The 279,077-nt window shown below is 42.6% G+C and overlaps 2 protein-coding genes, 1 long non-coding RNA gene and 1 other non-coding gene across 9 annotated transcripts; 2 read left to right on the plus strand and 2 right to left on the minus strand.

The window, feature by feature from the left end:
- Window positions 1-27,348: 27,348 nt before the first annotated feature.
- Window positions 27,349-48,374, plus strand: LOC117519731 (RNA polymerase II elongation factor ELL-like). Its single transcript, XM_034180979.1, is given in 12 exon segments — window positions 27,349-27,486; window positions 39,694-39,741; window positions 41,944-42,070; window positions 42,612-42,767; window positions 43,231-43,381; window positions 43,383-43,464; window positions 44,490-44,610; window positions 45,457-45,546; window positions 46,238-46,301; window positions 47,165-47,336; window positions 48,111-48,155; window positions 48,261-48,374. Coding segments are annotated over 12 exon segments (1,308 nt in total).
- Window positions 36,160-36,230, minus strand: trnag-ccc. Its single transcript has one exon. It is a non-coding gene; the product is annotated as a tRNA-Gly (tRNA).
- Window positions 48,375-90,616: 42,242 nt separating the features above from the next.
- csnk1a1 (casein kinase 1, alpha 1) lies at window positions 90,617-190,305 on the plus strand. 6 transcript variants are annotated; one of them, XM_034180988.1, is made up of 11 exons: window positions 90,617-91,099; window positions 91,183-91,289; window positions 115,505-115,631; window positions 119,704-119,802; window positions 153,063-153,146; window positions 172,202-172,341; window positions 172,642-172,720; window positions 174,232-174,306; window positions 174,385-174,491; window positions 177,053-177,201; window positions 188,072-188,927. In XM_034180988.1, the coding sequence occupies exons 1-11, from the start codon at window positions 90,977-90,979 to the stop codon at window positions 188,116-188,118; spliced, it is 1,137 nt and encodes a 378-aa protein (XP_034036879.1). In that variant the 5' UTR covers window positions 90,617-90,976; the 3' UTR covers window positions 188,119-188,927. The 6 variants fall into 6 exon arrangements, with proteins under 6 accessions (XP_034036879.1, XP_034036880.1, XP_034036881.1 ...); XM_034180989.1 differs by having other exon boundaries at window positions 90,619-91,099; window positions 177,053-177,165; XM_034180990.1 differs by lacking the exon at window positions 188,072-188,927 and adding an exon at window positions 189,776-190,305 and having other exon boundaries at window positions 90,622-91,099.
- Window positions 177,208-194,219, minus strand: LOC117519744. The gene is made up of 3 exons (XR_004563398.1): window positions 194,209-194,219; window positions 192,174-192,178; window positions 177,208-177,534 (listed from the first exon to the last, which is right to left on the minus strand). It is a non-coding gene; the product is annotated as an uncharacterized LOC117519744 (long non-coding RNA).
- Window positions 194,220-279,077: the final 84,858 nt, after the last annotated feature.

The raw sequence follows: 279,077 nt of genomic DNA on the forward strand, positions 1-279,077 counted from the left end.
CTTCCACCTTTTTCGATGTCAACATACTGTACTGTCGTACATATTGGCAAAGTTTGATTCTCAATCAAATAAAAAGCTGATTGTGCTTCTTTTTTCTGAAGTCTTTTAAACATGTAGGGACTACTGGTCCAAATCTGGAAAGATCCGAGCCAAATATCCACATACATTCCTTGTAATGGATCGACATAATTAGGTCCCCATCTTATTTTAAATCTGTAGCCCCTTTTCTGTATATACACCACGTTCAAGATGCAGGGGTATATGTTTGGACACCGGGGAATTGGGTAAAACTTCCATCCGACCCCGGGGCAATTCCAGTGTTGTCCAACTTTTTCCACAATAGGTTCTAGAGGAGTATATATTCCAGGCGCTGTAAGATCAGCAGTTCTGCTATATGAGTCATTATCTACAAAGTATCCTCCTGCTCCCAGCAACCATCCTTTTTCTTTGTAATCCTTCTGAGGCCAGCTTAAACATATTTTCTTGTAGGGTAATTCCAAATATGGTGTAAGTCCTCTCGGCCCAGAACGTAGACTATTTACATTATTTTCATCCAGTTTGAAGGTCCGCAGCATGATTCAGAGTGAGTCGCTACTCTGCCATCGGTCTCCTTCTTTTCTTGCCAAGATACACCACCATAGGGAACAGTTGTTGTCTCTTAATGAGATGAGTGTAGATGGGAGATGGGTGGTTAAGTTCTGAATCCATTCCTCTCCACGCCCATTTCCACATCGTAACAATCACTCTGTCAGGTTTAGGGAGGGGTCCCTCAGGGACTCTCTGTACTCGATTTGGGGGTACATAGCTCCATAGATCTTGCCAATGCTGCCAAAACCGGTATCCAGAATACCTGGATTGTGATAAGGCCACATAAAGGGGAACTATAGGCTTGTCTTCTTGATCCGTAGGCTCAATCTGAAGCTGAATCTTCATTGCCTGAGTACAGTTCCAGACCCCTCTTTTGTAGAGGAAGATGAAGTGTTGGTTTTCAAAAATTGGTGGTACGGTTGGGGGCAGGAGGCCCTCACAGTCTAGAGGTTTTTCAACAATTCTCAATTTTAATGTCTGGTTATCTAATACGGGATATCTGGGGTCTTGCAGTCGTCTGTTCAATTGACGTTTCATGTTGGGGCTTGTCATCCAGATCAAGTACTGGTTAAGGTATATTTCAACGTAGACTCCTTGGAGTGGCTCAACGTAATTAATCCCCCATCTCACTGTGAATCTTAGGCCTTTGATTTGTAGGTAAACCACATTTAATATCCATGGGTATGTATCTGGACAACTTGGAATCGAGTGGGACATTTTTCGGCGTCCGTGTATGTACCAATACCGCAGACTTGCATCGCTCAGCACTCGGTCAGAGAGTATTTTCTGTCCTGTTGTCTCTGTTAATTCGGCATCTCTTTTATATTCATAATTTGAGACAAAATATCCTTTAGATGCTAGTTTCCAGTTTTCTTCTTCAAAGTCTTTTTCTGGCCAATTTAAGTATAGTTTCTCAGCACCGAGGACATGTTGTATATAAGGTCCAAATCTTCCTCGATTATTAATAATGGGTATTCTATTTAAACTTGGTCCTTGCGACATTTTGCAACCAGCCGCTTCTTTTTACTTCTTCCTTGTTCCGCGGAAAATGGAGGGAAACATCCAGCGATTCTGAGACTTTCTTGATTTTTCCTCACCTTGAGTCGGTTGGTCTGACTGCTGCTGTTCCTCCAGGAGTTCAACGTGTGCTCCGACAGAATAAACCCCCACATAGGGAACCAGCACCATCAGCACTGTGAGCCGCACCCTAATTGTTTGGTCCGGCCTACTAGGAGTGTCCGCTCTGCTAGCCACTCCCGCTCTAGATTGTATCCTCCTCTTCCTCACCCATTCTTCGGGTGTCACGTGGTACACAGCTGACTTCTTCTTTGGTTTTGCTGCTTTATTTCCCCAGGCGTCCAATCCAGTGGTAAAATAAAACATAAGGGTTTCTCTGCCCCCTTTTTCTTGTGGCACCTCTTCTGCATCTTCCAGTAGAATTTCTGGGTTTTTTAGAACTTCCTCTATCAATTTTGCCCACGTTGTCAATTCCCAAGGGCCGATCCATCCTTCTTCTTGGGCTTTTTGCTGTTGATCATCTGTCAGTCCTTCCATCATGTCTGTATATCCGGGTCGCTCCGGATCTCTGTACACTCTGAACACCAGTGGAATCTGTATTGCATCTATTGGAGGGTCATAAGTTTGCCCATACTCTGGACCCTGGGACCAATTTTGCTGTATAGCTTCATGCAACAAAGACGGCTTTCGTTCACTACCTCCTGCAGCTTGGTCACTTCCTCCTGCTCCAGTTGTATCCAACATCAGATAGACACTTGGGGCCGTTGGACTCACGTCACCGCTGCCTTGATTCCCCTCAGCTTGATCAAGTGCAGTTGTTGCTGCAGGATTAGCCCAGCAGGTTTCATCGGTGTGAAAGGTCCTCAGAGGGTCTAAAAACCTTCTCACTTGCCATCCATCTGCTTTTACCACATGCAGTAATCTTCCCATATGAGTTCTTGCTTTACACATCAGGCAATACTCGATATTATGTCCATTCCAATAGCATGAACACACCTGCATATCCACAGTGTCTGTTGTGTGTTGGGGGGTGTGGCTGGATGTTTTGGTGTTCTTTTCTTTTCTTTGCTCTTCAGGTGGCATGGAAACTGATTTGTCTGTGGAGAAGGTGCTGGCTGAAGAATCCTCACCCTCATCAACATCATGTGAAGCACCTGTGACTGGTGCTCACATGCAACCTTAAAGACTTTCAGCTGAAGCAGATAATTGGATGGCGTTCTGCTTTTAAGGCATGTGTGATTCAAGCAGAACTGCCGGGAACGCTACCTTGTGATGTTTGTTTGTGAGACGCTGAGGACCGCACCTGGGTTTGACACATCGAGCCGTGAAGCAGGGAAGGGTGAGGACACATGCTGTCAGCACACATTAAAGGTAATTAAGTATTTGACTAATTGTTGATAGTAACTTGGTGTTTTGTTACACAGTATACTTGAATTGTGATGAGAATTGTGCAGTTTGTTTCTCACTGCTGTGGCGTGCAGGATAAGTGATCCTCCACTTGTTGTGAGAAGCTGCTCATTTGCATAAAGATAAAAAGTACAGACCTGAATGTGTTGCTGATAGCGTGTGTCTTTTGAAAGACATTGTTTGTCGTGTCCACCTGGGGGGTGTTTGTCTGGTGGTAGTGGGTCCAGGAGCGCCGGACTTCTCTCCTTGCGGGCGCTGGAGAGCATGCCAACAGTCACTCCTCCAGAAGGACGTTGGTTTTGGTTTTGTACATTTTATTTAGGCACAGGTGAAAAATAAATTGTTTTTGTTGTTGGAACCGCTTTCTGGTTATTTTTAGCGCTGGGTTCTGTCTGACGCAGGTTCGCTCCTCAATCCGCGTGGACACATAACAGTAGTTCCCGGCCATTCCATAATGGACCCAGCGGCAGAAGCGGTTCCTTTTGTCGAAAAAGTTCAAGAACACTTGGAGAACATACGGGAGCAATTACAGCATCTCGCGAACCAAATTAAACAAACAGACGCCCGTGTTACGGAGCTTGCAGCACAAGCCGTTCTGCTTCCTGCTGCTGCGGCACTATCGATACGGTGCCGATAACTCCGTCACCCACAGGTTGGAATGCCGCAGTTTTACGAGGCGTATTTGTAGATGGGTTGGGTGAGTCATTGAAAGACGAGCTGGTAGTCCGTGACGAGCCAAACGAATTAGATGAGCTAATATCGTTGGTGATTCATCTAGATGATCGGATGAAGGAGCGTGGACGCAAGAGAGGACGCCCATCAGAGCGGGTTTTTTCGTCTCGGGGCTTTCCCCGACACAGATCTGGGTCGCCTCTTCTTTGCCCCACTGAGGCTCCTCCGACGGGACCTCTGGCTCCTCCTGTTGACGAGCCCATGCAGCTCGGACGAGCAGAGATTACTGTATTGCCCCGACATGTAAACGTCAAGAGAAATAATGGTGACGTGTCTCCAAGTGTTCCGGGACAGGCAACATAACACACATAAAAAAAAAACAACAAAAAAAAAAAATCTAGCATGGGTAAATGTTTTTTTTCCTTAAATAGGGGTTATAATTGTATGGGGAGTCAGAGGCGTATCTGGTGGAGTGACTGTTAGGCGGTTGGAAGTCCGCCTGAGCTCACGTCTTTATTAATTTTTTATGTGTTTTTAGGTATTTTCTGTTTGGGTTGTTGGGTCGTTTTATTTAGTTGTTTTTTATTTCTCTACATCCCTAACCCCAACCTCACTTGCCCCAAGACCGTTTGTCTTGTGGGTGGTGGGGTGGTGCAGGTTGGTCACGCTGAGCATTCTCAGAAGACCTCTGCACCTAGGGGGGGGTGTTAGAGGCGTTTTTTTTGGTTTGGTTAGGGCCCGGTTCCACTCCAGCCTCGGTGAACCTTTGTACCGTTCGTCATTGGTGTTGCCGGGGTGTGGTGCAGCGGAGACTTACCTCAGTCGGAGGGGTGGGCCGATCTGTTGCCGTTCGCCATTTCGGTAGTTCCACCCCTCCCGAGAGGCTGGGGTATGGTCGAGTTGGGGCACCGGACGTATTTCCGGTTCTCTGCTGCGCCTTGGGGTTGGAGCTGGGTTAGTTTTTTTTTCTGTTCCCTTCTCCGGCTTGATATTTTGAGCCGTTCGCCAAAATTGAGCCGCCGAAGGCTCTGGGAGGGACCTGGGGTCTTTCGAGGTGCCGGGGAGGGTAACAGGGTTTACAGTCGTTTTATATCCCCCCGGGGTTGTTTTTGGTAGTCCTCCGGGGGTTGATGTTGATTTGTTCTGTTTCCTTCCGGGTTCCACCTCCAGGGTTGATGGGACAGTCCTCTGGGGGGGAATTGGCTTGGGGCCAACTGGCCAAGTGTGACCGGGTCTGGGGTTCCGGGGTTGTGGGGAGGGTACCTCCTGGGGTTGATGGTACGGTCCCCTGGGGGGCGCCGTTTTGCTCCATGTATACCTGGGGACCTGTGTGGCTCATGGTTCTGGCTGTTCCTCCTGGAACTGGCGATGAAGGCCTTCTGGGGGGGTTGGACTCTGCAGGTCATTCTGGGGGGGTTGTTTGTTATTTTTCTTTTATGCATTTCTGTTTGTATTGTGTTTGTGGGGCTGTGTTGGGTTTTGGCGTTTGGGAGTTTTTCTTTTCTTCCCGGGGTTTGATGGGACGGTCCCCTGGGGAGGTTTTGGGTGGGTTTTATGTTTTTTTTCTGTGTGTTGGAGTGTATTGGGGTATGTTTTGGGCTTTGTTGATTCCAGCCGGCCTTCCAGCTGCGGTGCCTGTCCTGCTGTCTGTGGTGGACCTTGGGAGCGTGGTGCTGTCTACTTCCTGACGTGGACCCTGGAGGGAGGTGCTGTTCTCGGGTCTGGTCTGTTCGGTCGCCGGGAGGCTTCCCGTTGATGGGGGGGTACTGTTGTGTGTTGGGGGGTGTGGCTGGATGTTTTGGTGTTCTTTTCTTTTCTTTGCTCTTCAGGTGGCATGGAAACTGATTTGTCTGTGGAGAAGGTGCTGGCTGAAGAATCCTCACCCTCATCAACATCATGTGAAGCACCTGTGACTGGTGCTCACATGCAACCTTAAAGACTTTCAGCTGAAGCAGATAATTGGATGGCGTTCTGCTTTTAAGGCATGTGTGATTCAAGCAGAACTGCCGGGAACGCTACCTTGTGATGTTCGTTTGTGAGACGCTGAGGACCGCACCTGGGTTTGACACATCGAGCCGTGAAGCAGGGAAGGGTGAGGACACATGCTGTCAGCACACATTAAAGGTAATTATTTGACTAATTGTTGATAGTAACTTGGTGTTTTGTTACACAGTATACTTGAATTGTGATGAGAATTGTGCAGTTTGCTTCTCACTGCTGTGGCGTGCAGGATAAGTGATCCTCCACTTGTTGTGAGAAGCTGCTCATTTGCATAAAGATAAAAAGTACAGACCTGAATGTGTTGCTGATAGCGTGTGTCTTTTGAAAGACATTGTTGTAACTGCTGACTTACCTCACATCTTCTTTGCTTCACAGAGAGTCAGTTTGTCGTGTCCACCTGGGGGGTGTTTGTCTGGTGGTAGTGGGTCCAGGAGCGCCGGACTTCTCTCCTTGCGGGCGCTGGAGAGCGTGCCAACAGTCACTCCTCCAGAAGGACGTTGGTTTTGGTTTTGTACATTTTATTTAGGCACAGGTGAAAAAATAATTGTTTTTGTTGTTGGAACCGCTTTCTGGTTATTTTTAGCGCTGGGTTCTGTCTGACGCAGGTTCGCTCCTCAATCCGCGTCGACACATAACAGTGTCCCCACGTAAGTCCCATTGGGTGTAAAAGACCATTCTTGGCAAGTGGGTTAGTCGGCATAACCCACATACCAGTGCATCCAAAACCTTCACCGGCTTGTGAAGTAATTGCTTGAATTCATATTTTGCCCCATTTGGAATTGGGGGTTTTCTAACTCCAGGTCCCGACCATTGGACCGTCAGCGGTACGTCTCCACGACAAATCACACAGTGATTCTCAACTTTTTTCCATTGTAATAACTCCTTTTCATTAGATAAAAATCCTTTCTTTGCATGAGATAGTATCCTCAGGGCTCTGCCTGCCCAGAGGCCTTCTCTTGTTCTTCTTAAGGCAACCACCCCATTGACAGTGGCCATTCTGACGAAGGGTGGAAGATCTTGGGTGTTTGTGGCCATATTTAGCTCCTGGTTTCGTCTAGTTAGGAGTTGGCTTCAGCTGCTCCACTCCTTGGATTCCTTTCCTCTTCAACTCTACTGTGTTACTATCCAGTATCTTCACTATCGTATCTGTGGTCTCATACTTAGGTTTAACAGCAGTGTTGGTTGGGTGATCTCGTGCTCTCACCCACACCTTCTGTCCAACCTTGAATGGGATCTTTGGTTCTGGTTCTCTGTCCCTTTCAATCTGACTCCGCCCCACTTCCGGTGTCGAAAATGGGCGTTGGTTCAGTTCTTGCGAAGGGGTGGGCCTGCCGGCATGTTGGCGGTCATTCAGGGCCTGTCCAATTTCCAGGGCCTTAGTACTCCATTCCTTCGTGTTAGCATTTTTTCCGATCCAGTTTTTCACCAGTCCAATAGCCCTTTCCACAACTCCATTTGCTTGTGGGGTGTATGGGGGCGAGTAAATTCTCATTACTCCATTTTTCTGGCACCACTGGTCGACCTGAGCATTACGAAAATGTGTTCCATTGTCCGTTCTCAGCTCCTTAGGTATCCCCAGATTTGAACATACTTGATCCAACATGCTGATCACACTGCTGCCGTTGGCTTTTCTCACAGGCTTAACTGTCACATAGCCTGACATAGAGTCCACAAGCACCAACAGATACTTTTCTCCTTTCTTACCGGTCACCCCCATGGGCCCGGCAACATCCATGCATACTGATCCCCATGGAACAGTACTCTTTATGGTGAAACCATCCACCCTTTGTCCTCGTCGTCCTGCATTGTATCGACCACATACTTCACAGTCTTTGAGGACTCGGCAGACTTGGTTTCTCGGAATCCAAAGTTGCAGCTTCTCCAGCTCCTTCCGTGTGGGAATGGTGCCTGCATGGCCAAGCGCTTCATGTACGGCCAGCACCACTTCTTTCACGGACTCTTTTGGAACTACCCTTCCCTTGGGTGTCTGTTCCCACTTCTCGATCCCGACAACGACGACTTTTCTCAGCTGCACATAGCGGTCCACTTCTTCATTCCCGCTCCAATGTGCTCCTTCTTTTACATGGGCTTTCTGATGTACCACATCTAAGTCCATTGTTAGCCTCAACTCGGCTATTTTCCTCCACAAATCCATATGAGCTATAGGCTTCCCCTTAGCTCCCTCAAATCCATTTTCTTCCCAAATGGACAAGTCCTCTTTCAGGGCTTGTGCGCAGTAATGACTGTCTGTAACCACTTTAGCCTTTTTTACTTTCCTCTTGTTTAACTCCAAGAGTCCTTCCAGTATTGCTGTAACTTCTCCAGCTTGGGCACTCCCTGGCGTTTGACCTTTTCGACGATATTTCTCCTTATCTTGATACTTCAGAATATAGCCCCAATGAGCTACATTGTCTGTACCTTTCTTCGATCCATCAGTGTACATAGTCCAGTCGTATGGCTCCGCAGGGAGTTGCGTCTCCTTCGGTAACTTTTTTGCCGCAGACTGGTTTGGCCCAATTTCCAGCTCAGGGTCTAGCAGGATGTCCTCCCACCTTCCCCATCTGGCATTTGTGGCTTTAGTACTCTCAATTGTTCCTTTTCTTAGGAACCGATGGACTTGGCTTTGAGTGATGACTTTTATTCCCTGTCCTTGTGCAAGTTCTTTTAATGCACTCCAATATCTAGCCAGGACTGCCAGTTCTTTTTCTTCTGGTGGATATTTTCTCTCAGTAGAAGACAGAGTATAGCTCCACAATGTTACCATACCCCCTCCTTCATTGCTCACTTTTACCACCGAATCCTCTTCTTCACAGCTTATTTCAGCTAGCAGACGAGTAGTCAGACTACGCGGCTCCAGCCTAACTGCGTCTTGAATGGCTTTCTTTAGCTTTTCCAAGCAATCCTGATCTGTAGCTGTCCAAATCCATTGCTTTTGCTCTTGTCCATCAGGTTTCTTCTTGAGACGAGCATAAAGGGGCTTCGCGTATTTCTGATAGTGTGGAACGTGATCTCTCACATAGTTACACAGTCCCAATATTTTCTGTAGGTCATTCTCAGATTGGGGTGGTTTAATCTGACTCAATTTTTCTCGGTATCCTTCTGAGAGTCCCAAGTCTGATGATACCTGGAATCCCAAATAGTTAACCTTGAATTGTCCAAACTGACATTTCTTCAGGTTGAGTTTTAATCCAGCTTCTGTGAGCTTCTGTATCACCTTTTGCAGCTGCATTAGGTGTTCATTTTCATCATCATCATCTGCGATAAACACATCATCGATGTAGACTGTTACTCCCAGATCTTTCAATATTTCCATTACTGCTGCTTGGAACACATTTGGTGAATTTCTGTATCCCTGCGGGAGTCGTTGCCACACATAACTCTTCCCTTATGTGTGAATGCTGTTTTCCCTTGTGACTGTTTTGCTAATCGCAGGGAAAAGAATCCATTTGCCAGATCAATGCGTGATTTGTATTTCCTAATTTGGAGCGTTTTCAGTGCTCCTTGGGGATTTATCAAACTCGCTCTATTAGCTATTGTTCGTCGATTGAGAGCCTTGAAGTTGATTACTGGTCTCCAGCCTCCTCCTGCCGACTCTGGCTTCTTAACTGCTTGGATGGGGCTGTTAGTGATTGTATTTAATTCCACTCGAATGATCCCCAAAGCTTCCAATTCTTTTACTATTTTATCCATTTCTTCAACCGCTCCAGGATTCAAGGGATATTGTCGCACCGGTGGATGTACTCCTCCTTCGATGACATGAATGTGTTTAGTCCCCAAATCTCCACAATCATTTTTAAATCGTGCCACATTAGCTTCGGAGATAATTTTCCTCAATTTTTCTTTCCCTGCTTCAGAGAAATCACTCTCTTCAATTTTTTCTTCTGTGACAGCCGGTACATCCACTTCTTTGTACCAGCTTACCGGACTCTTTCCAGTTGGAGTTATACCCATTCGTACAACCCTTGCTTGTAATTTTTTCACTCGTCGTCTTATTAAAGTTCGAAGTCTTTTGGGCCGATGCAATTCTTTCAAATCCCTGACTGATATCAAATTAAAGGGGCCTTTTAACCAAATTATCCCCTTCCATATTCCAAATGGTGTTCTCTCCGTTGCCCCATTTGCATACTGGATCAATAGGTATCCTATGGTGACGAGGTTTCTGTGGGTCATGGACACCTCTGCTTCCGTGTCCACCAGGTACGGTTCTCCATCCACATCAGTGTAGATATCGTCCCCTTCCCAATAGGCATGGTCTAGCGTGACCCGCTCCTCCGAAGCCATTACGTCTGTTGCCCTCCAGCCGCCGCTGTAGCTTGGCGGACTTCCTGGAGGGCTTTCGTTTGCTCTGGAGTTAATTTGTCGTACTCCTCTTTAGGGAGATAGCCACCACCACGGGGTGCAGGTGTAGGTCGCGATTGTGGTGGTGGAGGTGGTGGACCTCTCGGCCGAGAGCTCCATTGTCCAGCTGGAGGTCTTTGATTATTCCTCTGTGGTGTTTGATGTGACTGAGGAGGTGATGATTTAGGCACTGAATTTCTTTTCTCCACTCCCCCCGGTTTTTGCCCTGATCTTGGGGTGCTCTCCTTCTTCCTCTTTTCTTCATAAAACTGCTGCTCCAAATCCCAGCTCTTTACCACCGCATCCATTTGTGGGACTGTAGTGCCATCTATGGGCATTTTTACAAAAGTTATCTCCCCTCTTCTTCCTTTAGTGACCTCTCTCAGTGCCCTGACATAGCGTTGTGGCAAAATCGTCTGTTTCAGTCCATGCCAAACTTGAACCAATGTTTGACCTTTGTCTAGTCCAGCTTTAGCTCGAGCAATATGGGAATCTTCATCGTTGGGATCTTCCAACATTAACCTGGCATAATGGTTTCATGCTGGTTCACCCCGACTGATGGGTTGACTGGTAACTTGGGCTAGCCACATAGATTTACCCTCTTCACTGTTCGAAGCTCTGTCAATAAGAGGCCACACTTCTTTCAAATAGTCCTTTAGGTCTTCATTTGGTTCTTTCTCTCTCACCAGCATCTTTAATTTCTTGAATTCCCGGAATTCCCTGCCGTCCGCTTGAATTTCAGCTTGAATTGCTGGCAGACTTTGCTCTCTAGATCCAGCAGGAAAGTTCTGATTTGAGAGGCTCGGTTGTAATCCTGACAATGGGGGAATTGTTTCTTCCTCATCATCCAGATTTTCTTCATTGATTTCTCTCAACACTTGCCGTGACCAGCGTAAAGCTGCTGTTTTTAGTTTTCTCAACATCACATCATGGGCAACGCCTAAATAGGCAACTCTGAAGTTATTAGTTAACTCTTTACAGGCAGTTAGTGTAGGATAGAATGGCCACATTAGTATATTAGCCCACTCTCCAACAGTAGCTGTCACCTCGAGAGTTTTCTTTTCATCTTGTCGCTCTATCCACTCTTCTGGGATGTCATACCCAGTTTGTCCAACTTCTGGAGCATAGGTTTGTCGCTTATCTCGGGTCTCCACTGGGTTGACTCTGACATCTCTTGCAATTCTCTCAGAGGCTACACGCACATTATACACCCCAACTTCTTTCTTTCATCCTCTGTAACGTCCAGTTCGTAGCTCTGGGTGCGAGACTTCTCTTTCCCCTACCACAGATAGCGGTTCATCCTCTTCTGAGTCCTGTGGATTGATCTCTTCTTCAGACTCTCTTTCTTGGTCCTCATCCATATCAGATTCATGGGGAGGACATAGATCTTGTGGTTGTGGGTCCCTGTTTTGTTCTGACTTTCGGGGTGCCCCAGTTGCTTCAGTATTTCCGACTGGTAAAGGAATGAATATATGATCCTCTTCTCCATTATCCGGTGGAGGAGCCTGGAAAGGCTCTTTCATCCGTGATTGGGAATCTGTCGGGTGTATAATAGTTTGGAGCCCACTTGCAACTTGTTTTAATGTTGGTCGTGGGGTTTTAATCCTTAACTCCTGCACTCCCACAGCATGTGCTGATCTTTTCTCGCTTGTCGCCATGGGAATGGGCTGCATCACTAACGGGGGACTAGTTGACACTCCACTTGCTCCAACTGCACCCTTCTTTGGACCTGCTCTATTTGGTCCTAGGTTCACCGCTTCAAGTACCCTTCTCACTCGATCTTGCTCATGCTCATTACTAGTGACCACCACAATCTCTCTCATTGATCCCCATACTCCTGGGGTACGCATGTGTAGGTTCACGGCTGCCATGGCAACCTTTTCTGCCTCTTCCCATGTCATATGTCCAGATCGTAATCCGTCCACACATATCACCACTCGCCGATGCTGGCGTTCTTTGGCCATATCGATAGCTATTCCCAGAGCTTTCAACATTTTCTCCGTGTATTCGATTGAATTTTCTCTCCCTGGGTAGCTTTCAAAGGGCACATGTATGAGAGCATGATAATTCATTCGTGGTGCGCTTGTTATCACCATCGATTTTCCCTCCAGATTTCTCCCCTTTATGTTCTTAATCTCCTCTTGGTACTCTTTGCCTGCCTTCTCCTTGAGGCTTGCTCGGAATTTTCGGTTGGCAATTTTCAGTTTGGGATTTGTGAAGACAATGAGACTATCTCCATCTATATCCCAAGGACTGCCAAAATAATGATATGCCCGTCCTCCATCTTGGGTCACCATCTTTTTGGTTCCTTCGGGCATTGGGTTCAAGTCTTCCATGTAGTCAGATTCAACATATACATGGTGGGTTTTTGCTTTAGATTTTCTAAAGATTTCCTGCGAGGGCCCTTCCTCTTTACTATGGTAACTCGGTCCGGCTGCACATTCTTCAGATTTAAGCGGTCCCAAGCTTCTGGGCCCACATTCCGGCGACCGACGGAATATCTGTCCAGATACTCCCTGAAGGCTTCTTCGTCTTTTCTCCTGTTCAATCAGCCGTTCTGTATGTTTTTTAACTGTTGAGGTTGTTCCTCTCACACTTCCTAAGGGCAACTTTTGCCACACCGGGTCAAAGCTTGTGTGGAGCTGGTCCGGGCTTTGATATTCTTGACCATTTACTCCAGAATTAGGACCTCCCTGGGTTGTTAATTCATCTTCACTTTCCTCTGGCTCGTTTTCCTCATCACTTTGTTCGGGTTCAGTCTGGGAATCTATCTTGCTCTCATCTCCAGTACTGAGGATCTGACTTCCATTCTCATCTTCTATTGTAGGATATCGTTCCTTAAGCATTCTTCCTACCCCTTTTAGTCGTTCTGCCATGGACTTAAATTCGGCATACACGGACGCTGATTTTGCCTTAACATCAACCAGGACTGTCTCTACTCCCAACAACCCAGCTGTCATTTTTACTACGGGGTCATAACTTTTCTCAGGACTTATTAGGGTGGTGATTTGTCCTCTTGTCCACCTTTCTTCGAGAAGTTTGCACCACCACTCAAGCCAACCTCTGGTCCCCGTCTTGTCCTTCGGGACTGGTGGGCTCTCCAAAACGGCCAGGATCTGCCCCTCTTTATGCTGACCTGGATAATATATCCCTAATTGGAGTATAGTTTCTACCATAGCTTCTTTGAATCTTTCTTCATCAGTTTCTACACTTTGATCTCTGACATATTTCTGAACTGTTTCTGCCCAAAAATCATATCCTCGTCCATACAATACTACTCTGTGTGGCCGAATATTCACTTCTTTTTCCCCGTCTGGTTCAAATCCAGGGGTTGCTACAGGTCCTGACGCTTCTTCAGCCATATTTTTACTGCTTGTTTTTAACACTAACCTTACTGTTTCGTAATGATTATCCTCTCTTTGTTCTCTTGGTTGCTGAGATTGTCGATTCCACCACTGTCATCTTCTTGACTTCAGCTATGGTCCTTGTCATCTCGAGTCGTCTGCCTCTCAAAGCCTCTCTTGGCGCCTTGAGTCAGGGATGAGTGACAAACTACTTGGCTATTCAGCGCTAATTCCAGAGGTTAACTCCAAATCAGCTGCTCCTTTCCCCGCTTCTCCCCTCAGGAACCTCACGGGTTGATGATCTTACTCTCTCTTGTAGATCACCATTTTGCACGGTATACTCTCATACCTGCTTTCTTTTTGACGATCCGATCCAGCAGGCTCCCTCGTCTGCTTCCCTTCCTCGTCGTTTCGTGACGATCCAACAGGCTATCTCCGTCTGCTTCTCGTCCCAGTTTAGACGATCCAGCAGTGACACGTCTGCTTCTCGTCCCTGATCCCAGCTCCCTGGGATGCTTACTCCTGTTGTCTTTACATCGTCCTTCTGGTGGTCGCCTCCAAATTTTCACCTCTCTGGAAAACAAATGTGCTTCAAGCCGTTACTGGACCTATCCAGGCCATCAGCCGACACTCTCCACAACACTGTCTCCCTTGGTGACCCACCCAGGGGCTTTCTACCTATCCAATGGCAAAAGACTCTCCTTCGGCCAGGATTCCACTCCTTGCTTGCCTCTACTGGTGGTTGGCTCTCACTGCGGTATTGTATCACTTCCTGTTCCGGAGCACAGCAGTGTTTTTCTGTATCTGTTAGCTGTTTAATCTGCGCAGTTAGATTGATCTAGTTATCTAGATTACGATTTGTTTCCCAGTGTAATCTTTACGTGCCTTAACTAAAGCACTCCTTCTGCTGAATCACCTCTAAATTATTTACACATTATTCACTTTGCGTGTTTTTAGGAATCCGCTAGCTTAGCGTAGCTACTAGCTCTTAGCCGATTTAGCATGGCGGCTTCTCCTGTCTCTCCCGCACTTTTCTGCTCTGGGTGTGAAATGTTTAGTTATTCCTCGGCCTCCTTTAGCAGTAATGGTACTTGTAATAAGTGTAGCTTATTCGTAGCTTTGGAGGCCAGGCTGGGCGAATTGGAGACTCGGCTCCGCACCGTGGAAAATTCTACAGCTAGCCAGGCCCCTGTAGTCGGTGCGGACCAAGGTAGCTTAGCCGCCGTTAGTTTCCCCCTGGCAGATCCCGAGCAGCCGGGAAAGCAGGCCGACTGGGTGACTGTGAGGAGGAAGCGTAGTCCTAAACAGAAGCCCCGTGTACACCGCCAACCCGTTCACATCTCTAACCGTTTTTCCCCACTCGACGACACACCCGCCGAGGATCAAACTCTGGTTATTGGCGACTCTGTTTTGCGAAATGTGAAGTTAGCGACACCAGCAACCATAGTCAATTGTCTTCCGGAAGCCAGAGCAGGCGACATTGAAGGAAATTTGAAACTGCTGGCTAAGGCTAAGCGTAAATTTGGTAAGATTGTAATTCACGTCGGCAGTAATGACACCCGGTTACGCCAATCGGAGGTCACTAAAATTAACATTAAATCGGTGTGTAACTTTGCAAAAACAATATCGGACTCTGTAGTTTTCTCTGGGCCCCTCCCCAATCAGACCGGGAGTGACATGTTTAGCCGCATGTTCTCCTTGAATTGCTGGCTGTCTGAGTGGTGTCCAAAAAATGAGGTGGGCTTCATAGATAATTGGCAAAGCTTCTGGGGAAAACCTGGTCTTGTTAGGAGAGACGGCATCCATCCCACTTTGGATGGAGCAGCTCTCATTTCTAGAAATCTGGCCAATTTTCTTAAATCCTCCAAACCGTGACTATCCAGGGTTGGGACCAGGAAGCAGAGTTGTAGTCTTACACACCTCTCTGCAGCTTCTCTCCCCCTGCCATCCCCTCATTACCCCATCCCCGTAGAGATGGTGCCTGCTCCCAGACTACCAATAACCAGCAAAATCTATTTAAGCATAAAAATTCAAAAAGAAAAAATAATATAGCACCTTCAACTGCACCACAGACTAAAACAGTTAAATGTGGTCTATTAAACATTAGGTCTCTCTCTTCTAAGTCCCTGTTGGTAAATGATATAATAATTGATCAACATATTGATTTATTCTGCCTTACAGAAACCTGGTTACAGCAGGATGAATATGTTAGTTTAAATGAGTCAACACCCCCGAGTCACACTAACTGTCAGAATGCTCGTAGCACGGGCCGGGGCGGAGGATTAGCAGCAATCTTCCATTCCAGCTTATTAATTAATCAAAAACCCAGACAGAGCTTTAATTCATTGAAAGCTTGACTCTTAGTCTTGTCCATCCAAATTGGAAGTCCCAAAAACCAGTTTTATTTGTTATTATCTATCGTCCACCTGGTCGTTACTGTGAGTTTCTCTGTGAATTTTCAGACCTTTTGTCTGACTTAGTGCTTAGCTCAGATAAGATAATTATAGTGGGCGATTTTAACATCCACACAGATGCTGAGAATGACAGCCTCAACACTGCATTTAATCTATTATTAGACTCTATTGGCTTTGCTCAAAAAGTAAATGAGTCCACCCACCACTTTAATCATATCTTAGATCTTGTTCTGACTTATGGTATGGAAATAGAAGACTTAACAGTATTCCCTGAAAACTCCCTTCTGTCTGATCATTTCTTAATAACATTTACATTTACTCTGATGGACTACCCAGCAGTGGGGAATAAGTTTCATTACACTAGAAGTCTTTCAGAAAGCGCTGTAACTAGGTTTAAGGATATGATTCCTTCTTTATGTTCTCTAATGCCATATACCAACACAGTGCAGAGTAGCTACCTAAACTCTGTAAGTGAGATAGAGTATCTCGTCAATTGTTTTACATCCTCATTGAAGACAACTTTGGATGCTGTAGCTCCTCTAAAAAAGAGAGCTTTAAATCAGAAGTGCCTGACTCCGTGGTATAACTCACAAACTCATAGCTTAAAGCAGATAACCCGTAAGTTGGAGAGGAAATGGCATCTCACGAATTTGGAAGATCTTCACTTAGCCTGGAAAAAGAGTCTGTTGCTCTATAAAAAAGCCCTCCGTAAAGCTAGGACATCTTTCTACTCATCACTAATTGAAGAAAATAAGAACAACCCCAGGTTTCTTTTCAGTACTGTAGCCAGGCTGACAAAGAGTCAGAGCTCTATTGAGCTGAGTATTCCATTAACTTTAACTAGTAATGACTTCATGACTTTCTTTGCTAACAAAATTTTAACTATTAGAGAAAAAATTACTCATAACCATCCCAAGACGTATCGTTATCTTTGGCTGCTTTCAGTGATGCCGGTATTTGGTTAGACTCTTTCTCTCCGATTGTTCTGTCTGAGTTATTTTCATTAGTTACTTCATCCAAACCATCAACATGTTTATTAGACCCCATTCCTACCAGGCTGCTCAAGGAAGCCCTACCATTATTTAATGCTTCGATCTTAAATATGATCAATCTATCTTTGTTAGTTGGCTATGTACCACAGGCTTTTAAGGTGGCAGTAATTAAACCATTACTTAAAAAGCCATCACTTGACCCAGCTATCTTAGCTAATTATAGGCCAATCTCCAACCTTCCTTTTCTCTCAAAAATTCTTGAAAGGGTAGTTGTAAAACAGCTAACTGATCATCTGCAGAGGAATGGTCTATTTGAAGAGTTTCAGTCAGGTTTTAGAATTCATCATAGTACAGAAACAGCATTAGTGAAGGTTACAAATGATCTTCTTATGGCCTCGGACAGTGGACTCATCTCTGTGCTTGTTCTGTTAGACCTCAGTGCTGCTTTTGATACTGTTGACCATAAAATTTTATTACAGAGATTAGAGCATGCCATAGGTATTAAAGGCACTGCGCTGCGGTGGTTTGAATCATATTTGTCTAATAGATTACAATTTGTTCATGTAAATGGGGAATCTTCTTCACAGACTAAAGTTAATTATGGAGTTCCACAAGGTTCTGTGCTAGGACCAATTTTATACATGCTTCCCTTAGGCAGTATTATTAGACGGTATTGCTTAAATTTCATTGTTACGCAGATGATACCCAGCTTTATCTATCCATGAAGCCAGAGGACACACACCAATTAGCTAAACTGCAGGATTGTCTTACAGACATAAAGACATGGATGACCTCTAATTTCCTGCTTTTAAACTCAGATAAAACTGAAGTTATTGTACTTGGCCCCACAAATCTTAGAAACATGGTGTCTAACCAGATCCTTACTGTGGATGGCATTACCCTGACCTCTAGTAATACTGTGAGAAATCTTGGAGTCATTTTTGATCAGGATATGTCATTCAAAGCGCATATTAAACAAATATGTAGGACTGCTTTTTTGCATTTACGCAATATCTCTAAAATCAGAAAGGTCTTGTCTCAGAGTGATGCTGAAAACTAATTCATGCATTTATTTCCTCTAGGCTGGACTATTGTAATTCATTATTATCAGGTTGTCCTAAAAGTTCCCTAAAAAGCCTTCAGTTAATTCAAAATGCTGCAGCTAGAGTACTGACGGGGACTAGAAGGAGAGAGCATATCTCACCCATATTGGCCTCTCTTCATTGGCTTCCTGTTAATTCTAGAATAGAATTTAAAATTCTTCTTCTTACTTATAAGGTTTTGAATAATCAGGTCCCATCTTATCTTAGGGACCTCGTAGTACCATATCACCCCAATAGAGCGCTTCGCTCTCAGACTGCAGGCTTACTTGTAGTTCCTAGGGTTTGTAAGAGTAGAATGGGAGGCAGAGCCTTCAGCTTTCAGGCTCTTCTCCTGTGGAACCAGCTCCCAATTCAGATCAGGGAGACAGACACCCTCTCTACTTTTAAGATTAGGCTTAAAACTTTCCTTTTGCTAAAGCTTATAGTTAGGGCTGGATCAGGTGACCCTGAACCATCCCTTAGTTATGCTGCTATAGACGTAGACTGCTGGGGGGTTCCCATGATGCACTGTTTCTTTCTCTTTTTGCTCTGTATGCATCACTCTGCATTTAATCATTAGTGATCGATCTCTGCTCCCCTCCACAGCATGTCTTTTTCCTGGTTCTCTCCCTCAGCCCCAACCAGTCCCAGCAGAAGACTGCCCCTCCCTGAGCCTGGTTCTGCTGGAGGTTTCTTCCTGTTAAAAGGGAGTTTTTCCTTCCCACTGTAGCCAAGTGCTTGCTCACAGGGGGTCGTTTTGACCGTTGGGGTTTTACATAATTATTGTATGGCCTTGCCTTACGATATAAAGCACCTTGGGGCAACTGTTTGTTGTGATTTGGCGCTATATAAAAAAATTGATTGATTGATTGATTGATTCTTCCTCGGACCCGACTGCACTTCGTCAGGTCCCTGTTCGGGCGCCACGTGTCAGATCCCGCTTTATATAAAAAACCAGCTCTCCATCTCTGGGGTCCGACCTTCGTGCCTCCGCGGGTATTACCCGGCGGGCAGCACAAAGGCTGTTTAAGCTGGTGGCGAGGAGATTCGTCTAGCCGCTCACTGCCTCCATCCGGACGTCCACCCCGCTGACGCTGATCTCGCACCCCGGTCGAATAGCCTTCCTCTGGAACCAGGATACGAGCCGGCCACGCCCGTTAACGGCAGCTCTCCTCTTATGGATCAGGGCTCTTGGAATGTTGCTAGATTTTAAATTCAGTGACTCGTACAGCGAGTCCCCAGGATGCGTTAATTTCATTAAAAACCAGACTAACCTTTTAGAGCACTTTTTGATGTTGTACACCCAAAAAACTTTAACTTTTACACCTTAAGGAGAATCAATAAATCCAATGTCCGAGCCGTAACACTTTAACTGCATGCTTGGAAATTTATTGCAGGTTTTGCAAGTGCTGACAACATAATCAAATTCGGTTATATGATAATTTCACAACAGTAATTCAAATATAATCAGAATAATAATTGGCAGAGATTTTTGTTTTTGATTCAATAATGCTGTCTGATCTTACTCTGACTGGACTGGATTAACTTCTTAACAAATTTTCTAGGAGTGAGGGAAGGAGGTTTTTGATGTTAAAATCCCCAGTTCGATGAACTTGGTCTCCTCTTCATCAGCTTTTAGTTGTTAGCTGACCACGATCCTTGTGATGTTGTAATCCTTCAGGAAATAAATCCACATAAGAGTTTATTCCTTCTTCAATCAACCAAAAGTTGATCTAATCCATTGTGGTACGATGTGATGATCCTTGAGAGAGAAAACGATGAAACTTCCCCACTCAGACTTAAGGCCAGTGATTATTCTCCAATGCTCTGCTACTCCGTGACTGGACGGCCTGAGTGGGAGTTTAAAACTCTCTCAAATAATCTCTTATGTCTCCAATCCTCTCGCTCGATTCCAATTGCAGCTCACAAGATGGTCAAGTCTTGTGATCTCCTCGTAGCAGCGGAGAAGTGACAACAGCACCTCTCCCTGGAAGAATAACCCCGTTTCCTGTTATTGTCCAGTTTTTATACAAAAACTCTTGTTGTTGCTGAGTTGCTCTTGGTAACCATGGGGATGATGGTAATTCAAAACCTCCCCCCTTACCCCTCTCTTTTACTGGAAGCCATCTGGAGAACTCATGTCCTGGCTATCAGTAATTCTATTGTGCAAGTTTCCTGTTTTTCTGCTCAACACATCTCTTCCGAGAATTCATACTTTCTAAATCATGTCACATCAATCACATTAATCATATTCAATCATTTCATTTCAACTCTTTTTCACATAGAAACCATTCATATGATCATATACAACATTTTCATTCATTATTATTCATTTCATATCTTATTACATCTTAATCATTTTTCAGTTGTTTTTATCATCAGCTCTTCTGGCCTCGCTTGCGACATCATCAACTTCTTTTTTCTCTGCCTCTGCACTAAAAACAACTTCTTTCAGTTCCTCTTTTTCCTGACTGCCATGAAAAACAACTTTAGTTCTTCTTTTTCTGTAACTGCACCCTTTATGAAAAACAACACTTTCCTCTTTCTTCTGACTTCATGAAAAACAACTCATATAATCATTCTTTTCACTTATTTGTAACATACATTTTCTAATCAACTCTTACTGTTATTACATTAATAGTTCATTTAATCATACTTGTTATGTTGGAATCATTTTAGACATATTCCATCGTCTTCACCACTGAGTTCATCCCGTAGGCCTCTCCATCTGCAATGGAAAAGTCCGGTATGACCTCACTTACTCCAGGAAAGTACCAAACACTGTTCAGTTTATTCCAACAACGTGTGTAATAATTCAATGGCACGTAATATATTCCAAGATGAAAACAAGCTGAAAGCAAGCTTAAAGTCATCTTTCTTGACAGGGGGCAGCGTGAGTGCCAGATCCTTGCTGAAGACGTCAGCAAGGTCATGGTACTCGGCTGACACCGCCGCCAGATTGGGGGGGACTAAAACCTCCTCCTTAGCTGTCACACCGGGTGGAACTGAGGATCCTAAACACTCCCGGTGGCAGGTTTCGCTCCACTGAACCACAACCCCAGATGGCCAATCAATCCAGGGATTGTGTTTTAACACCCATGGAAAACCCAAAATCACTCGGGAGGTAGAAGGTGTTACATAAAACACAATCTCCTCCCTGTGATTCCCAGATACAACCAAAATCACGGGCTGTGTCTGGTGTGTGATTAGTGGAAGAAGGTTGCCATCTAGTGCCCGCACCGACAATGGTGACGGTAAGGCCACTAGAGGGAGCCCAACCTCCTTTGCCCATCTGCAATCCAGCAGATTCCCCTCCGACCCCGTGTCCACCAGTGCTGGGGCGTGAAGTGTTAGATCCCCACTCAGGATCGTGACTGGGATACGTGCAGATTTTCGGGGTCTCCCCGCGTGGGTATTGTGACCCACCCTTAGCCCAGTCTCTAAGGACGAGTGCTGCTGTTTTGACTGTTTGGGGCATTCTCTCTGTGTGTGCTCGGTTGAGCTGCAGAGAAAACACTCTCCACAGACCAGCCTCCTTTGTCTCTGATCTGATCGCTTTTTGGCCCTGCTCGTTTCCATAGCAACGTCAGCAGGGGGAGCTGTCGTCACGTGGAGAGCCCTGGCTGTGGAGCGTGGGGAAGTCGGCTCCCTTTCGGACCCGGGAGGAAGAGGGACGGCTTGTGCCTGACCACGCCCTTCGTCTCGCTCCCGTCGGTGTTCTGTTAATCGGTTGTCTAACCGTATAACCAGGTCGATAAGCCCGTCTAAATCCCGCGGCTCGTCCTTAGCCACCAGGTGCTCCTTAAGGACCAGGGACAGTCCGTTTACAAAGGCGGCGCGGAGCGCAACAGCATTCCAGCCGGCTCGCGCTGCCGCAATGCGGAAGTCAACTGCATACTTCGCTGCACTCCGACACCCTTGTCAAGCAGCACGCTTGAAGCGGTCTCGCCTCTATGAGGGTGGTCGAACACCTGTCGGAACTCCCTCACAAACTCAGTGTAAATCGTTAGAAGCCGTGAATTCTGCTCCCACAACAGAGGGCGTTAATGAACGGACAATGGATAAGCCAGAAAGTAACAATTTAATGTTGTGAATCGCACAACGAAGTACAGACAATAACAATATTGTGGAATGTCAATTATACACAAGGTGACGTGTGGGCAGGCTCGAAGATAGAAGACGTCTGGCGAGAGAAGAGCCGGATCCCACACAGCTTCCACCACCAACGGATCTGAAGAACACCGGAGCCGCCAAGCCCTGCGCCCCAGGTGGCCACTGTCTTCAGCAGTCAGACCCGGTACTGCTGGCAGAGAACAGAAACAGTATTGATGAGTGTGAGTTTGCACACTCAGTAATCCCACAGTCTGTGTTCCTTTGGGAGGGAGCACCTCCACCTCCAATCACACACTCGTGCAGCTCCTGTCTAATCACTTATCTGGTTGGGGTGTGAAGTGAAGCCGTCGCTGATCACACCAAACGCCAATTCCACAGATGAGGAAAACACCACAGGAAAACAGCTGCAAAGAAGTTCAGAGTATTACTCAATGTTTTAGTTCAGCAGAGAAGATTACCTGAATGGTGGCTGATTTCTCGGCGGGGAGGTGGAGTTGCAGTCCGGCTTTTATGGAGGTTGACGTAGATGAGTGACAGCTGGTGGTGATGATGTGACAGCTGTCACTCTACTGGTTTCGGCACCCTCTCGTGCTTGAAGCCCGCGCTCCAAGCAGGGCGCCATCTGGTGGTGGTGGGCCAGCAGTACCTTCTCTTCAGCGGCCCACACAACATATATATTAGATAATAAACTGACCATTTTATTTTTTTTTTAACTATATGGATTTGAATGACGTGCGATTACACCAATCATGCTTGAACCCTCGTGCGCATGCGTGAGTTTTTTCACGCGTGTCAGTGACGTCATTTCCCTGTGGGCAGGCCTTGAGTGAGATGTGGTCCCGCCTTCTCGGCTGAATTCCTTTGTTTCACAAGCTGCTCGCGACGGCGCACGTTGCTTTATTAAAATTTTTCTGGACCTTTGAGGAATATCCGAGTGGACACTATTCGAGAAATTCAGCTGGTTTTCGATGAAACGTTTAACGGTTGATGAGAGATTATGGGGTGTTTCTGTTGGTGTAAGGACTTCCCACGGAGCGGGACGTCGCGCAGCGCTTCCAGGCGCTGTCGTCGGCCTGTTTCGACCTGAAAACATCCTAATTTAAGGCTTAATTCACCCAGGACGTCGTGAGAGAACAGAGAAGATTCAGAAGAGGCCGGCATGAGGACTTTATGCGGACATTCCACTGTTTAAGGACATTTTGTAATGAAAGACGTGCGCACAAATTCGCAGAGTCGTTTCTGTGACGACTCGGCGAATCTGTGTGCGCCGCGACAGGAAAAACACCTCCGTGTTGAAAACCATTTGTAAAATTCAGGCGGCTTTTGATGCCTTTAAACAAGTGAGTAACTGAGAAATTGTTTAACAGCTTGGGCATGTTCCAACTTGTCCGTTAAGGTTTCCAACGGAGGTGTTTTTCCTGTTGCGACCCCCCGCGGTCGGGTCCGGCCCGACATGTGACTCTGCCTGCACGTTCTTTCATTACAAAATGTCCGTTAACAATGGAATGTCCGAATAAACTCCTCATGCCGACTTCTTCTGAAAGTTCTCTGTTCTCTGACGACTTACTGGGTGAACAGTGTTGTGAAAGTGTAGGAACACGGACCCACAACAGGGGGCGTAAAAGAACAGGCAATGGATAAGCCAAACAGTAACAATTTAATGTTGTAAATTGTGCACAACGGAATACAGACAACAACCAGTTTGGAACTACAGTCAATTACGTTGGGTGACGTGTGGGCAGGCTTGAGGATAGGAGACGCCCATCCAGAACCGAGCCGGATCCCACACGGCCCTCACCGCCAACGGATCTGAAGAACACCGGAGCCGCCAAGTCCTGGGTCTCCAGGTGGTCACCGTCTCCAGCTGTCAGATTTGGCACTGCTGGCAGAGAACAGAAACAGTACAGGTGAGTGTGAGTACGCACACTCAGTAATCCCACAGTCTGTGTTCTTTTGGGAGGGAGCACCTCCACCTCCAGTCACACACTCGTGCAGCTCCTGTCTAACCACTTATCTGGTTGGGGTGTGAAGCGAAGCCGTCGCTGATCACACCAAACGCCAATCCCACAGATAAGGCAACACCCACAGGAAAACGGCTGCAAAGAAGTTCAGACTATTAGTCAGTGTTTTTGGTTTAGCAGAGAAAATTACCTCCAAGGTAGCTGATTTCTCGGCGAGGAGGTGGAGTTGCAGTCCGGCCTTTATGGTGATGGTGATGAGTTGAATGAGTGACAGCTGGTGCTGATGATGAGTGACAGCTGTCACTCCCAGTGACAGCCGGCGCCCTCTCGTGCTTGAAGCCCGCACTCCAAGCAGGGTGCCATCTGGTGGTGGTGGGCCAGCAGTACCTCCTCTTCAGCGGCCCACACAACAAACAGAGCCTGAAATGTGGAAGTTTTCAACTTGAAATGGCGAGACGCTGCCGCCTCGAAGCGCAGATCGCCGTCAGGCACCGTGGGCCGTCCTTACGGCAACACTACCAGACCAAAATCTCTCATCAGCCATTAAAATTTTTACCGAAAACCAGCTGAATTTATCGAATGGTGTCCACTCAGTTGTGCCTTACAGTTTTGAAAAAATTTTGATCAAACAAAGCAGCAGTCTCTGAGCCATTCCTAAACAATTTTCATTGTTTCATTGCGGAGAAGACACAACAACATGCCGATGCCGGAGACATGCGCTCCTTTTATTAAGCCCTTAAGACCATGGGCCAGCACATCAAGTACAAGCACCCCTGCGCTCTTCAGACGGCTCCACCCTTCTGACGGACAAGGAAACCATTATGCAGCGTTGGTCAGAACACTTTGAAAACCTCTTCAGTGACAAGCGCACTGTGCAAGAGTCATCAATCGAGAAGATTCCCCAGGTGGAGGTGAAATGGGAACTTGATGACCCCCCCAACACTTGAAGAGATCCGAAAGGCCACCACGCAGCTGAATCCAGGGAAGTCTCCTGGCATAGATGGCATCCCAGCAGAGGTGTACCAAAATGGAGGTGAGGCAGTCCTCGACAAGCTTCAGATTCTCTTCTCCAGTTGCTGGGAAAAGGGAATGGTTCCACATGACCTTCGGGATGCGGTCATTGTCTCCCTGTACAAGAACAAGGGCGACAAGTCCGACTGTTCTAATTACCGGGGCATCACTCTCCTCTCAATAGCAGGTAAGATTTTGGCTCGAGTGCTGCTCAACAGGCTTACCCCTACCATAGCACATGAAAATACTCCCGAGAGTCAGTGCGGATTTTGGGCCAACAGGGGAACCACCGACATGATCTTCATCCTGAGACAGATCCAGGAGAAGTGCAGAGAACAGAACATGGCCCTTTATGCAGCCTTCATAGACCTAACCAAGGCTTTTGACACGGTCAGTCGTGAGGGTTTGTGGAAGATTCTTGCACGCCTTGGCTGCCCTCCAAAGCTCCTCACCATCATCCGCCAGCTGCATGAAGGCCAGATGGGACAAGTGAAGTACAACGGGACTCTGTCCGGCAGCTTCCCCATCTCAAATGGCATCAAACAAGGTTGCATCCTCGCGCCCACTCTGTTCTCCATCTTCTTCAGCATGATGCTTCGTGAGGCCAAAGAAGACTTGACAGACGGCATCTATATCCGCTTCAGAACCGACGGAAGTCTGTTTAACTTGCGGCGTCTTCTGTCCCACACTAAGATCACAGAACAGCTAATCATGGAGCTGCTCTTCGCAGATGACTGCGCCCTCGTCGCCCATACGGAGCAAGCCTTTCAGCACATTGTCAACTGTTTTGCTGAAGCAGCAAGAGCCTTCGGCCTCACCATCAGCCTGAGAAAGACAGAAGTGCTATATCAACCGGTCCCCCATACAGCATATACCCCACCCCAAATCAACATCGAGGGTACCAGCCTGAATGCAGTAGAGCACTTCACGTATCTCGGTAGTGTTATCTCAAACGACGCATCTGTTGCCAAGGACCTAGACAGTCGCCTTGCCAAGGCCAGCAGTTCTTTTGGTCGACTCTCTAAGAAAGTCTGGCAGAATCATGCACTACGCCTTTCCACAAAAGTGCAGGTCTACAGAGCCATTGTGGTCCCTACCCTCCTGTATGGAGCTGAAACCTGGGTTCTGTATCGCCAGCAGATCAGATTACTGGAACGCTTTCATCAGCGTTGTCTCCGAAACATCTTCGGGATCAAGTGGCAGGACTACGTCTCAAATGAGGACATCCTTACCAGAGCCAAATTGCCCAGCATGGAGTCTATTATACTCAAACAACAGCTTCGTTGGGCAGGTCACGTAGCCAGGATGGATGATACACGCATGCCGAAATTAATTCTCTTTGGCGAGCTCAAGGAAGGGAGACGAAACCAAGGGGCCCCCAAAAAGCGCTATAAGGACCAGCTGAAGAAACAGCTCTCCCTTGCAGGCATTCAGCATCAGTCATGGCAGCATCTAGCTACAGATAGACTCAGCTGGTGTTCCAGCATCAAATCCGCCAGCCTGACGTTTTAGGCAGAAAGAAGTGAGGCCTCACGCCAGAAGCATCAAAAACAGAAAGAGCGGGCAGCAGCACAAGCCCAGCCTACTCAAGTGTTCATTTGCCCCAAGTGTAACAGGTCTTGTGCATCCCGCATCAGACTTTTCAGCCACCAGAGGGCTTGTAGAAAATAAACTAAAAAAAAAGAAAAAAGGCCTTCCCACTAGGAAACTGCCCAACCAACTATATATATATATATATATATATATATATATATATATATATATATATATATATATGATTAAATTATGATTAAAGAATCATAATTTTTAGAATTGAGTATTGTCCCAGTGAGATATGCGTATCTGAGAATTGAAGGGGAGAATGTGTCAAAGTACTAAAAGAAAGAAAGGAAATAAATCAAATCCCTAATCATGGCAGACATAGTAGATGAGGAGGGATGAAGGTTACATTAACTGGAGAGCAAAAAGAAGGAAATGAGAGAATCAGCTCGGTTATTGCTCAAAATAAGCCGTCTTTGTGCGGATCACATAACTTGGGAGTGGTAAGATGGCCGCCAGTTGCGGTCCACATAACTTGGGAGTGGTAAGATGGCCGCCCGTTTGCTTCAGCGGTTTGTACGGAGGTGTGGGCCACCACGCTCTACGCCCCGCCCACACGCCCCACCCTCACCTGCTCCCTCTATGCCCCAACCACACGCTCCACCCCCGCCCCTTCCTGCGTGTGACGTATGAACACGTTGCCAAAGTAAATAAAACAGCAGTTAGTGCTCAGAAGCAGTTGTGTGCACATGTAAACATACAACAGATTGCAGTAAGGAAGAGAAACGTGTAACAGGGGCCAGAAATCACAATTTTAGGAGTCAGCACCTATCTTATTAGCAGTCTAAGAAGAAGAAGCAGCAGTGAAAATGGCAGCATTGAGGCAGGAGTATAGTTATGGTCTCTCAGGTGCCCAAATCAGCAAAAACACCACCAACCAAAGTTTGTACCACATTAAACTGACTGACAGCGTGATCCAGATGCTGGAAACTTATCAGAACTTGAAGGTAAGAACTCCTGTAGCCTTAACTTTTGGTTTTATTTCCAACTTCGAACAGCTCTGAAGAAAATATCTCTACCTGTTTGTTGTTTTGCTGTTAAAACAAAAGGATTTTACTTGTCAGTTATGATTAAAACGGGTTTTAAAAAGGTTTTAAAGGTAAATGTTTTTTTTAAATGAATTAATAAAAATGCCCAAAGCTGTAAAAGTCTGTGATTTTGGATTACATGTTGTGTGGGCTGCCAGAAGAGGATGTACTGCTGGCCCACCACGGACACAGCCGGGAGTGACAGCTGTCACTCATTAATTCCTGACAGCTGTCACACATTCTTCATCATCGCACTCCATAAAGACCAGACGTCATCTCCACCTCGTTGCCGAGATATCGTACTTCCTTGGAGGTAATATCCTCAGCCGTTTCTTTTGCAATATTTCTGTATATTGTGAGTGTTTGCAGGAGTACCGGTTCCTTTTTCTGTGGAAGCTGAGTGAGTGCAGGACGGCACTCTTTTCCTCTGAGGAATCACTGCGGTACTCTAATGAATATTGAGTGAGAGGTGGAGGTGGCATTCCCACCGTTGTTGTTACTGGGTGTACACACACCCACACTTGACTGTCTTTGTTCTCGCCAGCAGTACCAGATCCGACAGTTGGGGACGGTGATCACCTGGGAATTCGGGACTTGGCGGCTCCAGTATTCACCAGGTTCTGTGGCAGCGGAAATCGTGTGGTTCCGCTGCCTGTCTTCTATCCTCGAGCCTGCCCACACGTCACCTTTGTGATTTGACTGTAATTATATTCTGAGATTGTCTGCATTTTGTTGTGCACGTTTCACAACATTAAATTGTTACTTTTTGGCTCATCTATTGGCCGTTCATTTGCGCCCCCTGTTGTGGGTCCGCGTCACTACACTTTCACAACATTACAGTCATTAAATTGATTTTTAACATTTTTTTTTTTTTTTTTTGGTGTAGTTTCACTGCAAAACTTGAGTAAAGACCTGGATTTTTTTTTTTTTTTTTTTTTTTTTTTGATTTATTTTGAACCGTAATTCTATATAACATACATAATTGCATTCTATAATTGCTGATGATGAGACTGTGGTGTCTGGAAAAGACCACTAGGGGGCAAGCACTTCCTAGTCAATAAAAGGGATGATCTGCCTGCAGCAGGTGTAGACGGTGTGAGAGCCGTGGATGGACCTGGACGCAACAGAGAGAATCTTATTTCCGTTGTCCACCAGATGGTTCCACAGTTTTGACCATGAGATAGTGCTCATGAATATTTTGATTAATATTTAAGTATCACAGACAGGGTTTCGGGTCACACTACGCATGAGTTATTTGTGTGGATCCCAATGTTGGAGTTATTCTGTAGATACACTGTTTTATTTTATCATGCATGTTTTGTGTTCTCTGCTCTGGTAGAATGTAGTTCTCTCTGCTCTGATAAAGTGTACTGTACTGATGTGATGGGTGAAGGTTACTTAAGATATGTGACATGACGTGCTTCTGCAAGTTGTGGTATCTCTGTGTGCACGCTAAGCTCTTTTTCAGGACATGTGAAGATGACCCAGGCAGAATGCAGCCATAAGTGGAGCAGTGAGATAAAGAATAGAGAATTGAATGTTCCAACCACAGTGTGATTATGATACATTAGTCCTTGTGTCAGAAGAAGTGTGATTAATCGTTAGATGTCTTAAACACATCTTAATCGAGCCCAAGATTAAAAAGGTTCTGAAAGTCCTGAATGTATTGTGCAATCAGCGGTTCTGCGGCAACAGCTCACGCGCTATCACTCCTCCCCTTAGGAGCTGTACCGCCCATGTATGTAGGGAAGTCCTAAATAAAAGAGCAGGAGCGCAGGCCAGACTTTAGTGTAGCCTTGGTGTACAGCCTGACTGCACTCCGCGCGAGATAAATTTGACTTTCTGTCTCACTGGTGTTTCTTGACTCTGTTTGTCTTATCAAGGTTTTAAGAATGTTTGGAGGCGAAAATACCCAACATTGACTGGGGGCTCGTCCGGGATCTCAACAACACCGGAGGTGTCCGGCGGAGGTCGTCAAGTCCAGACGTAAATCCTTGGCCAAGGTCCGATCGATTGATCGTGTCTGCAATTGTCGACCACCGTTGGCATCGTCTGGTTGACTAGATTTTCCTGAAGAAGATAGACAGGAGGTCGAGTCAGTGAGTAGAATTTCTTTGTAACAGTACTGAGTGAGTGGTGATCAGATCACATAAACAGTTAAATTCCGCAAGCGATGATACAGAATCGTCTGTTAATGAAACACAGTTAAACTCTGTAAGGAGGTCGGACTCCTCTACGATGGCGAGGAACGCACGTAGTTAAATTCCGAAGGAGGGTGCGGACTCCTCTGTTTATATACGCGTACCGGTAGGGAATAAAAGTGTGATCACATAAACAGTTAAACTCCGTAAGCGATGGCGTGGAATCGTCTGTTAATGTAAAGCAGTTAAACTCCGCGAGGAGGGCGGACTCCTCTACGGTTAGCGAAGGACGCACGTAGTTAAATTCCGGAAGGAGGGTACGGACTCCTCTGTTTTAATACGTAAAGGAAATACCGGTTAGAAATAAGTGCACAGTGAAAAGGCAGTTAAACGTCGCACGGATGGTGGAGTCCCCTAATGCAGGACATTAGTTAAATTCCACGGGAGGGCGAGCTCCCCTGGCCTAAGAATACGCGTACGGTTATTAAAAGTGTTTCTATGTATTTGTGTAAATAAAATAACTGTGTGTGAGTGTAATAAAGGTGACTGAGTGAGTGTGGAGTCACTTCGACTCCCCTCTATGAAAATCTCACAGGAAAGTAAGTAGTAAGTTTTGAGAAGAAGCAAAGGCAAGGCCTTCCCGTGCCCTCCGGGGTGGCGAAAGGGAACGCACTTCTCAGAATAGTTGATTACTACCCTGTGATTGTAACACCACCAGTGGATTAGGACCCTGTAGGGGCAAAACCATCACTGGTCTAAAATGTTCTGAAAACACAAAATGGGTAAATCTAACAGTAAAAATGAGAGACCTAAGTCCCGGGACGATCTAAAAACAAAAAATTGGATATACATGAATAAAATTGATCCAAATTCAACAAAACACTTAGATAAGTGGATAAAAGATCATGGATTTGATGGACGCCTGCAGAAAGAGTCATTAACTAAACTAAAGAACAGTATTGAGAAAAAGTGTGGAACAAGTAAAAAAAAAAATTTGAAAAAAAAAAAGGTCAAGGTGAAATTGTAGCATGGGAAAGAGAAGTTGAGAAACGAAAGAAGGGCCTTAGAGAAGCAAAGGAAAGACAGAAAGAAACAGTAAATGATAAGAAGGAGCAGGGGAACGTGATGTTTCACAGACAAGAAGATAATGAGACAGGGCCTGTGGCTCCAAAAGTAGAAATGGTAGTAAAATTGGATACTACAAAACACAGTCAGCCAGAAGCTGAAATAAAGGAGAATAAACTCTATCCAGATTTACCACAGGGACAACCCCCATCATATGTAGACCCTACACAACACGTCATGAGAACACGATCCAAAACACCAAAAGATGAAGAAAAACAACCTGGACCATCAGCCCCACCGGCTGATCAGGAACCAGGTGGATCAGGAGTCTATCCAATGATTCATGTGGCAAATCCACATACGTCAGGACCAAGAACTATTCTTGTGTACCGAACTTGGACACAAGCAGACGTTAAGGCAGCTGTGGAAGGTGTAACTCCCCCACGAGAAGATGTAGCCCAGTACATTATTGACGTAACCGCTTTGGTTAAATCCTACAATCTTAGAGGGGATGAAGTTCAACAAGTCATAATGGCAACTGTGACAAAGGATTGGGCCGATGTAAAAGGAGATTGGGATCCTGCAGAGGCAGACCACACTCCATTAGCCCATGATAGTCAGGAATTGGAAGATCGATTGGCCGCACTATTGCTGAGAATTAAGCAGAAATACCAGCAGAAGTCAAATTACACAGAAATAAATCGCACAAAACAGAAAGATGATGAACCATTCGAAGACTATCGATATCAAATGGAAAAAGTTTTTAAAGTGCACAGTGGTCTTCTACCACTGAAAAATGATAGCGTGTATGAACAACAATTGAAAAATGCACTCCATGCCAACTCCAGATCAGATATCCGAGCATGGGTAGACAAACACATGATAACGTTCCCAACAGCTGGGTTACAAGAGTATGTAGACCACGCCATACACGCAGAAAGAAATCTGAAAACAAAAAAGGCAGCCCGCTACTGTATATACAAATTTGGCCCAGGCCTGGCAGCGCTCTTTGGATCTGTCGGAATCGAGACAAACTGAACAATTATTGGAGGAAGGTCTGATGACCTGTGAAAACAGAGAACATGTAGTAATGATGTCACCTAAAGATCTACACATAACTATACTATTCACTCCACGAAAGGATGAAAGGTATGGAGCAGGATTTCTGAAAATTCCATCAGAATTACAGACAGTAGCACATCTATACACAGACAGAAAAACCACCTCTGTGTGTAGTGTAGTGCTGACCCAAAGTGCAGACAAATGGTACAGAGGAAAACCTGAGGCTGTGCCGCATATTTCACTGATAAGGGCAGACACTCAGTCCTGGAAGGACCTTGGAGGAATTGCTAAAATAGCTGAGGAAGCAACTGATTGGCATGAAGCAGATGCAGTGTCGGTGTGGGATTTCAGTCCATCCACAGGCTTGTATCGGAAATACATGTTTGTAAGTGCTTGGACGACACCGGTGATACATGAAGTAGATCTGGATGATTGAAATTTAACAACATCTGTGTTGTTGACACAGGAAGATGAGACTTTATTGGCCAAACTGCCTCCTCATCTCTGGGTGAAAGCACCCACAGATGTAGGACTGTTGAAAAATATTCCGCCAGTCAAAATTAAGCCACGATCTGATTGGAGACCACGGATCAAACAATATCCGTTAAAACCTGAAGCAGAAAAAGGAAATGATGACTTTTCTAGGTATCTGTAATTATTGCAGAGCCTGGATTCCATGTTATGCAGAGATGGTGCAGAAATTGCAGGATTTAATACACTCTATACCAATGGATATGACTGACAAAATACAGTGGAATAAAGAAGCTGAAGAACAGTTTACAGCTCTTAAACAAGAACTTGTGAGTTCCACAGTATTATCTCTGCCCAATTATGCCAAGCCATTCACTCTCATGGTGGACACAAAACGGGGATTCATGTGTGCAGTCTTGCTACAACAACATGGTAATAAAAATAAACCAGTTGGCTATTATTCCAAACGTTTGGATACATTCTTATCGCCTGCCAGACAGACAATGAACCATTAATAGATTCTGACCTTTTATTGGATATGCAAAAACAGGCACCAGCGCAGGAACGACATTTGTGGTTGAAAAATGGGGCAACCCCAAACCCCAAAGGACTTTATTGTATACATAACAAACCCATCCTACCCAAAAGCTTATTCAAAGCAGCTGCAATTGCGACACATGGGTGTGTCGACAGGGGGGATGGTATATATGGTAGACCAATACTTTACTACCTATGGATTTAATTTATACTCAAAAAATTTTTGTAAAGCCTGTGTTACCTGATTGAAACACAACCCACAGGGAAGTATAAGACCCCGGAGAGGGCAATTCCCAAAACCACAGTATCCTTTTCAAATTGTTCATATGGACTTTATTGAACTAAATCGATGTGGACCTTATCAATACAGTCTAGTATTAATTGATGCCTTTTCAAAATGGGTAGAAATTGTTCCATCACAAAAAGCAGATGCTTTAACAGTAGCAAAAGCACTGTGTAAGACAATTATTCCGTATTATGGAATACCAGAGACATTGTACAGTGATAATGGAACACATTTTGTAAATGAAGTTGTACAAAGAGTAGCAGAACACATGAAAATTAAGTTAAAACATCATTGTGCTTACCACCCACACAGTGCAGGATTAGTGGAAAGGACAAAGGGCACAATAAAAATAAGATTAAGGAAATGTATAGAAGAGACAAAACGAACCTGGATTGAATGTTTGGACCTAGTAAAATTGTATATGAGAATAACACCAACACCATCAGGGTTAACACCATTTGAGATACTTTATGGACGACCATATCGTCTACCAATTTTGACATGGATACTAAAACAGCAGATGAGGAACAAACATTAGCAAATTTTATGAAAAAGACATTAACACAGAAAGAGATAACTCAAACACATTTACTGCCGAATAATTTTGATCTTCCACAGGACGGCCTTCCAGTAGTCCAGCCAGGAGACTGGGTGTTCATCAGATTAAGAGGAAGAACTGGTCCAGTCCTCGTTGGGAAGGTCCATACCAAGTGCTGTTAACAACACCAACTGCAGTAAAGATAGCGGAGAGATCAACGTGGATACATCACTGTAAGATACAGCGTGTGTTGGCTGCCTCCACAGTGTAAGGGGAAGTCTGGCTACAAAGGGAGTCTATTTAATTAGTAATAGATTGTCTCAATGCCAGTGAAGCAGGGAGATCCTTGCACTATTAGGTGAGGTTGGTTAACAACACTGTATCCTAGCAATCATGACTGAACTACAGCAGACCCCGGAGCGGCGTGCTCAGCGCCGCCGCTGCCGGACTGTTGGTAGGGCAGCCGGTTGCGTTGTGATCTTAGTGTGTTTCGTGCTTCTCGGATTCCTGGCCTGGTGGTTGACCCAAGAATTGCAGCTCACTGTGGACCGAGCCAGAGAACAACGCAAGCAACGTCAGAAGAGGTTTATTCATAATGTGAATGAGACAGATGGACACCCTCATATATACCATACTAATATGTGGTACAGATATGTTCATTTATTGGCTATGGAATTACGTTACTAATTGTTATGTTTGTTCGCAAATACCTATATCCTCAACACACCCAGCTCTGACGGCTAAACCGTACCCTGCTAGGGTGACAGAATGTCTTATCATACGGATGCATAATCAAACTGTATTTCGGGGGCAGCAGTTCTCAGCAAATCTGATAAGATGTAACACCACTTGCCTCAGTGCAACCACTTATATGATAGGGATTTCAACAGAGGACGTACAAGCTTGCCCAAGTGCTGCTCCATTGACTAGACTGAAGGGAAACGCAAAAATATCATCACGTTAAATTGTCATCACAACGGCCATTCCCAATTTGCTTTTACGGGACAGGGAATAAAACTGTAGGTAAAATTAAGAAATGTCTGTGTACCCAAACGTATGTTTTATCAAATAATTTAAGCCTAACCAAAACATAATATGTGGATGGTACTTATCTTCATCACATTGGACGGGGATGTAATTATACAGGCTCCTGTCCATGGGGAACGGATGAATCATGTGCTTATGTTAGTAAGTTTTTGCTACCACCTGTAAATGGTACTCCGGTGTATGATGACATCTATTGGCTTTGTGGTTCCAGACTGTACATGAGTCTCCCACCAAATTGGGGTGGTGTGTGTGCACCTACCCAGGTGACTGACCATACATATGTGGTAGTGCCAAGGACCTCCACAGAGAAGAATGGCAGCACCAGACGGAGGAGATTGATATACCCAGATGTGTTACCACATGATCACATGTGGGGCTCGGATGTACCAAAGGATCAAAAAATTGTGGTCTGTAGGAGATAAAATAGCACATTCATTGTTCCCCTGGATAGGAGTGGAAAAAAAAAAAAAATTCATTAATGATTGAAACTGAATTATCGATTGGGTCTGTTCATGAATGTAACTGAGAAAATAGTAGCAGCTCAAAATACTGAAATAGATGCTTTACGTACCATGGTGATGCAAAATCGCATGGTTTTAGACTTGCTTACTGGTTCACAGGGAGGAGTTTGTGTTCTGCTGAACACAACATGCTGTACTTTCATCCCAGACTCCATTCATTCAGTGGATGTGCAGGACGCATTGGAAGAGCTGAATAAACTTCGTGATGCAATGCATAAAGACACCCTAGCCGTGAACCGGTGGAATCCCTGGTCCTGGTTGACTTCAGGACCATGGTGGCAGTTACTATTGAAAATGGTGACACCAGTTATTATAGTCCTAATTCTGATTGGACTTTGCATGTGTTGTGTGATCCCTTATATCAAAACAATGGTTGGCAAATTGGTGTCAAATACATTTGTACAGTGTAATCTGGCTTTCCAACAAACTATGCCAAAATATCAAGCATTGAAACAGTCAGACCTTAGTGGAGAAAACTATAATGACTGTGCTGAGAATTATGATGATATTGAAAAGCTCACAACTCCAGTTCAAGCTTGAACTGTTGACGTGATGAGTTAACACACTCTTAGCCTATGAAGCTTTAGCTGAAAATGTAATAAGACAAGTGGTGTGGTCGAATAATACAGAAAAACGGTTCATTTATACCAGTCAGCCGAAGTGACGTGTGGTGGTGGTGTGGAGATAATAGAATTTTTGACAGATTGCCTAGGAATGTGTCAGGCTACTGTGCTTTAGTGTCCCTACTCCTCCCAGTAAAAGCCATTCCCATTTTAGCCAAGGACTTGTTGACGCACCTAAAGTCTGTGGTGCCTGAAAATTGCAGCTGAAAATCTGAATAAGAAGTGGTTGCTTAGTAACAATTGTTTACTTTTAGGTGAAGATGTAATACCGTTGGAATGCATGATAAACAGAGGGGAATGGTGCGCCGCCCGGGAATCGAACCCGGGTCGCAAGAATGGGAATCTTGCATGATACCACTACACCAGCGGCGCACCATTCCCCAAACTACTATAAAAAAATACATTTTCTTAGGTTTGTGGTCTGTGGTACAGCCCCAAATCAGACAAAGTTGGGACGCATGGAAAATGTGGTAAAACAAACAAAACAACATTGTGCTTCTTTTTTATTGCAGCCAGTATGAACCAAAGATATTTCATGTTTTGTGTGGTTGGTTTCATTTGTTAATATACAGTGCCCTCCAAAAGTATGGGAACACTTGGTATTTCATACATTTTAATTTGTTTATGCCATTTCACAACACAAAAATATAAAAAAATAAAAATTTCTAAAATGATCTTCCTTAAACTCGCAGCCGATCTGGTCTTGTGTCAGCCTGATCCCGTCAGATCTCAGAAGCTAAGCAGTGCGGAACCTGGTTAGTACTTGGATGGGAGACCTCTTTGGAACACCAGCGGCTGTGTGTGTTTCTCCAGGTAAAACTGGAGTTGCATCAGGAAGGGCATCCGGTGTAAAACTTGTGCCAATTACCAATGCGGATCTGGTTGTATCCGCTGTGGCGACCCCACATAACGGGAGCAGCTGAATGGACAACAACATCTTCCTTAAACTCAAACTGAAAGCAAATCTGTACAACTTGATATAAATTAATGAAAATATATAAGTCAAGAGGATGGGTTGCATAAGTGATGGAATGCTTTGGTATAATACCTGTAAATAATCAGCTTTATTGCCAGTTTTCTTCAGACAAATCAGGGGATGGATACATGAACATTTACAAGTCACTGAATATATGTATTGGACGTATATGTCTTGGACTTTATTTACATCAATTATAAAGAAATACAAGTGCAGCCGGTCTGCTCTGCGTAAGCCTGATCCCGTCAGATCTCAGAAGCTAAGCCGAGCAGGATCTGGTTAGTACTTGGATGGGAGACCTCTTTGGAACACCAGTGGGTGTGTGTTTCTCCAGGTAAAACTGGAGTTGTGTCAGGAAGGGCATCCGGTGTAAAACTTGTGCCAATTACCAATGCGGATCTGGTTGTATCCGCTGTGGTGACCCCGAATGAAACCGGGAGCAGCTGAATGAACAACAACAATTATAAAGAAATACAAACAGTATGGCACTCTATGGTAAATCTGTATGGAGTACAACTGGTTCTCAAAAACTGAGTGACTATGCAAGAAGGAGAAGAGTGAGGAAAGACACCCAGACTATTATAGGCTTCTGTGGCTGTGATTGGAGAAATTGTGCATCATGCATGTTTTGCTTTTTGTATCGCCAGTTACAGCTTCATGATGAAGTGGTATACAACCCCTGGCAAAAATTATGGAATCACCGGCCTCGGAGGATGTTCATTCAGTTGTTTAATTTTGTAGAAAAAAAGCAGATCACAGACATGACACAAAACTAAAGTAATTTCAAATGGCAACTTTCTGGCTTTAAGAAACACTATAAGAAATCAGGAAAAAAAATTGTGGCAGTCAGTAACGGTTACTTTTTTAGACCAAGCGGAGCGAAAAAAATATGGACTCACTCAATTCTGAGGAATAAATTATGGAATCACCCTATAAATTTTCATCCCCAAAACTAACACCTGCATCAAATCAGATCTGCTCGTTAGTCTGCATCTAAAAAGGAGTGATCACACCTTGGAGAGCTGTTGCACCAAGTGGACTGATATGAATCATGGCTCCAACACGAGAGATGTCAATTGAAACAAAGGAGAGGATTATCAAACTCTTAGAAGAGGGTAAATCATCACGCAATGTTGCAAAAGATGTTGGTTGTTCACAGTCAGCTGTGTCTAAACTCTGGACCAAATACAAACAACATGGGAAGGTTGTTAAAGGCAAACATACTGGTAGACCAAGGAAGACATCAAAGCGTCAAGACAGAAAACTTAAAGCATTATGTCTCAAAAATCGAAAATGCACAACAAAAATGAGGAACGAATGGGAGGAAACTGGAGTCAACGTCTGTGACCGAACTGTTAGAAACCACCTAAAGGAAATAGGATTTACATACAGAAAAGCTAACCGAAAGCCATCATTAACACCTAAACAGAAAAAACAAGGTTACAATGGGCTAAGGAAAAGCAATCGTGGACTGTGGATGACTGGATGAAAGTCATATTCAGTGATGAATCTCAAATCTGCATTGGGCAAGGTGATGATGCTGGAACTTTTGTTTGGTGCCGTTCCAATGAGATTTATAAAGATGACTGCCTGAAGAGAACATGTAAATTTCCACAGTCATTGATGATATGGGGCTGCATGTCAGGTAAAGGCACTGGGGAGATGGCTGTCATTACATCATCAATAAATGCACAAGTTTACGTTGATATTTTGGACACTTTTCTTATCCCATCAATTGAAAGGATGTTTGGGGATGATGAAATCATTTTTCAAGATGATAATGCATCTTGCCATAGAGCAAAAACTGTGAAAACATTCCTTGCAAAAAGACACATAGGGTCAATGTCATGGCCTGCAAACAGTCCGGATCTATTGAAAATCTTTGGTGGAAGTTGAAGAAAATGGTCCATGACAAGGCTTCAACCTGCAAAGCTGATCTGGCAACAGCAATCAGAGAAAGTTGGAGCCAGATTGATGAAGAGTACTGTTTGTCACTCATTAAATCCATGCCTCAGAGACTGCAAGCTGTTATAAAAGCCAGAAGTGGTGCAACAAAATACTAGTGATGTGTTGGAGCATTCTTTTGTTTTTCATGATTCCATAATTTTTTCCTCAGAATTGAGTGATTCCATATTTTTTTCCCTCTGCTTGGTCTAAAAAAGTAACCGTTATTGACTGCCACAATTTTTTTCCTGATTTCTTATAGTGTTTCTTAAAGCCAGAAAGTTGCCATTTGAAATGACTTTAGTTTTGTGTCATGTCTGTGATCTGCTTTTTTTTCTACAAAATTAAACAACTGAATGAACATCCTCTGAGGCCGGTGATTCCATAATTTTTGCCAGGGGTTGTAGAGGAGGATTTTCTTCAAAAGAAGACCTGAAAGTTCAGCTACAATTTGCCAGAAGGTACATCTAAGATGCAAGCCTTGATTTGATGTTTTGGTGAAAGAGAATCCTCCTCTATACCACCTTGAAACAGACCTACAGTGAGGAAAATCTTGCCATATTTTAGCTTGACATTTAAAAATTTGCTGTGATTGTAATTCTGTTACCATAGCATTGCCCAACATGCAAGGCAGGAGCTCTCCAGGAGTTGGGTTGGTGACCTGTGGCTGTATACTTAAAGATCACCACAGTTGTCACTTTAAAGCCTGCTGGGATGACCATTAATAGCACCGTTTGACAGTACGTGAGGAAAGTTTACCAACCATAGTTCATTTGCTACTAATGAATCTAATGAAGAAGGGTTAATATTAATATTTTCACTCTATGTTTTAACTGCTCAAGCTCAATATGAGCACTTGTTTTACTGTGATGTTTGACTTCATAATAAGCTTGTTCTCCCTCTCTGTCTTCTTAGACTTCACTATCAAATCAGCCAACTATTTGCTTCAAGGAGAACCAGGTGGTAAGTTGTTTATGCATTCTCCCCATAATGTCTCTGAACTTGAACACTGTGATTAGTTCTGAGTTGTGGTGGAGCGCACTTGTGACAGTTTCTCTACATATTTCATTATTAAGCATCCATTGAGCATGTGCACACATTCACCTTTAATTAACAAGTGTTAAAACTTGAAGATATTGCAGAGGATATGGCTTCTATGGATGGTTATTCTCTATACATTCTTATTCTTCAGTACTGCATGTGTTTTGTTTTTTTAAAGTGCCAATTATGTGTATAGTCTTGGTTGAACCTGTACATCAGGAAGGTAATTGTCATGCAGGGAAAGGATGAGTGATAATCACTTCTTTTTTGTTTTCTGAATCTAAGACACATGATCAACAAATGTACTGAACAGTCCCTTTTCCAGCTCAGTCTGCTGGAGACAGGATGAAAGAGAGTTTCTGTTCACTTTGTGTCAAAGGACATGTTACCTGTTGATTAATGACTTTCTATGTTGAATTGTCTTTGAGGTTTTTGGGTCGTTTTTATGAACCTGGTTTCTGACAGAGATACTGGGGAGCGACATATTGCTCAAGTACAAGCTGTCCGTGACACTATACGGACAGCTTGTACTGTACGTATAGTGTCACTATACGTACAGTACAAGCTTGTATGTTTAAAGTGCTTCATAACTGGCAGCTTTAAACGAAAACCAGCTCTACACCCTCCATCGGGTGCTCGAGGGTTCATGGGAGTTTGTTTTGTGGATCTGGAGAAGGCGTTCGACCGTGTCCCTCAGGGCACCCTGTGGGGGGTGCTCTGGGAGTATGGGGTCCGGGGTCCTTTGCTAAGGGCTATCCGGTCCCTGTACGACTGCAGCAGGAGCTTGGTTCGCATTGCCGGTAGTAAGTCAAACCTGTTTCCAGTGCACGTTGGCCTCCGTCAGGGCTGTCCTTTGTCACCGGTTCTGTTCATTATCTTTATCGACAGAATTTCTAGGCGCAGCCAGGGTGTAGAGAGGGTCTGGTTTGGGAACCACAGAATCTTATCTCTGCTGTTTGTGGACGATGTGGTTCTGTTGGCTTCGTCAAATCAGGACCTTCAGCGTGCACTGGGGTGGTTTGCAGCACCTCCAAATCTGAGGCCATGGTTCTAAACCGGAAAAAAGGTGCTTTGCCCTCTTCAGGTTGGTGGGGTGTCCTTGCCTCAAGTGGAGGAGTTGAAGTATCTCAGGGTCTTGTTCACGAGCAAGGGACGGATGGAGCGTGAGATCAACAGATGGATCGGTGCAGCATCTGCAGTGATGCGGTCGCTGTATCGGACCGTCGTGGTGAAGAGAGAGCTGAGTAGGGGGCAAAGCTCTCAATTTACTGATCGATCTACATTCCGACCCTCACCTATGGTCATGAGATTTGGCTCATGACCAAAAGAATGAGATCGCGAGTACAAGCGGCCGAGATGAGTTTCCTCCACAGGGTGGCTGGGTGCTTCCTTAGAGATAGGGTGAGGAGCTCGGAGTCGAGCCGCTGCTCCTCCACGTCGAAAGGAGCCAGCTGAGGTGGCTCGGGCATCTTTTCCGGATGCCCCCTGGACGCCTCACTGGAGAGGTGTTCCGGGCACGTCCCATTGGGAGGAGGCCCCGGGGAAGACCCAGGACACGCTGGAGGGACTACATCTCTCGGCTGACTTGGGAATGCCTCGGGGCTCCCCTGGAGTAGCTGGGGGAGGTGTGTGTGGATCGGGAGGTCTGGGCGGCTTTGCTTGAGCTGCTGCCCCCGCGACCCGACTCCGGATAAAGCGGAAGAAAATGGATGGATGGACAAGCTGTCCGTGACACTATAGTCAGGATTTGCCTTTCAGAAAGGCTCTTCCCATAACAGGTCATCAACTTTGACCTGGGAGGTTCTGCGTAGCTTCAGTGATTGTTCCAAGGTCAAGATTATTTAGGTCATATTCAGTGCATAAGGGGAAGAAAGCAAAGCCACAATTGAGGATTGTGCTCATCTGTTTCAGTAAGTAAGTTGCTGAGGTGGTTAAAGTTGTGAACAGTTTTTCAACTCTTAAAGTAGACTACATCACATCAGACTACGTCTTTGAGAAATACAGTTCGATGATGATGATTTCTAGATGGCCTTTTTTCCAGACACATCAGTGTCTTTATGTTTTTTTTCTTAGGCTCTTGTCATACATGTCTCCTAAATGTTTCTCATTTTTTCTCTTGTATAGTACATGAAGATTCCAGCACCGACCCCGGATGCCCCTGATGCCACAATGATTATCAGGTTCAACTTGTCCAGTGATGGCAGCGAGAACCCACAGTCCAGCTTTGAGTGTATTCAGCAGTATGGCTCAGGATAAGCAGCACTCACAACTGCTTTCACACTCATCTACAAATGGAATTCAAAGACTGACACCACAAGGCTGTACCAGTCACTCAGTCCTCTTTTAGGGCAAAAACACACATTAGGTTCTATTCAACATGACTCCAACAACACCCAGAGGCTTCTGCCACAAAGGTGTGACCAGTAATATCTGAGAACAGCGAGGCAGCGTTTGTGGCCATGTGGGGTCAAAGGGTCAATGAAAAGGTTACATTAGTGCTGCTGTATTTGGGCCGTAGCTCAGAAGTGTTTTAATCTCCTTAACTGGACACATTGTTATTTGAAGAGATGATTTATAAACACGGGTTGGGAATTTGCATGCAGAAAGGAGAAGTTCACAACCAGCCGTGCGTCTGTGCGTGCATTCGTGCATGTGTCATATGATGCCACGTTTTATTGCAGCACTGCCAGAATCTCAGCTGCATTTGGCTAACTGACTGAGCTGAAACAGAGAATTTCTAAGTTTAAACTCTAAAACGTTCACAACCCTCCTTTTTTTCACTTCTCCCCAAAGGGACAACAGCGACCACCTGGAGAGCAAGGGCCATATTCAGGGCAAGATTACAGTTTGTGCCACAGAACAGCCCTACCAGACTGCGCGGGACTACCTGACTCAGATGGAGAACGCCAGACGGAAACGCTCAGCAATTGAGATCGAGCGGAGGCCAAGTAAGATGTTTATTAATGTGTTTCTCTCCAAGATGTTACATGTTCTAATCTCAGTTTACATGGCAGTTTCCAAGCATGTAGGGTCAAGGAAAAAATAACAGAGTTTCCACGTTGCCAGAAACCTTCCAAATTATTGCATCCTGCTGATGTCCTGCTGGTAATTGCCATACGTTGTGGAAGTTATCACATAATTGATCAAAGCACTGAATTGCAGCTATTCATGCTTAAAAAAAAGAGAGAAATAGAAATGGGTCTATTCAGATGTGTGTAGATCTGTCTGTTTTTGCTCTTCAACATTAGGGTGTGATTTATATAACTGGATTGGATTAGGGGGGACATGTTGGCCAGGCTGTAGATTACATACTTCTTTAGCGTTTTGCTCATCTGTGTTAAAAGAAGCCTGCCCTTATCGTTCACAAATTTTCATGTTGAAATTCACTGTCTGGCCCTCTTTTGTTTTCAGGTAAGTTTGGAAAGGTCCAGAGGATGCAGAGTCGAAAGCCAGGCTCACACACCAGCAGCAGCAGCAGCAGTAGCAAGAGGAGCCAGGTTCTCAGCCCTGTGGCACGCTGGCCCTTGAGGGATCGGCTTATTCATCGGCTCGCGTTAAGGCCACAAACCTGATCTGCTGCTGTGGTTGGAGAGAGAGAGAGCCGATTCAGAGGACATGGCTGAGCTGACCCCAGTGTTGGAGGAGGTGAGACATCTGGCACATTGCTGTGTAAATTGTAATACACCGCTGACAAGAGACTAAATACTTTTAAATGCAACCATTAAAGAAAATGCCAAGATACCTTACACAAGCAGAAACAGTAATAGGACTACAGACCTCCTCAAACACCAAAAACACATCGTCCAACACATTATTATTCCAAGCTGTTAACTAGTAGCACTTTGTCATGTTGCCCAAGCATGTGGCCTTTGGTGTCAAGAATGGGCTGAAGTGATGACGTATGTGTGTTGGTTCTTTGTTAGTTCTTCCAACTTTTCCTAAGGTTTTGTCAAAATCGGTTCCATTATTTTGTCAGTCTTGTCACTGAAATAAATGAATGTCCAGGGCGTGATGATGTTGATGCGCTCTAGAGTTTGATGTCAACCCTGTCACCGGGCTTTGTGAACATCAGGTGACAGGGCAGTCCAGCTAACAAATAGACAACACAACAGATACCTTTGCTGCCTTCTCAGAAAACAGAATGTCTCAAAACACCAGAGGACGGAAGAGGAAATATTTAAAAAAGAACATTTATCCCACTGGTTAAATAAAATAACTTCATGTAAGATTCAGCTGTGTTTTGGCTCAGGTGATGTTGGGTCAAGGATCTATAACTACATTGCTGCTGCCCATCACCACTGCTGCTGCAAATAATACTGGTCTGACTAGCAGATTATCATTGTTGCGCATCTGAAAACTCTAATCTCAAAAGGTTATGTTGGTTTAGTTTAGTTAGTTAGCTGTAATTAAGGCTGTACGTTAACTACCTGCAGTGGGCTGTGTCCAGCTGGGATCTGATGTCTGAATATTTAGAGTGGATGGTTTGTATCATTCTGGAGGAACAACATTTTGTTAAACAATATAGATCCAGTTCAGACACTGAGGGCAGAACGGTGTGTTTTTTAACTGTACGATGCTTCCAGAACCTCAACCAAACTCTCTCAGAGACGATGCTGTGTTCTGTCTACTGCTGTTGGAATAACTTTGTTTCTTCTTTCTTTGACCTTTAGGTCAGCAACTGGAACCCAGCTGCTGACTGCTACTGTCTGAAGCCTGGGCTCTTCACACACGTCCAGAGAGACTGGCCTGGCTATAAGATTGAGGAGAAGCAGCTCATCAACAGGCTCCTGAGTAGGTGGGTGTCACCCCCCCCCAAAAAAAATCCCCCACACAAATGCTCTCTGATGCTTAGTTAGTTTTCTGCTTTTGGCTTTATAGCAGCGTTTTGGAGTTTTGAATCGTAGTTTTTGTGGTAGGTTTTGGCACATAGCGCAGGAGAGACTAAGGGATTGATGTGTTTTGATGGTGCTGGCGTTGGCACAGAACGGCCACCGAGTTCATGTAGAAGTCTGCTGCGATCACGTCGGAAGGGGAGCTTCTAAATGACTCCATCTCTGCACTGATGAATCTGTTACTGGACACATCAAAGCATCGGAAAATGTTTGCCTGTGGGGGCATTAGCATGGATGGTTCAAAGCAGCAGGGCCGAGCTCTTCAGGTTGAGCCTCATAACCTCGCTCGTACCTTTTCTTTGTGTTAGAGATCCTGACCACATGCTTCATGAGCATTTTGGGGAAAAGTGCCAACAGCATTTGCTAAACACACAACCCCTCTCTGTTAACAGTCCCTGCTAAGTGTAAAACACTTACAGCTGTACTCAGAAAACAGAGCACCAAGTGTGATACAACTGAGATACACACTGTAAACTGGGTTTGATTTCTCAGGACAGCCTCTGTCGTATTTCAGTGATTTGAGATTAAAGGGGGGGAAAATGGTCCTGAGCTCATGGTTGAGAGTGTTGTGTGAACCAGATTGGGGGGCTTGTGGCTTGTTCTGTGGTGTTTTTTGAGGAAGGAGATGAAGGAAGCACATTGACAGGAGGAGGTTTGGTCCAACGCAGGTGAAATCTGCTGCTATTGTTCTGTTCTATTGTTCTCTGACTGGACTGTGTTCAGTCTTTGTGGCTGCCTTTTGCAGAGCCTGCGCCTCCACAGATGCCCTGTCACGGAGTTGGGACTTCTGGAAACCCCCACAGCTCAGCCCTGTCCTCTGCAGACCTCCACAAAGGTCTGTTTCTGGTTTGACCAAAGCTTTCACAGAGTATAGTTTAAATAAAACAAAAAAGTCAGGTCTGGGATCGTGCACTGACGCACAGGACACTGCATCACTACACGATGGATGTTCAGTTGGCAACAACCCAGGCATGCAGGTGGTCCACCCCCCACCTCCTGCAACTAGTAATCTGTCTGATGCATCCATGTGGGAGATATATATATACACAGTATATAAAACAAACATTTTGTCAACTAATTTGTTTTTATAAATCACAACATATGTGTTAAAATTGTGCAGATCATTTTGTTGTTGTTTTGTGCGTGCACAGCTGTTATAAATGAGTTTGGAAATTGTTGTCTTCGTTTGTGAGTAATCTTGTTGAAAAAAACAGATAAACACATGGTTGAACAGGGACTGTGAACCAAATGAATTGTACACAATGATGACAACACCTGTAAAGAAGAGTTCATCCTGTTTCATAACACTGCCTCCACATCTGGGTGACCTTTGACCCTGAGACACAGCAGGCAGCGTTGCCTCCTGCCTCACAGGTTGCTGATGTCACCGCCTGCCCTGGATCAGGCCTCTAATCACAGATAGTGATCAATAATTCCATTAGCCTTGATGCAGCTGGTGCTTAAAACATTCTTATTGGCAGACTGACTGATCCATTTGTGTCTTTATTTTTTCTTTCTCTCCTCAGGCCACACAGGAGAGAACGCGACGGCTACTTTAACCTCAGTGACTCCACTCCCCGACTATGTCGTGTAAGTTTAATTAACGTTGTGTTTCAGCCTCGTTTCAGGAGGCATTTGAACATAGAAATCAGCTGCAGAAATGGAGCTTGAGTGACAGAATCAACAAGGTGTTTTGATCTTTTCTAGATGTGCCAAAAAATCTCACCTACTTTTCCTCAACTGACCTTACCGAGTGATTTATTTAAAAAAAAAAAACAGAAGCACATGTCTTACATGTGTGCATCTGGTCAACACACATCGTGCTGTTTTGTGGCAACTCATAAAACCATTCTGCAGTGCCATCGACTGGAAGTATTAGGAATACAAACCTAATCAATCATTAGTTTTTATATGAAAAAGAAAAACTGCTGTTTATAAATAAAAACTCATCTCAAAACAGTTCTGCAGTGTCATTATATGAATACAACCCAAATCAAGGAATATCTATATATTAATTCATGAAAAGCTTCGACATTCTGCAGTGCCATCTAGTGGAGACTTTAACAATACAACCAGAATAAATGATCATTTTTACCCATTGACAAAATAATGAAAAGATGCCAAGATCTCATTTATCAATAAGAACATGACTGGAGCACTTTTAAAATTACTTTTAGATGTACTTGTACAGTGTAGTATGTTTATATTCATAAGAAACATTGGCTTTTTTATCTGAGTCCAAAAATCATTTTATTCATGAATAGTTATCAGCAAGTGACTTTGTCATATACCAGGCAGTACAACTATAAAGAAATTATTTTTTTATTTTTTCAGTTGATAATTTGATTACACTTTAGTTGAAATCGTGTTGATTTTCTGTTGACAGATTAAGGTAAAAAAAAAAAATGACAGCAGGAGAATAGCTTTCAATAAGCTCTATTTGGATTTTTCAGCAAATACAGCACCATCACAAAACTGGAGCAGCGGCAGAAGTATGAAGAGGAGTTTGACGCCAAGTATCATGAATATCAAGTTATTCATGACCGGATCGCCGCTGCCACAGAGAAGTTTGTGCAGATGAGCTCTGAGCTGGACACGCTGCCTCCTGGGACGGAAGCTTATCAGGTACCGTCTGGACCAGCAGTCGACTCTCAAGTCCATAAGAAATTTGACAGGGACAGTTTTTCTAATTGCATTTCTGTAGGCAGCTATAAATGGAGTTAAAATACAACAATCAAGATGTGCTTGTAGACATTTAGCTTTAATTCAAGGGTTTTCACAAAAATATCACATTAATCATTCAGGAATTACAGCAATTTGTAAGGATTATTCTGAATTCAGATAGTCATTTTCACAGGTCAGTGTGTGGATACATGAACATTTCCCAGTCAATGAATAGGTCTTGGACTTAATTTACTTCTCTCATTAACAAAAACGGGCACAGAAAAGGATCATCATCAAAAGACGTGAACTTTCAGCTTCAGTTTGCCATAAAGTATGAAAGACGTCAGCTGAGACTTGATCCTTTTTCTTGTATGAAGGTCTTTCAGTCACTGGTGAGGTCAACAGACAAAAGTTGCAGTGTTCCCAGTTTTTTTTTTTTCCAGTCACATTTGCAGAAGCCTACAACAGCTTCAGAGTTGCCCTTGGTGGCTTCCCTCACTAGTCTCCTTCTGCAATGGTCACATAGTTTTTGCCTACTCCAGACACATTTACCATACAGCACCATGCTGTTTGTATTTTTTGGGATTGAGGTAAATTAGGTCCAAAACATATTTAATGATTTAGAAATGTTCATGTATCGATCCCCTGACTTGGACTTGACTATGTGCTCTCCGGTACCAGACAGACAACAGATTACATTTATGTCTCTAACACTTTTTTCTGTTGTTTCCACAGCAAATGCAGGACCATGTACTGGAAAAGTACAGACTCTATCAGAAAGTAAGATTTTTTTTTTTCCGTTTTATTGCAGTTTTGTTGACACCAGACATAATTACACAGTTTGATGTCTCACTGTTTGTTTGTTGTTTGTTTTTTTTTATGAAGTGGTTTCCTGGATATCTGAAAGACAAGAAGAAATGTGTGTATCTTCACCATAAACTGGTGCATATGAAACAGAGGATTGCAGAATATGACCAAACACAGGAGACCCGGGTGTGATCGGACTGGACTGAAAGACTACACAGCAGGGCCTGGAACATTTATTTATTTGTTTATTTATTTTGACACATAAAGTTTATAATAACAGAATATTTATTTTGTGTATTTTTAGTATATAAAAGCAAATTATTGGTGTCCCATTTATTAAAGATTATATTTATACATAATGTGTGGTATTAAATGGAATTGCAGCAAAAAATACACACACACTCATCTTCAACCGCTTAGTCCACTTAAGGGTCGCGGGGGGCTGGAGCCTATCCCAGCAGTCATAGAGCGCAAGGCGGGTACACCCAGGACAGGACACTAGTGTGTCACAGGGCCACAAACAGACAAACAAACACATTCACACCCACTCGCACACCAACAGACAGCTTAAAGATTCCAGTCCACCTGACCTGCACGTCTTTGGATGTGGGAGGAAACCAGAGCACCCGGAGGAAACCCACGCAAACAGGGGGAGAACATGCAAACTCCACACAGAGAGGCCACAGGTGGGAATTGACCCATGACCTTCTCACTGTGAGGCAACAGTGCTAACCACTAATCCACCGTGCTGCCCCGCAGCCAAAATATGAAACTCAAATTTACTAATTAGCATTATAGATTTGCTCAATCTAAGATTTTTTGAAAATAATTGGGTTTATTTTCCGAGTTGAAACTGAAAGGTTTAAAGCCCCCCCCCCCCCCCCCCCCATTTTTTTCGGTACATTGCAAGTAGTGAAATTGTGCATTCCTGAGAGAAAAGAGTAAATGAAAATGAAATAGTCCTACCTCAGTGCCACGTCAAACCATGAACGATCCGTGAAGTTCACAATTTGTGGCTCATGGAGCATGTGGAGCGTGACTCTCGGTTTTTTGAGGCTGCTGCAGCGCACTTCAGGGGTGAAAGCGAGCGGGGTTCGATCACCTGCGGTCAGCTCCCGTCGACCCTAGCTGTGGTGACGGATCACCAGCCTCTCTGGGTGGCAAGCAGTGTTTGACCACTGTTGCAGAAGATGACAAGAGTGCCTCCCACACAACACAAAGTCCGCCTCCTGTGACGGTTGAGGGGAAATCAACGAGCGCTGTACTGGGGGAAATAAAACAAGCAAGAGGCAGCAAGAGGTACGTCACATCGATCATCAAAGCCCAAGCGGAGGGTTTGGTGTCCGATGAATTCCTTAAAACAAAGTCGCCGTGGCTCCCCTGCTTCTAACGGTGATTAAGGACTACCGTCACAAGCTCTGTTACGGCTGTCAAGTGGATCACCCGAAACAGAAACAACACCAGTGTCTGGAGGAACCCTCTGAATACTTCTACATGGGACACTTTGACCAGCTGATGAAAAGCCTCTTGTGATGTGGGAACAAGGAACTAATCAAAAATCAAACCTCAATATGCAGGACAGCAAGGACACAAAAGGTAAATTCCAAAAACTGTTTTATTAACAAAGCACTTCATCCAGGGGAGAGGAGCTCTGAACAAAAACAGTCAATATTCATTGAAGTGAAGGTTACCCCCAAAAATACGAAAAGGTGAGGACTGGAGTTCCACAAAAATACAAACTCAACCCAGAAAGGGCTAGGGAAATCTGGGATGTGAGGAAGTGAGGAAAAACTCTTAAGACAACCAACAACAAAGGGGAATACAAAAATCCAGAACTCAGTCAGTACAAAAAATCCCAAACTAACTATTCACTGAGACTGGAGCACTGGAAGACACAGGAGAACAAGACTGCTTGACACAATACCCACAACAATGGACCTCCAAAGACCAACCCCAAACTGTGACCTTAAATAAGCAGCTGCACTGATTGAACACGTGCTGATTACATGGCAGAACATGTAGTAACAAAAGAGAACACCAGAGATTAAGAAACAACCAAACATGAAGATGACCAAACCTCATGAAAATGCACACAGGAAAAAACCTACATAAGGGAAATGCAACCTAATGAAAATGAACATAATCAATCAATCAATTTCAATTTTTTTTTTATATAGCGCCAAATCACAACAAACAGTTGCCCCAAGGCGCTTTTATGTAAGGCAAGGCCATCAATAATGATGTAAAACCCCAACGGTCAAAACGACCCCCTGTGAGCAAGCACTTGGCTACAGTGGGAAGGAAAAACTCCCTTTTAACAGGAAGAAACCTCCAGCAGAACCAGGCTCAGGGAGGGGCAGTCTTCTGCTGGGACTGGTTGGGGCTGAGAATGAGAAATAATGAGAAATAAAGACTAGACTACACTAAAACTGAACAAGAAAAGAGTATGAGGTCTGTTAGAAAAGTAACGGACCTTTTTATTTTTTGCAAAACTATATGGATTTGAATCGTGTGATTACATCAGCCAAGCTTGAACCTTCGTGCGCATGCGTGAGTTTTTTCACGCCTGTCGGTTGCGTCATTCGCCTGTGAGAACGCCTTGTGGGACGAGTGGTCCAACCCCCTCGTCGGATTTTCATTGTCAGGAAATTGGCTGATCGACTGCTGCTTTGCTTCATCAAATTTTTTCAGAAAGTGTGAGAGACAGCCAAGTGGAAACCATTTGGAAAATTCAGATGGCTTTCGGTGAAGATCTTATGGGGATCACACAGATTAAGGACAATTACAACTGGATTAAAGACGGCCCACAGTGGCAGATGGCACGCCGCGCACCGAGCGGCGATCGACAGGCTCAAACGACCAGATCATTTCCAAAGTGAACGCTTTGTTGATCTGGGACGTCGTCTGACTACCAGAGAAATGGCAAGACAGCTGGACATAGCACTTTTTTGGCACATTCTACTGTTACAGGAGATTTTGACATGAAAAGACGTGCGGAGGAATTTGCGCGTCGGGACGGAGGCGCAGGGCATAGAACAAAAAGCATCACCATGATGAAGCCTCACAGGACATGTTGTGGCATGTCCAGCCTGTCCACAATTTCTCAGATAGTCACACGACTGAAAAGCCACCGCAAGCCGTCTGAATTTTCCGAATTGTCCTGTGAGAACAACACGGAGGTGCTTTCGTCCCGTGCCATGAGCGGCTCCGTGACGAATTTCTCCGCTCCTCTTTCCGTACAAAAACTCCTGTAACATTGGAATGTGCCGAAAAAGTTCTATGTCCAGCTGTCTTGCCATTTCTCTGGTAGTCAGACGACGTCCCGGATCAACAAAGCGTTCACTTTGGAAATGATCTGGTCATTTGAGCCTGTTGATCGCCGCTCGGTGCGTGGCGCACCATCCGCTGCTGTGGGCCATCTTTAATCCAGTTGTAACTGTCCTTAATCTGTGTGATCCTCATAAGATCTTCACCGAAAGCCATCTGAATTTTCCAAATGGTTTCCACTTGGCTGTCTGTCACACTTTCTGAAAAAATTTTGATGAAGCAAAGCGGCAGTCGATCAGCCAATTTCCTGACAATGAAAATCCGACGAGGGGACTGGACCACTCCTCCCACAAGACGTGCTCACAGGCGAATGACGCAACCGACAGGCGTGAAAAAACTCACGCATGCGCACGAAGGTTCAACCTTGGCTGATGCAATCACACATGATTTAAATCCATACAGTTTTAGCAAAAAATAAAAAGGTCCGTTACTTTTCTAACAGACCTCGTAAACCTGAAAGCAGGCACACAGACCACTGGCAGACAGAACAAAAAGACAAGCAGGCACACACAAAGATAAAACAGCAGCACATTCATCCACATAACTTCACACACACCCACAGATGACAGACTAAGGCGCACACAGGAAACAGACCAGACATGACAGAAAGACAGAGGAAGACGTCCATGCCCACCACACTCACAGTGACAGAGTGGAAAAGGGACGTGTAGCACAGTTCTACATGCACTGGTGTGCAAACCAGAGGTGAGACAGACATGACACAAGGAATCACAGAAAGACATGAGTGATGAGGGAACAGGACATCAGCCCTAGCCACAGACAAACCCCAACACCTCTGGACCGAAGGCTTCATTCCCGCTGTGCTGAAGTTGCTCACAAACCGCTTTCTTCATCCTTCACCAGCGAGAGTGCAGCATGTTGCTGGAAGCATCCTGAACGAGCTGAAATACTGTGATAATTTAGCTAAAAAGCTGAACGAAATCTACACCTGCTTTGGGGAGAACTTTGAAGATCTCGGGGAGATTGAAGCTGTCTGGAATTCTGATGACTAACGTCCTCACCTGCAGGTTTTTTTTTTTTTTTTTTTGTCATGGATAATTGTGGGATTTAGCTTCTGGAGTTTTGGGTATAATTTGGCATTTTTGACTACTTTTGGTTTTACCTTCATAATTTACCTTAAAACCTGTTTACCTGGTTTGGTGTAATTTTTTTCAGCACAACCTCACCTGTGTGACTTTACGTTTTTTTCTTTCATTCTGACATACTGCATTAAAACAGTGGCTCTGAATTCACCCAAAAAACCTAAAATTAAAATCAGAAACCAGAAATATGTTTAATGAACCATTTTTATAACTTAGAATGCAAATATAAATTATACATTTCAAAAACATATGTAAAAATGTACCATAAAGTTATACACAACAATTCACATTAAAATTAAGGAAATGCTTTAGGCATTTTTTGTGGTTATTTACATGCAATAAGATGAAAAAACAAATTATATTTGTTGTCATGACTTTGGCCTGATCAGGGCTTTGAGCCTATTACCCCCCCCCCCCCCCCCCCCCCCCCTTTGTTCTCTTTCTGCTCTAGCTTTGATTTATTAGTTGTTTATTTTCATCATGGTTTATTCTCTGTTCTATTTTACTTTGCCATTTTGTTTCTTGGTCACTTTTCATACTTTAGCCATGGCTCAGTTCTATTCTAGTTTGTTCTGACGGTTTATGCTTTCATTGTTTATGATTTACTTATCTGTTATGCGGTTATATTGGGTTTTGTTTTCTGTTAATTATTTAGTCTTGGTTTGTCTGTCATCTCTTTATGTATTCTTCAGTCATAGTTCCAGTTTAGTTTTGTCCTAGTATTTACTTTCCATTTATTCCCTGATCACTTCTCATGTAGTTTCTTCCTTTGTACTCATTATATCTTGGTTTACTTTTAGTTTTCATGATCATGCATGATTCTTGTTCCTGTATATTCGGTTTCAGCTCAGTTCATAGTTCCCTGTAGTTCCTCAGTCATATCTGATTATGTTCTGACTTCACATCATTGCACCTGCCTCATGTCTTTGTCTCTCACCTTGTTTCTGTCTGCATTGTGTTTCAGCTCACTCACACTCCCTGCACCTGCCCTATAGTATCTTTGTTCCTTACATCACTCTCTTCCTCTCTTTCTTGCACAATGTTTAATCCTTGTCCACTAGCCACACCCCCTTTCTAGAATCCTCCCTCCACAGGTGCACCTCATTACCTAATCAGTCTGCACATGCACCTCGTTAACATCACCTGTTCCTCGTTTCACACTGATTTGTCCACCAGCAGATTGGTGTCTTTGTACACTTTCTAGCCTCACTCACAGCCCTGAGCTCTGTAGCGCCTGAGTCCTGGAGAAGGTTCAAAGAGAAGCGTGTGATCCGATCCACTGTGGAGATCTGTGCACACATCGGTGGATCCACCTGCTCTGGTTGCTCATCCAGAACAAAAGAGGGATCATCTCCTTCATCATCAGAATCCTCACTGTCTGGTTCAGACTGACGACACGCTGCACACTCCGTCTTGCTCCAGTTAAAAAAATACTGAAGCACTTGCTCAACATTCATGACACCTCATTTTTTACAAAACAAACAAACAAACAAAAAACACCACCACACTAATCACACATGCTAAATACTCCACCAAAATAATACACACTCCAAACACACCAAATATTTCTCAGATCTCTCAAATACCAAAACTCTAATCTCTGTCTGCTTTTTTCTCTCCTCGCAGAATCACCCACAATATTCCTTCCCACAATAACCAAATTACGTGGCTTGGGGATCATTACTGACTTGTGTAGTTTATATTCCACAAGTGATAAAGATAAATTCATGTTTTGTTTTGTCTTTTTACTTGTGTTGCTTCGGGCAGAGGGGGGACAAGGAAGAAAAGAAATGCCGTTTGCGCGTGTCATGGGCAAAGTGCGCACCCACAAACAAAACCACATGGGGTGGGTGTAGGCTGTGATCAAACACGTGGTGTTAGTGACTTGTGATTGTTTAGCTCGTGTGTTTTCCACCAATAAATAAGAAGGAGTCATGTTTCTTCCCACCGCTGTCGCTGCTGATTCAGTGAAATAATCACAAAGAAATTCAACCCCGCTTACTATATGCCGGTGTTTAAAAGACATATTGAAAGAATACATGTTGAAATCAAAAGCGATCAAGACCAGGCAATTAATGTTACATATGGCAAAATGATTGTGACGTTACATTTTAAACTGGTGGGTTAAAAAATGCCTGGAGCAACGCACAAACCCGACATTTATAGATTCGTTCCATATTATGAAAATCAAGTCGGGAACAGTTTACAAGGTTTTTTGACGGGGCCTTCGTCATGTACGGGAAAGGCCTAGGAAACATGTTTTCAAAACTATTCAAATTTGTAACGCTGCTGTTTAAACAGGGATGTGCGATTGCCAAGCCTCACCTGAAAAACACGGCTCGAAGCATCGCTTCTGCCATGGTGAGACACGTAGTTGAGAGGGCCGGACAGAATGAGGAGCCGGAAGTGCAGCAAGGTTTGTGTATTATGGTGCTTACACAGAGGCCGCAGACCCCCCCCCCGGAAAACGTGTGAAAAGAAATAACACAGGATCTCTCACAAGACCGAGACAGTTCAGAGGAATTTGTATTATAACCCATTGAATCTGGGAAGTTTTGGAGGTGCAGAGTGTTTACAGAGAGCCCTGAAAGATAAACTCGAGAACAAAGTTCAAATAAAATTTATCTGGGATTTCCTATCAGGAGAAGACGTGTACATGTTACACAAACCTGAGAGGACGCATTTTCCAAGAAACAGAGTGTTTGTCACGCGCCCTCTCAGTCACTTCCAGGCTGATTTGTGTGATCTGCAGGCTTTATCGGATTATTACGACAGGTACAAGTATTTATTAACTATTTATATTTTTGAAGAAGGCTTACGCCAGGGCGCTAAAAAACCCGCAGGGTGTCAAAGGCCTTTGCTTCGGTGTTAAAAGACAGCAGGGTGCCTGAAAAGCTCCAGACTGATGCGGGCAAAGAATTCTTAAACAAGGCTTTTAAAGCCCTTATGACAAAACACCACATTTTACATCTCACCACAGCTAGTGATCTGTAAGCCTCAGTTGTTGAGAGGTTTAATCTCACTCTGAAAACAAGAATGTGGAGATATTTTACCGCTAAAAACACAGGTAAGTCAACGTCCTGCCAGACCTAAGATGTGGCTGGATCAGGTCACAAACCAAAATGTAAGCGAAGTCTTCCAGAACCTTTGTGACCCCCCCCGCCTATTTGCACACAGTGTGTGAAGAAGAAATTTAGGGGGGGGCGGGGTGTTGTAAGAATTTCACAACTTAAAGGGATATTTGATAAAAAATATGAAGAGTTACACTGACGAGGTGTTCACAGTTTCAGAATGTATACCGCGTTTGCCGCCCGTTTATAAATTGAAAGACTATGACAAGGAACTGATTGATGGGTCATTTTATGAGCAGGAATTACCAACAGTTAAAATAAGCAAAGACAAACCCTATTGGGTGCAATTCCATTCTGGATCAAAGGATGAGGAGGGGGAGAAAATGGCCGGAGAAATTCAACACCTGGTGCTCGCAGATCACCTAATCTCTGCAGCAGCCTCTATCGTCGTTACCGCAGTTCGAAATGGGTCAGGAACTGAGACACGGGTTTTATGTGACCCTGCCATCAAATTCCAGCCTGAATGTGTTTAAAGACAACAAAATTTCATGCTATCAGGTCGACTTGGCTCTGCATCTCCATTTAGAGGGCAAGGGGGGCAGGTGGTGTTAACTGAGATTTCTTACTGTCACACTTGGCTAAATATTCCAGACAAGCAGTACTCTGTGTTTAACTGGAAGAAAAATGTAACCCCCAAACACTAGATTCATATGTTTCAAGAGGATTATTTTGAGCCAGGGTATTATGACAACCTCAACATTGTGGCATGCCAAATAAGTTCTCGTTTGAATCCAGGTCCAGGTATCCAGGTCGGTCTAAAATATAACAACATTAAAAAAACTTCCAGTGGACTGGGGATGGGAACTATCTGCAATTTCTAGCGTCAGTGACCTAGATACTGGGGTTACAGCCAGGTGAATCAATCAGGTGTGACCCGGGGTCCTGAACTCACCCCACCACCCTGATATAAAAGTGGGCATGTATCATCTCTATTGTTACACAGACATTGTGCAACAAAGAGCAGTGGGTGATGTGTTTGCTCCTCTTCTCCAGGCTGGTGAAACTCAAGGCTGATTTGGTGAAATAATCCAAAAGAAATTCAACCCCACTTACTATATGCCAGTGTCTAAAAGACATACTGAAAAAATATGTGATGAAATCAAAGTGATCAAGACCAGTCGATTAATTTTACATAGAGCAAAGTTATTGTGACGTTACATTTTAAACCGGTGGATTAAAAAATGCCTGAGCAACACACAAACCCAACATTTATAGATTTGTTCCTTATGAAAATTCAAGTCGGAAACAGTTTACAAGGTTTCCACGGGGCCCTCGCCATGTACAGGAAAGGCCTACGAAACATATTTCAAACTATTCAAATTGTAACGCTGCTGTTACCCTCTGGGTCCAGGGTATAATTGGCCGTTTTGGGCTACTTTTGGTTTTACCTTATAATTTACCTTTAAAAAGTGGTTTACCTGGCCTTGTTTGGTGTCATTTTTTCAGCACACCTCACCTGTGTGACTTTCCAGTTTTTTATTCATTCTGACCTACTGTATTAACACAGTGGACCTAAAATCACACAATAAACAATAAAATCCGAGTAGAAAAAAGTTTATTTTTACTTTGAAAACCACAAACATGTTTAATGAACCATTTTCATAACTTCAAATGTAAATATAAATTGTAAATTTCAAAATATGTACATATGTACAAATGTAGCAAAAAACAAACAAAGTTAAATACAACTATTTACATAAATGCAGGAAATGCTTCGGGGGGGGGGGGGGGGGGCGTTTTTTTGTACAATTATTTATTAAACTAAACAGTCAGATTTCACAATAAGATTTAGAATTTCAAAAACATATGTACAATGTAGTGCAGGACATGCTAAACTATTTGTACCACTCAAAAAAACAATTCCTGTCCAACACAACAGAGGGGCACATCACAGGCCTAACACTTCCACAGTGTGTCGCTCCTGTTGTTGTCCACCTGAAGGCACCGTTGGCACCTCAATCTGCCTTTTGTGGCCTTTTGGTGAGGATCTGTGCCTGTCACAATTGGCACAGTAACGTGGTTCTGGCTCCTGTTCTGTGGGACACCTGTTTTGTCTGTGCCACACAGGTGACACACCGGCTCCACCATAAAGTCCTTATGTGTCATGGGCTGCACTTGCTTGACACTGCTGATCTCACGATGCAAGATGAATGCATTTGTGGTTGCAAAGTCAAGGAAGTGCAGCAACACTGTCCTGTACCAGTGTGCAGTTTTCCGATGGGTGGGAGTAGTCCTGGATGAGCTGGTCAGATAGGTCGACTCCACCCATGTTTTTATTATAAGTCAACACTGGGGTAGGACAGGGAATATCTTTCACCATCCTGCATCCATCCCTCACCCTTCTCCGCACTGTCCCACCTGAAATGCATGATGGATGGTGGAGCACACAGACACCTCCCGTGTGTCCATTGACTTTACAACACTAGAGGCCCCTCTCTTATCCATCTTATAGATCCTCTTTCAGATTTTTATGTGAGAGCATTTGCCCTCCCTCAGGGGCATCCGCATCTGTTCTCTCTGTATGTGCCACATGCCTCAAACTTCATGTTAGCCAGGTCCATGAACAGTTTGGGACTCATGTAAAAATAGTCCATGTAAATGTTGTACCCAGTACCAAGCGAGGATGGCTGGACCAGGTTCATGACCACATCGTACGACAGCCCGTGCTCACTTATGGTCACAGTCTTGCCAGTGTAAATGGTGAACTTGAGTGTGTAGCCATTACTTGAAACAGCCAACACAAAAAAGTTTCATGCCCCATTTTGTTGGCTTGTCCTTCAAATTCAAAGTCATTCCAGTTTTTTCCTTCCATCCTTTCATCCACTGCCTTCTCCCTCCTCTGTGGTAATAAGCCTGGCAGGCACTGAGGATGTCATCATAAAGAGGCCTGACCTGAAACAGTTTGTCATGACCTGCTGTTCCCTTTTTTCTATCATTTTCTACATCTTCATCTGGATCACTTAGGTGGATGTTCCATAATATCGATCTAAATCTGTCTCTGGACATTACTTTCGCTGTAAAGGGGTACAGACAAAATATGACTTTGTTTCCAGTAGTCCTGGAGACTTGGCAGTGACACCAACGACATGTATATCAGAAGTCCAAAAAATTTGTACAGATCTTCCATTTCAATGTCTGTCCAGTTGTATTTTTTCCCTAATGCCTTGTTTTTTGCAGCAATTTTATTGGTGTTGGTGCAAATTGTTCTAATTGTGTCAGTTGCAAGAATAAAAAGAAAAAAGGTCTTTTGAACTTTGGTTGGAAAGTGTATCAACCTGGACTCCTGGTGTTCTCCGAGGGTGAAATCTGCTTACTGCTGGACCAGTGTCTGCATCCTTCTCCGTGTTCCAGCAGTCAGCTCTTTGGCGTGTCTCTGCTGCACGTCCAAGCGGAGATCTGGATCTTGAAACAGAAGTGCAAGCTCCGACCCTCTCTTCAGATTTCTGTGTGCACGTTGGTGGATCCACCTGCTTTGGTTGCTCCTCTAGAACAGAAGAGGGATCATCTCTTTTATGACCAGAATTCTCACTGTCTGTTTCAGACTCTGACGACGCGCTGCGTGCTAATAAAGTGTTATTCCAAAAGCATTACATGACTCTGACAAGACTGATCAATACCAATAGAAAAACTTCATTCAGTGTTTATTGGTCTGTTTAAAGAAATCTGAAATGTAGATCATCAAAATATTCACCTGCAGAAAGAAGTGTGATGACATTCACTTTCATCAGACCAAAAAGAACAGGGAGGAAGATGTGCAGCCATTCTTACTCCAACCAGAGTGACAGCAGCAGCTTTGAACATGTCCAGACATGCAGTACCCCATTGACTGCATTGCTCATCATGCAGGTGGATATAAGCCTAGTAACCATGGAAACCTTGGGGAATCCCCCTGGCAGATCTATGTGCAAGCATTCTGGGGTGTGCCATGAATCATATGAATGCAGTCAGTGCACACAATTAAAATGAAATTGTCATTTCAGCACTAGAAATACATTCACGAGTGCACAAATTATCCATAATTGGATGCTTAAATTAACCAGGAAGGAGTTTCATAAAGAAGGCCATATTTATAACACATAAAGTTGATATCAATACCTTCAAAATGGAGTCAGTTTGAATTGTTTTATTTACTGCCCACATGAGCTTTTCTTCTAATAAAATTCGACCACAAAATGTTTTTTTTTTTTTAAGATTTCAGAGGTTTCTTCCACAATAACGGTTTACCACAGATATGCCAAATTTACTATTTCATAGCCAGTATAGCTGGCATTAAGGAGCCAAGAAATGGAAAGGCTTACTTTGAGTGTAATGGTTTGCTTCAGTGTCTCAAACATGGATGTTCACAATAGTCAATGTAATATTTTCCATAGTTTGAGCATACATAAACTTCACATTTTAGTGTCAATGTCTGTTGTTTGACTATAGTCCAAGTCTGGGTGTCCATGACAACTGCCACAGAAAATTTCAGGCCTCTAAGTCCATTATTTGCTGAGATATTCTACCTTGAACATGGCTCCAGAAATGACGGCCATAATTTTTGCCTAAAAACAGCAGACCCCATGCACACTAAATTGGCCATATTGTTGTGAAAGTGTAGGAACACGGACCCACAACAGGGGGCGCAAATGAACGGACAATGGAGTAAGTCAAAATAACAACGCTTTACTGTTGTGAATGTGCACAACGAATACAACCAATCACGGAAATGAACAACAGTCAATTCACAAAAGTGTCGTGTGGGCAGGCTCGAAGATAGGAGACGCCTCTCCAAGGTAAGACCGGAACCACATGGCTTCCTCCGCCACAGGACCCCGGGAATACTGGAGCCGCCAAGTCCCGAACTCCCAGGTGGCCACTGCCTCCGCGTGTCGGACTTGGTACTGCTGGCGAGGAACAAAGGACAGTTAGATGGGGGCGCGTTTGCACCCAGGATTCCGAACAGCAGGGAAGTTACCTCCACCTCTCGTTGGAACAGTAATCCACAAACTAGCACAATCCAAAAAGATACACTCCGTTAGCTTCGATACGTTACCTCTCCGGTAGAAACGATATCTCGGCAATGAGGTGGAGGTGCCGTCCTGCTGATATACCCCACTGATGATTGCCGTCAGCTGTCTCAGGTGATGGGTGACAGCTGTCACCGTAGCTGCTCCCGTGAGGCGGCGGCGCCCTCTGGTGCCTGGAGCCCGCACTCCAGGCAGGGCGCCCTCTGGTGGTGGTGGGCCAGCAGTACCTCCTCTTCAGCGGCCCACACAACACATATCTCAGAAACGACTTGGCCTACAGGCCTCAAACTTCAGATTTGTTGTTCTGAATAGTCTGGGAATATTTGATTAAAATGTAAAGAAAATCTGAGACAAAGTGCGTGAGGCCCCTCAAATAATCGTTGAATTGACATGGAATGACCCTACTGAAAATCTGTGGTGTGATTTTAAGTGGGCTGTCCATGCTCGGAAACCAACAAACCTGAGATGTTTTGTAAAGACGAATGGTCCAAAATACCTTCAACCAGAATCCAGACTCTCATTGGAAGCTATAAGAAGTGTTTATAGGCTGTTATTTCTGCAAAAGGGGGATCTACTAAATATTGATGTATTTTTTTCTGTTGGGGTGCCCAAATTTATGCACTTGCCTAATTTTGTTTAAATAATGATTGCACTTCCTGTAAATCCTTTAAAATTTGTTTCACTTCTCAGATATGACTGTGTTTGTCTGCTATATGATATATTTAAGTGAAATTGCTGATCCAAACAACCAATGATTTATAAAGGAAAATCATGGAAATCATCAGGGTTGCCCAAACTGTTACATACAACTATATTGCAACAGAAATCTGCCCTAATCTCATAAATCAGCCCTCATAAGATACAAGAAAAAATAAAATAGGGCAATACAAAAAAACGACATTGAAAATACTAGACTTTGTATTGCCCTACTTTTCATCCAATCAGGAGTCCCCATTTCTCAACCCAACCAATGACACTCCCCCATTTTGTGTTACCCTGGTGACAATAGTGCAGCAGATAACAGAATATTTACAAAGGAATCCTTCAAATGGTGATAAAAGCACCAAATTTGGCAAAAGTACACCTTAGATATTACTGTTTTGAAAAAATACAACGGGCCACTTGAATTTTCAGTAGGCAGCCACGTAGGGGTCAATTGAAGAAGAAGATAGGGGCCAAAATATAAAAATGCTCCAGTCATATTGAAAATTATACCACATTATTTATCTGATTGTAATGATTCCAAAAAGGTATAGTTTGGACTATCTATAACTGAATTCTATAGAGTTATGGGGTAAAAAAAAGAATGGTGGCAAAGTTCAGTTTCAGTTTGCACAGGGGTCAAAAGTTAGAGTTGCTCCAATTTTGTTCAAAGGTGATACAAATTCTTGGTTGAGTTAATAGGGTTTCAAAAAGGAATAGTTTGCACCATGTATTATGTTTAGTTATTGTTGGGAAGGTGTCGTAACATGGACCCGCAACAGGGGGCGCAAATGAACGGACAATGGATAAGACAAATAGTAACAATTTAATGTTGTGAAACACACAACTGCACAACTGGATACAGACAAAGATATAATGCCAATTAAACACAAGGTGACGTGCGGGCAGGCTCGAAGATAGGAGACCTCTGGCGATCGAAGAGCCGGGACCCACACAGCTTCCACCACCAACGGCCTGAAGAACACTGGAGCCGCCAAGTCCTGAGTCCCCAGGTGGTCACCGTCTTCTGTTGCAGACCCTGGTACTGCTGGCAGAAGATGAAAAACAGTTAATGGTGAGTGTGTATCCACACACCCAGTAATCCTTCACCTACAGATCTTCAAGGAGGGAAAACCTCCACCTCCGATACAGAGTCACCCGTGCAGCTCCTGACAGTGGCTCCTTGGATGGAGTGAGAGGCGAAGACGTCGCAGACTCTCACTGCACGCCAATCCAAAAACACTGAATCTTCAGGAATACGGCTGCACACAGAACAATTAGTTAACACTAATCACAACAGAGAATTACCTTAGACGGTAGCTGATTTCTCGGCGAGGAGGTGGAGTAATAATCCGGCTTTTGTAGGGACGGTGGTGATTGGTGACAGCTGGTGTAAATGAGTGACAGCTGTCACTCTCTGTTGTCTCGGCACCCTCTCATGCTTGAAGCCCGCACTCCAAGCAGGGCGCCGACTGGTGGTGGTGGGCCAGCAGTACCTCCTCTTCAGCGGCCCACACAACAGGACCCCCCCTCAACGGGCGCCTCCTGGCGCCAACCAGGCTTGTCCGGGTGTCGGCGGTAGAAATCGGCCAGGAGGGCCGTATCCAGGATGAAGCTCCTCTTCACCCAGGAGCGTTCTTCGGGTCCGTACCCCTCCCAGTCCACCAGATATTGAAAACCCCGGCCCTTCCGACGGACGTCCAGGAGCCGACGAACAGTCCATGCCGGCTCCCCGTCGATGATACGGGCAGGAGGTGGTACGGGTCCAGGGGTGCAGAGTGGTGAGGCGTGGTATGGTTTTAATCTGGAGACGTGAAACACTGGGTGAATCGGGCTGAGGATCTTGACTACAGAAAAAGGTCAGATGAACCGGTCTTTGAGTTTCTGTGATTCAACCTGCAGTGGGATGTCCTTAGTTGACAACCACACCTCCTGCCCAGGCTGGTATGTAGGGGCCGGGGAACGCCGGCGATCTGCATGGGCCTTAGCCCTTGTCCGGGCCTGCAACAGGGCAGAACGGGCGGTCCGCCACACCCGGCGGCACCTCCGCAGGTGGGCCTGGACCGAGGGGACCCCGACCTCTCCCTCCACAAGTGGGAACAATGGGGGCTGATACCCCAAACACGCCTCAAAAGGGGAGAGGCCGGTAGCAGATGAGACTTGGCTATTGTGGGCGTACTCGATCCAGGCCAGATGGTCACGCCAAGCCGCCGGATGCGCGGAGGTTACGCAGCGGAGGGCCTGCTCCAACTCCTGGTTCGCCCGCTCTGCCTGGCCGTTCGTCTGTGGGTGATACCCGGACGAGAGACTCACGGTGGCCCCCAGTTCCTTACAAAAACTCCTCCAGACCTGCGAGGAGAACTGGGGACCACGATCCGAAACGATGTCCGATGGTATCCCATGCAGATGCACGACGTGGTGGACCAGGAGGTCTGCTGTCTCCTGGGCCGTCGGGAGCTTCGGGAGGGCCACGAAGTGGGCCGCCTTGGAGAACCGGTCCACTATCGTGAGGATGACGGTGTTGCCCTGGGACGGCGGGAGGCCCGTGACGAAGTCCAGGCCGATGTGAGACCAGGGGCGATGAGGCACAGGCAGGGGCTGGAGAAGGCCCCTGATCTTATGATGATCCTCCTTGCCCCTAGCACAGGTGGTACAGGCCTGGACATAGTCCCGGACGTCGGCTTCCAGTGACGCCCACCAGAAGCGCTGCTGGACCACTGCCACGGTCCTACGCACTCCAGGATGACAGGAGAGCTTGGATCCGTGGCAGAAGTCCAAGACGGCAGCCCTGGCTTCTGGTGGGACGTAGAGTCTGTTCTTAGGACCGTTCCCCGGGTCCGGGTTCCTTGCCAGGGCCTCCCGGACGGTCTTCTCCATGTCCCATGTGAGGGTGGCCACGACAGTGGACTCGGGAACGATGGTCTCGATGGGGTCTGACAACTCGGCCTTGGCTTCCTCTTCATGCACCCGGGACAGTGCGTCGGATCGTTGGTTCCTAGTCCCGGGACGGTAGGTGATCCGGAAGTCAAAGCGTCCGAAGAACAGGGACCAGCGGGCTTGCCTGGGGTTCAGCCGCTTGGCGGTCCGGATGTACTCCAGGTTCCGATGGTCCGTGAAAACCGTGAAAGGCACCGTAGCTCCCTCCAACAGGTGTCTCCACTCTTCAAGAGCCTCCTTCACCGCGAGGAGTTCCCGATTGCCCACGTTATAGTTGCGTTCAGCGGGGGTCAACCTGCGGGAAAAGTAGGCACATGGATGGAGAACCTTGTTGGACTCCCCGCTCTGGGACAGAACGGCTCCTATCCCTGAGTCAGAGGTGTCCACCTCCACTATGAACTGGCGAGTAGGATCAGGCTGCACCAGAACTGGTGCAGACGAAAACCGGCGTTTCAACTCCCTAAACGCGGCTTCGCACCGATCCGACCAGGTGAAAGGGACTTTAGTGGAGGTCAGGGCAGTCAGGGGGCTAACAACCTGACTGTAACCTTTAATGAACCTCCGGTAGAAATTTGCAAAGCCGAGGAACTGTTGCAGCTTCCTACGGCTTGTTGGTTGGGGCCAATCTCTCACCGCCGCAACCTTGGCCGGATCCGGGGCGACGGAGTTGGAGGAGATGATGAACCCCAGGAAGGACAAAGAAGTGTGGTGGAACTCACACTTCTCGCCCTTCACAAACAACCGGTTTTCTAGTAACCGCTGCAGGACCTGACGTACATGCTGGACATGAGTCTCAGGGTCTGGAGAAAAGATGAGCATATCATCCAGATATACAAAGACAAACCGGTGCAGGAAGTCCCGCAAGACGTCATTAACCAATGCTTGGAACGTCGCGGGGGCATTAGTGAGGCCGAACGGCATGACCAGGTACTCAAAATGACCTAACGGGGTGTTAAATGCTGTCTTCCATTTGTCTCCCTTCCGGATCCAAACCAGGTGGTACGCATTCCTAAGATCTAGTTTGGTGAACATTTTGGCTCCATGCAGGGGCGTGAACACCGAATCCAACAGGGGCAACGGGTATCGATTGCAAACCGTAATCTCGTTCAGCCCTCTGTAGTCAATGCATGGACGGAGTCCGCCGTCTTTTTTACCCACAAAAAAGAAACCCGCACCCATCGGGGAGGTGGAGTTCCGAATCAACCCGGCGGCTAAGGAGTCCCGGATGTAGGTCTCCATCGATTCGCGTTCCGGACGTGAGAGGTTGTACAATCTACTGGACGGGTACTCAGCGCCCGGGATCAAATCAATGGCACAATCGTACGGTCGGTGCGGGGGAAGAGTGAGTGCCAGATCTTTGCTGAAGACATCAGCAAGATCGTGGTACACCTCGGGCACCGCCATCAGATTGGGGGGGACTTTGACCTCCTCTTTAGCTGTGATTCCGGGTGGAACCAAGGATCCAAGACACTCCCGGTGGCAGGTTTCGCTCCACTGCGTCACCACCCCAGATGGCCAATCAATCCGGGGATTGTGCCTCACCATCCATGGAAATCCCAGAATCACTCGGGAGGTAGAAGGTGTCACAAAAAACACGATCTCCTCCCTGTGATTCCCAGACACAACCAAGGTCGCTGTGTCTGATGTGTAATTAACGGGAGTAGAGTGCCATCTAGTGCTCGCACCTTCAATGGTGAAGGCAGAGCCACCAGAGGAAGCCCTACTTCCCTGGCCCATCTGCTATCCAGCAGATTCCCTTCTGACCCCGTGTCTACCAGTGCTGGGGCGTGAAGGGTTAAATCCCCACTCAGGATTGTTACTGGGATTCATGCTGATTTATGGGTTTTCCCCATGTACATATTATGGCCCACCCTTAGCCCAGTTCCTAAGGATGGACGTTGGAGTTTGATCGTTTGGGGCAGTCTTTTAACCTGTGCTCACAAGAGCCACAGAAAAAACACTCCCCGCGGGCCAGCCTCCTTTGTCTGATATTTGATTTTAATTTGGCCCTGCTCGTGTCCATAGCTTCGTCAGCAGGGGGAGCTGTTGCCACACGAAGCCCTCTGGCAGTGGAACATGGGGACGACGACACCCTTTCGGACCCGGAGGAAAGAGGGACGGCTTGAGCCCGACCACGCCCCCCGGCCTGCTCCCGATGGTGTTCATTCAACCGGTTGTCTAAGCGTATAACCAAATTGATAAGCCCGTCGAAATCTTGCGGTTCCTCCTTAGCCAGCAGATGCTCCTTCAGGACCGGAGACAGTCCGTTTACGAAGGCGGCGCGGAGCGCAACATCATTCCAGCCGGACCTCGCAGCCGCGATGCGGAAGTCGACTGCATAATCAGCTGCACTCCGGCGCCCCTGTCTCATTGACAGCAGCACGCTCGAGGCGGTCTCGCCTCTGTTGGGATGATCAAACACCTGTTTGAATTCCCATACAAACCCAGCGTATGACGTCAGGAGCCACGAATTCTGTTCCCAAAGCGCCGTAGCCCAGGCGCGTGTCTCACCTCGAAGCAAATTAATCACATAAGCCACCCGGCTGGCATCTGATGCGTACATAACTGGACGCTGTGCAAAAACAAGCGAACACTGCATTAAGAAGTCTGTGCACGTTTCGACACAGCCTCCGTACGGTTCTGGAGGGCTTATGTAAGCTTCAGGGGACAGTGGGGGGGTTTGTTGAATGGCCAGTGGAACGTCTGTCTGTGGCCCAGAGCCAGCAGGAGGAGTCACTGCAGCAGCGCTCGAGTCACGCGCTTCCACTCTGGCGGTGAGAGCCTCCACCCTCCGACTGAGGACTGCATTCTGCTCGGCTACCAGGTTTAACTGAGCGGTGAAAGCGGTAAGGATTTGCTGCAGATCACTTACCACGCCTCCTGCTGACGCCTGCGCTCCTTGTTCTCCCATTGGCTGTTCAAGCTGTGGTTGACGCCCCTCGGGATCCATGACGAATGGCCGAGAAATCCTGTTGGGAAGGTGTCGTAACACGGACCCGCAACAGGGGGCGCAAATGAACGGACAATGGATAAGACAAAGAGTAACAATTTAATGTTGTGAAACGCACAACTGGATACAGACAAAGATATAATGCCAATTAAACACAAGGTGACGTGCGGGCAGGCTCGAAGATAGGAGACCTCTGGCGATCGAAGAGCCGGGACCCACACAGCTTCCACCACCAACGGCCTGAAGAACACCGGAGCCCCCAAGTCCTGAGTCCCCAGGTGGTCACCGTCTTCTGTTGCAGACCCTGGTACTGCTGGCAGAAGATGAAAAACAGTTAATGGTGAGTGTGTATCCACACACCCAGTAATCCTTCACCTACAGATCTTCAAGGAGGGAAAACCTCCACCTCCGATACAGAGTCACCCGTGCAGCTCCTGACAGTGGCTCCTTGGATGGAGTGAGAGGCGAAGACGTCGCGGACTCTCACTGCACGCCAATCCAAAAACACTGAATCCTCAGGAATACGGCTGCACACAGAACAATTAGTTAACACTAATCACAGCAGAGAATTACCTTAGACGGTAGCTGATTTCTTGGCGAGGAGGTGGAGTAATAATCCGGCTTTTGTAGGGACGGTGGTGATTGGTGACAGCTGGTGTAAATGAGTGACAGCTGTCACTCTCTGTTGTCTCGGCGCCCTCTCATGCTTGAAGCCCGCACTCCAAGCAGGGTGCCGACTGGTGGTGGTGGGCCAGCAGTACCTCCTCTTCAGCGGCCCACACAACAGTTATCATGTTACGGGGTGACATATGTCACTCAAATGTCATAGAATTCAATGGACGTCAACATTATTTAACCTTTACTTTAGAGCAGAGAGAACATAGAGAGGGCCGAGTCCCACAAAATGATGTAATCTGGATGCCATTTTGATTGTGTGTAATTGAGGCAGCTTGGCTGCTGCAATGGGGTGACGTTTTGTAAATAAAACTTCTCTTGAGTGGACTACAAGCTACTGTAATGCACTATTTGACTTTAGAACACAAGGAACTACTATTGTAAGTCCCTTTGGCTGCTCCCTTGTTTGCACTCGGGGTCGCCACAGCAAATCCAAGGTGGATCTGCATGTTGAATTGGCACAGGTTTTATGCTGGATGCTCTTCCTGATGCAACTTCACATTACATGGAGAAATGTGGCAGGGGTGGGATTTGAACCCGGAGCCTTCTGAACTGAAACCAAGCGCATTAACCACTTGGCCACCACCCCTGCAACAAAGAAAACCTATGGTACTGGTGAATAAAGCTTAGCAACAATGCAATCTATGTTTATTGTCCTCCAGTGTTTCATTGTAATCAGTGTTTATAAAAATAAGAACAAAAGTATTTACACTGCTAAAAATTTTACCTTTCTTCATCTGGATTTTCATGAAGGCTTAGCAATATCCTTGTCACTAACAGGCTGTGCTATATACTGATGATCACATGACCAGGAATCACCAGTTATGACTGGCACATGGCTGAGGTGCAGAGCTGATGGCTGGCACCTGGCTGGACTGAGGGACGCCTGGCACCTGGCTGGAGTGAGTGAAGTCTGGCACCTGACTCATGCGAGAAAAGTCTGGCACCTGGCTCATGCGAGCAAAGTCTCACACCTGGCTAGAGTGAGCAAAGACTGGCACCTCGCTTGAGTGAGCGAAGTCTGGCACCTGGCTCACGCGAGCAAAGTCTGGCACCTGGCTCACTCGAGCAAAGTCTGGCACCTGGCTCATGCGAGTAAAGTCTGGCACCTGGCTCATGCAAGTAAAGTCTGGCACCTGGCTGGAGTGAGCAAAGACTGGCACCTGGCTTGAGTGAACAAAGTCTGGCACCTGGCTGGAGCGAGCAAAGACTGGCACCTGGCTGGAGTCTGGGGCTGCAGACTGAAAGAGATTACTCAAATGAAGAAGAATGTGGGTTTCTCTTGGTGTGGTATTTGTGTTTGCGCCTACCACCATAACACAGTCCAGCACTGCCTGCCTGTAATCACAGTGAAAGTTACAGGCATTTGAGTTGTCACGATGTCCCCCTTTACTGTAGATCACTGCAAAGAAGTGCTCTAGCAGTCCTGTTGGAGGTGACGTGTAGACAGTGTGTCTGCTCCCATGCCTAAAATTTTTAAAATTACAATTAAGTTCTTATCACAACAATATTTGCATAGCTACTGTAACAAGAGGTCCATTCTTATATGTAAAGAATACCTTTAAACCATTAATAATGAAATATATTTCAACTATATAATAACCTACTCTTCAGATCTTCCCAAAGTGGCTGAATGGCAGCCTGATTTTTACAAATACAATTAAGGTCTTATCATAACAATATTTGCAAAGCTAACAAGAGGTTCATACTTGTATATTTATGAAAAGAGTATGCTTTAAATAATTAATGATGAAATATAACCTACTCTTCAAATCTTCCCAAAGTAGCTGGATGGCAGCCAGATTGTGTTTCCAGCCGGTGATACAGGGCAGACTTCCACTTTTGATGGCACACACTATGGTGTCCAGCCATTCCTGACACTCCTGTAGTAATGGGATGTGGGAATCTTGTAGAGGTCTGTATGAACCACTGTTGAACCAGTCAAATATCATGTTGAAAGTTTCAACAAACTGTGCAGTTGTTCTGGCTCCCTCGCCAATTCTGCCAAGGTCTACCAGGGTCATCATTGTTTGTGCCTTGATCTGTGACAAAGCAAGCTGGGATCAGTCCTGTGTTCATGACATGCTTTACAGCCTCAAGTAATCTTGCCTTCAGTACTTCTGCTTTTACTGTTCCTGCACTTAGGAAGTATCCGATGGGTTGTTTCCACTTGCCATTCATGCTCCTCACCATGAACACCCCTACATGGTTGGCTGTCCTACCATCACAGTCCAGGCCTTCCACGGAGTCTGATGACACATTAAATGATGCATTTTCTTGAATGGCCATTTCATCAAAAGAAATGGTCACCAGTTTGTCGACAGGATTCTTTAGACTTGCTGCTTTGTGCTTCAGCATGTAGAGCACTGCTTCATGCCAGTCTTCTTGAATGTCAATCTTGTTCAGCAAGTCAACTAAAGTGCTTGTTGAAGGCAATGTGAAAATTTTGCTGAGCATTCGGTAGGCCTTTGGGCTGGTGTTCTTCAGCTGTCGGGCAACACTTCTGGTACAATCACTCCAGCGAATTCTGTTCTTGGGTTTTCTACTAACCTGTAGTTGCCCAATGACGAATTTGGCAGCCAGAGGTGGCAGACGTCTAATTCTGGTGTAGACTTTTCTCATGGTTGTCTTTAGAACTTTTTTCCTTCTGAGTCTTGACAGCCTATGAGGTCTGTCCATAAAGTATCGTACCTTTTTATTTTTTTCAAAAACTATATGGATTTCATTCATATGTTTTTACGTCAGACATGCTTGAACCCTTGTGCGCATGCGTGAGTTTTTCCACGCCTGTCGGTGACGTCATTCGCCTGTGAGCACGCCTTGTGGAAGGAGTGGTCCCGCCCCCTCGTCGGATTTTCATTGTCTGGAAATGGCGGAATGAAAAGGACTTTTTTTCCATCAGAATTTTTTCAGAAGCTGTTAGAGACTGGCACCTGGAAACCATTCGAAAAATTTATCTGGCTTTCAGTGAAAATTTTACGGGCTTCACAGAGAATAAGGACTTTAACTACAGGTTTAAGGACCCCTTTAAAGGACGGTCGGTGCGCCGCGCTGCGAGCTGCGACGATGCGGCACAAACCACTGGATCATTTCTAAGCTGGTGGCTCTGTGGATACGAGACCGTCGTGTGCTCTTTCTCTGGTTATCACAAGACCTGGACATCATCCATTTTCCGGCAGATTTCACTTTTAACAAGAGATTTTGTCATGGAAAGCCGCGCGGAGGCTTCGCGCGTCATGACCGATTCGCTGATGAAGCGAGACAAAGGAACACCTCCGTTTCGGAGTGTTAGAGGACAAGTTGGGACATGTCTATCTCGGCTTTCAGTGCTTACCAGCCCAGTGAGTATAAAAGAACTTGTGGAGAGCTGGACATGTCCCAACTTGACAAATTATTTTAGTGGGATGCGTTCTGAAGTTTATTACTTTAACATGCTGTAGTTTCCAGACCATCCCCTCCCACCAAACCACCCCCCCACAATTGGAGGCCCCATGCTTGATAAATGTCAAAACTGTTATTAATGAACAGTTTTTACCATGCATGGAATTGCTGTCATGGTCATCTGTTGCAGCAGATCGTCCTCGGCCATGTGGCTGCCTTCTCTTCACATCACCACTCTTTGGGGGTTTGGGACACTCGATTAACCATGGCATAGCATTTGTCAGCAATCCAGATTTCCTGTAAGAATATCTGTCATGATCCAGCCCTGTTGGGCCCAGCTTTTATTATTCTGAACTTTTTTTACACGTTTGTGCTCTGAGCCTTTTGTTTTTCTTAATCATGCCATGTATCATAGTCATACTTAGGCTTCAGCTGGTCTTGTTTCTTGTTCTTGTCAGGTTTTCATGTTCATGTTATCATTGGTTTTGTTTCTGTCAATCATCCTCGTATTTGTTCACTCTTGGTTCCTTAAGTAGCTGTAGTTTAGTTCTGTTCATCACTTTGTGTGTATTATGCTTTGGTCACAGTTTTTGGTTGTTATTTACCTGCAAGTGTTTCCTGTCTGGTTATGTTCCTTTAGTTATTTATTGCACTCTGTTTATCATTTATTTTGTGTTGCTTTGTTATGCTTTAATCAATCAATCAATCAATTCAATCAATCAATTTTTTTTATATATAGCGCCAAATCACAACAAACAGAGATCGATCACTAATGATTAAATGCAGAGTGGTGCATACAGAGCAAAAAGAGAAAGAAACAGTGCATCATGGGAACCCCCCAGCAGTCTACGTCTATAGCAGCATAACTAAGGGATGGTTCAGGGTCACCTGATCCAGCCCTAACTATAAGCTTTAGCAAAAAGGAAAGTTTTAAGCCTAATCTTAAAAGTAGAGAGGGTGTCTGTCTCCCTGATCTGAATTGGGAGCTGGTTCCACAGGAGAGGAGCCTGAAAGCTGAAGGCTCTGCCTCCCATTCTACTCTTACAAACCCTAGGAACTACAAGTAAGCCTGCAGTCTGAGAGCGAAGCGCTCTATTGGGGTGATATGGTACTACGAGGTCCCTAAGATAAGATGGGACCTGATTATTCAAAACCTTATAAGTAAGAAGAAGAATTTTAAATTCTATTCTAGAATTAACAGGAAGCCAATGAAGAGAGGCCAATATGGGTGAGATATGCTCTCTCCTTCTAGTCCCCGTTAGTACTCTAGCTGCAGCATTTTGAATTAACTGAAGGCTTTTTAGGGAACTTTTAGGACAACCTGATAATAATGAATTACAATAGTCCAGCCTAGAGGAAATAAATGCATGAATTAGTTTTTCAGCATCACTCTGAGACAAGACCTTTCTAATTTTAGTGATATTGCGTAAATGCAAAAAAGCAGTCCTACATATTTGTTTAATATGTGCTTTGAATGACATATCCTGATCAAAAATGACTCCAAGATTTCTCACAGTATTACTAGAGGTCAGGGTAATGCCATCCAGAGTAAGGATCTGGTTAGACACCATGTTTCTAAGATTTGTGGGGCCAAGTACAATAACTTCAGTTTTATCTGAGTTTAAAAGCAGGAAATTAGAGGTCATCCATGTCTTTATGTCTGTAAGACAATCCTGCAGTTTAGCTAATTGATGTGTGTCCTCTGGCTTCATGGATAGATAAAGCTGGGTATCATCTGCGTAACAATGAAAATTTAAGCAATACCGTCTAATAATACTGCCTAAGGGAAGCATGTATAAAATTGGTCCTAGCACAGAACCTTGTGGAACTCCATAATTAACTTTAGTCTGTGAAGAAGATTCCCCATTTACATGAACAAATTGTAATCTATTAGACAAATATGATTCAAACCACCGCAGCGCAGTGCCTTTAATACCTATGGCATGCTCTAATCTCTGTAATAAAATTTTATGGTCAACAGTATCAAAAGCAGCACTGAGGTCTAACAGAACAAGCACAGAGATGAGTCCACTGTCCGAGGCCATAAGAAGATCATTTGCAACCTTCACTAATGCTGTTTCTGTACTATGATGAATTCTAAAACCTGACTGAAACTCTTCAAATAGACCATTCCTCTGCAGATGATCAGTTAGCTGTTTTACAACTACCCTTTCAAGAATTTTTGAGAGAAAAGGAAGGTTGGAGATTGGCCTATAATTAGCTAAGATAGCTGGGTCAAGTGATGGCTTTTTAAGTAATGGTTTAATTACTGCCACCTTAAAAGCCTGTGGTACATAGCCAACTAATAAAGATAGATTGATCATATTTAAGATCGAAGCATTAAATAATGGTAGGGCTTCCTTGAGCAGCCTGGTAGGAATGGGGTCTAATAGACATGTTGATGGTTTGGATGAAGTAACTAATGAAAATAACTCAGACAGAACAATCTGAGAGAAAGAGTCTAACCAAATACCGGCATCACTGAAAGCAGCCAAAGATAATGATACTCACTGTTTTTATCACTAATCACTGGTTTTGGTTAATATTTATCTTCAGTGTTTTCATCCAGTTGTGTCCCTTTTAGTATGTATTGCATTTTCTGTTTATGATTTATTTTGTTGTTCACTGGTTTTAGTTTGTTTATTTTTTGCTCATCAATTGTTGCTTTTATTCTTATACTCTGATATGGGTCAGTCTGGTTCTAGTTTCTTTCATAGTCTGTGATCCTCTTGTTCCCATTATGTTGATTAGTCACGTCGTTTTCCCCTTTTTGTTTTTTCATGTTAATTATTGTCTGAACACGTCACATTTCTTCACTGTTGGTTTTTTTCTGTCAATTATTATTTTGCCCACCGTTTGCTTTGTTTTGGTATCACTACCTCTCTTGCACTTACCTTTGTCTTCCCTGGCCACGCCCCCTTCCAGAACCTTCACTGACACCCTGCTTCTTGTTCCACTAATTTCACTACCAGTTATTTAACCCCTCACATCACACAGTCCCTCGCTCGATGGTTGAATGTATTTCACTTTCCAGCTCCTCACGTCCTGCCTTGTTTGCTTTTGATCTGCCTGCCGGTATTTGACCTTGCTTGCCTTTGACCACATTTTTTTGTCTCTGCCTCTGATTGCCACACTCTGTGTATTTTGACCTCAGCCTGTTTATTCGGCCAAGCCTCAGCCGTACGTCGGTCTGTACCTTTGGCTTCACTGCTGGACCACCTGTGTACCGAATATCTGCCGGTTACTACCATTAAGCCTTATTCTAGACTGCATCTCTGGTGAGAGTTCGCATTTGTGTCCACCTGGATTGTGCCCCCGTCTTGACAATATATTATAATTAGGATTCATTACAAGTTGGACATACCTATAGGTTCAAGGATTGTTCTATCTTATTTACTAGTTATTTATCCCTACCAGTGTCCTTGGGTATTTATTTATTTTAGGGTATTTACACTGAATTATACTTAAGAGAACAACCACGTTCACCACATTTGACATTTTACTTGTATGATAACAACATACCTTTTAGAGGGTATTTACCCACAATTTCACATAGGAAGTGGTAAATTCCTCATTACTGTCACTGACAGTAATGGACTGCATTTATATAGCGCTTTTCCATCTGCATCACATTCACCCCGATGTCAGGGTGCTGCCATACAAGGCGCTTAACTACACACCGTGAGCAGTAGGGGATTAAAGGCCTTGCCCAAGGGCCCTGAGTGTTTCCAGTCAGGCGGGGATTTGAACCCATGATCTTCCTGGACTCAAGCCCAACACCTTAACCACTAGACCATCACCTCCCCTAGACAGTAATTAGACTCTTTTTTTTTGAAAGTTTAATTTATTTTATTATATTAATATATATTGGTGGCAAAATACAGTTATGGAGCTTAACACACAACTCCTTTTGTCTTTTCTCTAATTATATTGTAGCATTATTAGTATTATTACTATTACTGTTGTTGTTGCTATTATTATTATTAATATATAAAGCAAAATACGTTAAAAATATTACAATTTGTAATACATTTGACTCTTTTACGACAACATACGCTGAGGCATTAATTATATACAGAAAACAATGCACACAAATGTGCTGAGATGCGAACAGCTTAATGCTAACTTTAACACTGAAAATGCCATAGACATGCTAACGTGTTAGCATTGGTCCCGTTTTTAAGTTATAAAATACATCTATCAACTGTTTCAGAAGACCATAACAGGTCGGTTTAACATAAAAAAGGTAAATATTACTAGTTTATTATTAGTAGTCAATACTAAACAAGCACTGGCTCGCCTCGTTTTGTCCTTTGGAAAGGAGTAGAACACCACTTCCTTGTTTGTTTTAGTGTACATTGTGCAGTTGATCAGTGAACACTCAGTTCCTTTAGATCTTGATGTTTTTTGCTGATGTTGCTGGTATGATAGTTGTTATCCATGGTCAATCAAAATGCACATAAACAGAAACTTTTGTCTCTAATCCAACTCTTTGTAACACAAAGACCGCCATTGTGCGTGTTCTCTCTGCACCCTGTTACACACATTCAAAATGGTGGCCGGCGCTCAGCCAATTACAGTGCAGCATATAGGAAGTTGGCCCTCTGTATGTTCTCTCTGCTTTAGAGCCCAAGCATTCAACACAGTCAAAACTATTCCATTTATTAATCCAAGTAGTTCAATCAACAATTTGCACCATTTTTTTTACTACAACTGGAGCAACTTTAACTTTTGACTCCTGTACAAACTGAAATTGACCTTTGTCACTATTCTTAAGGTTTTTTACCCCATAACATTCAGTCATAGATTGTCCAAATTATACCTTTTTGGAATCTTTATGATCTAACAAATAATAATACAATAACAGCTTTTGGAGGGCGGTATGCATTTCAGAGGCCCGACGTCATGCTGTCGCCTAAATGGCAGATATTCACCTGAGTTAGACCAGGGCGAATATCGGTCATTGCGGGGACGGCATGGACGGAGGGGACTCAGAAAATGCATACCGCATGACAAAAGCATGTTATTGCATTATTATCACTTACTGAGATACACAACATGTAACGCGTACATAAAAAGTTGGCTCACTTTAACTTTTGCCGTGTCAGCTGGCGTGCGCTTCTCTCCAAATTAGGCAGTGCATCCTCATCAAGCTGGCTGCTTTGGCTGCGTGTTCATTGTCGTACTATCCATGAGAAATCATCCGGAATATCCATATTGGGACCAACACACTCTCGCCTTTTTAGCTTGTTCCTCTGCGACAGTTCTTGGGCTGCGCGCACACTATGATGTCATCAGTTTTACACACAGTGGGCAGGTATCCGGATACTCACCGTGGGCAGCGGCGGGCGGGTATAGCCAGGTAGCGTAAATGTAAATCTACGCTACCGGCCCAGCATGCCTCAGTAAGTGATAATAATATAGTTTTCATATGATTGGAGCATTTTTATATTCTAACCCCTGTGTAATTCTTCAACTAACCCCTACGTGGCCGACTATTGAAAATTCAAGTGGCCCGTTGGTTTTTCAAAAGGCAATGTCAAAGGAGAATTTGTGCTGGATTTGGTGCTTGTATCACCATGTGAAGTATTGTTTCAGTTATTTGCTGCACTACAAGTGCAGGATCCTTTTACAGGATCCAGATCATTTCATTCAGCCAGATGTCCTGATCAAGGTGAGAGAGTTTAGCCTCCCAGGGAGAATTCTACAACTTGAGTCTCATACTGAAGTTGTGAGACACCAAGACGTTAGTGAAGAGGACACTCATGACTTCATAGAGAGAGATAAGAACATTCCATAATTTACATATCTACTCATGATGCGAGGTGGCATAGCACAGAACGTTAGCTGGACACAAATGCAGACTCTGACAAACGTTAGGGTTAGTAAAAAGACTTTATCTAGAATTCTGGCAAAGGATTTGGGTACACAGTGTATCAGTCAGCGGAGGTACAGGCAGATGTAGTGCTGAAGCAGGGTCCAAAAAAACAAGCAGGGTTCAGGTACAAGGTGTCGCGGAATTTAAAGGCAAGACAGAGGCATGGTCAAAAACAAGCAAAGTCAAAATACAAACAGGCAATCAAACAAGGTCAAAACAGCTGTGGAAAGAGCTGGAACAATGACAAAAAAGTGAAACGAACTGGGGGGAAGTGGTGAACTGAAAGCTGCTTATATATAAGGGCGCATTGTAGAACTAGAATTGGGGGGGGACAAAGTGCGAGGCCCGCAGGGCCAAAGTCCATAGGCCCGGGGTCTGGGGCCGCTTTAGTGCCCCCAGAAGCCAACGGTTTCTAGATAAGCTCAGAGATGCATTCTGAGCATCCCAACAGTAATTTTAATATTTTGAGAAAACCACAAAGTGGACACCATTTGACTTTATGCAATTTGAAAACTGTGGGATATAAGTACTTTATTCTGAGAATAGCCAACATTGATTTTATTAACATCCTATTAACATTATTAACACCTCAGCCTTTTGCCTGAGCCAGTTAACCTGCTTCTCCGTGACTGAACCCTGCTTGTTTTTGACTCCGTTTTAGCCTCCTCTGATACACCGTTTGCCCCTGCTGGAACTCTGCTTGTTTTTGACTCCGTTTTTTCGCCTCCTCTAATACACCTGTTTGCCCCTGCTGGAACTCTGCTTGTTTTGACTCCGTTTTTCGCCTCCTCTGATACACCTGTTTGCCCCTGCTGGAACTCTGCTTGTTTTTGACTCCGTTTTTCGCCTCCTCTGATACACCTGTTTGCCCCTGCTGGAACTCTGCTTGTTTTTGACTCCGTTTTTCGCCTCCTCTGATACACCTGTTTGCCCCTGCTGGAACCTGCTTGTTTTGACTCCGTTTTTAGCCTCCTCTGATACACCTGTTTTGCCCTGCTGGAACCCTGCTTGTTTTTGCCTCCGTTTTTAGCCTCCTCTGATACACCTGTTTGCCCCTGCTGGAACCCTGCTTGTTTTTGACTCCGTTTTTAGCCTCCTCTGATACACCTGTTTGCCCCTGCTGGAACCCTGCTTGTTCTTGACTCCGTTTTTAGCCTCCTCTGATACACCTGTTTGCCCCTGCTGGAACCCTGCTTGTTCTTGACTCCGTTTTTAGCCTCCTCTGATACACCTGTTTGCCCCTGCTGGAACCCTGCTTGTTTTTGACAACGTTTTTAGCCTCCTCTGGTACACCTGTTTGCCCCTGCTGGAACTCTGCTTGTTTTTGACTCCGTTTTTAGCCTCCTCTGGTACACCTGTTTGCCCCTGCTGGAACTCTGCTTGTTTTTGACTCCGTTTTTAGCCTCCTCTGATACACCTGTTTGCCCCTGCTGGAACCCTGCTTGTTTTTGACTCCGTTTTTAGCCTCCTCTGATACACCTGTTTGCCCCTGCTGGAACCCTGCTTGTTTTTGACTCCGTTTTTAGCCTCCTCTGATACACCTGTTTGCCCCTGCTGGAACCCTGCTTGTTTTTGACTCCGTTTTTAGCCTCCTCTGATACACCTGTTTGCCCCTGCTGGAACCCTGCTTGTTTTTGACTCCGTTTTTAGTCTCCTCTGATACACCTGTTTGCCCCTGCTGGAACTCTGCTTGTTTTTGACTCCGTTTTTAGCCTCCTCTGATACACCTGTTTGCCCGTGCTGGAACTCTGCTTGTTACTGACCACGCTGCTGCCTCAAGACTGTCTGTACCTCCGCCTGCCTGCTTGTCACCCAGTGTACCGATCTGAACCTGTTTTTTTGATTAAACCTTTTTCTAAATCCCACCTCTGAGCAAAGAGTCTGCATTTGTGTCCACCTGCCTGTTGTGCCATATCCTCACAGTTCCTGACACTTCCTTATTTATACTGCATCTGTTCACTCCCTTGTTGCTTGTTTGTTGATTGTTATCACTTACCAGCACTCTGTCACAGTCCTGTTTCTGCGAAGCCGTTTTTTGATTCTGCTCTGTTTACCGGATCCTGCCTTTTGCCTCAGCTCTGATAACACTGTTTGCTTGTGTACGGAACCCTGCTTGTTAGCGACCACGTCCTCTGTCTCACCCCTGCCTGGTACCTTTGCTCTGCAGACTGCCTTCCTGTACATCGAACCCTTGGTTGTATTAAAGATCCTTATTTTTACTCCTGCGTCCTGCTTGAGAGTCTGCATTTGTGTCCAGCCTCTGTCTGTGCCTCGCCTCCGCTCAGCCTGATAAACTCAAGACCTAAGAATTAAAGAAGACCCAACATACCAAATGTAAGAACTGAAAAAGGTTGGCATGAAAATAAAGGTTAAAACTAAACAAGAGTGGAACTCACAAGTGGCAAAAGTGATAATAGAAAATATGACTAAAAATACACAATGAAAAAACAATAGCTGGACAGAAACTACAACTGAATAAACCTCATGACTAAGTCCAATAACAGAAAGACATGAGTAAGGTATGATTAACAGAAAATACATAATAAACAGAAAACAAAACCAGACACTTCAAAAATACCGAAAAGAAAATAAATGATGAACACAAAACAAAGCCAGTGGGCAATAATATAACAATAGAAAATCAAAGACTGAGGATTGAAGTAGTGGGCAAGAGTGCAGACCAGAGGTGGTTTCTCTCAGACTGCAAGGGAAGCTCAGCTTCCCCTAAAATGTCAAAAAATGACATGGGTAAATATGTACAGTTTATTATCATTTCATTGACTACAAATGCATTAGAACACGTCATCTTGAAGACGAGTTCGTTCAGAATCAGCTACTTATCACAAATCGATTGACTCTATTTTGTTAACTTCTCATAAATCTTTTTTTCTCATGCGGTCTGTGGTCAGTGCATTTTCCTGTAGAAGCCGAGCGTCTGTTCACTTCAGTGGGACTTCCTGGAAAGGTTTTTTCATTGCCACAAAACACCACGGTCATTGGATAAAGCCATGATTTTGTCACGCCCCCAGACACCCCCGGACACTGAGCACCCCTGGGGTGAATGGAGTTGTGGGCGGGCCTGGACGCTGGAGTTCTGCACAATGATTGGATGATCAGTCGAAAGGCTGAATCCTGTTTTGATTGACAGCTGTAGGAATGAGAATTAGTTTACATATTTTTGCGTATTTATACATTTTATATTTATGCCAAAGTGTTTTGCGTGCACTATAAATCAGTCTGTTTTAAAGGTGCACAGAGAAGTGTTAATTAATGTCCCCGTTCGCAACACACCATCAAAGTATTCATAATTAGAACTCTATGCGGGCATATGTGGTAATAATTAACGGTTGCTGATGCATTTTATTCATGAAAATTAGTGACGGAGAATACAAAGCATTTTGAAACACTGAATCCATATGAAGCAATGGTTCAGTGTTTTGAAGGTTTGATACAATTATGTGGCAACATCTGCTGGCCAATCTTTAAAATAACGTTTGCATGGAACAATGTCATGAAACAGTCAGACTCTGTTATGTATGTTTAATAATAAGGTTCTAGGTGCTTCTTGAAATTTTTGATATTTTGTTTAAAACATTAATAATATACTTGTAAAAGTAAGTCCCTTTGGCTGCTCCCTTGTTTTCACTCGGGTCGCCACAGCAGATCCAAGGTGGACCTGCATGTTGATTGTGGCACAAGTTTTATGCTGGATGCCCTTCCTGAACGCAACTCCACATTACATGGAGAAATGTGGCAGGGGTGGGATTTGAACCAGGAAACCTTCCACACTGAAACCAAGCGCTCTGACCACTTGTATTGTGCCATCATAGAATACTGTATGTAATAGAGGTATAATTTGTGAAATGCTTGTGCAACTGGGACTGTTATGACCATTTTACATATTTGAAATTATATAAATAAATTGACAGATTTATGATGTAGGCCGACATGAGCTTCCCCTCTTTGACAGAGCAGCAGGTATCACTGGTGCAGACAGAGGACAAAACAGACACAGGTCAGGCCTGCTGTGACTCCTGACACGACATGATTTACCTGCATTTTTCATTCCACATGATTCATGTGTATGATTAATATTTAACTATTTTCATGATTATATAGATCAGTGTTATGATATTTATTATTAGCACAAGTGTTGAGTGAACGTTGGTGTCATGAGTAAATGAGTTGTTATTAAATGAAGTTGACAATAATTATATGGTTCTTGTTCTTTGTGATAAATATCTGTACCCGGAGGCTCATTTTCCTCATAATTGCCTTTGGAATCTGTGTGTAATGCTAACACTGTCACGTTTTCACCTTGATCGGGGCATTGATCTTATTTTTTCCCCTTTCTTTTTTCCTCCGTCTGCTCCCGCTTTGAGTTATTAGTTACTTATTTTTATAATCGGTTTAGTCAATGTTCTTTTTTCTTTGCCACCTTGTTTCTTAGTAACTTTGTATACTTCCACCATGGTTCAGTTCCATTCTTGTTTTGTTCAGTCAGTCTGTTTTCATTGTTTATCATTTAGTTATCATCTGCTTATTTTTGCTGTTAACATTTCTGTTTTCTGTAGTACCTTAATGTCAAGAGATCTTTCAGTCTCTGTTTTACTTATAGCTTATTTCTCAGTCTGTTCAGTTTAGTTTTGTTTTAGTGTTTGATTCCTATTATGTTCTGATCAGTTTTTATGTAGTTTTTCTTCTGTGTTTATCTTTTGGTTTGCTTTGCTGTTCTGTTCTAGTTTGTATTGATCATTAGTTGTCATGTCAGTAATTCTCTTCACTGCTCACTTGCACCTGCCTGTCATCCTGTCTTCGTCTGCACTCCTCTCAGTTCTCTTGTATTCACGCCCAGTTTCATTTGTGTCACAGTCTTCCTCTGCTCACTGCACTCTCTTGTCCTGCACCTGCACGTTCTCATCACTATTGGCCACGCCCCATTTGTCTGTCATTTCCTTGTCCACTTGTCACTGTTTTTTTTTTTTTTGCACCTCTTTTCCCCTTGGAGTCACCTGACCACGCCCCCCTTCCAGGTCCTTCTCCCACCAGGTGCACCTCGTTATCCAGTTACCACCTGTTCTTATTTAAACTGCTTCTCTTCACTTCTTCTCTGCTTGTTTGTTGATTTCAATCACTTACCAGCACTTTGTCTCGCCCTGTTTATGGCTAGCTGTGTTTTTGACTCTGCTCTGTGTACCAGCCGACCCGCACGGAGAAGCCGGCCTTCAGGCATCATTCCTGGGCAGAGCGAGGCAGGCAGCTGGGGTGATGGAGCAAACCCACTCAGTCTGAAATCTCCCACTTTTTGGATATATGCGAAGTCCCAGTTTGACCAACGGAGTTTAGTTCTGCAGCTTTATCGAGGTGAGAATAATGTAAAAATAAAAGGTGACGTTTGCACTGCTGTGAAGGTTTAATGATTGGCTAACGTTAGCTTAGCCTTTTAGCACAATTGATCTGAGTGAACACTTTAATTTGTAAATGGTTCAGTTTTTTTTTTTATTTTTACCAAATAAAGCTACAGCTTTTTTTGGAGACCACAAAAGCTCAACTTTAAATAACTTTTTTTTCATGCATTTTTTCCCCTATGTTTCTTTATATTTAAATAAATATTTTTATTTGTCCCAATCAGGAACATTTGCTGTGCAGACAACCAAACTTCCACTGATGAACTGAACACCATGAAGTCCAGTCGAAAGAAAACATTTCTGCTCTTCAAAATAGGAGAAAAGTGTCTTCAGCAACACCACCAGAGTTCAAAGCTGCAGAAGAGACCTTCATCTGGTCCCGAGAATCCAGCATAACATCACCTGCTTCTAAATAAAAGGCTCTTTCAACAGCAACTGTTTTATTATTTTTAAAAAGCTGTTTCATTTTATATTTTAACAATAAATGAACGGATCATTAAAAATGTCCACGAAATCAAAGTCAAAAGACATTTGCACAAGTAAAAGCTCTCCACTTATTGTGCTGAAATTCATATTTTAGAAATGACTCTGTCCTGATAACAACATTAAAGGCAATTACATATTTTGACGAAATTACAAGTTGAAATGAAAAAAAAATTCATCATGAGGTTTATGTCACAGAAATCCTACTTTACAATCACACTGCAGTCATTGTTAAATTATTTCCTGTTGCATTTATAATAAACATTTCTATTTATTTACAGTGTCTGTTTTTCTGGTTGAAATGAGATATAATCTACCGGACTTAAAAAAAAAAAAAAGTCAAATTTCCATGTTATTTTGTCTAAAAATAAATGTCCGAGGTTCCTTATGTTAAACAAGAAATTATCTAATCTGAAATAACAGGTGGTTTTAATTTACAGATGAAAGGTTTCTAAAGAACCATTTATTGAGCTATTTTAATTACAAGTGTTCTAAACTTTTTTTTTAACAGTAATCAGAAATTTTGAGGTAACAACAAAAAAACATTTCCAAGGATTTTTCTTCAGAAAACTGTATAAATGAGCAGTCCTGTGACACGTTTCTATTTTGTACAGATCAGTGGTTTTGCACCGATCTGTTTGTACACCCTTAGCAAAAAGTAGTATACTTAAAGTTCATTTTATTAAGTATGCTTCAGTATAAGTTTAGCAAGTATACTACAGACCGTGTACTGTTAGTATACGAGAAAGTACACAAATTTAATACTTTTTCAGACTAAATTGGAGCATTTCAAGTTTATAAAAGTATATTATAAAGTTCGTTTGCAAAAGTACACTTTAAAGTATACAACAAGTACACTCATCTATATACTATCAATGTACTTGGTATATCCCTCTTGTATGCTTAAAGTATACCACACGTACACTTATCAATGTACTTGATATATCCCTCTCCTATGCTTAAAGTATACCACAAGTGGACTTATCGATATACTGCCATTGTACTAGTTGTATACTTTAAGCCCCTATTTTTAGTTTATTATCGTATACTTAAAGTATACTGTTATACACATTGGTTATTTTACTTTTTATACTTTAATTTTGCTTGGCATATTACTTGTAGCTTACCATTTATATACTGAAAATATACTCCTTAAAGTACTCTTAAAGTTTACTCATACTGTATGGACACAAGAGTGTGATGCATTTAAAAAAAAATCACAAGACAGAATGTTGAAAACAAGTTTGATATATTTTCAAACATTTCAAAAACAAAGACCTATGAAATCAAGTCCTTCCTTTGTGGAGAAAATTTAAGGAAAAAGTGCATGTAAAATGTAAACATAATGGTCTCTCTAAGATCAAGAAGCATCGCTTTAGCTCGGCTTTTGATGCGACGCTTCTGATGCATCTAAAAAGCAACGCGTCTCATTGAAAATAATGCTTTTTAGACTGATTTTTGACGCATTTGATGGTTCCGACGTGCTCGGTGTGAAAGGCCCATTTGTCTTTACTATGTCAGCAAAAAAAACAGCGGACTGAAATTTAGCGGATCTAAATTTAGTAGAAGCTAAGTGGTCCACTGATGGTTTTCGAAGTTAGCTGAAAAGCTAATCTACTAACAAAAAAGTTAGCTTCGCTAATTAGCGGTTAGCAGACTAGAGGAACTGTGGCCACCACTGCATCACATTTGTAACAAACCAGAAAGATAAAACACGATGAGAAAGCTCTTCATGGAGGTGAAGAAAGCGAACAGATCTGACTATGAGCCCTCAGCAGCTTTCCCATAAGGGTGATATCGTAGGTTCACGTGCTTGTAAATGTAATTTCCACCACACCATTGCCTTACAATATGAAGCGCCTTGGGGCAACTGTTTGTTGTGATTTGGCGCTATATACATGTGCTCTGATGTCACTGTTTATCTCCATAGAAACTACCCAAACAATCTTTCATACAAACTGTTTAAAGGGACATTACAGTGTTGTGGTGGAAATTACGGCAACAGTGTGGGACAACTACATTTTGTTTAAAAAAAATCACAACAGTTGTATGACATTGAATGCCCCTATTATGTTTTGATTGTTTTACTGATATTTTATTCAGAGATATTTTAAAACATTAGAAAAAACGTTTCTTTACCATTCATTTTTATCATTGAAGATCAAAAGTCTGGGTGTGGGACAAGCACAAAACGGCAATATTTGCATATAATGATGCTGAAAAAAGGTGAAAAAGACATGATAGACTACTAGAACAAATTTCTTAACACACTTTCATTGTAAAGATAACTATAAAAGTGTGAAATTTCCCCTTTTTTCTGTTTTTCATACAATATGATCAAAGGACATAATAAGTGCCCGTAGTCTAAGAATCACCCTTATACAGTGAGACAAATAAGTATTTGATCCACTGTTGATTTTGCAAGTTTTCCCGCCTACAAAGAATGGAGAGGTCTGTAAGTTTTATCATAGGTGCACTTCAACTGTGAAAGAATAAAACAATCAGAAAATCACATTGTATGATTGAACTAATTTGCATTTTATCACATGAAGTATTTGATGTTATAGAAAAACATACCTTAATATTTGTAGTTCTTGACCAAGTTTACACACTGCAGCAGGGATTTTGGTCCACTCCTCCACACAGATCTCTAGATCTTTCAGATTTGGAGTTTCAGCTCCCTCCAAAGATTTTCTATTGAGTTCAGGTCTGGAGACTGGCCAGGCCACTCCAGGACCTTAAAATGCTTCTTACGGAGCTCCTCCTTAGTTGCCCTGGCTGTGTGTTTGGGGTCATTGTCATGCTGGAAGACCCAGCCATGACCCATCTTCAATGCTCTTACTGAGGGAAGGAGGTTGTTTGCCAAAATCTCACAATACATGACCCCATCCATCCTCACTTCAATACGGTGCAGTCGTCCTGTCCCCTTTGCAGAAGAGCACCCCCAGAGTATGAAGTTTCCACCTCCATGCTTCACGGTTGGGATGGTCTTCTTGGGGTTGTTCTCATCCTCTAAACATTGTAAGTGGAGTTGATTCCAAAAAGCTCTATTTTGGACTAAGTCTGTTGTGCTTGAGGTTTCTTTCTCAATATCAACAGAGGGAGTTTTTTTTTTCATTTCCACTGTCACCCGTGTGCTTCCTCAGGAGTGTTGGAAAGATTAGAGCTTTCTTGTGTGAAGCACATTGAGGCAGCATTGTTCTGGCCAAGTAGTTAGTGCACTTGTTTTCAGTGCAGAAGGTTCCTGGTTCAAACCCCAAGCCGTCAGGAAGGGCAACCTCGGATTTGCTGTGGTGACTCTGAGTGCAAAACAAGGCAGCAGCCAAAGGGACTTGCTATAAATTTTATTGAATTGTCATTTTGGACAGCACCTGAAGTGCGCATAAGCCTTCTTGTGCTGTGACATAATAGTGGTGTGTATTTGACTTTTCAAACTGCACCTGAAGTGGTCATAAACCTCCCTTTGCTGTGTCGGAACAAGTGTATGTGGAAATTTGCGACAGCACTTAAAGTGTTCATGAGGTTTCTTCTGTGTGTGTGTGTCTGACATTTCCATCAGCACCTGAAGTTCTCATGAGCTTTCCTCTGCTGGGTTGTAATCGCGGTGTGTCTGACATTTCAAACTGCACCTGAAGTGGTCATGAACGTCCCTTCGCTGTGTCAGAACAAGTATGTATTGAAATTTCCGACCATACCTGAAGTGCGCATAAAGGCCCCCTGACACTTGCACGATTTTGATGCACGCACTTGCACGCACTGTGTTGTGCAGGAGAGTAAACTCATTGGTAATAGGTGTAGACTGAACGTGAGAGGGCCGCCAGTGCATGCAATTACGCAAAGAGAATTTTGAAATGCTCAAAAAATCTTTAATGCATAAATGTCGTGCAACAAACGTGAAGTGGTAGTGAACGTTGTGCGATCTACTCTCCAACACTACGTCCAGCTCGTCCCTCGAGTTGAGTAAAGAAGTGAACAGTGCGAGTGATTGCGTCAGCGCACCGGATCAGAGCACAGCTCATCTGAAGGGTTATAACTAGATGTTAAATCCATCACAAACATACTTTTACAGCTGCACACAAGAAGGAAAGAACATGCAACTGTTTTACCAAGCCATTACAATGTAAACATGACAAATAATTACCTTTTTAGATGGCTCCAAATGCGTTCTCCACCTCATTCAGCGTGTGCATGAGTGCGAGAGAAGCTCCAGCTGGAACACTCTGCTGTGATTCCGGAAGCGATTCGAGCCATTTTCAACAGCCAACTCGAAGAGAAAATGATTAATCCACTATGAAATAATTATTTTATTTCTGCAGCGCACAGCATGTGGCAGCCAGTGGAAGCCATGGCTTCCATCTGGGAACACAGCAGGTGGGTTCATCACGACGATGTGCGTGTACACGCCCGGATCAAAGTCGTGCAAGTGTCAGGGCACCTGAAGCCTCCCTCTCTGTGTCGTGAAAGCTGTGTCTGACATTTCTGACAGCAACTGCAGTCGACATGAGCTTCACCCTGCTGTGTAGTAATTGGTGTGTCTGTGTGCGTGCGTGTGTGTGAGACATTTCCAACAGCACCTGAAGTGTTCATGAGTTTTCATCTGCTGGATTGTGTGTGTGTGCCATTTCTGACAGCACCTGAAGTGTTCATGAGGTTTATTTTTTGATCCGTGTGTGTCTGACAATTCTGACAACACCTGAAGTGCACATGAGAGTCTCTGCTGAGTCATGATAGGTGTGCGTCTGACATTTCCAACAACACCTGAAGTGTTCCTGAGGCTCCATCTGCTGTGTTGCAGTCGGTGCATATATGATATTTCCGACCGCACCTGAAGTGGTCATGAGTTTTGTGTCCTGTGATGTAATTGGTGTGTATCTGACATTTCCAACAGCACCTGAAGTGCTCATGAGCCTTCTTCTGATAGGTGTGTCTGACATTTCTGATCACACCTGAAGTGAGCAGGAGCTTTCCTCTTCCTGTGTCCTGATAGGTTTGACTTGACATTTCCAACAGTACTTCCCTCTGCTGTGTGTGTGTGTGTGTGTGTGTGTGTGTGTGTGTGTGTGTGTGTGTGTGTGTGTGTGTGTGTGTGTGTGTGTGTGTGTGTGTGTGTGTGAAACATTTTCAACAGCACCTGAAGTGCTCATGAGTTTTCCTTTGCTGGGTTGGAATCTGTGTGTCTGATATTTCCGACCGCACCTTAAGTGGTCATGAGCCTCCCTGCACTGTGTAGTAATAGGTGTGTATCTGATATTTCCGACCGCACCTGAAGTGGTCATGAGCCTCCCTCTGCTGTGTCCTAATCGATGTGTTTCTGACATTTCTGACCGCACATGAAATGGTCATGAGCCTCCCTGCACTGTGTAGTAATCGGTGTGTGTCTGATATTTCCGACTGTTCTTTCATTACAAAATGTCCGTTAACAATGGAATGTCCGAATAAACTCCTCATGCCGACTTCTTCTGAAAGTTCTCTGTTCTCTGACGACTTATTGGGTGAACAGAGCCTGAAATGTGTAAGTTTTCAACTTGAAACGGCGAGACGCTGCCGCCTCGAAGCGCAGATCGCCATCAGGCGCCGTGGGCCGTCCTTACGGCGACACTACCAGACCAAAATCTCTCATCAGCCGTTAAAATTTTTACCGAAAACCAGCTGAATTTATTGAATGGTGTCCACTCAGTTGTGCCTTACAGTTTTGAAAAAATTTTGATCAAACAAAGCAGCAGTCTCTGAGCCATTCCTAAACAATGAAAAAAATCGACGAGAGGGTGGACGACTCCTCACTCAAAGACTGCCCACAGGCGAATGACGTAACCGACAGGCGTGAAAAAACTCTTGCATGCCCACGAGGGTTCAAGCATGTCTGATGTAATCACACGTGATTCAAATCCATATGGTTTTTTAAAAGAATAATAAGGTCGGATACTTTTCTAATAGACCTCGTATGTGACATTTCCAACCACACCTAAAGTGTGCATGAGCCTTCCTCTGCTGTGTCATGATTGGTGTGTTTGACATTTCCAACTACAACTGAAGGGGTCACGAGCCTCCCTCTTCTGTGTCCTGATCGGTTGTTGTCCATTCAGCTGCTCCCTTTTTGTTCAGGGTCGCCACAGCGGATAGAGCCAGATCCTCACTGGTATTTGGCATAAGTTTTACGCCGGATGCCCTTTGTCAGATTCCTGACGCAACTCCAGTTTTATCTGGAGAAACACACAGCCGCTGGTGTTCCAAAGAGGCCTCCCATCCAAGTACTAACCAAATGCCGCACTGCTTAGCTTAAGCCTGATCACCTGACGGGATCAGGCTTAGACAGAGCAGACCGGTGTGTTGGACATTTCCCACAGCACTTGAAGTTGGCCTGAGCCTTCCTGTGCTGTGTTGAGCTCGGAGTGTGTGACATTTCCGACCGCACCTGAAGTGCACATGAGCCTTCCTGTGCTGTGATGTAATAGGCTTGTGTGTATGTGTGTCCAACAGCACTTGAAGTGTTGATCAGTCACCCTCCTCTGTGTTGTGATACGGTGGATCCAGAAAGTATTGCAGTGTTGCAGCCTTATTCCAAAATAGAGTAAATTCTTTTTTTTTTCCTCAAAATTCTACTCACAACACCCCATAATGACATGAAAAAAAGTTTTTGAACATTTTTGTAAAATTATTAATAATAAAACTAAGAAATCACATGTACATAAGTATTCAATACCTCAATACTTTGCTGATGCACCTTTGGCAGCAATTACAGCCTCAAGTCTTCTTGAATATGATGCCACAAGCTTGGTCCACCTATCTTTGGCCAGTTTGGTCCATTCCTCTTTGCAGCACCTCTCAAGCTCCATCAGGTTAGATGGGGAGCATCGGTGCACAGACATTTTCAGATCTCTCCTGAGATGTTCAATCAGATTCAGGTCTGGGCTCTGGCTGGGCCACTCAAGGACAATCACAGAGTTGTCCTGAAGCCACACCTTTGATATCTTGTCTGTGTGCTTAGGGTCATTGTCCTGCTGAAAGATGAACTGTCCCCAGGTCTGAGGTCAAAGCGCTCTGGAGCAGGTTTTCATCCAGGATATCTCTGTACATTGCTGCATTCATCGTGTGTGTCTGACATTTGCTACTGCACCTGAAGTCATCATGATTGGTGTGTGTGCCTGCTCGCGTATCTGACATTTCAGACGGCATCTGAAGTGCTCATGAGCCTCCCCGTGCTGTGTCGTAATCGGTGTGTGTTTGACATTTCCGACCGCACCTGAAGTGCTCATGAGCCTCCCCGTGCTGTGTCGTAATCGGTGTGTGTTTGACATTTCCGACCGCACCTGAAGTGCTCATGAGCCTCCCCGTGCTGTGTCGTAATCGGTGTGTGTTTGACATTTCCGACCGCACCTGAAGTGCTCATGAGCCTCCCCGTGCTGTGTCGTAATCGGTGTGTGTTTGACATTTCCGACCGCACCTGAAGTGCTCATGAGCCTCCCCGTGCTGTGTCGTAATCGGTGTGTGTTTGACATTTCCGACCGCACCTGAAGTGCTCATGAGCCTGGCTGAGGGAGAAGGCGTCGAGAAGACAAGATGGCGCAGTGAGTGGGCTGCTTTCGTCCACTCGGCCGCGGAGCCTTAAACTGATTATAGCGCTGTTTCTGGAGGGTTTTGTGGGCTGAGGAGGTTCGGTGCTGCGGTGTGTGTGTGCGCGCGCGGTTCGTTTGGGCGCTGAGCTGTTGCTGAGTCACGGCGCAGTTAGCCGCTAACTTCGCTCCGGGTTGAAGGTTCGGGCTCGGTCTTTGGTCTGTATGTGTGACGGACTCTGAGCTGATCTTCGGCTGAGATTATGGCGAGCAGCAGCGGCTCGAAGGCCGAGTTCATCGTCGGTGGGAAGTACAAGTTGGTGAGGAAAATCGGCTCGGGCTCGTTCGGAGACATTTATTTGGCCATAAACATCACGAATGGGGAGGTAAGACTGTTTAACGGACCCGGTCCTGGTGCCGGTGTGTCTATCTTAACTCACTCAGACTCATTTCTGCTGTGTTTTTTTAGGAGGTAGCGGTCAAACTGGAGTCTCAGAAAGCCAGACACCCTCAGCTGCTGTACGAAAGCAAACTGTATAAAATCCTGCAGGGAGGCGTTGGAATCCCGCACATCAGGTCAGATTCTGTCTCTTTTTCCTCTTTTTATTCTTTGACTTTGTGTCTGAGCGGCGGCTTTGAAGCTTTTATCAAATGGCCGCTCCTCTTTTGTTGCGGTGGCAGAAAATGGCGCTGAGCTCTGGCTACAGCCGTTAGCTTTGTGACGCTTCCACACCGGTGACGTCAAACAGTCGTCACAGTCTCACAGAAATACAAGCTGGACGATTTCTTTTCCCAGTCCGATATGCACTTCCGTAAGCGCCCTGCGCACTTCTGCGATCAGACTGAGGTCCTGAGCGAATTGACAACGATTGGTGTGACGTCACAGATGCCTGACCTTCTATTGAAGCAGGGGTATTCAACTCCAATCCTCGAGGGCTGGTGTCCTGGAGCTTTTAGATGTGTCCCTAGTCCAACACACCTGAATCAAATGGCTGAATTACCTCCTCAGTACGCAGTCAAGTTCTCCAGAGTGCTGCTCATGACGTCATTATCTGACTCAGGTTGAAGCAGAGACACATCTAGAAGTTGCAGGACACCAGACCTCGAGGACTGGAATTGAATACCCCTGTGCTAAAGTGTCAGAATGATCCACAAAGCAATAGATTTATTTTAGATTTGTACGTGGTGCCATCATAAAGATTGAAATGATTGCAAAGCAAAAGGTTTGTTTTAGATGTTGTCAAATCGGTCACAAAGCACAAAGGTTTTAGATTTTTACACAGTGCCATGGTAGAGTCAAATGATTCACAAAGTAAAAGCTTTGTTTTAGATTTAAATGGTGCTGTTGTAAAGACTCGAAACGGATCACAAAGCAAAAGATTTCTTTTAGATTTTTACACTGTGACATCATAGAGTCAAACTATTCTCAAAGCAAAAGGTTTTAGGTTTTTACAGGGTGCTGTGGCAAAGTGTCAAAATGATGCACAAAGCAAAAGCTTTGTTTTAGATTTTTAGACAGTGCCGTTGTAAAGTGTCAAACAATCACAAAGCAAAAGATTTGTTTTAGATTTTTACACAGATGTCGCAAAGTGTCAAAATGATAGACAAAGCTACAGGTTTGTTTTAGATTTTTACAGGGTGCAGTCGTTGATTCACAAAGCAAAACCGTTGTTTTAGATCCTTGTCCACTGCCAGCCAAGGCCCGAAGGGGGATTTATTTTATGGCATTTTCTGTCTGTCCCAAAAAGTGTTCTGAAATCACCTTCTCTCACACATTTAGGAATTTCATGAAGCTTGGTACAAACCCTTGTTATAGGTTGATAATATGCATATTTTCATTTTGTTCCAATTGGACTCATTGCGCCCTTATGGCCCTTGATTAACAAAATTGGACTCGGTCAGTTTCACGCAAGGCTTTGAACCGGTTTGTGGAATGAAAACAAAACCAGAAACTTTATAATTTTTAATGTTCAGAACAGAATCTTTATTTTAAAATAATGGGAAATGGTTAATAATGTTGTTTTTGTTGCTGTTGTTCTCGAAAAGGTTCACATTTACAATTTCTTGGTGAGGGTCACTTTCTGTCATTAACTTATTTTGTTGTTGGTGGGACAAAGTGCCGTGTCTTTGTTTCTCACAGAGAAACACACCAGGAGCAAACATAGACCTCTTTAAAAACCTATGTTTTTTTGTTTTTTTTTTGGGGGGGGGGGGGTGCTTTTATGGAATTAATTTTCGAGAAGACAGATTCCTCAATGAAGCGCTGTGATGATGGACTTCTTTTAAAAGCTGACAATAAACTGTAGTGAGTGCAGCATCCATTTAGGTGAGAAAAAAAAATACAACTTTCCTTATTCAAATTCATTCCAGTAATATTCTGCTCTTACTAGGATGCAGCAGTTTTCTAGTTTGGCAGATAGTTCTGGAGGAAATCACTGAAGAATTTAACAAACTGAAAATATGTTTGACCGAAACAAACTGTCATTAAACTTAAATAAGACAGGGATGAAATGGAGGTGTGAGAGTCACTAGGTGTTCACAGGAAACATTTATTTCTTTATGTATTTATTTATGTTAGTTGATATTATATATTTTTTGTTGTGTTTCTATTCAGGTTCTTTTTGTCTTTCTCTAAAATTGTATATAATAATCATTAGATTATTAATATATAAGCAAAAATAAATTTAAGGAATATTACAATTTGAAAACAAATGCACCCGAACGTGATGACGGCTGCAGTTGCTAAATGCTAACTTTTAACATTGAAAATGCCATAGACATGCTAATGCGTTAGCATCGCTCCCGTTTTTAAGTTATAAAATACATCTATCAACTGTTTCAGAAGACCATAACAGGTCGGTTTAACATAGAAAAGGTAAATAATACTCAGACATGTGCTCTTCAGGGTTTTAGCGGGGGAAAATTAAGCGAAAGAAAGAAATAAACAAAGCAATCGACCAAAGCATTGCTTCAATCTGCGAACCACGCTTCGATTAGTTCAAGGTTCAAAGCAAAGCCACGCTGCAGAAAAGTTGATTAAGGACCCGCTGCAGGGTCTGTAGTCAATGTAGAGAAATGATCATTTTCCTGACAAACACCTGCCAAAACAACGGCCACTCTGAAGGACCGATAACAGAATCGTTAAGCACAAAGCTTATTGATGTCGGTGGATCAAAACATTTCTTAACGATACCCGAAAGGAACCGGTTCTCGATACCCATCCCTAGTGCCACATACGGGTCTGACATATAAACCGGTTCGGGAAGAATATAGCTGAGGTGGTTCAGCCATCTGGTAAGGATGCCTCCTGGGCGCCTCCCAAGAGAGGTGTTGCAGGCATGTCCATCTGGGAGGATACCCCGTGGAAGACCTTATAACAAATCCTTGTTATAGGTTGATAATATGCATATTGTAGTATTGTAAAAGATTGACACATTTTGGCAGAGTTATGGCTCTTGATTAACAAAACTAGACACTGCCAGTTTTATGACCTTTCAGAGGACTCTTGTCACATGGTGCCGTCGCAAAGCAACAGGTTTGTTTTTAATTTTTTTTTTTTTTCTTGCCAACACAAAATCTTGCAAGATATGTTTGTCAGTATGTATGTGTGGTTCTTTTTTGTTGTAATCGTTGCAGTTTTCACTTTTAGCTCGCTCTGGAGCATGCAGTTTATATGACTTGTAACTTCAACTGTAGCAGCCCTAGCAAGATACCTTTCAGCACCAACAGACTCGAGGTCAAAGGTCAAGGTCACAGGGAGGCCAAATACTAAATTCAACAAAACAACTTTCCTGGTTGCAATTTTTGAAATTTTGCCTCCAAATTTGGCATGAATATAGTGATTGGCCTTGTCCATAATCCATTATCTCGGATAAGCACTTGACCTTGACCTTCAGGGATTCCCCTGAGGTCAAAGGTGACCTAACTTGAGTCCGATTTGAGCAAAGCATGTCTTTTAATACACCAAATTAAAGGGCTTGATGAGGGGATCCAGAATATATCAAATATTGTAAGGTATGATGACATATTCACAGAAAAACCTGCAAAATATAGATTTATTTATTTTTAAGGGTGTGACAAAAAACGTGTAAATTATCATTGCAGACTCTTCTTGTAAGTTCACTTCCAGCAGTCCTACAGCGATACCTTTCAGCACACAAAAGGGTCAAGGTCACAGGAAGGTCAAACACTAAAATCACCAAAAAAAAAACAAAAAAACTTTGCTGGTCGCAATTTGTACTTTTTTGCCTCCAAATGTGGCATGGATAAGGTATCTTCCCTTGCCCGTCAGTCCCTCTTCATTGTGGTCATTCCTCATGGTAGTCTCTCTTGTTCACCTTTTGGCAAGATACCGTTCACACTCAGGGTGACTGTTGTTGTTGTGTTTTTTTTTTTTTTTTTGTATTCATTGCATTTTTAAACTTTAACTCGCTCTGCAGCACACCGTTTACATCGCATCCCAGCAAGATACCTTTCAGCACACAAAAGGATCAAGGTCAAAGCAAGGTTAAAAACATTTCACCAAAACAACTTTCCTGGTCATCATTTTTTGAAATTTTGCCTCCAAATTTGGCATGAATTTAGTGATTGGCCGTGCACATAAGCCATTACCTGGGATAAGTGATTGACCTTCAGGGTATTGCTTAAGGTCAGAGATGACCTAGATGAGGTCAAATTTCAGATTACAGTAAAACATGTCGACTCGATAATGGCATCGATAGCAATAAAATCTTACCAGTACTCACCCCAAGAAACAATCACAGAGAAACTGATAACTAGTAATAAAATACATGAGCGACCACTGATTTTTTTTTTTTTTTTTACCATGTGAGCGGATAGATGATGAATACTTTGATGGTGTTAACTGGGATGCTAAATAACAAGCGACGTGCCCTTTAAAGAGCAGGTGACACCCCAAAAAATGTGCACAAATAATCATTAAAAATGAAGTGTTGATAATTTAAAAAATGCTGAACACTTAAAGTTGATAAGCGCACGGGTGAAGGATAAACAGCTGTCTGGAGCCTGCAATCTGTTTCAGCCCTCAGCCATGACAATATTGTTGCTACGTCATCGGGAGAACGGGGCCTGCTGATTCAAGCCCAAATCAATTGTGAACACGGCAGAGGTCGAGCTGTTTTCGGACGATTTTTTATTTTTTTCTAGTGTGTAGCTTTTTTTTTTTTTTTAAGTCCAGTTTGAAGATGGTTCTGAAGAAGCTATGGGGACAAAGCCTTATGGTTTTAAGCCTTATTTACAGGACACTGATGGGGACAAAACCTTGGAGGAAGATCTTCATTGTGACAACAGTGACGATATTGGTAGAGTTCATAACACAGAACTGTGATTAGAAACGGGAAAAAAAATTGATGCAGGTGATTTCAGTAAGCGGGTAGAGATGCTAAACCTTTTTTGCCAGCACTTTGGTCATAATTGACTGGAAAAAAGTTTGTTTACCATCCTTGACATAGAAAAAGTGATAAGCAAGTGTAGAATTTTTATTTATGATTTATTTTTCCTTAGAAATGGGTACATAAATTTAAAATCTGAAAAATGAGAGCACCTGCGAGGGACTGAAAATAGCTATTTTTAAAGAAATATTGTTTCCTTCTTGAAAGCAGTTAGTGTACTGAATGCTAGTAGCATGATAAATATGCTATTAGTAAATATTAAAACCATTCACATACCGAGTAAATATAAAGTCTTACCTGTTCATCTTCACAGTTTGATGAAAATCTGTCCACATAAAGCCTGAGTTTGGAAAATATCTGAAAATACTTTAATTCTTTGTTCTGGCTGAAGAAAAGTCCCCCTGTGACACCGGCAGTTTGCGCCCCAGTTGCTTCAACAGATAATCCATCAGGTTACAGCGTCTGCCGTAGCTGTACCGATCCAGGACCAGCACGGTCTCTTACAGGTGTAATAAGTTGATTGGGTGTCTGTGGTGCTGGTTCGAGTCTCTGTTGTACTGATCTGGGACCTGCAGGGTCTCCTACAGGTGTAGTCTGTTGATTGGGTTTCTGTGGTGCTGGTTTGAGTCTCTGCTGTACCGATCTGGGACCAGCACGGTCTCCTACAGGTGCAATGTTGATTGGGTGTCTGTGGTGCTGGTTCAAGTCTCTGCTGTACCGATTCTCTGAATCTTCTGATTATATTATGGACTGTAGATGGTGGAATCCCTAAATTCCTTGCAATTGAACAGTGAGGAATATTGCTCTTAAACTGCTGGGTATTTTTTTTCATGCAGTTGTTCACAGTGTTGGTCCTCACCCCATCTTTTCTTGTGAATGGCTGAGCCTTTTGGGGATGCTCCTTTTATACCCAATCATGACACTCACCTGTTTCCAATTAGGTATTCCTTGAGCATTCATCAACTTTCCCAGTCTTTTGTTGCCCTGTCTCAACTTTTTTGAAACGTTTTGCAGGCATCCATTTCAAAATGAACAAATATTTGCACAAAAACAAAGTTTATCAGTTTGAATATTAAATATCTTGTGTTTGTGATGTATTCAATTGAATATAAGTTGAAGAGGATTTTCAAATCACTGTATTCTGCTTTTATTTACATTTCACACGATGTCCCACCTTCATTGGAATTGGGGTTGTATGTAACACCCTGCCTATGTTTAGGAAAAAATCAAGTCATTTCCTATGCATTTTTGTAGTAGTAAAAAAAGACAGGTATTGATCCACTCCTATCATTTATAGTTTGAGGAGAATTTGATGTGTGTTAAAGCATGGCTTGACATAAACTAATTTGCCCCACTGGCTCACAGGGCCAGTAGAATTTAGAAGTTAGTGGCCCATAGTGTGGGAGCACTGGCCCATGGTTTTGCGCACAAGAGTTTGTGATGTTTCACCCTGAAATCCTGCAAATAAAACTGCCTATATAATATAAGCCAATCCAGAAAAAAAACATAAAATAGTCTATGGACCATGAAGTTAAAAAAAAAAAAAAAAAAAAAAGTGATTCCCATAAAATTTAGAGGGCATTTTTTTTAGCAATCCTCAGAGTTGGCTAACTTGCAGAAGTTAGAAATGTAAAATACAGATGTAGGTCCATATCAAATGTAAAAAGTATGCCTTGACTGGATTGGAGCTATACATCTAAAAATGGAAAAAAATTATGCTTGGCTCCTTTGCTAATGTTGTCACCGTGGGGTTTTCAGAAAGGCAAGCTGGTTAGACTTTTAAACTAGCTTCAAAACAGCCAGGGTTTACCAAGCATATACTTGTCAGCATATGACGGATAGGCCCTGCAGATTTTACAGAAAACCTTATTCTTTTCTTGGTCATGACCAACCCACGGCCATTTGTGTGGCCAGGTCGGGACAAAACCTCTCTTCCTCTTGTTTCTTTCATATAGCCTGTCTCTCTCCCTTAACTCATCACTTAGCTTCCTCTTCTGGCCAATTCCTTTAGCAAAACTCTTTCCTGGTTGTTGTCCCGGTTTGGGTGGTTGTAATTGAAACATATTTCAATTCAAATTTCAAAGTGTTCTCTTAAATTTGCGTCTTGTACGTCTTCGTTTCCTGCAGCTTCCCGCGCATTTAAAGATGTTAACGAACATTGCCAAAGATCGGTGACGGAAATGGCCGAACGCATCGACGACAAACATTTCAATGTGCGTGGGATTCTGCGGGAGCATGGAGCGTTGTTAGGGATGGGTCTTGATAAGATTTATCTATTGATACCATTATCGATCCAATTCCTTATCCAGGGGTCGAAATACATGTTTTAACCTACTTCAGGGGTCGAAATACATTTTTTAACCTACTTGCACTGGTGCTAGTAACAAAAAAATTACTTGCACCAAAAAAGTTACTTGCACAATTAAGTCAGTCTTGTATCAACCTTAAAACTCCTCCTCTGATGTGTCAGACTCTTCCTCTCTAGGCCCATAAAGCCCCTTTCACACTGGGGCTGCTTCCAGTTGCGTCATGTCGTCATGACGACGGTGCGTGGAAGCAACTCAGTGCCGAGACAAGCGAGCTCGATGCCACAACAGCACGAGGGACGCATAGGATGAAGCAGATCGGACGCCAAAAATTAAACATGTTTCATTTTTGTTTGCGTCCTGTGTTCGGCGCAGAAATTAAGTGGTTTCAGCGCAAGTCAGAGCAACAGGACGGTACTCGACGTTACTGGAAGCCACACCCTCAGAAGACATTATCCAATGCCAATTTGATTCCTGCTGTGTTCCATTGTTCCCACAGTATAAATCACACAGGATTGTTTTTATACCGTGTACACAATGCAGTAAAACTACACGCTCACAAAAAGAGCACAGAAAAAAAAAATTGCAGCTGCTGCTCCTCGCTCTTCTTCTCTCACAAAAGTGTTTAAATAAAATCCATAAACATCCTGCTCACAGACTGATTGCCAGAGCCAAGACATGTCCACATGCAATAAAAAGTCCGGACATCTCCAGTCCACTCACGGACGAACGTTCACGCGCGCACATGTAAACAATTAAAAGAAAGAGAAAAACAAACTGTCTGGTTGCAGGCAGTTAGTTCCTTGTTCTGCCCTCAAACTCTCTCATCACTGTTTAAAAAAGGACATAAGTCCTGCTCACAGACTGATTGCCAGTCACAGGACATGTCCACATCAACTATAACTCCAGACATCTCCACATTCACTCACGGGCGATTCGTTCGCGCGAGTGCATCTCGCGGTCAATGGAGGAAAGATGAACTATACAGAACTCAGAGCGCAGACCTGCAGCTCAGCACAAGAACAAATATAAACTAGAAGAGAAGTCAGAGTGCACAGTCTGTCTGCAACCAAACTGTGCCCTCTGAGTTCTCTGTGCCCTCTCTCTGAGTCAGTTCAGTACAGGAGAGGCTGGAAGAAAACACAAAACCACAGTTTACACATCATATGACTTGAGTGTTATCTGTTGAAGCGCTGCGTGGCATATGAAGCCCCGCGCTGCGTGGCATATGAAGCCCCGCGCTGCGTGGCATATGAAGCCCCGCGCTGAAACAGTGCAATGAGTGCAAAAAAAAAAAAAACCTTCTGTTGTAATGAATGAGCTCAAGTGCAGAATGGATGATGCTGGACAAAAATATAATGGTTGAATGTTTCTGGTAATTTTTTTAGCTTTATTCTTTTGTTATATAAATTTAAGTTAATTCTTTTTCTTCCTCACACTGCAATTATTGCATAAAAAGTTGCGAAGTCCAGCATCTTTTCCAGTGTTGTGCAGTCCCAAACACCCGCAACAAAACCAAATGGGTCATTAAAGTGACCTTTGTTTTTGACTGAAGTGAAACGTTTTTCAGTCCCAGCTCGTCCCATCTCCCCGCTGCAGGATGTGAAGTGCAGACGCTGCGGTTCCTCGTAGTGCAGTCTGGGAGTGATGGCTTAATCTCAGTCGTTATGTCTGAGCCTGTTCAACCTGCTGGTCCTGTTGCCCCTCCCTCCTCGCTGCCGCCTGCCTGACATCCAGTTTCTGTTTACTGCACTCAGACCTTTTAGACTTGTCCGTAGTCACTTTCTCACCCAAAAACAGCACTTCATGCCTGCGGCGTCGCTGTGTGTGGACAGGAAGACGAAGCTCACTGCAGTAACACTCCCTGTCAGGTGGTGGCAGTTGTCTCTCTTGCATTCAAAGACAGAAGAAGAAGAAGTCGGTAATTAATGGTTTTTATTTCAGCTCATTAAACAGCAGCCTGCACCGTTACCTTGTGATCCAACAGCCGAAGCGGGAGCTAAGCCGCCAAAGTCCCGAAAACATCAGTGACCTCAACGACTGCGCCAAATCACATGCAGTTTTTGGAGGTTTTATGACACATGACTAAAAATGTTATTAAAAAAAAAAAAAAATCACTGTTAAAAATATCTAAAAATCAAACAAACTGCCCGAACTTCAAGTGTCTCCTGTTAGTAATGAATTTAAGAATGAGTTTTTTTTTTTTTTTTTTTTTTTTTTTTTTTTTTTTTTTCCTCCTCACAGCTATCGGAGAAGTTGCAGAATCAATACTCAGCTCATGGATGTGTCCAGATTTAATGTGCCGAAATCTGCTGTTGTGAGCAGAGTGTGAATCCTTGAGTATCTCAGGATATAACTCTGATTCACAGGGTCATGATTCAATTCTAAATTAATTCAGTGCATAGAGCTGCTAATTTCATGAACTACTCAAGTGTGCGAAGAAACATGGTGTGACAAACCATGGCGTGACAACATAGTTTTACATTTGAAAAAGGCAGCTTAAACAAAAACCAATCCAGGAATAAAGACCCATTTTCCATGACGCTGTAGGTGTGCAGGTCTTTTGAAATGAAACGGACGTTTGATCAAGTTACTCTTTATGCGCGTTCAGAATTGCCTGGAAATTTGTAAAGTGAAGCAGAAGAAAAAATATATAATTAAAAATGTCAAATATTAGACAGTAGCTATAACCCGTGAGCAGCAGAGTGCTGCACCAGACACTTTAACACTGTGAAACAGAGTAAATGTAAGATTACAGACTATAATCTGTGAGCAGCAGAGAGCTGCGTCAGACACTTTAACACTGAGACAGAGTAAATATAAATCTAAAGACAGTATCTATAATCTGCTAGCAGCAGAGAGCTGCATCAGACACATTAACACTGAGACAGAGTAACTAAATTTAAAGACTATAATCTGAACAGCAGAGAGCTGTCAGACACATTAACACTGAGACAGAGTAAATGTAAATTACAGACTAATCTGTGAGCAGCAAAGAGCTGTGTCAGACACATTAACACTGTGAGGAAATATAAACTTTATTTTTTCATTAAATGTTTTGAATCGGATTACATTGTTAATTTTGGATGAATTTACACTGCAGCAATTTTGTTTATTGACTAGCCTTGTGACGTGTCATGGCAGACCACCTTTATTTTTTCATCAAATCATAATATTTGTTGTCCTTCACTGTGTGTGTGTGTGTGTGTGTGTGTGTGTGTGTGTGTGTGTGTGTGTGTGTGTGTGTGTGTGTGTGTGTGTGTGTGTGAGGTCAGTGACTCTGGCTCTTGCAAAAACAAGGAAATGGGAACGGAAGCATGGGGCTGACTGGCAGTGAGAAGAAGCAAACAAAATGAAGACATTATTTTTAAAATAGATTTTTGAATGTTTAAAAATATTTATTTATTCATTTTCGGGGTGTAATAATACACTTATATATTTGTATTGAACCATACGGTGTGCGCGCAACGGTTCAGTCCACAGAACTGCACGCAGAATACATGGTATGACTCTGCACACTATGATTATAGTCACATGCTTATTTGTTTAAGATAAGGTAAGATAATCCTTTATTAGTCCCACGATTAGGGTTGGGTATCGAGAACCGGTTCTTATCGGGTATCATTAAGAAATGATTCGATCCACCAACATCAATAGCCTTTTTGCTTAACTATTCCCTTGTCGGTCCTTCAGAGTGGCCACTGTTTTTGGGGGTGTTTGTTGAGAAAATGATCATGTCTCTACGTTGATTGCAGAACCCCTGCAGGGTCTGTAATCAACCGTTTCTGCAGCGCGGCTCTTCTTTGAAGCTTGAAGCAATGAAGCATTGATCTGACCCACTGCTTTGCTGGTTCATTGTTTTATTTCGCTTTATCTTAATTTTTCCCCTCTAAAACCTCTATGGCATTTTCAATGTTAAAGTTAGCATTAAGCTGTTCGCATCTCAGCGAACCGCTGAGATGTTTGCATTTGTTTTCTGTATAATAATGGCTCAGGGTTTGTTGTCGTAAAAGAGTCAAATGTATTACAAATTGTAATTTTTTAAAATTTTTATATATTAATAACAATAGCAACACTTACAATACATAGTACATACAATACATAATTACATAATTTGGAGTTACAGCTTTTTTTTGTTGTTTTTCACCACTTTCATCCCTGAATATGTCAATCATGTCATGTATATGTCAGTCACTTTTGTGAGGATTAAAGTCACTAACTGGGACTCCTGTCTTGTTGGGACAAAGAAATGAGAATTGTCCTCTGTTCTGTTGACACAGCTCCAAACGCTGCGCGGCTCTCTGTCGAGTCAAGTTAGAACGATAGAGTCCAGTTGGAATTAATAACTTCAAAGTGAAATGCCTTTTAAATCAAATGACACCTTTCCAAATGTTGTAATACAAACAAACTGCAATTGATCAAAACTTTCTTTTTTTTCTTCTTCTTCCTCCTCCCAAAATGAGACGTCCTGCGCTGACGTGCAGCAGCCGGCTGAGCTCAGCTCAGAGGTACGGAGAGACATACATGCCAAAATGTCTGAAACGAAATGCTTTTTGACAAAAACTACAGATTTTATTTTTTATTTATGTCCAGAGTTTAAGGATCCAGTGACCAATTTCATATTTATTTGCTTTAAGACTCAACAAAATGTTGTTGACATAGGAAAAAAAAGCCTACTTTTAGTACACAGAAAATTCACAAGAGGTATCGATAAGGGAATCGATAAGCAGAATCGATAATGGTATTGATATCAATAGCCATCCCTACCCATGATGGAGAAATTTATAATACCACATTGGCAAACGGACAGCCACGGAACTGTGCAAAGTATGCTAAATAAATACCAAAAACACACGGAAGTCAAGTTCTATGCGGAATAACAATATATACTGTAGAATACATTATTTACAAGCAAGAAAAAAACTATGCATCGTAATACTGCATGTGTTCAAGTGATGTTGTACATGTGTACAAGTTATTATTGTGTTTAGTATTATTGCACGTGGGAGACAGAAAAATTACTATTTTAGAAACCGAGTCGGAAGCAATAAAAGGAGAAGAGTAGGGATGGGTATCGAGAACCGGTTCCTTTCGGGTATCGTTAAGAAATGATTCGATCCACCAACATCAATAAGCTTTGTGCTTAACGATTCTGTTATCGGTCCTTCAGAGTGGCCGTTGTTTTGGCGGGTGTTTGTCAGGAAAATGATGATTTCTCTACATTGATTACAGACCCTGCAGCGGGTCCTTAATCAACTTTTCTGCAGCGCGGCTTTGCTTTGAACCTTGAACCAATCGAAGCAGTGGTTTGCAGATTGAAGCAATGCTTCGATCGATTGCTTCGTTTATTTCTTTCTTTCGCTTAATTTTCCCCTGCTAAAACCCTAAAGAGCATACGTCTGTGAGTATTATTTACCTTTTCTATGTTAAACCGACCTGTTATGGTCTTCTGAAACAGTTGATAGATGTATTTTATAACTTAAAAACGGGAGCGATGCTAATGCGTTAGCATGTCTATGGCATTTTCGATGTTAAAAGTTAGCATTAAGCAGTTGCAGCCGTCATCACGTTCGGGTGCATTTGTTTTCAAATTGTAATATTCCTTAAATTTATTTTTGCTTATATATTAATAATCTAATGATTATTATATACAATTTTAGAGAAAGAGACAAAAAGAACCTGAATAGAAACACAACAGAAAATATAATATATAATGGACAAGCCCAGCTCTCCATAATTTCTCTGATACTTACTGGACTGGTAAGCATTGAAAGCCGAGATAGGCATGTCCCAACTTGTCCCATGACACGCCGAAACGGAGGTGTTCTTTGTCTCGCTCAAACTCTGTCGTTACTCAAAATCGGTCGTTACGCACGAAGCCTCCACGCGGCTTTCCATGACAAAATCTCTTGTTAAAAGTGAAATCTGCCGGAAAATGGCTGATGTCCAGCTCTTGTGATAACCAGAGAAAGTGCACACGACGGTCTCGTAACCACAGAGCCATCAGCTTAGAAATGATCTGGCGTTTTCTGCCTCGTTGTCGCAGCTCGGAGCGCGGCGCGCCGAGCGTCTTTAAAGCTGTAGTAACAGTCTTTATTCTCTGCGAAGCCCGTAAAATTTTCACCGAAAGCCAGATAAATTTTTCAAATGGTTTCCAAGTGCCAGTCTCTAACAGCTTCTGAAAAGTTCTGATGGAGAGAAAGTCCAAATCATTCCGCCATTTCCAGACAGTGAAAATCCGACGAAGGGGCGGGACCACTCCTTCCACAAGGTGTGCTCACAGGCGAATGACGTCACCGACAGGCATGGAAAAACTCACGCATGCGCACGAGGGTCCAAGCTTGTCTGACGTAAAAACATATGAATCAGATCCATAGGGGGTCATTTTGACCGTTGGTGTTTTTCTGTAATTATTGTATGGCTTTTGCCTTACAATATAGAGCGCCTTGGGGCAACTGTTGTTGTGATTTGGCACTATATAAATAAAATTGATTTGATATAGTTGAAAAAAAATAAAAAGGACCGTTACTGTATTGACAGACCTCATATTTTTTTTTTTCTCACCTAAATGGATGCTGCACTCACTCCAGTTTATCGTCTGGAATAGTCCCAGATTGCATTTCAGAGAATTGAAACATTTTCCTGCAGGTGGTGTTGGGGGGTAATTTTGGGTTTCAGCTTTTTTTGTTTTTCACCACTTTCATCCCTGAATATGAGTTGTGATTCACTTTTGTGTGGATTAAAGTTATTAACTGGGACTCCTGTCTCGTTGCGAGAAAGAAACGAGAATCGTCCTCCGTTCTGTACACACAGCTCCAAACGTTGTGCGGCTCTCTGACAAGTCAAGATAGAACGATAGAATCCAGTCTAAATAGCTAATAGCTTCAAAGCGAAACAACTTTTTGTTTATTTTTATTTATGTCCAGAGATCAAGGATACAGTGACTGATTTCATATTTATTTACTTTAAGACTCAAGGAAATACATAGAAAACCTGTAAAGCTACTTTTAGTACAAAATTCACGAGGTATCGATAAGAGAATCGATAAGGAATCGGATTGATAAGCAGAATCGATAATGGCATCGATATCGATAAAATCTTTTCAATACCCATCCCTAGAGAAGAGTTCTACATTGATGGTATGCGCTTTAATCACAGAAAAGTAAAAACAGCAAAATCACTTTTCAGGCTCACATCTTGAATACTGTTCGCCCAGCTTGACTCTGCATGGGGGTGTAACTGTGGTGGACAAAAGATCAGGATCGAACACACATTCCTCTGCAGTCGACCATTTTTGTGCCAAGCCACAGAACCATGTGACTTTGAGCATTGAGGTGTGGATAAGTTTCATCAATCAGCAGCAGGGAATATTCACATGCGAACTGGTTTAATCATTCTGCAGCAGTGGACATTAACATGTGAACAGGTTTAATCAACAGAGGTGTGACACATGTTGCTCTGTAAGACAGGAAACCCAATGTTGTAAGTGGCTGCATTTCTTTCTGAACATTTGACTTGGTGACTTATGTCCTTAAGAGTCCTTGTGTGTACATGTTACACTATAGTGATATTAGTGGTCTGAGTGCTGGTTGTGAAATCTGACAATTTGTTGAAAAAAGGTGGGCTCTATATATAATCCTATGAATTATCTATCTGTTGCCACATGTACAGAAAGGCTGGGTTGTCATTCCTACACTCATATCGTTATATTTAATTTAAAAAAAATTAGCGCATGCAGCAGCTGCCGCCGCCGCTGTGTTCAAATGCTGTCGGAAATTGTACAACGTTTTTGTTTCAAATTCAGCAGTTGCTTGTGACAAAATAATTACCGTATTTTCCGGACTATAAGTCGCACCGGAGTATAAGTCGCACCAGCCACTTTATCCATTATAAAGAAAAATAAACCATAAATAAGGTCCACTGGACTAGAAGTCCCATGGACATACAGGTATGTTAACATGAAAAGTTCAGATAATATTGTGACGGCTACCGTTTTCGGATGCATATTTCACCAGTCGCAACTTGTAATCTGCAGAGTATGATTTTCTTTTTGGTGGCATTTTTTTCGGGCCTTCTCCGTTGTCTTATGTTATCAATAACGTTAAAATTTTTTATTTTTCTATGGTAGTCAGAAGTCGCAGGAACAGTCACACAAGCCTCGAGTGCCCTCTCGTGAGCTGCATTTTACCTACGGATATGTTTGTATTTTGCGGACCACATTGCGAGCCGAACCATGCAGCGCCTACCTGCGCAGCTCATGACCTCCCAGCGGTGTCGATCCAGCTCCTTCCAAGTGGAGCCGCTAATCCTCCGCCGTCGCTCAGTGCTCCCATGCAGCTCTCAGCGTCAACTCTGCTCACACTGATATCCAAGGGTTGAAGCTGTCTTGTTAGCCGTCCCGGAATAAACACCATGTTCGTCTGCTTCAAACGCTTTTCACAATCATCGACGCCAGCTCCTTCCAAGTGCACACGCTAATCCTCCGCCGTCGCTCACCCAATGCTCCCACGCAGCTCTCAGCGTCAACTTAAACACTCTGCTCACATTGATATCCAAGGGTTGAAGCTGTTCTGTTCGCCAAGCCGGAATAACAGCAAGCACCGAGTTCGTCAGCTTCACACGCTGTGGGTGAGGTGAGGAATACGCATCCAAAGTTCTGTTCTCTGATTGGTTATCGCGACCAGCGTGAACTATAGGGTGGCCGTCATACTACAGTGCCCATGATGCATTGCATTTCCTTTTCCGGTGGCCATTTTAAAACATAGATCGACTCTGTCACGTAAAATGGTTTTGTTACAGTAAATTAATTGAGATCCTACCGGTATATTTTTCATTTATAAGTCGCACCAGAGTATAGGTCGCACCCCCGGCCCAAAACATGTAAAAAAGTGCGACTTATAGTCCGGAAAATACGGTAATTGTATCCACACGAGTTTGACCTGTACATTAACGCAGTAGCCTCAGCGCTCACAAACCGGCTTCTGCACTGTGTGAAAACATTCAGCTGGTCAAACGAAGTCATAATAACACTACAAAAACTAAACAAGTGATTAAAAAAGGTCAAGAACGACAGCAAAACAAACACAAATGAATTTAGGTTTTGTTGCCCTTGTTCAAAATTTTTCAACAGTTTAAAAATACCGACAAAGTGCCACTTGTAGGAACGAAGATGCGTGAAGGTTAAACGATGCCAACGAAAGTTAGGGCTTCGTTGCCCTTTAAGTGCCATGTGACTGGGCCATAAAGAAGCTTTTCAGTGCAGTCAGGGTGTCGCTCATGGGGTGGGAGGCTTCGCTGTCATCCTCCTTTCTCCCACCTCCTGCGCTGAGTCCAGGTGACTTCTGAGTTTCTGTATGTCACTCAGGGATGAAAAATCTCCACTTCATGGCAGATTTCTGGTTTTTGCCAGTTGCCTGGGTCATTTGTGAGATCACTGTTCATTAGGAAGCGCTCAAGTGCTGAATTGAGTGTTTTTTACATCAGGCACCTTGTGGGGCAGCTGTGGGGTTTTTCGAGCTGTTATTTGGGAACTGCAGAAGAATGAGCAACTGCAAATACAGATTGTTTTGTTTAAATTTAATGATAATTTGTTTCATTCAAAACATATTTTCAGTTTGTTCATCTCTTCAGTGATTTCCTCCTAGTGGTGCAGCTTAGCTAAAATGTCCATTAAAAATTGTTCATTTTGTGACAAAAGCATGGAATTTGGCACATATATTCTAAATTAATTGTATATTTTCAGGTATGGAGCCATCCTGGAGCTGACTTCTGAGCGACAGGGGTCAATAAAGAATTACACAGGTGTCAAAATTTAAAAATGCTCCAGTCATTTTAAAACTATACCACATTATTTGTTTGATCATAACTATTCCAAAAAGGTATACTACCCCTGGCAATAATTATGGAATCACCGGCCTCGGAGGATGTTCATTCAGTTGTTTAATTTTGTAGAAAAAAGCAGATCACAGACATGACACAAAACTAAAGTCATTTCAAATGGCAACTTTCTGGCTTTAAGAAACACTATAAGAAATTAGGAAAAAAAAATTGTGGCTGTCAGTAACGGTTACTTTTTTAGACCAAGCACAGGGTAAAAAATATGGACTCACTCAATTCTGAGGAATAAATTATGGAATCACCCTGTAAATTTTCATCCCCAAAACTAACACCTGCATCAGATCAGATCTGCTCGTTAGTCTGCATCTAAAAAGGAGTGATCACACCTTGGAGAGCTGTTGCACCAAGTGGACTGACATGAATCATGGCTCCAACACGAGAGATGTCAATTGAAACAAAGGAGAGGATTATCAAACTCTTAAAAGAGGGTAAATCATCACGCAATGTTGCAAAAGATGTTGGTTGTTCAGTCAGCTGTGTCTAAACTCTGGACCAAATACAAACAACATGGGAAGGTTGTTAAAGGGAAACATACTGGTAGACCATGGAAGACATCAAAGCGTCAAGACAGAAAACTTAAAGCAATATGTCTCAAAAATTGAAAATGCACAACAAAACAAATGAGGAATGAATGGGAGGAAACTGGAGTCAACGTCTGTGACCGAACTGTAAGAAACCGCCTAAAGGAAACAGGATTTACATACAGAAAAGCTAAACGAAAGCCATAATTAACACCTAAACAGAAAAAAACAAGGTTACAATGGGCTAAGGAAAAGCAATCATGGACTGTGGATGACTGGATGGAAGTCATATTCAGTGATGAATCTTGAATCTGCATTGGGCAAGGTGATGATGCTGGAACTTTTGTTTGGTGCCGTTCCAATGAGATTTGTAAAGATGACTGCCTGAAGAGAACATGTAAATTTCCACAGTCATTGATGATATGGGCTGCATGTCAGGTAAGGCACTTGATGGCTGTCATTACATCATCAATAAATGCATTTTATGTTGATATTTTGGACACTTTTCTTACCCCATCAATTGAAAGGATGTTTGGGGATGATATCATTTTTCAAGATAATGCATCTTGCCATAGAGCAAAAACTGTGAAAACATTCCTTGCAAAAAGACACATAGGGTCAATGTCATGGCCTGCAAATAGTCCGGATCTTAATCCAATTGAAAATCTTTGGAAGTTGAAGAAAATAGTCCATGACAAGGCTCCAACCTGCAAAGCTGATCTGGCAACAGCAATCAGATAAAGTTGGAGCCAGATTGATGAAGAGTACTGTTTGTCACTCATTAAGTCCATGCCTCAGAGACTGCAAGCTGTTATAAAAGCCAGAGGTGGTGCAACAAAATACTAGTGATGTGTTGGAGCGTTCTTTTGTTTTTCATGATTCCATAATTTTTTCCTCAGAATTGAGTGATTCCATATTTTTTTTTCCCTCTGCTTGGTCTAAAAAAGTAACCGTTACTGACTGCCACAATTTTTTTTTTTTTTTTTCTGATTTCTTATAGTGTTTCTTAAAGCCAGAAAGTTGCCATTTGAAATGACTTTAGTTTTGTGCCATGTCTGTGATCTGCTTTTTTTCTACAAAATTAAACAACTGAATGAACATCCTCTGAGGCCGGTGATTCCATAATTTTTGCCAGGGGTTGTAGTTTGGATTATTTGTCACTGAATTCCATGGAGTTATGGGGTAAAAACAGCAAAAATGGTGAGTTTCAGTTTGTACAGGGGTCAAAAGTTAAAGATGCTCCAGTTTTGGAAAAAAATGATGCAAATTATTTAAAAGGAACAGTTTGCATCATCTGTCATGCTTAATTATCATGTTACGAGAATCCAATGGATGTCGACCTTGTTTGACCTTCTACTTTGGAGACCAAACATTCAACACAGTCAATACTATCCCACTTATTAATCCTTTTATTTCAACCAATAATTTGCATCACTATTAAAATATGATGGCAGAAAAGTGTCAAATCACAGCCTTTTGCTGTGTCTGATTCAGCAGGTGCACGTCAGGCTGCGGTTCTGAGTTTGAGCATGGTGTGGAAAAAACAGTCTGACTTTTAATCACAGAAGTGACTCCGGTCCCACATGCGAGGGGTTTAATGGAAATGCATTGCGATCGGACGAGACATTTTATCCGATGTGAGCGAAAAATCTGTTGTGTTGGAAAACAATAGAAAAACTTTTTTTTTTTTTTTTGTCTTGTCTGGTGACTGCGAATATCTGGTTTATACAATGACAGTTTAGGTGAGTTTTACTGTACATGGGACCAAACATAAATTTACCTGTCAAAACTTTGACGATGGTGTCGGCTTCCATCTCACACGGCTGACTTTATTTTCCCAAATTTTTCTTCTGTTCGGATGTGAAGGAAATCTGTACATCTTGAAACTTTTGTTGTCTATTTGTGCATCCAAATGTCATTTTTGGCAAATAAATAAAATATCTGGATTTCCATGCAGACAGATTAACTGTGTGTATATATATATATATATATATATATAGATATATATATATAGATATAGATATATATATAGATATAGATATAGATATATATATACTCAACAAAAATATAAACGCAACACTTTTGGTTTTGCTCCCATTTTGTATGAGATGAACTCAAAGATCTAAAACTTTTTCCACATACACAATATCACCATTTCCCTCAAATATTGTTCACAAACCAGTCTAAATCTGTGATAGTGAGCACTTCTCCATTGCTGAGATAATCCATCCCACCTCACAGGTGTGCCATATCAGGATGCTGATTAGACACCATGATTAGTGCACAGGTGTGCCTTAGACTGCCCACAATAAAAGGCCACTCTGAAAGGTGCAGTTTTATTTTATTGGGGGGGGGGGGGATACCACTCAGTATCTGGTGTGAGCACCATTTGCCTCATGCAGTGCAACACATCTCCTTCGCATCATCCGTGAAGAGAACACCTCTCCAACGTGCCAAACGCCAGCGAATGTGAGCATTTGCCCACTCAAGTCGGTTACGACGACGAACTGGAGTCAGGTCGAGACCCCGATGAGGACGACGAGCATGCAGATGAGCTTCCCTGAAACGGTTTCTGACACTTTGTGCAAAAATTCTTTGGTTATGCAAACCGATTGTTTCAGCAGCTGTCTGAGTGGCTGGTCTCAGACGATCTTGGAGGTGAACATGCTGGATGTGGAGGTCCTGGGCTGGTGTGGCTACACGTGGTCTGCGGTTGTGAGGCTGGTTGGATGTACTGCCAAATTCTCTGAAACGCCTTTGGAGACGGCTTATGGTAGAGACATGAGCAACAGCTCTGGTTGACATTCCTGCTGTCAGCATGCCAACTGCACGCTCACTCAAATCTTGCGACATCTGTGGCATTGTGCTGTGATAAAACTGCACCTTTCAGAGTGGCCTTTTATTGTGGGCAGTCTAAGGCACACCTGTGCACTAATCAGCATCTTGGTTTGGCACACCTGTGAGGTGGGATGGATTATCTCAGCAAAGGAGAAGTGCTCACTATCACAGATTTAGACTGGTTTGTGAACAGTATTTGAGAGAAATGGTGATATTGTGTATGTGGAAAAAGTTTTAGATCTTTGAGTTCATCTCATACAAAATGGGAGCAAAACCAAAAGTGTTGCGTTTATATTTTTGTTGAGTGTGTGTGTGTGTGTGTGTGTGTGTGTGCGCGCATGTGTATGTGTATAATATATATATATATATATGTATATATATGTATGTATATGTATATGTGTGTATACACACACACACACGGGCATCCCAGTTATGATAAAAGTAGTCTTTAATGCCCCCCCCCACCCCCTTTTTGATGTGTCACCACAAATTCTGTTCCAACAAAAGTGAATGTGAGCTATGTATATTGTTTAATTTCCACAGTAATGTTCCTCTACTTGCACCCATCTTGTGTGTTTTTTAAGAGCTGACGTAACGTGAATTTCTCCTCTGAGATCAATAAAGTTTATCTTATCTAAATCAAATCAATTTTATTTATATAGCGCCAAATCACAACTAACAGTTGCCCCAAGGCGCTTTATATTGTAAGTCAAAGCCATACAATAATTACGGAAAAACCCCAACGGTCAAAACGACCCCCTGTGAGCAAGCACTTGGCGACAGTGGGAAGGAAAAACTCCCTTTTAACAGGAAGAAACCTCCAGCAGAACCAGGCTCAGGGAGGGGCAGTCTTCTGCTGGGACTGGTTGGGGCTGATGGGAGAGAACCAGGAAAAAGACATGCTGTGGAAGAGAGCAGAGATCAGTCACTAATGATTAAATGCAGAGTGGTGCATACAGAGCAAAAAGAGAAAGAAACACTCAGTGCATCATGGGAACCCCCCAGCAGCCTAAGTCTATAGCAGGATAACTAAGGGATGGTTCAGGGTCACCTGATCCAGCCCTAACTATAAGCTTTAGCAAATAGGAAAGTTTTAACCCTAATCTTAAAAGTAGAGAGGGTGTCTGTCTCCCTGATCCGAATTGGGAGCTGGTTCCAGAGGAAAGGAGCCGGAAATCTGAAGGCTCTGCCTCCCATTCTACTCTTAGAAACCCTAGGAACTACAAGTAAGCCTGCAGTCTGAGAGCGAAGCACTCTATTGGGGTGATATGGTACTATGAGGTCCCTAAGATAAGATGGGACCTGATTATTCAAAACCTTATAAGTAAGAAGAAGAATTTTAAATACTATTCTAGAATTAACAGGAAGCCAATGAAGAGAGGCCAATATGGGTGAGATATGCTCTCCTAGTCCCTCTCAGTACTCTAGCTGCAGAATTTTGAATTAACTGAAGGCTTTTCAGGGAACTTTTAGGACAACCTGATAATAATGAATTACAATAGTCCAGCCTAGAGGAAATAAATGCATGAGTTAGTTTTTCAGCATCACTCTGAGACAAGACCTTTCTAATTTTAGAGATATTGCGCAAATGCAAAAAAAGCAGTCCTACATATTTGTTTAATATGCACATTGAATGACATATCCTGATCAAAAATGACTCCAAGATTTCTCACATTATTACTAGAGGTCAGGGTAATGCCATCCAGAGTAAGGATCTGGTAGACACCATGTTTCTAAGATTTGTGGGGCCAAGTACAATAACTTCAGTTTTATGAGTTTAAAAGCAGGAAATTAGAGGTCATCCATGTCTTTATGTCTGTAAGACAATCCTGCAGTTTAGCTAATTGATGTGTGTCCTCTGGCTTCATGGATAGATTAAGCTGGGTATCATCTGCGTAACAATGAAAATTTAAGCAATGCTGTCTAATAATACTGCCTAAGGGAAGCATGTATAAAGTGAATAAAATTGGTCCTAGCACAGAACCTTGTGGAACTCCATAATTAACCTTAGTCTGTGAAGAAGATTCCCCATTTACATGAACAAATTGTAATCTATTAGATAAATATGATTCAAACCACCGCAGTGTCTTTAATACCTATGGCATGCTCTAATCTCTGTAATAAAATGTTATGGTCAACAGTATCAAAAGCATCACTGAGGTCTAACAGAACAAGCAGAGAGATGAGTCCACTGTCTGAGGCCATATTAAGATCATTTGTAACCTTCACTAATGCTGTTTCTGTACTATGATGAATTCTAAACCCTGACTGAAACTCTTCAAATAGACCATTCCTCTGCAGATGATCAGTTAGCTGTTTTACAACTACCCTTTCAAGAATTTTTGAGAGAAAAGGAAGGTTGGAGATTGGCCTATAATTAGCTAAGATAGCTGGGTCAAGTGATGGCTTTTTAAGTAATGGTTTAATTACTGCCACCTTAAAAGCCTGTGGTACATAGCCAACTAATAAAGATAGATTGATCATATTTAAGATCGAAGCATTAATTAATGGTAGGGCTTCCTTGAGCAGCCTGGTAGGAATGGGGTCTAATAGACATGTTGATGGTTTGGAGGAAGTAACTAATGAAAATAACTCAGAACAATCGGAGAGAAACAGTCTAACCAAATACCGGCATCACTGAAAGCAGCCAAAGAGAACGATATGTCTTTGGGATGGTTATGAGTAATTTTTTCTCTAATAGTTAAAATTTTATTAGCAAAGAAAGTCATGAAGTCATGAAAGTCATAATCTAATTTATAATTATATCTAATAATAATGTTCTTTGTAAGTGTACTGGCCAGTAAAATACCACACAAACACAGTTGCAAATGATCATGCAATATTAAAATGATTGAAAACACAATTACTCATTCTTTGTCATATTTTTCTAAAAATAGTTTTTGAGGTCCTGTGAGTTATACTTTGGTAAGATTTAGATACTGAAAAATAACATACAACTGTTTTCATATCAATTATCGTTCAATTTGAAATTTGTCATGCATTTCCTTTATTTGGATGGTTCTTTAACTATGGGCACTATTGGCCTTGTAAATCTAATTTCCACCACACCATTGCCTTACAATATAAAGCACCTTGGGGCAACTGTTTGTGATTTGCCGCTATATACATGTGCTCTGATGTCACTGTTTATCTCCATAGAAACTACCCAAACAATCTTTCATACAAAGTGTTTAAAGGGACATTACAGTGTTGTGGTGGAAATTACGGCAATAGTGTGGGACAACTACATTTTGTTTAAAGAAAATCACAACAGTTGTATGACATTGAATACCCCAATTATGTTTTGATTATTTTATTCAGAGATATTTTATTCAGAGATATTTTAAAACATTAGAAAAAAGTTTCTTTACCATTCATTTTTATCATTGAAGATCAAAAGTCTGGGTGTGGGACAAGCACAAAATGGCAATATTTGCATATAATGATGCTGAAAAAAGGTGAAAAAGTCATCATAGACTACTAGAACAAATTTCTTAACACACTTTCATTGTAAAGATAACTATAAAAGTGTGAAGTTTCCCCTTTTTTTCTCTTTTTCATACAATATGATCAAAGGACATAAGTGCCCGTAGTCTAAGCCTCACCCATTTATGAATATTTTTCAGGTTTTCAGAATTTTTAATGCTTTTATGATGCATTACGTGTGCATGTGTGCACATATTGGAGAGAGAGGGGGAGAGAGGGAGGGAGGGAGAGAGGGGGAGAGAGAATAAATAAGCCTTTCAACAGAGAGAGAGAGAGAATAAATAAGCCTTTCAACAGTTCTGCTACTAACACTGTTGTTGTCGTCTCACCAGGTGGTATGGCCAGGAGAAGGACTATAACGTCCTAGTTATGGACCTGCTGGGACCCAGCCTGGAGGACCTCTTTAATTTCTGTTCTCGTCGCTTCACCATGAAGACTGTCCTTATGTTAGCTGACCAGGTAGCTACCACCTGACATTCTTTTATCTTCTGAACAGGGAGAAGCATTTGGGGTTTAGGCTTGGCATGAAAAAGTGGACCTTCTCTGTTTAGGCAGGATTATTGTTATTGTTGTGTGTTTTTTTTATTTTTTTTTATATTTTTTTTTTTTTTATGGGGAGGTGCTGTGAAGTAATGATCAGGGGATCAGGGTTCTCTCCAATGCAGTTGTGCATAGGGATCCCTTATGCTGGTATTTGGGCCCCTATGGGAGGATTTGACCAGCATAGGGGGCTTTTCTGTTTTTTCTCCTTTTTTTTGTCCTTTTTCTAAAGGACATGTCGCACGTTATTTAACGTCCCGCTTAGCAACACAAAGTGGCCCTCAGAATGCAGGAAATAGTGTTTCAAAGAGTTAAAAAATTCTGGGGTGATGCCCCTGGACTAGTGCTGGGTTGAAGAGATTGATTTGCCGATTTTTTTTTTTTTTTTTTTTTTTTTATCGATTCTCATTTTAATTCTCACAGATAGTCATACATCCAATGCTCGAGATATATATATTATACACACACTTCTTGCCAGCGTTGGAGCAGCATCCCTGAAAAAAATGACACTGTAGGTGGGCCGTTCCGTTGTTTCTGAGGGTGTGAAAATGATCATTTCTCTACATTGATTGTGGACCTGCTGTTTCTGTTTATTCATCAACCTCTGTCAAAACTTTTTAAAGATGTCAATCATGATGACCGGAGCTCTAGTCTGTTGTAGGCAAGATAAAAGAGTCATCCGCTGTTTAATTCACAGTTTTTTTTTTCGTTCCTCGTAACGTGTCTTTTCTGTGGGACAACACACAAAGGTTCTCTGGTGTGGACTGACTTTTCAAACAGTCTTTTCCACCAGCACTTACTGCGTGGCTGTGGGAAAAGTTCTCCTGCAACGTGCCGCACATCCAGCGCTGTAGGGGAGACTGGGACCGTTTGCCCCCAGAAAATGTTTACATTTATAATTCTCTGGAGACCAGGACCGTTTGTCCCTAGAAAATTTTTTAATTTATAATTCTCTGGAGACCCGGGACTGTTTGTCCCAGGAAAATTTGAAAATTTATAACTCTCTGAAACACTGTTGCCTGCATTTTGAGGGCCAAATTTTGTGAAGTAAAGCCATAATTTTTTTTTTTTATTATTATTTTTTTTTATCTTGGTTACAGCCTTACTTTAAAGCCAAAAGAAACAAGGCATCAGACCAAAACATGTAAACCTGTAGAAATGTACCTGTGTCTGGGCCAATGAACCAGGTACCTTTGGTGCTCTCTTGGCTGCCCTTCAGTATGTTTGTAAAATAAAAATACTACTCTATCATTCTGGGAGGGGGATTGGTCCAAGCCATCATTATAAACTACCAATACATTATTAATTTGCTGTCAAGTGTCGTTATGACGACGCCACGTGGAAGCAACTCAACAGCGTGAGGGGCGCAAACAAAAATTAAACATGTTTAATTTTTTTGCGTCCTCTCCTCGACGCAGAATTAAGTGGTTTCAGCGCAAGTCAGAGCAACAGGACGGTAATCAGCATGACTGGAAGCCACACCCTCACAAGATGACATTACCCGACGCCAATTTATGATTTCTGCTGTGATCCATTGTTCCTGAAGTATAAATTACGCAGGATTGTTTTTATACCGTGTACACAATGCAGTAAAAACTACACGCTAAAAAAAAAACCCCACAGGAAAACAAAATGCTGATTGCAGTTGCTGCTCCTCTCTGTGTGGAGCTGTCTGGTGAAGAGAGGCACTGTGAAGCAGCTTCTTCTCTCACAAATGTGTCACAGACTGATTGCCAGAGACAGGACATGTCAACATCAAGTAGAACTCCAGACATCTCCGCATTTGCTCACAGATGGTTCATTCGCTCGCGCTTGCGCGCATCTTGCGATCAAAAGAGGAAAGATAAACTATAACAGAACTCGGAGCGCTTACCTGCAGCTCAGTACAAGAACACATATAAAGTAGAAGAGAAGTCAGAGTGCACAGTTTGGCTGCAGACACTGTGCACTCTGACGTCTCTGTGCAGAGAACCTGCAGGCTGCGTTCTCACCTCCTCTCTGCCCCCTGCTGCGCGCACCTGACGCAGAAATTCCTGCGTCGTCATGACGCAACTGGGAGCAGCCCCTGTGTAAAAGGAGCTTTAGAGAAAAACATCTCAATGCGCACTTGAATGCTGTTAATGTTAAAAACAAACCACAGATTAATTACAAAGTTTACATAAGTGTGATATTGTGTTATGATGACACTTTTTTTTAAACTGTTAATTTTGATGCAGTCACAGATAAAAGAGCACCAGATTTCCACTGTGCAAAAAGTGCGGTGCGTGCTGTTCCGTTACAGAACAGTCTCACGTCAAGACAGTAAAATAAAGATGAACCCTATTAGCTCCACTGAGAAGAAGGGAAAAAAAACCCGAACAGTCATCCACTTGTGACTTCCAAAGTCCGTTCCACATGGCGTCATGGAGAAATTCCGCGTGCACGCTCATGACAGGGCTAAAATGGCGTCTAGTGACACAAACAGTAGCATCACCACATGTTGGAATCCAAAATCCATCAGTCTGACAAAATTAAGAGTTTTGGGGTGAAGTGTGTCACCTCCTGTCTCTCTGTACAGCCTCTGCAAAGCCGAAACTTCACTTTGGAATGAAAACTCACAAGCTTCGTTATCATGCGAAGCAGTGTTCGTTTCACTGTTGTCAGCCATTGGGATGTTTCTGCTTTTCCTAAAATGTACATCACACGCTGAGAAATGCCAGCAAATGCAGAGTAATAAGATGTTTTCCAGAAATGCACCTGTTGACTCACGGAGGAAAGCTAGACCTTTTTGTTTTCTATTTTTAGACAATATAGAGGGGTGTCAAAATCTGAATTACAAGGACCAGGTGAGATTTTCACAGTGAATGTCCCCAGCCTGGTGATATTGTGATTTTTCAAATTGAAAATTATGCAGTGGAAATAAGTTTAAAAAATAATAATAATAAAAAAGTCCCACATTTTAAATTGTTTTTTGGTACATTCTTTTTTTCTTTCAAATAAGTTTATTGCACATTCGTAACAAAGTATGTCAATGAAACACACACATTTTAGATTAATTTAACTAATCAACAATTCGGCACAGAATCAGACCAGAAACAGCATTAAAAGTTTTTCATTTTATTTTTGGGCTTCAGGACACAAGGTCGGATAGGACCCCAAGTGGAAGCGTTGCGCGCGGTGATAGTTCCCAACAGTACCGCTATACTAAAAATTTCAGGGGAGAACCCTGCCATCTTAAATACTTAAAAAAAAAAAAAAAAAAAAAAAAAAAAAAAGTTCTCACCTGCCTAATGTGAGAACCTGCGCATTGAGATTCTTCTCCCTTCAGCCCCTCACACTCTCCCTGCCTGTGTGAGCACCAGCAGTCTGAGCAGCTATACACACACACACACACACACACACACACACACACACACACACACACACACACACACACACACACACACACACACACACACACACACACAGACAGCTCATTTGAAAAACTCCGCATTTTAGACGGCTTTCAGCAAACTGTACACATCTTTTTCTAAAATTGGCCATCCAAATGAAGGCTGGATGGCTTGCTATCTAAAAGTCTGTTGTAATCTGAGTGGCTCAGTTATTTAAGGCACAATTTTGGGGAAAAAAAAATGTCGATTTCGTGGAACAGTTTTAATCACAAGATTTTTAACTAGACATCTATCTAGCAGGGAAATATCGACTAGACACAGGTTGAAAATGACTGGTCAGTGACCTCGCACCAGTGGATTTCTCTACCCCTGTTATTTGGTAATCCTGTTTTATGGAACGGACTCCTGTGGTGTCAAATGAATAAATGTAATAAAGTCTGTCACCTCAGTCTTGATTATTCAAGAACACATTTTCCGCATTGGAACTAAGATTTTGTATTCCTGTGAAATTAAACGTTAAACAAGAGGAAAATTAGTTTTAAGTCTGTAAAGAAACAGAACCGAGGCAGTGAAGTGAATTTGTGGGATGGCTCATCAGTTCTGTGCTTGTTTGTCTTTAGATGATCAGCAGAATCGAGTATGTACACACAAAGAACTTCATCCACAGAGATATCAAACCAGATAACTTCCTCATGGGCATTGGGCGTCACTGTAACAAGGTAAGAGTCACGTCTTCACTGTCCACAGCAAAACAACGGGACACATGAAACTCGCTCTCCTCTTTGTCTGTGCCCACATGCTGTGTGAGCCGCTGTGGTTTTCAGCTTGTCGCTGGCATCAGTACTGCAGTCTGAAAGTGCAGATGTAGGAAATCGGTATGTGAAGCAGCGCCCCCTCACCTCAGGTGAAGCAGTGCTAATACACTGCTTCACGAAGATTGATTATTGTCCTGTTTAGATCCGTGTAATAGTATCTGGTCTTTGGGCAGACTGTCCTCACTGCAGTTAAACAGTCGTATACAAGCTGTGCTTCACCATTTAAAAACAACAAAAAAGGATGTTCTAGACATGAACATGACTGGCACAAAACTGATGACTCATGGGACAGCCCCACCCCATGATTGGTGTAGTCAGTAGTCACATGCATTTGGTGAAAGTGTTAACTGTCCAGCACAAGTCAGTGAGGACAAAATATGGATGTGGTGCCTGGAAAGATGATGTGAAACCTTGTTTTGTTTTTGACCCACAGATGTTTGCACAAAAACATGCATGTGGTCTTTCACGCGTGTATCTGTGCTCACAGGGGTGCAAGAGCTCAGTGACCAGATGGATTTCCCTTGAAAGAACCATTTGTAGTGTCATTGTCCTTTTTGTTTTTCGCATATAAACTTTACTCTTTCAACATATTTGATATCTCTTTGTCTGAGGGAACGACCGCAGTCACGATTGATTAATTCAGGGACAAGGACACGTGACGAGCCCTCCAACTCACGTGCATGTGAGTTATTCAAACACATTAAACTAGCAGCTGCATGGAGAAAAGAGTAGAAAAGTAAAACTCGACTTACTGAATGGATGCGGTGTGCAGCTACAGGCGTTAGGTTTTAATGTTGGCATCAACAATTTAGGGAAGAAAAGCACTACATGGGGCGGCACATTGACTTAGTGGTTAGCACTGTTGCCTCACAGCAAGAAAGTCATTCAATTCTATTTTTCATTTATATAGCACCAAATCACAACAAAGTTCCCTCAAGGTGCTTCACACAAGTAAGGTTGAACCTTACCAACCCTGAGAGCAAGCACACAGATGACAGTGGTAAGGATAAACTCCCTCTGATGATTTGAGGATGAAACCTCAAACAGACCAGACTCAAAGGGGTGACCCTCTGCTTGGGCCATGCTACTGACAATTGACAAAACGAATATACAGGAAATTTTGGGCGTCCATGCCGGTGCACAGGACAGGAGGCTTGCAAAAGAAGACTCCACCCCCATCTCTGGATGGAGCTGCACCTCAAACAGAGAGAAAAAATAGAATCAGGCATGAGAAAGACAACAAATACAGTATAATTTGTCAGCATTAAACAACAAGAAAAAAACAGAAGAAATACTAAGGTGATCACCGGCCACTAGCCCAGACTTTAAATGGTTGAGGCCACGGCCTTCTCGGTTTACTAATGAAATGAATTTAAAAGGATAAAAAGCATAGTAACATACTATGCCAGTATGCTAGCCATACAAAATGGGAAATAAGCGCGTCTTAAGTCTGGACTTGAAACTCTTCACAGAATCTGGTGGTTTTATTGATGCGGGGAGATCATTCCACAGAGAAAGCTCTGTGATCTGCAGACTTTTGACTCACTCTAGGGACACCAAGTGGTGCTGTACCCTGAGAACACAGAGCCCAGGCCGGTACATAGGGTTTAAGTAGGTTAGCTAAATAGGGACGTGCTAGTCCATGAATAATTTTACAGGTTAGTAACAGAGCCTTAAAATCTGATCTCACTGGGACAGGAAGCCAGTGAAGAGATGCCAAAATGGGTTTAATTTGCGCGAATGATTTGGATCTGCTTTTGATGACTGAGACGTGGCTGAAACAAGGTGATAACGGCGCTTTTACGGAGATCCTTCCCTCCGGATACTCCTTTTTTAGCGCCCCTCGAGCTTTAGGCCGTGGTGGTGGATTGGCCACAGTTTACAAACAGGACTGGAAATGCCATCTTATCCAAGCTAGTGACTTTCCCACGTTTGAAGCACAACTGTTTGTAATAAGTTTCACATCCCCCCTACTGTGTGCTGCCATCTATCACCCCCCGAAGTACAATAAGGATTTTATTTCTGAGTTCTCTGACTTTTTATCAGACATTCTGCCTAAATATGACAACATACTGATCTGTGGGGCCTTCAACATTCATGTTTGCTGCCCTCATAACCAATTGGCCAAGGAATTTAAATGTCTAATTGACTCTTTTAATCTGACCCAGCATGTTGACTGCCCCACACATGAGCTTGGACATACGCTAGATTTGGTCATTTCACATGGACTGTCATTGACTTGTAAAGGGACAGCAGCCACCCATATTTCAGACCATATACCTGTGCTGTTTGATTTTGTTGCTCCAAGTCCAATAACCTAGTCCTCAATTTCTGCGTGTGTTCACCGGACCATCACCTCCTCCACAGCTGCAGAGTTTGCATCTGCCTTCATGGATACTCATTTGCATTCTGTGGATAGCATCTCACTGCCTCCAGATGACTTCATCTCCTTCACGTCCACCTGCTCCAGGATATTGGACACCATAGCACCGTTAAGATGCAAATCCACAAAGCCCAAACTGGACCCCTGGCTAAATGATATCATGAGAGCCCTGCGCAGGAGCTGCAGACAGGCTGAACGCAGATGGAAAAGGGATCATCTCCAGGTCTCTTTAGAAATTCTGCGTGTCAGGCTGGTGGAGTATCAACGAGCAGTCACTTTGGCTAAATCTCAGTATCTTTCCCGGGTCATTACTAACAGTTCTAGTAATCCTAGAGTGTTATTTAACACCATCAACTCAGTCGTAAATCCACCGACAGTGTTGGCAGATGTCTCCGTCTCGACCTGTGAAAAATTTCTCGAATTTTTCACTGATAAGGTAGCAGTAAGAGACAACATTGTTAATAACTCTTGTGTCTGTGTAGAAGTGGTCTCTCCCACAATCCCAGCAGCGACTCTGGATCACTTTGAGCAGGTGTCTCTCTCGCTCCTCTCTGAGGTGGTGCAGCGCATTTCACCTGGTTATTGTCCATTGGACATAATTCCCGCTAAGTTATTAAAAGAGGTCTTTACTTCTGTTGGGCCATGCCTCATCTCATTTATTAACAGTTGTCTTAGCTCTGGAACAGTTCCACAAGTGTTTAAACATGCTGTTGCCAGACCACTACTTAAGAAACCCAATCTGGATCCCTCTGTCCTGGCAAATTTTAGGCCGGTCTCAAATTTATCTTTTTTTGTCCATGGTTTTGAAAAAGTTGTTTTTATACAGTTGCAAGAGTTTTTAGAAAAAAATCAGATTCTTTAAAAATTTCAGTCTGGTTTCAGTTCTCGTCACAGCACTGAGTCTGCTCTGTTGAAGGTGTAGAATGACATCCTCGTGTGTCTGGACTCGAAAAGACCCATGCTGCTGGTCATGTTGGATCTAACTGCAGCATTTGACACTGTGGACCACTCTCTCTCCTCTGCAGACATTTGCGAGAACAGGTTGGATTCCGGGGCACTGTGTTAAAATGGTGTCAGTCTTATCTGACTGATAGGAGCATTAGGGTCATGATCAGTGATCTCTCCTCCTCTACTGTTCCCCTAACTACAGGCGTGCCCCAAGGTTCCATTCTTGGTCCTTTGCTGTTCTCCCTATACATGTTGCCACTGAGTTCTGTCTTATCCAAACACAATATGTCTTTTCATTTCTATGCCGATGATTTACAAATGTATCTGCCAGTCACACACAACAGGTCCTGTGCACTGCTGTCCATGCAAAATGCATTGTCAGACATTAAACACTGGCTTTCGCAGAACTTTTTGCACCTCAATGAGAGCAAAACTGAGTGCATTTTGTTTGGCTTGAAACCTGGTGGTGCTTTACCTAACTTAAATGATCTTGCTCCTTACCCGTCAGTTAGTTGTAAGAAATCTGGGGTCAAATTTGATGAATATTTAAAATTTGACAAACAAATTGACAGTGTGGTGAAAGCCAGCTTTTTTTCAGCTTCATCTTCTGACCAAAGTCAAACCTTTCCTTTCATGGACGGACCTAGAAAAGGCTATGCATGCATTCATCAGCTCCAGGATAGATTATTGTAATGCACTGTATGTGGGTGTCAACCAGAGCTGTCTCCAACGTCTGTAGATGGTTCAAAATGCTGCAGCCCGCCTTCAGACAAACACTCGCAAACACAGTCACATTACTCCTGTGCTGTTTAGTCTTCACTGGCTCCCAGTCCGCTTCAGAATTGATTTTAAACTTTTAATGTTTGTTTTTAAAGCTATACACGGACTTGCACCTTCTTACCTGTCTGAGCTGTTAGCTGCGCACACACCAACAAGAACTTTGCGGTCCTCCAGTCAAGACCAGCTGGAGGTCCCCAGGACCAAGAGCAAACATAGTGGAGACTGATCATTTGCGGTGGCTGGGCCTAGACTTTGGAACTCATTGCCCATTGAGTTGCGCTCGATAAGTACTCTATCTCTATTCAAAGCTAAACTAAAAACCTATTTGTTCAGAGTTGCTTTTAGTACATAGTTTTATTGTGGTTGTTCATTATTTGTTGATTTATGCATTGATGTAAAGGGCTATACAAATAAACTTTGATTAATGTGGTGAAACTTTCTGCTTCCTGTCAAAAGTCTGGCAGCAGCATTTTGAACCAATTGGAGACCCCTAATACTGGACTGCGGTAAACCAGATAATAGAACATTTCAGTAGTCCAATCTAGAAGAGACAAACGCATGAATCAGGGTCTCAGCATCAGCCATAGATGGGATGGGATGAATCTTTGCTATATTTCGCAGGTGGACGAAAGCAGTCCTCGTAATATCTCTAATGTGGAGGTCAAATGACCGTTTACGATCAAAAATTACCTCAAGGTTCCTCACTTTGTCATTGTGATGTATGACACTCGAGCCGAGGCTAAGCGTTAGCTTGTCAAATTGATGCCGATGTCTCACTGGACCAAGAACCATCATTTCAGTCTTATCAGAGTTTAAAAGTAAGAAATTGCTAAACATGCAGCTATTTACTGATGCAAGGCAATTTTGTAAGGCTTTTATGTGGATGAGATTACCAGCAGTTATCGGCATGTATAACTGAGTATCATCAGCATAGCAATGAAAGGTAAGCAGGGGGCCTAAAATGGAACCCCTAATTTCATGTCACTAAGGTTAGATGTAGTGTTATTGTACAAAACACAGTGAGAACAACTGGTCAGGTATGATGTCAACCATACAAGGGCACTCCCAGTAATCACAAAATGATTCTGCACCCTATTGAGTAGAATATGATGATCCATGGTGTCAAATGCAGCACTGAGATCTAACAGCACCAGAACTGTAGTAGTTTCAGAATCCATTGAAAACAGAAGATCATTCACTCCTTTAGTGAGAGCTGTCTCTGTGGAATGATGCTTTTTAAAAGCAGACTGCAGTGGCTCAAAGATATTATTCTCAGTAAGATAGTCCACGAACTGCTGTGACACCACTTTTTCCAGAATTTTAGAGCAAAATGATAGATTTGATATCAGCCTGTAGTTTTTCAATACACTAGTGTCAAGATGAGATTTCTTAAGTAATGGCTTAATCACTGCAGACGTGAAACATTTAAGAACAGATCCAGAAGTTAAAGAAAGATGAATAATTTCCAACACAGTCGGCTCAAGAGTGGGCCACAGGTCCTTAAACAGTTTTGTTGGTATAGGATCAAATAAACAGGTTGTGCTTTTTGTAGACGTTACGAGTTTCATCAGCATGGCTAGTGAGATACTAACAAATTCTGTAAATCGAGGTAATACCTCAGTCATGGCACCCACCTCAATAGCAGGGTGTAGTGGCTGGGTTAAGGCATGCTGGGATATCCATCCATTTTCTTCCGCTGTATCCGGAGTCGGGTCGCGGGGGCAGCAGCTCAAGCAAAGCCGCCCAGACCTCCTGATCCACACACACCTCCCCCAGCTCCTCTGGGGGAACTCAAGGCGTTCCTAAGCCAGTCGAGAGATGTGGTCCCTCCAGCATGTCCTGGGTCTTCCCCGGGGCCTCCTCCCAATGGGACGTGCCCGGAACACCTCTCCAGCGAGGCGTCCAGGGGCATCCGGAAAAGATGCCCGAGCCACCTCAACTGACTCCTTTCAACGTGGAGGAGCAGCGGCTCGACTCCGAGCTCCTCCTGAGTCACCGAGCTCGTCACCGAGCTCCTCACCCTATCTCTAAGGGAGTGCCCAGCCACCCTGCGGAGGAAACTCATCTCGGCCACTTGTACTCGCGTTCTCGTTCTTTCGGTCATGAGCCAAATCTCATGACCATAGGTGAGGTTCGGAACGTAGATTGATCGGTAAATCGAGAGCTTTGCCGTGTGTTCCAACTATAGGGGGATCACACTCCTCAGCCTCCCTGGTAAGGTCTATTCCAGAGTACTGGAGAGGAGAATTCGACCGATGGTCGAACCTCGGATTCAGGAGGAGCAGTGTGGTTTTCATCCTGGTCGTGGCACACTGGACCAGCTCGACACGCTCCATCGGGTGCTTGAGGGTTCATGGGAGTTCGCCCAACCAGTCCATATGTGTTTTGTGGATTTGGAGAAGGCGTTGGACCGTGTCCCTTGGGGCACCCTGTGGGGGGTGCTCCAGGAGTACGGGCTCCGGGGTCCTTTGCTAAGGGCTGTCCGGTCCTTGTACGACTGCAGCAGGAGCTTGGTTTACATTGCCGGTAGTAAGTCAGACCTGTTTCCAGTGCACGTTGGCCTCCGCCAGGGCTGCCCTTTGTCACCGGTTCTGTTCATTATTTTTATGGACAGAATTTCTAGGCGCAGCCAGGGTGTAGAGGGGGTCTGGTTTGGGAACCACAGAATCTCGTGTCTGCTGTTTGCGGACGATGTGGTTCTGTTGGCTTCGTAAAATCAGGACCTTCAGCATGCACTGGGGCGGTTTGCAGCCGAGTGTGAAGCGTCCGGGATGAAAATCAGCACCTCCAAATCCGAGGCCATGGTTCTCGACCAGTAAAAGGTGCTTTGCCCTCTTCAGGTCGGTGGAGTGTCCTTGCCTCAAGTGAAGGAGTTTAAGTATCTCGGGGTCTTGTTCACGAGTGAGGGACGGATGAAGTGTGAGATCGATAGACGGATCGGTGCAGCATCTGCAGTGATGCGGTCGCTGTATCGGACCGTCATGGTGAAGAGAGGATATGTTTAATCCAATGTCGTCTATTTTTTTCTCAAAATAATCCAAGAAATCTTGTGCTGTAAAAGGAGAGCGACTTACAGGCGGTTGTCTATGAATACGCGTTGCCACCGTGTCGAAAAAGAGCTTTCAGTTATGCTTGTTTTTGTTGATCAAATTAGAGTAATAGGTCGGCTTTTAGCCAATAATGCATGCTTATAGTCTAAGATAGCATCACGCCACATGAGGTGGAATACTTCTTATTTTGAACTACACCATTTCCATTCTAGACCTCTTTTGCTGGAGGTCACGCAAGTAATCACTGAACCAAGGTAACCGTGTTTTGGAGGGGTGTGTTTTTTTAATATAGGTGGCGCAATCATGTCTAGTGTAGGTTGAGCGCTGAGTTTAAACTATCCACAAGACTATCTACTAATTTTTCCAAACATGAAACTATCAGGCAGTCGAGCTTTGAGTTCAGTCGCAGTTGAGAGGTTGATGTGTCGCTGCAATGATAAATAAGGTTGTTGTTCCACTGAACATGGCACTGAAACTGTAAACCTACAACCCCAATTTCAATGAAGTTAAGACATTGTGTGAATGTAAATAAAAACAGAATACAATGATTTGCAAATCCTCTTCAACCTATATTCAATTGAATACACCACAAACACAAGATATTTAATGTTCAAACTGATAAACTTTATTGTTTTTGTGCAAATATTTACCACTGTGTTGCATCACTTTTCCTTCTAACACTCAATAAGCATTTGGGAACTGAGGACACTAATTGTGAGTGTCATGATTGGTTATAAAAGGAGCATCCCCAAAAGGCTCAGCTGTTCAAAAGCAAAGATGGGGCAAGGATCATCACTTTGTGAACAACTGAGTGAAAAAAATAGTCCAACAGTTTAAGAACAATGTTTCTCAACATTCAATTGCAAGGAATTTAGGCATTCCATAGACAGTCCATAATATAATCAGAAGATTCAGAGAATCTGGAGAACTTTCTAAGCGGCAAGGCCCGTGGCATCCAGCTCCACTGAGCTAAGGTGTTCTAGCTTAGGGACAGTGCTCTCTAAATGAGCCACCCTATCTGCCAGCATCACGCAGGATTTATATAAACTGTAAAGTAGTGTACTTTGTGCACCAGAAAATCCAAGAGTGTAACCAAGCTAGCGTGAGCTAACTTCTAACAAAAATGCTAACCACTCTGAAGATTCACACAGTAGTAAAATAATGAGCTACAATTCACCACAGTTACACTGAAAAACAGAAGTATTAGTCTTCTAACAGTAATCAAAGAAATGATCATGGCAAAGAATAAAAATGTTTTGTCAAGCTAGCACGAGCTAACCGCTAATGAAAACACTAACCGCTCTTAAGATTCAATCAATCAATTTTTTTTATATAGCGCCAAATCACAACAAACAGTTGCCCCAAGGCGCTTTATATTGTAAGGCAAGGCCATACAATAATTATGTAAAACCCCAACGGTCAAAACGACCCCCTGTGAGCAAGCACTTGGCTACAGTGGGAAGGAAAAACTCCCTTTTAACAGGAAGAAACCTCCAGCAGAACCAGGCTCAGGGAGGGGCAGTCTTCTGCTGGGACTGGTTGGGGCTGAGGGAGAGAACCAGGAAAAAGACATGCTGTGGAGGGGAGCAGAGATCGATCACTAATGATTAAATGCAGAGTGGTGCATACAGAGCAAAAAGAGAAAGAAACAGTGCATCATGGGAACCCCCCAGCAGTCTACGTCTATAGCAGCATAACTAAGGGATGGTTCAGGGTCACCTGATCCAGCCCTAACTATAAGCTTTAGCAAAAAGGAAAGTTTTAAGCCTAATCTTAAAAGTAGAGAGGGTGTCTGTCTCCCTGATCTGAATTGGGAGCTGGTTCCACAGGAGAGGAGCCTGAAAGCTGAAGGCTCTGCCTCCCATTCTACTCTTACAAACCCTACGGACTACAAGTAAGCCTGCAGTCTGAGAGCGAAGCGCTCTATTGGGGTGATATGGTACTACGAGGTCCCTAAGATAAGATGGGACCTGATTATTCAAAACCTTATAAGTAAGAAGAAGAATTTTAAATTCTATTCTAGAATTAACAGGAAGCCAATGAAGAGAGGCCAATATGGGTGAGATATGCTCTCTCCTTCTAGTCCCCGTCAGTACTCTAGCTGCAGCATTTTGAATTAACTGAAGGCTTTTTAGGGAACTTTTAGGACAACCTGATAATAATGAATTACAATAGTCCAGCCTAGAGGAAATAAATGCATGAATTAGTTTTTCAGCATCAATCTGAGACAAGACCTTTCTGATTTTAGAGATATTGCGTAAATGCAAAAAAGCAGTCCTACATATTTGTTTAATATGCGCTTTGAATGACATATCCTGATCAAAAATGACTCCAAGATTTCTCACAGTATTACTAGAGGTCAGGGTAATGCCATCCAGAGTAAGGATCTGGTTAGACACCATGTTTCTAAGATTTGTGGGGCTAAGTACAATAACTTCAGTTTTATCTGAGTTTAAAAGCAGGAAATTAGAGGTCATCCATGTCTTTGTCTGTAAGACAATCCTGCAGTTTAGCTAATTGGTGTGTGTCCTCTGGCTTCATGGATAGATAAAGCTGGGTATCATCTGCGTAACAATGAAAATTTAAGCAATACCGTCTAATAATACTGCCTAAGGGAAGCATGTATAAAGTGAATAAAATTGGTCCTAGCACAGAACCTTGTGGAACTCCATAATTAACTTTAGTCTGTGAAGAAGATTCCCCATTTACATGAACAAATTGTAATCTATTAGACAAATATGATTCAAACCACCGCAGCGCAGTGCCTTTAATACCTATGGCATGCTCTAATCTCTGTCATAAAATTTTATGGTCAACAGTATCAAAAGCAGCACTGAGGTCTAATTACTGCCACCTTAAAAGCCTGTGGTACATAGCCAACTAACAAAGATAGATTGATCATATTTAAGATCGAAGCATTAAATAATGGTAGGGCTTCCTTGAGCAGCCTGGTAGGAATGGGGTCTAATAAACATGTTGATGGTTTGGATGAAGTAACTAATGAAAATAACTCAGACAGAACAATCGGAGAGAGAGAGAGTCTAACCAAATACCGGCATCACTGAAAGCAGCCAAAGATAACGATACGTCTTTGGGATGGTTATGAGTAATTTTTTCTCTAATAGTTAAAATTTTGTTAGCAAAGAAAGTCATGAAGTCATTACTAGTTAAAGTTAATGGAATACTCAGCTCAATAGAGCTCTGACTCTTTGTCAGCCTGGCTACAGTGCTGAAAAGAAACCTGGGGTTGTTCTTATTTTCTTCAATTAGTGATGAGTAGAAAGATGTCCTAGCTTTACGGAGGGCTTTTTTTATAGAGCAACAGACTCTTTTTCCAGGCTAAGTGAAGATCTTCTAAATTAGTGAGACGCCATTTTCCTCTCCAACTTACGGGTTATCTGCTTTAAGCTACGAGTTTGTGAGTTATACCACGGAGTCAGGCACTTCTGATTTAAAGCTCTCTTTTTTAGAGGAGCTACAGCATCCAAAGTTGTCTTCAATGAGGATGTAAAACTATTGACGAGATACTCTATCTCACTTACAGAGTTTAGGTAGCTACTCTGCACTGTGTTGGTATATGGCATTAGAGAACATAAAGAAGGAATCATATCCTTAAAACCTAGTTACAGCGCTTTCTGAAAGACTTCTAGTGTAATGAAACTTATTCCCCACTGCTGGGTAGTCCATCAGAGTAAATGTTATTAAGAAATGATCAGACAGAAGGGAGTTTTCAGGGAATACTGTTAAGTCTTCTATTTCCATACCATAAGTCAGAACAAGATCTAAGATATGATTAAAGTGGTGGGTGGGCTCATTTACTTTTTGAGCAAAGCCAATAGAGTCTAATAATAGATTAAATGCAGTGTTGAGGCTGTCATTCTCAGCATCTGTGTGGATGTTAAAATCGCCCACTATAATTATCTTATCTGAGCTAAGCACTAAGTCAGACAAAAGGTCTGAAAATTCACAGAGAAACTCACAGTAACGACCAGGTGGACGATAGATAATAACAAATAAAACTGTTTTTTGGGACTTCCAATTTGGATGGACAAGACTAAGAGTCAAGCTTTCAAATGAATTAAAGCTCTGTCTGGGTTTTTGATTAATTAATAAGCTGGAATGGAAGATTGCTGCTAATCCTCCGCCCCGGCCCGTGCTACGAGCATTCTGACAGTTAGTGTGACTCGGGGGTGTTGACTCATTTAAACTAACATATTCATCCTGCTGTAACCAGGTTTCTGTAAGGCAGAATAAATCAATATGTTGATCAATTATTATATCATTTACCAACAGGGACTTAGAAGAGAGAGACCTAATGTTTAATAGACCACATTTAACTGTTTTAGTCTGTGGTGCAGTTGAAGGTGCTATATTATTTTTTCTTTTTGAATTTTTATGCTTAAATAGATTTTTGCTGGTTATTGGTAGTCTGGGAGCAGGCACCGTCTCTACGGGGATGGGGGGTAATGAGGGGATGGCAGGGGGAGAGAAGCTGCAGAGAGGTGTGTAAGACTACAACTCTGCTTCCTGGTCCCAACCCTGGATAGTCACGGTTTGGAGGATTTAAGAAAATTGGCCAGATTTCTAGAAATGAGCTGCTCCATCCAAAGTGGGATGGATGCCGTCTCTCCTAACAAGACCAGGTTTTCCCCAGAAGTTTTGCCAATTATCTATGAAGCCCACCTCATTTTTTGGACACCACTCAGACAGCCAGCAATTCAAGGAGAACATGCGGCTAAACATGTCACTCCTGGTCTGACTGGGGAGGGGCCCAGAGAAAACTACAGAGTCCGACATTGTTTTTGCAAAGTTACACACCGATTTAATGTTAATTTTAGTGACCTCCGATTGGCGTAACCGGGTGTCATTACTGCCGACGTGAATTACAGTCTTACCAAATTTACGCTTAGCCTTAGCCAGCGTTTTCAAATTTCCTTCAATGTCGCCTGCTCTGGCCCCCGGAATACAATTGACTATGGTTGCTGGTGTCGCTAACTTCACATTTCGCAAAACAGAGTCGCCAATAACCAGAGTTTGATCCTCGGCGGGTGTGTCGTCGATTGGGGAAAAACGGTTAGAGATGTGAACGGGTTGGCGGTGTACACGGGGCTTCTGTTTAGGGCTATGCTTCCTCCTCACAGTCACCCAGTCAGCCTGCTTTCCCGGCTGCTCGGGATCTGCCAGGGGGTAACTAACGGCGGCTAAGCTACCTTGGTCCGCACCGACTACAGGGGCCTGGCTAGCTGTAGAATTTTCCACGGTGCAGAGCCGAGTCTCCAATTCGCCCAGCCTGGCCTCCAAAGCTACGAATAAGCTACACTTATTACAAGTACCGTTACTGCTAAAGGAGGCCGAGGAATAACTAAACATTTCACACCCAGAGCAGAAAAGTGCGGGAGAGACAGGAGAAGCCGCCATGCTAAATCGGCTAAGAGCTAGTAGCTACGCTAAGCTAGCGGATTCCTAAAAACACGCAAAGTGAATAATGTGTAAATAATTTAGAGGTGATTCAGCAGAAGGAGTGCTTTAGTTAAGGCACGTAAAGATTACACTGGGAAACAAATCGTAATCTAGATAACTAGATCAATCTAACTGCGCAGATTAAACAGCTAACAGATACAGAAAAACACCGCAGTGAGAGCCAACCACCAGTAGAGGCAAGCAAGTTTATTGAACTTCACAACAATAAGTTCAATAAAATTCACAAAAGATGCACTTAAAAAACTAAGACGTGTTAAACAGAAATAGAAGAAACTAGCACAACCTTGTAGTGATTAGAACAGCGTTATGCAGCACACAGTTCATTGGAAGCAAGTTGCCAAATCTGTGAACCAGTGTCAGCAGCAGCCTATCTGGTCTTCAAATTGATTTCCACCTGTGGCCTTTCTGTGTGGAGTTTGCATGTTCTCCCTGTGTTTGCGTGGGTTCCCTCTTGGTGCTCCGTCTTCCTCCCACATCCAAGACATGGAGGTTAGGTGGATTAGAAACTTTAAATTGTGCGGAGGTGTGCGTGCAGGTTTGAATGTGTTTGTTTATATGCGATCCTCTGACAGACTGGCATCCTGTCCAGGTTGTACCCCGCCTCACACCCTATGACTGCTGGGATTGGCTCCAGCTCCCCTGCAACACTTAACTGGAGTAAGGGGTTGAAGATGAGTGAGCGCTACACAACATGCAGAGTGTTAAATCAACTCTTACATCATACACAGTCATGGTGTTAGCTATAGACACTCTGCTGACACTGGTGAGAGAAATATTACCCAGCCCCGAGTTGTTGCTGCGTGCGCACAAATGAAGAATGTCCTGGCTATGCAGCAGTCACCCAGAGGCACCAGGAAACATCGGTCGTTATCTTGGTTTAACTGTGGTTTGAGTGAAATAGTTTTTCACTGTGAAATGAATGGTTGGCCCTATAAGATATGTTGAGCTGGTTTTGGGCCGTGTCATCATTAAGGTGAAACTGCTGTTCTGACTGAAGACCACGTCCAAGTCCTCACCCGAAGCACCTCATCCAGCTCCTTTTAAGCCAGAGTCTCACACAGATGTTCAAGATTCTCACCCTGTCCCACAGTGCAACTCCAGATACCTGACAAAGGAACCTCATTTCTGCTGTCTGTGTCCGCAGACTTGTTCTTTCAGTTTGCACTCAAAGGTTCATGAACATGGGTGAGGAAGGGAGCGTAAATGGAGTCTGGCCTTCTCGCTCAGCTCCTCCAGTACAGCGTGTGCAGCACATCCGATGAAACCCCAATCTGACCATGTGTCAGTTCTATCTTACTCCCCATTTGTGAACATGATACTTTCACTCCTCCAGTTTGTGAAACAACTCTCCCCTAATCCAGAGGGGCTGTCCACACTTCTCCAATGGAGGACCATGGTTTTAGATTCTGAAGTGCTGATCACTGTCTGAAGACAACAGAACCACAAAATCTGAGCTGTAATTCTGATGTCTCCAAACTGGACACACTTGAATCCTCAACTGCATGTTGAAATCGTGTCTTAAGGACACTGGATCATGCAATGCAGAGGGTCCGTACCCCATACTCACAAAGCTCCCCTCAGGGCACCTGGTGTATGCCTTCTTAGTCCACAAAACACATGTAGACTAGCTCAGCATGCTCCCAAGCCTGCTCTAATATCTGTGCCAAGGTAAAGAGCTGGTCCAGGGTTCCGTGTTCTGGATGGAATCCCCATTGCCCTTCCTGAATCAGAGGTTCTAATATCGGCCTTGGTTTCTTCTCTAGTGCCTCAGTACAGTCATTAGTGTGGACTGTCTTAATTTCCTGATTCCACCAATGAAGTATTTATTTAGCTATGATTCCCCACCAGCGACGAGATATCCCAGTGTTCATGTGATGGCTCACTAAACAAGGGGACACATGTCAAATGAGGTCAGGTAAATGAAGAATGACGTGGCTCTGTTTTAATACTTTGGATTTCATCCCCTCATTCTGGACATCCCTGGTGTAGAGACAGTGACGCTCTGTTTCTCGTGGTCTGAGAGTCCTTTCGGTGCTTTCTGGCAAACTCCAGGTGGGCTGCCATGTGTCTTTTACTAAGTGGTGGCTTCTATCTGGCCACACTACCATACAGGCCTGATTGGTGGATTGCTGCAGAGATGGTTGTTCTCTCTACAGAGGAATGCTGGAGCTCTGACAGAGTGATCATAAGGTTCTTGTTCACCTCCCTGACAAAAGCCCCAAATCGCTTATTTTAGACAGGTGGCCAGCTCTAGGACAATTCCTGGTGGATTCAAATTTCCGTTCACAAATGATGGAGGCCACTGTGCTCATTGGGACCTTCAAAGCAGCAGAAAAGTTTCTGTACCCTTCCCCAGATTTGTACCTGGAGACAATCCTGTCTGAGGTCTACAGACAATTCCTTTAACTTCATGCTTGGTTTTTGTTCTGACATGCACTTTCAACTGTGGGACCTTATATGTAGACAGGTGTGTGTCTTTCCAAATCACGTACATGTGAAGATTTGGTATGTATGTGTGTATCTGTATGAGGTCTGTGATGAAAAAAGCGGTCCTTTTCATTTTTTTCAAAAAAAAAATGGATTTGATTCATATGTTTTTACGTCAGACAAGCTTGAATCCTCGTGCGCATGCGTGAGTTTTTTTCACGCGTGTCGGTGACGTCATTCGCCTGTGGGCAGGCCTTGAGTGAGGAGTGCTCCACCCCGCCCGTCGGAATCTCTTTGTCTGAATAGCCGCTGCGGACGGCGCGCGTTGCTTTATCAACATTTTTTCTGGACCTGTGGGGGATATCCGAGTGGACACTATTCGAGAAATTAAGCTGGTTTTCGGTGAAAAGTTTAACGGCTGATGAGAGATTATGGGGTGTTTCTGTCGCTGTAAGGACTTCCCACGGAGCGGGACGTCGCGCAGCGCTTCCAGGCACCGTCGTCGGCCTGTTTCGACCTGAAAACATTCTAATTTAAGGCTTAATTCATCCAGGACGTCGTGAGAGAACAGAAGATTCAGAACAGGCCGGCATGAGGACTTTATGCGGACATTCCACTGTTTGAGATTTTGTAATGAAAGACGTGTGCGCAAATTCGCAGTCGTTTCCGTGACGACTCGGCGAATCTGTGTGCGCCGCGACAGGAGAAACACCTCAGTGTTGAAAACAATTTATAAAATTCAGGCGGCTTTTGATGGCTTTCAACAAGTGAGTAACTGAGAAATTGTTTAACAGCTTGGGCATGTTCCAACTTGCCCGTTAAGGTTTCCAACGGAGGTTTTTCCTGTCGTGACCCCCCGCGGTCGGGTCCGGCCCGACATGCGACTCTGCCCGCACGTTCTTTCATTACAAAATGTCCGTTAAAAATGGAATGTCCGAATAAAGTCCTCATGCCGACTTCTTCTGAAAGTTGTCTGTTCTCTGACCACTTACTGGGTCAACAGAGCCTGAAATGTGGAAGTTTTCAACTTGAAACGGCGAGATGCTGCCACCTCGAAGCGCAGATCGCCGTCCTTAAAGCGACACTACCAGACCAAAATCTCTCATCAGCCGTTAAATTTTTTTACTGAAAACCAGCTGAATTTATTGAATGGTGTCCACTCAGTTGTGCCTTACAAGTTTTGAAAAAAATTTTTATCAAACAAAGCAGCAGTCTCTGAGCCATTCCTAAACAATGAAAAAAGCGACGAGAGGGTGGGCGACTCCTTACTCAAAGACTGCCCACAGGCGAATGACGTAACCGACAGGCGTGAAAAAACTCTCGCATGCCCACGAGGGTTCAAGCATGTCTGATGTAATCACACGTGATTCAAATCCATATGGTTTTTGAAAAAAATAAGGTCCGTTACTTTTTTCACAGACCTCGTATATATATGTATAAAAATTTGCAAAATCTTAGAAAGTTTTTTCCACGTTGTCATTATGTGGTATTGTGTGTAGCGTTATGATAAAAAAAAGTTTCATCCATTTTGAAAAAAGTGAAGCGCTGTGAATACTTTCTGGATGCCCTGTACTTGTATTTCCATGTTTTGTGGCGGTCCTATATTTTGCCCCTTTTTAACCTGCTTACACCCACCTCTTTCTGGCTTGTGCACAAAAAGTATTGTGTACCCAAATGCCATTGGTCAGTAAAATAATGGTATAAATCCCACATGCTTCTCATTTGACAGCTATTTTCTTCTAGTTTCTGGAGATGTCTGAACTCAACTGTATGATAACTGTAAAATATCAGATCTCTAGTCATAAGCACTGTGAAACTGTGAGCCTTTTTGTATGTAATGTGCCATTCAGCACAGTTGAACCAAATTAGCTCCAAAAGTGCCAAACAGGAGTATTTGTATTTTATGACTAATTTGACTATAAACAATATTACATATTAGATATTTAGACGGATGCAAATTTCCATTCAAGCACTTTCTTTTTCAATATTTCAAATTTTCATATCATAGTATTCACTCCTATGCACCCTCTGGCCTCGCTCTGCTGTCTGTCACCTTTACGCACGCTCATGCATGCCGCCTCTGTAGCTAGACTACGAAACCCACGGTGCACTGGAAAGCTTATCTCATTGGCTAACAGAAAATATGAGTCATAGGTTTGATACATCACTGGGTTTGCTGACTCTGATTGTAGGGGTGGGACTGATCCGATCCCGGATCGGTATCGGGTTCCGATACCAACGTAATTCACGTATCGGAAAATAGCGATCCAACATGTGCCATTTTCTGATACTGGAGAACAGCCACTGTGAATCCTCTCAACTGCTGTTGTTTGCTCTCTGCTTGTTTACTGCCGGGCTGTTTGAGAGAGCTCTCTTCCGCAGTGTTCTAGCTGCGGGTAGCAGCAAATTTCTGCACAGCTATTGGGTTCAAATTGTCTGTTCATCAAGCATGGATTTTCTCAAAAATTAACTGAATTGTTGCTGAAAATGTGTGCTAAAAAGCCACTTCACTGTTTCGAGGCTATGAAAAGCCAGCTCAGCGTGTAGCCGAGGAGAACAGCGAACAGAGATTCTGTCTGCTGAAAGGGAGAAAAACAGCGAGAGAAAAAGAGAGAGACGGAGGAAGAGAAAGCAAGAGAGAGTGAGCGAGACAGAGGACTTAATTTTTTCTCTGTAACACTTGCTTTGACAATGTAAACATGCCTCCCAATATCAATAAAGCTCTACTGAAATTGAGAATTTAGGAGAGACAGACAGAGAGCTCTTATTCTCTTTACGTTTATAAAAATAAGGCTATAAAAGTCTATAAAAAATAAAAGTACTTCATTCTTTCACCAAAACATCAAATCTAGCCTTTGAATGAATGAATGAATGAATGAATGAGACATAGCCTTTCATCTTAGATGCACCTTCTGGGAAGTTTTTAAGAAAATCCACACAAAATCAGCAATATTGATAATATTAAAGCAAACAGCTTTGGGATCGGAAAAGTATTGGCAGAGATCCAAATTCAAGTATCATGATCGGATCAGTGGAGCATATGTTTTAGAAACAAGCATCCACCAGACGAATGTGCGTACCGAGAACGGAGTTTATGGTGGATTTAGAGAGTAAACAGGTTAGTGATTAAGCCCAAGCCACGTGGAAAATCCGAAAGTGTCGAAAATCGGTTGTTATACACCAAAAGACACGTTTTATTGTCATATTTTTACTTTTTCATGGAGTAAAATGGACTTTGATGGATTTCAACATACAAATTACTTTATGGAACATACAACTGGATATTATTTTTCTGTGTCACGAGCTAAATGAGCCCACTTATGGCCAGATTCGACTTGTTGTGGAGGTCCAAAAGACCCGGACAAGGTAAGAACGGAAAATTATGAATTCTGATATGATGACAAATTATTAGTTATTGGCGTTTGTGGTGGATGGTTGGCTTAGATTTGAGTTGATGGTCATTTTCTTTGAGATTGTCTGATTCTAATGCGGTACAACGTGCAGACAGTAGATTTTCATTGCGACACCACTCAATCAAATGGGCGTATGAAAAAGTCCCCCAAGATAATTTTCAAGTGCAAATAAAAGAAATGTGTACTCACCAAACGTGCCGCAAGACAATGTGAAGTTTTAAAAAAAGTAGATCCTTCCGTATAAGGCAAGAAAAAGGTGCAGATGCAAACTGACGTAAATCCACAAATTACAATTGGCGCAATGCATGCTGGGAGAGGGTCTTGTCCGTGACGTCTCGGCAGCGTCCATGATGAGAGGGACAATTTGCAGAGGGCTAAATGTTAACTGTAAATTTGTCATTTTCAAATGAAGATTTCTCCATTGAATGACAGATCTGGGCTTGCAGATTTACTTTACTACATTCAGAAGGATCTCATGTGTAAATGTAAGTCATTTTTTGTTCAAAAAATCTGACTGCATTTTTTTCCAATGCAGGTCTCCTTTAAGCTAAACTTAGCATGTGAACATCCCAAACTTTTAGAGCTTTCAAGTTTTTAAAAGATTTGTGCAGCATGTCTGTGTCACAGACCGACGTCGCACAGAGAGAAGATGGCGAGAAAGACTTTGAAAAAGTCTGATAAGGACAAGAATCCGTGGAATTGTCACTTCATCAACACACCTGAAAGATAAAAGAAACGTGAAAAGTGATCTGTGCCCTCTCAGGAAAACACAGTAAGAATTTTTCTCTCTGGAAAATAAACATTCTGCTGTTCAAACAGGATTTCAGACAAGATTATGTGACTTTTTTTCACTAATCTAAGCTTTCTTTCATTGTAAAAAAGACATTGTGGCTTTGAATGGATTTAGGCTGCGTGAATTTACACAAGAATATGTGACTTTTTACTATAAGGTATTGATATTTTACCATGATTTTCTAAATATTCTCCAAGCTTTATCTGTGGTTTTTGAAATGCTGTAAGTCTTTTCAGTCTTCATAAATTTCATGTAGTTTAATTGTTCTGAGTTGATGCATAATTTGGTTTACAATTAAAAGGAAAATCATTCCAGGTCCTACTTCCATGTCATATTCTGTTATTTCAACATCATCATTGACAGGTCAAATAAAAGGTTGAATATAGGATCATTTAAATATCCACTGATTTTGAGATTTGTTCTTCCAGAAGATGCTGAAAAAGTATCATTAGGTTAAAAATTTAATTCTGGGGCCCCACAGGGGTGTCGGATTTCAGAATTTTCATTTCATAGCCCTGTTAGAAGCAGCTATATGTTACTCTTTGGGATGTGAATGCTGTTTGAACAGCCCTCTGGCTGCTGGCTCCATGCATAAAACCGCAGCATTGCGCATATGAATGAAGTGATCAGCATAAGAGTGTCTTGCTTTGAGATGTGGCTAAAAGACAAACAAAATGCATGGACCATTTTGTATATATTCAAAATGCATTTGTGTTAGAGCATTTATTTTGTAAATTCCCTTTGTACAAGATCCCAAACTACCTTTATAAAGTGTTAAAATAGTTTATTATAGTTTGCTGTGTTTTGAATAAATGTGTGAAAATTATTTTCCGCTTTATTTTTCCTTATTTCTGATTGTAAACCTTTATTACACATAAAAACACCACTACAGCATATATATTCCGAAAGTACAGGTTGTCCTGGAAAAAAAGAGACCTAGCACTTGAATGTGGGATGCAGGGTGAGCTTTTAACAGCAATAATAAAACATTTATGCCAGGCGAGTGAACTGTCCAAAAAAATGCCCTCGGACCCCAGAGGGTTAATGCTCCACACCCAAACAGTAGGTGGTGGTAATGCACCATGTTGCTTTGTAAACTGCCAATAAACTGGAAAGAAGAAAGGTTGTTTTTGTTTTCCTGGTACGTATCAGATTTAGTCTGTAGCCTGTCCTCACAATGTTTGTAAACATCTCTGAGACGTCACAGTGGATATTAAGTTTCACATTGTCATGTCCTGATCCGAGACTAAAGGATAATGTAACGCGACGCTACTCGTCCACACAAATCGGCATTGAAGGATTATTAACTGAGAGCAAAGTCTGTACGGGAAAATGAGACAGAGGCATTGACATTACAGACCTCGCTAATGCTTGGTCTGTGCGAAAAACTGAAGTCTTATATTCCCATATAGACTGAGCAAGCGAGGTTAATAATTTTATATATATATATATATATATGAACAGAATGTATAGTATTGCCCGAATATAAAAGCTCCTGACAGCTCATAGTCAGACCTGTTCGCTTCACCTCCATGAAGAATTTAACAGATGGTCCGGTTGTTAGCTGGTAAGCTCTCAATCTGTGTTTTTGCTGCTGCTGTTAATGTCCGACTTGGTTTTTCTCATTTTTAGCTTTCTGGTTTGTAACGAATGTGATACGCATTCTGGACTGATTGTCATGGTAACTGGGCTGATATGGGGAAAATAGCAGATTGGATCAGAGCACGCATAGCATCGCAGCCATATAATAGCAATACAGTAACATCCTTTTGGAGGGCGTATGCATTTTCAGAGGCCCGACGTCCATGTCCAGTCACCCAAAGTGACCGATATTCGCCCGAGTTAGACAAGGGCAAATACTGGTCATTTTGGGCGACTGGGTATGAACGGAGTGACTCTGAAAATGCATACCGCACGACAAATTTCAAAATGCACGCCACCCAGCAAACGCATACATTAAAAAGTTGGCTCACTTTTACTTTTGTCGTATTGGCTGGTACCGCGCTGCTCTCCAAATTCACCAGGGCGTCCTCATCAAGCTGGCTGCTTTGGCTGCTGTTCATTGTCGGATTATCAGTGTTTAAAATATCATCTGGAATGTCCATATTGGGACCAACACACACACTTCTCGCCTTTTCATGTTATCGTCTGCGGACAGTTCTTGGGTTGGGCATGCTATGACATCATCACTTTATGCACAGCAAGCAGGTATTGGGATACCTGCCCGTTAACGGCGGGCAGGTATCGACACATAGCGTAAATGTAAATCTATGCTAACTGGCCTCAGTAAGTGATAATAATGTGGTGTATGTTTCACTGTGATAGGGGTATTTTAAATGTTACATGTTGATGGCTGTGTAGTCCTTCATTGATCCCTACCTGGCTACAGCTACCAACATAGTTTGGATATCATACATTTTTGCATGGGCCATGATACATTGACACTGGATTGTGTGTAGTCCACTTAAGTGGTACCAAAAACCCACTTGGCTCATGGACTTATTGTATGTTTCACTAAAGTACTGCTTGCATTCTACGTCGGCCACTTCCAGTATCAATAGACCGTTGTAACTGCATGCATCAGACAAACTTGTTGCACTGTTTGGGGCATGCACAGTAAGCACTCCGGCCGTTGCTTGTCTGGAACGCCTTAGGATGCGAAGCCAAAGTGAGCAGTTGAACGTGCATGCAGCTACACAGACATGACCGAACATACCAATAACCCAGACGGGACAATCCAAACTTTATCTAATGTAATCCAAAAATTTGATTAGATAGAACTTTATTAATCCCTTGGCAAGATTTCCTCAGGGAAATTGAGGTTCCAGCAGCATTGTATAGCAGCACACAGGCTGCAAGAAACACAAAATAAAAATAAAGAATTTGCTGGATAAACAATTTCCATTCAACGTTTTGGATAGAATATGCACTAAACACCAGGTTAGTTTCATGCCGTCATCATGAGGAAATCTATTTTCCTTTGATTATAAGCTCGGCAGTCGAAATGGCAATATTGCTTATGTTGTTGCTAAACATGACAAATTACTACTTTGTGTAATTATACTGTGCAAATATGTGGTAGTGACCACATTATTTAGTGGTGAAAACAAATGCTAGAACTGAGGAAAGTTTTAATTTCATAATGTGTTGGGATGTAAAGAATTCCTTCAGAAATGTATGTATATTACACAGCTGTTGAACAAAAGTTTAAGGAAAAAATCTCAAGCTGATGTCAGTCATGCAAGAGATCTGCACTGCTGAGTGTGCGCATTCATTTTATATCAATTTTTTGTGGATTTTTCACCCAAGTCCAAATATTTTGATATGGCCATTGGGTATTGTGAAGCCTTGCGCCTGTCCGTCTCTGTGCTCAGCATAAGTCCAGTCCTGTTACTGCCAGAGTCTTCAAATTCACAGGGAAAATTCTTGGGACACAGACTTTGGACAAGTTCAAAGATGGCTAACCTTGACCTCTTTAAGAGGTCAAAAGGTCACATTCTGTTTCCTATTTTTATGCTCATATGGATGAGGGTATTTTAGCATTAAATTATATTCTTTTTCATTAATGTTACAGGGTGTTTTGTTTGTATTTTTAAGGCTATCGATTATTTTCTTGTTAGTTGATTACCCATTGGTTAATTTCCTAGTAAATCATAACCATGAATTCCCCCATTAACCTGGTTTGTTTACAGATATTTTGTCATAAAGGTATTTACTTTTCATACCACTAGCTTCTTCATGACACAAAATCCTCACATTTCATACGGCTGCAACTAATACTTATTAATTTTAGTTTTTTGGTTCATTTGTTAGCTGTTAGGGCTCATAAAATGGGGAAAAATGCGGATCACTGCTTCTCAAAGCCAAACATTGTCTTTGTCCACATCACAAAACTACTCAATGTACTCTCAGAAAGCAGAAACCAGAAAATAGTTACATTTCAGAAGCTGAAATCAGACAACAAAAAGAGTGCTGCATTAATTGTTAAAAGACTGGTTAAAGTTTATAAGCTTTGCTTCTGCTCACCCCCTTTTTGGTCATACGTCACTGGAATTGTCTTGTGTATCAGTTTTTGTTATTGTTGAGTTTGTGTGCCAAAATAAGTTCAAGTTGTACGGCCACTGGGCTTTTTTTTACAATTTTAGTCATCAAACAAATTTTCTTTGGCATCACTATAATTTTATTCATTAGCCTTTCAATAAGGGGTTCATAATATGACATCATCCATATGATCAAAATTTGCTTCATCTGGAAACTATTTAGAACTGAAGTGAAATTTTTCAAACGAGCAGACAGCCTTGAACTACTCTCTGTAGCAACTGTAGAGATGTCAAATATCACATGGGGGCTTCCATCGAATTGTGCGTGGGATGCAGGGAAGCACATGGCAACAGAAAATCAGAGTAGAGATGCACGGTGATGTCAGCTGGCTGCTCGCTCCAACAAAATAATCCAAGACGGATTCATAAATCTGTTTCTCATATTTTGTAATCATGAGACATAAACGGATCTAAATCTAAAAAAAAACTGTTTTCAAAACCAGATAACACGTCTGAAGTGATTTACAAGACATCTCACGGATGTTAGCATGCACATACACATCCTCCTGCAGACAGTTTTGAAAATAAAATAAAATGTTTACGAATTCCCCCCAGGTAAGTACTGTATGTTCTCTTCATTAAAATGAGCTGTAATTTTGCCACACATTTCAACAATTAACAGACAACATAATGCTCAGATTTCAGAAGAAACTAAGTTTTCAGTTTTGTGAAATTTGAAAGGCTGTACAGCATTAATGATTGATTACTAAAGTAGTTGGCAGTTGATTTTCATCATATGAGATGCAAAGGTAGTGGTCGTAGCTCCTCTAGTATTGGCAAGTGCAGGCTAACGATCAGGCTTTGTTTCTGTGCCTATCCCAGTGATTGCACAATCTCCTGCGTTAAGAAGGATGCTAGTAAACTGGGTTTTGCTGAGATATGTCATCCATCAGTGTGTTAATGTTCTGGTGAGAACAGAAGGCAGCTGAGTCTCTGCAGAACCAACAGTGTGCGTGGAGCCAGTCACACTCGGGTATGGACACTTCTCCAAACAAGCCGTCCTCTGAGTCAAACAGCTTTCTAATGCATCGTTTATATTTTCTTCAAATGGCTTTGGTTTAACCAAAGCATCAAAAGTGGTCCATCAGAATATTTCCAGTTTTTGAATGCAGTTCTTTCTCATGATGTTTTAAAATTATATGTACATTATATTATTTTTAGAGCTGTCAAACGATTAATTTATTTAATCTGATTAATCACACTTTTTGCATTTGATTAATCGCACTTGTTCATTTGCATGTTTATAAAGGAAAAAAAAGCCAGTTTTAATAGAACATGTAATTCTATTTTATTATTTTACTGTCAAAGTGCCAGGTAAAGGTCTAGAACAAATTTGCAATATTGCTTAAGAAAGTGCTGATATAAACATATACACTGTAAACATTATAGCTTTGAACATTTTAGCTTTGTAAACACTGCAATCACACATTTAAGATTTTTCCTACAACCAGTTACTTAAGCAAACAATCTTATTAACATTTTCAGATGACAACGCTGATCTTTTCTTTTGCACAGTGTGGCCAGCCAACGTATACACTGTAAACATTATAGCTTTGTAAACATTTTACTAAAATGTTTACATTTTGCTAAAATGATTTTAGCTTTGTAAACATTTTAGCTTTGTAAAGATTATAGCTTTAACATTTTAGCTTTGTAAACACTGCTTGCAATCACACATTTAAGATTTTTCCTACAACCAGTTACTTAAGCAAACAAGCTTAACATTTTCAGATGACAATGCTGATCTTTTCTTTTGCACAATGTGGCCAGCCAAAGAAAAAACTTTCACAAGGTGCTATTGAAGCAGGAGCACCCAAGTACTTTCGTGCAACTTGGGCCAGCTTACTGTAGGCACCACTATGTGCTGACCACCATGCCAATGGACATGTGTCCATGCTAACACAGGGCTCTGCTTTGTACCTGTCCAGTGTGTTGTCTGTATCTGATCCCTCATCCTCTGATTCTGACTCTGATCCCATAAGCAGAAGAGACATTTTTTTTTTCTGCGGAGGCTCTTGCACAGTCATTTCTGGACCTCTGGGAAGTAGGTCCTCCTTCTTTCAGAAGTTCATTTAAATTTTGCCATACTTCTCCCCTGTCTGCCCGTGGCAGGCACTTGAGGTCCTTAAACCTTGAATCTAAAGCAGTTGCTACCTTTAACCAGGCCGTATTTATGTTTTCTTTTATCAAGATCCTTTGTGAATGCATTCTTGAAGCGGACTATGTAGGCCGGATCAACATCTGAAACTTCCATGGTACGCAGAAGATGGCAGAGCGCAGGCAGGACACATACTTCTCATCACCTAGAAGTTCTGTGATGTATCTGTGGAGCAGAGGCACAAGAACTCACCATTAATTAAATTAGTGAATACTAGAAGAGAGAGAGTGAGAAAAGAATAGAATCATCACCTCACCTGCAAGGCTCAAGTAGTGTCTCAAGTTTGGCCAACTTGTCATATTCTGCTGGTGTTAGCATGGCCAAGTTGTGCTTCTGCTGTACCAGGGTTGTTTTCAGTGGTTCTTTGTTGTGTTGGATTGATCATTTCCAGCGTGGAATTCCACCGTGTAGGTACATCTGGACAAGTGACTCCACTTTAAGTTCTTGAGCTGCTTGTTGTGCTCTCAGCTCTGATGTATTTGCAGGGCTGTGTTTAAAATGTCCCACAATTTTGCGACATTTGGCTAAAGGAATGTCAAAGCCACCCTCTAGAAACGCTACAGTGATAACTCTCTGTATGGCGTGAGCTATACAGGGGAGATGTTGATATGGCAAGGATCTTGCAGCAGCGACCATATTGTGAGCGCTGTCTGTTCCTAATGTGCAGACTTTGTTAGCAATATTCCAATCCTGAGCAACTTGGACGAATTGATCGGCGCATGCATTGGCAAAATGTCTGTCTTCCGTTTTTAACACGCCCAAAGCAAAAGACAGTAGTTGCCAATCTTCATTTATTAAATGAGCGGTAACCCCGAGGTAATTGTGATTACTCACTGAGGTCCAGTGGTCTCCTGTAAGTGAAACAAACATGCTATCCACTAGCAGTTGAAGTTTAGCAGCTTTATTGATGTCGTACAGTTCATGTATTCTCGTAGTAATAGTTGCCCTTGAAGGTAGTTTGTATGACGGGTCACTTGTTGCAGTGTGCAAGACGCTTTGCAGCCCTCGGTCTTCAACAATACTTATTGGTCTACATTCTGCGGCTATCCATTTTGCAGTTGAGTTGGTTAAGTTAATCCGCTTTACTTTTGTTGACAACATTGCCACAGGTGCACTCCTCCAGTGTTGCTTGTCGAGCACGGCTTGTTGCTGCCGTCGCATCCTTGCTCGCGTCATCAAACACGTTTTGCTCGAAGGTGATATTTTAAGCTTGTTGTACTTCGGTGATAAGAATACTCATCATTGCAGTATATGCACTGTACCCTGTTCTTGTTGAAAGTCCCATCGGGGTGTGTTTTGAAGCGAAATTTGCCACCGAGCACACTGTTTTTAGTCTCCTCGTCCATGCTAATTCTCGCGTATGAATTGACCTGATCACTGTGACCGTATCACTACCGGCTTTTCAGGTAACCCTCCGCATCATCATACAACACGATTAATCTGCATTAAAAACTAATGAATGCGATAATTCCAAAAGATTAATCACATGAGTTAAAGCGTTAACTTTGACAGCCTTAATTATTTTCTTTCAAAAAGCGTAATCGTAAATAAACTGCATTTATAAAGAAATTTGACCCATTCTCACACACACACACACACACACGTCATGGTGCTTCCATGCAAGGTGCTCACTACATACTGGGATCAGCATAAGGATTGAGGACCTTGCCCGAGGGCTCTGAGTGATGTTTTAGCAGAGGATGATCTGGTGACGAGCTCACCACTTTAAACAGGAATCTAAAAAAATAACCAGTTGATTAATAGATTGTGAAAATAATCTTCAGTTACATGGTGGCCAAGTTTGCTTGGTTTCAGTGCAGAAGCTTCCTGGAGTTGCAGACCAAATAGCCCCCCCCCCCCCCCAAAAAAAATCGGTCCCCCCAATGACACGGTTCACTGATTATCACCTCGCTTCTGCTTCAAACTGCACTCCAGTCATCATCTGTCTCAACGACAGATATCTGAAGCTTCTGTTCAACAATCGTTTCCACATAAATTCAGCATTATTTCATCATAAAAGGCAGCAGAAGCGATCAGAGCGCCGCGGTTAAACGAGCTGCTAGCTGATGCGTTCACTGCGCATTGGACATTTCAAAGTGTCACAGAATTTTCTCGTTTCTGCTTAAAATGGCCTCTTTTCTGCTTAAACCTGACTTTAGAATGATTTAAGATGTTTTACCTTTATCATCTGATGGTTAATAATCCCATTAACCCATTTGATTGCTTTGGGTGAACTTTGGTCTCAGACTTGCTGCTGTGGTCCAAAATGACTCATGCGCAGATGCAAAAGACGGACTGATTTTTTTTTAGGGGTGGATCGTTCGGTTCAAACCCCACCTCTGCCCCATTCCTCCATCTAGGTCAGGGTTTAACTGATTAACTGATTCTATCTGCTCAAAGTGATATTAATCAGTGAAATCACCTGGTGGAGTCAGTGGCTGCAAAGAAAACCTGCACCCTCTTGACCCTTTCTGGAACAAGTTGCTCACCCCTGATGTAGGTAATGTGAGTTGTCAGGAAGGGCATCCGGTGTAAAACCTGTGCCAAATCAACATGCAGATCTTCCTTGGATCTGCTGTGGTGACCCCATGTGAAAACAAGGGAGCAGCTGAAGGGACTTACTTTTTACAGGTCTGCAGTAAACTATAGCAGCCACGAGATGGTGCTGTGTTGGCCAGTGTGTGTGTGTTGCAGTTTTGCAGATGGCCATTGCGTGTTTGGCTAAATGCAGGTAAGCTGAAGCTAACTGAGACATGATCTTGTTAGCCATATTTGAGGGTGCAGCTGTTTGATTGGCTGATGTGGTGGGCACTGGGAGTTGACCGATATCAGCCATGCCGATATTCAACATTTTTGTGGATATTGGTATTGGCCATTTATAACGGCTGTTATGACGTTTATTCTTCACAACACTGGATGAAGCGACTCACTGGTCGGCAAGTACCACCTTCACACGTTCGTTCCTAAAAAAAAAAGAAAAAAAAAAAAAGAGATTCAGACCATTCAGTGACTTTCATGTTGTGCGCTGCTGTTCTGTCTAGGGGGGCTTATTTTCACAAAACAAAAAGTAGAGTTTTCATGGAACTGTTTGACAACTGTACAAACTGGATTAAATGCTCGTTAAAGCAGCTAATGATCATAAAGGATCATCTTCAGCAACATGAAGCTGCATGGAAAAACTGTGATTCACAAAGTTTTTCATCCAGGTTTTACCTCTTCAAAAATAGTTTGGGCAGTGAAAATCAGTCCAGGTTTAGCTCTAAGACAAGAGGTTATATCGTAAAAAAAAAATAAAATAAATAAAGCAACCCCAGTCAAAAATGTTAAAGGGAATTTTTTAAGTAGATGTTTTGAAGAAGAAATGCTGTCTACATCGAATATTAATGTTTTTAACTTTTTAAATATTTGTCACCTGTGCATAACATAAAATATAACAAACATGAAACAGGTCTGTTGATGTGAGGTCCATCACATAGAGCTGTCCCCTGACACCAGGCACCGAGGGGCTCTTGGCCCAAACCACTCTTTTAAAATATGAAACCCTGCTTTCTAGTTTGTAACAGAGTCCTGCTCACAGCACTACTTGATTTGTTGATTTGTTAAACGTCACAATGTGGAAGACTGCTGTCCCACAGATGGACATAGAAGGAAGGTAGCAGTGTACTGACTGGAGGTGGGTTAGCTGTATTTATTTTTGTTCAGCTTTATAATATTTGTAGCTCCTTGCACTTTTTGTGTGAAGGTTATGTTGAAAGGTTCTGTGATTTAAACAAATGCTGCAAAACATTTAAATTAAGATTTGTATTGTGCGTTAAATTTTGACACATTTTTAATGCATGCAAATATTGGCCTAAAATATCTGTATCAGCCTCCAAACCTTGTCGATAATCTGTATCAGGCCCTAAAAATCCATATCTTTTGACCCCTAGCGGGTACTATGGCCTCAAAAACCCTGTTTCCATGAAGCGACCCAGGTCAGTGTGGCACACTATTTGGTGCCTTTCCACATCCAGATTTAGGAACAGGTACCAAAATGATCAACCTGTACCGTATCACTTTATCGGCACTCTTCAGCTGGGGTACCAGAATAATGGAACTGTAACAAAAGGGAGGTGTTAACTGTCCATTGATTGGCTCAACAGCTAAGTGAAAGCTGCAGTCCTTACGTGACCATTCATGTAGTTCAGACTGTTTAAAATATTAAAACCATTCACACACAGAGTTGTGTATTGTGTCATTTCAGTCAAATGCATAGTCACAACCTGAGGAAAACTTAAACACATGAAGTGTCCTTATTTTGGAAATCGACGTCTGAAAATACTTTTGTTCTTTGTTGTGGCTGAAGAAACGCAGTGTTTTAAAAGAAGTCCCTCTGTGTTTGTCTGCTCCGGGTGCATTTCTCATCCTAAACCAGTGGACACCAGCACTTTGTACTGCTAACAAGAAAAATAACTTATTTTAAAAGTTGAAAGAGTCACAGTGCCTCATTTATTCATGCCAGCATTCATCACAGCCATGTGTCATCTCTTCATCATTCTGCATGTGATGAAAATAAATCCCGTGAGCCACCAAGACGATGCATAAAATTTTAAAACGTTAAATTACACTGTGTGGACTCTGTGCAGAAGGGGCGAGGCGTCGCAACTGTGTACGTACTCAGTGGTGTGCATGGGGACATCTACATGCTCTGCCTCCCAAACAAAAGGGTACTGCTGGTTGTAGAAATGCAAGTCAAGCCAGACTTTACCGTACCGACCCAGACCACTCGATGGAAATGAGGTTAAAGTTACATCGCGATATTTCATGGAACATTTGGATAATATTTATGACAATAAAGGGGGGAGAACATACTTAACAGAGGTTGACACAGTGCTCTCACTGTCAGACATGGTTAGGCATGTCGTTTACACGACAACAAGCCTAATCATGTACAGTCTGCACAGTCTGCAGTAGCAAATGTTTAGTAGGATTAACCCATCCATCACAAAGATGGCTATTGGAATTACAGTTCAGTGCAGTTTCAGGTAATTTGGTGGACAACAATCTAATGTTCAAAAAAGTCCAAAACTAAAGTCACTGCTGATTGAGTAAAGCAGAATATTGCTGTTTAGACATCAGTTTTACTGCTGTCAGATTCCTCTGTCTGAAGGGTTCAAATCTGGGGGTCTGTGCCCCCAAACAAGCTGCCAGTGTGTTTGAGCCCATTTCAAATCCAGGTTCGACGAGTGTTGTTCTTCTTACCAGATCAGTTTGATCAAGGGCGGAGGTGGGCTACGTTACATATGAGGGCTGTCAATAAAGTATAGGTCCTTTTTATTTTTTCAAAAACTATATGGATTTCATTCATATGTTTTTACGTCAGACATGCTTGAACCCTCGTGCGCATGCGTGAGTTTTTCCACGCCTGTCGGTGACGTCATTCGCCTGTGAGCACTTCTTGTGGGAGGAGTCATCCAGCCCCTCGTCGGAATTCCTTTGTCTGAGAAGTTGCTGAGAGACTGGCGCTTTGTTTGATCAAAATTTTTTCTAAACCTGTGAGACACATCGAAGTGGACACGGTTCGAAAAATTAAGCTGGTTTTCGGTGAAAATTTTAACGGCTGAGAGATTTTGAGGTGATACTGTCGCTTTAAGGTGCGAGACGTCGCGCAGCGCTCTCAGGCGCCGTCGTCAGCCTGTTTCAAGTTGAAAACCTCCACATTTCAGGCTCTATTGGTCCAGGACGTCGTGAGAGAACAGAAGTTTCAGAAGAAGTCGGTTTCTGCATTTTATCCGGGTATTCTACTGTTAAAGATTTTTTTAATGAAAGACGTGCGGATTGGTCCGCGCGTCGGGACGCAGCCGGCGCGGTGCGGCGGCACAGGAAAAACACCTCCGTGTTAACCATTTGTAAAATCCAGGTGGCTTTTGATGGCTTTCAGTGGAGTGAGTATATGAGAAATTGTTTAACAGCTGGACATGTTCCAACTTGTCCTTAAGGCTTCCAACAGAGGTGTTTTTCCTGTGGCGGAGCATCGCGGCGGCTGCGAGCCGACGCTGCAATCCGTCCGCACGTCTTTCATTAAAAAAATCTCTTAACAGTGGAATATCCAGATAAAATGCTGAAACCGACTTCTTCTGACTTCTGAAACTTCTCTGTTCTCTCACGACATCCTGGATCAATAGAGCCTGAAATGTGGAGGTTTTCAGCTTGAAACAGGCTGACGACGGTGCCTGGGAGCGCTGCGCGACGTCTCGCACCGTGGGAAGTCCTTAAAGCGACAGTATCACCTCAAAATCTCTCAGCCGTTAAAATTTTCACTGAAAACCAGCGTAATTTTTCGAACCGTGTCCACTTCGATGTGTCTCACAGGTTTAGAAAAAATTTTGATCAAACAAAGCGCCAGTCTCTCAGCAACTTCTCAGACAAAGGAATTCCGACGAGGGGCTGGACAACTCCTCCCAGGAGTGCTCACAGGCGAATGACGTCACCGACAGGCGTGGAAAAACTCACACATGCGCACGAGGGTTCAAGCATGTCTGACGTAAAAACATATGAATGAAATCCATACAGTTTTTGAAAAAATAAAAGGACCTGTACTTTGACAGACCTCGTACGTGCACACACAGAGCTGGTTTGTTTGTTGCTGTGGAGGATCAGTCACACTTTCTAACCAGGCAGCCTGGACAGCACCTCTTGTCCTCTGACTGCCACTTGCTCCCTCTCCCCTCCCTCAGTATCACAGCAGCACGGCAGATGTCTCAGCACCAATCATGCTTAACATTATAAACCTGGAGAAGAGAAACGCTGCCATCCAAACAAAAACACACCAAAACAACTGGGAAAAAGTAAAGCGGTTATCTTGCCCACCACACCAGCGCCATCTTGCTCCTCCCCTAATCTGTAACAGAAACCCCGCTGTTCATATCACAGTGTGAGACTTTTTTAATCACATAAAACTTTATTCAAATACTGCGCATGTATGATACGGCACAGCCCTACTGGGTAAGTCACCAAAGATGTTAGGGCCATGGCATACTTCAACCAGCTCTGCCTCCACTCGTCTTCTCTTCCACTCGCTCTTAAACTTTATTCACCATATTTAGATTCTGGATCAACATGTCTGGAGCACTGAAAATCAGCTAACCTCTAATCCAATCCTTTCCACCAGCGCAGACATTTCGTCTTGCCCCTTCAAATGCATGAGTTTGTGAGCTGCTGTGACAGAGGTCATGTGCCCGCTGTCTGAAGTATGCCCTGGCCTTTACCTGGATAGGTGATGGTTTCTAGTAGCAGGTGTGTTAACGTGCTCTTCGTTTTCTGGATGAAGGTCGCTGTGTTCGTACACATTAACAGACCATTAATGCTACTTGTTTGGTCTGTTAGTTGAGAATGGACAACCATGGCCTCTTCCCCCTCTGTTGACCCTGATTGGAACATCTCGGGTTCCAGAGGCATTTTGGTGAACAGGGTTGATCTTTGCATGGTTGTCATATTCTGTCAGCAGGCTTCCATTTGTCCACAGTGGGTTTTTTCCAGCCTTCAGCTGCACAGGCTTGTCCTCGGTGGCCCCTTGTATTGATGCTAACTGTAAGTTGACGGTGATGGCGGCTCTGTGATTTTGACCCCTCCCCCTCTACTGTGTGCCCTAGTGTTTAGACTCGTCAGTGGGGAAGAGGAAAAGAAGCTTGGCTGTTAGCTCTTCTCAGGATCCATCTTTCTCAGGATTAAACCAGGTGTGACTTTTCCCACAACACAGCCGTTGTTGCTTTTGCTATCACACCTACCCACACTGGTTCTGTCATGTTGCACTTCTCACATCCACCCTGGAGGCACACAACCCTGTCCTCAGCAAGGACTAGGGAGTGGGCCCGAGTCCTTCTCATCTCCACATTACTCCTTATCGACATTCAATAGCTCAAACCACAGTCTAGTGTTTCTATGGCGACTAAAATTATCTGTCACTCTCTTTGAAAAGATGGGGGCAAGCGTCACTCACTCAGGAGCTTCCACACGTGGACAGGTGTGCTCATTTTGATTCTTACCTGTCAGCAGAGTTTTCACTTTTCTCAGATGACTTTAAGACCATTTAGAAAAGTGCAAGCTGTTCCAGTATGCATTTGAATGAAAATTTAAAATTTATGAGTACAACAAGCTGTGGGCGGTAAACTCATAAATAAAATAGTGTACCAGTTATCTAAAGTGAGACCAATGTTTAAATTTTACAATTGTTGTAGTCATAATGGTGTTTGGGCATGTGCTAGTCTTGGAAGACGGGCAGCCCTCTGTTGCTGTCCCCCACCCTACAGCTTTCTTTCTTATGGTCCATAGCAGCTCATTTTATATAAATTGTGAAGCTCAGTGGGTTGGTTGTAGAAATAAGTGCCTTTCAATCTCACACGCATGAAATATGTGCCAGTTAGAGGATAAATTGGCCAAAGTTTGGACAAAGTGGCTGCATAGCACTGGTACGTGAACAACTCTGATGCTCACTGCTGGTTTACACACTGAACAATTCTACAATGCTCACAAAACTAATGAAGGGAAAGGTCCTACACATACAGTGTCTAGAAAAGCCAATTAAGTCGAACGTAAAGGTCCTACATACACACAACCATCACCACGATAAGGCCCCGCGCAGTATTCACAATGTCGAGAAAAAGCAATTAAATCGAATGTAATCGTCCTACATACACACAACCATCACCACGATAAGGCCACGCGCAGTACTCAGTGTCCAGAAGAAGCAATTACATCAAACGTAAAGGTCCTACATACGGACAGCCATCACCACGATCAGGCCACGCGCAGTACTCACAATGTCGAGAAAAGCCAATGAAGTCCAATGTAGTAGTAATAAGCAATGGCTTACCATTTGTCATATTTAAGAGTAAAATAATGCTGTTTGAACCATATTAATTTTGATATAAAGACTGGTTTTGTCTGAGCCCACTGAATCGAGCATGTGCGGCCATGCAGATGAAACTCCACGATTCTGGAAAATAACTGTTCCCAACTTTTTCCAAGCCTCTGCTGGGCAGGAGTGAATTTGGATCAGTGGTAGGACTAATGTATGTATCTTCAAAGGGTTATAAATAAAACTGTTGTTCCCACACAGTGTCAACATCTTCTTTTTGAAAAACAGCTTAAGGTTCTAAATATACTTCAGCTTTGCTCCTTTTCTTATTCTTTGGCATTCGTTTATCCAGGTTACGGGGGCAGGAGATCAAACTCAGCTCATCCCACACTTCCTCTCCCACACTATACTGAGGCCACAATAAGGCTTACAATTGGTCTGATTTTCCCTAAAACCCCGGAACTTCTGGCCCTCTTTCAGGATTTGTCATTTTTCATGCCTGAATAATAACAAAGATCAAATAAACAAAGTATAACAGAGTTTTCAGAAATGCAAAACAAGAGCAGAAAGAGGTGATTATAAATCCACAGGCCATCGTAGTCCACAGTTCACCAAAAGTGGTGAAGGTTTTCTTCCTTAAAGTCCAGTCCAAAATCATAACAGAATCACAGGGCACTAAAGTGGTCGCCAAATTTAGATACTAGATCATATCCTGTCCCAGTTACTAGTAATATAATTAAAATGGAGTTCAAAAGTAGTTCAGTACAACACTAACATGTTGGTCACACAAAAGAGGGAGCAGATGTGTCTTCAGTCTGGACTTGAATGTCTCCAGAGAATGTGACCATTTTATCTCAGCGGGGAGATTATCCCACAGAGCAGGTGCATGGTGAGAGAAAGCTCTGTGGCCTGCTGACTTCTTTTTAACCTTTGGAACACATAGTAATCCTGCCTCCTGGGAATGCAGAGCACAGGCCAGTACATAAGATTTAATTAGATTGCCATATGGATCAGCAGCAGTCCCATGTTTGTCTTTGCTTCTGTGGAGGTGACTTTCACTTATTTGATCATAATCATGTGACTTGTGTTTTGGAGCTCACCTGTTGGAGGTATTATTTAATGTTGAATATATATATATATATATATATATACCATGGTCAGTGAGAATTCCATGTCTAACTGGCATGCATTATTTTTGTGTATACGCACACGTAGTTCAGCGAGTTAAGTCACTGTTATAATCACTCCGCTCTAGTTGTCACCATAGCAACACGCAAATTAGTTGGCGCAGATCAGCTGTGTTTTGACAGGTGAATGACAGAAACGCGATAAAACATGGATTTCCAAGTGAATTTTAATTTTTTAAAAATGTTTTTAAAACGTTTGAGGAATGGAAAGAGGAGGAGAGCAAACGAGAAGAATAGCAAAAGCAACGGCATAAAGATTTAACATCGGATGAGCTGGACAAGATTGAAGACAGGAAAGAGGAAGAAAACGGTTCTATCCTTGCGGGCTGTTGGAGCGCTTTGCATCAAAACAGCGAGTGTAGTTTCTGGACCTGTTGCCAGTTGGTCGCAGCTCCACACAGCAGAGATGGGGGCGGTGTGAGTGGCCTGCTGTGGCGCGAGCCCGCAGACTCGGAAAGCGCATCGGAGGCAAAATGTCTTGAGTCTGGCATAAAATATTCCCAAATACTTAGCATTTTTATCAGGTTCTGTTAACTTAAATATTTGAGTTTTAGCTCACTGTGTGGGACCATGGTATAAGCGGATTAAATAACGAGAAGCCGTGCATTATACGGTTTGAATGCACTTCGCGGAGTAACACCACTCCACTTCGTGTCGTGGTGTGTTAGACTCCGCATCATGCATTCAGACCGTATAATGCACGGCTTCTCGTTATTTAATCCTTACATATATGCGCCTATCAGGATTTTTTTCCCCCATTTTAAAATTTGCTCCCTGAAAGTTTAAGCCTGGATGAGAAAAGTAATTATTCAAACACCTTCACACCGTTTGACAATGTTTAACAGTCTTGTGGCCATGGTGTCACTGTTTACAGTTGAGGCTTAATAGTGTGAAGTGCGAATGTCCACTCAATAAACAGAAAAATAGTTTACTAATATTTCCGTGACTGTAAGTCTTCATCTGAAAATAACTTTAAAATGGGTTGCTTCTTCAATCAAAGTAATTAAGTGGTGTTTGGACTCGCGTGATAGCACAACAGGGGAACCAAGAAATGGCCTCAGCACAGAGCTGATCAGACGGCTGAACATCATTACAAATGATTGGTGAATGGACAGTAGTCATTTTTGTTATTGTCTTTTGGAATTGTGTGTGTGTTTTTCTTCTGACTTGGTAGTGGGCCTTGTTAGGGGTGCACGGTATATGTAGTAGACAGTATAAATGATATAAATTTGGCCTACAGTAGAGACTTGGACTCCACCCACCAATCGCAGTAACGCTTGTTGATGCAAGCAGAGAGAACACCATATTTGGTGCACGCATTTGCAAAATGCCGCAGCAAAAAGTCTGATTTCCTCATTCAGCTCCATCTCAGGACAGAAGCAGAGGAAGAAAAAAAAAAAACATTGGTGGAAATGCACGACCTAAGCCAATCAGGATCACCAACAAACGTGGGGTGGTCTCTGGGGACATTGTGGACAAAGCACCATCAAAAGACAGGCAAAAGTACGAACACTGCCTCCAGCTGCAAAGAAGCAGGAATGACACTGTGATGTTATTCCAGTGTCCAACAGAAGTCAGAGGGGTCTTGTTTTGGACAGGATTTGTTTTTCTGAATGACACAAATATAATTTGTGCAACTTCTTACTGCATGTACATAGTTGTACAGAAACGCCTGAAGCATTTCTTGCATTTTAATGTTAATAGTTGTATATAGCTTTTTTGCTACATGTGTTCATGTTTATAAAAAATGGTGTTTGTGTTCCTTGGCACTGTTTTGCACAACAGACTGTTAGTTTAAATTTTGTCTTTTGAGATCTGCATAATAAATGTTCTCCAAATTACATTGTATCTGGGGTGTTTTTTAAAGCTTTGCTAAGGGACTATAGCATAGTGTCTTAGTGGTTAGCACTGTTGCCTCACAGCCAGAAGGTCATGGTTTCAATTCCCAATTCAATGGCCTTCCTGTGTGGAGTTGGCGTGTTCTCCCCGTGTTTGCGTGGGTTTCCTCCTGGTGCACCAGTTTCCTCCCACATTTAAAGACATGTAGGTTAGGTGACTTGGAAACTTTATAATTGTCCAGGACTCACTTGCAAAAGAGATCTCGATTTCAGTGGAGCTAAGCTGGTTGAATAAAGGTTAAATTAAAATGAAAATATAACCCATTCAGAAACACTTGAATTATAATTTTTAGACTTCATATATATATATATATATTTGTACCATGATATGAGTTTTAGGTCATATCGCCCATCCCTAGTCCTTGTTAGTCTGACAGCCCACCAAGTCTGTAATGCTGTCAGGAATCATTGGCATTATTCACACTGTGCCAAAAAAAATTGAATTGACTTTGGCTTTACTTTATTGACAAATATCCTAACCCAAAGCATTAGATTCAGTTGATTGGACAGCACTCTGAGACATCCTGAGAATTTGTAGAATCCACAAGAAGCTGCTGGACATCATAGTTGGCCTATACACAGATACTGTGAGGTCTGTGCGGGGTGGAGACAGAGACTGCTTCAGTGAAACACTGTTGCTTGTGAGCGTGTTTTGGCTCTGATACCAATCAGTCCTTGCATGGACCGAGTGTTGGACTATTGGCTGGGTTGTGGAAACCAGTGACTTGGGTGCTTTTCTTGGTGAGGAAAGATTCATTGATGACCTCGTGGATGATGCTGTGATTTCTGTGGAATTAGATATTCTGATTGCAGCACTTGAGAAGCTGCGTGATGAATCAGTCTCTGGGTTTATCATTGTCCTGGATCCAGATTAAGATCCGGGATTTTAGTCAGCTGAACTGAGTGGCCACATACCATAGTGATCTGTATGTGGTGAAAGTGTTGAACCTGTACAGACATTCACTTATGTCAGCAGTGTCTTCCATGTCTGAGTCCTGGACCTTTGAGATCCAATGATGTCTGTGAAGATTTTATGGAGGAGTCATCAAAAGACAATCTGTTTTCTTTTCTGAGCGTAACTAGATGACGCTGCAGCTCCTTGGAAGGAGTCCTGCATTTCTGCAGCAAGTGGTGATTTAGTGCAGCAGACTGCTTTCTGGAGGTGAGGCGGGATGATCGGAGTGCTGGCACGGTTGGTGCTGTTCTGTTTTTCCTCAGTGCAAAGATATGATCATTGTGGGTTCAGGCCAAGCAGGTGTTGAGGCGGAGTTGTTTTGGCTGTAAAAGCTGTAGAAGCAGCATGTTTTTGAATGTTTGGTAGGCTGGGCCTAATTATCAGTTTGTTCTTGCATGTCTAACAAGTTGTAACATTCCAGGGTTCTCACCAGGATTTTTTCACAGCATAGAGGAGAATTAGATGACTGCTGTAGGCGCGAGCATTGTAGGAGGCCCCAAGGGCATCTTCTCCCAAAACGCCGTTTAAATCAAATGACACCTCTTTCCAAACGTTGTAACACAAACAAACTGCAATCGATCAAAACATTTTTTCCTCCCAAAATGTAGACGTCATGCACTGACGTGCAGCAGCCGGTTGAGCTCAGCTCAGAGGGGGAGGTGATGGTAAAATGTTGTTGACATAGAAAATCTGTAAAGCCTACTTTTAGTACACAGAAAATTCACAGAAATTGTATAAGAAATCGGATCGATACGCGGAATCGATAATGACATCAATACTGATGAAATCTTGTCAATACCCATCCTTAGACCAGGGGTTTAATTGGCCATTTTTGGCTACTTTTGGTTTTACCTTCATAATTTACCTTAAACTCTTTACTTTGCCTTGCTTGGTGTAATTTTTTCAGCACAACCTCACTTGTGTGACTTTATAATTTTTCTTTCATCCTGGCATACTGTATTTAACACAATGAGTCTAAATTCACACCAAAACATAAAATCCAAATAGAAAGCTTGTTTTTTACTGTGACAACCACAAACGTGTTTAACAAACCATTTTTATAACTTAGAATGCAAATAGAAATGAATTTGAAAAATGTATGTACAGATGTAGCAAACCACAAAATTATGTACATCTATTTACATTAAATCTCATGAAATGCTTCAGGGGTTTTTTTTTTTTTTTTTTTTAAGAATTATTTACTAAACCATAAGATGCCACAAATTATTTGTATGGCAGCACCCTGACATCAGGGTGCTGCCCCTCCCTGAGCCTGGTTCTGCTGGAGGTTTCTTCCTGTTAAAAGGGAGTTTTTCCTTCCCACTGTAGCCAAGTGCTTGCTCACAGGGGGTCGTTTTGACCGTTGGGGTTTTACATCATTATTGTATGGCCTTGCCTTACAATATAAAGCGCCTTGGGGCAACTGTTTGTTGTGATTTGGCGCTATATAAAAAAAAAATTGATTGATTGATATGTAAAGCGCTTTGAGCATCTGATGCAGATGGAAAAGCACGATACAAATGCAGCCCATTTAACCATTAAAACTGTGTAGCTTTATTTAGTAAAAATAAAAATAGAGCAATTTACGAATATAAACTGTTCACTCAGCTAGACAGCGATTGATTCAACATCCTGCAACTAAAAGCTAACATTACCTGATGAAACATCAGCGCTGCACTAATTTCACGTTTTATTTTCAGATTACTTGTTCACTTCAGACAAGTGTGAAGAAGCTCTGTTCCTCAAACTGGGGGTGTGTGTGTGTGTATATATATGTGTGTGTGTGTGTGTGTGTGTGTGTGTGTGTGTGTGTATATATCCAAAAGTGAAGAATTCTGTACTGCGTCTGCTCGATCACACCGGCTGCTGTTTTTCTGCCTGATTGACTGGTGTGGCTCTGTGGCGGGTGAGCCCCGGCCTCACTGATGAACAGTCACTGAAAAACAGCCTCCCAGAAGGGTGATGTCTGACAGTCGTTCTTCTGCTTTTTGCTCATTAATCTTATGGTTATGACTCAGACTTTTTCATTTTTAATTGATTTTTTGGGGGGGGGGCACAACGCTTCCCAAACGCTGTGACTGCGAGACTTGTTCAGCCTATGGCAGAAATGCATCTGCTGAATCGCAGAGCAAACTGGACAGTTAGCCAAAAAATACATCAGCAACAACTAATTATTACCGCTTGTGCGCGGATAGACTTGATAATTTGTGTTGCTAACTGGGATGTTGAATAACATGTCACATGTTCTTTACAAAAAGGGGAAGGGAAAAAAATGGAAAAGCCCCCCGACGCTGGTTACATCACAGTGTAGGGGCCCCCTATGCTCAAGTGCGCTGGCGAGAACCCTGCATTACAAATTTTATTTTGAACAGATGGAGCTAATAAATGAGCAAAATTTTATTGTGTTGAAGTTTAGTTTGTAGTCGGCAAAATGTCATTTTACCAAAGATCTTTTTCTTTAAATAAATGTTCATATGCATGCACCTTATTTGACAAAGCACCTTATTTGACTGCACTGTGGACAGCTGCAGTCTTCGTTCAGGTTGCTGCAGCAGTGCAAAACCGGAATCGTCCCTCCAACAAATGCTGCACCAGAACCAACAAAGCAGTGGGTCGGATCAAGGCTTCATTGCTTCAAGCTTTCTTTATTAAGCTTTTTATGCAGATGAGTTCTTGTACAAAACAACCCAAATAAGCTAATCAAGTTGTGACAAACTTTTTTTGTTTGCCACAATACGTCACCCAGGCTACACGGGAGTAGATTTTCACTCCTGTCCCATCCCAATAATGACCCATAGTAATAATAATTCCTGACCTGTCCCGCTCCCATTCAGAATGACTCCCGCTCTTGTACCGCTCCCATTTTTTTTTGTTCTTCTTTTAGTCTTTAGGCAGTACACTGAATTTGAATTGATCTTCTCCCCATTCTTCTTTTGATTACTTGGTGTTCTTACATTTTATTTCAGAAGATATGGCAGCAGGAACAGTTCAACTGTGGTAATACGAGGAGGCATTTATTGCCTTAATTCAAACAAAAACCTTCACAAAAGGGCACAAAACATAAACAGTGCATGGCCTGTGGTCATTATAGTTTTTCTATGGAGGACCAGCTGCTAACACCCCTGTCACACCTTGATGATTTAGCCAGTGTATGTCGACCATATTAAAAATGCTGGCGTATGGGTATGTTTTGTATAAGTTAAGAGCATGTTGAAGCATGCTGATATGTCGTAATATGGCGAGTACATTTTGGGCATGCACAATATTTTTGACGTATGCTAGCATATGACTGATACATCCCACATACACGGGACATAAGTTGTAGGTATATTATGTGATTGTTGACATGTTTCTTGTAATTTACTCATAAGTCGAAATATGTCCATTGATGCTGTCTGTTGATTGGCTCAGCAACTGAGCTGCAGTCCTCATGCAAACAGTGTTTCAGATATTAAAATCATTCACACATGGAGTAAATCTAAAGTCTTAATCTGAGCTGTTTGTTTCAGTCGGATTCATCATCACAGCCTGACGAAAACTTATCCGCATAAAGGGGAGGTGATGGTCTGGTGGTTAAAGCGTTGGGCTTGAGACCAGAGGATCCTTGGTTCAAATTCCAGCCTGGCCAGAAAATCACTAAGGGCCCTTGAGCGAGGTCCTTAATCCCCAAGTTGCTCCTGGTATGTAGTGGGTGCCTTGTATGGCAGCACCCTCACATCGGGGTGAATGTGAGGCATTACTTGTAAAGTCCCTTGAGCGTCCAATGCCGATAATTCATAAAGCCTCCTGATTTTGGAAAACGATGACTGAAAATACTTTGAATTCCTTGTTGTGGCTGAAGAAACGTAGCATTTTAAATAAAGTCCCTTTGTATTTGTCTGCTCCCAGTGAGTCTCTGACTGAACGAGAGAATACCGGCGCTTTGCGCCACAAGAAAATTAACTTATTTTGAAAGTTGCACAAGTCACAGCGCCTCATTCATTTACATGGGTATTTACCACAGACATCAATCGACTCTTCAACATTCTGCACGCGAGGAAAAGAAATCCCATCATCCACCAAGACAAAAAATAAATTAAATCTGTGTGGCGGGGGGAGGTTGTACAACAGTGTGTGTGTGTGTGTTCGATGACGTGCTCGTCAGTATTTACGCGTTTTGCCTGACAAACAAAAGTGTTCTGCCAGAGGTGGAAACACATACCAAGCCAGACTTAACCGTTCCGACCTGTACCATACTGACCCGAAATGCATGGTGGAAATGGGGCTGTCGCCATACGCTGGCTAAGTCATCAAGTTGTGACAGGGCCCAAGTCCCCTTTCCTAGCTCTTTTCGAGGTCAGTTATGGTAAAAAAATAAATAATTTTGGAGGTCAGTTACGGTATATAAAAAAAAAAATAATAATAGTAAAAAAAGAAAACTGTACATGGGTCACACCATGCCTGCCTTAGTTGAATAAACTCAAACATAAGATATAAAGTTACATTTTTACCCGAGGCCAACATATGGCCATCGGGTATTGTGAAGACCTGGCGTCCGTCCGTCTCTGTCCATCCATACGTCTGTCTGTGTACGGCATAAGTCCAGTTCTATTACTGCCACAGTCTTCAAATTTACAGGGAACATTCTTGGGACACAGATCTTGGACAAGTTCGAAGATGGCTAACCTAGACCTATTTTTAAGTCACATTCTGTACCTAATTTTATGTCATGATCTCGCGGACGTTAGAGTGGTGACGTCACATGTTACTAGCAAGGTAGAAACTCTTTCGTTTGTGTGTAAATATAACTTCTTTGTCATATTATGTAAAAGCTAGCGAGAAACACTTCTAAACTGAAAACGCTGTTTTTAGAACCTAATAATACCTCAGAAGTGATTTTAAAAAACATTTAGCAGACATTAGCATTAAGTTTAGTTTTTGAGTGGCGGGGGTGACCGCCAGTCAGAATAGAGCTGCACCATGACGTCACAGTCTGGTTGCTAGCTGTAAACTCAGTTTTTGGAACCTAAATATTACTTAACTCCAAATTATACAGAACACAATGCTCATATGGCCGAGGGTATTTTAGTATTGCGTTATTTTACTAATTTATTGAGCAATTGTTTCCTTTAAACACTAACATTACATTTAGGCTTTAAATTACTTAAGAGAAAAAAAAACTGCACAAAGCAAGAGAACTGTCTTCAATGAACGAAAGTGCAACAAGGCATTACCATCACAGTTCACACACTGTACCTGAGTTTTGGAAAAAGAAAAAAATGCATGTTAAAATACAGTTGCCACATGTGTCTACTTTCCCACTCTTCAGCACATTTGAATATTTGTCCATTTGCAAGAAAGCACTGCTCAGAAACTAATAAGGGCTAACTAGCAGAATTGTCACCTTCAATTAACATCTAACACGTTCTTGCATCATGAGTGCAGGAACCTTCAATGTTGCTATGTCAGAACTAAGGGGCATCTACATTTTCTGGATTGGGGGTGGAATGCCTCTCCATCAAGCTCCCAGCAACACTAAAACTGTGCTCAGAAGGACTACTTGTTGCTGGGATTGCCAAAACCGTCATGGCAACGAGAACAAGCCCACCTGACCTCTCCTGCCAGAAGTTGAGAAGAGACTGGAACCGTGTCAACTTAGTCACTCATGTATTGTAGCACCATCTGGTGGCCCCATGACTCTGCCTCCTCCCTCTCCTCCTCTTCAGCACAACTTGCAAATAAGTTATGCAACTCTGTGGCCCTCACCTCTGGGGGTGCACCTTCAGGAGAAAAGAGATTCTTATAGAACACTGCCATTTGCATTATAGTTCCTTGTAGTCCAACATACGTACCTGTCTAATAGTTACTACCTCTATAAAGCATTACCTGTTAGATAATGCCCACACCTGTGTGTGTGTCTGTCTGAATAAATGAAAGGAAGACACTGTGTGCTTTCTTTTAGAGTTGATCTATGTTGATTCTTTCTTCACGTGGCCTCTCACTCTCTGCTCTGTCCCTGCTGTATCTGAATGCTGTCAGGGATGACCATAGAGAGTTTTCCTCAAGAAACTCAGAGCGAGCTGTGGCTACCTTATGGTACAGGTGGACTATGAATTTCAATTCTTGCCTGGGCGAACTTCCCTTTCAGTAGTTGCAGTAAATTCACGCTGAGTTGGAAGGGTTGCAGCTGAGCGTGTACGTCTTTTAATCGTGAACACAGTCTGTTAAAAACTGCCTCATCCAGGCAGTCTGTGCTGCAGGCTCAGTGCACTTCTCCATCCAGAAACAGACTCTCAAAATTTAAAGGACTTGAGGATAAAATCTCTTCCTGGGGCAGCCATGAGCCTGCTGAGCAAAGCGTCGCAGTTAAAGGACGTGCACAGCTGAGCTGGCAGAACATCCACAGTGCTGAAAATTAAAAATTCCCAAATTATCCGAGCATCTCCTCTGTAAGACCACTGACCTGAATGAATTTGCGTCAGTGGTGGCAGGACGAATGAACGTATCCTGAAAGGGTTCTAAATAGTTATTCTTGTTGACTCATCTTTTTGTAAAAGAATTTGAAGTTATGAACTTGGATCAGCCTTGCTTCATTTTTGTTTTTCTTTACATCATTTTGACAAGTAATTTTGTTTTTATTCACTGATACTGTTCATGTTGTAATTTAATACAACAATCAAGTGTGTTCTGAAGTATTCTGTAAAATGTTTTCATTCACTACCACAGACAAAATTTCCATTTTCTTTGCTCATTAACTTCTTTTTTTCTCTTTTTTGGTGGGGGCAAACCTTCATCTGATCCAAACTGTGGTTTTTGTGCCCTGTGATCTCCCTAGTTATTGTATTGCTTGTTTTGTGCAGCTGTGTGCACTTGCAACACCTGGCATCAAGGTGTGCTCGTGGTTAGTGCTCTTGGCCTCTAAGAATGTTTCCGTTTGACTGCGCCCGTGCATCTGGACTTAAGTCAGAAAGGGCATCCAGTCCAAAACCAGATGGGACCAAATCACCATGCGGTACCGTAGTGGATAGAACGCGGTGACTCTGAACACAGAGGGGACGCAAAGAGATTAGTTTGTTTGGTCACAGCTGGTATGTTGACTTGTTTTTGTATTGGTTACACGCTTCAGAAGCTCTGTAATTTATCCACTTCTTTACTCTGTGCAGCAGACAGTCAAACCGCCTCCTGCAGAGTCTGTGTTCGACCTTGAACTGGCTGCTGTGGAAGAGGAGCCCTGTCCCGGTTCCTGTCTGGTTTCTCAAATGGCTCCAGCTGCTGCTTCTTGTTCTGAGCAGGATGGCTAATGCTAACAGTATTATTCTGGCACAAAGATGGTGACGGACAAGAGTGGAAGCACAAAACCAAATAATGACCTTAAGTGCTTCACCTACCCACAGCCAAGTGCTGGGGCATAGTTGATCAGCGGGTAGCACTGTTGCCTCGCAGCAGCAAGGTCTGGGGTTGGATTCCATGCATGTCCACTTCCTTTCTGTGTGGAGTTTGCATGTTGTTCTCCTGTCTGTGTGTCTTTACCGACACCTTCAAAAAAACCTGCCCCTGACCAGGGCTAGATGTCTGGACTTGGTCTTGGTGTGCTGGACTGTCTGACTGCAGGTCAGATGGTTAAATGCAGAGATTCTAAACTCAACCACTTTGATGCCTGTTTTTAATATGGTCCTTCCAAAATCTTTGTTTTTGAACTCTGATTTTTTTATATGTTGTAATTATTTTGGTCAGGTGACACGTGACATCACATCAAGAGGACGAAAACACCTTATATTCAGTTTGCCTCTCCCAAACTTTGAGTGTGAGCTTGAATCATTCCTTGTGACTGTTGTGACTAATAGATCTTATTAGTTCGGGGGAGAGCGCGTTGTGCATGTGCATCGTCGTCGAGCTACCCTGATGTACAGCCCGCTGCCTGGGCAGTTTCAGCATCAGCAAAACAGCCCCACCCCCACCCGAGAAGGAATCTCATGAACGTTTTTTATGATCCGTTTCAATGTTTTACATGTTTACCTGGTGCACGTGCACGCTGCTGTCTTCTTTGCTGACTGATGCACTCTGCCTTGATGTAAGTGTGCTCGGCTTCTAGTGGCGCAGCTTAGCTAAAATTTCCATATCAATTGTTCATTTTGTGACTAAAGCACCAAATTTGGCACACGTTCTGAATTAAGTAGTATGTTTATTTTCAGATGTGGAGGCTGTTTATTATAGATGGAACATCTCATCACAATCATTCAGATGCGCTGCAATTATGACGAGAGCTACGTCTAGAAAAACATAATTTTACAAATACACTATCCAACTCATAAGAAGGAATGAAAATGCACCCGTTTTACCAATCCATTGCCGTATATATATATTATAAATAATTACATTTGAGAGTATTCCAAATGTGTTCTCTGCCACACGACATACACGAGACAGCTGCAGCTGTGGATAATTTCTGTGTGATTCTGGGAGTGATGAGAGAATGGCCTCATCAGCCAAGTTCTGACAGCAAATGCGGCATCAGCTATGAAATGATTACTTTATTTTATTTTTATATAACGTGGCGTCAAGTGGGACAAAAATTGGGACATTGGTATGATGAATGGCGCGGCAGTGCGGGGGTCAAAATTGTGCAAGTGTCAAGGTGACTGATCCGATCCAGACTGGGCACACAGGCCACACTAATTCCACAGCGTATGTCCATTTTTATATCGTACTGAATGAATTTAGCTTTGAGTAAAATTCCATTCCAGGTGGGTTTTAATTCCTCAGATTGGATACAGGCCCTTCAGAAGTAACACTGAAAATCCAATAATCAATTCTTTTACAGATGATCATTCATGAGGCACATTTTATTCCAAGCACTGCCAGGCAACATCGTATATACATGGTATACAACTTCATATTCATGCATTCCACAGGCATGGCGCTCTGCAAGATACACCAACTTATTATATGGCTACGATGGTACACACACTCTGATTGGCTGATTTCCATTCTGATAATTCCCAAATCAATCAATCAATCAATTTTTTTTTTATATAGCGCCAAATCACAACAAACAGTTGCCCCAAGGCGCTTTATATTGTAAGGCAAGGCCATACAATAATTATGTAAAACCCCAACGGTCAAAACGACCCCCTGTGAGCAAGCACTTGGCTACAGTGGGAAGGAAAAACTCCCTTTTAACAGGAAGAAACCTCCAGCAGAACCAGGCTCAGGGAGGGCAGTCTTCTGCTGGGACTGGTTGGGGCTGAGGGAGAGAACCAGGAAAAAGACATGCTGTGGAGGGGAGCAGAGATCAATCACTAATGATTAAATGCAGAGTGGTGCATACAGAGCAAAAAGAGAAAGAAACAGTGCATCATGGGAACCCCCCAGCAGTCTACGTCTATAGCAGCATAACTAAGGGATGGTTCAGGGTCACCTGATCCAGCCCTAACTATAAGCTTTAGCAAAAAGGAAAGTTTTAAGCCTAATCTTAAAAGTAGAGAGGGTGTCTGTCTCCCTGATCTGAATTGGGAGCTGGTTCCACAGGAGAGGAGCCTGAAAGCTGAAGGCTCTGCCTCCCATTCTACTCTTACAAACCCTAGGAACTACAAGTAAGCCTGCAGTCTGAGAGCGAAGCGCTCTATTGGGGTGATATGGTACTACGAGGTCCCTAAGATAAGATGGGACCTGATTATTCAAAACCTTATAAGTAAGAAGAAGAATTTTAAATTCTATTCTAGAATTAACAGGAAGCCAATGAAGAGAGGCCAATATGGGTGAGATATGCTCTCTCCTTCTAGTCCCCGCCAGTACTCTAGCTGCAGCATTTTGAATTAACTGAAGGCTTTTTAGGGAACTTTTAGGACAACCTGATAATAATGAATTACAATAGTCCAGCCTAGAGGAAATAAATGCATGAATTAGTTTTTCAGCATCACTCTGAGACAAGACCTTTCTAATTTTAGAGATATTGCGTAAATGCAAAAAAGCAGTCCTACATATTTGTTTAATATGCGCTTTGAATGACATATCCTGATCAAAAATGACACCAAGATTTCTCACAGTATTACCAGAGGTCAGGGTAATGCCATCCAGAGTAAGGATCTGGTTAGACACCATGTTTCTAAGATTTGTGGGGCCAAGTACAATAACTTCAGTTCTATCTGAGTTTAAAAGCAGGAAATTAGAGGTCATCCATGTCTTTATGTCTGTAAGACAATCCTGCAGTTTAGCTAATTGGTGTGTGTCCTCTGGCTTCATGGATAGATAAAGCTGGGTATCATCTGCGTAACAATGAAAATTTAAGCAATACCGTCTAATAATACTGCCTAAGGGAAGCATGTATAAAGTGAATAAAATTGGTCCTAGCACAGAACCTTGTGGAACTCCATAATTAACTTTAGTCTGTGAAGAAGATTCCCCATTTACATGAACAAATTGTAATCTATTAGACAAATATGATTCAAACCACCGCAGCGCAGTGCCTTTAATACCTATGGCATGCTCTAATCTCTGTAATAAAATTTTATGGTCAACAGTATCAAAAGCAGCACTGAGGTCTAACAGATCAAGCACAGAGATGAGTCCACTGTCCGAGGCCATAAGAAGATCATTTGTAACCTTCACTAATGCTGTTTCTGTACTATGATGAATTCTAAAACCTGACTGAAACTCTTCAAATAGACCATTCCTCTGCAGATGATCAGTTAGCTGTTTTACAACTACCCTTTCAAGAATTTTTGAGAGAAAAGGAAGGTTGGAGATTGGCCTATAATTAGCTAAGATAGCTGGGTCAAGTGATGGCTTTTTAAGTAATGGTTTAATTACTGCCACCTTAAAAGCCTGTGGTACATAGCCAACTAACAAAGATGGATTGATCATATTTAAGATCGAAGCATTAAATAATGGTAGGGCTTCCTTGAGCAGCCTGGTAGGAATGGGGTCTAATAAACATTGATGGTTTGGATGAAGTAACTAATGAAAATAACTCAGACAGAACAATCGGAGAGAAAGAGTCTAACCAAATACCGGCATCACTGAAAGCAGCCAAAGATAATGATACGTCTTTGGGATGGTTATGAGTAATTTTTTTTCTAATAGTTAAAATTTTGTTAGCAAAGAAAGTCATGAAGTCATTACTAGTTAAAGTTAATGGAATTCTCAGCTCAATAGAGCTCTGACTCTTTGTCAGCCTGGCTACAGTGCTGAAAAGAAACCTGGGGTTGTTCTTATTTTCTTCAATTAGTGATGAGTAGAAAGATGTCCTAGCTTTACGGAGGGCTTTTTTTTATAGAGCAACAGACTTTTTCCAGGCTAAGTGAAGATCTTCTAAATTAGTGAGACGCCATTTCCTCTCCAACTTACGGGTTATCTGCTTTAAGCTACGAGTTTGTGAGTTATACCACGGAGTCAGGCACTTCTGATTTAAAGCTCTCTTTTTCAGAGGAGCTACAGCATCCAAAGTTGTCTTCAATGAGGATGTAAAACTATTGACGAGATACTCTATCTCACTTACAGAGTTTAGGTAGCTACTCTGCACTGTGTTGGTATATGGCATTAGAGAACATAAAGAAGGAATCATATCCTTAAACCTAGTTACAGCGCTTTCTGAAAGACTTCTAGTGTAATGAAACTTATTCCCCACTGCTGGGTAGTCCATCAGAGTAAATGTAAATGTTATTAAGAAATGATCAGACAGAAGGGAGTTTTCAGGGAATACTGTTAAGTCTTCTATTTCCATACCATAAGTCAGAACAAGATCTAAGATATGATTAAAGTGGTGGGTGGACTCATTTACATTTTGAGCAAAGCCAATAGAGTCTAATAATAGATTAAATGCAGTGTTGAGGCTGTCATTCTCAGCATCTGTGTGGATGTTAAAATTGCCCACTATAATTATCTTATCTGAGCTAAGCACTAAGTCAGACAAAAGGTCTGAAAATTCACAGAGAAACTCACAGTAACGACCAGGTGGACGATAGATAATAACAAATAAAACTTGTTTTTGTGACTTCCAATTTGGATGGACAAGACTAAGAGTCAAGCTTTCAAATGAATTAAAGCTCTGTCTGGGTTTTTGATTAATTAATAAGCTGGAATGGAAGATTGCTGCTAATCCTCTGCCTCTGCCCGTGCTACGAGCATTCTGACAGTTAATGTGACTCGGGGGTGTTGACTCATTTAAACTAACATATTCATCCTGCTGTAACCAGGTTTCTGTAAGGCAGAATAAATCAATATGTTGATCAATTATTATATCAATTACTAACAGGGACTTAGAAGAGAGAGACCTAATGTTTAATAGACCACATTTAACTGTTTTAGTCTGTGGTGCAGTTGAAGGTGCTATATTATTTTTTCTTTTTGAATTTTTATGCTTAAATAGATTTTTGCTGGTTATTGGTGGTCTGGGAGCAGACACCGTCTCTACGGGGATGGCAGGGGGAGAGAAGCTGCAGAGAGGTGTGTAAGACTACAACTCTGCTTCCTGGTCCCAACCCTGGATAGTCACGGTTTGGAGGATTTAAGAGAATTGGCCAGATTTCTAGAAATGAGAGCTGCTCCATCCAAAGTGGGATGGATGCCGTCTCTCCTAACAAGACCAGGTTTTCCCCAGAAGCTTTGCCAATTATCTATGAAGCCCACCTCATCAGACTGGTACCATGACAATCGGCCCTGATTAGATTTGCAATTTTGTTTGCAATTTTCACAGTGCAAAATAAAACAAAACAAAAAGCGAAGAAAGAAAATGGAGGCATTAACAGCAAAAGAGCTAAAAGTGGACGTGCAAAATAAAATGAAAACAGTCAAGAAGAGATTGAAAACTTCATTACAAACCAGAAAGCTAAAAACATGTTTAGAAAAACCAAGTCAGACATGAACATACTCCATAAATATCTAAACCAGAAAAAAAGCACACGGATTGAAAGTTAACCAGCTAATGACCAGACCATCTCTTAGCAAGTTCTTCATGGAGGAGAAGAAAGTGAACAGGTCTGAATACGAGCCATCAGTAGCCATATAATAAATGAATTAACAACTATTTATTAATTTTTAACCTCACTTGCTTGGTTAATAGTCCTTTATTTCCACCCAAAAGTCACGGAAAAAGTAACAAGAATAACCAAAAATACTTATGGAATGAAATTTTGTCTCCCTTCTTCTTCCGGTTGTGGCATTGCCAACATGCACAGCTTTCTGGCATTTTTCAGCTGTTTCTTGATGAGGTTCTGTGAGCGTCTGTGTGCACGAGCCACTGAGTTGCCTAGCTTTGAAATGGTGACCACGCCTCTTTGCCAGGAAGCACCTGAGTGCGGCTGCGGACTCGTGTGCGGCTCTGTGATCATGGAGCAGGCTGAGCCCACAGGCCCTCCTGCTGCAGACGGCAGGCTGAGAGGGACAAGAAAAGCAGTGCGACTCGCTGAAATGTTAGCAACAACATGCATGTGAAGGTTGATAAATTGATGCCAGCAAAATGGTGGTGTTTGTCTTTATATATCGAGCGATGAGTCCCTCATCTGCAGGCTGTCGGTTAAAGACTCGCCTTCTTAGTGTGGTGCGCTCCAGTGCCCGACGATGCACGTTCCACCACATCCAGGATGATTACCTTCTACTTGGCTCATAACAGTTGAACCTGTGAGGTGAAGCTCCGCCTTTTGCGTGTTCCAATTATGAAGGAATGATGTATGCACATTTTAAAATAAAAAATACTTTCTAAATCACTAATGTAGGCAATTTTACTGAAGTTCAACTACTTTGGTAGGATATATTTAATGATGTGAAGCACAGTGTTGCATGTCATTCGGACATTAAAAACTCTTGATGTAAACTGTATTTTGTCTTTGGTCAGACTGTTTATCCTGAGCAAAGAAAAGAGGCGGGGCCAGGTGCATGTTTGCAGCACTGACATCAATCTGCTCTCTCCTTTTCCCAGCTTTTCCTTATTGACTTTGGTTTGGCAAAGAAGTACAGAGACAACCGAACACGGCAGCACATCCCCTACAGAGAAGACAAGAACCTGACCGGCACCGCCCGCTACGCCTCCATCAATGCACACCTGGGCATCGAACAGAGGTCTGGGCACCAGCACACGAGAACAAATGACACCAGGATGGTACAGAAACGAGTGCACATCTGATAGAGCAGGCTGCAACACAGCAGTTCAAACATTAAACCATCTCAGCAGCACGTGCAGCAGCTGCAAAAGCTAACGTGCACGCTCCTCTTCTGCACTGAACGGGTCGGCCTGTCCAGCTGTTACATGTCATTCAGAAATGGCTCTCAAATGTTTCATAATTAAGAGCTGAAATTGGTAAGTCTGATGCTTGCGTGATGATTTTAGTGTCACTGACATGTTGGCTTTGTGTTGTGCAGTCGTCGTGATGACATGGAGTCGCTAGGCTATGTGCTGATGTACTTCAACAGAACCAGTCTGCCCTGGCAGGGATTAAAGGTAAGCACATTATTGTGACCTGCAGGTTCGGCTTCGGCTAGAAAATAACTAGAATTATCCCAAAGTAACTTTTCCTACTATTTGTTCCATGGCCCATATTTATCACTGATATAACCTGTACTTTATTCAGAGTTGACAGTCAAATACAGTGTGTTTTACTGTAAAACTTGAAATATTGTAATTGAAAAGAATTTAGAACTTGTGTGTTGAGACAGTTGCATAAAGTTCTACGGCATCTTTCTCATGTTTGACTTTTGACTGAAGATAAAAATATTTAGACCCAGATTAACCTTATATCTTCACCTCTCAAAGGAACCGTTTAACCTTGACAGGAATACTGATTTGTGGGGTGTCACAATACATGTATCTGTCTTGAACCGTGTGGTACGCACATAACAAAACTGCACAACTTTGCACGGTATGATTATGCACACGTGTATTTGTTTCCATAAGTAGAGGTTGGTGTTAGCACTAATATTTTGAAATGCCCCCTTACAAATATGGAGACGGTTATTATGAACAAGAAAATGCAATCATTGACCAAGTGATGCAGTCGAAATCCCACAAATTGTGCATTTTTCACTCCAAAATGTTGACTGCTAGTGATAAAGAGGCCGTAAACCAATAAAGGAAGCTATTTAAGTACCATTATGTACATCAAGGATCCAGTGACCATGTATAGATTTTAATTATTTATGTCCAGAGATCAAGGATCTAGTGACCATTTTCTTATTTATTTACTTCAAGACTCAATAAAATGTTGTTGACATAGAAAACCTGTAAAGTCTACTTTTAGTACACAGAAAATTCATAGGAGGTATTGATGAGGAAATCAATAAAGAATCAGATAAGTGGAATCGATAATGGCACAGATATTGATAAAATCTTATCAGTAGCTATCCCTAATCGTATCGCACTGAGAGGAATTCTCTCGCCATCAAATCACATTGAATCGGGAACAGGGCTGAATCGTATCGTGTCACTGGTAGTGTATTGAGGTGTGTATCAAATTGTTGTCGGTGATGAGATTCACATGCCTATTACACACGTTTTTGTGTCAAAACAAGGGAGCAGCCAAAGGGGCTTACTAATAATAATAAAAATAATAATTTTTACAGTCCCAGCGTCACATGCTTTTGGCGTCTGGCCTCTTTTGATGTCAGTTCTTGATTCCACCGTGTCACGTTTTAAAGTTAGCTGGAAGACTGAAAAACACACGGTGACCTTTTAGTATGATTGGGGTGGTGAGGTTAGACCTCACCCATGTGAAGCACCTCTAGGCAGCACTGTTGTGATTTGGCACGAAATGTCCTCTCCAGTCTCTCCTGCTTTCTGGCAAACTGCACCTGGAGTTGTGGACCACATGAGCATGAAGCTGTAACTGCAGAAGCAGCAGACCAAAGTTGCTCTGGGCTTCGCTTACCTGTAACTCTGTCGTCCTTGGCCTGCTGGAAGCTTCCCTCACTAGTCTGCTGTGTGTACTGACATCATGCCTTGTGTATGTTGACCAGGCTGCCACCAAGAAGCAGAAGTATGAGAAGATCTCAGAGAAGAAGATGTCTACTCCTGTTGAGGTGCTCTGTAAGGTGAGAACAGCTGAAACACAACTGGCAGCCCCCTCAAAATAACTCAAATTCACACCTTTCATTCATTCATCTGGTTAGGGGTTTCCAGCAGAGTTTGCCATGTACCTGAACTACTGCCGTGGCTTACGCTTTGAGGAGGCACCAGATTACATGTATCTACGTCAGCTGTTCCGCATCCTCTTCAGGTACACACACACACCTCAGCTGACAGCATCTCTGACCGCAGTTTAAACCGAGCAACAGCATACCTTTTGAAAGACATCAGCATCATTTTAATCACAGCTGCTGAGGGTTTGGACCTTCTCCTACAGGCTAACCGCACATCTTCTTTCAAAGCCAAATAGCATCCTTCTTGTAACAGACCATTAATCGCTTATCTCAAGGGCTCTTTGGTGTCAGTTGTAGCAATCCCTCAGTGGTGAGGAAGATTCTCTTGATTGATTTCCCCAACAGGATGTCTATATCCAAGACATGCCTGTGTGTGGCTTTGTTTAACGTGACAATGTTGTTGCACACGGACAAAAACATGCTCCTTGACAGATCCTTAGCCTGGTCTGATGGCTGGGAAATCTCAGACGATCAAGGTCTGAGGATCTGCTACAGCCTTCAGTGGTTGGGTTACAAGCCATCACCTCCTCCACCTGAGCCACAGTTGAGGACTTCTTGTTTCACTACAGCCTCGTTAGAAGTCTTGTGTTCAGGGTTCCTGTTGGGCCTTCGTGGTTGCCATAGCGGCCACGGAGCACACAAGGTCCCCGCCATATTTCACCCAAACAGGCAGTCCATTACTTGATCCATTATCCTGGTGTGACGACAAGATGAGGTAAATGGACTGCACTATAGCGCTTTTCCATCAGCATCAGATGCTCAAAGTGCTTTACAATAATGCCTCACATTCACACCGTTGTCAGGGTGCTGCCATACAAGGCGCCCACTACAAACCGGGAGCAACTAGGGGATTAAGGGCCTTACCCAAGGGCCCTTAGTGATTTCCGGATTTGAACCGGAGAGCTTCTGGTCTCAAGCCCAACGCTTAACCACTAGACCATCACTTCCCCCTAAAACATGTTCCTATTCCTCTTGTGGTAGGGGAATAGGAACATGTTTTAGGAACATGTCTAGTGGTTAACATGTTATAGGAACATGTTAACCACTAGACGATCACCTCAGGGGAGGTGATCGTCTAGTGGTTAAGGTGTTGGGCTTGAGACCAGAAGATCCTCGGTTCAAATCCCCTCCTGAGTTGAAAACCACTAAGGGCCCTTGGGCAATGTCTTTAATCCCCTATTGCTCCCAGTGTGTAGTGAGCACCTTGTATGGCAGCACCCTGACATTGGAGTGAATGTGAGGCATAATTGTAAAGTGCTTTGAGCGTCTGATGCAGATGGAAAAGCGCTATATAGATGCAGTCCATTTACCATTTGTGGTACTCTGTTTTAATCCCCCCTTGGAATCAAATGTCTTTCTTTCTTTTTCTTAACAATTTGAGCTTTTGCACTTTCTTATACAGCTTCCAAACAGTTTTTTAGTGTCCTTGGTAGCAACTTTTCTTGCATGTGCATCAATCATACCTCCACTCCACAAAACAACTAACTATTGCAGTCTGATCTTATTATCCCACCAAAACACGACACTAACGCAGTTACTCCACACAGGGGGTTGAATTTTGATGCGGGAGGGATCAAACCTCCTTGTTCACTTTATAAAACCCACAACCATCCTGCCGCCATGTTTCTTGAGTAACCTTTAGATTGTCACAGCGAGAGCTTTACATCAGCCAATTTCCTGGCACTCACGTTTTAAAGAAGACCAAAAAAAAAAAAAAAACACCAACCTGCACCAACAAGCCACACTGCACATCAGAGGTCACTGCCTGATGAAGCCAACAGAGCCACATCATCTGTAAAAAGCAGAGATGTAATTCTGAGATCACAAAACTCGACACCCTCAATCCTAGAGTGTGTCTTGAAATCAGGTCCATGAAAATAATGGACAGACAATAAGGGGAGGTCTTGGCAGATTCCCACACCTGTGACATGGTGTCACAGGTGTTGGTAAGGTTCGCGTCAAGCAACCCAGTCCAGTCGAAGATTCAAGCTTCTCTACTTTCATATGTCCAATTACTTAAGGTACTGTGTACAAAAATGTCTAATTCCTAAACTGTTCATGTGATATTTTTAGATTAGATAGAACTTTATTGATCCTTTGGGAAGACTCCCTCAGGAAAAACTGAGATTCTGGCAGCATTGTACAGCAGTACAAAGGGTAAGAAGCACACAGCATCAAAAGTGAAAGTTAAAAAAAATTTGCAAATATAAATACCAGACATACTGATCAATTCTGGTTTGCTTCCTACTACTGTTCTTCTCCTTTCCGTCCCGTGTCTTCCTGTTACTCCTCCCCCCGAGTGAGGAGTGTACAGTCTGATGGCCTAAGGGACAAAGGAGTTTTTCAGTCTGTTGGTCCCGCACTTGGGAAGGAGCAGTCTGTGGCTGAAGAGGCTCCTCTGGTTGCTGATGACGGTGTGCAGAGGGTGACTGGCATCGTTCATAATGTCCAGCAGTTTGTCCACTGTTCTCTGTAGTTGGTCCATTTTTGAAGTAATGTTAAAAGTCAACCCAAGAAGACCTGGATTGTTGGGTTCCAGAGACATCACAAAACTGTTGCTGGCTGTTATGAGTGAGTTTGAGGGAATTAATGTGGGTTGTTGGAGTGTGAACCAATTGATGTTGTGTTTGTTTTTCAGAACCCTGAACCACCAGTATGACTACACGTTTGACTGGACCATGCTGAAACAGAAAGCCGCCCAGCAGGGGGCCTCGTCCGGGGGGCAGGGGCAGCAGGCACAAACCCCCACAGGCAAGCAAACTGAAAAACCCAAGCCTAACATGAAAGGTTAGTAGCAAACAGCCAAGCGACGTTTGTTTCACAGACACCAATTGCTCATTTGTTTATTTACTATCTATTGGAAAATAAAAACTTTCCTCTTACTGAAACACTGTTGCAAGTTTGAGGAGGCACCATTAAAGAGCATAAAGTCTAAAAGAAAACAAATTGATACAATTGGTCTGTCTTGCAAAAGCAAAGACGTCCTTGGGGAATTTGACTACTAACTTTGCAGCCGTGCTGTTCTGTACCTGTGTTCGAGTGGGACTCTGGACTCTTCCTTGCTTTTTAAGCCTCTCCTCCTCTTCCTTGATTTCTTGTGTTGATGTAGCTTTTATATAACTGTTGATCAAACCCTGATGTCATGGTGCTTTTCCATCGGACTCGACCACCCGGCTCGACTCATTTTTGGTAGCATACTGCCAGGTATAGTACCAGATATTGTCACAGTGACATCATTGAAACTGCTGTGACATCATCTTCCATGTGATGCACCAAAGAAGAGCATAAGTCACACAAATTAATTAGGATATAGTTTAGTTTCTGGCTTGTCGTACAGAGTGCTACTCGCCTAATCAGGGATGTGAAATTTCCACGGGGTCATGGATTTCCACAGATGAAGTGACTTTGTGGTTTCAGAGACTGAAAATAAAAACAACCTGAAGCTGAAACTCAAAAAACACAGGACAAGTCCTGACAAATACACTTTTAACATTCATGTCTTGTTCTCAGATTTAACCCAAGGATATTTTTTCAGTCTTTGCAATACTTTCAATAATTAGTCCTTAAGGGTACTTTTTCAACTTTATAATGCTCATGTGTTGCACAACAAAATGTTGAGAAGGATCTCAGCTTTCTGAATGTGAGACATCATTGTCTTTAACACTGTGTAATATCATAGTTGGTTCTAAAGATGAAAATATTAAATGTTTTTAGAAATTCTAAACCGCAATCTACTTTTAAAGTTGACAGCGTATCGAGCTCTACCAAGCCATATCGAACGCCATAGCGTAGCCGCAATTTATTGTTCGCCAATATAACAACAGCATTTCCTGGCACAAAGATAAAGTTTTAACAATAATAATGCATTACTGAGGTAAATGTGCAATGAATAAGCACAAGTAGGCTTAGGACTGGCCAACACAACACAACAACAAACAACTCAAATTACACACCGCCTAATTAAAGTTGGAAAAGTTGTTCCCTACCTTAGTGGGACTTCTGACACTGAGAGGAGGCAAGAAATAAGAGACTAAATCCAAAAGTTGTGCATGTTCAGCATGGTTTGAACGTTTCAGAATTTTTTTTTTTTTTTTTTTTAATTTCGGGCAACAAATCATTAAACCGTTCCAGAAATTTACCTCTACTGAGCCACCCATCGTCTGTGTGCAGCAGTCCTCCAGCTGCACATGGTATAAAAAAAAAATCCACAAACTGTCATCTTTATCAAAAGCAGGAAATCACAGTATTAAGTCAGTTTCTCTGTATTATATTTACAAACTGTTACAGAAATGGCTCACCTGTGTCACTTTTGCAAACATTACATAAAATGAATGCACAAAAAATGAAATAAAATAAAATCTGAAACAGTCATCTTTAACAAAAGCAGTAAATCACAGAATTAATAGTCACAGTTTAACTGAGCTAACAGCTCACTATTTGCCTTCACAAACACAACAGCACGAAAAATAAATTAATAAAACTCCTGACTTTTGAACTGGTTACTTACCGTTTTTGTCCACAGTGTAACTTATTTCGGCTCTTTTAAGCTGTTATGTTGCTTCAAAAACTTTTTCCTCATTTTAATTTTTTCTCCTCTGCATCCTGCACTATAGAAGAAGCTCTTCTCTCATATTTAACAGCAGCAGACATCCTTATTGGTGCAGTGCTGCCACCTTCTGCATCAATCCGTGATAGCAGCACTGTCTGTTAAAGCACCAGTTTCATGAGAATGACTGGAACTCAGCTGGCGTGCCCAGCCAGTTGTGATCGACTGGTTGGGCTCGCCAGCTCCCGAGCTTTAGTGAATATACATTTTTATTCATGTGGATGTGGACTGTTTTGGTGTTAGAATTGGGTTTACCAAAGTCTTCTGTTCACAAAAGTAATGTAATATGAAAAAATATTTTTTAAAACGTATAATAAATTTAAAAAATGAATAAAACGAGTGCTATGCAGTGCAGCAGCACCACCCAGTGGAAACTACAAGTCAGATCTGTAACAATCCAACAGTATGTTTGTAAAATAATATCACATACCTGTTGGATGTCCTCTTTTTTGGATCAGTTCCTTTTTGATTAATAAAATCTGTTAGTGATGAAATCTAATCTCAAAAAATGCCTGTTCCTGAATTGGAAAAAATAAAAATTGCTGCAGTGTTACTGAAGAGGGGAGAAACAATCCCTCCATGTGTATTTACACAGCAGTTTTCTTTGTAAGACTAAATAAAAAGGGCTTAAAACAGGCAAAATCTGTTATGTGTGTGAAACAGGCAAAATATGTTATGTGTGAAACAAATTAGTCACAGCCAGGAGGTGCAGAACGGTCTATGACAGGGGTGGGCAATTAATCAGTCAATTGGCAAAGGGCCAAATGCATTGTTTTGACAAACTGAGGGATGTTCTGATTAGAAATTTTTAGTCTCGCGGTGCTGTGGGGAATTATCGCCGCACGCAACGCTTCCACTCGAGGTCCTATCCGACCTTGTGTCCTGAAGCCCAAAGACAAAAATAGAAATCTTTTAGTGCTGTTTCTGGTCTGATTCTGTGCTGAATTGTTGACTAGTTAAATTAATCTAAAATGTTTGTGTTTCATTGATACCCTGTATGTTACGAATGTGCAGAAAGGCAATTTAAAATGTGGGACATTCCAGACTTTTTTTTTTACATTTCCCTGCTTAATTTTCAATTTGAAAAGTTTGAATTCCCAAGTCACAGTAGCACCAGGCTGGGGGCATTCACTGTGAAAATCTCACCTTGTCCTTGTAATTCAAATTTTGACACCCCTCTATAGTGTCAAAAAATAAAATAAAAAATAGAAAAACAAAAGGTCCAGTTTTCCTCCCCGAGTCAGCAGCTGCATTTCTGCAAAACAGCTTATTCCGCTGCATTTTTAGCAAAAGCAGAAACATCCCGCATGGCTGACAGTCAAATGAACACTGCTTCATCTGACAACAAATCTTCTGAGCTTCCATTCAAAAGTAAAGGTTCGGATTTACTGAAGCTGCAAAAAGACGGGAGGTGACACACTTCACCCCAAAACTCTGATCAAGTCGGCTGTGCACAGGCCTCCGTACTCTAGGAGCTGACGTGCCTCCTCCCCGGATGGCCCAGCGGTCGCTGCGCCCCCCCGGTGCTGTGGTCCCACCAAGACGAAACAGAAAATGCAGAGATTGTCCTCTGATCATCTGGCTTCGTGTTGCGCTTGTATTTTGTTATGGTTTGTGTCATCTGGATGTAAACAGGATAAAATAAAGAGCTGAAGTTGTTTATGTGAAATTTCCCGCAAAAGGGGGTTTGGCGCCGTTAGATTCCCACTGTATCCCACTAAAACATAATGAGATGACACTACACTATAGCACCACTAGATGGCAGTATAACGGCATGGCACAGTTCCATAGTCTGGAGAGAACCTGATTGTATTATTTAATTTCCAGGTATTTGCAGGCCGGTCCGAGTCAGCCAGAGGGCCGGATACGGCCCACGGGCCATAGAATGCCCAGGTGTGGTCTACGGCACCAATTAGGCTTATGTATTTCCTTGATTAAAAGCCTGACCTTGAATCAAGACCTGCCTCATTTAATGACTGGTATTGGAGACCGAACAGTCCCCCCTAAACACTGGTCTGCCCTGCCTTCACTGCGCATGCATCATTTGGGACCACAGCAGTTCGTCTGAGTCTGACTCTCTACACTCAATGCAGTCAAAGGGAATAATGTGATTATTAACCATCAGATGACAAATTAAAACATCTTAACTCATTCTAAAGTCAGTTTTAAGCAGAAACGAGGTGATAATCGGTGAGTCGTTACTGACGCTCTGAAATGACGTAGCACGTCTTGCTGCTGTGGCACTCTGATCGCTTCCCCTGTGCTTTATGGTGAAATAATGCTGAATTTATGTGGAAATGATTGTTGTACAAAAACTTCAGATATACATCGCTGAGATAGATAATGACTGGAGGCAGTTTAAAGCATAAGCAAGGTGACACTCAGAAATGACGCTGCTGAGCTCCAAAATGACACGTCAAGTCAGTTTTATTTATATAGCGCCAAATCACAACAAACAGTTGCCCCAAGGCGCTTTATATTGTAAGGCAAAAGCCATACAATAATTACAGAAAAGCCCCAACGGTCAACACGACCCGCTATGAGGAAGCACTTCGCGACAGTGGGAAGGAAAAACTCCCTTTTAACAGGAAGAAACCTCCAGCAGAACCAGGCTCAGGGAGGGGCAGTCTTCTGCTGGGCAGTGAAGAAGGCAGGGTGAACTGATTTTTAGGGGAGGCCATTTGGTCGGCGACACCAGGTAAAAACTTCTTCTGAAAAAAATAAACGCCTGCCTTAAATAATCACCGGGCATTACATGCATTAAAAAATTACATTTAGTTGAGTCTACTGTGGAGTGGTACCTTAAAATGCTAAAACCTGATTTATGCTTCTACAACTCTGTAACTACGTGGCCATGCAGTGACTTCGACATGTGCGCGTGACCCTTTAAAACTTGCATTGGTGGGCATCTTACTGCCATTAACAGCAGGAACAGTGGCTTCTTCTGGATTAATTTGTCCCTCAACAAGCTCCACTTCTTTATACAATCAACCATCGCCAAACCGTTATGGTACATACCATTTTCCTCCATGAATTGCGAGTCATTTGAGCGTCTTTTTCCGACTCAGTGTTGTGAAATTGGTCACATTTTCGGACTTTTCTGCCAAACGTATTTGATCCATGATTGAAATGTGATCAGCAGGTGCACTGCAAAAAAATGTTCAAATGCAGTTATGAAAGGTTTCCAGAAATTCCCAGATTTCCTGGTTTTGGAGAAACCTGGAAATTTCCATCCAAAATCAAACATTGAAGCAAAATGTTGTCCGAGTTGTTCCTGTTAAAGTTATTTGACTCTAATCAAAATCTGTTTTTGGGTTGAATTTACTTCAAACTGTCAACATGCAAACTCGTATTTATTTGTTTTGATCTAGCATGTGCACTTTATGGCTTCTTGTTACCTGGAAATAAAATCTTCATGTGGGAAAAACAAACATTTAGCACCCTTGTAAAAGTTAGATATTGATGTGAAAAACGTCACTTATCCGTCACTTTGCACAACACATAAATCGTCAGTATCCCAGAAATGCTGAGATCAGCACTGTGCGGAAAAATCTGTTTATAGACGTAAAAAAGAATCAAATTTAAACTCAAATCAGTTTTGTTGAGCTGAAAGTGACGCTGGTGACTATTAATGAGCAGTAGGTGCAGATTTTATTTGTTTCTTTTTCATGTTGACACTATCAGTTGTGTTATAAATCAAATGTTTGGGTTAGCGTAGAGACAGAACAGGAGCAGTCCAATGCAAATATGTGGTTTTATGAAACACTAATAACACTGTACTCTAATCCATCGGACAGACTGGACTATCGTTCGATCATCTCAACAATATGGGAAAATATGCTTTTTGGGACTTAAATGAGCAAGAAAGTGGGACTGAGAAATATCAAATTTATCTTATCAATTGCACCAGACTCCACCAAATTGCATCTAATATTTCAAATTTTTCTGGGGGGAGTTCCTCCCCCACTCCCCGACTTGGTGCAGCAGGAAAAGACGTCTAACGCCTGCCGCATGCGGAGAGGACTTGGTTGCATCCTCTGCCACCTCTCGGTGTGCGGAGGTGATGTTGTTTACTAAGTGCACTTAGTAAAGAGACTAGTGGAACAGTGTGTGCGCGGGTCTCGCATCTTTTGCATTGCGCTGTCTGTGTAGCTGACCAGTCACGGCTGTTCCCCGAGGCACGTTATTTCAACATGGGGTTGCACAGTGAAGTGGATGCAGAACTGCAGCTGGAGGAGAAATTTGTGGAAATGTGGCCTGAATTTCCATGTCTCTACAACATTCAGTCTGCGGCGTTTAAGGACAAAGGCAAGAGACTTCACAATAGAAGAACTTGGACCAAACTGGTAAGAGCATTAATCATCTCACTCAGGGCTCGAGGGTTAGCCGGCCTTTAGTCCAGAACACAGCCACAGTGTGACTCCACGGTCTGGTTTTTCCACAGGAATGTTATGTTATCCACAATCGTTCCATAAGATGAGGGAGGAAAAAAAGTTTAATTAAACATATGGAAATATTATCAATTGTGCATTTATGATGGTACTTTAATCTTTTCATAAAAATGATCACAAAGAGGCAGTACACAACATACAGTGGTTCCATTGATTTGACAAAGAATATATATATTTTTTTTATCCATAGAGGGATCCAAATTTTAGATTTTTCCTATACACAGGGAATCACTTGTATTTAACACCACAGTCATTTTTGCAGTTGACTGGGTGAGGAGAAAAATAAGGCACAAAAGCTCAGGGACCACCGACCAGTGGCAGAAACAATCCCACAAAAGCAGTCGTATGGTTGCTTGATAAGCTCCGGTTTCTGTCCCCATCCGTCAGCGGCAGAACCACAGCGTCCAGCACGGAACAGGTATGCCTGCTAGTCAGCGGAATGGACAAAATATACACTCAACAAAAATATAAACGCAACACTTTTGGTTTTGCTCCCATTTTGTATGAGATGAACTCAAAGATCTAAAACGTTTTCCACATACACAATATCACCATTTCCCTCAAATATTGTTCACAAACCAGTTTAAATCTGTGATAGTGAGCACTTCTCCTTTGCTGAGATAATCCATCCCACTTCACAGGTGTGCCATATCAAGATGCTGATTAGACAACATGATTAGTGCACAGGTGTGCCTTAGACTGCCCACAATAAAAGGCCACTCTGAAAGGTGCAGTTTTGTTTTATTGGGGGGGGATACCAGTCAGTATCTGGTGTGGCCACCATTTGCCTCCTGCAGTGCAACACATCTCCTTCGCATAGAGTTGATCAAGTTGTCAATTGTGGCCTGTGGAATGTTGGTCCACTCCTCTTCAATGGCTGTGCGAAGTTGCGATGACGAACTGGAGTCAGGTCGAGACCCCTATGAGGACGACGAGCATGCAGATGAGCTTCCCTGAGATGGTTTCTGACAGTTTCTGCAGAAATTCTTTGGTTATGCAAACCGATTGTTCCAGCAGCTGTCCGAGTGGCTGGTCTCAGACGATCTTGGAGGTGAACATGCTGGATGTGGAGGTCCTGGGCTGGTGTGGTTACACGTGGTCTGCGGTTGTGAGGCTGGTTGGATGTACTGCCAAATTCTCTGAAACGCCTTTGGAGACGGCTTATGGTAGAGAAATGAACATTCAATACACGAGCAACAGCTCTGGTTGACATTCCTGCTGTCAGCATGCCAATTGCACGCTCCCTCAAATCTTGTGACATCTGTGGCATTGTGCTGTGTGATAAAACTGCACCTTTCAGAGTGGCCTTTTATTGTGGGCAGTCTAAGGCACACCTGTGCACTAATCATGGTGTCTAATCAGCATCTTGATATGGCACACCTGTGAGGTGAGATGGATTATCTCAGCAAAGGAGAAGTGCTCACTATCACAGATTTAGACTGGTTTGGGAACAATATTTGAGGGAAATGGTGATATTGTGTATGTGGAGAAAGTTTTAGGTCTTTGAGTTCATCTCATACAAAATGGGAGCAAAACCAAAAGTGTTGTGTTTATATTTTTGTTGAGTATAGTTGTTTATTCCGTTTTTTATTTATTTTATTAAAATTGCATCGTAGTGTTTTTGCAGTGTAAGCTGCGTTCCTGTTGTGGTTGGGAGCACAGACTACTTAACTCTGTATCCATCCGCCAGGCCCCGGGGACAACAGGGCGGATGTCTGTGTCCTCCACATTTTGAACACTGATGAAGCTGTGCTTGTTCTTATTCACTGAGTCATTGTGCAGACACAATGAGGCTAAAATGAGATCGACAGCCTCATCTGGATCTGAATAGTTGTGAGGAAAAAACATGAAAATGATACCAAGTGCATTTTCAACACGCTGCGCCCTAGACAAAAAAAAAAATATCACGGTGGTTATGGGTTCATGATCCTCTCAGAGAATGGAAACCTATCATCGCCTGTTATATGGTAGGGCACTGTCAGAGATACCTGCCTAGGAAACGGGGCCTGGCAAATGTAATTTGTTTTTTGTTGACTCTGCTTTGAATGAATGAATGGATTTATTTGACACACAAACCTCATAACAAAACAACCACAATGAACCCGTGTGGCTGAAAGCATGTGGACAGAACCAAAGCTTATAAATGGCCACTATTTATACTAGAAAAATAAGAAATATATATATACATGCACGCACACATAAACACAATTTCATAAATACGTATCTACACACACACACACACACACACATATATATATATATATATATATACACACACACACACCAATGATGACAAATACCCAAAAAAAAGCTTCCAAAATTAATCAGTGAACTAAAATGTACAAAATACAAACAGACAAACAATGGTGCACAACACACAATCCCGAAAGCAATAACAAAACCAATAAACCCAAGTCTTCAAACTATAGCAAGCAATTTTATTATTCTTGTAATGCCTTTAAAAGCCAACTAAATTACTTGTTTATTTTTAACTTTATACATAATTTGTATTGTGACGTAATCAAACAAGTCCCAGAATTTTAGAATATGTAAACAAGCAAACAATGGATTTGTTTGCTCACAGTATGATTTGTTACAGATAATTCTTATAGCTTTCTTTGGCAACAAAAATATTGGATTAGTTTTAGTTTATGTATCTCCTCATACCTCAATGAGTGTTGGGAAGTGAATTGTTGTGCTTTTGGCATTTTACATTTAACAAAATTGTTTTCCAGCTCAGTTCATCATCAAGAACTCCACCAAGAAGTTTTGTATCAGTTACGATTTCAAAATCATTTATTGATACATTTCTGCAGAAATCCCTTGACTTTTTTCCAAATATGATACTTTGTTTTACCAAAGTGGAGCGATAATTTGCTTGAATCAAAGCATTGTTAAAACTCCTGTGTCTCCTTCTCCATCATGCCCAAGCTCTGTCCTTGGACATGAGTTGACTGTGCAAATACGAGGTCTGTTAGAAAAGTATCCGACCTCTTTATTTTTTGCAAAAACCATATGGATTTGAATCACGTGTGATTGCATCAGCCAAGCTTGAACCTTCGTGCACATGCGTGAGTTTTTTCACGCCTGTCGGTTGCGTCATTCGCCTGTGAGCAGTGGTCCACCCCTCTTGTCGGATTTTTATTGTGAATAAATATCTGAATGATTTGGAGCTTTGCTGCATCAATTTTTTCCAGAAACTGAGAGACCTCCAGGTGGACACCATTCGGAAAATTCTGTTGGCTTTCAGGGACGATTTTATGGGGATTACACAGATTAAGGAGTGCTCCAGCCGGTTTAAAGACCGCCCACAGCTGCTGAGAGCGCGCCGCGCTCAGAGCGCCAATCGACAGGCTGAAACAACCGGATCATTTCCAACGTGAAGGCTTTGTTGATCCGGGACGTCGTTGTGTGACTGAGAAATTGTGGATGAGCTGGACATGCCAGAACATGTCCTGTGAGGCTTCATCACGGCTTTGCGCCATGCGGCTCTGCCGCGACGCGTGGAATTCCTCCACTCCTCTTTCCATGACAAAAACTCCTGTAACAGTGGAATGTGCCATTCATTTCCAAACTGGACGCTGTGTTTTATCCGGGACGTCCTCTGACTAGCACAGGAATTGCGGAAGACGTGGACATCAGCACTTTTTCGGCACATTGACAGACGTGCGGAGGAATTCCGCGTCTGAAAGCCATTTCAAAGCCGTCCTGTGAGACCAACACGGAGGTGGTTTTGTGCCACGCCATGAACAGCACGGTGGCGCATCCGTCTGCTTTTCTTTCCATGAAGAAAAAAAAAACTCCTGTACCAGTGGAATGTACCAAAAAAGTACTGATGTCCACGTCTCCTGCCATTTTTGTGTAAGTCAGACGACGTCCCGGATCAACAAAGCCTTCACGTTGGAAATGATCTGGTTGATTCAGCCTGTCGATCGGTGCTCGGAGTGCGACGCGCTCTCAGACGCTGTGGGCGGTCTTTAAACCGGCTGGAGCACTCCTTAATCTGTGTAATCCCCATAAAATCGTCCCTGAAAGCCATATTAATTTTCCGAATGGTGTCCACCTGGAGGTCTCTCTGTTTCTGGAAAAAATTGATGCAGCAAAGCTCCAAATCGTTCAGACATGTATTCGCAATAAAAATCCGACGAGAGGGGTGGACCAGTGCTCACACAAAGTCTGCTCACAGGCGAATGACGCAACCGACAGGCGTGAAAAAAGTCACGCATGCGCACGAAGGTTCAAGCTTGGCTGATGCAATCACACGTGATTCAAATCCATATGGTTTTTGAAAAAAAAAATAAAAAGGTCCGATACTTTTCTAACAGACCTCGTTCACCAGCGCGATCTGACGCCCTGACATCCACATAAATGAACTGATAGCTCGCATCTACCACGACTAACAGTGGGACACTGAAAAAGTGTTTGTTGTTGAACTCTGATCCACATGCTCGCCATCTAAAGCACCAGTACAGCAGTGATAATTCTACTTTTCATGAAGACATTGGCTATGGCTTGCTGCTCTTCTGGCGAGCATGGCATCTGAAACAAAAACACAAGTTATGAACCCACAAAAGGTCACTTTTTCCTCTTTTCTTTTCAGACAGAATTGTTGACTCCAGAGAGCGAACATTCTCTGGGCTTGGATGACAAGACAACCAAAGAATAGGTCTCGGCCAATGAGGAAGGATGTCGAAGAGGAAGAACGACAACTCAAACTGTGTAGTTCCATACAGAGCAGACAACAGGAGAAACTTGACCAACGGTTTGATCCCTTCAGCCAGTGCGCCAGGGAGTCACTGAAAAAGTTGGATGCCAAGACTCGGACGCTGGCAGAGCGTTGAATCACAAAGGTTCTTCTTGATATAGATGGGAATGTTAAGTGTCCCAGGACTTCCTGTTTCTGCACCACCCTAGCAACTGTTCAGAGCCAAATATATTCAGGTCACTTGATTGGTAATCCTTTCCCCATACCCTGAATTTCATTTACACAATTTTAGATATGGTTAGAAATAAATACAAGTAAACCAATGTTGTTGTGTTTTTTTAAATGTCCAGTTATTTGGCAACACTTTCATCAAGTGAAACAAATACAATGACATGGTGTAATCTGGAAACATCTACGGGTACTCCTTATGGATTTTCAGTAGATCATCTCTTTTACACAGTTATGCTGATACAGAGGAGGGAGGGGAGGAGGAGATAGTGTACAAAAACTGAGCATGCAAGAAGGAGACGAGTGAGGGAAGCCACCAAAACACCCAAGACAACTCTGAAGAACTGAGAGGCTTCTGTAACTGATTGGAGAAACTGTGCAAAGTGCACCTTCTGTCTCTTGCACCACTGCTCACAGCCTCACTATGAAGTGGAACAGAGAAGGATTTACATCCCAAAAAAAAAATCCCAGGATTGCATCTCTTACTTGCCTGTAGCTGGTGCAGTATAACTTGATGCAACAGATAAGTTACAATGCAGAGCGCTTCTCCAATCACAGTCAGAGATGCCAATAACTTCTTCAGAATTATCACTGTCTTGGTGGCTTTCCTCATAGTGCAGCAGATAACTGAAACAATTGTGCAAATGGTGATACAAGCACCAAAGCTGGTACAAATACTCCTTAGACATTAATCTTTTGAGACCAAAAAAATGACGGGCCACTTGAATTTTCAATAGGCGGCCAGGTAGGGATCAATTAAAGAATTACACAAGTCAAATTAAAAATGCTCATCATTTTGAAAACTACACCACATTGTCTGATCGTAAAGATTCCAAAAAGGTATAGTTTGGACAATCTATGACTGAATGATCTGGAGTTATGGGTAAAAACAGCAAAAATGGTGAGAAAGGTCAGTTTCAGTTTGTACAGGGGTCAAAAGTTAAAGTTCCTTCAGTTTTGGTAAAAAGTGATGCAAATTATTGGTTGAGCTAATAGGATTAATAAATGGAATCGTTTTGATTGTGTTTAATGTTTGGTCTCTGAAGTAAAGGTCAAACATGGTCAATGTCCATTGGATAATATGACGTGACATATGTTACTCCGTAACATAACTAGGCACCTTTGGCTCAGCCTGGATGCAGCTGTGAGCAGCTAGCAGTCAGCGCAGTGTCGCGGGAGTGAGCCTCTGACCACTGAAGTGGGCGTGTCCTGTCAGCAGCAGCCTCCGTTTTGTGGATGCGACCAGCTGTTTGAAGATGGATTTTTGTTGTTGTTCTTTCCCGCTCACGGCGTAATAAACAACGGCACTGGAGCCATTTGTTTTCAGATATTTGCTGCGCTGCTAACGAGTTTCCTGTTTGTGTGTTGCAGGTTTCTGAGGGCGGAACGGCACATGTGTTGGTGACCAACAGTTTGTCTCTCCTTCGGTAATAACGATGTAATGTGAAAGTATAGACACGCGCTGTGTGTCTATATATTCATATGTGTATATATATATAAAGAAACTCTCCAAACACGACGAGAAGAATAGGCTTTGTTTGGTTTTTTTATGTGGAGGCTTTAGCCACACCCCCATCCATTTAGCCCTCTGTCCTCTCCAGCGTTTCTATGGCGACGCTCTTCACTCCCTCCTTTTTTTCCAGACAGATGTTTAAAACATGTCAGACTTTCTATTTCTGGGGTTATTGAATGTAAACCTGGATGTTACTCAGATAAATGTTTTTGTTTGTTTTTGTTTTTTATGGTGATCAGGAGTTTGCTGTCGATGCCGTCAGCTGATGGCAACACTTTTAGTTGATTCTTCTGGTTCTTTCCCTCTTTTTAGAGCCCTCAGTTCTTATGAAATCTGTTGTAAAAGCTTTGGTCTTCTGCAGAAATCCCAATAAAACCTGCTATAACTCAGAGCTGTGCTTCTTTTCCACTGACTGCGGGCAGCGCGCACACCGCCGCGCCTTCACTCGCACACATCACTAAAATGTATTTCATGTTGTCTGACTTCCAGGTTTTCCTTTTTGGGATGAAGGCTTTGGAAACATTCCGTGGGATCAATGACAAACCATGAATCACAGTGTGGGTTCTTGTTTATTCACTTTAAAGTAGACCTCACATGCAAACTTGCACTCAGGCCACGTGCCGCGTAGCGTACCTGAGCACAGTTGTCCCTCCGCCTGGCCTGCGCTCACACTGTGCTGTGTCAACATATTACGTTTGTTTAGAAAAAGAGCGCTATTCCACATAGGGGTGCCAGGTCTGGGTAATAAACCTGGCACCCCTGGTCTGTGCCATGTATTTGGATTCAGTACCTTTTAACGCTCCCGGCTAAAATATTGTTTGGATTCAGTTGGTTCGCATTGTCGGTAGTAAGTTGAACCTGTTTCCAGTGCACGTTGCCCTCCGCCAGGGCTGCCCTTTGTCACCGGTTCTGTTCATTACCTTTATGGAGAGAATTTCTAGGCGCAGCCAGGGTGTAGAGGGGGTCCGGTTTGGGAACCACATAATCTCGTTGCTGCTGTTTGCGGATGATGTCCTGTTGGCTTCATCAAACCAGGACCTTCCGCGTGCACTGGAGCGTCCGGGGTGAAGATCAGCACCTCCAAATCCGAGGCCATGGTTCTCAACCGGAAAAAGGTGCCTTGCCGTCTTCAGGTTGATGGAGTGTCCTTGCCTCAGGTGGAGGAGTTTAAGTATTTCTGGGTCTTGTTCACGAGTGAGGGACAGATGGAGCATGAGATAGATAGACGGATCGGTGCAGCGTCTGCAGTGATGCGGTCACTGTGTCAGACCGTCGTGGTGAAGCGAGAGCTGAGTAGGAGGGCAAAGCTCTCGATTTACCGATCTATCTGCGTTCTGAACCTCACCTATGGTCATGAGATTTGGCTCATGACTGAAAGAACGAGATTGCGAGTACAAGCGACCGAGATGAGTTTCCTCCGCAGGGTGGCTGGGCGTTCCCTTAGAGATAGGGTGAGGAGCTCGGTCACTCGGGAGGAGCTCGGAGTCGAGCCACTGCTCCTCCACGTCAAAAGGAGCCAGCTGAGGTGGCTCGGGCATCTTTTCTGGATGCCTCGCTGGAGAGGTGTTCCGGGCACGTCCCATTGGGAGGAGGCCCCGGGGAAGACCCGGGACTACGTTTCTCAGCTGGCTTGGGAACGCCTCGGGGTTCCCCCGGAGGAGCTGGGGGAGGTGTGTGTGGATCGGGAGGTCTGGGCGGCTTTGCTTGAGCTGCTGCCCCGCGACCCGACCTATGATAAGCGGAAGAAAATGGATGCATGGATGGATTCAGTTGTTTATATATTACAGAGTATACTGTAAAATATAATACAATTAATTGTATATTTTGTTCAATTGTTATATTTTGTTGAACAACCACGTTGTGTGGTGAGGGTTAGCAAAACTATTGAAATTTCAATAGTTCAGATTCAAGTCACTTTAGCTAGTAATGTGAACACAGGCTCTCTTTTTCCCATGCAGTGTGTCCTCTCCAATGAGATTCGAACCCATCCACTGTCGAATGCCTTTTATTTTACGAACTGGCTGCCTGCCTCGTCCTTCCTTTGTTTTGGCGCTGGATGAGCCACAGCGAAATGTAGTGCAGAGTTCTTGTTCTGTGCTGCATCCTAAGTGGATTTTGCCCTGCCAGAGGAGACGCTGTGGAGCCGGGCAGCAGGATCTTGCTGAGTGGAGTGGGATGCTCCATGTGGAGCCAAAGCGGAGCGCACAGGGAGGAGAGCATCTGTCCCCAGGGACAACGCAGGAGACGACCGCGCACCAAACCTCTCACACACTGCTCCTGTTCTGTGCACCTCTCAGAAAGCAGGAGTGCCTACAGCTGCAGGGACCACCAATTTACCAGTTCCTCACACAGTGATATAACTGTTTTTCAGCGCAGATGGGGTTTTTTTGTTTGTTTTTTAAGTGATGGTGCCGCCTTCATCATGTCATAAATAAATGCAGTCCTAGTTTGCTTGTACCAAAAACCGCTACTAATCCACCAAATGAAGAACTGATCCCTGGTTAAATGCCTTGACCCGTCATGCCCTCAGGCAATGTTGCAGACGGGCTGAACCAAGGTGGATAAAGGACAAACTACAAGTGTCTCTGAGTATTCTGAGGATAGTCTGTATGCAGGTTTCATTTTCCAACAGGCCTTGGCACCTGCACACAGTGCCAAAGCTACCAGTACCTGGTTTAAGGACCATGGTATCCCTGTTCTTAATTGGCCAGCAAACTCACCTGACTTTAACCCCATAAAAAAGTCTGTGGTATTGTGAAGGAAAAGATGCAACACACCAGACCCAACAATGCAGAAGAGCGAAAGGCCACTATCAGAGCAACCTGGGCTCTCATACCACCTGAGCAGTTCCACAGACTGATCGACTCCATGCCACACCACATTGCTGCAGTCATTCAGGCAAAAGGAGCCTCGACTACGCATTGAGTGCTGTACGTGTTCATACTTTTCAGTTGGCCAACATTTCTAAAAATCCTTTTTTTGTATTGGTCTTAAGTAATGTCCAAATTTTCTGAGATACTGAATTTGGGATTTTCATTAGTTGTCAGTTCTAATCATCAAAATTAAAAGAAATAAACATTTGAAATATCAGTCTGTGTGTAATGAATTAATTACACAAGTTTCACTTTTTGAATGGATTTACTGAAATCAACTTTTTCCATGATATTCTAATTATATGACCAGCATATGTGTGTGTATATATATATATATATATCTTAAACACTAAACAGTTAAAAAAAAAGGAAAAAAATCTAAGTTATTTAAAGTTTAGCTTTTTGTGGTCTCGGAAGTAACAAAGCTGTAGCTTTATTTGCTCAAAATAAAAAACTGAACCATTTACAAATGAAAGCGTTCACTCAGCTCAACTGTGCTAAAAGTCTAAGCTAATGTTGGCTAAGCATTAAAACTTTAGTAAACATCACATTTTATTTTTAAATTATTCTCACCTCGAGTAAACTGCAGAGCTAAGCTCCGTTGGTCAAACTGGGTGTTTGTATATACCCAAAAGTGGGGAATTTCGGATTGAGTCGGTCTGCTCCGTCATCCAGGCTGCCTGTCGCTCTGCCCTGGAATGGAGCCTGAACTCTGTCTGCTCCATGCAGCTCTGCATGCTGTCGCGGTTCGATTGATCCCACCAAGTTGTCAGTCCTCCCTCGGCTCCGCGTCACTCTGAAAAATAACTGAACAAAAGCTTCTCCCAGCAGGATGATGGGAGAATTGTTCTGTTTTTTAAAGCTTTTTTTTTTTTTTTTGTGGTTCGACAGACGCATATCCAAGCTGGCGATCGCTCAGCTTTCTCGGGCTTTCGAAAAAGTCTGAGATGTAGAAATCTCCGCGCCTGACGCCTGCAATCTGAAAAGCCCTTTTGTGAGGTAGTGAAACCTAACGACCCAGACCTTAGATGTTCCAGTCATGGGGCTGAAAGAGGTTTTTAATACAATCAGGTCCAGTCTCTTAAGTTTTCTTGATTTAGTTCAAGATCTGTTAAATTTCAATTTATTTTCATTTATATTGCACCAAATCACAACAGTTACCTCAAAGTGCTTCACACAGGTAAGGTCTAACCTTCTTTTAAACATGCTGTCGTTCGACTCTTTAAAAACTTCACTTCCACTTGTCTGTTTTATACATTTTTAGGTCTGTCAGTTTTTTCCAAGGTTTTAGAAAAGGTTTTTATACAATTACTGTCATTTAGAAAATAATCACTTTTTTTTTTAGCTGCTCCTGTTAGGGGGCGCCACGGCAGATCAGTCGTTTCCATCTCACCCTGTTCTCTGTATCTTCCTGTCACACCAACCACCTGCATGTCCTCCATCAGCACATCCATAAACCTCTTCTTTGGACTTCCTCTTCTGCCTGGTGGCTCCATCCTCAGCTTTCTATGCTCACTAACAGATTTGTGAACAATATTTGAGAGAAATGGGTCTTTTGTGTGCATAGAAAATGTTTTAGATCTTTGAGTTTAGCTCACAAAAAATGGGAACCAAAAAACAAAATTCATTATAAATTGCACCAAATCGCAGTAAAGCTGCCACAAGGTGCTTCACATAAGTAAGGTCTAACCTTACCAACCCCTAGAGCAAGCACACAGTCGACAGTGGTAAGAAAAAAAACTCCCTCTGATATGAGGAAGAAACCTCAAGCAGACCAGACTCAGGGGTGACCCTCTGCTTGGGCCATGCTACCGACACAATTGACGGTACAAATATACAGGAAATTTTGGGACTCCATGCTGGTGCACAGGATGGGGGCCTGGCTGGGAAGGAGTTCTACAGATCCTATTTCATGTTCATTACAGAAGAAGACACCCACTCCCTCTTCTGGATGGAGCCGCATCTCGGACAGAGAGAGAGAGAGAGAGAAAATGGGGTAGAAAGACAAATACTGTATAATGTCATCATTAAGCAACAAGTAAAACAGAAGAAATAATGTGATCGCCGGCCACTAGCCCTAAGCTTCAATAAAAGACCCAGAATTCAGATAAAGTTGAGGCCGCAACCTGCCCTGTTTACTAATAAAATGAATTTAAAAGGGTAGAAAGCATAGAAAGATACTATGCCAGTATGCTAGCTATACGAAATGGAAAATAAGTGTTGTAATAACAAAAATGTTGCATTTATATTTTTGTTCAGTGCCGAAATAGTTCGGCTCAGCTTCATGCACAGTATGGGCTCCGGAAACAAACTGTTGGAGAGGGACTGGGCTCTTTCTCTGAGTTACAGGTGCAAAGGACGTGTGGGGATACAAGTCCTTGGTTGAGTGTCGTGTCATAGAGAGGAATCTGTTTGTGCATATACACCAAACAGCAGTTCAGAGTATCCATCCTGGAGAAGGTTCCTGCTGGGGACTCCTAAGTTCTGCTGTGGGACTTCCATGTTCACATGGTGGACAAAGATGAAGAAACTTGGAGGGGGGTGATTGGGAGGAACAGCCCCCCTCAGAGTAGTGTTTTGTTGTTGGACTTCTGTTCATAAGTACACTTGGTACCAGAACACCCTCAGTGAAAAGTCGATCAATTTTGTCTGACATTGTCAGACCTGCGACCATGCGTCTAGGACACTTCAGTGAAGACAGGGAAGCGCTGTTAACTGATCACCACCTGGTGATGAGTATGGTCAAATGACAGGGTAAGCTACTGATCCAACCTGGAAGCCCTGAATGCATGATGAGGGGTTTCTGGGAATGTTTGTTGGAAGAACTTGTTCAGTCTTCAACTCACACTTCCAAAGGAACTTCTACATCCCAAAGGAGGTAGGGGACATGGAATGAAAGTGGTGCATGTTACAGGCCTCTAATGTTGAGGCAGCTGCTTTGAATTGTGACCTGACTGTTGTCAGTGCTTGTCGTGGCGGAAAACCAAGAATCCGATGGTTTACACTTGCAATGAAGGAAGCAATCAGGCTTAAAAAGGCCTTTCATCTCCAGTTGGCACAGAACTCACCAGAGTCAGGATGGGTACCAACAGGCAAGAAAGGACTGCAGGCTCAGTGGTTGCTAAAGCCCCTTTCACACTGTGGCTGCTCCCAGTTGCTGCCTATTGCACCATGACGACGCCGAAAAACCATGCTGTTTGGAGTTAATTGCCGGTTAATTAATGTGTCGGCTTGCGCCTGATGACGTCTCGTTGCGCTGCGAGTTTAGCGGCCAGGTGCTGCCAGTTGCACCCCTTCACTCTAAACTTTAAATAGCCTCATTTTCTGCCTCTCATCCAGTCTGTTTTCTGAACACAGTACACACGTCGCTGCCCTTGGAAGTAGTGAGCTGTTTTTGCTGTCTGTTCTTTCCTTCTTTGACCGCGAGATGCGCGCGCATGTGCACAAACCATCCTTTAAAGCAAATGTGGAGATGTCTGGAGTTCAACTTGATGTTGACATGTCCTGGACTTATGTCCTTTTTTAACTGTGATAAGAGTTTGAGGAGAGAAAGGAACTAACTGCCTGCAGACAATTTTTTTTCTTCTTTCCTCCTTTGACCGCGAGATGCACGCACGCAAACGAACCTTCAAGCGAACGTGGAGATGTTTGGACTTCTATTTGATGTTAACATGTCCTGTCTCAGGACTTATGTCCTTTTTTTGTCCCTTTTTTAACTGTGATGTGAGAGTTTGAGCAGAGAACAAGGAACTAATGCCTGGAGCCACACTTTTTTTTTCTTTTAATTGTTCACATGTGCGCGCGTGAACGAACGTCCATTAGTGGACTAGAGATGTCCGGACTTTTCACTGGATATTTCTGGCAATGATTCTACTTTTTTTTTTTTTTTTCTTCAGCATGTAGTTTTTACTACATTAAGTACACGGTATAACAACAATCCTGTGTGATTTATACTGCAGGAACAACGGAACACAGCAGGAATCATACATTGGCTTCGAGTCACGTCGGGTAACGCCTCTTTGCCCCGAATTACGCCTCTTTGCCCCGACTTGCGCTGGAACCACTTCCTTTCTGCGCCGAGCACAGGACGCCAAAAAAATTCAACAGGTTTAATTTTTCGGCGTCCGACTTGCTTCCTCCTTTGCGCCCTCGCACTGTTGTGGCGCCGAGCTGCATCGTTTTGGCACTGAGTTGCTTCCACGTGGCGTCGTCATCATGATGCATGGCGCAACTGGGAGTAACCGGGAGCAGCCCCAGTGTGAAAGGGGCTTAAGACAAAAACTCCTGTGTAGGAGGCGTTTGGAGAGGCCATGGAGAATGACTTTCTTTTGGCCTCAAAGTGGTTCTGGCAAACAGTCAGCTGACTTGAGGAAAATGAGGCAGTTTGAATCAGAGTGGTATTTTGTTGTTGGACTTCTGTGCTGGTTATGGAATGCCCCAACAAACACCTTGGTCAAGCAGAAGGGTATTTATAACCACACTTGGGACCAGAGCATCCAAAAGCAAAGGTCTATGATCGATTTTGTAATTGTTTTATCAGATGTGCAACTTTGTATCTTGGACATTAGGGTGAAGACCATGGCAGAACTGTCAACTGATCACCTGGTGGTGGCCAGATGATGGGGTAAGCCACTGAACCAGCCTGAATAGACTGAACACATTGTGAGGGTTTTCTGGGAACATTTTGTCCAGATGGCCTTCAACGCATACCTCTGAAGGGAGGTCAGGAACAAGAAAAGGGTGTGGTCCATGTTCAAGGCCTCCACTGTTGAGGTGACCGCATTGAGCTTTCACCAGATGCTGTGTGGCGCTTGTCATGGCCGCCCAAGAACTTGCTGGTGGACACCTGGGGTGAGGGAAGCCATCAGGCTGAAGGAGGCCTTTCATATCTGGTTGGCACAGATGTCTCCATAATTAGTGGATGGCTACCAGGAGGTCAGTGGTGGCTGAGGCAAAAACTCGGGATGTGGGAAGTCTTTGAAGAGGCTGTGGAGAATGACTTCCAATCAGCCTCAAAGCGGTTCTGGCAAACAGGCAAATCAGGAAAGGGAGGCAGTTCTTACCCAGGCAGTGGAAGGAACACTAAGGACCTGTCAGACGCAGGAGGTCACGACTCAGCCCCGAGTCCTCACCACTCGGTCTTCATTCAGTAACATCCTCCACATCTTGTTTTTAAATTTCTTTCAGATTTATTAAAGTTTGACTGAAATTGTTTCAGTTTGGATTTTTCTTCTTTATACAAAAGAGTGCAAACTGAGAAGTCTGTCTTCAGAGGTGGGAATCAAACTCATGAATCTTCTTTATCAAAAGTGACAAACAAACCAGAGAAGCTGCTTCAAAGTAAAACCTCAGAGTATGTATAGAACTAAATGTCTTTTTCCTCTTTGGAGTGGAGTACAAACGTAAAGACAAGATTCAACCAAAGTCTTATCTTCTTAACCAGAAGTTCAAACCCAGAGAACAGAATTAACTCAGTCTTTTATTCTTAGTAATGAGTTCAACCCAGAGTACAAAACCAAGATCATACTCACTACCAAAACTTCCAAACAGGAAACACCCTGTAAATGAAGCTGTCACACTATTATACACCTTAAACATACATAAATGCAATGGACCCACAACTAAAGACAAACAGGAGTCACTATATATAACCAGCCTTAGTTATTGCAAGTGGAGACCCAAGTAGGTGCACTTAAACTGATGACGTGTAGGGAATTTAAGAGAACACCAGAGGGCAGCAAACATTCAGACATGACCTGAAACTGAAGATAATAAAAGGGAACACCAGATGGCAGCAGACAGCCAGACATTGCTAGAAACTGAAGGAAACAGACTACTACTTGACAAGATAAAAGGTGAAAAAACAAGATGTGATAACCTAACAAGGAGACAAGAGCTGAAAGAAGATACGAGTAGATACTCTGGGATTAACTGTGAGGACATAACATACAGAGATGAGTGCAGAAATAAGATAAGAGCAGATAGGAGCTGGGGACAGATGTGAGAAACAGGAGACTAAAACCCCAACTGACAGAACCACAACACAGCTGACCTGATTTTTCAACTTTTTCGTATTCAGTGTTGCCACAGTTACTTTGAAAAAGTAATCCAATTACTGATTGATTACTTCTTGAAAAAGAAGTAACTAAATTAGATTACTAGTTTCTTTTTTAATTACTTTAGTTACTTTCCCCAGCTGCCGACAACAACCCTCTGCCACCTCAACATGACAATGATACTTACTTTGCCAAAACTCACTTTATAGTCACCCTTTCCTGGCTTCATTGAAAATAAATACTTGTTTTATAAAAAGTAAAATAAAGACCTCTTTCTTGACCTCATATATAACTGTTGACAGCACTGTAACAGTAAAACGTGCAATTTCAAACCTACATTGTTTATAAATGTAACTATTAAATTCTAACATTTTTCTAACATTTAAATTTGCTCTAAACATTTTACTTGTCAAAATTATTATTTTAAGTAGTATTAGTAGTTGTAGTAAAAAACCGGCTTCAAAACTGGACCTTTAATCTAGGGGTGTTGTGGGGGACGGGGCACATCCCTGCCCCACGCCCCCTTTCCATCTGGATTCGCCCCTGCTTTGGCGTTTGAGCACAAAGAATGGATAACATTTATTTATGCAGAAAACATGACCAGATTTACAGGTAAGAAAGTTTTATTGCGTTTTCACATCATGTGGTCCTCAGAAAGAGTTTAGGTGCATTTGAGTGGAAAATAGTGTTAGTTCTTGACGCGTCGTGGAGGATCAGCTGTTTTTAGCGAGCAGATACGGAGCAGCTCAGCTCAGAATTCTAAATAAAGGAGAAAAAAGCATAAAAATGTCTTTGTAAACCTCAGTGCAGGTGTACTGTTGTCACCTTGCTTTAAGAGGTGAAGACGAGTCGTAGCTGCTGCAGAAAACCGCGGATGAAAAGATGGCACCGCGGATGGTAAGATTAATGCGTTAGATTACTCGTTACTAAAAAAAAAAGTTGTTAGATTAGAGTAATGCGTTACCGGCATCACTGTTCATATTTCACTGTTTCAGTGAGCCTTTCCTTCCTTTTTGCTGTTTCTGCGCTTGTTTTTGTCCATATTCGTGAACAAAAGATCTCGACAAAACTCCTTTTTCCAACAATTTTCTCTGAGCCATCAGAAAGCAACATTATGTCCTAAAAAGTCACATTTTGCTGTGAAAATATCAAAGTAATTTATTCAGAAAACAGAAGTTTTTACACTCTTCCATAGCATTTTTATTTATCCAGCGTAAATTTTCTCCTTTGAGTTATCTGTAAATGTTGCCAACACTTGCACCATTACTCTTTGAGTGAATTCTGGTTTCACCATTTGTACCCCCCCCCCCTCCCCCCCCAAAAAAGGAAGCAGTGAGCCATGTGCCATCTCTGTGACATCACAGCCACAGTGTCATCATGTGTCTGAGAAATTACTGATGACCTTAGTCAGTCCCTTTGGCTTGGGGTCACCGCAGCAGATCCGAGGTGGGTCTGCACTTTGATTTGGCTCAAATTCGACACCAGATGTCCTTCCACATGACATGGAGAATGGGTGTGAGTGGGGTTTGAACTGGGACCCTTTCACACTGGAAACGAGCCCACTCATCGCCTGCTTACCTCTTCTTCTTTGTCTTTCGGCTGTTCCCGTTAGGGGTCGCCACAGCAGATCAATCGTTTCCATCTCACCCTGTCCTTTGTATCTTCCTCTGTCACACCAACCACCTGCATGTCCTCTCTCAGCACATCCATGAACCTCCTCTTTGGTCTCCCTCTTCTCCTCCTGCCTGGTGGCTCCATCCTCAGCATCCTTCTCCCTATATACACTGGGTCCCTCCTCTGCACATGTCCAAACCATCTCAATCTCGCCTCTCTGACTTTGTCTCCAATCCGTCCCACCTGAGCTGTCCCTCTGATATGTTCATTCCTAATCTTGTCCATTCTTGTCACTTCCAAAGAGAATCTCAACATCTTCAGCTCTGCCACCTCCAGCTCTGCCTCCTGTCTTTTTGTTAGTGCCACTGTCTCTAAACCATACAACATAGCTGGTCTCACTACTGTTTTGTAAACTTTCCCCTTCACTCTTGCTGATATTCTTCGGTCACAAATCACTCCTGCCACCTTTCTCCACCCACTCCACCCTGCCTGCACTCTCTTCTTCACCTCTCTACCACACTCTCCATTACTTTGAACAGTTGACCCCAAATATTTAAACTCATCTACTTTCACCACTTCTACTCCTTGTAACTGCACTATTCCACTGGGCTCCCTCTCATTCACACACATGTACTCAGTCTTGCTTCTACTGACTTTCATTCCCGTTCTCTCCAAAGCATATCTCCACTTCTCCAGACTAGACACAACTTGCTCTCTACTCTCACTACAGATCACAATGTCATCTGCAAACATCATAGTCCATGGGGACTCCTGTCTGATCTCATCTGTCAACCTGTCCATCACCACTGCAAACAAGAAAGGACTCAGTGCTGATCCTTGGTGTAATCCCACCTCCACCTTGAATGAGTCTGTCATTCCGACTGCGCATCTCACTGCTGTCACACTATTCTTGTACATGTCCTGCACTACCCTAACGTACTTCTCTGCCACTCCAGACTTCCTCATACAATGCCACAACTCTTCTCTTGGCACCCTATCATAAGCTTTTTCTAAGTCCACAAACACACAATGTAACTCTTTCTGTCCTTCTCTGTACTTTTCCAACAGTATTCTCAGAGCAAACACTGCATCGGTAGTGCTCTTTCTCGGCATGAAACCATATTGCTGCTCACAGATCTTCACCTGTTTTCTAAGCCTAGCTTCTACTACTCTTTCCCATAACTTCATGCTGTGGCTGATCAGCTTTATGCCTCTGTAGTTACTGCAGCTCTGCACATCACCCTTGTTCTTGAAAATAGGAACCAGCACACTTCGTCTCCACTCCTCAGGCATCCTCTCACTTTCCAAGATTTTATTAAACAATCTGGTTAGAAACTCTACTGCCATGTCTCCCAGACATTTCCATGCCTCCACTGGAATGTCATCTGGACCAACTGCCTTTCCACTCTTCATCCTCTTCATAGCAGTCCTCACTTCGTCCTTGCTAATCTCTTTTACTTCCTGATTTACTCTCACCACATCATCCAGCCTTTTCTCTCGCTCATTTTCTTTATTCATCAACTCTTCAAAATATTCCCTCCACCTTCTCAGCACACACTCCTCACTTGTCTGCACATTACCATGTGCATCTTTTACCACCCTAACCTGCTGCACATCCTTTCCAGCTCTGTCCCTTTGTCTGGCCAATCGGTACAAGTCCTTTTCTCCTTCCTTACTATTCAACTTCTTGTACAGCTCACAATATGCCTTTTCCTTTGCTTTTGCCACTTCTCGCCTTACGCCGCATCTCCTTGTACTCCTGTCTACTTTCTTCATCTCTCCGACTATCCCAAAATTTTTTCGCCAACCTCTTTCTCCTTATGCTTTCCTGGACCTCTTCATTCCACCACCAAGTCTCCTTGTCTTCCTTCCACTGTCCAGATGTCATACCCAGTACTGCCCTAGCTGTCTCCCTCACCACATCTGCAGTACTTTTCCAGTTGTCCAAAATTGCTTCCCCTCCAACTAGTGCTTCTCTCACCTGCTCACTAAATTTCACACAACAGTCTTCCTCCTTCAGCTTCCACCATCTGATCCTTTGTTGAGCTCTCACTCTCTTCTTCTTCTTTACCTCTAAAGTCATCCTACAAACAACCATCCTATGCTGTGCACCTTCCTCCACTCTTATGTTACCCTGTGCTCCTCCCTTTTCTTAAAGTAGGTATTCACCACAGCCATTTCCATCCTTTTTGCAAAATCAACTACCATCTGTCCTTCCCCATTCCTATCCTTGATACCATATCTACCCATTACTTCCTCATCACCTCTGTTCCCTTCACCAACATGCCCACTGAAGTCTGCTCCTATCACCACTCTTTCATGCTTGGGCACACTCTCCACCACCTCATCTAACACACTCCAGAAATCTTCTTTCTCCTTCATCTCACAACCTACCTGTGGGGCATATGCACTGATGATATTCATCATCACCCCTTCAATTTCCAACTTCACACTCATCACCTTGTCAGACACTCGCTTAACCTCCAACACACTCTTAACATACTCTTCCTTTAAAATGACCCCAACACCATTTCTCTTCCTGTCCTCACCATGGTACAACAACTTGTACCCACCGCCAATGCTCCTGCTCTTACTTCCCTTCCACTTGATCTCTTGCACACACAATATGTCTACCTTTCTCCTCTCCATCATATCAGCCAGCTCTCTCCCTTTACCAGTCATACTACCAACATTCAATGTCCCCACTCTCATTTCCACCCTTCTAGTTTTCTTCTTCTCCCGCTGTTCGTGGCAACGTTTTCCTCCTCTTCTTCGTCGTCTTCGCCCAGCAGTAGCCCAATTTCCACCGGCACCCTGTTGGGCAGTAGCACCCGGTGGCGGACGTTGTTAACCGGGCCGCGTCCGATCCGGTATGGGAATTCGATTCTGAGTCTGCATAGTTGGGTTGGCTTGTTTTACGCCGGATGCCCTTCCTGACGCAACCCTCCTCATTTATCCGGGCTTGGGACCGGCACTCAGAATGTACTGGCTGCAAACCCCATGTGGCTGAGTTCACCGCCTGCTTACCACCTCTGCAAATTATTGATGATCTTAAATGTTCAAATATAATTGCTCTTTTTACAGTATATAAATAAGTATATAAATGAATAAAAAAAAATTCAGGCTAAATACTTTTTATACTTTGAATAAAATGGACAAAGTTGCATCAAACCACTGCGGAAAAAACTCAGAACAGCTGCACTTTAATCAGCAAAGTAACTTTCACATCATTAAATAGCATCGTGAACATGATTACTCTGTTCACAATGTCCGAGGTCCAGCTGTCTGTTGGCATCTAGACTTGTTTCAAACTCATTGAGTCTGGCCATCTCTGGACCAGATACCGCCCGGGTCCGTGGAGCTGCAGGGTTCCAGGCCCACAGCACCACCGTCATGCACCGGGTCAATGGCAATTGTGGAGGAAACGCATGGTGTTGCCTTTCACAAATTCACAATACATTAAGGATGTTTGTCTTTTAAAGTTATCATGAATGTAGACATGTATCCACCTGGCATAGCTGACATGGTCCAAAGTGAAGAACCACGGGGGAATCCTGGTATGTGAATCTGTAGTCTTCAGAAAACTCACCTTCAGTACCAGAACTTGAATTGGGAATATGTCTCAAACCTGTCTGTACACCCTTCTGGTCAACCTCAATACCATGACTGCGGTCAGTGTGTTCTTTCTGCAGATGTTGATCTTATAGACGGGTCCAAGCCAGGCAAAAACTGCCATTTTTTTCCTGTCAAGGTTTTCTCACCTGATTTTGACTGAGACCATACTCTTTGAACCGAAAACTTGGGCTACCTGGATTTTTGCCTCAAAACCAAGATGGGGACTAAAAATCCAATATGGCTGCCAGTATATGTAAAATGTCTGGTGCAATAATCTTGTTTGGCCAATTTCAAAATTACTTTCACTTGTATTTGACAATGAAGGGGTATGGTTAAGGTCAAATCAAGATTAAAATTTCTCAATGATACATAGGTATAAAAATCCAAAATGGCCACCAGACGGAGCCCGGATCACGCAAGTAGGTGTAACTCCTTTCCTGTTTGGGGTATGACAACAAATTTGATGTCTATTCTCACCATTTCAGGGTCAAGGATTTCATTTATGCCATTTATTTCTATATTACACCACTGCAGGTGCAGATTTTGGGGGGTGCATGGGGACCTTTTTTATGCTGACAATGAAATTCTTTACATTTTGTAATTAAACCTTCTTTGTTGCTATTTTCAGGTGCCTAACCTCTGATCTTTTCTGTCACAAAACTTGCTATGCCAGATTTACAGTACATGTACGAGTAAAAGCAGCATCAAGTTAAAACTGCTCAGCTGGAGAGATTCATAATGAAGAGATTCTTTAATATGTTTGAACTAAGTGTAATCAAGGATGGTTATGCCTACTTCCTGACTGATGTACTGGGAGACATCAAAGACATTAATGAGGAATACGAACTCGATGAGCCTCCAGTGTTAAAGAGTTGCACTTTGGAAGCAAAACTGTCAGAAATTTGATGACAGTATTGAATTCAATAAGTTAGGCAATAAAGTGATCGTACACTCTTCATCGGTCAACCCATTGTGCTATGCAGCAGCTACAACTGAGGGCCGAGGACTCCGTGAGACGGATTTGACAATAGCTTTTTCCAAGTTGATATGAAGGAAAGTCTCAGAAAGACGAGGTATGAAATGGCCCATTCGACCAGAGGAGTTGTTCAATCTACTCGAAACCCACAAGCCTCATCAATGCATTTATAATGAAATTTGTTTGGCCTATAAATTCAAAAAGACAAACAAATGAAATTGGGTATGTCAAAGTCCCCAACAACATAGAAGCTGAGAAAGTTTCAGCCATCTACCAAAGCTGGGAGAAGATGGCAAACCGTGCACGATCTCCAGTCGGAACAGCTTTGGCCCTGACCATACATAGGATAACCGGTAATAAAGAGGCGACAACTTTGTTGAACCGTTGTGGCGTAGGCATCCCATACACCAATGTGCGAGATTTGAACAACAATTGAGCCGTCTGTCACCATGCAACACAAAAAGATGCTACCACCTGGTTTTATTCCCAGCAGAAGCGTTCACATAACATTTGACAATTCAGATGGGAAACAGACTCTTACAACTCATCACACTACTGGGACAATATACCAGGCTAAATGTCCGGGTTATGCTAAACCTGCTCAGACAGCCCAGGAGAAAACAGATATCATCGACCAAGAGAAGCCTGATTATGGATCGTTCAAGATCCCAAAATGAGAGACCCTCCCCCATCATTTCTCAAGTTCAAGTACAAGGACTCCGAGTTACTACATGATGCACTGGAATGAAACTGTCTAGGTTAGGGTTAGTGCTCTTGGCAACGAATGCTTGGATCAATACTATCCAGATGTGGACAAGGAACGGCTTGGACCAGTTGGCTCGTGGACCGCTTTTATGAAACGTGTGACGGAGTGCTCAACTACAAAGTGCAAGCTTGACTATCTACCAGTGGTTCCACTGCCTTAGCATCATCCATTTTGAATGTACTCCATGACCCCAGCCATGGCTCCAGAGTTGCTTAAAGGGGGGGGGGGGGGGTCTGGGAGACTTCCCCTAGAAAATTGTGAAAATCAGACTGCTGCAATGTGATTTCCTGGGGTTTGGCACCTGAAAATAGCACCAAAGAAGGTTTAATTAAAAAAACATTAAAAAAAATTAATGGTTGATGGGGGGGACATGTGTGCTCAGGGTCATCGATGACCATGTGTGCTCAGGGTCATCGATGACCATGTCTGCTCAGGGTCATCGATGACCATGTCTGCTCAGGGTCATCGATGACCCTAAGCACATATGTCACTCAAATCTTCACTATAATCGCTCACTATGCCTTCGCTGTCCGTGTCTACCGTGTTGGTAAACAGATCCTCGCTTTGACACCTTTACTTGCATGACGTCAAATCCGTAGCAGATAAAGTAGGTCAAGCTTGGAGGCGGGAAATACAAATTCTCATATGGGTGACGAAACAACTAAATCAATGTTCAGTGTAATTTTATGGTTAACTAGAAGCACTCAGAGAGTCCAAACCTCTGCCAAGGCCATGGGGTCACTGACGCCATAACATCTACATGCCGTGGAATCATTGAACCTAAAAAAGTCTAACAATGATGTTTGCTCAGTAGTAAAAAAAGTTTCATCTGCTGTGACTGGACAGCATGTATCCTTAGCGCTTGGCATCACAGTTTATTGCAACTTGCACCTTTCCCAGAAGCTACTGTCATCTGAGCACTGATATCGATATTGCATGTGCTTATAGACAAAAACAAATAAGAGACAAAATTCAATTTATTATTCATCTAAACTGCAAATATATGAATTTTTTAACATTTATGAAACACTTCTCTAAACAAGGCCATAGGGTCACTGACCCTAAAGAGATTCCCTCCTTGGCACAGTGATCTATTTCTTTTTGTCTCTTTCTCTAAAATTGTAAATAATAATTAGATTATTAATATATAAACAAAAATAAATTTAAGAAATATTACAATTTGGAAACAAAAGCACCCGAACGTGATGACAGCTGCAACTGCTTAATGCTAACTTTTAACATTGAAAATGTCATAGACATGCTAACGCGTTAGCATTGGGATCCGGATCGTGATCCGGATCACCACTAAAATTTAATCACTTGTTCCTCTTGTCATTTCCAACCACTCCACAAAATTTCTATAAACAAAATAAATTTAAGAAATATTACAATTTGAAAACAAATGCACCCGAACGTGATGACAGCTGCAACTGCTTAATGCTAACTTTTAACATTGAAAATGCCATAGACATGCTAATGCTTTAGCATCGGGATCCGGAACGTGATCCGGATCACCACTAAAATTTAATCACTTGTTCCTCTTGTCATTTCCAACCACTCCACAAAATTTCATCAAAATCTGTTAAAAACCTTTTGAGTTATCCTGCTGACAGACAGACAGACAAACAAACGCGACCGAAAACACAACCTCCTTGGCGGAGGTAAAAAAAAAAAAAAAAAAAGACATGTGGAAAAAGCTTTTTTTATTCTTCAAGGATTATGTAAAAACGCCATGACGTGGCAGGGACCCTTTAATGAAATGGGGAAATTATTAAAATTTCAGAATAAAGGTTAGAAAATGATGACATTTTTTGTGTCGATCTGTATTCTGTAAAGTAGTGACTTCAGTTTTACTGCCTGAATGCTCTGTCGTGAGAAATAATTAAATATCTCACCATTCGTTTTGTGATTCAGTTAGAAGACTCACTTTCATAAGTCTCAATTTATCCCTTTATAATTTTTGATGCTTTTTCTGCAGAAGAAATTTTTGGTGGGTCACATGACAGTCACTTTGACATTGTACCAATATAAGAATATACACATTAGTGAGATTAATTCTCTATGATATACTCTATATTCCAGTGAAGTGTTTTCAGATTTCTTTCAGCTTCGCCCAGAAATTATTGATTAATCTTACTTTCATCCTGGGTGGCGTGGCCATTTCATTTTTTTTATTTTCACGGAGAAGCGCTGCGTAAAAGCGGCGCTGCAGGTGTGTTAAGAGCCGTCTTTAATATTAATATCTTTAACTTCATAATGACATTAAGGATCAGACTAGTATGTGGTGTCGTGACAGACAGTGTGTTTGACAAACTGATGGTTTTATTTTCTATTTTGCTTCCCAACATCTGGACTGGGATGAACAAATTCATTCAAGTCTGTTATATAAATAGTCTGATCCTCGTCTGTATTTGTTTGGACAAATAGCAGCTGTACAAATGTGAGACTGAGTTTGAATAAATATAACGGCACAGAAAATGTAGATTCATCATGAAACTCTCTTGAAAGCAATGATCATGTCCACATTGATTTCTATGTCTGGTTGTCAGACACTAACCAAGATGGCGGCGCTCTGGCAACAGCCAGCGAATGAGCGGATCGCCGCAGTCCTCCAGCTAGTGAGCCGTTAAAATGCTTGCCTTGGATGAAAATTGGTTCGTTGAGTTGAGCTCCCATACTGTAAATCAACAGTTACATGTATCACGTTGAGCTCCGTCATCTAACGACAATATTCTGCCTTAAAGACAATGTGTACTTGCAAGTTTTTACTTTTTAAAATTGTAAAGACACTTTTTTTACTGTACTTTTAAGTAAAGACAAAACTTACGTGGGTTTTCTTCTGTAGGGAAGCTCATCTCGACAGGTGAGGTGTCCCACCAAGATGGGCTCCACCGCGCAACTGTGTATGCGCACCTCACCCGTTGAGTTGAGCTCATCCACTGAAGCAAAGATCCAACCGACCCAGACTGTCCCCCTCACCAGAGGACGGACCACGAGGAGGACCAGACACTGGGAAGATCAATGAAGAAGAGAACGTGGAAAAGTTAGAAGCACAATGCAGTTATTGTCTCATCCTCACTCTGAGGCCGTGTCCATCTCCTCTGAGTCCTCTTGGGATAATTCAGGGGTCTCCAGTGACCTCGCCTCCCCCGTCTCTCTTATGCCACGTGTCCATTGATTTGAAAGAAGGTTTTGACCAGTTATTTAAATTTAAACACAATTACCCTGGGGGCTAAACCACCGATTTATTAAACAGAATTTAAATGTCACGTTGCTAGTGGTGGGCACAGTTCCGCTAATCTACTAACTGCTAATTATCAAAGCTAAAGTTTTCATTATCGGATTCGCTTTTCAGATAACTTTGAAAACCATCATCGACCATTTATCTTCCGATAAGTTCTGGTCCGATTAATTTTTAGACCGCTAACATATGTTTGGAGGCGTGGTGAACAAAGCTTTATAGTTACAAACATTTATTAAGTTTAAAATCAGCTAAAGCCTTACCAAAAAATAGTACTGATAAGTATGTAAAAAGTAAACTGGAAGTATACTTAAAACATACTTGTATGTACTCCTTTTTGGTAAGGGAATACTTACCTGTTAAATGTTTTATAGTAGATGTTCAGTCCTATCCTCTACAAACAGAGAAGAGCTGGTTCCAGAATACACTACTCTATTCTCTGCAGGCAAAGGAGAACTGGTCACAGAAAAAAAAAAAAAAAAAAAAAATTTCTTTTGACCCCATACTGATATGCTGGCAATATCACCCAAGTCATCCAGAGGCATACAGTTTTAACTTATGGTTAAAATTTTAACCAAACTAATTTTGGATGAGTTATTTAAATTACTGTCACGTCCGAAGTTTTATAAAGTGAAAATATCAGATATATGTTTTAGTTTTAAGGTATTGCACTAATTTTGAATGTTTTAGTGTGGACATGTTTTCTCCAGGTGGATTATGGGTACTGTCAGTACATTCACTACAGAAGACATGCATTTGAGACGCTCTCATCAGACTCCACACAGACAACAGCATTAAACTCTTTGTATATTGTGCCTAAAACTGTCGTGAATATATTCTCTGGGTTTATAGACATTGTTATTGTTTGTTTTATGTAAAAATGCCAGAAGAAGCTCAGGTTGCTTCTCCATTATTTTCAATTGGAACCACTGCAATCGATTCCTGTTTGCTATTTAGGGTCTTGCTTATGTCAAACGCTGTCTTTGTTCCAGAGTAATATATATAAGCTGTCTGAAATTCAGTTTGCGTTTATTAAATTACACACATCTTAAACGTAGCAGACACAGATTAGCTGGAATTTTGTTTGGGCAAGTTTTCACGGTCTCTGCTGCCATCTACTGGCCAGTAGTGTTCAGTGTTCATGGCATGAGCGTCTGGATGCCAGTAGATGGCAGTGTTCTATTTATTTCTGACCCCAATTATATCAGACGGTTGTCAAAATAACAACTTTTGCCTTTTTTTTTTTTACAAATAAAAACATTTTCAGTCTTACATTTAAATATTCGTAGTCTTCCTAAAAATTATGAGAAATTGACACATTTTATATCCTCTTTGAATCATGAGTTTTCTGTAATTGCCCTTACAGAAACATGGCTGACTGAGCAGTGCAAAGACACTGGCTTGTATGAACTGCCACTTTATAACTCTACTCACTTTGTTAGACAACAAAGGTCTGGAGGAGGAGTTTCAATATTTGTACATAAAAATCTGGATTTTAATGTGCGATCTGATCTTATGAACTCAAGTGAATCTGATTTTGAATCAATTTTCATAGAAATATTGTCTGATAGTAGAACAGAAAAATCTTATCATTGGTTGTATTTATAGGCCACCAAATACAGATGTTGTAAATTTCAACCAGTGTTTTTCAAATAGTCTGGAACTCATTAACAGAGAGGATAAAATCTGTCAAATTCTTGGCGACTTTAATATACATTTGTTCAATAGGGAAACTCATTGTGCAACAAATGATTTCTTAAATAATCTTCATGCAAATTACTTTTTCCCCTCAATTACCAAACCGAGAGTTACAGAATATTCTGCTACATTAATGCTGATACACTTAATTCTGATACAAGAAATGCTATTGGTACACAGGACAGCAGGATCACCAACACGAATACAACTCCCATCTCTGGATGGAGCTGCACCTTAAACAGAGAGAAAAAAACAGAATCAGGCATCAAAAAGACAAAAAATACTGTATAATTTGCCAGCATTAAACAAGAAAAACAGAGAAATACTAAGGTGATCGCCGGCCACTAGCCCTAAACTTCACTAAAAGACACAGAATTTAGGTAAAGTTGAGGCCACGGCCCACTCCAATTACTAAGCCCACTCGCTAGCGCAGCATGCAAGCGGGTCGTCAGGGTAACCCCGATACCAGCCCTGCCCCGTGAGAAAATATTGGCTTGCATGGAGTGCCTCTGTCCATTCACTCATACTGCAGCTGCACTGATCATGCAGATCCTACTTACATTGCAAAAAGTCCCCAAAATATCATTTTTATGCAGTCCACAAACATTCAGTCTTAGAGCAAGATAATATAAAACTCACCAATGATTGTTTTTTTACGGGGAAATATGATTGAATATAGATCTAGTCTAAAGGCAAAACAATCATAAACAACCTCGAAACGGCAGTAGGCTAAAGATAGTAGATTTTCAATGTGACACCACTTAATCAAATTAGTGTATGAAAAAGTCCCCAAAAATAATTTTCAGGCAAAAATAAAACAAATGTATACTCACCAAATGTACCGCAAGACAATATGAAGTTTTAAAAAAAGTTGATCTTTCCGTATAAGACAATAAAAAGGTGCTTTTGTAAGAGATGCAAACTGACGTAAATCCACCAATTACAGTTGGCACGCGCAATGCATGCTGGGATAGGGTCTTCTCTCTTACGTCTCGGCAATGTCCCGGATGTGATGACAGTTTTGCGGAGGGCCAAATTTTAGCTGTAAATTTCTCATTTTTTAAACAAAGATTTCTCTGTTGAATGACTGCATTTATTTCAATGCAGGTCTACTTTAAAAACTTAAATTATGCAATGAAATCTGGAATATTGTTTACGGATATTTCAGATCATTTTCCAATATTTCAAATTGTGGAATTGGAAAATTGTTATATGCCAAATAAGAAGTCTACTACTTACTATAGAAATGTGAATACTACAAATAAAATGAAATTTAAGAGACTAAATGAGAACATATCCTTAGAAAAAAAATATATGGAAACAGATCCCAATTTAGCCTATCAGGTCTTCATGCAAATGTTTAATGAAGCTTACAAAAAAATCATTTCCAATCATTAAATTATCTGGTGATACATCCAGAAAGCAAAACCCATGGTTTTCTAAGGGACTACAAAAATCCTTATACAGAAAAAAAATAAGTTGCATAAAAAATATTTATCATCTCCTTCACCTTTTAAATTTATCAACTTGTAAAATCTATAAAAACAAATCTACTTTTGTTATGGCTGCAAAGAAGAAATACTTCAGTGACAGTTTTCAAAAATCAATAAACAATATTAAAGGGACCTGGAAAATAATCAATGAATTACTTAAAAAGAAAACATGTTTATCAAACTATCCGTCAACTTTTTCAGATGGATCTAGACGTTTTTCTGATCCTTGCAAGTTTAATAATTGCTTTTCGAATGTTGGTGTTTCTTTTGCAAAGAAGTTGACTCCACAAATATAAATCCTGTTGATTACAACCCCTGGCAAAAATTATGGAATCACCGGCCTTGGAGGATGTTCATTCAGTTGTTTAATTTTGTAGAAAAAAAGCAGATCACAGACATGACACAAAACTAAAGTCATTTCAAATGGCAACTATCTGGCTTTAAGAAACACTATAAGAAATCAGGAAAAAAAATTGTGGCAGTCAGTAACAGTTACTTTTTTACACCAAGCAGAGCGAAAAAAATATGGAATCACTCAATTCTGAGGAATAAATTATGGAATCACCCTGTAAATTATCATCCCCAAAACTAACACCTGCATCAAATCAGATCTGCTCGTTAGTCTGCATCTAAAAAGGAGTGATCACACCTTGGAGAGCTGTTGCACCAAGTGGACTGACATGAATCATGGCTCCAACACGAGAGATGTCAGTTGAAACAAAGGAGAGGATTATCAAACTCTTAAAAGAGGGTAAATCATCGCGCAATGTTGCAAAACATGGTTGTTCACAGTCAGTTGTGTCTAAACTCTGGACCAAATACAAACAACATGGGAAGGTTGTTAAAGGCAAACATACTGGTAGACCAAGGAAGACATCAAAGCGTCAAGACAGAAAACTTAAAGCAATATGTCTCAAAAATCGAAAATGCACAACAAAACAAATGAGGAACGAATGGGAGGAAAATGGAGTCAACGTCTGTGACCGAACTGTAAGAAATCACCTAAAGGAAATGGGATTTACTTACAGAAAAGCTAAACGAAAGCCATCATTAACACCTAAACAGAAGAAAACAAGGTTACAATGGGCTAAGGACAAGCAATCATGGACTGTGGATGACTGGATGAAAGTCATATTCAGTGATGAATCTCGAATCTGCATTGGGCAAGGTGATGATGCTGGAACTTTTGTTTGGTGCCGTTCCAATGAGATTCATAAAGATGACTGCCTGAAGAGAACATGTAAATTTCCACAGTCATTGATGATATGGGGCTGCATGTCAGGTAAAGGCACTGGGGAGATGGCTGTCATTACATCATCAATAAATGCACAAGTTTACGTTGATATTTTGGACACTTTTCTTATCCCATCAACTGGAAGGATGTTTGGGGATGATATAATTTGTCAAGATGATAATGCATCTTGCCATAGAGCAAAAACTGTGAAAACATTCCTTGCAAAAAGACGCATAGGGTCAATGTCATGGCCTGCAAATCGTCCGGACCTTAATCCAATTGAAAATCTTTGGTGGAAGTTGAAGAAAATGGTCCATGACAAGGCTCCAACCTGCAAAGCTGATCTGGCAACAGCAATCAGAGAAAGTTGAAGCCAGATTGATGAAGAGTACTGTTTGTCACTCATTAAGTCCATGCCTCAGAGACTGCAAGCTGTTATAAAAGCCAGAGGTGGTGCAACAAAATACTAGTGATGTGTTGGAGCGTTCTTTTGTTTTTCATGATTCCATAATTTTTTCCTCAGAATTGAGTGATTCCATATTTTTTTCCCTCTGCTTGGTCTAAAAAAGTAACTGTTACTGACTGCCACAATTTTTTTTTCCCTGATTTCTTATAGTGTTTCTTAAAGCCAGAAAGTTGCCATTTGAAATGACTTTAGTTTTGTGTCATGTCTGTGATCTGCTTTTTTCTACAAAATTAAACAACTGAATGAACATCCTCCGAGGCCGGTGATTCCATAATTTTTGCCAGGGGTTGTACATTAAAGGTTCATTTCCTTCTATGGTTGAATTTGAACCCACAAATTCCAATGAGGTTTGTGAAATCATTGCTGGTCTGCATCCATCTGCAGCTGGCCATGATGGAATAAGTACACCTGTTGTTAAATCTGTTATATGTGAAATTTCTGAACCACTTACACATTTTTTTTGTTTGTCTTTGAAAACGGGCATAGTACCTTCTGATTTAAAGATCGCTAAAATCATACCTCTGTTTAAAAAAGGTGATTCTGCTTTTTCAAATTATCACCCTATCTCAGTCTTGCCATGTTTTTCAATGATCTTGGAGAAACTTGTTTATAAGAGATTAAATAATCATTTGCTTAAGAACTCAATTTTATATATTTTTCAATATGGTTTTCAGAAAAAATTAATTCAACTTATCTGGCTTTGATCGAATTATTGGATAGAATTCATTTAGCTATGGAAAATAATGAGTTTGGTATTGGTGTGTTTTTAGATTTTTCAGAAGCATTTGATACGGTAAATCATGAAATTTTGCTTTCAAAGTTAAACAAATATGGATTTAAGGCAACTGTACACACATGGCTTAGTAATTATTTATCTGAAAGAAAACACTGTTTCTCTAAACCTGGACTTGGATATCAATTGTATAGAGTGTGGGGTACCTCAAGGTTCAATTCTGGGACCGTTATTGTTCATAATATATATTAATGATTTTGCATCTGTTTCTACTACTACATTCCCTTTGTTGTTCGCTGATGATACTACTCTTTTTATTTCCAGCAAAGATATTGATAGTTTGGTCAGTACTTTAAATGATGATCTTTGTAATTATTCAACCTGGTTCAAAGCCAATAGATTATCGTTAAATATAAAAAGTCTAATTTTATGTTATTTGCTGGCAATAAAAATGTAATCATGGTGTAATGAAAATTTGCATTGATAATGAAATAATATCAAGGGTCTCATCTATGTTTTTTGGGTGTGTGGATAGATGAGAACATATTGATCATGTTTGTACAAAAAATAACCAAGTCAATAGGAATCATATGCAAAATAAGATATTTAATACATCACAAATGCCTTTTTAAAAAAAAAAAATAGTACTGTTCTGGTCAGACACTGTTCTCCTGACTTAGAGTTTATGTCAGTGAGATGCAGACCTCCACCTGCCTAGAGAGCTAGCTGCTGTGGTCATCACGGCAGTCTACATACCACCGGATACTAATGTAAACATAGCTCTTTCCCTGCTTTCCCGCACGCTCCTCCGGGACCGGGACGCAGCCTTCAGATTGGGAGACAGAGCACTATACAACACCACCCGTGCTGACCTGAGGAGAGGCATCAAGACCGCCAAAGCAGAGCATAAGAGCAGGATAGAGGACCAGCTTAATAACCCCCGACAGGTGTGGCAGGGCATACAGTCAATCACCAATTACAGAGGCTGTGCTGCGACACCAGGGAACTCAGATCTGGCACTAGCAGAGGAGCTGAACGGCTTCTATGCCCGTTTTGAGTCTCAGGCACAGCACTCAACCACAACACCCCAACCCCCACTACAACCCATTCCAGCCCCCAGTTCCCCCCCACTTACTCTAGCAGCTGAGGACGTGAGACGAGTGCTCCGGGCTGTGAACCCCAGGAAGGCTTCAGGCCCAGATGGAGTACCAGGGAAGGTGCTCAAGGCATGTGCTGACCAGCTAGCACAGGTCTTCACTGTCATTTTCAACCTGTCACTAGAACAAGCCGTCATCCCAGCCTGCTTAAAATCCGCCACTGTGATCCCAGTTCCCAAAAAATCACTCACAACCAGGCTCAATGACTTCCGCCTGGTAGCACTCACCCCAGTCATCACCAAGTGCTTTGAGAAAGTGGTTCTAAGACACATCAAAGCTTGTCTCCCCCCTACCCTGGACCAGCATCAGTTCGCATACTGGTCTAACAGATCCACAGCAGATGCAATAACAACCGCCCTTCACTCAGCACTGACTCACCTGGAGAAACAAGGGAGCTACGTCAGGATGCTCTTCATTGACTATAGCTCAGCTTTTAATACCATAATACCGGACATTCTTATCCCCAAGTTATCCAACCTGGCGATCCCACTGCCCACCTGCTCCTGGATCAAAGACTTCCTGGTCAACCGACCACAGCGGGTGAAGCTTGGCCTTCACTTCTCTTCCTGCTGTACTCTCAGTACCGGCTCCCCCCAGGGCTGTGTGCTGAGCCCACTCCTCTACTCGCTCTACACATCTGACTGCACCCCCACCCACTCGGAAAACATCGTCAAATTTGCTGATGACACAACAGTGGTGGGGCTGATAACAGGGGGAAACGAAGCAGCCTACAGAGATGAGGTCCAAAAACTGGTAGAGTGTAGCGCAGCCAACAACTTGGCACTAAACGTCACAAAGACTAAGGAACTCATCCTGGACTTCCGTCGAAAGAAAGCTGCCCCTGCCCCCCTGTACATCAATGGCGAATGCGTGGAGTGAGTGGAGTCCTTCAGGTTCCTAGGGGACTTTCTTCCCCAAAACCATCACCATGTTGAACAATAATCTGCACAAAACGGATTGTATTAGGTACTGAGCCGCACCACATCTATCTCATTTGTAGCACAGGACTTTTGCACATTTTTCAATTGTTACATTGTTTACATTGCCTATAGTTGTCATACAGTTTTACATTTCCTTTTGCACTCTCTCAATTGCTGCACTGTTTGCACTGTCCATATGTTACACAATTTTACATTTCAGCAAAGGACTTCGCGTGTTTCTTTGTTATATTGTTGTTTATTTATGTTATATTGTCTGGTATTGCACTGCGTGCACATTTTAAGGAGCAGCCCCCCTAATCTCATTGTACTATGCAGACTGTTTGCTGTGTATAATGACAATAAAGGCTTTCTATTCTATTTTAACATTATATTATAGTTTAGTTTATCCATATTTAAGTTATTGTAATATTGTATGGGGAAGTACCGGATCTGACTCCGGTTTGAGCTGTACTCCCTCTGTACGAGCATGTATAAATATACACTAAACAATGAAGAATTCACAGTAAAAATGAGGAGGTAAAGGTCTAGTGGTTCAGCAGTGGGCTTAAGACCAGAGGATCCTCAGTTCAAACCCCAGTCTGGCCAGACAATCAGTAGGGGCCCTTGGGCAAGGTCCTTAATCCCCAGTTTGCTTTCCGGTGTGTAGTGAGCACTTTGTATGGCAGCACCATGACATCAGTGTGTGAGCATGTCTGTGTGAATGTGATTCATCATTGTAAATTTGATTTGAGCTTCTGATGTAGCTGGAAAAGCACTATATAAATGCAGTCCAAAAAAAAACAACAAAACAAAACAGACAGATGGAGATGCACAGGACACAGTGGATGATGGATGTGGAGAAGATGAGCAGTTCCTGGGGCAGGCTGAACTTCCTATTGCTTGGTGGACTTGATGAATCCCAGGAACTCCAGCTCTGACACTGCTTGAATAAATCAAGCATGCTTTAATTCATCCACCTTGCCATAATCGCTGGACTCAGGATCCTTGCCCTCTGCCACACTGACAAGCGCAACCCTCAACCTATCAAATCGCTTGAACACAGACACACGCCATATCCGTTTGTTTTAAAATTAATTACTTTAGTTAATTAATTTGGTTTATTTGTTAAATATATGATATTATTGAATAACTAATGTTTTGCTATATTTTCCAGTGTTTCTTTTTCTTTCTTTTTTCTTTTTTGATAACTCTCACATCCGAGGGGGCGGGGTTGATGACGTGAGGAAGCGTCGCCCCCAAATGCCCGCTCGTGGCGCTGGGTCAGCTGGGAACACACTCTTCCTCTGACCTTGGTCTGGGAACACACTCTTCCTCTGACCTTGGTCTGGGAACACACTCTTCCTCTGACCTTGGTCTGGGAACACACTCTTACTCTGACCTTGGTCTGGGAACACACTCTTCCTCTGACCTTGGTCTGGGAACACACTCTTACTCTGACCTTTGTCAACCAGCTGTGGACAAACTGCTGTGTGATGACTGACTTCCAGGGATGACTTGATATGAAAGTCTATATTCCTGCTGAATAAAGCATCACTTTTGACTTAATTCAAATATTAGAGTGTGAATTCGTCCCAGAATTAAACCTCCGTTCTTTTGGACAACAACTCTGCACTTGGTTCGCACAGCTGTAGTCCATATAGTTCGTATATTGGCCGAGTTCTGCTGTACTGGATATAGTTAGTTCTAGATATATATTGAATATGAGAAGATTCACTCATTTGAGATGTAAAAATTTTAACATTTGTGAATGACACTAACATTTAGTAAACATTTAATAACTTGATAGTACATTGAGTTTTTTTTTATTATTATTTACAATTGGTAAGCTCCTAAATATACAACTGAGAAGTGCAGACCAACGTTTTCTGGTTTGTAGTCATTATGTAGCTTTCTGCACTGACACTTGTATGACCGAGGAGACCCTCGTGGTACGGGTCCGAACCTACAATCCACCATGGAGAGCTCAGACAGGCCGCGCACCACCGACAAGATCAGAGGTTACAGTCTGAGACTCTTCACTCGTTCACCAAGACACAAGAATGTGTCAGGGCAGGGTCCTGAAATAAATGAAGCAAAATAAATAAGTGTTAAATTCACTGACCTTCCATCATCTCTTGCAACTTGTTTTGATTTTTGATTCTGATGTCGTCTGTCACTGCGACAGACTGGCGTCCTGTCCTGGGTGAACCCCGCCTCGTGTTCTATGACTGCTGGGATAGACTCCAGCCCCCCGTGACCCTTGATTGGACTAAGCGGTTGAAGATGAGTGTGTGTGTGTGTGTTGTCTGTCATTCTGGAAAACCGCTGTCTGCAATGTTTTATTTGCAACATCTATGTGAACAAAAAGTGCCGATATACAGCAATCTACATGATTATACACAAACCAACAGTTTAATAGTGTCATGTGTTTGACAGTGTTTGGTTTGCAGAGGCTCTATTATACACTAACCAAATGTTTAATAGTGTCATCACCCGTGTGTGTTTGATAGAGTGTTGGTTTGCAGACGCTCTATTATTACACTAACCAACAGATTCATAGTGTCATTACCTGTGTGTATTTGATAGGGTGTTGGTTTGCAGACGCTCTATATTATTACACTAACCAACAGTTTAATAATGTCATCACCCGTGTGTGTTTGATAAATTGTTGGTTTGGAGATGCTCTTTTGTACACTAACCAACAGTTTCATAGTGTCATCACCTGTGTGTGTTTGATAAAGTGTTGGTTTGCAGACGCTCTATTATTACACTAACCAACAGTTTCATAGTATCATCACCCGTGTGTGTTTGATAAAGTGTTGGTTTGTAGATGCTCTTTTGTACACTAACCAACAGTTTCATAGTGTCATCACCTGTGTGTATTTGATAGGGTGTTGGTTTGCAGACGCTCTGTTTAATTACACTAACCAACAGTTTCATAGTGTCATCACCTGTGTGTGTTTGATAGTGTTAGTTTGCAGACGCTCTATTATTACACTAACCAACAGTTTAATAATGTCATCACACATGTTTGTTTGATAGAGTGTTGGTTTGCAGAAGCTCTATTATTACACTAACCAACAGTTTCATAGTATCATCACCCGTGTGTGTTTGATAAAGTGTTGGTTTGCAGATGCTCTTTTGTACACTAACCAACAGTTTTAATAGGGTCATCACCTGTGTGCATTTGATAGGGTGTTGGTTTTTTAGACGCTCTGTATTATTATACTAACCAACAGTTTCATAGTGTCATCACCTGTGTGTATTTGATAGGGTGTTGGTTTGCAGACGCTCTATATTATTACACTAACCAACAGTTTCATAGTGTCATCAGCTGTGTGTATTTGATAGGGTGTTGGTTTGCAGATGCTCTATATTATTAAACTAACCAACAGTTTCATAGTGTCATCACCTGTGTGTATTTGATAGGGTGTTGGTTTGCAGACGCTCTATATTATTACACTAACCAACAGTTTCATAGTGTCATCACCTGTGTGTATTTGATAGTGTTGGTTTGCAGAAGCTCTATTATTACACTAACCAACAGTTTCATATTATCATCACCAGTGTGTGTTTGATAAAGTGTTGGTTTGCAGATGCTCTTTTGTACATTAACCAACAGTTTAATAGTGTCATCACCTGTGTGCATTTGATAGGGTGTTGGTTTGCAGACGCTCTATATTATTACACTAACCAACAGTTTCATAGTGTCATCACCTGTGTGTGTTTTATAGGGTGTTGGTTTGCAGACGTTCTGTTGTGTGTTGGGGGGTTTGGCTGGACATTTTGGTGTTTTCTTTTCTTTGCTCTCCAGGTGGTATGCAAACTGGTTTTTGTCTGTGGAGAAGGTGCTGGCAGAAGAGTCCTTCACCCTCATCAGCATGATTTGCAGCACCTCTGGATGATGCTCACGTGCAACCTTAAAGACTTTCAGCTGAAGCAGATAATGAGATGGCGTTCTGCATTTAAGCCATGAGTGATTCGAGCAGAATTGCCGGGAACTCGACCTTGTGACGTTCGTTTGTGAGATGCTGAGGACCGCGCCTGCGTTTGACACATTGTGCCTGTGAAGGAGGACGGGTGAGGGACACATGCTGTCAGCACACATCAGAGGTGATTGATTGTCTGAATAAGTGTTAACAGTAATTTGGTATTTTATTACGCAGTTTATTTGAACATTGATGAGAATTGTGCAGCTCGCTTCTCACTGCCGTGGCGTACGGACTGATGATCCTCCACCTGTTGTGAGAAGCTGCTCATTTACATAAAGCTTAAATTCAGACCTGAATGTGTTGCTGATAGTGTGTGCCTTTGAAGGATATTTGTTGTAGCTGTTGACTTACCTCACTTTTTCCATCCTTCACAGAATCAGTTTGTCGTATCCACCTGGGGGGTGTTCGGCGGTGAGTCTGGGTCCAGAAGCGCCGAGCTTTGATCCATTTCGGCGCTGGAGAGTGCGCTGTCCTTCACCTCGCCAGACAAACGCACATTTATGTTGTACACCAATTATTGCACGGGAGAAAAATAAAATTGTTTTGTTTTTGGAACCGCTTTCTGGTTATTTAGCGCTGGGTTCAGTCAGACGCAGGTCCGCTCCTCAGCCCGCATCTGCACATAACACGTATATTATTACACTAACAAACAGTTTCATAGTGTCATCACCTGTGTGTGTTTGATAGGGTGTTGGTTTGCAGACGCTCTATATTATTAAACTAACCAACAGTTAAACTAACCAACAGTTTCATAGTGTCATCACCTGTGTGTATTTGATAGGGTGTTGGTTTGCAGACGCTCTATATTATTAAACTAACCAACAGTTAAACTACCAACAGTTTCATAGTGTCATCACCTGTGTGTATTTGATAGGGTGTTGGTTTGCAGACGCTCTATATTATTACACTAACCAACAGTTTCATAGTGTCATCACCTTTGTGTGTTTGATAGATTGTTGGTTTGCAGACGCTCTATTATTACACTAACCAACAGTTTCATAGTATCATCACCGGTGTGCATTTGATAGAGTGTTGGTTTGCAGACGCTCTATTTTCCCACTAACAGTTTAATAGTGTCATCACCCGTGGGCGTTTGATAGTGTTGGTTTGCAGATGCTCTATTATTACACTAACCAACAGTTTCATAGTGTCATCACCCGTGTGTGTTTGATAGAGTGTTAGTTTGCAGACGCTCTATTATTACACTAACCAACAGTTTAATAATGTCATCACCCATGTGTGTTTGATAGATTGTTGGTTTGCAGACGCTCTATTATTAAACTAACCAACAGTTTCATAGTGTCATCACCTGTGTGTATTTGATAGGGTGTTGGTTTGCAGATGCTCTATTATTACACTAACCAACAGTTTCATAGTGTCATCACCTCTGTGTGTTTTATAGGGTGTTGGTTTGCAGACGTTCTATATTATTACACTAACCAACAGTTTCATAGTGTCATCACCTGTGTGTGTTTGATAGAGTGTTAGTTTGCAGACGCTCTATTATTACACTAACCAACAGTTTAATAATGTCATCACACATGTGTGTTTGATAGTGTTGGTTTGCAGAAGCTCTATTATTACACTAACCAACAGTTTCATAGTGTCATCACCTGTGTGTATTTGATAGGGTGTTGGTTTGCAGACGCTCTATATTATTACACTAACCAACAATTTCATAGTGTCATCACCTGTGTGTATTTGATATGGTGTTGGTTTGCAGACGGTCTATATTATTAAACTAACCAACAGTTTCATAGTGTCATCACCTGTGTGTATTTGATAGGGTGTTGGTTTGCAGACGCTCTATATTATTACACTAACCAACAGTTTCATAGTGTCATCACCTGTGTGTATTTGATAGGGTGTTGGTTTGCAGACGCTCTATATTATTACACTAACCAACAATTTCATAGTGTCATCACCTGTGTGTATTTGATATGGTGTTGGTTTGCAGACGCTCTATATTATTAAACTAACCAACAGTTTCATAGTGTCATCACCTGTGTGTATTTGATAGGGTGTTGGTTTGCAGACGCTCTGTATTATTACACTAACCAACAGTTTCATAGTGTCATCACCTGTGTGTGTTTGATAGTGTTAGTTTGCAGACGCTCTATTATTACACTAACCAACAGTTTCATAGTATCATCACCGGTGTGCATTTGATAGAGTGTTGGTTTGCAGACGCTCTATTTTCCCACTAACTAACAGTTTAATAGTGTCATCACCCGTGTCGTTTGATAGAGTGTTGGTTTGCAGACGCTCTATTATTACACTAACCAACAGTTTCATAGTGTCATCACCTGTGTGTATTTAATAGGGTGTTGGTTTGCAGACGCTCTATATTATTACACTAACAGTTTCATAGTGTCATCACCTGTGTGTATTTGATAGGGTGTTGGTTTGCAGATGCTGTATATTATTACACTAACCAACAGTTTCATAGTGTCATCACCTGTGTGTTTGAGAGTGTTAGTTTGCAGATGCTCTATTATTACACTAACCAACAGTTTAATAATGTCATCACCCATGTGTGTTTGATAGTGTTGGTTTGCAGATGCTCTATTATTACACTAACCAACAGTTTCATAGTGTCATCACCTCTGTGTGTTTTATAGGGTGTTGGTTTGCAGACGTTCTATATTATTACACTAACCAACAGTTCCATAGTGTCATCACCTGTGTGTGTTTTATAGGGTGTTGGTTTGCAGACGTTCTGTTGTGTGTTGGGGGGTTTGGCTGGACATTTTGGTGTTGTTTTCTTTTCTTTGCTCTCCAGGTGGTATGCAAACTGGTTTTTGTCTGTGGAGAAGGTGCTGGCAGAAGAGTCCTTCACCCTCATCAGCATGATTTGCAGCACCTGTGGATGATGCTCACGTGCAACCTTAAAGACTTTCAGCTGAAGCAGATAATGAGATGGTGTTCTGCATTTAAGCCATGGCAATTAAGGCAATTCGAGCAGAATTGCCAGGAACTCGACCTTGTGACGTTCGTTTGTGAGATGCTGAGGATCGCGCCTGCATTTGACACATCGTGCCTGTGAAGGAGGACGGGTGAGGGACACATGCTGTCAGCACACATCAGAGGTGATTGATTGTCTGAATAAGTGTTAACAGTAATTTGGTATTTTGTTACGCAGTTTATTTGAACATTGATGAGAATTGTGCAGCTCGCTTCTCACTGCCGTGGCGTACGGACTGATGATCCTCCACCTGTTGTGAGAAGCTGCTCATTTACATAAAGCTTAAATTCAGACCTGAATGTGTTGCTGATAGTGTGTGCCTTTGAAGGATATTTGTTGTAGCTGTTGACTTACCTCACCTTTTCCATCCTTCACAGAATCAGTTTGTCGTATCCACCTGGGGGGTGTTCGGCGGTGAGTCTGGGTCCAGAAGCGCCGAGCTTTGATCCATTTCGGCGCTGGAGAGCGCGCTGTCCTTCACCTCGCCAGACAAACGCACATTTATGTTGTACACCAATTATTGCACGGGAGAAAAATAACATTTTGTTTTTGGAACCGCTTTCTGGTTATTTAGCGCTGGGTTCAGTCAGACGCAGGTCCGCTCCTCAACCCGCGTCTGCACATAACACGTTGTATATTATTACACTAACAAACAGTTTCATAGTGTCATCACCTGTGTGTGTTTGATAGAGTGTTAGTTTGCAGACGCTCGATTATTACACTAACCAACAGTTTAATAATGTCATCACCCATGTGTGTTTGATAGTGTTGGTTTGCAGACGCTCTATTATTACACTAACCAACAGTTTAATAATGTCATCACCCGTGTGTGTTTGATAGTGTTGGTTTGCAGACGCTCTATTATTACACTAACCAACAGTTTAATAATGTCATCACCCGTGTGTGTTTGATAGTGTTGGTTTGCAGACGCTCTATTATTACACTAACCAACAGTTTAATAATGTCATCACCCATGTGTGTTTGATAGTGTTGGTTCGCAGACGCTCTATTATTACACTAACCAACAGTTTAATAATGTCATCACCTGTGTGTATTTGATATGTTGTTGGTTTGCAGACGCTCTATATTATTACACTAACTAACAGTTTCATAGTGTCATCACCTGTGTGTATTTGATAGGGTGTTGGTTTGCAGACGCTCTATTATTACACTAACCAACAGTTTCATAGTATTATCACCCGTGTGTGTTTGATAAAGTGTTGGTTTGCAGATGCTCTTTTGTACACTAACCAACAGTTTAATAGTGTCATCACCCATGGGCGTTTGATAGAGTGTTGGTTTGCAGACGCTGTATTATTACACTAACCAACAGTTTCATAGTGTCATCACCTGTGTGTATTTGATATGTTGTTGGTTTGCAGACGCTCTATATTATTACACTAACTAACAGTTTCATAGTGTCATCACCTGTGTGTATTTGATAGGGTGTTGGTTTGCAGACGCTCTATTATTACACTAACCAACAGTTTCATAGTATTATCACCCGTGTGTGTTTGATAAAGTGTTGGTTTGCAGATGCTCTTTTGTACACTAACCAACAGTTTAATAGTGTCATCACCCATGGGCGTTTGATAGAGTGTTGGTTTGCAGACGCTCTATTATTACACTAACCAACAGTTTCATAGTGTCATCACCTGTGTGTATTTGATATGTTGTTGGTTTGCAGACGCTCTATATTATTACACTAACTAACAGTTTCATAGTGTCTTCACCTGTGTGTATTTGATAGGGTGTTGGTTTGCAGACGCTCTATATTATTACACTAACCAACAGTTTCATAGTGTCATCACCTATGTGTGTTTTATAGGGTGTTGATTTGCAGATGCTCTATTTTATTACACTAACCAACAGTTTCATAGTGTCATCACCTGTGTGTATTTGATAGGGTGTTAGTTTGCAGATGCTCTTTTGTACACTAACCAACAGTTTAATAGTGTCATCACCTGTGTGTGTTTGATAGAGTGTTAGTTTGCAGACGCTCTATATTATTACACTAACCAACAGTTTCATAGTGTCATCACTCGTGTGCTACTGTGTGCTGGGTAATCGGGAGAGTCAGGAGTTTTCCCGGTGGGCTGGTCCAACCTGGGGCCGTTGTGAGGGGGTGTTAATATATGCATACATATATGACCACCACTAACTGTTAGGCTACACAGCAAGACCCCTGGGCTGCTGTATCTTAGAGAAGACATTAAGTGTTATAAATATTTTACAATCATGAAAATTCACAAGAAATTAACTTAAGACTGCTTCTTTTGCAACGCTGTTATCTTTTCCAGGTAGGGACATACCATTGCACGCTTAACACCCCTATGCATTCATTACAGTTAGTTCAGTCCAACCAAGCTCTGTGTGCCCAGATGGGACTTGCGCTACAAGTACAGGAGGAGTGGCCCTTGAGTGAAAAGATGGACAGAAGAAAGCCAGGTGGAGCTGAAAAAGCTAGATTAAGAAAAAGAAAAGCTTTGCAGAAAGATGCTGCCAAGTGTGCAAAGCTCACAGATATTTTTTCAAGAAGACAGAGTGAAGAGGGAAATGGTAAATAGGGCCGGGCATAACAGGCTATTTGCCTGTTGCAGGCCCAGCGCCAGAAAAAAAATATTAAGGGGGCAAGGGGGCGGGGGCAGGGTCGACCCCCCCCCAAAAAAAGTGCGCACCGGAGGGTACCTGCCTCTGAGCGTGCGTAATGGATCGGGTGCACTCCGAGAAAGCTCGTGTATTTAGGCTACACCGTTGTAAGAGACTGACTGACTGAGTAAGAGTAAAGAGTGATGACAGGGTTTTTTTTTTATTATTTATTATTTGAACGTATAGACCCTCGGTCAAGTGATCTCCTGCATACCACAAAACCAAACCAACAACTGATCTGAGAAACGACACGAGACAGTAGATTAACCCCACAGACAGCCCTCCATCACAAGCACAAACACAGCGCAACTAGGCATGACAGTCACACAACGGGTCAAAGATAAACCTTTCATGTAGATATACAGTGGTCCTTGTTTATCGCGGGAGTTACATTCTAAAAATAGCCCGCAATAGGCAAAATCCATGAAGTAGACAGCGTTATTTTTTACAATTATTATAGACGTTTTAAGGCTGTAAAACCCCTCACTACACACTTTATACACTTTTCTCAAACAGGCATGAACATTTTCTCACTTTTCTCTTGTGTGTAAACACTCTCAAAGTTCAAACCTTAGTAGAAAAATAAGACCAACCTGTTTTCTGGTCCAAACATTTGTTTGAGAAATAAAAATAGAACGTTTTCCTATAAATAATTATGATGGCTTTTAGACCTAACAAATTAAATTTTAACGATCAACCTACGAGGTTGGACACATAAGAAATTATTAATAGTGACTGACCAGTATTTCACAGTTACTCTGATCGCGCCTCTTCGTCCTGGCGCTGCGCCACTGTTGCGCCTTTTTCCACTCACACCTCGCTGCAGGTGTCTTTTTCCGAGTGAAGAACACAGTTATGGGTAGTTGTTGGTGCTCTTTTTTCTTCTGGGCGAAAAGATTCTTATAAACAGACATGCAGAATACAATGCGCGTACTCTCCCTTCGCGGTGCCGCAACAGATGTCCTGTCATCTCGACAGAACACCGGCCTGCTTGATGAGGACACAGAGCACAATGCGCTGTTAAAAAAAACAAAATTAAAAAAGCATGCAAAATTGGACTAAAGAATCTGCGAAACTGCGAGGCGCTATATTTTCCAGTATTTCTTTTTCTTTCTTTTTTATTTTTATTTTTGATAACTCTCACATCCGAGGGGGCAAGGTTGATGTCGTGAGGGGGCGTCTCCCCCAAACGCCCCCTCATGGCGCCGGGTCTGGCCTATTGATGCCTGGATGTCAGCCGTATCAACTTTTGTAGTACAGTACCACCTCTTCCAGCTACTTACAGACTTCACTGACTTAAGCTGGGCAGACACTGTACGATATTTTCAATCGTACTTGGCTCCAGCTCAAACTGTGCGACAAAACCACAGGGTTTAAAAGTTCAGAGCATACGATTCATGTTCTCACACTGTACGGTACGATGCTGTGATGCGATCTGACTGCTCACATTGTACGTTCAAAAACCACACGTTGGGGTCGCATTTCTTTAAAAAAAAAAATATTTCATGCCTATCAGCGCGCACAGTGAGTGAAATCAGGTGGGGGGAGACTGAACGTATATAAACGCGTGTGCACACACAGCAGACAGCAACATGATTCACGAGAGGACGGTAAAAAAAGAAAACAAACATTCATAACAGGTGTTGCTACTTACACTGTTATATAAATAAACTATATTTCATACGGAGTCTTACAGCTGTGCTCATCTGTTGTAAGTCCTGTTGTCTGCTGTGTGTGTGTGTGTGTGTGTGTGTGTGTGTGTGTGTGTGTGTGTGTGTGTGTGTGTGTGTGTGTGTGTGTGTGTGTGTGTGTGTGTGTGTGTGCATGTATGTTCAGTCTCCCCCCACCTGATTCCACTCACTGTGCGCACTGATAGGCATGAACTTTAATATGATATTAGGTTATTGCGAGGGAACGGAATAATAAAACAAACAAGACTTTACATGAGATCACTGTTTGCTCATGTACAGTGCGCGAGGTAATCAGCGCCTAGATGCTTGTAGCGCTGCTTCAACAGCGAAAGAACCCTCACGAGTCACGACGGCCGACCAAAATATCCAACAGCTTTGATTTTCATCCAACCATATGATTCCCGATCGGGAGGTGGTCGTGAGATGTTAAACGCAGCTCGTTACTCCATGTAGACTGCACGACATAGGACACACGATTAAGCTGAAACTCTGAGCGATCCAAAAAATTCTTGCACAAGTGAAAAATCGGCTGAAAAAGGTCCAAAAATTGCCCAGTGGTGCACTGGTGAGTTAACAATACCATTCTTGTTTTAACTAACTTTTACTTTCTATTATAAGCCAACCAATTTTCACAGTCAGTCAGCACATAAATGCTTGGCTTTAAATGCCACAGCAGAACTCTTATTACCTCTGCCAAGGAGGTTGTGTTTTCGGTCGCGTTTGTTTGTTTGTTTGTCTGTTTGTCAGCAGGATAACTCAAAAAGTTTTGAACGGATTTTGATGAAATTTTGTGGAGTGGTTGGAAATAACAAGAGGAACAAGTAATTAAATTTTAGTGGTGATCCGGATCATGATCCGGATCCCGATGCTAATGCGTTAGCATGTCTATGGCATTTTCAATGTTAAAAGTTAGCATTAAGCAGTTGCAGCTGTCATCATGTTCGGGTGCATTTGTTTTCAAATTGTAATATTTCTTAAATTTATTTTTACTTCCACCAAGGAGGTTGGAAATGACAAGAGGAACAAGTGATTAAATTTTAGTGGTGATCCAGATCACCATCTGGATCCCGATGCGGATCCCGATGCTAACGCGTTAACATGTCTATGGCATTTTCAATGTTAAAAGTTAGCATTAAGCAGTTGCAGCTGTCATCATGTTTGGGTGCATTTGTTTTCAAATTGTAATATTTCTTAAATTTATTTTTGTTTATATATTAATAATCTAATGATTATTATATACAATTTTAGAGAAAGAGACAAAAAGAAATAGATCACTGTGCCAAGGAGGGAATCTCTTTAGGGTCAGTGACCCTACGGCCTTGTTTAGAGAAGTGTTTCATAAATGTTAAAAAATTCATATATTTGCAGTTTAGTTGAATAATAAATTGAATTTTGTCTCTTATTTGTTTTTGTCTATAAGCACATGCAATATCGATATCAGTGCTCAGATGACAGTAGCTTCTGGGAAAGGTGCAAGTTGCAATAAACTGTGATGCCAAGCGCTAAGGATACATGCTATCCAGTCATGCTCCTACTGAGCAAACATCATTGTTGGACTTTTTTAGGTTCAATGATTCCACGGCGTGTAGATGTTATGGCGTCAGTGACCCCATGGACTTGGCGGAGGTTTGCACTCTCTGAGTGCTTCTAGTTATCTCTGCTGCTGGTGGTTTGTGGGCCGGTTGGATATGAAACTCCCGGGCTGAAAAATGTTCCCAGCACGCCCCTGCCCATGTGTGTTTGATAGACGCTCTATAATTACACTGGCCAACAGTTTAATAATGTCATCACCTGTGTGTGTGTTTGATAGAGTGGTCAGTTTGCAGACACTCTATTATACAATAACCAACAGTTTAATAGTATTATCACCTGTTTGTTTGATAGAGTGCTTGTTTGCAGACGCTCTATTATACACTAACCAACAGTTTAATGGTGTCATCACCCGTGTGCATTTGATAGTGTTATTTTGCAGATGCTCTTTTGTACACTAACCAACAGTTTAATAGTGTCGTCACCCGTGTGTGTTTGATAGAGTGTTGGTTTGCAGACGCTCTATTATTACACGAACCAACAGTTTAATGGTGTCATCAGCCATGTGCATTTGATAGAATGTTGGTTTGCAGACGCTCTATTATTACACGAACCAACAGTTTAATGGTGTCATCACCTGTGTGTGTTTGATAGGCTGTTGGTTTGCAGACACTCTATTGTACACTGACCAACAGTTTAATAGTGTCATCACCCATGTGCATTTGATAGTGTTGGTTTGCAGACGCTCTATTATTACACGAACCAACAGTTTAATGGTGTCATCACCTGTGTGTTTGATAGACTGTTGGTTTGCAGACGCTCTATTGTACACTGACCAACAGTTTAATAGTGTAATCACCCGTGTGTGTTTGATAGTGTTGGTTTGCAGATGCTCTATTGTACACTGACCAACAGTTTAATAATGTCATCACTAGGGATGGGTATTGATAAGATTTTTTTGATATCGATGCCATTATCGATTCTGCTTATTGATCTGATTCCTTATCGATTCCCTTATCGATACCGCTTGTGAATTTTGTACTAAAAGTAGGCTTTACAGGTTTTCTATGTATTTCATTGAGTCTTAAAGTAAATAAATATGAAATTGGTCACTATCTCTGGACACAAATAAAAATAAACAAAACGGTGTTTCGCTTTGAAGTTATTAATTCCGACTGGATCTATCATTCTAACTTGACTCGGCAGAGAGCCGCACAGCGTTTGGAGCTGTGTGAACAGAACGGAGGACGATTCTCGTTTCTTTCTCGCAACAAGACAGGAGTCCCAGTTAGTAACTTTAATCCGCACAAAAGTGACTCACGATTTCACATTTTCGGGGATGAAAGTGGTGAAAAACAAAAAAAAGCTGAAACCCAAAATTACCCCCAACACCACCTGCACGAAAATGTTTCAATTCTAGAAGCTCTGAAATGCAATCTGGAACTATTCCAGACAATAAACTGCAGTGAGTGCAGCATCCATTTAGTGAGAAAAAAAAAATTAATTCCAGTAGTATTCTGCTCTTACTAGGATGCTGCAGTTTTCTAGTTTGGCAGATAGTTCTGGAGGAAATCACTGAAGAAATTAACACACTGAAAATATGGTTTGACCAAAACAAACTATCATTAAACTTAAATAAGACAGGGATGAAATGGAGGTGTGAGAGTCACTAGGTGTTCACAGGAAACACTTATTTATTTCTGTATGTATGTATTTATTTATTTATGTATGTTCATTGTTAGTTGGTTTTATATTTTCTGTATTTTCTGCATGAATTTCGCTGCCACTCTTTTCATAGCAAAATCTTCTGTCAGTGGAATGTGCCGAAAAAGTGCCGCAATTTCTCGGATAGTCACACGACGGTCCCACATCATCACAGCGTTCACTTTGGAATGATCCGGTCATTTCAGCATGTTGATGGCCGACCGGAGCGTGGCTCGCTCTCCACCATTGTGCGGTCATCTTTAAACTGATTGTACCACTCCTTAATCTGTGCGATGCCCATAGGATCGTCACCGAAAGACGTCTAAATCATACGAATGGTTTCCACCTGGATTTCGCCCAGTTTCTGGCAAAATTTGATGCAGTCACGATGCTCCAGTCGTTCCGCCATTTCCTTGCAACGAAAAAACGATGAGAGACTCCACCCATCCTCACACAAAGGCTGCTTACAAGCAAATGACACAACCGACAAGCATGAAAAAACTCACGCATGCGCACAAGGGTTCAAGGTTGTCTGACGCAATCACACGTGATTCAAATTCATACGGTTTTTTAAAAAAATAATAAGGTCGGATACTTTTCTAACAGACCTCGTGTATATATATATATATATATATATATATATATATATATATATATATATATGTGTGTGTGTGTGTGTGGGTGGGTGTGTATGTATATATATATATATATATATATATATATATATATATATATATAAACGCAACACTTTTGGTTTTGCTCCCATTTTGTATGAGATGAACTCAAAGATCCATCCCACCTCACAGGTGTGCCATATGAAGATGCTGATTAGACACCATGATTAGTGCACAGGTGTGCCTTAGACTGCCCACAATAAAAGGCCACTCTGAAAGGTGCAGTTTTGTTTTATTGGGGGGGGGATACCAGTCAGTATCTGGTGTGACCACCATTTGCCTCATGCAGTGCAACACATCTCCTTCGCATAGAGTTGATCAGGTTGTCAATTGTGGCCTGTGGAATGTTGGTCCACTCCTTTTCAATGGCTGTGCGAAGTTGCTGGATATTGTCAGGAACTGGTACACGCTGTCGTATATGCCGGTCCAGAGCATCCCAAACATGCTCAATGGGTGACATGTCCGGTGAGTATGCCGGCCATGCAAGAACTGGGACATTTTCAGCTTCCAAGAATTGTGTACAGATCCTTGCAACATGGGGCCGTGCATTATCCTGCTGCAATGTGAGGTGATGTGCTTGGATGTATGGCACAACAATGGGCCTCCGGATCTCGTCACGGTATTTCTGTGCATTCAAAATGCCATTAATAAAATGCACCTGTGTTCTTCATCCATAACAGACGCCTGCCCATACCATAACCCCACCGCCACCATGGGCCACTCGATCTACAACATTAACATCAGAAAACCGCTCACCCACACGACGCCACACACGCTGTCTGCCATCTGCCCTGGACAGTGTGAACCGGGATTCATCTGTGAAGAGAACACCTCTCCAACGTGCCAAACGCCAGCGAATGTGAGCATTTGCCCACTCAAGTCGGTTACGATGACAAACTGGAGTCAGGTCGAGACCCCAATGAGGACGACGAGCATGCAGATGAGCTTCCCTGAGACGGTTTCTGACAGTTTGTGCAGACATTCTTTGGTTATGCAACCGATTGTTTCAGCAGCTGTCCGAGTGGCTGGTCTCAGACGATCTTGGAGGTGAACATGCTGGATGTGGAGATCCTGGGCTGGTGTGGTTACACGTGGTCTGCGGTTGTGAGGCTGGTTGGATGTACTGCCAAATTCTCTGAAACACCTTTGGACACGGCTTATGGTAGAGAAATGAGCATTCAATACACGAGCAACAGCTCTGGTTGACATTCCTGCTGTCAGCATGCCAATTGCACGATCCCTCAAATCTTGCGACATCTGTGGCATTGTGCTGTGTGATAAAACTGCACCTTTCAGAGTGGCCTTTTATTGTGGGCAGTCTAAGGCACACCTGGTGACATCATGGTGTCTAATCAGCATCTTGATATGGCACACCTGTGAGGTGGGATGGATTATCTCAGCAAAGGAGAAGTGCTCACTATCACAGATTTAGACTGGTTTGTGAACAATATTTGTGGCAAATGGTGATATTGTGTATGTGGAAAAAGTTTTAGATCTTTGAGTTCATCTCATACAAAATGGGAGCAAAACCAAAAGTGTTGCGTTTATATTTTTGTTGAGCCTATATATGCATAGGCCAACCATAGTTTGCAGTGAGAGCCAACCACCAGGCCTCTACTGGTGGTTGGCTCTCACTGTGGTATTGTATCACTTCCTGTTCCGGAGCACAGCGGTGTTTTTCTGTATCTGTTAGCTGTTTAATCTGCGCAGTTAGATTGATCTAGTTATCTAGATTACGATTTGTTTCCCAGTGTAATCTTACGTGCCTTAACTAAAGCACTCCTTCTGCTGAATCACCTCTAAATTATTTACACATTATTCACTTTGCGTGTTTTTAGGAATCCGCTAGCTTAGCATAGCTACTAGCTCTTAGCCGATTTAGCATGGCGGCTTCTCCTGTCTCTCCCGCACTTTTCTGCTCTGGGTGTGAAATGTTTAGTTATTCCTCGGCCTCCTTTAGCAGTAACGGTACTTGTAATAAGTGTAGCTTATTCGTAGCTTTGGAGGCCAGGCTGGGCGAATTGGAGACTCGGCTCCGCACCGTGGAAAATTCTACAGCTAGCCAGGCCCCTGTAGTCGGTGCGGACCAAGGTAGCTTAGCCGCCGTTAGTTACCCCCTGGCAGATCCCGAGCAGCCGGGAAAGCAGGCCGACTGGGTGACTGTGAGGAGGAAGCGTAGTTCTAAACAGAAGCCCCGTGTACACCGCCAACCCGTTCACATCCCTAACCGTTTTTCTCCACTCGACGACACACCCGCCGAGGATCAAACTCTGGTTATTGGCGACTCTGTTTTGAGAAATGTGAAGTTAGCGACACCAGCAACCATAGTCAATTGTCTTCCGGGGGCCAGAGCAGGCGACATTGAAGGAAATTTGAAACTGCTGGCTAAGGCTAAGCGTAAATTTGGTAAGATTGTAATTCACGTCGGCAGTAATGACACCCGGTTACGCCAATCGGAGGTCACTAAAATTAACATTAAATCGGTGTGTAACTTTGCAAAAACAGTGTCGGACTCTGTAGTTTTCTCTGGGCCCCTCCCCAATCGGACCGGGAGTGACATGTTTAGCCGCATGTTCTCCTTGAATTGCTGGCTGTCTGAGTGGTGTCCAAAAAATGAGGTGGGCTTCATAGATAATTGGCAAAGCTTCTGGGGAAAACCTGGTCTTGTTAGGAGAGACGGCATCCATCCCACTTTGGATGGAGCAGCTCTCATTTCTAGAAATCTGGATAATTTTCTTAAATCCTCCAAACCGTGACTATCCAGGGTTGGGACCAGGATGCAGAGTTGTAGTCTTACACACCTCTCTGCAGCTTCTCTCCCCCTGCCATCCCCTCATTACCCCATCCCCGTAGAGACGGTGCCTGCTCCCAGACTACCAATAACCAGCAAAAATCTATTTAAGCATAAAAATTCAAAAGAAAAAATAATATAGCACCTTCAACTGCACCACAGACTAAAACAGTTAAATGTGGTCTATTAAACATTAGGTCTCTCTCTTCTAAGTCCCTGTTGGTAAATGATATAATAATTGATCAACATATTGATTTATTCTGCCTTACAGAAACCTGGTTACAGCAGGATGAATATGTTAGTTTAAATGAGTCAACACCCCCGAGTCACACTAACTGTCAGAATGCTCGTAGCACGGGCCGGGGCGGAGGATTAGCAGCAATCTTCCATTCCAGCTTATTAATTAATCAAAAACCCAGACAGAGCTTTAATTCATTTGAAAGCTTGACTCTTAGTCTTGTCCATCCAAATTGGAAGTCCCAAAAACCAGTTTTATTTGTTATTATCTATCGTCCACCTGGTCGTTACTGTGAGTTTCTCTGTGAATTTTCAGACCTTTTGTCTGATTTAGTGCTTAGCTCAGATAAGATAATTATAGTGGGCGATTTTAACATCCACACAGATGCTGAGAATGACAGCCTCAACACTGCATTTAATCTATTATTAGACTCTATTGGCTTTGCTCAAAAAGTAAATGAGTCCACCCACCACTTTAATCATATCTTAGATCTTGTTCTGACTTATGGTATGGAAATAGAAGACTTAACAGTATTCCCTGAAAACTCCCTTCTGTCTGATCATTTCTTAATAACATTTACATTTACTCTATTGGACTACCCAGTAGTGGGGAATAAGTTTCATTACACTAGAAGTCTTTCAGAAAGTGCTGTAACTAGGTTTAAGGATATGATTCCTTCTTTATGTTCTCTAATGCCATATACCAACACAGTGCAGAGTAGCTACCTAAACTCTGTAAGTGAGATAGAGTATCTCGTCAATAGTTTTACATCCTCATTGAAGACGACTTTGGATGCTGTAGCTCCTCTGAAAAAGAGAGCTTTAAATCAGAAGTGCCTGACTCCGTGGTATAACTCGCAAACTCGTAGCTTAAAGCAGATAACCCGTAAGTTGGAGAGGAAATGGCGTCTCACTAATTTAGAAGATCTTCACTTAGCCTGGAAAAAGAGTCTGTTGCTCTATAAAAAAGCCCTCCGTAAAGCTAGGACATCTTTCTACTCATCACTAATTGAAGAAAATAAGAACAACCCCAGGTTTCTTTTCAGCACTGTAGCCAGGCTGACAGTCAGAGCTCTATTGAGTATTCCATTAACTTTAACTAGTAATGACTTCATGACTTTCTTTGCTAACAAAATTTTAACTATTAGAGAAAAAATTACTCATAACCATCCCAAAGACGTATCGTTATCTTTGGGTGCTTTCAGTGATGCCGGTTTTTGGTTAGACTCTTTCTGTCCGATTGTTCTGTCTGAGTTATTTTCATTAGTTACTTCATCCAAACCATCAACATGTTTATTAGACCCCATTCCTACCAGGCTGCTCAAGGAAGCCCTACCATTATTTAATGCTTCAATCTTAAATATGATCAATCTATCTTTGTTAGTTGGCTATGTACCACAGGCTTTTAAGGTGGCAGTAATTAAACCATTACTTAAAAAGCCATCACTTGACCCAGCTATCTTAGCTAATTATAGGCCAATCTCCAACCTTCCTTTTCTCTCAAAAATTCTTGAAAGGGTAGTTGTAAAACAGCTAACTGATCATCTCCAGAGGAATGGTCTATTTGAAGAGTTTCAGTCAGGTTTTAGAATTCATCATAGTACAGAAACAGCATTAGTGAATGTTACAAATGATCTTCTTATGGCCTCGGACAGTGGACTCATCTCTGTGCTTGTTCTGTTAGACCTCAGTGCTGCTTTTGATACTGTTGACCATAAAATTTTATTACAGAGATTAGAGCATGCCATAGGTATTAAAGGCACTGCGTTGCGGTGGTTTGAATCATATTTGTCTAATAGATTACAATTTGTTCATGTAAATGGGGAATCTTCTTCACAGACTAAAGTTAATTATGGAGTTCCACAAGGTTCTGTGCTAGGACCAATTTTATTCACTTTATACATGCTTCCCTTAGGCAGTATTATTAGACGGTATTGCTTAAATTTTCATTGTTGCGCAGATGATACCCAGCTTTATCTATCCATGATACCAGAGGACACACACCAATTAGCTAAACTGCAGGATTGTCTTACAGACATAAAGACATGGATGACTTCTAATTTCCTGCTTTTAAACTCAGATAAAACTGAAGTTATTGTACTTGGCCCCACAAATCTTAGAAACATGGTGTCTAACCAGATCCTTACTCTGGATGGCATTACCCTGACCTCTAGTAATACTGTGAGAAATCTTGGAGTCATTTTTGATCAGGATATGTCATTCAAAGCGCATATTAAACAAATATGTAGGACTGCTTTTTTGCATTTACGCAATATCTCTAAAATCAGAAAGGTCTTGTCTCAGAGTGATGCTGAAAAACTAATTCATGCATTTATTTCCTCTAGGCTGGTCTATTGTAATTCATTATTATCAGGTTGTCCTAAAAGTTCCCTAAAAAGCCTTCAGTTAATTCAAAATGCTGCAGCTAGAGTACTGACCGGGACTAGAAGGAGAGAGCATATCTCACCCATATTGGCCTCTCTTCATTGGCTTCCTGTTAATTCTAGAATAGAATTTAAAATTCTTCTTCTTACTTATAAGGTTTTGAATAATCAGGTCCCATCTTATCTTAGGGACCTCGTAGTACCATATCACCCCAATAGAGCGCTTCACTCTCAGACTGCAGGCTTACTTGTAGTTCCTAGTGTTTGTAAGAGTAGAATGGGAGGCAGAGCCTTCAGCTTTCAGGCTCCTCTCCTGTGGAACCAGCTCCCAATTCAGATCAGGGAGACAGACACCCTCTCTACTTTTAAGATTAGGCTTAAAACTTTCCTTTTTGCTAAAGCTTATAGTTAGGGCTGGATCAGGTGACCCTGAACCATCCCTTAGTTATGCTGCTATAGACGTAGACTGCTGGGGGGTTCCCATGATGCATTGTTTCTTTCTCTTTTTGCTCTGTATGCACCACTCTACATTTAATCATTAGTGATCGATCTCTGCTCCCCTCCACAGCATGTCTTTTTCTTGGTTCTCTCCCTCAGCCCCAACCAGTCCCAGCAGAAGACTGCCCCTCCCTGAGCCTGGTTCTGCTGGAGGTTTCTTCCTGTTAAAAGGGAGTTTTTCCTTCCCACTGTAGCCAAGTGCCTGCTCACAGGGGGTCGTTTTGACCGTTGGGCTTTTACATAATTATTGTATGGCCTTACCTTACAATATAAAGCGCCTTGGGGCAACTGTTTGTTGTGATTTGGCGCTATATAAAAAAACTGATTGATTGATACGCACGTATGTGAGTGTGTGTGTGTTTGTGTGTGTGTGTGTATATATATATATATATATATATATATATATATATATATATATATATACACACACACACACATACAGTGGTGGGCACAGATAACCAAAAAATTAACTTCGATAACAGATAAGATAACTGAAAAGTTATCTTTATTAAAGATAAACAGATAAACCACCCAAAAATGTATCGGAAGTTACAGATAATCGATAACCGATAAATTCTGGTGTTGTCTCTAGTACATTAGCAATTACTAAGAAGCTGAAATTAATTTTTAACACGATCGCTTCACAAAATCAGCTCTCTACTAATCATAATCATCATTTTTCTTTTGACATACTGCCCCTGCTGGAAGCACTTGTTTATTACAGGGATCCCAGCACAGAGACACCCAGAGAGCAACCATAAGGCTAGCCTCTATCAATTATAACGGTCCGGTCAGGCGGAAGTCTTGAAAAATAAAGTCATACTAACTTATGGTTTTGTGAAAATACTGATAGAATAACTCCATTAATGTCAATTCTGTCATTTGTACAAAGTTAAAATATAAAATATATCTTTTAATGTTGAATAAGGCACTAATTCTGAGGTTATGTAACAAACACAGACCGCAAAGCATTCTGGGTAAAAGTGCCTCTGCTAAACAGTGATTGGTTCAGTCATTCATTATGCAAACCAGCACGTTAATGTGACGTGTGTCGTGTGTTGGTTTAAACATAAATGTGCTTTTGTAAAATATTCCATTTTTATTTGTAAAAACAGGCATTTTTACGGAGCCCTGGAAGTGTTATCGCAAAATGTTTTGCATATGGAGAGAATGTACACGTTTTATTAATGCCGTGCACACGTTTGATTATGTGTGCATGTTTTAAAACTTTTATGTTGTAAAACGTGCACTCAATATTAGTAAGTAAGTAAGTAAATTTATTTATATAGTGCCTTTCACAGACATAAGTCACAACGCACTTCACAGGTTAAAATGCAATAATAAATAATGAGAACAGATAAAACAAAGGACAAGGTTAACAATTGGTCAGTTCTGAAAAGCCTTATCTTGACACATAAATGTTGGCTTTACACTGTGCGTGTTTTGGCCATTTTTCAGATAATTTTTCATTTGTGCGAGAATTTTTTGGACCGAGTTTCAGGTTAATCGCGCGTCCTGCATCGTGTAGTGGAGTAACAAGCTTTAACATCTCATGACCACCTCCTGCTGCTAAAAGCTACAAGCACCCAACCGCAGAGCTGTCTTGTAATGTTTTTTTGTTGTTGTTGTTTTGTTTTTAAACTTAATTTGTAGAGAAAAAAAAAAAGCCAAAAAGTTGATTTGACCACCATCTGATATAACAGGGTTAATATAAATAGAACACTGCCATCTACTGGTACCCAGACGCTTAGTACTTCTTGGGGCGAATACTGCCATGAACACTACTGGCCAGTAGATGGTAAATGGACTGCATTTATATAGCGCTTTTCCATCTGCATTAGACGCTCAAAGCGCTTTACAGTTATGCCTCACATTCACCCCGATGTCAGGGTGCTGCCATACAAGGCTCTCACTACACACTACACACCGGGAGCAATAGGGGATTAAAAACCTTAAAAATTAGCACATTACTTTAAAACGAAAATATATATCTGATATTTTCACTTTATAAAGCTTCAGACATGACAGTAATTTTAAATAACTTGTCAAAAAAAAAATGTATGCCTCTGGATGACTTGGTGATATTGCGATTATATCAGTATGGTGTTAAAGGAAATGATTTTTTTTTTTTTTTTGTCTCCAGTTCTCCTTTGCTTACAGAGGATAAAACAACATATCTATTAGAAAACTTTTAACAGATAGGTCTCAACTGCTTTAATAGTTTTAAAAATGTTTTTCACTGTTCAGCTTAGTTTACTACGTTATTGGTCTAAAAGTTATCGGTCGGCAATTCATCGAAAGATAATTAGTCCGATGATGGTTTTTAAAGTTATCTAAAAAGATAATCCGATAATGAAAACATTATCTTTGACAATTATCTGTTATCGGATTATTGGAAGTGTGCCCACCACTGTATACATACATATTCTATTTCTACCTCATTTCTCATGTCTTGTACTGTTACAAGTATTATTATTATTATTGCTTATCTTTGCACACGCTGTTCGATGAACATTTTCCTCTATTTGCACCTACCTTGTGTGTTGTCTTAAGAGCTGATGTAACATGTGAATTTCTCCTCTGTGAGATCAATAAAGTTTTATCTATCCATCTATCACCCATGTGCATTTTACAGAGTGTTGGTTTGCAGACGCTCTATTAAAACAAACCAACAGTTTAATAGTGTCATCACCTGTGTGTGTTTCATAGTCTTGGTTTCATAGTGTTGGTTTGCAGATGCTCTTTTATTACACTGACCAACAGTTTAATAGTGTCATCACCCATGTGCATTTAATAGAGTGTTGGTTTGCAGGCCCTCTATTATTACACTAACCAACAGTTTAATAGTGTCATCACCGGTGCCCGTTTGATAGAGTGCTGGTTTGCAGACGCTCTGTTATTACACAAACCAACAGTTTAATAATGTCATCACCCATGTGTGTTTGATAGACTGTTGGTTTGCAGACGCTCTATTGTACACTGACCAACAGTTTAATAGTGTCATCACCCGTGTGTGTTTGATAGTGTTGGTTTGCAGACGCACTATTATTATACTAACCAACAGTTTAATAATGTCATCACCCATGTGCGTTTGATAGACTGTTGGTTTGCAGACGCTCTATTGTACACTGACCAACAGTTTAATAGTGTCATCACCCGTGTGTGTTTCATAGAGTGTTGGTTTGCAGACGCTCTGTTATTACACAAACCAACAGTGTAATAGTGTCATCACCTGTGTGTGTTTGATAGAGTGTTGGTTTGCAGACGCTCTATTATTACACAAACCAACAGTGTAATAGTGTCATCACCTGTGTGTGTTTGATAGAGTGTTGGTTTGCAGACGCTCTATTGTACACTGACCAACAGTTTAATAGTGTCATCACCCGTGTGTGTTTGATAGTGTTGGTTTGCAGACGCACTATTATTATACTAACCAACAGTTTAATAATGTCATCACCCATGTGCGTTTGATAGACTGTTGGTTTGCAGACGCTCTATTGTACACTGACCAACAGTTTAATAGTGTCATCACCCGTGTGTGTTTCATAGAGTGTTGGTTTGCAGACGCTCTGTTATTACACAAACCAACAGTGTAATAGTGTCATCACCTGTGTGTGTTTGATAGAGTGTTGGTTTGCAGACACTCTATTATTACACAAACCAACAGTTTAATAGTGTCATCACGTGTGTGTGTTTGATAGAGTGTTGGTTTGCAGACACTCTATTATTACACTAACCAACAGTTAAATAGTGTCATCACCGGTGCCCGTTTGATAGAGTGCTGGTTTGCAGACGCTCTGTTATTACACAAACCAACAGTGTAATAGTGTCATCACTTGTGTGCGTTTGATAGAGTGTTGGTTTGCAGACGCACTATTATTATACTAACCAACAGTTTAATAATGTCATCACCCATGTGTGTTTGATAGACTGTTGGTTTGCAGACGCTCTATTGTACACTGACCAACAGTTTAATAGTGTCATCACCCGTGTGTGTTTGATAGAGTGTTGGTTTGCAGACGCTCTATTATTACACAAACCAACAGTTTAATAGTGTCATCACCTGTGTGCGTTTGATAGAGTGTTGGTTTGCAGACGCTCTATTATTACACAAACCAACAGTTTAATAGTGTCATCACCTGTGTGCGTTTGATAGAGTGTTGGTTTGCAGATGCTCTATTATTACACAAACCAACAGTTTAATAGTGTCATCACCTGTGTGCGTTTGATAGAGTGTTGGTTTGCAGACGCTCTATTATTACACAAACCAACAGTTTAATAGTGTCATCACCTGTGTGCGTTTGATAGAGTGTTGGTTTGCAGATGCTCTATTATTACACAAACCAACAGTTTAATAGTGTCATCACCTGTGTGCGTTTGATAGAGTGTTGGTTTGCAGATGCTCTATTATTACACAAACCAACAGTTTAATAGTGTCATCACCTGTGTGCGTTTGATAGAGTGTTGGTTTGCAGACACTCTATTATGCACTAACCAACAGTTTAATAGTGTCATCACCTGTGTGTGTTTGATAGAGTGTTGGTTTGCAGACGCTCTATTATTACACTAACCAACAGTTGAACGGTGTCATCACCCGTGTGTGTTTGATAGTGTTGTTTGCAGACGCTCTATTATTACACTAACCAAAAGTTTAATAGTGTCATCACCTGTGTGTGTTTGACACCAAAAGTCCCTCAGAGCAGCCATTTGGCTTTTCTACCTATAAAACCCACACGGTAGCCGATCGCCTGTATGGCTTTTAGCTAATCTGCAAAATGACCTGTGAGCACTCATTTTATGTAAATGAGGCGATGATCACTGGAGCACCACAGGAGGGACTGGACACTGGACAAACTTACTGGGGAGGGGGTGGCTTCACTCTTCTAAACCTGGAAAAGAAACTGGTTTATCCCAAAGACAAAACACCAACACACATTGGTTTCTTTCCTTTGTTGCTGAGGTTTATTGATAAAAATGGTACAAAAGAGTACAAAAATTTTTTTTTTACACATATTTACAATTAATAAAAAAATATATGCATTATCAGGATACAGTGTTCTATAGTGGCAGTGAATGAGTGAGTACATTTCAGCAATCACTCACAATCCCGGCACTGCCATGGCATGTCTCTTCTGCATTTGCCACATGTGTATCTGTAGCAGTCAACACATCGCACATAGGCATGATTATTCTTACACTGATGTCTAACCTAACACATGGCTCTTTTCCCAGGGCTAGGTGTGGAAGGTTGTTGCTGAAGCAATTGTTCCTTTCGTGCCTTCTTCACACCCACATGAGAGTTAGCAAACTCTTTTGCAAGCTCCACCAGGAAGTCCACCCGTCTCTCCTGCCTCCCGGTGCATGCTTAATACAACACGTGCATTCAGTGCTGCCATATCAATCATGTTATAGAACATGGTGACTGGCCAGCTCCGTGTTCCTGTGTGCACAGTGTACTCCCGCACCATCTGGTCCATCACATCCATGTCGCACTTTGTGGTGTTGTAAAGGGTGACGGTGTTTGGCTTCCTTTTGGTGGTATTCTCAGTCTGAACCACGCTGTGCATGTTGCTGAGAATGTAGACGTCCTTCTTCCGTTTGGGCGCATACACCGTCAGTATGGCACCAGTGGTTGAAAACACCTGAGTGGTGAATTCATTTCGGTCCCTCTGTCGAGTTGATTGTGGAATTTCTCTGCGAATCTTGTTGACTGTGCCGAGGATGGTGGTTTTCCGGCTAAGTAGTCATATTTCTGCCCTTGTCCAGGAATGGTTCCATAAGCCTCATAACTACATTCTCAGACAGTCTCTCCCCACTGGGACGACTGGGGTCCTTGCCAAGATATGGGAGGACATTGCAGATGTACTTAGATTTCAAGTCACAAGGATTTTAAGCCATGACAGCATCATGTGTTACTAATGTAATCTTTGTGACTGTGGTCCCAGCTCTCTTCAGATCATTGACCAGGTCCTCCTGTGTAGTTCTGAGCTTTCTCAGAATCATCCTTACCCCACAAAGTGAGATCTTGCATCTTGTGTTTCTTCCACATTCTAATAAATAATCATAACAGTTGCTATCTTCTACCAAGCTGCTTGCCTGTTGTCCTGTAGTCCATCCCAGCCTTGTGCAGGTCTACAGTTTTGTCCCTGGTGTCCTTAGACAGCTCTTTGGTCTTGCTATGGTGGACAGGTTGGAGTGTGATTGATTGAGTGTGTGAACAGGTGTCTTTTATACAGGTAACAAGTTCAAACAGGTGCAATTAATACAGGTGAAGAGTGCAGAATAAGAGGACTTCTTAAAGAAAAATTAACAGGTCTGTGTGAGCCAGAATTCTTGCTGGTTGGTAGGTGTTCAAATACTTATTTGCAGCAGTAACATACAAATAAATTATTAAAAAATCATACATTGTGATTTCCGGATATTTTTTTTTTAGATTATGTCTCTCACAGTGGACGTGCACCTAAGATGAAAATTTCAGACCCCGCCATGATTTCTAAGTGAGAGAACTTGCAAAATCGCAGAGTGTTCAAATACTTATTTTCCTCACTGTATCTCTCCTTTGAGAACAAGCTGCATATACAATAGGCTATCAGATGGGGCAACCACACTCTTGTCAGCATGTCCCCTCCTGTGGTGCGCAAATGATCGCCTCGTTTACATAACGAAATGAGTGCTCACAGGTGATTTAGCAGATTAGCTAAAAGACATACAGCCGATTGGCTGCCCTGTGGGTTTTATAGGTAGAACAGCCAAATGGCAGGACTTCTAGTGTTGATAGAGTGTTGGTTTGCAGACACTCTATGATTACACTAACCAACAGTTTAACAGTGTCATCACGGGGCTGTGGGGGACAGCAGCTCATCCTGTGAGTAAATGTGTTTGCTTTTCATGTGCTGCAGCCAGTCACGGGTGGGAGGCGGAGTCATGTGACGATAACTGCGTCCATCTCCTCTATGTCCAGAGGCCGTGTCCGTCTCCTCCGTGTCCTCTGAGTCCGGAGGCCGTGTCCGTCTCCTCTGAGTCCGGAGGCCGTGTCCGTCTCCTCCGTGTCCGGAGGCCGTGTCCGTCTCCTCCGTGTCCACAGGCCGTGTCCGTCTCCTCTGTGTCCACAGGGCGTGTCCGTCTCCTCTGTGTCCACAGGCTGTGTCCATCGCCTCTGGGTCCTCTTTGGATAATTCAGGGGTCTCCATTGACCTCGCCTCCCCCTGTCTCTCTTATGCCGCGTGTCCATTGATTTGAAAGAAGGTTTTGACCAGTTATTTAAATTTAAACACAATTACCCCAAGGGCTAAACCACCGCTCAGAGATTTATTAAACAGAATTTAAATGTCACATTGCTAGTGGTGGGCACAGTTCCGCTAATCCGCTAACTGCTAATTATCGAAGCTGAAGTTTTCATTATTGGATTAGTTTTTCAGATAAATTTGAAAACCATAATCGACCATTTATCTTCCGATAAGTTTTGGTCTGATAATTTTTAGACCTCTAACGTATGTTTGGAGGCGTGGTGAACAAAGCTTTATAGTTACAAACATTTATTAAGTTTAAAATCAGTTAAATACTTGCCTGTTAAATGTTTTGTAGTAGATGTTCAGTTCTATGCCCTGCAAACAGAAGAGCTAGTTCCAGAAGAAACCGCTCTATCCTCTGCAGACAAAGGAGAACTGGTCACAGAAAAGAAAAAAAAAAAAACTAATTTCTTTTGACCCCATACTGATATGCTGACAATATCGCCCAAGTCATCCAGAGGTATACAGTTTTAATGTATGGTTAAAATTTTTACCAAACTAATTTTGGACAAGTTATTTAAATTAATGTCACTTTTGAAGTTTTATAAAGTGAAAATATCAGTTTTAGTTTTAAAGTATTGCACTAATTTTGAAGGTTTTCGTATGGACATGCTGTCTCCAGGTGCATTATGGGTGCTGTCAATACATTCACGACAGAAGAAATGCATTTGAGAAGCTCTGATCAGGCTCCACACGGACAGCATTAAACTCTTTGTATATTGTGCCTAAAACTCTCGTGAATATATTCTCTGGGTTTATAGACATTGTTATTGTGTTTGTTTTATGTAAAAATGCCAGAAAAAGCTCAGGTTGCGTCTCCATTATTTTCAATTGGAACCACTGCAATCGATTCCTGTTTCTATTTAGGGTCTTGCTTATGTCAAACACTGTCTGTCATCTTTGTTCTAGAGTAATATATATAAGATGTCTGAAATTCAGTTTGCGTTTATTAAATTACACACATCTTAAACGTAGCAGACACGGATTATCTGGAATTTTGTTTTGGCAACTTTTCACGGTCTCTGCTGCCATCTACTGGCCAGTAGTGTTCAGTGTTCATGGCAGTATGAGCATCTGGACACCAGTAGATTGCGGTGTTCTATTTATTTCCATAAGTCAGCACTGCTTTATTTTCCAAGACCTCCACATCACGGCGATGCTTTTATTGAGCAGAGAGTTGAACTTTGCTGCTCTTCTTAACTGTTTTACTGCTGGAAACTATGTAGTACACTGGAGCTTCCAGCAAGCGGCAGGACGCTCAAAGACAGAAGTACTGACTCAGTGTTTAGGTCTGTAGTCACCTTTGATGCTACCAGAAGTGATCGTGGTGTTTAAACTCAAAATCAGCTTGTTAGTAGTTGCAAGTGTACTGGAGACAGTACTGGAAGTTATTGATTATCTGTAGTTTCTGATAAATTTTTGGGTGGTTTATCGGTTTAGCTTTATAAAAGATAACTTTTCAGTTAGCTGATTATCTGTTATCAAAGCTAAGTTTTTGGTTAGCTGTACCCACCACTGCACTTTGCTAATACAGTGATTCATGCTATTCTTAAGCGTCGTCCTTCATCTGAGTGGTCTTCATCCCTCTTCTTCGTAGCATTGGTCCTGCCCACATGTGTCGTGGAATCTTCTTGCTTCCTCTTTCTCCTGAAGTGACACCTGTGCTGAAACTGATAGGAAATGTTTTTGGGCAGAAAACTGCTAACTGAAAGACTGTCAGCAAGTCTCATCACTGCAGGTATACCACAAGAATATTTGCACATCTCAAAGTTGCACAACATTCTGACAAACAAGTCTAATCATACCCGCTTATCAAGTTTAGTCTCCTCATCTTGCTGACTGTGGTCAGTACTGACATCCTGTTCCATATGCTGTTTGCAACATGTGGATGTTTCTCAATGTATCTTTCTGGGCCTCAAGAAAAAGACACATCACCTTTACAACACTTTGAAAATGATTATTATAAGTAAACCATCTTTAAAACAGCATGCGAAGAAACTAAACTGATAATTAAAGCAAAAGCAAATATAATCCTAAACATAACATTCCTTTAATTTGGTACACACAATACACAACTCAAAAGCATACAAACATCCATCCATCCATCCATTTTCTTCCACTTATCCTAGGCCGGGTCGCGGGGGCAGCAGCTCAAGCAAAGCCGCGCAGACCTCCTGATCCACACACACCTCCCCCAGCTCCTCTGGGGGAACCCCGAGGCATTCCCAAGCCAGCCGAGAGAGGTAGTCCCTCCAGCATGATCTGGGTCTTCCCCGTGGCCTCCTCCCGATGGGACGTGCCCGGAAGACCTCTCCAGCGAGGCGTCCAGAGGGCATCCGGAAAAGATGCCAGAGCCACCTCACCTGGCTCCTTTCGACGTGGAGGAGCAGCGGCTCAACTCCGAGCTCCTCCCGAGTGACAGAGCTCCTCACCCTATCTCTAAGGGAGCGCCCAGCCACCCTGCGGAGGAAACTCATCTTGGCCGTTTGTACTCGCGATCTTGTTCTTTCGGTCATGAACCAAATCTCATGACCATAGGTGAGGGTCGGAACGTAGATCGATCGGTAAATCGAGAGCTTTGCCCCCCTACTCAGCTCTCTCTTCACCATGACGGTCCGATACAGGGACCACATCACTGCAGATGCTGCACTGATCCGTCTATCGATCTCATGTTCCATCCGTCCCTCACTCGTGAACAAGACCCAGAGATACTTAGCCCTTAGCACACCTCGAGGGACACAGTCAAACGCCTTCTCCAGATCCACAAAGCACATGTGGACTGGTTGGGCGAACTCCCATGAACCCTCAAGCACCCGATGGAGGGTGTAGAGCTGGTCCAATGTGCCACGACCAGGACAAAAACCACACTGCTCCTCCTGAATCCGAGGTTCGACTATCGGTCGAATTCTCCTCTCTTTGCACCCTGGGATTGACCTTACCGGGGAGGCTGAGGAGTGTGATCCCCCTGTAGTTGGAACACACCCTCCGGTCCCCCTTCTTAAACAGAGGGACCACCACCCTGGCCTGCCAATCCAGGGGTACTGTCCCCGACCGCCACGCGATGTTGCAGAGACTTGTCAACCAAGACAGTCCCACAGCATCCAGAGACTTAAGGTACTCAGGACGGATTTCGTCCACCCCAGGAGCCTTGCCACCAAGGAGCTTTCGGACCACCTCGATGACTTCGGCCTGGGTGATGGACGAGTCCGCCTCTGGGTCCCCAGTCTCTGCTTCCTCTTCGGAAGACATGACGATGGGATTGAGGAGATTGTACAAACATATATTTCAAAAGTATTTGAACATATAGATATCATGTAATTAACCTTAGCTATTGATTACATGTTTAATAAGCATTGATGAATATTGATCACTATGAGCATATGAGTAATATATCCTTCAACAGCAACAAGCTCTATTAATATATAAATGATCACTTTCAAACATTAGAATATAATCATAAATGTAACAATATATTCTCAACTCAGCATAATAAGATGATTCTGAATGGGGAAAAAAAGCACAAATGGTTAATGCATATTTAAGCACATTTAGGATATATTCCTTCAGTCCAGAGGCCATGTGAAAAGAATGCATCATTTGGAGAAATGTCTTTGTTTTTGAAGTACTGTACTGTCAGGTGATGGTGTCTATTTAACTTAACCAACTTCACGTTTCCTATTTCTTTACAAGAGCTGTTTAAATTCAGATACCAGAATCAGCATTTATTCACCAAGAATATAAGGAATCTGACTCCGGTTTGAGCTGTACTCCCTCTGTACGAGCATGTATACATATACACTAAAAAAGGAAGAATTCACAGTAAAAATGAGGAGGTAAAGGTCTAGTGGTTCAGCAGTGGGCTTCAGACCAGAGGATCCTCGGTTCAAACCCCAGTCTGGCCAGACAATCAGTAGGGGCCCTTGGGCAAGGTCCTTAATCCCCAGTTTGCTTTCCGGTGTGTAGTGAGCACTTTGTATGGCAGCACCATGACATCAGTGTGTGAGCGTGTCTGTGTGAATGGGTGAATGTGATTCATCATTGTAAAGTGCTTTGAGCTTCTGATGTAGATGGAAAAGCACTATATAAATGCAGTCCATTTACCATTTAAAAATTTGCAAATAAAAAAAAAAACAGACAGAGATGGAGATGCACAGGACACAAGAGAAGATGATGTGGAGAAGATGATGAGCAGTTCCTGGGGCAGGCTGAACTTCCTGAGCTGTCTGAGGAACTACAGCCTCTGTCTGCTGTGCCTTTTTCCTGATGGAGTCTATGTGGGAGGTCAAGTTCAGATCCTGGGAGATGGTGGATCCCAGGGATGACTTGATATGAAAGTCTATATTCCTGCTGAATAAAGCATCACTTTTGACTTCATTCAAATATTAGAGTGTGAATTCGTCCCAGAATTAAACCTCCGTTCTTTTGGACAACAACTCTGCACTTGGTTCGCACAGCTGTAGTCCATATAGTTCGTATATTGGCCGAGTTCTGTTGTACTGGATATAGTTAGTTGTAGATATATATTGAATATGAGAAGATTCACTCATTTGAGATGTAAAAATTTTAACATTTGTGAATGACACTAACATTTAGTAAACATTTAATAACTTGATAGTACATGTCTGAGTTTTTTTTTATTATTATTTACAATTGGTAAGCTCCTAAATATACAGCTGAGAAGTGCATACCAACATTTTCTGGTTTGTAGTCATCATGTAGCTTTCTGCACTGACACTTGTATGACCGAGGAGACCCTCGTGGTACGGGTCCGAACCTACAATCCACCATGGAGAGCTCAGACAGGCCGCGCACCACCGACAAGATCAGAGGTTACAGTCTGAGACTCTTCACTCGTTCACCAAGACACAAGAATGTGTCAGGGCAGGGTCCTGAAATAAATGAAGCAAAATAAATGAAGAAGTGTTAAATTCACTGACCTTCCATCATCTCTTGCAACTTGTTTTGATTCTGATGTCGTCTGTCAATGCGACAGACTGGCGTCCTGTCCTGGGTGAACCCCGCCTCGTGTTCTATGACTGCTGGGATAGACTCCAGCCCCCCGTGACCCTTGATTGGACTAAGCAGTTGAAGATGAGTGTGTGTGTGTGTGTTGTCTGTCATTCTGGAAAACCGTGGACTGCAATGTTTTATTTACTGCATCAATGTGAACAAAGAGTGCCGATATACAGCAATCTACATGATTATACACAAACCAACAGTTTAATAGTGTTGTGTGTTTGACGGTGTTTGGTTTGCAGAGGCTCTATTATACACTAACCAAAAGTTTAATCGTGTCATCACCCGTGTGCAGAGGTGTCAAATCCAGCTTCAGAAAGTTAAAACCCTCCCATGTGTTGCTTCTACTTGTGCACCTAAAACAGGTGATCTCAATAATTAGCTCATCCACCTGCCTGAAGAGCTGAACTAATTACAATCAGCTGGTTTATTGAGAAGATGGAACAAATATGTGTCTGGATATTTACTTTGTGAAGCTGGATTTGACACCTCTGCCCGTGTGTTTGATAGAGTGTTAGTTTGCAGACGCTCTATTATTACATGAACCAACAGTTTAATAGTGTCATCACCCGTGTGTATTTGATAGAATGTTGGTTTGCAGACGCTCTATTATACACTAACCAACAATTTAACATTGCTATCACGAGAGATGGGTATTGATAAGATTTTATCTATCTATGCCATTATCGATTCTGCTTATCAATCCGATTCCTTATCGAGTCCCTTATCGATACCTCGTGAATTTTGTACTAAAAGTAGGCTTTACAGGTTTTCTGTGTATTTCATTGAGTCTTAAAGTAAATAAATATGAAATTGGTCACTGTATCCTTGATCTCTGGACATAAATAAAAATAAAAGTGTTTCGCTTTGAAGTTATTAATTCCGACTGGATTCTATTATTCTAACTTGACTTGGCAGAGAGCCGCACAGCGTTTGGAGCTGTGTGAACAGAACGGAGGACAGGAGTCCCAGTTAGTAACTTTAATCCACACAAAAGTGACTCACAATTTCACATATTCAGGGATGAAAGTGGTGAAAAACAAAAAAAGCTGAAAACCAAAATTACCCCCAACACCACGTGTACGAAAATGTTTGAATTCTAGAAGCTCTGAAATGCAATCTGGAACTATTCCAGACAATAAACTGCAGTGAGTGCAACATCCATTTAGTGAGAAAAAAAAAATTAATTCCAGTAGTATTCTGCTCTTACTAAGATGCTGCAGTTTTCTAGTTTGGCAGATAGTTCTGGTGGAAATCACTGAAGAAATTAACACACTGAAAACATGGTTTGACCAAAACAAACTGTCATTAAACTTAAATAAGACAGGGATGAAATGGAGGTGTAAGAGTCACTAGGTGTTCACAGGAAACACTTATTTATTTCTGTATGTATGTATTTATTTATGTATGTTCATTGTTAGTTGGTTTTATTTTTTTCTGTTGTGTTTTTATTCAGGTTCTTTTTGTCTCTTTCTCTAAAATTGTATATAATCATTAGATTAGTTATTATTACTATTATTGTTGTGCTTGCTATTATTAATATATAAACAAAAATAAATTAAAAAAATATTACAATTTATAATACATTTGACTCAGGACAACAAACGCTTGAAAGCTGCAACTGCTTAATGCTAATTTTAACTTTGAAAATGCCTTAGACATGCTAACGTGTTAGCATCGGTCCCATTTTTAAGTTATAAAATACATCTGTCAACTGTTTCAGAAGACCATAACAGATCGGTTTAACATAAAAAAGGTAAATAATACTCAGCCATATGCTCTTTAGAGTTTTACCAGGGTAAAGCGAAAGAAAAAAATTAACAAACTAAGCAATGATCGAAGCACTGCTTCGATCTGCGAATCACTGCTTCGATTGGTTCAAGGTTCAAAGCAAAGCCGCACTGCAGAAAAGTTGATTACAGACACGCTGCAGGGTCTGTAATCAATGTCGAGAAATTATAATTTTCCTGACAAACACCCCCAAAAACAACGGCCACTCTGAAGGACCGATAAGAGAATCGTTACGTAAAAAGGTAATTGATGTCGGTCGATCGAACCATTTCTTAACGATACCCGAAAGGAACTGGTTCTCGATACCCATCCCTAGTCATCACCCATGTGTGTTTGATAGAGTGTTGGTTTGCAGACGCTCTATTATACTATAACCAAGTTTAATAGTGTCATCACCTGTGTGTGTTTGATAGTGTTGGTTTGCAGACGCTCTATTGTTACACTAACCAACAGTTTAATTGTGTCATCACCCGTGTGTAATTTATAACTGTTTTTAAGCTATTTAAGGTTTTTTTTTTTGTTAAGTTGGGTATTCTTAATGTTAATTGATGTTTTAGAGAGATACATGCAATATGGGACATATGCAGCATGGGATAAGTGCAATATGGGACAATGACAGTGTGGGACAAGTGCAATACGAGTTAGTTATGTTTGTCTCCGAGCTTGCCCCCCCCCAATCTCCTGATGTTTTTTTTTAATATTTATTGAAGTATGAACGATGTGTGAGAGTGGTCATTGTTTTTGAGGATGCACAAGTAAATTTCATTGTGCTGATTGCTGTGTAATGACAATAAAGGTGATTCTGATTGGGATTGATAGAGTGTTGGTTTGCAGACGCTCTATTATTAAACTAAACAACAGTTTAACAGTGTCATCACCCATGTGTGTTTGATGGAGTGGTTGGCTTGCAGACGCTCTATTATACACTAACAAACAGTTTAATAGTGTCAACACTCATGTGCAGAGGTGTCAAATCCAGCTTCAGAAAGTTAAAACCCTCCGATGTGTTCCTTCAACTTTTGCACCTAAAACAGGTGATCTCAATAATTAGCTCATCCACCTGCCTGAAGAGCTGAACTAATTACAATCAGCTGGTTTATTGGGAAGATGGAACAAATATGTGGCTGGATATTTACTTTCTGAAGCTGGATTTGACACCTCTGCCCGTGTGTTTGATAGAGTGTTAGTTTGCAGACGCTCTATTATTACACAAACCAACAGTTTAACAGTGTCATCACCCGTGTGTGATTGTTACAGTGTTGCTTTGCAGACATATATAATATGTATAATATAATATATTATATTTTATAATATATAATAATTGATCAACATATTGATTTATTCTGCCTTACAGAAACCTGGTTACAGCAGGATAAATATGTTAGTTTAAATGAGTCAACACCCCCGAGTCACACTAACTGTCAAAATGCTTGAAGCACGGGTCGAGGAGGAGGATTAGTAGCAATCTTCCACTCCAGCTTATTAATTAATCAAAGACCCAGACAGAGCTTTAATTAATTTGAAAGCTTGACTCTTAGTCTTGTCCATCCAAATTGGAAGTCTCAAAAACCAGTTTTATTTATTATTATCTATCGTCCACCTGGTCGTTACTGTGAGTTTCTTTGTGATTTTTCAGACCTTTTGTCTGACTTAGTGCTTAGCTCAGATAAGATAATTTTTGTGGGTGATTTTAACATCCACACAGATGCTGAGAATGACAGCCTCAACACTGCATTTAATCTATTATTAGACTCAATTGGCTTCGCTCAAAAAGTAAATGAGTCCACCCACCACTTTAATCATATCTTAGATCTTGTTCTGACTTATGGTATGGAAATAGAAGACTTAACAGTATTCCCTGAAAACCCCTTTTTGTCTGATCATTTCTTAATAACATTTACATTTACTTTAATGGACTACCCAGCAGTGGGGAATAAGTTTCATTACAGTAGAAGTCTTTCGGAAAGCGCTGTAACTAGGTTTAAGGATATGATTCCTTCTTTGTTATGTTCTTCAATGCCATATACCAACACAGTGGAGAGTAGCTACCTAAACTCTGTGAGTGAGATAGATTATCTCGTGTTTGCAGACGCAGTCGTGTTTGATAGAGTGGTTGGCTTGCAGATGCTCTATTATACACTAACCAACCGTTTAACTGTGTCATCACCCATGTGCAGAGGTGTCAAATCCAGCTTCAGAAAGTAAAAACCCTCCCATGTGTTCCTTCAACTTGTGCACCTAAAACAGGTGATCTCAATAATTAGCTCATCCACCTGCCTGAGGAGCTGAACTAATTACAATCAGCTGGTTTATTGGGAAGATGGAACAAATATGTGGCTGGATATTTACTTTCTGAAGCTGGATTTGACACCTCCGCCCATGTGTTTGATAGAGTGTTAGTTTGCATATGCTCTATTATTACACGAACCAACAGTTTAACAGTGTCATCACCCCTGTGTGTTTTGATAGAAAGTTGGTTTGCAGACGCTCTATTATACACTAACCAACAACTTAACAGTGTCATCACCTGTGTGTGTTTGATCGAGTGTTGGTTTGCAGACGCTCTGTTATTACACTAACCAACAGTTTAACGGTGTCATCACCCTTGTGTTTTTGATAGAGTGTTGGTTTGCAGACGCTCTATTATACAATAACCAACAGTTTAATAGTGTCATCACCTGTGTGTGATTGTTACAGTGTTCGTTTGCAGACACTCTATTATACGAGGTCTGTTAGAAAACTATCTGACCTTTTTATTTTTTTTAAAAAACTATATGGATTTGAATCGTGCATTTGCATCAGCCAAGCTTGAACCTTCGTACGCATGCGTGAGTTTTTTCACGCCTGTCGGTTGCGTCATTCGCCTGTGAGCAGAGTGAGCACTGGTCCACCCCTCTCGTCGGATTTTCATTGTCAGGGAAATGGCTGAGCGATTGGAGCAGCGCTAAATCAAATTTTTCCAGAAACTGTGAGAGACAGCCAGGTGGAAACCATTCGGAAGATTCAGACGGCGTTTGATGAAGATACTCTGGGCGTCACACAGATTAAGGATCATTACAACTGGATTAAAGACAGCCCACAGCGGCGCAGGGCGCGCTGCGCTCCGAGTGGTCATCGACAGGCTGAAACGACCAGATCATTTCCAAAGTGAAGGCTGTGTTGATCCGGGAAGTCGTCTGACTACCAGAGAAATTGCAGAAGATTTGGACATCAGCACTTTTGCGGCACATTCCACTGTTACAGGAGATTTTGTAATGAAAGACGTGCAGAGGAATTTGCGCGTCGGGACGGAGCCACAATGGCGCGCAACAAAAAGCACGTCCGTGTTGGAACCCATTTGGAAGATTCAGATGGCTTTCGGTGGCTTTTCAGTCGAGTGAGTATCCCAGAAATTGTGTAACAGCTGGGCATGTTACAACTTGTCCTGTGAGACTTTCAACACGGACGTGCGTGATTTCTGTGTTAACTGAGTTGTTCTTTTCAGGTCCAACTCTGAACAGCCCTGACACTAACCAACAGTTTAACAGTGTCATCACCCGTGTGTGATTGATAGAATGTTGGTTTGCAGATGCTCTATTATACAATAACCAACAGTTTAACAGTGTATCACCCATGTGTGTTTGATACAGTGTTAGTTTGAAGACCCTCTATTATTCCACAAACCAACAGTTTAATAGTGTCATCATCCATGTGTGTTTGATAGAGTGTTAGTTTGCAGATGCTCTTTTGTACACTAACCAACAGTTTAATAGTGTCATCATCCATGTGTGTTTAATACAGTGTTAGTTTGTAGATGCTCTATTCAAATCAAACCAAATCAATTTTATTTATATAGCGCCAAATCACAACAAACAGTTGCCCCAAGGCGCTTTATATTGCAAGGCAAAAGCCATACAATAATTACAGAAAAACCCCAACGGTCAAAACGACCCCCTGTGAGCAAGCACTTGGTGACAGTGGGAAGGAAAAACTCCCTTTTAACAGGAAGAAACCTCCAGCAGAACCAGGCTCAGGGAGGGGCAGTCTTCTGCTGGGACTGGTTGGGGCTGAGGGGAGATAATCAGGAAAAAAACATCAATCAATCAATCAATTTTTTTATATAGCGCCAAATCACAACAAACAGTTGCCCCAAGGCGCTTTATATTGTAAGGCAAGGCCATACAATAATTATGTAAAACCCCAACGGTCAAAACGACCCCCTGTGAGCAAGCACTTGGCTACAGTGGGAAGGAAAAGCTCCCTTTTAACAGGAAGAAACCTCCAGCAGAACCAGGCTCAGGGAGGGGCAGTCTTCTGCTGGGACTGGTTGGGGCTGAGGGAGAGAACCAGGAAAAAGACATGCTGTAGAGGGGAGCAGAGATCAATCACTAATGATTAAATGCAGAGTGGTGCATACAGAGCAAAAAGAGAAAGAAACAGTGCATCATGGGAACCCCCCAGCAGTCTATGTCTATAGCAGCATAACTAAGGGATGGTTCAGGGTCACCTGATCCAGCCCTAACTATAAGCTTTAGCAAAAAGGAAAGTTTTAAGCCTAATCTTAAAAGTAGAGAGGGTGTCTGTCTCCCTGATCTGAATTGGGAGCTGGTTCCACAGGAGAGGAGCCTGAAAGCTGAAGGCTCTGCCTCCCATTCTACTTTTACAAACCCTAGGAACTGTTGTGTGGGCCGCTGTAGAGGAGGTACTGCTGGCCCACCACCACCAGAGGGCGCCCTGCCTGGAGTGCGGGCTCCAGGCACCAGAGGGTGCTGCCGCCTCACAGGAGTAGCCGGGGTGACAGCTGTCACTTATCACCGACGACAGCTGTCATCGATCATCTGATCTTCAGTGGTATATCAGCAAGACGGCATCTCCACCTCATTGCCGAGATATCGCTCTACGAAGAGGTAAATTCTCAGCTGACTGTATTTTGGAATAACTGTTGCTTGTGTGACTTGGACAGCATTTACTCTGTTCCTTTTTCGACGAGAGGTGGAGGTGATTTCCCACCATACGTGTTGCTGGGTGCACACGCACCCACTTCTAACTGTGTTTGCTCCTCGCCAGCAGTACCAGGACCGACACGCGTAGGCAGTGGCCACCTGGGAGTTCGGGACTTGGCGGCTCCAGTATTCCCGGGGTTCGGTGGCGGTGGAAATCGTGTGGTTCCGGTTCGACTTGGACTGACGTCTCCTATCTTCGAGCCTGCCCACATAACACTGTGTATATTAGAGTTCATATTGTAATCTGTTGTTGTTGTTGTGCAATTTCACAACAGTAAAGTGTTGTATTTGGCTTTATCCATTGTCCGTTCATTTGCGCCCCCTGTTGTGGGTCCGTGCTCTTACACTTTCACAACAGGATATCTCGGCCAGCGTCATGGATCCCGAGGGGCGTCAACTGGCTGTTGAATGGCCAATGGAAGAACAGGGCGCACAGGCGTCCGCAGGAGGGGTGATCGGTGAGTTGCAGCGGATCCTCACCGCTTTCACGACTCGGTTGGATTTGATGACCGAGCCGCTGCGGCTTTCCCTCCCGTCGACCCTGTGCGTAACAGTGACGTTCCACTGGTCGTTCAACGACCCCTCCCACCTTCCCCAGAAGCATACATAAGCCCCCCAGAGCCGTACGGAGGCTGTGTGGAGACGTGCGCGGATTTCCTTATGCAGTGTTCGCTCGTCTTCGCACAGCGTCCCGTCATGTACGCGACTGATGCTAGCAAAGTAGCTTATGTGATAAATCTGCTTCGTGGTGAGGCACGCGCTTGGGCTACAGCGCTCTGGGAGCAAAATTCACGGCTCCTTCAGACATATGATGGGTTTGTGAGGGAGTTCAGAACAGTGTTCGATCACCCAAATAGAGGAGAGACCGCTTCGGCCGTGCTACTGTCAATGAGACAGGGGCGCCGGAGCGCAGCTGCCTATGCAGTCGACTTCCGCATCGCGGCTGCGAGGTCAGGCTGGAATAGCACTGCCCTCCGCGCCGCCTTTGTAAACGGACTGTCATTGGTTCTAAAGGAGCACCTGGTGGCTAAGGATGAACCGCGGGATTTAGATGGGCTTATCGATCTCGTCATACGATTAGACAATCGGTTGGAAGAACGCCGTTGGGAACGAGACGAAGGGTGTGGCCGGGCACGCGCCGTCCCTCTCCCTTCCGGTTCCGATCGCGTTCTGCCCTCCCCACGCTCCACGGTTCCTGCGCCTCGTGTGGTTACAGCTCCCCCTGCTGACGAAGCTATGGACACGAGCAGGGCCACATTTAGAGCACCAAGTAGACAGAGGAGGCTGGACCGCGGGGCGTGTTTTGTTTGTGGCTCGATAGAGCATCAATTGAGAGACTGCCCCGAGCGGTTAAACACCAACGCCCGCCCCTAGAGACTGGGCTAGGGGTGGGCCGAGACATTCACGTGGGACACACCCACATTGCTACACGACTCCCAGTTACAATCCTGTATGAGGATTTAACCCTGAAGGCCCCAGCACTGGTGGACACGGGCTCTGAAGGGAATCTGTTGGACAGCAGATGGGCCAGGGAGATAGGGCTCCCTCTGGTGGCTCTTACCTCGCCTGTGCAGGTACGAGCACTAGATGGCTCCCTCCTCCCTCCAATCACACATAGGACACCACCTGTAACTCTGGTGGTGTCAGGAAATCACCGGGAGGAGATCGAGTTTTTTGTGACTCCAACTACCTCCCGTGTGATCTTGGGGTTTCCCTGGATGTTGAAACACAATCCCCGGATCGACTGGCCATCCGGGGTAGTGGTTCAGTGGAGCGAGACCTGCCATCGGGTATGTTTAGGTTCCTCGGTACCCCCCGGTTCCCAGGCTAAGGAGGAGGTCAGAGTCCCACCCAATCTAGGGACGGTGCCGGTGAAGTACCACGACCTTGTGGATGTGTTCAGCAAGGATCTGGCGCTCACCCTTCCCCCCCACCGTCCGTACGATTGTGCCATTGATTTGGTTCCAGGCGGTGAGTTCCCGTCCAGCAGGCTGTACAACCTCTCACGGCCTGAGCGCGAATCAATGGAGACCTACATCCAGGACTCTTTAGCCGCCGGGTTGATCCGGAATTCCACCTCCCCGATGGGTGCAGGTTTCTTTTTTGTGGGTAAAAAAGACGGCGGACTTCGTCCATGCATTGATTACAGGGGACTGAATGAAATCACGGTTCGTAATCGATACCCGTTGCCCCTGTTGGAATCGGTGTTCACGCCCCTGCATGGAGCCCGAATATTCACCAAGCTAGATCTTAGAAATGCGTATCACCTGGTTCGGATCCGGAAGGGAGACGAGTGGAAGACGGCATTTAACACCCCCTTAGGTCACTTTGAGTACCTGGTCATGCCGTTCGGTCTTACAAACGCCCCTGCGACGTTCCAAGCTTTGGTTAATGATGTCTTGCGGGATTTCCTGCACCGATTCGTCTTCGTATATCTGGACGATATACTCATCTTTTCTCCGGATCCTGAGACCCATGTCCGACATGTACGTCAGGTCCTGCAGCGGTTGTTGGAGAACCGGCTGTTTGTGAAGGGCGAGAAGTGTGAGTTCCACCGCACATCTTTGTCCTTCCTGGGATTTATCATCCCCTCCAACTCCGTCGCTCCTGATCCGGCCAAGGTTGCGGCGGTGAGAGACTGGCCCCAACCCACAAGCCGTAGGAAGCTGCAACAGTTCCTCGGCTTTGCTAATTTCTACAGGAGGTTCATTAAGGGCTACAGTCAGGTAGTTAGCCCCCTGACAGCTCTGACCTCACCAAAAGTTCCCTTCACCTGGTCGGATCGTTGCGATGCCGCGTTCAAGGAGTTGAAACGGCGCTTCTCGTCTGCACCAGTTCTGGTGCAGCCCGATCCTAGCCGCCAGTTAGTGGTTGAAGTGGACGCCTCGGACTCAGGGATAGGAGCTGTGCTGTCCCAGAGCGGGAAGACCGATAAGGTCCTTCACCCGTGTGCCTATTTTTCCCGCACGTTGACCCCGGCCGAACGGAACTATGATGTCGGCAATCGAGAACTCCTTGCGGTGAAAGAGGCTCTTGAAGAGTGGAGACATCTGTTGGAGGGAACGTCCGTGCCATTTATACGGTTTTCACTGACCACCGGAACCTGGAGTATATCAGGACCGCCAAGCGGCTGAATCCCAGGCAAGCCCGCTGGTCACTGTTCTTCGGCCGTTTTGACTTACGGATCACCTACTGTCCCGGGACCAAAAACCAGAGATCGGATGCTTTGTCCCGGGTACATGAAGACGAAGTCAAAACGGAGTTGTCGGATCCACCGGAACCCATCATCCCGGAGTCCACTATCGTGGCCACCCTCACCTGGGACGTAGAGAGAACCGTCCGGGAGGCCCTGGCATGAAGCCCGGACCCCGGAACTGGGCCGAAGAATAGACTCTACGTCCCACCAGAAGCTAGGGATGCAGTCCTGGACTTCTGTCACGGCTCTAAGCTCTCCTGTCATCCAGGGGTGCGAAGAACCGTGGCAGTTGTCCGGCAGCGCTTCTGGTGGGCGTCCCTGGAGGCCGACGTCCGGGAATATATCCAGGCCTGTACCATCTGCGCCAGGGGCAAGGCCGACCATCGCAAGGCCTCGGGATTGCCGCTGCCCGTGCCTCATCGCCCCTGGTCCCACATCGGCCTGGATTTTGTCACGGGCCTCCCGCCATCCCAGGGCAACACCACCATTCTCACGATAGTGGACCGATTCTCCAAGGCGGCCCACTTCGTGGCCCTCCTGAAGCTCCCAACAGCCCAGGAGACAGCGGACCTCCTGGTCCACCACGTCGTCCGGCTGCATGGGATTCCAACAGACATTGTCTCCGATTGTGGTCCCCAGTTCTCCTCGCACGTCTGGAGGAGCTTCTGCCGGGAACTGGGGGCCACGGTCAGTCTCTCATCCGGGTATCATCCCCAAACCAACGGGCAAGCAGAACGGGCCAATCAAGAGATGGAGCAGACCCTGCATTGCGTGACAGCCGCGCACCCGGCGGCCTGGAGTACCCATCTGGCCTGGATCGAGTATGCCCACAACAGCCAAGTGTCGTCCGCCACCGGCCTCTCCCCTTTTGAGGTGTGTCTGGGGTATCAGCCCCCGTTGTTCCCGGTGGTTGAGGGAGAGGTCAGTGTGCCCTCGGTCCAGGCCCACCTGCGGAAGTGCCGTCGGGTGTGGCGTGCCGCCCGTTCTGCTTTGCTGAGGGCCCGGATGAGGACAAAGGCCCATGCAGACCGGCGGTGGACCCCGGCTCCTACGTATCGTCCTGGGCAGGAAGTGTGGTTGTCCACCAAGGACATTCCACTGCAAGTGGCCTCCCCAAAATTACAGGAACGGTATATAGGTCCATTCAAGATCCTCAAGGTCATCAGTCCCGCCGCAGTGAGGCTTCAGCTTCCGGCCTCACTGCGGATCCATCCCGTGTTCCACGTGTCAAGGATTAAACCGCATCACACCTCACCCCTCTGCTCTCCGGGTCCGACACCACCTCCAGAGTAAGGATCTGGTTAGACACCATGTTTCTAAGATTTGTGGGGCCAAGTACAATAACTTCAGTTTTATCTGAGTTTAAAAGCAGGAAATTAGAGGTCATCCATGTCTTTATGTCTGTAAGACAATCCTGCAGTTTAGCTAATTGGTGTGTGTCCTCTGACTTCATGGATAGATAAAGCTGGGTATCATCTGCGTAACAATGAAAATTTAAGCAATACCGTCTAATAATACTGCCTAAGGGAAGCATGTATAAAGTGAATACAATTGGTCCTAGCACAGAACCTTGTGGAACTCCATAATTAACTTTAGTCTGTGAAGAAGATTCCCCATTTACATGAACAAATTGTAATCTATTAGACAAATATGATTCAAACCACCGCAGCGCAGTGCCTTTAATACCTATGGCATGCTCTAATCTCTGTAATAAAATTTTATGGTCAACAGTATCAAAAGCAGCACTGAGGTCTAACAGAACAAGCACAGAGATGAGTCCACTGTCCGAGGCCATAAGAAGATCATTTGTAACCTTCACTAATGCTGTTTCTGTACTATGATGAATTCTAAAACCTGACTGAAACTCTTCAAATAGACCATTCCTCTGCAGATGATCAGTTAGCTGTTTTACAACTACCTTTTCAAGAATTTTTGAGAGAAAAGGAAGGTTGGAGATTGGCCTATAATTAGCTAAGATAGCTGGGTCAAGTGATGGCTTTTTAAGTAATGGTTTAATTACTGCCACCTTAAAAGCCTGTGGTACATAGCCAACTAACAAAGATAGATTGATCATATTTAAGATCGAAGCATTAAATAATGGTAGGGCTTCCTTGAGCAGCCTGGTAGGAATGGGGTCTAATAAACATGTTGATGGTTTGGATGAAGTAACTAATGAAAATAACTCAGACAGAACAATCGGAGAGAAAGAGTCTAACCAAATACCGGCATCACTGAAAGCAGCCAAAGATAACGATACATCTTTGGGATGGTTATGAGTAATTTTTTCTCTAATAGTTAAAATTTTGTTAGCAAAGAAAGTCATGAAGTCATTACTAGTTAAAGTTAATGGAATACTCAGCTCAATAGAGCTCTGACTCTTTGTCAGCCTGGCTACAGTGCTGAAAAGAAACCTGGGGTTGTTCTTATTTTCTTCAATTAGTGATGAGTAGTAAGATGTCTTAGCTTTACGGAGGGCTTTTTTATAGAGCACCAGACTCTTTTTCCAGGCTAAGTGAATATCTTCTAAATTAGTGAGATGCCATTTCCTCTCCAACTTACGGGTTATCTGCTTTAAGCTGCGAGTTTGTGAGTTATACCACGGAGTCAGGCACTTCTGATTTAAGGCTCTCTTTTTCAGAGGAGCTACAGCATCCAAAGTTGTGCTCAATGAGGATGTAAAACTATTGACGAGATAATCTATCTCACTCACAGAGTTTAGGTAGCTACTCTGCACTGTGTTGGTATATGGCATTGGAGAACATAACAAAAAAGGAATCATGTCCTTAAACCTAGTGACAGTGCTTTCCGAAAGACTTCTACTGTAATGAAACTTATTCCCCACTGCTGGGTAGTCCATTAAAGTAAATGTAAATGTTATTAAGAAATGATCAGACAAAAAGGGGTTTTCAGGGAATACTGTTAAGTCTTCAATTTCCATACCATAAGTCAGAACAAGATCTAAAGTATGGTTAAAGTGGTGGGTGGACTCATTTACATTTTGAGCAAAGCCAATTGAGTCTAATAATAGATTAAATGCAGTGTTGAGGCTGTCATTCTCAGCATCTGTGTGGATGTTAAAATCGCCCACTATAATTATCTTATCTGAGCTAAGCACTAAGTCAGACAAAAGGTCTGAAAATTCACAAAGAAACTCACAGTAACGACCAGGTGGACGATAGCTAACAACAAATAAAACTGGTTTTTGGGACTTCCAATTTGGATGGACAAGACTAAGAGTCAAGTTTTCAAATGAATTAAAGCTCTGTCTGGGTTTTTGATTCATTAATAAGCTGGAGTGTAAGATTGCTGCTAATCCTCCCCCTCAGCCTGTGCTCCGAGCATTCTCACAGTTAGTGTGACTCGGGGGTGTTGACTCATTTAAACTAACATATTCATCCTGCTGTAACCAGGTTTCTGTAAGGCAGAATAAATCAATATGTTGATCAATTATTATATCATTTAATAACAGGGACTTAGAAGAGAGAGACCTATTGTTTAATAAACCACATTTAACTGTTTTAGTCTGTGGTGCAGCTGAAGGTGTTGTGTGTTGGGGGGTTTGGCTGGACATTTTGGTGTTCTTTTCTTTTCTTTGCTCTCCAGGTGGTATGCAAACTGGTTTTTTGTCTGTGGAGAAGGTGCTGGCAGAAGAGTCCTTCACCCTCATGAGCATCATTGGCTGCACTTGTGGAGGATGTTCACGTGCAAACTTAAAGACTTTCAGCTGAAGCAGATAATGAGATGGCGTTCTGCATTTAAGCCATGAGTGATTCGAGCAGAATTGCCGGGAACTCGACCTTGTGACGTTCGTTTGTGAGACGCTGAGGACCGCGCCTGGGTTTGACACATCGTGCCTGTGAAGGAGGACGGGTGAGGGACACATGCTGTCGGCACACATCAGAGGTGATTGATTGTCTGAATAAGTGTTAACAGTAATTTGGTATTTTGTTACACAGTATATGTGAACATTGATGAGAATTGTGCAGTTTGCTTCTCACTGCCGTAGCGTACGGATTGATGATCCTCCACCTGTTGTGAGAAGCTGCTCATTTACATAAAGCTTAAATTCAGACCTGAATGTGTTGCTGATAGTGTGTGCCTTTGAAGGATATTAGTTGTAGCTGTTGACTTACCTCACCTTTTCCATCCTTCACAGAATCAGTTTGTCGTATCCACCTGGGGGGTGTTCGGCGGTGAGTCTGGGTCCAGAAGCGCCAAGCTTTGATCCATTTTGGCGCTGGAGAGCACGCCGTCCTTCACCTCGCCAGACAAACGCACATTTATGTTGTACACCAATTATTGCACAGGAGAAAAATAAAACTGTTTTGTTTTTGGAACCGCTTTCTGGTTATTTAGCGCTGGGTTCAGTCAGACGCAGGTCCGCTCCTCAACCCGCGTCTGCACATAACAGAAGGTGCTATATTGTTTTTTCTTTTTGAATTTTTATGCTTAAATAGATTTTTACTGGTTGTTGGTGGTGTGGGAGCAGGCACCGTCTCTACGGTGATTGGGTATTGGGGGGATGGCAGGGGGAGAGAAGCTGCAGAGAGGTGTGTAAGACTACAACTCTGCTTCCTGGTCCCAACCCTGGATAGTCACGGTTTGGAGGGTTTAATAAAATTGGCCAGATTTCTAGAAATGAGAGCTGCTCCATCCAAAGTGGGATGGATGCCGTCTCTCCTAACAAGACCAGGTTTTCCCCAGAAGCTTTGCCAATTATCTATGATGCCCACCTCATTTGTTTTTTATTATACAATAACCAACAGTTTAATATTGTCATCACCTGCGTGTGTTTGATAGAGTGTTGGTTTGGAGACGCTCTGTTATACAATAACCAACAGTTTAATATTGTCATTACCTGTGTGTTTGATAGTGTTGGTTTGCAGATGCTCTATTATACAATAACCAACAGTTTAATGGTGTCATCACCCGTGTGTGTTTGATAGAGTGTTAGTTTGCAGACACTCTGTTATACAATAACCAACAGTTTAATAGTGTCATCATCCGTGTGTTTGATAGAGTGTTAGTTTGTAGACACTCTATTATACAATAACCAACAGTTTAATAGTGTCATCACCCGTGTGTTTTTGATAGTGTTAGTTTGCAGTCGCTCTATTATTACACAAACCAACAGTTTAATGGTGTCATCACCCGTCTGTGTTTGATAGAGTGTTGGTTTGCAGACACTTTATTATTACACAAATCAGTAGTTTAATAGTGTCATCATCCATGTGTGTTTGATACAGTGTTGGTTTGCAGATGCTCTTTTTTACACGAACCAACAGTTTAATAGTGTCATCACCCGTGTGTTTTTGATACAGTGTTGGTTTGCAGACGCTCTATTATTACACAAACCAGTAGTTTAATAGTGTCATCATCCATGTGTGTTTGATAGCGTGTTAGTTTGCAGTCGCTCTATTATTACACAAACCAACTGTTTAATGGTGTCATCACCTGTGTGTGTTTGATACAGTGTTGGTTTGCAGATGCTCTATTATTACACAAACCAACAGTTTAATTGTGTCATCACCTGTGTGTGTTTGATAGAGTGTTAGTTTGCAGACGCTCTATTATTACACTAACCAACAGTTCAATCGTGTCATCACCTGTTTGTGTTTGATAGAGTGTTAGTTTGCAGATGCTCTGTTATACAATAACCAACAGTTTAATAGTGTCATCATCCATGTGTGTTTGATAGTGTTGGTTTGCAGACACTTTATTATTACACAAACCAGTAGTTTAATAGTGTCATCATCCATGTGTGTTTGATAGAGTGTTGGTTTGCAGACGCTCTGTTATTACACAAACCAGTAGTTTAATAGTGTCATCATCCATGTGTGTTTGATAGAGTGTTGGTTTGCAGACGCTCTGTTATTACACAAACCAGTAGTTTAATAGTGTCATCATCCATGTGTGTTTGATAGTGTTGGTTTGCAGACGCTCTATTATTACACTAACCAACAGTTTAATTGTGTCATCACCTGTGTGTGTTTGATAGAGTGTTGGCTTGCAGACGCTCTATTATTACACAAACCAGTAGTTTAATAGTGTCATCATCCATGTATGTTTGATAGAGTGTTGGTTTGCAGACGCTCTGTTATTACACAAACCAGTAGTTTAATAGTGTCATCATCCATGTATGTTTGATAGAGTGTTGGTTTGCAGACGCTCTGTTATTACACAAACCAGTAGTTTAATAGTGTCATCATCCATGTGTGTTTGATAGAGTGTTGGTTTGCAGACGCTCTGTTATTACACAAACCAGTAGTTTAATAGTGTCATCATCCATGTGTGTTTGATAGAGTGTTGGTTTGCAGACGCTCTGTTATTACACAAACCAGTAGTTTAATAGTGTCATCATCCATGTGTGTTTGATAGTGTTGGTTTGCAGACGCTCTATTATTACACTAACCAACAGTTTAATTGTGTCATCACCTGTGTGTGTTTGATAGAGTGTTGGCTTGCAGACGCTCTATTATTACACAAACCAGTAGTTTAATAGTGTCATCATCCATGTATGTTTGATAGAGTGTTGGTTTGCAGACGCTCTGTTATTACACAAACCAGTAGTTTAATAGTGTCATCATCCATGTATGTTTGATAGAGTGTTGGTTTGCAGACGCTCTGTTATTACACAAACCAGTAGTTTAATAGTGTCATCATCCATGTATGTTTGATAGAGTGTTGGTTTGCAGACGCTCTGTTATTACACAAACCAGTAGTTTAATAGTGTCATCATCCATGTATGTTTGATAGAGTGTTGGTTTGCAGACGCTCTGTTATTACACAAACCAGTAGTTTAATAGTGTCATCATCCATGTGTGTTTAATAGAGTGTTGGTTTGCAGACGCTCTATTATTACACAAACCAGTAGTTTAATAGTCAATCCATCAATCAATCAATTTTTTATATAGCACCAAATCACAACAAACAGTTGCCCCAAGGCGCTTTATATTGTAAGGCAAGGCCATACAATAATTATGTAAAACCCCAACGGTCAAAACGACCCCCTGTGAGCAAGCACTTGGCTACAGTGGGAAGGAAAAACTCCCTTTTAACAGGAAGAAACCTCCAGCAGAACCAGACTCAGGGAGGGGCAGTCTTCTGCTGGGACTGGTTGGGGCTGAGGGAGAGAACCAGGAAAAAGACATCCTGTGGAGGGGAGCAGAGATCGATCACTAATGATTAAATGCAGAGTGGTGCATACAGAGCAAAAAGAGAAAGAAACAGTGCATCATGGGAACCCCCCAGCAGTCTAAGTCTATAGCAGCATAACTAAGGGATGGTTCAGGGTCACCTGATCCAGCCCTAACTATAAGCTTTAGCAAAAAGGAAAGTTTTAAGCCTAATCTTAAAAGTAGAGAGGGTGTCTCCCTGATCTGAATTGGGAGCTGGTTCCACAGGAGAGGAGCCTGAAAGCTGAAGGCTCTGCCTCCCATTCTACTCTTACAAACCCTAGGAACTACAAGTAAGCCTGCAGTCTGAGAGCGAAGCGCTCTATTGGGGTGATATGGTACTACGAGGTCCCTAAGATAAGATGGGACCTGATTATTCAAAACCTTATAAGTAAGAAGAAGAATTTTAAATTCTATTCTAGAATTAACAGGAAGCCAATGAAGAGAGGCCAATATGGGTGAGATATGCTCTCTCCTTCTAGTCCCCGTTAGTACTCTAGCTGCAGCATTTTGAATTAACTGAAGGCTTTTCAGGGAACTTTTAGGACAACCTGATAATAATGAATTACAATAGTCCAGCCTAGAGAAAATAAATGCATGAATTAGTTTTTCAGCATCACTCTGAGACAAGACCTTTCTGATTTTAGAGATATTGCGTAAATGCAAAAAAGCAGTCCTACATATTTGTTTAATATGCGCTTTGAATGACATATCCTGATCGAAAATGACTCCAAGATTTCTCACAGTATTACTAGAGGTCAGGGTAATGCCATCCAGAGTAAGGATCTGGTTAGACACCATGTTTCTAAGATTTGTGGGGCCAAGTACAATAACTTCAGTTTTATCTGAGTTTAAAAGCAGGAAATTAGAGGTCATCCATGTCTTTATGTCTGTAAGACAATCCTGCAGTTTAGCTAATTGGTGTGTGTCCTCTGGCTTCATGGATAGATAAAGCTGGGTATCATCTGCGTAACAATGAAAATTTAAGCAATACCGTCTAATAATACTGCCTAAGGGAAGCATGTATAAAGTGAATAAAATTGGTCCTAGCACAGTTTAATAGTGTCATCATCCATGTGTGTTTGATAGAGTGTTGGTTTGCAGACGCTCTGTTATTACACAAACCAACAGTTTAATTGTGTCATCACCTGTGTGTGTTTAATATAGTGTTGGTTTGCAGATGCTCTATTATTACACAAACCAACAGTTTAATTGTGTCATCACCTGTGTGTGTTTGATAGAGTGTTAGTTTGCAGACACTCTATTATTACACAAACCAGTAGTTTAATAGTGTCATCATCCATGTGTGTTTGATAGAGTGTTAGTTTGCAGATGCTCTTTTGTACACTAACTGACAGGATTTTCTATATATTAGCAATATTATTATCAAATGTTAATGTCTTTACTTTGATTGTTAATGCCTTTACTTTGATGTACTGCCTTTGACCTTGTCTTTGATTCTATTCTGTATTTTTCATATATACTGTACATATATGCATGTGTGAGAGTTCATGTACCATTATTCTTTTAAATAATCACTCATTGTCAAAGCAATCATATACACTGTACTGTTCAAGCAATCATTAAAAATGTCACACGAGAAAGTGAGCAGATGATCTTTGGCTTAGTGAATGTGCAGACTGTTTTGCTAAAGCTATGTTTTTGCTGAGCGCAGATGTGCATCTTTAATTAACGGGTCAGCCTTGAGGGAAGAGCGGTGTGACCGGCACACTGTTTCAGGCCTGAACGTTGTTATCGAAGGACTACGAGACTGGAGGCTTAAAGCCATAACAGTTTTCATATCAACGTGAGACCAGACTCCGTGTCTTTTCTTGTTTGTGATATTGTCACTCCTATATTCTTGTATATAACTTTATTTCAATAAATAGGAGGAGCAAATGGCGGGGCCCTTCAGAGCAGGTGGGATGGTTGGTGATGAGGGTTAAGCTTGTTTGCTCTCTCCTGATCAGGAAAAGAAATTCAGTGTCTCCTGCGTGATTTCTGTGTTAACTGAGTTGTTTATTTCAGGTCCAACTCTGAACAACTCTGACATCTTGGTTCTTCGAGAGCCGGGTGCCATTAGACCGGAAACTCGTCGGCCCGTAACGGAGGACGCCCGTGGAGTCCGTGGCCACGGCCCTGGAACCAGTTCCCGCAGACTCTTTTCTGGGGGACGGGTCTCCGCCCTGACGGGTCGACGCTTACTGGGGTGAAGGCTTTCGAATTCAGCGGCAAAGTTTGATCACGGGTGAGAACTGAATTTCTTTATGTGCACGTGTGTGCGTGTGGCCGGGACCACTGTAAGGTGTGAGGCAAAAGCCTGGCTGTAAAAAGTAAGTCCCTTCGGCTGCTCCCTTGTTTGCACTCGGGGTCGCCACAGCAAATCCAAGGTGGATCTGCATGTTGAATTGGCACAGGTTTTACGCCAGATGCCCTTCCTGACGCAACTCCACATTACATGGAGAAATGTGGCAGGGGTGGGATTTGAACCCGGAACCTTCTGCACTGAAACCAAGTGCGTTAACCACTTGGCTACCACCCCTGCAGGCAAAAAGCCTGGCTGTAAAGCGTTAAATTTTACTTTCAGAAAAACAAAAAAAGGAAAATCAGGTGGCACAGCGGAGCCATGCGTTCGTGCTCCCGCTCCGTGCTCGTTTTATTCCCGCTGTGTCAGACACCTGATGTGGGCTGTCAGCTCCGTGTTGAACCAACAGCGGTTTACAATTGGGGTTTACAATTGGCAATTAAAAGAAGTGAGAGACAACTACAGAGACCACTTTTGGGTCCGGAACAGCACGTAAAAAAAACTGTACAGTGTTAGGTCTGTGAAACCTTCGGTGGATGAGCCGTAAAATTCTGATAAAAACCCGGTTGGAGCAGAAGCGTGATAACAGCGGAGCTAAAACGTGATAACAGCTGAAGTGTGGCGGTGGGAATGTGTGTGTTGTTATGAATGAGAATGTGCACAACTGAATTGCGGGGGCCTGACACCAGTTTTAACCCACTGGCAGAAACGACGCCCTGTATGTGAAGTAGGTTGTAAGCATTCTATAAGCACCACACCTGTTTGCAAGCATTCGAGTCTGAAAAGAAGCCCTAAGCAAGGTCACCCACCTCTCAGAGGTTGAAGTGGTGACACTTTTCAGACTGATCGGTGACCAAACAGTGAAAAAAGAACAACAGCCTGTTCGTTTAGATCTCCCTATGAGATAACCCCACGAACAGCTAAAATGGGTAACAGTTGTTGGTCTCACAGCCAACATGACACACAGTTAAATGATGTTAGGTACATGGAGACAAAAGATCCAGCAACACCTGAACACTTAAAAATGTGGCGGGAGACAGTTAACTTCTTGGGAAAATTACAGTTAAACTCCACAACAAAGTCATTTGATACTATAAAAGAGAACACCAGTGATTTTACAAAAAGGCAAGAGAGATGTGGAGTGAAAAATACACCAGACCATGTTTTTGTACCAAACACAGCAGTTTTTAAAGCTGCCGGAGCAGTCATAATGATGTGTGAGGAAGAAGTGTATCTTATAGGAAAGGGCAAAGGTCAGCGCTGCAGAGCGGTCAGAGGTAAAGCCCGTGGGCGTGAGATAAAGAGGAGGTTGGCATGTTGGAAGTGTGGGAAGAATGGACACTTTGCGCGTGAAGGTACACACTCGCAAAGATAAGGAGTCCCCCGTTTTCAACATGAATTTTGTTTATGTACATATAAGGTTGCAGTTCTTTCTTTTCTAGAAGATTATACTTGTCAATTTTTCCTTACTTTTATTCTGTTGTCGCTATATAGACAGATTGTGTGTAATTATCGTGAATTGTTTTAGATAAAACTGTCAAGGTCACAGTCGCTGGCACTTCAACATTTTAAAGTGTGGAGTTAAGATACTGAGAAATAAGTGCGCATTAATCAAGTTTGTACGTGTATATGAGTGTGAGTTGGTGTCCAGGGTAAAAGATAGAGTATTTTGAGGGAGAATTCTGAAATAGATCTGTAGATGAGATAAAACTTTTCAGCTTGTTAAGATGATAACTCAAAGACAATAAATACTATCGTCTTTCTATTTTCCACATTGAATGATCATATAACTGGGATGAAGTGGTTAAAATATGGTTGATTTTTGTACACTGGATAAGGTGTAAAAGTTGGTTAGTTTCGCCTACTTAACAGATTTTAAGTAAAGCTAATCAAAATTATTGTTATGTGTCGACGCGGGTTGAGGAGCGGACCTGCGTCTGACGGAACCCAGCGCTAAAATAACCAGAAAGCGGTTCCAATAACAAAACAATTTATTTTTTCCACCCTCTGGTGCATAACAAAGTGTATGAACAAAAGATGCGTCAGTCTGGTGGAGTGAAGGCTGGCACGCTCTCCAGCGCCTAAAAGGATCGAAGCCCGGCGCTTCTGGACTCACTTTACCGCCAAACACCCCGCAGGTGGACACGACAAACCGACTCTCTGCGAAGGATAGAAAAGGTGAGGTAAGTCAGCAACTACAACCAATATCCTTCAAAAGGCACACATTATCAGCAACACATTCAGGTCTGTATTTAAGCTTTATGTAAATGAGCAGCTTCTCACAACAGGTGGAGGATTACCACTCCGCACGCCACGGCAGTGAGAAGCGAGCTGCACAATTCTCATCACAATTCAAATCTACTGCGTAACAAAATACCAAGTTACTATCAACAATTAGTCAAACAATTAATCACCTCAGATGTGTGCTGACAGCATGTGTCCCTCACCCTTCTTCCTTCACAGGCACGATGTGTCAAACCCAGGTGCGGTCCTCAGCGTCTCACAAACGAACATCACAAGGTCGAGTTCCCGGCAGTTCTGCTTGAATCACACATGGCTTAAATGCAGAACGCCATCTCATTATCTGCTTCAGCTGAAAGTCTTTAAGGTTGCACTTGAGCACCATCCACAGGTGCTGCACATAACGCTGATGAGGGTGAAGGACTCTTCAGCCAGCACCTTCTCCACAGACAAATCAGTTTTCATACCACCTGGAGAGCAAAGAAAAGAAAAGAACACCAAAACGTTCAGCCACACCCCCCCAACACACAACAATTATATTTCAGTAGAGTGATTAATGATTGGATTTATTGTTGTGTGATGTTGCTTTGAAATTTGTGTGGGTTGATTCTTTTCTGTCTGGGGAAAAAGAAGAAAATACAGATTGACTGCTTCAATTGAACGTTGCAGTATTTGGCCAATCTTGCCTCACTAATCATGAATGAGCTACTGTGGAACTGACCACTTAGATCAATGAGTTCCAGCTGGTATTCATAAACTTGTCTGGAAAGAGGCTCATCGAGGCAATGAAGACTTTGGGTTATAAAACATTTCTATGAATCAGTTCCCCAGTATACATATTAAATACTGCTAAAACATTGAAAAGGAGGAGTAGTAGTTGTGGGAGATTCTCTGAGGACTAAAAAACAAACAAAAAAAGATTGTGAGACTGTGATTGCATACCTTGTTCTTGACCTTCGGGCCCCAAACAGCCTGACAGAAGGTTGGCGAAAGAAAAAAAGTCTCCTATCAGTTCACTGTAATTAACAGTTCCGTTGAGTTCTACGTGTCTACATGTGTGTATAATATGTTGCGTGTAATGTAACACAGGTCTTCTTTGGACCTGTGGACGATTTTTTTTTTTTTTTTTGGGGGGGGGGGGGGGGTTATTTGTTGGGTTATTTTGCTTGTTTGTTGTAGCAGTTGTGGTATTCTGTTCCTGGTCTGGGGTGTTGGAGGAGGAGCGTGTACACACACAGCTGCTGAGGGAAGCTCTAAATGCTCACTTCCCTCCCCCTCCTCCTCCTCTCCCTGCCGTGCCACACCCCCACAACTTGAGAAATTGAGAAACACTGCAGCGATGTTTTGTTGTGCTACAACACATGAAATACAGGGGTTTTATATGTAATGGCTTACATATAATTGGTACTAGTGCCTTAAAAGCGTTTGTAACCTTTAAATTTAGAGAGATATGGTTTATTTGGTATAATCAATCTAATCAGTTCCAGCAACAATGTTGTTTTGCAATATGTTGCATTGACTTTACCAAACACATTCAGTGTTCTATTTTTTGAAGCGTGGTTTGTTTTGGAAACCATAAAAAAGATGAACAGATACAGTTAAACATACAGGGGGTAAACCTGTCAAAGAGAACAAGTTGTTAGGTGAGGTCATCAATGACAGATTCAACTGGAAAGCACATATTCAACATATTCAAAAGAAAGTATCAAAACATACGGCAATATTAAGCAGGGCAAAGCACATTCTTGATGTGCTCTGTATTGCACATTGATTGCACCTTACTCGAATTATGATGCTGAAGTATTGGGCAATAACTACAAAACTACAGTACAACCACTATTCAACCTTCAAAAAAGAGCATTAAGAATGATTCATAATGCAGGTTATCGGGATCATACCAATCCACTGTTTATTAAATCAAAGATTTTAAAACTCCATGACATGATTTCATTTAAGAATGTTCAATTGATGTATAAAGTAAAAAAAAATAAATAAGCAAGTACCTCTCAGAATTCAAGGATATTTTATGCAAAGAGAAGGAATATATAATTTAAGGGGTTCGTATCATTTTAAAATAGCGGGCACAAGGACAACAAGGACATGCTTCTGTGTTTCTATTTGTGGCAATAATAATAATAATAATAAAAATGGAATAAGCTACCTGAGAAACTCCAACGATGTCCAAATATCAATCAGTTTGAATATTTATATAAAGAAATGGACCTCATGGCTCTTCTCCGGGTCATGGTATCACATCCTGCTAAAACTGCTCACCCCATTGTTGTTTTTCTGGGCTTACTAGGTGTTGTGATTTGTTGTATAATTCCTCTTGCTTGATCAATGGCACAACAGATGATTTCCACCACAGTTGATGGCATATTGCTAGACCGTGACTATATTGCGTTATTCAATCAATCAATTCAATCAATTTTTTTATATAGCACCAAATCACAACAAACAGTTGCCCCAAGGCGCTTTATATTGTAAGGCAAAAACCATACAATAATTATGTAAAACCCCAACGGTCAAAACGACCCCCTGTGAGCAAGCACTTGGCTACAGTGGGAAGGAAAAACTCCCTTTTAACAGGAAGAAACCTCCAGCAGAACCAGGCTCAGGGAGGGGCAGTCTTCTGCTGGGACTGGTTGGGGCTGAGGGAGAGAACCAGGAAAAAGACATGCTGTGGAGGGGAGCAGAGATCGATCACTAATGATTAAATGCAGAGTGGTGCATACAGAGCAAAAAGAGAAAGAAACAGTGCATCATGGGAACCCCCCAGCAGTCTACGTCTATAGCAGCATAACTAAGGGATGGTTCAGGGTCACCTGATCCAGCCCTAACTATAAGCTTTAGCAAAAAGGAAAGTTTTAAGCCTAATCTTAAAAGTAGAGAGGGTGTCTGTCTCCCTGATCTGAATTGGGAGCTGGTTCCACAGGAGAGGAGCCTGAAAGCTGAAGGCTCTGCCTCCCATTCTACTCTTACAAACCCTAGGAACTACAAGTAAGCCTGCAGTCTGAGAGCGAAGCGCTCTATTGGGGTGATATGGTACTACGAGGTCCCTAAGATAAGATGGGACCTGATTATTCAAAACCTTATAAGTAAGAAGAAGAATTTTAAATTCTATTCTAGAATTAACAGGAAGCCAATGAAGAGAGGCCAATATGGGTGAGATATGCTGTCTCCTTCTAGTCCCCGTCAGTACTCTAGCTGCAGCATTTTGAATTAACTGAAGGCTTTTTAGGGAACTTTTAGGACAACCTGATAATAATGAATTACAATAGTCCAGCCTAGAGGAAATAAATGCATGAATTAGTTTTTCAGCATCACTCTGAGACAAGACCTTTCTGATTTTAGAGATATTGCGTAAATGCAAAAAAGCAGTCCTACATATTTGTTTAATATGCGCTTTGAATGACATATCCTGATCAAAAATGACTCCAAGATTTCTCACAGTATTACTAGAGGTCAGGGTAATGCCATCCAGAGTAAGGATCTGGTTAGACACCATGTTTGTAAGATTTGTGGGGCCAAGTACAATAACTTCAGTTTTATCTGAGTTTAAAAGCAGGAAATTAGAGGTCATCCATGTCTTTATGTCTGTAAGACAATCCTGCAGTTTAGCTAATTGGTGTGTGTCCTCTGGCTTCATGGATAGATAAAGCTGGGTATCATCTGCGTAACAATGAAAATTTAAGCAATACCGTCTAATAATACTGCCTAAGGGAAGCATGTATAAAGTGAATAAAATTGGTCCTAGCACAGAACCTTGTGGAACTCCATAATTAACTTTAGTCTGTGAAGAAGATTCCCCGTTTACATGAACAAATTGTAATCTATTAGACAAATATGATTCAAACCACTGCAGCGCAGTGCCTTTAATACCTATGGCATGCTCTAATCTCTGTAATAAAATTTTATGGTCAACAGTATCAAAAGCAGCACTGAGGTCTAACAGAACAAGCACAGAGATGAGTCCACTGTCCGAGGCCATAAGAAGATCATTTGTAACCTTCACTAATGCTGTTTCTGTACTATGATGAATTCTAAAACCTGACTGAGACCATTCCTCTGCAGATGATCAGTTAGCTGTTTTACAACTACCCTTTCAAGAATTTTTGAGAGAAAAGGAAGGTTGGAGATTGGCCTATAATTAGCTAAGATAGCTGGGTCAAGTGATGGCTTTTTAAGTAATGGTTTAATTACTGCCACCTTAAAAGCCTGTGGTACATAGCCAACTAACAAAGATAGATTGATCATATTTAAGATCGAAGCATTAAATAATGGTAGGGCTTCCTTGAGCAGCCTGGTAGGAATGGGGTCTAATAAACATGTTGATGGTTTGGATGAAGTAACTAATGAAAATAACTCAGACAGAACAATCGGAGAGAAAGAGTCTAACCAAATACCGGCATCACTGAAAGCAGCCAAAGATAACGATATGTCTTTGGGATGGTTATGAGTAATTTTTTCTCTAATAGTTAAAATTTTGTTAGCAAAGAAAGTCATGAAGTCATTACTAGTTAAAGTTAATGGAATACTCAGCTCAATAGAGCTCTGACTCTTTGTCAGCCTGGCTACAGTGCTGAAAAGAAACCTGGGGTTGTTCTTATTTTCTTCAATTAGTGATGAGTAGAAAGATGTCCTAGCTTTACGGAGGGCTTTTTTATAGAGCAACAGACTCTTTTTCCAGGCTAAGTGAAGATCTTCTAAATTAGTGAGACGCCATTTCCTCTCCAACTTACGGGTTATCTGCTTTAAGCTACGAGTTTGTGAGTTATACCACGGAGTCAGACACTTCTGATTTAAAGCTCTCTTTTTCAGAGGAGCTACAGCATCCAAAGTTGTCTTCAATGAGGATGTAAAACTATTGACGAGATACTCTATCTCCCTTACAGAGTTTAGGTAGCTACTCTGCACTGTGTTGGTATATGGCATTAGAGAACATAAAGAAGGAATCATATCCTTAAACCTAGTTACAGCGCTTTCTGAAAGACTTCTAGTGTAATGAAACTTATTCCCCACTGCTGGGTAGTCCATCAGAGTAAATGTAAATGTTATTAAGAAATGATCAGACAGAAGGGAGTTTTCAGGGAATACTGTTAAGTCTTCTATTTCCATACCATAAGTCAGAACAAGATCTAAGATATGATTAAAGTGGTGGGTGGACTCATTTACTTTTTGAGCAAAGCCAATAGAGTCTAATAATAGATTAAATGCAGTGTTGAGGCTGTCATTCTCAGCATCTGTGTGGATGTTAAAATCGCCCACTATAATTATCTTATCTGAGCTAAGCACTAAGTCAGACAAAAGGTCTGAAAATTCACAGAGAAACTCACAGTAACGACCAGGTGGACGATAGATAATAACAAATAAAACTGGTTTTTGGGACTTCCAATTTGGATGGACAAGACTAAGAGACAAGCTTTCAAATGAATTAAAGCTCTGTCTGGGTTTTTGATTAATTAATAAGCTGGAATGGAAGATTGCTGCTAATCCTCCGCCCCGGCCCGTGCTACGAGCATTCTGACAGTTAGTGTGACTCGAGGGTGTTATTATTATTATTATAATTATCAAATATTAATGTCTTTACTTTGATTGTTAATGCCTTTACTTTGATGTACTGCCTTTGATCTTGTCTTTGATTCTGTTCTCTATTTTTCATATATACTGTACATATATGTATGTGTGAGAGTTCATGTACCATTATTCTTTTAAATAATCACTCATTGTCAAAGTAATCATATACACTGAACTGTTCAAGTAATCATTAAAAATGTCACACGAGAAAGTGAGCAGATGATCTTTGGCTTAGTGAATGTGCAGACTGTTTTGCAAAAGCTATGTTTTTGCTGAGCGCAGATGGGCGCCTTTAATTAACGGGTCAACCTTGAGGGAAGAGTTGAGTTGTTCTTTTCAGGTCCAACTCTGAACAACTCTGACACTAACCAACAGTTTAACAGTGTCATCACCCGTGTGTGTTTGATAGAGTGTTGCTTTGCAGATGCTCTATTATTACACTAACCAACAGTTTAACAGTGTCATCACCTGTGTGTGTTTGATAGAGTGTTGGTTTGCAGATGCTCTATTATTGCACTAACCAACAGTTTAATGGTGTCATCACCTGTGTGTGTTTGATAGAGTGTTAGTTTGCAGATGCTCTATTATTACACTAACCAACAGTTTAACAGTGTATGACACTGTTTAAAACTGTGTGCAGGGTGCAGAGCTGCACCCGTGTGCAGAGGTGTCAAATCCAGCTTCAGAAAGTAAAAACCCTCCCATGTGTTGCTTCTACTTGTGCACCTAAAACAGGTGATCTCAATAATTAGCTCATCCACCTGCCTGAAGAGCTGAACTAATTACAATCAGCTGGTGTATTGGGAAGATGGAACAAATATGTGGCTGGATATCTACTTTCTGAAGCTGGATTTGACACCTCCGCCCGTGTGTTTCATAGAGTGTTGCTTTGCAGATGCTCTATTATTACACTAACCAACAGTTTAACAGTGTCATCACCCGTGTGTGATTGATAGTGTTGGTTTGCAGACACTCTATTATTACACAGACCAACAGTTTAATGGTGTCATCACCTGTGTGTGTTTGATAGAGTGTTAGTCTGCAGATGCTCTATTGTACACTAACCAACAGGTTAAGTGTAATCATGGGGCTGTGGGGGACAGCAGCTCATCCTGTGAGTAAATGTGTTTGCTTTTCATGTGCTGCAGCAAGTCACTGGTGGGAGGCGGAGTCATGTGATGATAACCTGTGAAGCCCGCAGGTGTCACTCGACACATGGACACCATGAAGCTAACGGTGCTGCTCGCTTCTGTGCTGCTGATCTGTTTCTGTGGTGAGTTTTCAAAAATGCTGGAGACGATGACTGAGTGATTGTGTTCTAACAGACGTCATGTTTTCTGTTTGTCCTCGATCAGACCACAAAACATTTGACTTCACTTTTGTTCCAGGAGTCGATCAGTCATGCTTTCAGACGATTTAACCCCTTTTAGTGTAGCAGATAAGAGAATATTTAGAGCGGAATCCTGCAAATGGTGATACAAGCATAAATTTCGGCACAAATACTCCTTAGACATTTCTCCCAGCCACTTGAATTTTCAGTCGGCGTTCACATAGGAGTCTGTTGAAGAATTCCACATGTTCCAATCATATTGAAACTAGGGCTGAAACAATCAGTGGAGTAAAGCCCCTTT

This window comes from Thalassophryne amazonica, chromosome 11 (genome assembly GCF_902500255.1).
Source record: "Thalassophryne amazonica chromosome 11, fThaAma1.1, whole genome shotgun sequence".
Classification (NCBI taxonomy): domain Eukaryota; kingdom Metazoa; phylum Chordata; class Actinopteri; order Batrachoidiformes; family Batrachoididae; genus Thalassophryne; species Thalassophryne amazonica.

Bases quoted from the DNA above. Each gene is read 5' to 3' on its own strand.
- csnk1a1 (XM_034180988.1), top strand. From the start codon at position 90,977: ATGGCGAGCAGCAGCGGCTCGAAGGCCGAGTTCATCGTCGGTGGGAAG. The intron at 119,803-153,062 runs GTAAGAGTCACG...TGTGTGCCCTAG, and splicing joins TTGGGCGTCACTGTAACAAG to TGTTTAGACTCGTCAGTGGG. The intron at 172,342-172,641 runs GTCTGGGCACCA...TGTGTTGTGCAG, and splicing joins CACCTGGGCATCGAACAGAG to TCGTCGTGATGACATGGAGT.